Below are 277,872 nucleotides of genomic sequence, written 5' to 3' on the forward strand. Positions count from 1 at the left end.
CCGGGGAATAAATAATCATTAAAGTTAAAGCAAATACCATGTTCAAAGGGGAAAGCAGCAATTACAGCCTCCACCACATGGCGTGATTACGTGATACACTACGTGAAAAAACACCCTTCCTGGTGGAGATGTAACATACACCCCAACCCTATCATCATCATTCACTTTGATTAGCAAGCTAATCAGCTGATGGTGCTGTGGAGACGGGGCTGGCACCGGGTGACAGCTGGGGGTCCTGATGGAGAAAGCCATCACCCGCGCAGCCCCCCCTGCGCCCTGTGTGGGGCATCCCCATGGCTGTGCAGAGCTGGGAGGGCTCAGCCCCGCAGAGCCCCACATCAGCCCCCCGTCTGTCCATGGGGGAAAAGGCCTGAGCAGCCGGCCCGTGACCGAGAGATCAGGTTTCCAGCCCTGAAGAACAAAAAGGCGGCCTCATTCCGCGCCCACATGGGGTGACCCCACGTAGCCACCGACGTCACTGCTCAGCCTCTGGTGAACAACAACTACAGAGAAATAAATACCAAATGCCACGGGGACTGTACTCTCCAACGCAAGCTGGTTTTCCCCTGTGGGAATATCCTTTCAATTCTGTTTTCTTCCAAGCCCCGGACCGTATCTTCCCTTTCCTCGCCGCTATGGAGGCCAGCAGCCATCCCCCGCTGCTGTCCCCAAGGGGACGATCCTGCCCGCATGGGGAAACGTGACACGCTCGCTCGGATTTTGAATAAGTCACCTATGTCCAGAAATCCCAGCCACCACCCGCAGCTCTGCCCGCTGGGGTCTGGCTGATGCCATCAGCCACGCACCACGATCTTCATGGCTTACGGCACCAGCTGGAAGGGACTGAGCCGCTTTAGGTATTCTGTGAATCCGCAGCAAACAGTTTATTGGCAACATTTAGCCCTCTTTCTGTTCATTAACGAAGTTCAAACATGCTTTGATTTTCTCCGTATTTGCTCATTATTTGAAATTGCCCAGGGAAGTTCTAGCGGGGAGGTTTGGGAGCGGGGACAGCCTGCCCTCGGTTCAAAGGCAGGCAGCAGCCGCAGCACGTCCCCGCGCCGGCACCGACATGCTCTGCGGGATGGAAACCTGGCAAGGATTCCGGCTCCTACCGCCACCGCCCACCCCCCCTCCGACCTCCTCTTTCTGCTGGCTTTCTGCGAGCAGACTTCCCCGCAGCCACCACAGCGCTCGCTGAGAGCAATTTCAAAGGGTTTGCAAACACCAGCGTGGTTCTTATCGAAACAAATACCCACCAATCTGCGCCGTGCTCCGAGAGCAGCGGCTCCAGGAAGGATCACGTCTCCCCAGCTGGTTGGGAGACGGTGCCACGGTAACAAGTGTCAGAGCCGCGTGGCCACAGACAGCCTCCTGCCAGCCCTGCCTGCTCCATGGGGCACACATCCTGGCCACCATCCCGGCCACCATCCCAGACACCATGGGACCACACTGCCAGCACTGGGGGAGAAGAGGGGGAGGCACAAGAGGACACCCCATGACCAAAATGTCCCATGCAGTAGGAGCACCCAAGCCTGGCAGTGGGGTGGGAGGTCATCATGGGCACCAAGCAGAACTTCAGGGACAGTTTCACCACGCTCCCATCAACGCCTGCGTGGTTAGCAAGGCTCCATGCATGCGAGACCACCACACAGGCGAGGAAATGCAGAGCAGGGCCGTGAGATATCTCTTTTCCCTGCTTCTTCAGCCACCTGCCTGACCTCAACCAGGAGGTCCGGGGTCACTCTAGCTGTTGTAATAATAAGGGAGAACCATGGGGTAAGATGTGTCCAGCTCTGGAGCCCTCAGCACAAGAAGGACATGGACCTGTTGGAGCGGGGACAGAGGAGGCCACGGAGGTGATCAAATGGTTGGAGGCCCTCTCCTGTGGGGACAGGCTGAGAGAGTTGGGGGGGTTCAGCCTGGAGAAGAGAAGGCTCCGGGGAGACCTTAGAGCCCCTGCCAGTCCCTGAAGGGGACCTACAGGAAGGATGGGGAGGGGCTGTTGGCAAGGGCATGTAGCGATAGGACGATGGACAATGGTTTTAAACTAGAGCAGAGAGGGTTTAGATGAGACATTAGGAGGAAGTTCTTTACAGTGAGGGTGGTGAGACACTGGCCCAGGTTGCCTAGAGAGGTGGTGGAGGCCCCATCCCTGGAGACATTGAAGGCCAGGCTTGATGAGGCTCTGAGCAACCTGATCTAGTTAAAGATGTCCCTGCTCACTGCAGTCCATCTAAATGGACTAGGTGACCTGTAAAGGTCCCTTCCAACCCAACACATTCTATGATTCTGTGACTCTAAGATGCAAACCCCTTGTTGATCCTGGTTACACCAAGAAGGACCATCTACGACTCTGCCACATCTGCCAAACTTCAGGGGAAATTCTCATGCTGGGCATAGTGGAGCTTCCCAGCCCTGGACACGGGATGAGCAGCCACCACGAGGGGTTCCAAACAAGCAACTGACGCCAACCAGCAGAAAGCTTTTGTGCGGATGCTCCTACCACTGCCAAAACTTCCATGGCCTGAACATTCCAGACCTGCTGTAACATTTGGGTGTTTCACATACATCGCACAAGCCCAGTTTATTTCAGGAGTTATCTGGTGACGGATAGCTAGACGCAAGGAAAGGCCATTATACGCTATAAAAAGCCTCACAGTCTTCCTGCCTGCTCCGTGCTCTGTGACAAACCATCTGCTTCGCCTGCACCTCCCTTTGTTTATCCTGCTCAGCTCAGCCGAAATTAAAATTGACAAAAGCAATTTCTCCTGATCGAGTGGGAAAGATAAGGAGAGCGGCTGCCGTGCACACTGCCATAGAAACCTGGGCTACTCCAGCATCTCATCCTCATCCTCCTCCTCCTTCCTGCGCCGCAGCTAAAGCCTGTGAAGTGAAGTGCCCAGCTGCAGTGGGAAGATCCTCCTGCTCACGCCAAAGGAGAAACACAGATGGATTTAGCCACGGGAGATCCATCTCGCAAGCGCAGGGCTGAGAGGGAGTTTTGTTTTATTCACCCTCCAATCCCCTCCCCTTGGATTCAGGAGTACAAAGTGGCCCCTTTGATTAGAAAAGCACATTTGGATGAGTTTGGAATTATTTCCCCCTTCGAGGGAAGGGAGGGGAGGAAAGGAAAGGCGGCATATTTTCTCAGAGAACATTTCTGTGGGGTTTTGAGAAGCTTCTAGGTTATATTTACACCGCAAAAGCACTTTTCGGCTCAAAGCCCTCTGCAAGAGCAGGGCCCGGGCTGCAGATGCAGCTGTAGCTCAGCTCTGGCACCGAGCCTCCAGGAGTCAGTCCCCCAGCACTTAAACCCAGCCTTTGACAATACACCTGCATGGGGCCATAAAAGATGTAGGATGGGGGAAAAAAACCCTTATCACCCTCCCCCGGCTCCAGGACACCCCTCTCCATGGGGCTGGGGCATAACCCCTGCCTTTAAGCCCAGCAGGGTCAGCTCCTACATCCCGTTTTCATCCCTCGGTGCAAAAGCCGGGAGCTGGAGGCAGCAAGCACAGCTCTTAAAAGACGGGGGAACCTTCATATTTCTACATCCAATTTCTTTAGACATGTTAATAGCACCAGGCCTCTTTTCTCTGAGATGCAGGAGCAGCTGCTCAAGTCTCCACTGAATTAAGCTAAGGGCAAGTTTTACGTTTTGAAGAGAGATTTTTGGGGTCTGGTATTTTTTTTTTTTTTTTTTAAAAGAAAAAAGAAAACCTGAGAGCAAAGAAAGACATCAGAAAAACATCAAGCTGTGAGACATGCCATTTTCCCTGTGCTGTTATAAGTCAGGAACAGCTGAATAAAACCACAGTTCCATGTTCCTGACAAATTCCCTGGTGGGCTGAGTAAAGGCTAGAGAAATTCCACCCCAGAAGGTAATTGCTTTTTTTTTTATTATTATTTTTATTTTTTCTCCCTTCCTGAAGTTATTGGAGTTGCCAGGAGGCCCTGAAGCAGAAGCCCCTGGACTCAACGCTGTTGCGGGAGCAGCAGAGCTGGAGCCCGCTGCTGTGGGCTGCAGGGACTGGCTTTTGCAGGGCAACGCGGCAAAGTAAGGAAGAAGTCACGGCCCTTCTGCTCCCTGAAGTCACAGCTGGAGGGACAGGAGACCTCCAGGGCCTGAGAGGAGACCAAGGAGCACCCTAGGTGGGAGCAGTACCTCCGTCTAGGCAGACTGGAGCTTCTGCAGGATCCACGGCCCTGTGACTGCCTTTGCCAGTGCAGCAAAGCTCTGGCAGCTCAGGTGAAATGCAAATGAAAGCCACCTTGATTCCCAGCCAGCACCTAGCCTCCTCCCCCTCTATTGTGCCGGTCTTACATAGGAAGCCCCATTGCTTCGCAGCCAGAGACGCCGGACATTCGCTGCCACCAATTAATCAAGATGACCACTTGGATTGCGTTGATAAACCCCTCCCACAGCAAGGCAAAACCCAGAGCCACACCACCAGCAAATCCGCAGAGCGATTCCAGATTTGCATGGGATGCGTTACCTTCGGATCTGGATCCGCTCCTGGGTTTGTCCAGGATAAGCAAGATTAGATCTGGATCAATCCTGGGCTTACCGGGGCTAAGCAAGATTAGACCAGGGATCAGCCTCTGTATTGATTGTATAATTTGTCACTACTATGCTTGGGGAAAAATAAATAAATAAATAAATCCCCCGTGCAGCTCATGGAGGCTGCACCAGCACGAGGGAGCGGAGATGCCAGCCCTGCACCCCTCGCTGTATTCATTAGACATGTCATTCACTCAGCACAGTCATTGTTTTCTGTGATAATGTACTTAAAATTCAGCAGCGCACTCTTCCCCTACATTTAAATAGAAACAGAGATTTACCCCCGGACATATATTATGCATTAAAATGGTATTTTAGGAACCGGAGTAAGAATTCACCTGACTCCTCATTTATCCGCAGCTAATGAGGCTCCATAAATCAGTGCCCCATGAACACTCCCGCCCGGACGCGAGCCAGAGGGACCACGACGCTGGGATGGCACAGGCAGAAGGAGCAGCAGCGTGTGGTCCGGGTGGTGACACGGGGGAGAAGCAAGGCAAGCAGCCGAGGGAGCCGGGCACACAAAGGGAATGGGGAATGATCCGCAACACCACTCGCTTGACAGCATCTGCCGGCGTCGGCCGATGCAATGTGACACTTCGGTGTCTGGGATGGGGATGTGACTTCTTCATCGAGACCTTGCTAAGTTGCCCTGGGATTTCAAAGGGTTTGATGATAGTAATAACTGGTTGGTTGTTTTTTTTGGTTGGGGTTGGTTTGTTTTTTTTTTTTTTTTTTTTGCGTGAGCAGCTTTTTATGCATCCCTGACTGCAAGAGCTCGAAGGAATCAAAGACTTTGCGAACCTCCTGGCGGCTGTAGGGATCGCAGCCCACTGCGAGGGCTGGGAGGGGAGGGAAGAGCTCTCCTGGCCTCTGAAGTCTGCTCCTCCTCAGGGAGCAGCGCGAAGTTATTTCTGCAATATTGCAACTGCATCAGCCGAGGAGGAGACGACATGAGATTAATGAAATAATCGTGCTCTGTGGGCTAAGCAGGGCAGGATATTGCCCTGGCGATGCTCTTGGCAGCCAGCTGAGCATCAGGCAGGGGAAAGCCACCGATGCCGACCTTCTGCCTCTGACTTTTTGCCTCCGGCAGCAAGGTCTTCTTCTGTCTGCATCTCTCCTGGGCAAGGCAGGGTCATTTCCAGGTGCGGAGAGGATGCGTTACTCGGTTATGGCTGGTGCAGGAACACCAGACTGCGGCTTGCTGTGTTTGCAGCCTGATGAATATAGTACTTGGGACTCGTCTATCCAAACAGAAGCCATCCCTAGAATTCCTCTGTGAGTTTTCCCAAGGTATCCACATCCCCTTGTTATCGACCGGGCTATTGAAAGGGTTACCAGCTGAAGACAAGCACTGTTGCACGCGTGGCAGATAACACCAATAAATCACTGGGTCACGCTGCTGCCAGTGGGATCCTGCAGGGGAAGGGCTGCCAGGGCACCTGGAGACGGGTTTGTGCACACCCCTGACCCTCCAATTCCCCCTTTCCACCCCAGCCGGAGCAAGGACGGGGGCTGGGTTTGCCCTGCCCCATGCAATGGGACCCCCCAGGGGCTCAGCCACCTTCTGCAGACACCGGTTTCCGCAAAACAACTCCCGCTCACGTTTGGGTTGGGTGGTCCCCCCCCCCTCCCCGGCTTATCCCAGTAAATATGTTTCAGTTAATCCAATTTGCTCTCACATTGAGTAGCGTCAAACACAGCAGCTGGCAAACAAATATTAAAAATACCCAGGAAAAAAAAGCAGCTCCAGCCCCTTGCTGACAGTTTGGGAGAGAGAGCTCGGTGCGGGCAGCCACACATTGCAGAGGGCAAGCAATTCCCCCGGCCCCCCGAGACACAGCTGGGGTGTGCTGGCCACCAGCAGCAAATAACACAGGGGCAAAGGACTAAATCACATTTGTACATCATCCTCCCCCGTGTTTCTCTGCATTATTTAAGAGAAAACATGTTCTCTCCCAGTCTTTATTCTTCTCCTTTTGCACACCATCCCTGCTGCTGGCAAGTGAGCTATATCAAACCCTCCAAGCCCAGGTTTCAAAGCGGCATGAAGCCATGCTCTGTGTCTGATCCAGGTCTGGGAAGTGGCCCCAGCTCCTGCAGCAGGAGAGAGCCGGCTCTCGGATCAGACGGACCCAGAACAGCACAGACCTGGGCTCAGCAGAGCCGGCAGCTGCCACACGTTGACTGAAAGCCCAGAGCCCAACACTTGTAGCTTTGAAATGCAGATACGGGCCCAAAAATCTGGGAAAAAGCCATGCCCAGGGAGCAGACACATGGGCAGCTGCCATTGACTCTGCCTGGGACCATAGCAAGCATCGAGAAGGACCAAGACAAAGCAAGAGCCTGGGGCACCATGGTCCGGCACCATGCACCAGCATGAGCCCCAGGTTGCCCACCCACACTCGAGCATCAGACAGGTCCATGGCACTTGCGATGCCACGTAATAACGGCATTACAACAGCCTGCCTGGACACCCCACCGAGGAGCTCATCCATCCCCCACCCCCTCACCAGGGCCCTGGGCAGCAGCATCCCCGTCCCCAGCAGGGTGACACCTCACCTGCAGCGCCTCAGCAGCCACCATGGGCAGGAGGAGAGGGGGACAGAGGGGCAGCCCCACACACAGACAGGAAAGCTGCTTTTTTCTCCTCCCCACCCTCCAAACGTCACCAGCCTGAGCTGGAAGCAGGGAAAAGATCTTGCCCACCCCCCCATAGGGCACACGTGAGGGCATGAGGTTAGAGCAGGCGCCAGCATCGCTATTGGAAATCCAACCCCTGCAGAGCCCAATTGATTTTTAAAATTAATCTATTTACGGCAATTGGAGTCGAGCAAGCTTTAGGTGCTATTTAAGCTGCTTTCCCTGCGCCTCCCCTTCGGCATTTGCATGGTGGGACGAAGCCAGACAGGGGGAGGGGGAGCAGAGGCACCAGCACCTCTGGGGGCTGCTGCCCAATGGGCAACCCAGAGCCTTGCCTGAGCCCGTCAGGAGCTGAGCCCCCTTGCAGCCCTCCATCCTGCGTGCCCAAAGCATCCCCTCACCAGAGCAAGGCTGGAAAAGCAGTGAAGGAACCACAGAAGCTTTGCGGGTGCAGCGTTGGAGGGCCAGACCCCCCCCAGCCTGAGACGCTCCAGCCCAACAGGACCCCCAACAGCCTCTGCCAGAGACCCTTCACGCTTTGGAAAAAAAGCTTAGTGGGAAGGATTTCTCCTCTCTGTCATTAACCTGACATAATGTCTTTCCTGCTGGCAGCTTTCAGGCTCAGCAGGTTTGTTATAAAATTCATTATCAGATATTGCAATCACAGTCACCTTTATTGGGCTCTGCATTTACAATAATTAGGCCAATAAACACTGATTTATAAAAATGACAAACAGGAACTCCCAGTAAGCAAGAAAAATGTGCTTTCTTTAGCAAGCAGTCTCTCACAGGACAACAAAAAAAAAGTTAAAAAAAAAAAGGCAGAAACCAATCACCATAGCTGACAGCAAAGTTAAGCAGGTCCTCCTGAGGATTTCCACTTGCCAGCCGAGACCTCGCCGGGGACAAACCCGGGGTTCAGACCCCCATGGCCAAGCAGCCTGGCGTGGGGCAGGGGCTGCATCCCCCTTCCCAGGCAGGGCAGCCCCCTCCTGCCGCAGAGCCGAGGCAGCCAGGGAGATGCTGGGGGTGCAACAGGGGGAGAAGATTGCAGCAGGTGGCACGGAGAGGGAAAGAGCAAGGAGGAGGCAGGAGGATCTGGGAGGGAGAGCAGGAACAAAGCGAAGGAGGAGAGAAAAATCCAGCAGAAGGGAGGGAAAAAATAAAAAAAAAACCTGCCAGGTATAGCAAGGGGAGAGCAAAGCAAAAGGATGAGATGGAGCTTCAAGCCTTAAAAAAAATATATATAAGAGCTTCAGCGGGAGGGAAGGAGAGAGGAGATGGAAGGTTTCACCTGAGAGGAGGCAATGCAGATGCTCTCAGCATGCTGTCTCCGTGCTGCAGATGGGCTTTGGGGGGCACAGGCTGAGCCCCACAGCAGCAGCCCCCGGTGGGTATGTGAGGTGGGAGGCAAGGGCAGACACACCACGCACAGAAGTCTACCATCATGACCCCAAAGACTCACAGAGTGGAGGAAAGAGCTGAGCTGCAGCCAGCCCGGCTGCAGGGGAAGGTGGCAGGGGGCTTGTAGGGCACAGAATGGGGCCAGCCATGGCACTATTGGCCCAGCATCACTGGGGTGTGAGCCAGCCCTCCCCCAAACCACAGGAGAGACCCATACGGGGGTCAGTGCACTGGGGCTTGGCCACCTCCCAAGCAGGCAACAGCCAGGTCACCTGGATTTATGCAGAGCCCCCAGGTGTGGTGGGACATCAGCTCCCGGGACAACCCGCAGCAGCTCCCGGTGCCACCAGACACAGCCCTGAAGCACTATGAGCCCTCCACCTTGCTGCTAGTCAGGCAGTGGCCTCAGGACACAGCTGTCCCCAAAAGCATCTGACACAGTTTGCCTGGGCAGGAGGGACCCTGGCAGCACAGCAGGAGCGCTGTGCCCATGGCCCTCGCATGCACACACCACCACACATCACCACCAATGCGCTCATCCTCTCCCCTCTGTGCCCCCTTTGCAGCCCATCTGCCATCACACATAGCTGAGGTGGGGAGGAGGAGGAGGAGTCCCTACCACCCCCCCAGCACAGGCACCCAGCCCAGTCCGGTACAGAGGCCATTGCCCCCCGGGAACAGGGCTGCTTGACACACACAGCCATCACCCCACGGCTCCCACCTTACCTGCATGCACCGGCGCCTCCTCCCTTCTCTGTTTCCCACTTTTTTCATCCATATTCATTGTAATTTCCTCTTCCTGATCCTCAGCACCTCATGCTCCTGGAGCCCCTCAGAGACCTCCTCTACCAGGCAAGGACCAGCAGCAGCAGAGCCCAAACCCTTCTGCAGCCACCCCATCCTCTATATACCCCCCCAGCAGGGGCAGCTGAGCAGCAGCAGCTCCCGCCACCTTTGCTCATGGGCAGCACCTGGTGCCCCAAGTGGGAGCGTAGCTGGCTGGAGTGTGTCCCCCTCCTCAACCTGGGCACCCCCAGGTGCCAGTGAGCATCCGGAGGGGAGCCAGCGGCACCAGCTGATGAACCCCCAAAACTCATAGACTCGCAACGCCTTCCACTGCTTCTTTCTGCTTGGGGCAGAGATGCTGACTTTGTTTCACTTTATTTACTTTATTGATTTTTAAAATAGCTGTTGGTTTGTTGGGTTTTTTTTCTCCAAAAGGCCCCCGGAGCCGTGCACAGCTTGACTGCATGTGTGAGTGCTGTCTGGGCTGGAGGCGCAGGGGAAGCAGCCAGTGCTGCATGGAGACATCACTGAGAAAGGACCAGGCAAACCCCCATCTCCTGAGCCTCAGGACCTCCCCAAAAACCTCAGCGCTCCCGAGAGACCAGGGCATTCATCCTCCCGGTGCTGGGAGGCTCTACGTGCTCTCGGAGGACGAGGGAAAACGATGCTCGCAGCATCACAGCGCGATTAATTGCAAGGGCCATCAGTGGGAGATTTAATGACAATGAAAGAAAAATTAACTGTGTTGAAATTCTTCAGTTTAATGGATTCCTTCTTGATTAATCGCTTTCAGGAGTAATCTCAATTCCATCTTTACTTGCTTTAGTAAGTAAACAACATTAATGCCTATATCAGGTGACAGAGTAAAATAATGCAAGAGTGTGTGTGATACTGAACTGAATTGATTCAGCAGGAAATGTTTAATATGTTAATATTAAATATTTTTAAGTTTACTAAGCAGTGATAATATACTGGTTATTCTCTTCATGCAACCCCAGCACGATGCAGCCATTTTTACCAAGAATTTTCTTCTCCCTGTGGGTTTCCCACTGTCAAGTTTATGACCGTGGTGAGATCCAGACCCTGCAGTCCCTTGAAGGGGAACCTGGTGCCTCTCCCCATGTCGAGGGGCTTACCGGTGCTGCTGGAGAAACCCAGAGCACCCATCCATCCATCCATCCATCCACCCACCCACCCACCTATCCACCCACCCCTCCGTCCACCCACCCACCCCTCCAGCCACCCACCCCTCCATCAATCCATCCATCCATCCATCCATCCACCCACCCACCCACCCATCCACCCATCCATCCATCCATCCATCCACCCACCCACCCACCCACCCATCCACCCATCCATCCATCCACCCACCCACCCACCCACCCATCCACCCATCTATCCATCCATCCATCCATCCATCCATCCATCCATCCTCCAAGGGACCCGCACACCTGCAGCACGACACCCGCGCTGCCTGGAGAAACCAACCTGGCCTCCTCCACCTCCTTCCCCCCACGCCTCAGACACACTCATCACAAAATTACCCGCTTCTAACTAAGCGGGCTGGCAATTAACGGCTGCCAGCGGAGTGCCCGCATCACCCCGAGCATCCTGTAACAGCACCCATACGGCAGATTTGGGTGATGGGGTGGTGGTTACTGCGGGGCAGAGGGAGGCACCGACCCCTCACTCCCTGAGTTATCCTCTTGGTTTCCTTTCTTACCTCCAAGAGGAGCTTTACAATATTCCTTCAGATCTTAATAACCCTTAAACTATTTTTAATAAAATGCTTTTCGCAGTGACACCAATACGCACGTAGCTTTCAATTACATTTTAGCACTCCCAGTAGGAAGTGGCTCTTTATTGGGAGAAATGACTTATGGTAGTGCAAGATTATGGCTTTGGTCTTTGCATTAAGATATTCAAAGCCTGGTGAAAATAAAAACTGCTCGGCACATATTCTATAGACGAGCTAAGCCTTGTGCACGGGGAAGCATTTCTGAAGAAGTGAAGTGTTTGAAGTAAAAATGTGTAGTCATCTAGTAGAACAGAGACATGAAATTGTTATTTATCAAGATGAAACCAGCATTTGGATAAAATTCCCCGGCGCTGTTAATAACTTCTGTTGACGAGGGAGTCACAACAGCAGCAATGAGGTAGACGTCCCCCCGAGCTCGGAGGAGCGGGATTTCGCATGGGCTGTGAGCAAGGAGAAGCGTGTGTCTTCGATAATAACTTTCTGAGCGGCTCCATCAGAACGGCCACCAGGAATTTATCATTTTCTGTTCTCTCCAAAAGCTTTGTCAGCTTTGAATAATCTGCTGTGGCTACAGCCTGCCGGAGTGCCACATGGCCACGTGCGTCTCCAACATGAAGTCCGACTCCCCCAGCAGTTTTATCATAATGATTAAGTTTCTTAACTTAAATCAAGAATGTCTCTGGAGTTCCCTACGACAAAGTGCACTTAAGATAAACAATGAATGATGAATAGGCCAATTACCAAAACCTCCCTTCGGCTGAGGCCGTATGTGGCTAGTTGATAAGAGGAGGTATGCGTCCTCCCATCTGGCAAATGTTACAGAAAATGGGACGGTCTGAAGCAGAAATGGTTCTGCATAATCAGCCACTGGCTAATGAGCAATTTCCTTTTATATGATTTTTCCTTTTCTCTGTTTGCTGTCCAGGATGGTGGAACTTGGGCGGGAGCCCGCAGCCCGACAGACATGTGCGTAAGTAAGTGCTTCACTATGGGATAAATCACTGCCCTCTGCCCCCGCTCCAGGTCCCCGCCTGAGACGCAGAAGCAGCAGGAGATGGCTTAGGGCTGCGTCATGTACTGCACGTGTCTCCCCAAGGCGAGGAAGCCTTTCCTGAGAGACCCACCCAAACCAGGGGAAGTAAAAGCTGTAAATCAGCCTGCTCAAAGCGTCGTGTGTGTAGCAGCAAAGGGGACAGACACCCTGGACTGTTGCTGCAGGACCAGGAGACAGACACCTTGGACCATGACTGCAGGACCAGGGGACAGACACCTTGGACCACAGCTGAGGACCAAGGGACTGACACCTTCAGGACCAGGGGACAGACACCTTGGACCTTGGCTGCAGCCCCCCAGACACGCTGTACGCCAGCACTCTGGATGTATTTTGGGGCTGGAGCACCTAAAAGAGCAAAGCAAGAGACATTTCCCCTACTGAGAGACACCCCCAAAAAGCACCCAAGGAGAAGGGGCGAAGGCTGGCTGGGGCAGATCCAGTGGCATCCCCTGGGTGCTGCAGGTCCATGTCGCTCCGCCCCAGCTCCATCCGGGCGCAGGTGCCACTGCTGCCACCACACCACCCTGCCGCGAGAGCCACGAGGCGCCCCGTCCCACGGTAAACGCTATGATTTACTTACTACCTATGGAATTGCCCAATTAATTCACTATCTGCATTAATATTATGGCTCATTTTTAACTTTACTGTCTCCATCGTTCCAATTTAGTGCTGCTCAGAGATGCTGCCACTGACCTTAATGGGCTTTTCATTATAACAGAGAGCACCATATTAATCACGACGGGTTTTCAGCCGGATGTTGCTGCCCAAGCCCCGTTGCTTTGGGGAGCTGCTTTTTTAGCACTTCGGGGACCTCTTTTACTTCTGCCGGGCTTCTCGTCTCTGCTCACACTGTGTCCGAACCTCCGCGCTTGTCCGGGAGGAATTTCTTGCTATAAACATTTCTAGGCAGAGAGATTTTATGCGGCAGTCAAGCCACGCTGCAGATATGATAGATTTTTCTGGGCAAATTGGAGCAAGAAGTAGAAAACCGAAAGGATGCGCCACTCGTAGCCAATGAGCCTCTTATTGTCCTGTATAAAAATCAAATGCCTTTTAATCATTTCAAATGTTCTTCTGGGTATCAATTAGTCACACATTAATATCAGTATTGCTTCTCTTCCCCAGTTCACATCAGATTAAATTCTCCCCTGCCATATAGACTCGCACTCATTAGCTTCAAGGAAAATTAGTGATTGTTCCCTCTTCATTGGCACTGATGGGAGATTTCCATCGGAACTGCTTTTTATACTGAGAACCTGATTGCCATCTTAAAGAGTTTGAGGGTTTTTTTCCCCCCGTATTGTTGTTTTTTCGTGGAAAATCCATGGTTTTTTTCTTTCTCTGAAACCAGAGCTGAGCCTGAGCACTGGGGAATGGGGGGAAAAAACCCAAACATTCCTGACCGGCATCATCCTGCGGTTTCTGTCCCTCTCTGCATCCCAAGTATCCGTCTCCCCATGGGGACCCAGCGGCCGTTGCACAGCCCACAGTGCCGAGGGGAAGGAGAATTTGGGTTGGATGGGGTTTTGCTGCCGTCAGACCCCCCTCCCAGTTCAATATTGATATTTATGGATATTTATGATGCTCTCTATGGTGAGGAGGGGTCTCATCCTGCTCCCTGCCCTGCAAGAGGACCGGGGAGCACGGAGCTGAGCTGGCTCCGGGGCTGCAGCAAAACGAGGTCTCCAACCCCACGGTGGAACCCCCCCGTTCCCCCCCGCAATGCTCCATCCCCAGCACTCGCCAAGCACTGGAAGGGACCCATGATATTTATTGAGTTTTATTAACTCCCAGCCCTGGGAGGTTCTCACCTCTCCCAGCTAATGCAGCCGCCCAGGCTCCTGCCGGAGTTACAGTGATTGCCATTAAAAAAAGCTTGACATTTACCTTACAACAGTAATAAAATAATAATGCCTAATTTGGTTTACGAGTGGTATTTGCAGTGTTTCCTGTGCCTGGAGTGGGGGATATTGTGAAGATCGCTGCTTTGCAGATCAATTATGTCTGCTCAGCGGCACCGCTGTAATTCTTTCCTGTAATCACAACCCTCTTTCAGTAGAAGCTGCTCCAAAGTTTTCCTTTGAAACTGTAATTTTGGACAGGAAAAGCAAATGTTTTCAGATACTTCGGTTTCCAGCAAATAACAAAAGCTTCGGAGGTGAAACTTTCTGGGGGAAAGTGGAGAAAGACAAGGCTGGTGTCTGTGCGGATTTGCGGCATTTCGATCTCCAAAACCTTTCAGATGTTTCCAAAGGCCGCCTGTGATTGCTTTCCATTAAAAAAGCGATTTTTCTCCTCCAAAGAACCTGCCGTCTTTCACTCGTCGATATAATTCCCTTCTGTTATCAGCCTCTTAAATATTAAAAAAAACAACCCAGTGTGTTTGACGTCCCCGAGGGATCGCTACAGAGGGAAGGGAAGGGGAACTGCCATGGGGGGACAGAACCAAAGGAGCCCAAACCCCTTTGCAGGGAGCCGGTACACACCAGGACACACACGCGCCACCCTGCACACGCACCTGCACGATGTTTTTCCCCCAATTTCAGCAACTCGTCTTCCATCCCGCTTGGATTTACCCCCAGCTTGCCAAGCCCCGACACCCTCGCAAAGCCAGCGCCGGACCCCCTCAAAGCCATTTTTATTTCTCCATTTCTCACCCTGAGCAAAACTCGATGTGGATTTTTTTTTTTTTTTCTTTCTTCTTTTCGGCACAATTTTCATTAGTGCATGATGCTCTCTGGGTTTTTATGAGCTTAAACAGCTTGGAAAAAGAGCGCATGCCAGCTCCTCTCCACCAGGGAGTCTCATCCTGTTCAGACCGGAGGCTTCACACTGGATTCCTGAAAGGGGTTGGTTTCCACCAAGAAATGGTAGGATTTCAACAAATGGAAATTTTTCAACGTCGGGGAAAAAAAAAATAAAATGAAATTAGTCAGGAAATTCCTGGCTAGGCGGACTTTGGGGCAAGGCTGTGCACAACGTGGGTGCGGGATGCCAGAGCCCTCCCCAGGGAGAGCTCGGGCTCGGTGTCGCGTTGCTGAGGGATGTACATGTGTCCTGGTTTGAGCAACACATTCTCTTCTAATGCTTGGGAAAACTGCACTTTTAGAAGACTCTAGCATCTGAAAACATGAAAATATTTACTTTACAGCCAGCTCTGGGGTGTGGGTTTCAAGGTCTCAGTGTTTTCCAGCTCCCCAGGTGCGGGGACCAGGAGGAGGAGTGAGACCCAGGCACTTGACCCAAGCTGCCGACAGGATTATTTCATACCATGAACGTCACATTCTATATAAATTAGAAAGTTTGCTGAGGAGTTCTCTCATTCTCCCTTGATGGCTGGGATCCTGAGAACTCCTTGCCCCAGTGCCAGATCACAGAGCCCTTCCTTTCCTCCCGCAGTGTCCCACATTGGCTGTCCCTGCTGGGAGGGCACAGCTGATGGAATGGGCTGGGTATGACCCTTGCATATTTTGTATTTGTATCGGGAGCAAGATTGGTTCTTTAGTGTTATTAATATTAATTATCTGGTCTTATTCTATTAAATCTGTTTATATTTCAGCCCCTGGGTTTCTTTATTTTTTTTCCCCAATTCCCCTTCCCGGGTGGGGAGGGGACATCAGGTGAGAGAATAATTGTCTAAATGACAATAAATCCTCATGGGTTCCCAAACCATAACGGCACGCTTGCACGCACACGCACACGTAGGTACCTGCATGCCGGTACCCCTGTGTACGCACACACGCATTCACACACGCGTACGCACACGCACGCCCACGCACACGCCTGCCCCCCATCCCCGCCGTGCCCATGTCCCCCTGCCACGCCATCCCCGCTGCAGAATCCCCCCTGCACGTCTGTGGAGCCCCCCCAGAGCATCAGTGCCTGCAGCCCCGCAGCCCCCGGGAGCGCCTGGGGCACCTCCAGCCACCGGCGCAGGGGCAGGAGCGGAGACGAAAGGAAAAACTGGATGTGGCCGACGGACACCATGCAGCGGAGCTTCCTGCGGGCGTCTTTCCAGTTTTCACGGGAATTTTTTGCACCCTGCAAACAGCAAGGGCTGCGGGAGCAGCGGGGGCCGGCAGCCGTGGGGGGAAGCTGGCCGCCACCGTCACGGGGGTGGCAGCCACCCAGCCTTCCCCCCGCTGCATGTGCAGCCCAGAGCCTTCCTAACTCCACCTCGGAGCAGGCGCGCGTCCTCGCACACGGCGGAGACCATGGGAGGCACGGCTCGGGAGAGCCCGGAGGACCGCCGCTTTCTGGACGTGAGTTTGTAGCTTGCTTTTGCCACCGTGCAGCTTGACAGCATGATAAATGTCCGATACACGTGTGTACTCATCCCTCCTTGGACCACCAGCCAGCCCCTGCCTATCCCTCTCCTCTCGTTAATTAGGCGGAAGCATCCAAGACGCGAAAGAAGACCTGCACCCGACACCAGATCTGCGGACTTCTCTTCAGCGCGCTGCTCGTTTCTCTCATTCTCATTTTTTTGGGTGTCAAATACCTCTGGAACCCAACACCCAGAAAAGTAAGTAAAAACCCTCTCTGATCCCGCGTTTCGGAGTGCCGCTTCCCCAGACAGAGCTGCGTGTCCCCCCACCCCCCGACTCACTGAAACTTTTAACTACACCCTGAAACCCAGGCAACTTTACAAAGTGCGTTTTCTTAGACCACAAGTATTCCTGGGACTCTTAAAAATCTTTTTATTATTCATAACTAGCTTTTACTTTGTACAGGCTGGGTTTTTTCCTCTGTCACCGCATTCTTTCCCTAACTGACAATTACAGGGGATGGGAGCTACGCCACGAAGAGTTAAAGTTACTCTTATTTCACCGGCAGCAAATTTTATGACAAGTAAGAAAATATTTTCCATTTCATTTCGATTATCTTGCCAGAAACTGGTGGAAAAGTCATTATGCCACCGCATAAAGAGGGGAGAAAGCCAGGACGCAGCGGTGATTGATTGTCACGGATTATATTTCTTACTTTAATGTGTCTGCAATGCGAGGGGACAGTGAGATGGATTAGCTTTTGGAGGAGCTCCTGCTAACTGGATTGTGCTCGTTTATTCCCAGCTCCCCAGACGGACGCTGCCGTAAGTGCTGAGCGCGCCAGGGGCGGCATCTCTACCCATTCCGGCCAAGATCTTGGCAATTCTGCCAAAAACCTTTGGGTTTTTTTTTGTCCCGTACCCCAAGCAAATCGCTTAACCTTGAAGCCAACAGTGCCTGGTGCTCCTCATCCTCCTCTCCGTTGAGTTTCCGTGCTCATCCAGGAGGCTCCCGCTTCGCACCCTGGTGCCAGCGGGTTTTGCCAACTCTCAGGAACGTCTCCAAAATTCCCACGTGCAGCCAAGGTGGCCTTTTTCCCACGGTGGCATCCCCTCTCTCCTCCCTGCCCCAGCCCGGCCAGGCTGCCCTCCCGCCGGGCAGAGGAAGCAAGATGCTCGCCAGAAACTTTGTCTTCTTATCAGCAAATCAAAATAAATACCATCCCCCCCAAAAAAAAAGAAAAGAAAAGAAAAGGAAAAGCAATAAAAGCCATATGTGCCTCCAGGCTCCTGCCAAGACGGTTATAAAGTCTCTACTGTTCCTCGAAAAACAGGGTGCGTGCCAGCGGTGGGGGGAAGAGGCAGTTAACCCCCAGAGGGGAGGTTTTCTCCCAGCCATTGCCGCAGCCTCGGAAGGGTTATCCAGGGCGCTCGGCGTCCTCACCGGTGGGCACTCCTGGAGGATAGAGTCTGTTGGTATTTCTGAAAGTCCTTCACAACCCCTGATGGGTGGGCAAGCAAAGTGCGAGGTTGGAAGCAGGAAAGCAAGGATGTTTCTGCTGCACACTGATGCTCCCGGCGTCCGGCATCACCGCATCCTCCATGGCCGCGGGGCAGTGGCTTCTCCAGCTGGACTGGGGTTCCTCCAGGAACAGTAGGATGAGGGAGGCTGGAAGTTCCCAATGCTCAAAACATAAACCAAGGGGAATTAAACTCTTGAAAGACTGAAGACCCCTTCAAGCTCCCTTCATGCAACCAGAGAGTAGAAAAAACCTTTAAAGAAGACTTGTTCCTCTGAGGGGTGGCCTTGGACATGGCGCTGCCCTCCGCACGGCAGCATCCATGCCTGCTGGCACCCATGAGTCAGCTAACAAGGGGCTCGTCGCGGCCGTGCGGGGAGGCGGATTTCAACAATTTGCGAGCAAGCGTCATTTTTTCAGCCCTATAAAATATCTTGCAGCTCTCCGAGCAGCACGGAGCCAGCCAAGCCCAAATGGGTTAGCTGGCCACCATGCTGGCTGGAGTAATTCTTCGTAAATGGAGAGGCACTGGAAGGTAAGGTGCCACCCGGGACCCTACCCTCCTACAACTGATTTATGGCACCGTGCGCATTTCGTCAGTCAAAACCAGCGGCCTTCCAGCCATTTTAGGCTGCAGACTATTTTTACCATACCATAAAATCCATTGACAGCCGTATATCTTTATAAAAGCCTCCTGCCGACTAACGGGAGATGCTCGTGGCTGCCAAGGCGCACATCGCTCTTCTAAGCAAAGGCGAAGGTACCCGGCAGTTCTGCACCCAGGCTTCCTCCAGGGGCTGCAAAACAGGGGATGCTGATGCTGGAAACATTGTTAAGAGGCTTCGAACCCCCTGATGGGGAGGGATGTGTGAGAACCAGGGGAGCATTTAGGTTAGGGCTGCAGGCAGAGCCCCTGCCCCTCACCTGGGCATTGCTGCAGGGCCAGGGTGCTTCTTCCCCAGCTCCACAGCCATGCCAGGGGACAAACAGAGCTTTCCTGTCCCCGCACCTCCATCATCTCCCCCTTGCCCCGAGGGGTTTTGCACAAGCCCTTTTCTTCCGCACGGCACTGTTTGATTTGGGAAACGAGACTCCCCGAGGCTCGCCAGCCCTTGCCGCGCCAGCGGAATCATTTTTGTGCTTCAAATAGCATCTGCCACTACTCATCCTTGAAGGGTCAGGCATCCGCGGAGGCTGGAGGGCTGCCGGGCTGGCTGAGTGCGGCGAGCACCTGCCAGGAGGAGAGGGATGCTCCCCCCGGCTCCCCGCAGGAATGAGTGCCACCAGGAAGCCGGCTGCTACGCCCCGAAGCTCTTCAGCAGCCCTCGAGGAGGGCTTTGATCCGCAGACAATCCCTGATCTCCTCCAGGCAGAGACAAGAGGCTTTTACCTCTGCCTTTCCAGGAAAAACAGAAGGCACAGAGACGGGGCAAGCAAGCTGGGGATGACATGATGGAGCAAGAAAGTCAGGGACACAGAGATGGGGCAAGTGAGCCAGGGATGCAGCAATGGAGCAAAAAAGATGGGGACACAGAGATGGGGCAAGTGAGCCAGGGATGCAGCAATGGAGCAAGAGGAGATGGAGCAAGTGAGTCAGGGATGCAGTGATGCAGCAAGAAAGACAGGGAGAGGGGAAATCGAAGTCTCTTGGGCTCAGGACTTCAGTCCGGCCTGGGACATAAGCAGGCTCATGCCACAGAAAGCACCAGCAAAGACTGAGCCGTGGCAAAGCTCCTGGTTCAAATGTGGGATGAGCATCTCCTCCCAGGCTTGACACATATGTCCCCCCACCAGCTTGGCCCCATCCTGCCTTTTTTCCCAGTCCTGGTGCCTGGGAGCTGCCTCTCCTTGCGCTATCCGGATGATTGTCCTGGCCCAGAGCCAGAGTGTGAGGAAGCAGCCGGCCCCGTGTCAGGGTACCCAGCACCAGCCTGCTCGCCCCTGGGCCAGCATGTGAAATCAGGTGGGGGCTGAGGCAACCCCTGTGCGGTTTTGTCCCTCGCAGGTTTATGACATGGAGCACACGTTCTTCAGCCACGGCGAGAAGAAGAAGATTGTGATGGAGATCGACCCGCTGGCCAGGACGGAGACCTTCAGGAGCGGGAACGGCAGCGAGGAAATCCTGGAGATCCATGACTTCAAAAACGTGAGTGTGGCAGGTCTTGCGGCAGGACCGGTGGGATCCCTTAGGACACCACGGGGTCACTGGAGCAAGACCAAGGATGATCAGGGAGAGCAATGCCCAGATGCAGACTCTCTAGGGACGCTCTCAAAGGAAAGGAGATGTGTATCTACAAAAACCTCCACCGGCATTTAATAGTGGCGTGGTTCAGTTCCAACCAAATACATCTTAAAAGCAAGACCTAGTTATCAGATTTACCCTTGCAAAGGAACGCAATCATCATAAATCTATCCGAGCCCAGTGCATTTGTCTGTCTGGAGAGCATTAAAACCTCATGACAATGTTGTAGGCTCTCTCTGAAACCCAATTAAAATTTGTAGGGAAATACCCTGTGCAGTGACATATGGCAAAATTTTTAGCTAATAGCCTAGCAGGAACTGGGGGCTGAATGTTCACATAACCATAACGGTCAGATGCTATTCTGCATATTTTTATTTATGATAACTAGAGCTTGTGGTAGTTATAAGGAGAAGGGGAGCAAAGTAAAAATTTTATGACTATCTGCCTTAAAATATTTGTAAAAAGCCCAATTCTCCCGAACCGTAAAATGCAATATCCCTTAGGAGAACCTGTTAGCACATCCGAGCGCTGCTGCTGTTTGCACAAAAACATCACCAGGAAAAAGACGAGTGAACCCTTGCCCAGCTGTACCCTCTGCGTGATGGCGTTATTTATCCTCCTTCTTTGCCCTGACTGCTTTTTGTTTTTTTCCCGGTGCTTGTTTTGATGCTGTAGGGAATAACCGGCATCTTCTTTGTGGGACTTCAAAAATGTTTCATCAAAACTCAGACTAAAGTCCTACCAGAGACCACAGAGGCCAAGATCCCCGAGCTTGAGGTAGGTGAATAAACCAGGAGACCTCCTGTGAATAAAAAAGGTGAACCCCCACCACCACCACCACCGCGGCTGCTGTCCCCACTGCCCTCCCACCTGCTCCAGCCTTCCCAGCGATGCCGCAATGAAGAAATAAGGAGTTGTGATCTCTTCATAAAATGATCTTATTTCAGAGGATTGCTCCTGAAAACAACAAGTGGGAAGAGAGGGGATTAGGCAGCCGACAGATGAAAACCTCTCGGCACAACACCGGAGATCAAGAACAATAATCCTGTTGTAGTCAAAAGGTCACAAGGCAGCTCAGGATTAGCAGGCACCAAAAAGTCAACCCAATTGTTTTCTCCAAGAACTGCGCCTCACGTTCTCGAGCAGCATGAGGCAGAAGTCATGAATGTAAAAGAGGAGCCGCGTTTAAGAAACACGATTTGAGAAAGGGCTTGGGAGGTGGGGAGCGCCGGGCTGGGGCCACCTCCCTGTCCTGCACGGACCTCCCTCCCACCCATGTCCCGGGTCGTTCCTCACACCCCTTTCACTGCTCCCCTCCGCTTCCCGCTGCCTGGAAAAAGCATTTGACTCCATATTTTCACCCCTCTCTGACAGCGCAACCCTGGGGCAATGGTTCTGTCCCTTGAAAGCAGTTGTCCCCCATCCCCGTCCCCATCCCTGAGCCCCCGACGGTGGCACAGCCCTCCCACCTCCCCGTTTTTAGCAGATTGAATCTGCCCCCCCCCCCCAAGGAAGCTGTTGCAGATAAAATGCCGGCAGGACGCACGTTTGAAACGAAGCGTGGGCAGAAACATTTCCCTGAATCATGACCCAAATTCCCAGACACGGATTCTTTGATTACGCCCTGAGAAGCTAATAGATCTTTTCGGCTACCGTCGTAAAAGGGATACGACTTCCCAGGCTTTAGCAGAACATAGCCCCAGGTAGAGAGCTGTAACGTAAAACCCAGTGAGGTAAATGTAGATTTAAGATCTAGCCATCTCCTGCCAGCATCCCTTCAGGCAGCACCTCCCCAGCCCCGCGGCTTTCAGCTGGGACGCCGAAAACTACTCAGACTGGGGCAGGTTGTGTTGGCGCTTTCCTAAGGCTTCCCAAAGCCATAAGGAAAAAAACTCTCTAAAAGAGAAATACAGCTCCCGACGCCTTCTGGAGAGAAAAACGCCATTTGCCAGCTTGCTCTATGGGCTACCACCGCCACCATAGACAACGTTGCCTTGGCAGATCGCTCAGCGCAGCCCCATCCAATGATCTTTATATATCTCCCTCCCTAAGCGCCTGCCAAAACACACCATGGGCTAGTGCAACGGCAGAGACATGTGGTATAAATTACAGGAATAGGGCTGTGCAAAGAATTTCTGTGAGGAATAAATTAAAGCGGTCGATCACAAAATCAGTAGCAGAAGGAGAGAGAAATTAAGTAGTAAGAGCAAAGCAGAGAGGAGATGTTTTAATCTGGGGTTTGAAATGAGCTGGGGCGCTCCAGAAGGCTCTTGCAGATGGTGGGGACTGCACCAAGGAGAAGGCTCTTGAAGCATGATGAACGGAGAGGGGAGAGAATGGGGTGGTTTTGGCTGAGAGAGGGCAGGAAAGAGAAGGCTCGTGACGGGTCTCCCTACGTGAGGGCCAATGGGGCATTGCCTGTGCACCCAGTGAGGACCACAAGACAAGGTAGGTGAAGTCCAGCTGCTCTCTGGGAGGGGAGAGGTGCCTCTGGGTAAGCCAAGGGGAGGAGAAGCAGCCAGCGGTGGGGAGAGGGCGACTCACAGCAGCGGGGTGAAATCTTGCCCTTCTTCCAGGGAGAAGAAATCACCACCACCTACTTTGAGCAGTCTGTGGTCTGGGTGCCTGGGGAAAAGCCCATTCAGAACAAGGAGTTCCTGAAGAGCTCCAAAATTTTTGACATCTGCAGGAATGTGACCATCTACTGGATCCACCCCACGCCGATAGCAGGTACAAGGAGCCATCTCCTCCACAAAGTGCTCATGATCCCCCTTGCCAGGAGCAGCCCTGCCACCCACCCATGTCCCCTCTGCCATTTGCCCTGGTGCAACGTGGTGGGAACCCATTTCCACAGCCCCGTTGTACATCAGCACAATGTTGGCCATGACCGCAAGAGAACATGGCCAATGTAATAGCAGGGGCTGAAGTTTCTCTCTGCAAAGCGCTCGTCTCTGCCGGCTCCCCACCGCCCCACGCTTTGCAGAGTGGCCACCCTCCTCGTAACAAGGCAAAAAAACCCCAAAACCCCTTTGTACCTGCAAAGAAGACAGCGCTGCTGGAAACTGGGACGCCTAAATTTTCATCGCCGCATGAACATCAGAGCATGAGCAGACACCTGCATCTAAATCACACAACGGGGTTGCCACCTCCAGCTGCTCGCTACGCAGCCCTCGCAGAGGTTGTGGCCTCTGAGATCCGTCGGTGTAATTACCTGCTCTCTCTAACCCACTTCTGTCCAAACGAGCTAGTTTAAAAACTCCTACCAAGAAAACTCCCTCTGCTCTGCAGCCGCAGAGCTGCAGAGGCACGTCTGTCCCCCAAGGGTCCATCAGCTCACAGCCACCGATAGTCCCAGGAGCAAGTGGGCATCAGAGATGCCAGATGCAAAGGGAGGCTCCTGTCCTTGGCTGCTGTCCCCTTTCTGCTTCCTCAGTCCCTGCTGTTAAACCCTGCTGCGAAGAAAATTAATGTCACTGTGGGTCTCACCTAAGCCAATAACAGGTGCTCTAGCTGAGTGTAACCTGCCCCAAATCATGTTGCTTCGCTGGGGATCTACAAACTTCCCCCCACAGCAGCAGAGCCCACCATGAGGATGTGCTTCCCCGCACCTGCAGCACCCACCCACAGGCACCCACCACCCACAAGCACGTGGAGGGGATGGGCCATGTCTCCTCCACCCCCTCCCTCCTGCCATATTGTCTCCTACAGCTCTTCACCCAGGCTGGGTAAGAGCAGGAAGCAATGGAGTAGAGATGGTTTGCTGGTGGGGCTGTAGGTCACAGCATTTCCCTCCTGGTTGCTCCCTGGTTGGTGACAGCAATGTTTGGGCTCTTCCCATAGCTCCTGAGCTGGCTGACCTTGAAGGGGCAGAAGAAGAAGATCCTGAGCTGCTCGTGGACAACCAGAGCTGGTTGGATGGAGGAAGCGAACACAAGGTGGAGAAGGATGCGCAGCTGGGGCCCAAACGCCGGGCACGGCAGCTCACTGAGGAGGACCTGCCTGTCAACGACTATGTGAGTGCGGGGAATCACACCCTGGGGTGCCCTGGCCATGGTCCCAGGGTGTCCTGGCCATGCTCCTTGGGATGTCTTGTCCATGCTTCTATAGTGCCCTGTCCATGCTCCTGGAGTGTCCTGGTGATGTTCCCAGGGGGACCTGTCCATGCTCCTGAGGTGCCCTGGCTGCCCTTCCAAGGTGCCTGTGCTCCTGGAGTGTCCTGGGCACACTCCTGGGATGTCCTGGTGGTGTTCCTAAGGTGAACTGTCCATGCTCTGGGGGTGCCCTGGTTGTGCTCCTGGAGTGTCGTGGTCATACTCCTGGGGGTGCCCTGTCCGTGCTTCTGGGGTGACCTGTCCATGCTCCCGGGGTGCCCTGACTACCCTCCCAAGGTGTCCTGTCCATGTTCCCGGGGTGTCCCAGCAACACGCCCCCCTGGCCATGCTGACGCTGCCTCTTCCCGACAGTCGGAGAATGGGCTGGAGTTCCACCCCTTGTGGGATGAGCGAGGCTACTGCTGTGCCCAGTGCCGCCGCGCCAACCGCTACTGCCGGCGGGTCTGCGAGCCCCTCCTGGGCTACTACCCCTACCCCTACTGCTACCAGGGCGGGAGGGTCATCTGCCGCATCATCATGCCCTGCAACTGGTGGATCGCACGGATGCTGGGCAGGGTGTAGCCCCCAGCGCTGGGCTGCTGTCCTGCGTCCCACCTGCATCCCATCCTGCACCCACCTGCCGTGTCACCACCCATCCGGATGCATCCTGATGCAGCTGATGGGCAGGTCGTTACCTGCTTAATTGCCGATGAACATGTGATCCCACCGGACGCGGAATCCTCACCGCGCCAGTCCCCTCGGCATCCTGCGCTGCTCCCGCGGGGCTGGAGGAGGCCGTGCTCGAGTGCCTCGTCGCCACGCTGAGCGGCAAGAGGCAAACAATAAACGTCTTGTATGAGCGATTGCAAAGAAAATGGAAAGTCGTTTAGTCTCAGTCTGTGATGCTTAATGGGTCTGAGAAGTGATCTAATTGCTCGGCTGCCTTGTCACAAGCATCCATAACTCAGGTACAGGCACTGCCGGCGCTCGCCTCGCTGGGAACGTGCAGAGGTCCCTAATTTGCTCCCTGACGGCGCTGGTGATTGTTCAGCACATCCTGACCCTCTGTTCCAGCGTGCTCGGATGCTCTCGGGAGTCGCTGGTGACAGCTCAGGGGTGGCAGCAGTCCCCCGGCAGCACGGCAGCCTGCGGACAAGGTGGAGGCAGGCGCAGGCACAAGGAGCCCCAGGGAATTGGGTGGCCAAAGCTGGAGGGAGCAGCAGCATGGAGGAGCCCAAGTGCCATCTGCTGTCCCTGGCCTCCGGACCGACAAACGGGCAAAACTCGAGCTGTAGGAGGCAAAAAAAAAAGTCCTTGACACTGCGGTTGCCCTGAGCAGGACAGCGCTGAGGGCTAACGGCCAAAACCCCCATGCAGCCTTCCCCTGCTCATGGCCTCGGGGCTCATGCCCGACCTCAGGTCCCAGCCCTCATCCCAGGGAGCTGGCTGCTGCCGAGCAGCCTTGGCATCCCATGGGTGTCACCAGGTGAAACCCCTTTGGTGTCACCCGGGGTGACTCGCTGCCGCAGCTGGGGCTTTCCAGGGGACACCTGGACGGACAAGCCTGCCCAGCTGGGCATACAAAGGAGGGAGCAGGGGGTCGGGCTCTGTTCACCACCACTGTGCCCGGCACCAGCCGTGGTGTCCCCAGGGCTGCCAGGCCCTCCCCACATCCCTGCGGCTCCCATGGGGACGTAAGCATGTTTTAATGGCAGTTCCATCCATCCCTATTCCACGTGGTTAAAACACCAGGAGCTGCCAGGAGCACGGTGCAGCAGAGCTCCCTACATGGCATCCCAAGAGACACCAACCACCCTTGGGGACACCAGGCGTTTCTGACAGGTCCCCCGAGACATTTATTCCCTTGAGAGGGGACGCGTGAAGCCCACCGGCCACAGCTGCCGCGGGGAACTGGAGCCCTGGGGCTAGCCAGGGTGCTCGTGTCCCAGCTCGGCTGGTCTGGATGGGTCACCAAGACGCGTCCAATGCCTTTGCCAGGCCAGCAGTGTCCCAAATCCACATGGCAGCCCATGCCCCTAGCTGTGGGACATCACTGATGTCTCCCCACGTTAAAGCGAGGTGTCTACACAAGCACTATTTAATTAGATAAAATCTACACTCTCTGATGGCCGCAGCGCCTGTCGCTGGCCGTGGGGACCAACAGGCTGCCCAAGCCTCCACGCTCCCCGCATCAGCACAGACAGTGAGTGCCGCTTTTCCTGCAGCAGCTTGGAAACGTCCAGGGTCTCTGTGCCACCCTCTGCTGGTACCATCCCTGCTCGCCCGGCATCGCCTCCGCCATCCCTGTCCCCTGCAGAGGCAGAGGTCCAGACTGGCGCAGGGACACACACGGGCACAGGGACACAGACCGGTGCAGGGAGACAGATGGGTGCAGGGACATGGACCGGTGCAGGGGTGCTCCCCTCTCCGCAGCCTTTCTGATGGGGATGGGTTTATCCAAACCTGGCCCTGCTTCTCCCGTGCTCCTGCCCAATCTCCACCCCACCATTAACTGCCGTTGGCTGATCTCTGCGCCCCACCTTCCGTGCTCTGCCTCGCTGTACCGGCTCGGGATGCTTTTGGCCAGCCAGTCGCTGACAACAGTCCCATTTACTCACCCGCAACAAAAGGATTTCAGGTGCTCCCCATCGGGCTCCTCCATCAGCAGTGAGGTTGCCCCGTACCTGCTCATTTGCCACACCACAGGGCGGTGTGGCTGCTCCAAATTCGGTGCTTGGGACTCAAAAATCCCCCAAGCCGGGTGGTGGAAGAGTTTTTCCACACTACTGCGGCATCACGCCCAGCAAGACACAGCCCAAAGATGAGCAGTACCAAACAAACATAAAAGCTTACATCCATGTTTCTCGCCCCGGGGAGACGCTGGGGATGCAGGCGGCTCCAGCAGCGCTGCCCTGCCCTTGGCTCCGAGCGAGCGGCCGACGGAGGATGCACGGGTCTGAGCTCATCCGCCTAGCTCCTGGGCTGGGATGCTCCAGGCTTTCTGCTTCAGCCCTGTTACACAACCGCTGTTATGATGAAAAATTCCATTACAGAAGTTATTTGTAAGTACAAGTGCACCAGGGAGCATTGGGAAAGCGCAAGCTGCGATGATCTAGAGGTTATCGTCTGGCCTGGGGTGAGCAGATTACCTCTGGGGGGGGTTGCTGCTCTTTGCAGCGACTCGAGCAGAGGAATTTCCAGCAAATGAAAAGAAAAGCCAAGGAGGTTTCATAGAGTAAAATATCTTAATATTTATTGTGTCTCAGGACAAAAGAATTCTACTTAATACACAAAATGAGATAAGCAGCATATAATACTGACGATCAAGTCACAGCTGACTCGGTGCAAGGACACCTACCAAGGTAAAGGCACCAGGAGCTACATCACCAAACCTCGCTACAGCTTACAAAGAATCACTACAGCCTGTACTTTAAAAAAGTACAACTATAAAAAAGTATATAAAACCCAGGTCACGGATGAAAGAGAGCTTGGCAACAAACCGAGACCTTGCTGAGCCATGGGCTTTCAGGCAGGCAGGGTCCCGTTTTACCAGGGCAACGGTCCCATTTCAAAAGCAACCGCATCCGGGGAGGGAGGGGACATCGGGGGGCTGCCAGAGGTAAGGGGAAGCATCGCTTTCCCGAGGGAGGCACCGAAGATGAGCACTGGGAGCCCCGCGAGGCCGGTTGGCACTCAAGCGCACCGCCGGCCGAATAAAGAGCCAGGGGCTGTGTCGCCCACAGGAGCGCGTGTGCTGTAACCACCGCAGCTACACTAATCATCCCAGGCGGTGGCACAGCAGAGTAGTGTTAGGACAAGTCCCTGAGCGCACAAGGACAGCTGCTGCACTCCTTTCTATGAGCTAGTTGAGAAGAAGATCAGTCAGTTCAAAGCAAGATTTCACGAAACGGTGTCCAGAGGAAAACGGGAGGTGGTGGCATCCTCCCCGGCCACGGAGAGCATACCCTGCAGGGCACAAGACAAAGCATTAACAGACAAGGCTGGATTTATACGCAGATTAAAATGATGCAGCAGACACGGTCCTGCAGTTGCCCTCTATCATCACATGCCCCCAAAAGTGGTACCTGCCACCCTGCTGAAGGTCCCCAAAGGGGACCAGACAGCAGCTGGGGATGCCGAGGTGGCCCACCGAGCTTACAGGGCTGGAGAGACCTACCTGGCCACAGCCACAGCATGCTAGGGGCCAGCTACACCATCTCGTACTGATTGTTCGTGATGTACTGGGACAGGCAGCAGGCGAGAATGATGCCAATCAACTGAAAAAGTGAAGAAAAAAAAAAACAAAAACACAACCCACACATCAGAGGTAGCCAAAACCAGGATGCGATGTTTTAGGGGAAAAGCCTGACAAATCGCTCCAGCACATCAGTTTTATAAATTACAAAGAAGAACAGTGGGATTTATAAGTCACAACACGGGCTGCCATGCCCTGCTTCGGAGTAACTGAGGGAGGCTGAAGCGGAGGATCCCAGCAGGCATCAGCCAAACAAGCTCCTCGCAAGAGATGCTCCACATCCCGTCCCGTTACATTTTTGCTTCACGAAGCATCTACTGTTTTACGGTAATTTTGGAGATTACACAGATATCAGGAGCGTCACAGCCCATTACATGGACACTAGAGAATAGCAGCCACCTCTCCCCGTTGAAAGGACAGCAGGGAAGCAAGGTTGCCATTTTCACATCAACATCTGAAGGACACGCTACTGTTATCACAACGTGGCCTCCCAGCCCCTGCACAGACATTTAGGGCCAGATCCTGCTGGACTCCGACCTACACAAGCAAAGCTAGAGGCACATTAGGATGATGGGTCCCTGCCGGCCGCACGACACAGCACGGCTTACTGAAAGAGCAATAAAAGCCAAATAAAACTCCCAAGCCTGGCATAAGCCAAGATAATTTTGCGGCTGGGAGCCCTGCAGCTCACCGTTTGCACGCGGGTCACGTCTCAGTGACCCCACGGCGAGGACAGCCCAGCTAAAGGAGGAGAGCGGGGTGAGCGGCTGGGCACGGCAGAGCAGCTCACGGCTCTCCCAGCCGCAACCGAAAGGAAGCATTCGGAAGCACCGAGTGCAGCCGGGGGCTGTTGGCTCCCGCCTCTCCCCCAGCGCGGTCCATCCGTTACGGGAAACGTGCAGTGACACGCTCATTACAGAAGAAATATCTTGGCAGGGTTCCTTCTCCCCACGCTGGGGCCGTCAGACGGTGGTCCCAGGCTAATGCCATGGCCTCTGCATGCCGGATCAAGGGGAGGGTGAATTCAAGCCCCTCCAAAGCCAGCCTCCCTCGGTGGGATGCGGAAGGGGCCTCTCGTTTCCTGCCGGGATAAAGCCTGCCAGAGCAGGATAAAATAAAGGAGAGGGTGGGGAACAGGAGGGAGATGGAGCAGTGGCAGGGTCGGGCAGCCTGCGGGGCGTGAGCTGCTCGTAGGGACCCAGCCCCGCAGAAGTGACGCCAAAACGCCTCCCTGATGAAATGGAAGGTCGGTGGGTAGGAAAAGGAAAGGCGCAGATTTGATCCCTGCCAACAGCGAGCGCAGGGAGTTCACTCAGCACGGCACAGGCTCCGTTTGGGTTTTCTTGAAGTCTGTTGTTTCAGACAGGAGCTATTCTCAAATAACCCAGACCCACAGAAACAGAGCTGGTGCTTCAGCCTGGGCTTTAAGAGACTGGAAGCTGCTCAGTGGCGAGATTAAACCCAAGGGGGATCTGCAGAATAGCTGCTCCTCCCTGGCTGAGACAGGCCGTGCCTTTTGTACACACACCAGAAATGAAATACGTCCAGAGACAGGCTAGCTTCACTCTGCACTCCTCCTGTGCCAGCCAGCAATGGAGAGTTACCTGGAAGCACGCAATGCCAAAGGAGATTCCAGCCACAACGCTCATTTTTGACTCCATCGTTGACGTTACCAGGAAAAAACAACCCTGCAGAGGAGGCAAAGCGAATATGTGGGTCCAGTGCTTTTCACCCCGCCCCAGAGCACAAACCGGCACCTCCCCAGAGCTCCAGGGAAAGATGCTCCCAGACGGGCAGCCCAGGGCTTCTGGCTGCCACCCTCCTGCCTGACCTCAGCAAAGTCATCTCCCTATCAGCACCGCGCCAAGCAGCCTCCCAGCCGCCTTATCACGGGGAGCGCTGCCCTTGGGCTGCTCCCAACGGGGAGCTGTTGGGTTGAGCAAGGTGACTCATCAGAGGAACGTCCCTTGCGTCACCTGGCCGTCCCTGCTGGATGAGGTCACCCGCGCTCACCAACGGGTCAGGACTTTGCACGGCTGTCGAGAGACGTCAGTGCTGCCGAAACTAACTTAAACTGGCAAATGACCTCCTTATTCAACTGTCTTCCCAAACACTTGGGTCCGGCTGGTCCCTGGCCTCCGAGGAAGGAGTGGGGGGGACCTCAGGCATGAGGGGGAGCTCGCTCCTCCATACCCTTCGCCTATCAGGGGAGTCCCGGGGCCACAGGGATTGCACTGAGAGTGCAGTTCTCCTTTCCAGCCTCCCAGAGAAGCCCTTCTCCACCCACCCAGCTCTGCCCTCCCCACCTCCAGGACTGGCAGGGGGATTTTGCTGAGCTTAACTTACATCCACAAACACTTTCAGCTTGGCTTTGCTCAGGTCTTTCAGATCCTCCTCCGAGCAGTCGTCCTGGCTCTTGCAGCAGCTGCGGGGGATGCCCCTCTGGCTGAAGTACTCGGTCCTCTCCCAGTCCGAGTAGTTCTGCACCCCGCAGCAGTGCAGCTGGAGGGGAAAGCATACTTAGGGTGCATGGTCGCACCAGAGTACTGACCCCCCAGTCCTACCACCATTCCCGCAGCTCCCCTGCCCTCACCTCTCTAGGAACTGCCCCCACCGCACCCAGCATCTTCTCCCAAACTCAAAATCCCACAGGGCAAAAGGATCCCAACCACTGCGATGGGCATGAAGATACCATAGGGGGTCCCAGGGGACACCCCAGGGCAAGGTGAGTGCCTCCCCGAGACCAGACAGACACCAGCCGGCGGCACTCACGGTTCTCTGGATGGTGTCAACTGCCTCGCTGTGCCGATCCGCGGTCACGTTGTAGTCCCTCAAGGCCAGGTTGAGGTTACTCTCAAAATTTGTCTTAATCTGCAAGAGAGAGGTCTCTGCGGTGCTGCCATCCCCTCCCCTGCTTCAGGACCCGCGGTCCCGCATTAGTCACCTCTTGGCGATGGCAGGAATGAATCCGGCCACGGCCAGCAGACATTCTCCCGGCCACCCAGGCAATTAAACGCTGTATTACAGGGCAGGCTGGGATGCGCTGTGGCGGCAGGGATGCCGCGTGTAATAACAAGGACCTACACGGTGCCAACCGCCCCCCGAGCAGGCTGCTCCGCAGCGCGGGAACCCTCAGAGGAGCTTTAATTACAGAAATTATTGCAGAAGATAGACAAAAGCCAGAAATTAACGTCCAGGGCTACTTTGCGTGTTCTGGCGGAGGGGCAGCATGCCACGCTAGGCAGACCCAGCACCCATCCTCGTCCTTATGGGGACATTATGGGTTCTTACGGGGACCAAGCTGCTCTTTGGGCTTTTTTAACCCCATTTTAGTCACACAAAGCACCACTGCCAACATCATCGCTGCCCTCCAGCAACATCTGCAACTGCGCTTGGGTTAAAACCAGCACCAAACTCGCTCTGCAGTATCGGGAGACAGCAGTGGCCACCCAGACTCACCTCATGCCTGAAGACGAACCCCACAACGGCGGCCACCAGGACGATGAGGAAGATGAGGGACAGGAGCATGGCGTACTGCGGGCAGAAAGGGCGGGATGGGACGAGGTGGGTGGGATGGGTGGGATGGGACAGGGTAGGATGGGATGGGGTGGGCTCGCATGGATGGGATGGGGTGGGATGAGATGGGGTGGATGGGACTGGACAGGGTAGGATGGGATAGGGTAGGATGAGGTAGGGTGGGACAGGGTGGGATAGGATTGGGATGGGGAAGGATGTGTTGGGATGAGATGAGGTAGGATGGGATGGGGTTGGGATGGGATGAGGTTGGGATGGGATGGGGAAGGAAGTGTTGGGATGTATTGGGATGGGATGGGACGGGTCAGGACGGGTTGTGATAGGTCAGGAGGGGATGGGACCCCGTCCCACCCATTCCAGGACCACCCACCAGCTTGAGCATCCAGGTGCTGCCGCGGCAGGTGGCAAAGCAGCCGAAGGTGCCCAGGAGGACGACGACGGTGCCGGCGCCCACCAGGACGAAGGGGACGTTGGTGGCCTTCTCGTCCAGCAGGGAGAAGTAGACGGCCAGGCTCACCCTGCCCCACACGCCCACGGCCAGCAGCACGATACCCGACACCTGGGGAGAGGGGAAAAGCCGCCGTGGCTCGCGCCTGCCGCGACAGGGAGGCGCGGCCGCGACATGTCGCGGGGGTCGGAGCTCACCCAGAAGACGAAGGTGTAGGTGAGCAGGACGCTCTTGAGGCAGGTGATCACCGGCTTCGTCTGCAGCCGCCGCGACGGGGACGCCATGGCCGACACGGGCCCTCCTCTGCCGGGACGGGCCGCGCCGCGCGCCGCGCTCCGCCCCGCGCCGGGCAGGCCCCGCCCCGCCCCGCCCCGCCGGAGCCTCCCGAGCGGCAGCGGAAGTTGCCGAGCGCTCACGGAAACGGCCGAGCGCGCCCGAAGGCGGGACGAGCCTCCGCGGCGGGGCGGAGCCTGCCTGTCCCATGTCCCCTCCTGCCTGCTCCGGGCCACTCCTGAATGTCCCATGTCCCTTCATGCCTGCTCCAGGCCATTCCTGACTGTGCTATGTCCCCTCCTGACTGTCCCATGTCCCCGCCTGCCTGCTCCGGCCCACTTCTGGCTGTGCTATGTCCCCTCCTGCCTGCTCCAGGCCATTCCTGACTGTCCCGTGCCACTCCTGGCTGTGCTATGTCCCCTCCTGCCTGCTCTGTGTCACCTCCTCCCTGCTCTGGGCTGCTCCTGCCTGTCCCATGCCACCTCCGCCTGTCCCATGCCCCCTCCTGCCTGCACCATGCCACCTCCTGCCTACTCTGGGCTACCTCCTGCCTGTTCTGGGCCACTCCTCTCTGTCCCATGCCCCCTCCTGCCTGCACCATGCCACCTCTGCCTGTCCTGTGCCACCTCCTGCCTGCACTGTGCCACCCAGTCCCTGCCCTCCTGCCCCAGTGGTGGGCGATGCAGCCCCAGCCGCAGCATGGCCCCTCTTTCCCTGCCCAGGTGTCCCCCAGCAGAGCAAGGACCAGCTGGGGCAGCCACCTCGCACAGCCGCACATGGCATGGCCACCATGCCAGCAGGCGATGGGCATCCTGCCCGCCATGGCGGGAGCACCCCGTCCCCTCCTGGAGGATGTACCTGGTCTGTGGGGGGCTGCGGGCTCCCCACACCCTGTAGCAAGCAGCCCCTCATGGTGGCCTCCTGGCAGCCCTCTCCCACTCAGGACAGCTGTGTTATTAATTAGTGTGCTTACCGGCCTGGCCGCCACATAATTAGTGCATTCAGGCAGCATGTCCCGTCCCCCCCCTGCCGCCACCCCGTGCCAGGTCTCCTACCTGTCCATGCCAGGCTCGTCCCTCGCCCCCCCACACACGTGGGCAGTCCAGAGCCAAAATCCCGGGTGGCTCCGGCTCCTGCCTCTCCTCCTGCCTGATCCCGTGGGATGCGGGGCGGCGGGTCCTAACGAACACGCTTCGTTACCGCAGCCTCACAGGGGCTGAACTTCAGCTGGAAAACAGACCCCAGCTGGAATCACTTGCCTCTGGAGCGGTTTCGGAGCCCGCCGTCTGCAGTGAGGTCTCTCCCTCCCTCCCAGCAGGAGGTGGGAAAAGGGTCCTCGGTCTCCCCAGGACCCCAGTTCCCAGCTCCCGGCAGGGCTGGCACAGGCTTGGCTACCCTCTCTCCCGTGTCAAAACAAGCTCTTGGCTCTTCTGCTTGCAAAGAAAAAAAAAAAAAGCTGACAACCTTTTAAAGCCTCGGAGAAGCAGGAGGTGCAGTGGAAAACGGGTGATCCTGGGATTTATTATTTTTGACAATCTCATCGTTTTTGGGCCTGACTCACGGCTTTTGAATGTTTGGGACGGGCAGCAGCAGGGAAAAGTAGGTTTGCTCGGTGCAAGCAGGAGGGTCAGGCGTCCGTGTGGTGACAAAGCGACGGTGGGGGGGCCGTCGCCCTGTTTCCAGCCCCTCTCCATCCTTGCTGCCCTCGGACCCAGCGCAGCAGACGGGCTGGCCAGCCCCCGGCCCCCCACCCCCCCCGGCATGGTGCAGGAGGCAGCCCCCGTCCTGCTGGTTGTCCTCACCAGGCTGGTGTCATCTACGTGGCATGAAGGTGAGTGCTGGGGGGGTGTGGGGCTCCCCTGGGGGAGGGCGGCAGTCCACAGGGTCCCGCTCCCCTCGGGGGGCTCGCAGTAGGGAGGGGTAGAGGCGGGGGGTGCCCTGGTACGGCAGTGCCGGGGAGAGCATCTGTGCCAGGGGGATATGCAGTGCTTGTGGGGAGGTGCTGGGGGGTGCAGGAATGAGCGGAGGGGGGTGCTGGGAGGCATCCAGAGAGAAGACATCCAGCCTCTCCATCCCGCCCCTGCACAGCTTTCCCACTGACTCCCGTCTCCCGCGGGGGTCATCGGCCGGCAGATGTTTGCCTGGATGGAATGCTCAGACCCAGCCTCCCCCCCCGGCAGCCAGGCAGCTGGGTCAAGGATTAAAAGCCCTTGCCCAAAAGCCCTACCCCCTTCCCTGCTCCCTTCCCCATCCTCTTGCCACGCTGCCAGCGTGGGGATGCTCCTGCCCGGCACAGCCGGAGCTCCGAGCTGTCCCCAGGTGAGACGGAGAAGGCAGCGCCTGCACGAAAAGGGAACATGGCAATTAAACAGCACATCTGCCTGTGGGGACATGGCCCACCCCGTCCCTGGAGCCCCAGCGGGGGGCTCGGTAGCCCCCGGGAAGCAGCCCTGCTCACTGTGCCACTGATACACTCCCACCGCCAGCCCCACGGATGGCAGCCCTGTGCTCCCCAAAGGCAGCCGTGGCAGCGTGGGAAGGACGTCGGGATAGAAGGCTTTGTGGAAACGAGTGGGAGACTTAACGAAGCTTGTGGGAAGCAGTGGGGAGCCAGTCGCTCTGTGGTAAAGTTCATGTCGGAAAGATTTGTAATGGAGTTTCCTCCCCACGACGGCGGGGCTGCTGCTTGGATGGGCCTGGGCGGATATCCCCTTCCCAAATCCCAGAGCAAGGGGAAGGGGAGATGGCGGCAGCCGCAGCAGGGCTGCCGCTTCCCCCGGGTCCCTTCCCGGGCTGAGCATCCCCGCCATGCCGGAGCGGGGGCTGCGGTGGGGTGGGCTGGCGGCGAGGAGGGGGCAGCGGTGGCGGGGGCCGGCGGAAACGCAGAGGAAACATGAGCTCAGAGCTGGGGAATGCCGCAGCCGGCCGAGGCGCCGGGGCCGAGGTGAAGGAAGCCATCCCTCTCCCCCTGCACAGCTCCCTCCCTCGCCCATGGGAACACAGTACGGGAACACAAAGGGGAACCCGCAAGGATTGGTGTAAGGTGTCCTCCCCCCATCCGTGGGGCATGGGGGCCCTCCGCACAGCATGGATGGTGTGGGGCCAGCAGGTCTGGCCAACTGCCCCCCCCCAGCAGCTTCATCCTTCTCTAGTGCCCAAGCGAGGGGCTGCATCCCCGTCCTCTGCTGGGACGGGCAGGAGAGGCAGCTTGCTTCCTTCCCTGGGGACGTGTGGTGGCCAGGACCATGCCACAGGAGCGGGTGGAAGGAGGAATTCCTGGCAGCGCGAAGCCAGGGGTGGGTGCCAGCCCACTCCACGCCAGCCCCCGTTTCCTGCCGCTGATGTTTAGTCTGCGGGCTGGTGCCAGCGCACACCATGTCCGTCGCTGGGGATCGGGCTCTGTCCGCCGGGTTTAACCCTTGGTGGCAGCCCCAGGGACAGCAGGACGGGGTCTGCCCGGGGGTGGGATCGTTTGCTGGGATGTTTCGGGGCCGGAGGGTGCAGCTGCCTGGGGAGGCATCATCGCCTGGGTGCTGCTGTGGCCATGAACCATCACACACCCGCCTCATCTCTTTCCTTCTCCCCAGGGTCTGGCTACTACGCAGCAGAGAGCCACACCAATGAAGTGTACGTGGAAGAACCCCCCCCTGAGCCTGCCCTGGATTACCGCCGAGGTACCGGCACCCAAACCCATCCCTCGGGCCCTCATGGGGAAACTGAGGCACGGTGGGGCCGGCTGCCCCCCTCACCTCCCTCCTCTCCCCCAGTGCCCCAGTGGTGTGCCACCCTCAACATCCACCGTGGAGAAGCCACCTGCTACTCACCCCGGGGGGGGTCCTACCGCAGCAGCCTGGGGACGCGCTGCGAGCTGAGCTGCACCCGTGGCTACCGGCTGGTGGGGCCCAGCGCCGTCCAGTGCCTGCCCAGCCGCCGCTGGTCTGGGATGGCGTACTGCCGACGTGAGTGTGCCCCAGCCATCGGCCTGCCAGCCTCCCCAGCAGCCAGTCCAGGGTGCTGTGCCCACCAGCATGGCCTGGCAGCCGCTTCCCTCCCCTCTTTGTTCTCTCTGTCCCCAGAAATCCGGTGCCATGTGCTGCCGGCGGTGCTGCGGGGCTCCTACGTGTGCTCGGCCGGCGTGCAGATGGATTCCCGCTGTGACTACACCTGCCTGCCCGGCTACCAGCTGGAGGGCGACCGGAGCCGCGTCTGCATGGAGGACGGGCGCTGGAGCGGGAGCGAGCCAATCTGTGTAGGTAAATTCTACCGTCACGCCAGCCCCACGCTGCATCCCTGTCCATCCCTGGGGTGCCTGAAGGTATCACCCCCACCCCTGACCCAGGCTTTGCCAAGTGCTGGCTCCTGCCCTCCCAGCCCTGGAACCTCTGTCCCCGCTGGTCCCTGAGGTGCCATTAGCCCCAGAGCATGGGCTAAGGATGGTGGCACTCGGTGCTGGCATTACAGCAGGTCGTGCTGGCCACAGGCTGCCTGGGCTGCGTGCAGCATCCCTGGGGGTGGCTGAGCCCCGGGGCCGGTGCCTGGTTCTCGTAGCCTGGTCCCAGCACCGGCGGGTCCCCCCACTCCCTCTCCTCCCCACGGGCAGATTTGGAGCCTCCCAAGATCCGCTGCCCGGATTCGCGGGAGCGGATAGCCGAGCCAGGCAAGCTGACGGCTACTGTATATTGGGACCCCCCTCGCGTGAAGGACTCCGCTGATGGCATCATCAAGAGGTGAGGGCAGGAGTGGCGCAAGCACCGCCGGTGAGGGCTGTGGGGGCCGTGCTGGATGCCACATCCCAGGGCCCTGACGGAGAAACCCACGTGCCGGGTGCAGGGTGATGCTGCGTGGCCCGGAGCCCGGCTCCGAATTCCCCGAAGGAGAGCATGTCATCCGCTACACGGCCCACGACCAGGCATACAACCGAGCCAGCTGCAAGTTCACCGTCCGCGTCCAAGGTGAAGCTGGCTCCGATGGCTTCCAATGGCTGTCCCCCCCTCCCCGGCTGCGGGCTCCGTGCCCCACGGCCGGGGCTGTGCCCCATGGCCCCCAGCCCCTCACCCAACCTCCCCCTTGGCAGTGAGGCGCTGCCCCGTCCTGAAGCCTCCGCAGAACGGCTACCTCTCCTGCACCTCCGACGGCAACAACTACGGTGCCACCTGCGAGTACCTGTGCGAGGGGGGGTACGAGCACCAGGGGACCTCCCTGCGCGTCTGCCAGTCCACCCAGCAGTGGACGGGCTCCCAGCCCCTTTGCGCACGTAAGCGATGGGGGGCAGGGGAGGACCTGCCCGCCACGATGCCTGGCAGGATGGAGGGGTGGGGAAGGGGTGATGGGAATTGGAGGGGGGGAGTGGAAAATGGCATCTCCCCGCACGCTGGCCTCTCTCACCCCCAGCCATGCAGATCAACACAGCCGTGAGCTCGGCCGCCAGCCTGCTGGATCAGTTCCATGAGAAACGCCGCCTCCTCGTCATCTCGGCCCCCGACCCCTCTAACCGCTACTACAAGATGCAGATCTCCATGCTGCAGGTGAGGACACCCTCCTGCTGACCCCCCACCACCACCCTTTCCCACCTCCACCCCCAGCACCTTCTCACCGCGCCCCCCCCCACCATCCACAGCAAGCCGCCTGCGGGCTGGACCTGCGCCATGTCACCACCGTCGAGCTGGTGGGGCAGCCCCCGCGGGAGGTGGGACGCATCCGGGAGCACCAGCTGTCCCTCGGCATCATCGAGGAGCTCAGGTATTTGGGGGGGACAGGGCAGGGGGGGGGAGTGTCCTGCAGAGACAAGTACCCGCGGGAGGGGAGCGGAGATGGGGTCGCATCTGGGGATGGCAAAGCATGAGGTTGTGCAATTTGGGGACACTGCCAGCAAGCCTGAATACAGCATCCCCAGAGCCTCCCAGGGCTCACAGACACTGAGGAAGAGACGGGAGCCACCATCCCAGGAGGACCTGAGCACGGTTGCCTGGGGTGGGCAGGCTCAGCCCCAACTGCCCCCCCCAGCCCTGACCGGCGGCTCCCCCCTGCACCCGCAGGCAGTTCCTGCACCTCACCCGCTCCCACTTCAACGCTGTGCTGCTGGACAAGGCGGGCACGGACCGCGAGCGCTACATCTCCCCCGTCAGCCCCGACGAGCTCTTCGTCTTCATCGACACCTACCTGCTGAGCGAGCGGGAGGCGGCACGGCGGGCGCAGAGCGGGGACCCCTGCGAGTGAGGCAGCGCCGGGGAGAGCCCCCCGCGCCCCAAACTCCACCACCGCTGGCCTCGGGGGAATGGACACCTTCCTTTCTGCTTTTCTAGTCGCCCACTGTAGAGGAGGACCAGGGTGCCCAGGAGCTCCAGGGGAAGGGGAGCCCCCTCTCCGGCTGCTCTGGCACAGAGGGGCGAGCAGGGATGGGGACAGGGGGCATGTGCCGGCAGTGTCCCCACTGCCCAGCAGCCAGGAGCAGCAGCCAGCTGCGGGGTGGGACGGCTCAGCCCGGCCAGGACCATGGCAGGAGAAACGGGAGTGCACCCGGAGGACAGGGGGGAGACGGGAAGCCTGACACTGGGCTGCCAGACCCCAGGAGAGCGGACAGGGCAGGGCAGGCAGGGCAACAGCCTCCAATGCAGCAGCTTCACCCTCCCCGCAGCCGTCCTCACCCCATGCACAGCCTGAACCCTCTCCCTCCCCACCTGGGGCAGCCCAGGGTCCTGCCAGACAGCCTCCAGTAAAAGCTCAGCCAAACCAGTAGCAGCCAGCCAGCGCGCAGCTCACCCTGCCCCTCGCTTCCCCTTCCACCAGCCACAGGGCACCTTTCCTGCGAACTGTTTTGGCAGTAGAACGTTAACTCAGAATAAATAAATTTATATAAAAGTCAACGCTGGCAGAAGGTGTGTCACACGGAGACCTGGGAAATGCATCCTTCCTGGGAACCAGCCCCCCATCACCACCCCAACGCCATCCTGGCCCCACAGCCAGGGCTGCCCCAGTCCCAGCACCGGAGGAGGGTAGGGAAGACAAGGAGGGAGCAGACTGGGGAAGAGAGGGGGCGGGAGGAAGAAGAATGGAAAGAAAAAAAAAACCCAAGCGCCTTTCAAAGCGTTTTGCCCGAGGGGGGAAGAAGGGAGGGTCCAGAAGGACTCCAGTTCAGCCTGAAATTTGGTGCAGAGCCTAAGACAAAAGGAAAACCCTTTAAACAAAGCTAGGCCAAGACGACTTTCTGGCCAAGCCTGTTTCAAGAGAGTCATGTTTATTAAAGTATAAGCAAAATAAAATAAAATAAAATAAGCAGGTGTGGCAGCCTTGCAGAGCCACGCAGAGAGTGCGGCTCCCGAGCGGCGCTGCTGGCCCTCGGCCAAGTCACGCTGCCAGGGCTGCAGCCTACGGCCGCAGCTTGGCCATGGTGGAGCGGAGCTGGAGCGTCCCCTCCGCCCAGGAGCCTGGGTACTGACGCATCTTCTGCCACAGGTTCAGCTCCTCACCCGTGGAGTCCATCCAGTCCACAGCCTGCCCATTGCTCATGCCTGGGAGAAAGGAAGGAGAGGGGCAGAAGTCACCACCGGGGCAGCCTCCTACCTGCAGCGAGGCAGCCCCAAGCCAGCCTGCTTGTCCCCAAGGGCTTGCTGGGACCCCAGGGCTCCTCACCGTTTCCCACCCCCAGGCGGACACCCCCAAGGAAGTCGTTGCTGGACAGTGGCTCCCGGTCCCAGACCGTCAGCTCCAGGCAGATGTGCTGCAGGTCCTCGGGGTTGATGTCGTTGTAGACAAAGGTGTGGTTGTAATGAGGGTTCAGGGTCTTCTTCACCACGGGCGTCTTCCTCTTGGAGGCTTTGTTTTTGTGCGGCAGGAGGTAGCTGGGGGAAGCAACCCCTTGGGTTAGCAGCGTGTATTCAACTGCCATCTGCCCCAGGGGCTGGGGCACCTCAACACTCCAGAACCTGGTCTGGAGCCCCACTTTCCCTGACATGGCCCAGGAAGAGCCACAATGGTCTGCTAAGGGTTGGGTCTCTGCCCCGACTCCTGAAAAGCCGCTCAGCAGACTGCAGGTGGTCTAAGGCGAGGAGAGGGCAAGGACCGCAGCCTGCTTGCCCCAAGCCATGCTGCCCAGTGGTTTGGGGACCTCTGGGAAGACAACTGGACAGCAGCTGGAGCCATGCCCTGCATGCAGCCTCCCACTGCGACCTCTCAGCCGTCCGAAACCTGTTTGCCACCAGGAGCATCTCATCTCCAGGCAGAGATGGGCAGGCAGTGACTTTCAGGGTACCAACACAGGCAGCGCAGGGCAGTTAGTGCAGAGACACATCCCTCCCCAGGGCGGTTCTGGGATGCAGCCAGGGGGGACAGTCCCCCACCTGGGACACACACTCACCCCTTGACAAAGCTGTCGGAGGTCCCCCCGGATTTGGCAGCCGTGAGGTTCTTGGCTTCTTTGATCCAGACCTGGAGCTCACCGCCTTCCCCCATTTTGCCTGGGAAAAACGCAACACAGCAAGAATTAATCAACCTTAATTTCTACCACTGCTAACTTCTGGAAAGGTCCTGCTGAACAGCTTTCACAGCAGAGGCAGGTACAGATCCCCAGTTGGTATCTCCTCCTTCCTCCCGTCCCAGCCCTGCCTACTGAGGTTACAGCAGACAATTGCTCCACGTGGGTCCAGCACCAGGAAAGCACTGGGACCACTTGGCCAGCCTGAGGACAGACGGGTCTGCCCAGACCCAGAGCAGCCCTGCAGGTGCTGCAGAGGAGCAGGCTGCAGTGGCACCACCCAGACCCAGCTCTCGTGTCCACAAGCAGGTCCTGCAGGCTACACAGAGATCCTGGAGCTCCAGCACTCACCCTTCCTGCCATTCCCGGCCCCAGGGTGCTTGGAAGATGGGATGTACTTCATGGAGACAACCAGTTCCCCCTTGTACTGGTGAAGACCAGCAGCATCCGCCCCAATCTGCAAAGCAACAAGACTTATCAAGCACTGCTAGTGTGTATCAAACACCGCTTGGCCAAAGTGGACATGGTGATGGCCTGGTCTAGACACAGCACCTCCCCGTGCTGGGCCAAAGGGCTTGGCTTCTCCTGGAGCTGGTCTAGCCAGCACAGATGCCTGCAGAACCTCCCCAGCATCACTAGGTCAGACTCAGACCGGCTCCTTTGGGATCCCACTTTCGCTCAATCACTTCCCTTAGGAAAAGCTGTTTAGGGGTCTCCACAAGCTGCTCGAGCCCCAGTAACACCGAGGGCTGAGCCCGCAGTACAAGCTAGCCGAGGGACCCAGACTCTTCAGTCCAGCAGCAGCATCGGCTGTTGCCATCAAGCTGCACAAAGGCTCTTGCTGCACGGCTCTACAGCCCACAGCAGGATGTCCTAGCCAATTTCCCCCATTTGTTTCGCTGAATTTGGCTCCGATTCCTCCCAGCCAGGAGCTGGGAAGACCTGTGCTCTTGGAGCAATCGAGCAAGTAGAATGAAAATACCTGATGGGGCAGAGGAATGTCCTGCTGCGTCCCATAGGGAACTTACTGACGAGGAATAGGGACGATAGGCTCAAGGCAGAAAATCTACCTTTTTTTTTGTCATTTTTTTTGTTGTCTTTTTTTTTTTTTTTTTTTACTATGACAGCACTGCTATCTGCTGCTGGGGCTTCATTTTTCCAAAGATTTGACTTGGCACAAGCCTTTTGGCAGCTCTCGGCTGATGTCTCCGCGCCCCTCTGCCCATGAGGGCCACCCCCCGAGACAGGGACAGGCGAGGGAGGCTGCTGGGGGCCGTGGGGCCGGGGTGGCAGGGCCAGCACCTTGCCGTGCAGGGGCAGAAACTCCTCCAGGTGGCTCTCGAAGTTCCAGGCATCCAGCGGGACCTCCACCTCCCCCAGGAAGGTGTTGCGGCCAAAGCGATCATGGTGCCAGACCGAGAACTGCAGCGTCCTCGCAAGCAGCAGGGACTTGTTAATCTCGTACTAGGAAGAGAGACAGAAAACCACCGGTGAGCAGGCAGCGCCAGGCGGGGGACAGGCTTGGCATGCACTATCTGCCACAGCTCTCGAGCAGGAGAGGAGGCAGGTCTGAGGAGCAATGGATGCATGCAGGAGACACTTTGTCTCCCTTTCCAAGCCTGATGAAACCTCAAGGCCCCGGGGCAGTGGTGCAGGAGCCCGTGCTCTCCAGGCAAAGTGGTCCTCGGAGCCTGCACGGAGCCAGGACTAGGACTCATGGCATCCGGCCACCCCACCCCATCCCACCACAAGCGAAGCTCTGCCAGCTCACTGAGCCTCAGGTGGTCAGAGCAAGAGAGCTCAGCAAACCCGGGGCTGCGGCAGCCTGGAAACACAACCACAGTTCCCACTTCCCTCCTCTCCGGAGAGCGCCTGGCCTCAGCCATGTGCTGCCGGGCTCAGGACGGAGCCAGCCCTTCCCACCACCTGATGGTGGCCACAGTGGGGACTGTGAAGGGCAGTGCCAAGTGCTTCTGCCCTGGGGCCCAGAACCACCTTATCTCTGCCTCTGCAGCCATGCTGCCCACCCTCGTGCCAGTGTACCCTGCCTGCAGTGGCCCAGGAGCCTTCTCCACAGAAAGCCATGTCCAGGGTAAGCAGAAGCTCTGGGGGATGCCACAGGAGGCAGGAACACAGGCTGTGTGTGACACACGTTCACATCTGCAGCTGTGCACCCCGCCACAGCAGCCAGGGCTTGACACCACAGCCACACCAGGGCAGCGACCCAGCCTGGGAGGGGGTTTTTCCAGCTTGTAGGGTGCAGCGCCTGGACATGCGGCCTCTGCAGAGCTCTGAGCCCTCAGGGCTCGGAGCCCATCCCTCCCTCAGTTTGTTCTAGCAGCATCCCCAGGGCCGAGCGTCTGCCCAGCTTCACAGCGGGGCTGCACCCCACCCCAGCCCCCTTACCTTCAGCAGCTCATTGTACAGGGGGTTGACGGTGTTGCGTTTGATGGTCGTCTTGCGTTTCCCTTGCCGGGATTTGTCAGGCAGGAGGTAGGTCTTCACGTACCTGAAGGGAGGAGCAGGCAGCGTTTCACCAATCTCCCCACAACTAGCCCCCCCACACACCTCAAGCACCCCAGGGCAAGCCCAGACCTCCTGCCTCACCAAGACCCCCCACTTACAGCTCCCCATCTCTGGTGGGCACCCCACAACCCAGCTGAGCACCACCGGCCATCGCCCCCCCCCCCAGCTCTCACGGGTTGGAGCGCTTCTTGCCCTCGTCCCCGTAGGCCAGCTGGCGACACTCCTTCACGTGAATGAACAAGGTCTGCGTCTTCTGCTCGTAGCTCAGGGAGAAGGAGATTCCCCCGGTGACCGCCACGTTGCCAAAGTCGCCGGCCTCGCTGTAAATGCTGACCATGCTCCCCAGCGTGCTCTGGAAGACACGGGAGGGCTGAGCAAGGGGAACATCACTCGAGGTCCCTCTTCATCCTCAGCGAGGCTACTGCTCCCCGTGCCTCCTCTGCACAGCCCCTCTTACCCGCTCTGTGGCTGGGGATGGCCACCCAGCACCTCCCACCCACATGCGGACTCCCTGGAAGAGAGCTGGGGCTCCGCTTTTCGATGCCCTTCAAGGGGAGGAAGCTCCCTTGCCCCAAGCTCTTTTCCCTGCACCCCAGGAGCTTCCCCCCCACCTCCCTCCCACCCAACCCATCGGCGCTGCCCTCCTCCATCATTTCTTCCTGCGGAGCAGAGCACGGCCACGCCGCGGGGACTCACCGAAGAGGTGCCGCTGCGCATGCTGCCCCGGGCCACCCTCTGCCGATGGATCTCCACCAGGTTATCGATGTCCTCCTCCTCCTCCTCCTGCAAAGAGAGGGACAAGCTGCCTTCGTGGGGGGCAGCAGGGCACGGCCAGCCAGGTAGATGGCTCCTCCACCTGGTAGCCAGCTCTGCAGCATGCCGAGGGTCTCACCAGCTCTGTGTTGAGGCCAGGGACTGACTTGCTCCTGTCCCCCAATGAGCCACCTTCCCCTACGAAGTCCTCCGGGCGCAGGTCGATCACCGACTTGGTATAGTCTGCACGAGAGATGATGGCATGGTGCAGGACTGGTGGAGTCCCGCTGCTCCCTTGCTGCACGGGGCTGCCCCAGCCTCTCCCGTCTGCACCGAGAGCCCACCACAGCCTAGGGAGAAGCAGCCACCCACCCCCTGACGTGTCAGCACCCAAAGACTCCTGCATCCATGCAGCTCTCACCCGCAGGCCTCACCACCCGCCGGGGATTCTTCTTGAATATTGTTTCATGCTCGTCGACCAAGGCGCTGCTGTGTCTTCCCATGGTGGCATCCTGGGGACGAAGGGTCCCTTCAGAGGAGTGGGCACCCCATGGGGCTCCCAGCCCTGTGCCCCAGGCCAGGGCTGAGCCCACCAGAGCAGCGGCACGCACCCGTCCGTCGGAGAGCTGGTTCTTGGAGCGGAGAGGGAGGGTCAGGCTGGAGGCAGCGGGTCCTGCCGGCACAGCAACCTGTTTTCCATCTCTGAGAGGGGCAGCTCTCCCCAAGGAGTTACTCCTGCAGGAGACACAGAAAGGTCTGTCCCACGGAGAGCAAGCGCTGTCTCTCCACAAGCTCCCCACAGCACCCAACCCTAGGGAGCAGAGGACCTGCCTGTCCAGGGACAGGTTTCAGCCCAGCAGAGCCAGCCTCCCCCTCACTAGACCAAGAAAAATGCATTTGAGATGAAGGTCCTCATCCTCTGCCAAGCCAGCCTTTCCAAGGAGCCCCAGGGAGCCCCTCACCTGCCCCTCGTGCCACCAGGACTAGATCTGTAGCCATCCAGGCTCATGTTTTCCATGGACTCTGTGTCACTTTTGCCATCCCGAGGGTCTGAGGCATCCGGAAACAAACTGCAGACAAACAAAACCACAGGTATGTCCTGTTTGGCGAGGAGGAACAGTTTGAGAGAGAGCTTCTGCGCCACCAATGATCCAAGCAGGGCGGCAGCGTCCCTCCCGTCCCCGCAGAAGAGAGCTGGCACACAAAGCAGAGGGGACGGCAAGGATCCTCACCTGGGCCCCTCCCGGGGTGCTGGGGGGCTTTGCTGCTGGGCTGTGGAGGAGCTTTTGGGCTCGCCAAGCTGAGCTTTCTGGAGGAGGGTTTGTCCCACGGTCTCTCTTTTGGTGGCTGGAAGGAGAGAGGCGTCAGGAGGACCACTGCTCCGAGCCCGTTGCTGGAGCAGGAGCTGCTCCCAGCCCACTCTGCACTGGGCACAGGAGTGCCAGGGAAAGTTGGAGCATCCTGGAGGGCTGGGCTGCGGGAGAAGGCATCACTACAGCACCCCTACCTGCCGACCTGTATCGCAGGGACAGCCGCACCATGTCACTGCCCAGCCGGTTGGCGAAGCGGTTGACCCTCTGGTCGTAGAACCAGTCGCCCGTCGTCTTCTTCAGTTCGCTGCAGGGCAGGGGGGCAGTGAGGAGCCATGGGGGGCTACTCGCTCTGCCCCACAGCCACCCTCGGTGCTGCCATGGCCAAGGGCAGCACAGGCACCATGGGCACGTTGGGCAGGCGGATGGGCAGAGGCGATGCACTGGGCAGACAACAGGCCCAGCTACATCTCAAGCAAAATGGGGTTTGTAGGGCACGGGGAGTCAAGAGAGAAGAAATCTGGGGTACTTGAAACACAGGCTGTGAGAGGGACACAGGGGGATGCCAGAGTCAAGTAATGGGGGAAAATGAGCCGGGTGGGCATGAAGAAGACCCAAGAGTGGAGCACAACCCAGTTCTCCATCACCCAACCATGGGTGCCCACCCTAGGAAGTAACAGCAGCCCTGCGTTGGAGAAGACCAGCTGGGCCAGGAAAGGTTGGCCATGGGGCATCAAGAGGAAGGGGACAGAAGGAGCATGCAGAAGGTCCCTGCCACTTGTCCCCAGGTACTCACGCCTCCTTGGAGCAGACTTTGCAGCGCCAGGAGCTATTGGGGCCATAGGAACGGCAGTCCCGACACACGAAGTGGTTGCAGCCCCGGCAGGTGTTGGCTTTGGGGCTGATGCGGCCCAGGCTCTGCTGGCAGCGGGCACACGTCCGCTCACTGTAGCGCTGGCTGCCACGCTTGGCCCCCTTGCGCCGGATCTCCAGCAGCTCGTTCTTCAGCCGTCTGCTTGGACCCCAACACCGGGAGCCGTCAGAGCCACGCTGGAACCCCGTGGGTCCCCACTGCCTGCACCCTCGCCCCTCTGCTTCTACAGCAAAGCAGGGAAACCAGCACCCTGCCTGGCCCCGGCCGCGTCCTCACCTGATTCTCCTCTCCTCCGCTTTGCGGAGCTCCTCGTCGCGCTGCAGGACCTGAAGGATCAAATCCCTCTCCGCCTCGGACAGGAAGGAGAGATCCACAGCCTCCGACATCGCTCCACCCGGTATCGCTTGCCAGAGGAGCCGGACACGTCCCTGCTGTGGGCAAAGCCAGCCGGTGAAGCGCAGCCACATCACGGGCTTGTAGCCCCGGCTCTGCTGGGTACCCCGTGCCCGCACCCCAGGGCAGGACCGGCCCCCCTCCCCCCCATCCCGGATCACCGCAGCCCAGACACCGCCGCGGCCGGTGCCCCGGGCGCCCGCACCCCTCCCGCCCTGCCCAGGGCACGGCGCGGCTGCGGGCCGGGCTGTCGGCCGCCTGCCAGCCCCGCCGACCTCAGCCGGCTCCCTGGCACCGGGGCTAACGCCCAGCGCCCCCGGGCACCCCCGCGGAGGAGGGAGCTGCTGCGCCCACAGACGCACCCCGCGCTCGGAAAGCTGCCGGTCCCCCCGGGAGCGGCGGGAGCCACCGGCGGGCGCTGACAGCCGGACCCCGGGCGACCGCGGCAGCTCCGGAGCCCGACGGAGCCGGGCAGAGCGGCGCTCCCGCAGCCCGGGGGTCGGCAGCCCGCCCGCAGGGTTCCCCCCTCCCCGCCCGGGGCACCGGTGAGCCGGGGACCGGCTGGCGGCTGGGAGCGGCCGCTGTCGAGCCCAGCGGGACGGACCTTCCTGTCGCCGCGGCCCGGCGTGGAGGCGGCGGGGCGGCCCGCGGGCTCCGCTCTGCCGGGACTCACCCCGTCCAGGGCCGCCGGCACAGGGACGCGCAGGCAGCTCCGCGCCTGACCGGCTCCAGCGGCCCGCGGGACACCGCGTCCCCGTTCCCCCCACCCCCAGCAGCACAGCACAGGAACCTCGCCGATGCCGCCCCCGTCCCCGCCCGGTACCTGCCGCGGCTCCGGCCAGCGCCTCCCGGCAGCAGCGGGGGGGACAAAGGCGGGGGGGGATGTGTGTGGTGCCGCCTCCTTAAAGGGGCCGAACCCTCCGCACCTGCGGCACCGACGGGGCGGCCCGGGTGGGAGGCGGCGCCCGCCCCGTCCACCCCCTTCCCGCAGCTCCCGCTCCCAACCCCGCGGGGCTGCTCTCCCCCGGCACGGCTCCGGCACGGCTCCGCCCCGGCTCCCCGGGCCGGCCCCCCCCGCAGCTGGAAGGCAGCTCCTCCCAAAGAGCACACAGACGCCGGCACAAAGTCTACAGCCACCCGCGCTCCCGGGGGAGCCCAGCACGGCGGTGGGCGAGGGACCGGGACGCAAGCAGCAGGGGATGGCCCCGCTGCAAGGCTTCGGCTTCTGCCCTCGTCCTTCGTGGGCAGAGATACGGCCCCGGCTCTGCCCACAGCAGGGAAACCATCAGCAGACGTGGCAGGACCAGGCATGGGGCTCACCTCCATGGGAAGGCGGCTTCTCACCACGCAGTGGGAGGCCGGCTGGGAGCAAAGCCAACGTGAGGACGCGGCTCTGCCCACGCTGGCGGCTGCTGACACAGGATGGGGAGAGCCACGGGTCCCAGCCCTGCAGGAGGAGATGGGACACCGACACAGGGGAGAACCCACGGGGACCCAGGGACTCCAAAAGGCCAGTGGGACTTCCACCCCGGGCAGGGGGTTTCTCTGCAACAGGGGTACACATGCAAAGCAAGAGGGCTTTGGGCTCGCAGGCAGAGCTGAGGGCAAAGGACACAGACAGAGGCTTTGACCCCCAAGCCCCTCCACCCACTGCCAGGGGACCCGGCCTCCCCAGGCAGGACCCCCACACTTGGACTTGTGTTCGCTTTTTAACTGGACGCCAAGAAGAGGGGTGGGAAACATCCTTATTTCTGCAAAAAGGTAAGAAACCGAGATGAACAGACTCGTTTCCAGTACAATACAAAAGCATGCTAGTAAATATAAGCACAAAGACTGTCCCTGACTCACTGAAACGAAGCCCATCAGGAATCCAAGGTTTATTCAGCCCTGTGGCTCTCTCCTGTGGGAAACGGGGCTAAAAGTGGCACCAAATGTCCAAGATTTGGGCAGCAACAGGCACAGACAGCGCAGGACTCGGGGCACTCTCAGTCCCAGTTCGCTCCATCCTAGGCCATGGGATCTCCCATGGGAGCACATCTTTCAGTGCTCTGGGCACAGGAAGGTACCCAAGAACGAGGGGACGTAAAAGTGTGTCCAGAGTGGCAGCAGGCAACAGTAGCATCTCCTGGCCACAGATGATCCAATGCCAGCATTTCATGGGAGCTGGAGCCACGCCAGGGCCTGTGGCCAGCTAGGCAGGCAGCGTTGGCCGGCACTCGAGGTCCAGCACAAGGTGATGCACATGGGGCGCGTAGGACTTCACTGCCTCGATGTGCAGGATGCTGGTGCGCCACGGCTGCTTGTGCAGCTCTGCCAGCAGCCCCTGGATCCGTGCCGCTGTGGCTTCAGCCCACTTCTGCCACTCGGGCCTGATCCTGGCCCCCAGCGTCTCCTTCCCACTGCCCTCCATTGGGCACTGCACCTCTCCATCAGAGCCGGCTCCCTCTGGAGACCCCTGCTCAGCCTGCAGGAGCGGGGCCTGCCTTGGGGCTGGTGCAGGGGGAGTCTCCACGTTGTGGTGGATATGGAGAACCCCACCCGTGCCCTTCTTCAGCACGCGGCAGGCCACCGGCCAGCCTTCCTCCGAGCTGGGAATCAGACCCAGGTTCACCCGGTCCGCTACGTCCCGCAGCTCCAGCTGGAAGGAGAGGGGAAGTGAGTAGCATGCTGTGTGGGGCTGGAGGGACCGCGGCTGGTCGGCACTGCTCACCTGCCGGTTGTCCCCGTGGTGGACACGGCAGCGGTCCTGCACGCCATTCAGAGCCAGGTTCCTCCGCAGGGCCTCCACGGCATGGCTGTTCCACTCGCAGGCGTGGGCGAAGGCAGCCGCTGCGTGAACCAGGTACGGCAGCGTGAAATAGCCGATGCCTGGGGGCAGGAGAGGTGGCAGTGGCTAAGGTCAGGGTCTGGGCACCGATGGGGGTCTGCGCTCCTCCATGGAGGCAGGGCAGGATGCAGATTGCCACCCTGGCTCTCTGCATCCACTTTGCTCCAGGTCGGAACAAGGCCAGATGCTGGGAAAACGGAAATTCACCCCCCACACACACACCTCCCCAAAAGCAAAATCTGTCTTGGAAAGTGTTTACAGAGGAGCTTATTTTACCTTTGGTCTTTGGCCATTAGCTCAAGACCTGCCCTGCTCTGCTTCCACTCTGTGCAGAAGTGCCTGACTACCACTTATTTTAATTACTCCAGAGGAGTTTTGTGAGTGCCACATCCTTTCTGTGCAGCACAAATTGGAAGCACTAATTTTCTCAAGCACAAAACAGCGGCTCTCTTGACATGTAAACGCCTGACGTGATCTCCCCCTTTATCTCACAGCACAGGACGCTTCAGTTAGTGCCAGCTTGTCGTGAAAGCACATCAGTACAGGCTCAGGAAATCTACGGGAGCTTTTCAGAAACAATATCAAGGACAAATCTTTTCCATGGATTTAAATGTATCCATGACCAGCACTGGGTACAGAGCAGTGCTCCGCAGAGCCTGAGTGCAAGGTCATCCTGAGAGTGTAAAGGCAACAGGGACGCAGCAGGGACAGCAATGCCAGGTTAGCTGATGGATCACGCACAGAGCAGGAGCTCTACCTGGGTATTTTTCCAGTCCAGGCTGGAAATAACATTTCAAATCCACCTGGATGCCATCAGTACCTGCATCACTGCTCTCTGCCTGCCCTGCCCCGCCAAAGCCCTCTGCCGGCCTTGTTACCTGCGTACAGATCCACCAGGACCTCCCCGGAGCAGGGCAGAGAGGCTACCCGCAGCTTCTCTGTGATGTTGCCCGGTGAGAACATGCACTTGGTCACATCGAACGTGTACCTGGGAGATATCACCAGCCCAATGAGGGCAGCCCTTTCCCCGCAGTGGCCGCATCCCCGCCCTGGCCGCATCCTGCGCCACGGCTCCTGCCTACCTGATCCCATTGTCCACGTGCTCCACCCAGCCGTCCTGGCCCAGCAGCAGGGTGACATTGGGGGACCGCATTCCATCCGGCAACACCCGTCCTCTCCTGGCCAGCCGCTGGGCACCCAGAGCCGAAGCGACCGTCTCCCAGAGTGCCGGACCTGCAACGCACCCGTCCTGGGAGCTTTGGGAAAGGCCATGGCGGCTCCATGGGCAGGATCTGGGCAGGCAGAACACACTTCCCCTTACCCAGTTTCTCCCATAGCGCAGCCCCGAAGCTGTCCTCGCTCAGCAGGACCAGGTCCCCATGCCGCTGCCAGGTGTGGGGCACGTCACGCTCCAGCTCCTCTGACCAGCTCTCGCCCAGCAGCCGCTGCAGCTCGTCCCGCAGCTTCTGGGCGGGCGTCCGCCGGCGGGCTGCCCTGGAGGGGACAGGGTCCTGCAGGAGGGATGTGACACGTGGGACTGAGACCCCGTCACCCCACGGCAGGGCTCAGGGCGGGGGATCTCTCCCAACCTGGATCCGGACCAGCCTACAGGGCATCTCCTGGGGCAGCCACAGCTGGTCAAGCTTCTCCTCCAGCACGGGCAGGGCCACCCGGCCCCCTGGCACCTCCTGCAGCCGGTAGCGCCCATCTAGGAGCTGCCTCTCTTCCAAATGCTCCCTGCAAGGCCAAACCATGTTCAGGCCCTCCCCAGCCCACCCAGCCACAAGGAAGAAAGCCCCTCTGGGGTGCGGGGTTGGCCCTCTGAGCTCTCCTCTCTGCCAGACCTGCCTGCGCCCTGCCTGCACCCTGCTGGAGCAGCTGCAGGCCTCCCGTTCCCCCATCACAGGCTCACCTGAGGCGCTGGGCAAACTGCAGCTCCGTGGCCAGCGCAGGGACAGGGATGGGGACATCCCTTGCCTCCATGCCGTGGACAGAGGGACGTCACCATCTAGCAGGGACCCATCTGCCTACCAGGTAGGCACAAGATGTCAGGCTTACAAGGGACAGGAGGGAGCCGGGGCCAGTGGGGGTCCCTGGCACCGCCAAGCTGGGGGCATCAGAGCCCTGGCTGCCCTGGCACTGCCATGGGGTGACCAGGGAGGTGGGGTACCCTGGGGGATGGGGTGGCTGGAGGATGGGGTCCCCTGGGGGATTGGAGTGCCCTTCGCGGGGGAGACTCCCTAGGGGCTGGGGTGTCCTGGGGGACTGTGGTGCCCTGGGGGGGATACTCTGGGTGATAGGGTGTCCTGAGGGGGACCGGGGTACTCTGGGGTGGTGGCTGGGGCACTCCACAGAATGGGGTGCCTCCCAATAGGGTACCCCAATGGATGGGATGCTTGAGTGGTGCGGTGCTCTAGAGGTGGGGTATCCCAGTGGATGGGGGTCCCGGGAGAATGGGGTACTCTGGGGATACCGTACTCTATGGAACGGGGTGCCCGGCAATGGGGTACCCCAGGGGATGGGGTGCCCCGGGGGGTTAGGAGGATGGGGCGCCCGGAGGAATGGGGTACCCTATAGGAGCGGGGTGCCCGGCTGTGGGGGGTGGGATACGCAGAGCGTTGTGCCTCAGGGCCGGTGCCCGGGACCGCACCCCTAAGGCCGCGGCAGCCGACATCCCCTGCCCGTCTGTGCCGGGAAGGGCTCCCCAAGTACCCAGCACGCCCGCCCGGCTGTCCCGCCGCTCTCCTCGCTCCTACCGAGCGCGGCCCGCAGGCTACCACGGCGCAGGCCCCTGTTTCCCGCCGGAGCGTCTTCTCCACCGCGCCGCTGCCATGTTTGTTGTGGGCGCGGGCGGAAGCGGAAGCGGGGGGAGCGGCGTGGGGTGAGGGACCGGAAGCGGCCGCGAGGCCCGGCGGCGGGATGGCGGGGCTGTCGGTGCGGGACCCCGCCGTGGACCGCTCCCTGCGCTCCGTCTTCGGTGAGCGCTGCGGGAGCGGGACGGCAGGGGAACGGGAGTGGGGACGGGGACGGGCGGGCCGGCCGGCCGGCCGGATCCTCCCCGCCGTGGGGGGCTGGTGTCCGCGCAGCCGTCGGGCTCCGCGCTGACCGGCGGGCGCTGTCTCTCTTCCACAGTGGGGAACATCCCGTACGAAGCCACCGAGGAGCAGCTGAAGGACATTTTCTCTGAGGTTGGGCCCGTGGTGAGCTTTAGGTGAGAAGGGACTGGAGCGTCTCTCTGCTGAGGAAAGGCTGAGAGCCCCGGGGCTGTTCAGCCTGGAGAAGGGGGGGCTGAAAGGGGATCTCATCAATGCTCAGCAATAGCTAAGGCTCTTCTCAGAGACTTAGCTCTTCTCTTCCCTCTGGAACACGGGAAATTCCATCTCAACATGAGGAAAAGCTTCTTTCCTTTGAGGGTGCCAGAGCTATGGATCAGGCTGCCCAGAGAGGTGGTGGAGCCTCCACTGGAGATATTCCAGACCCACCTGGACATGTTCCTGTCCATCCTGCTGTGGGTGACCCTGCTTTGGTAGGGGGTTGGACTGGATGATTTCCAAAGGTCCCTTCCAACCCCGACCACTCTGTGATTCTGTAATGGCTGCCGGCCTCCCCGGTTCCCCGGGGCAGCACGGGAGAGCCTTGCCCCAAGCCCTGCAGGTGGCATGGGGCCGTGCAGGGCCGTGCTGTGGCAGGGCCAGCCTTCTGCCGGGCAGTGCCGAGCAGGGCGGCTTCTGGAGGGGTTTGTGAGGCTGTGGTAGCTCTCCTGGGGGTGCAGGCACTGAGGTGGCCTGGAGATGTAGAGTGTAATAGGCTGAGCCTGAATATGGGCAGGCTGCACCAGGCTGGAGGCAGGTGCCCTGCCATGGCATGGAGTTGGGGTGTGTAAGTCCTCGGGTTCTGATCAGGCTCTGTGCAGAGAGCTGGGGGTGCGGAGCACTCCCACCCCAGTGGCTCTGCAGGGATGTTTCCTGAGTTGGCAGCAGGCTTCAGAGAGCTCTCAGTTAAGGGCTTGGGAGCTGCAGGAGCAGCCAGTCCAGTCCTGTGTCCCCAAGAGATGCCTTTGTGGGGACACAGGAAGCACAGCGCTTGTGCTGGTGGCCTTCCTGGACACCAGAGCTCTGGGAATACCCATCAGCCTGGGTCCAGGAGACCTTTTGGCTCAGGCTTAAGGCTGGTTGTTGCGTGCCTTTATCTGACCCTGGTGCCTTCACTCTGCTCCTCTGTTGTGTCCCCCAATATCCCCCTCCTGAGCAATGGGGAGGTGTGGGCACTGCACGCTGCTCAATGCCTGCACTGCCCTCAGCAGTGGTGGTTCTCTCCTCCTCGCTGTGCAGGCTGGTGTATGACAGGGAGACAGGAAAACCAAAGGGCTATGGCTTCTGTGAGTACCAAGACCAGGAGACGGCCCTCAGTGCCATGCGGAACCTGAATGGGCGAGAATTCAGTGGGAGAGCCCTGCGCGTTGACAATGCGGCCAGCGAGAAGAACAAGGAGGAGCTGAAGAGTGAGTCTGCATTTTGTGGTGGAGACCGCACTAATGTTGTGCTGGGCCCGACCTTTTCAGCCTTACAAAGCCTGCCTCTTCTGTGAGGTTGGCAAGGTGGAAACCTTGCAGAGCTGATCTGCTCCAAGTGATATAGCGAGTAGTTTTGCAGGGGGATACGTGGGTTCAGCTCTGTGTTTTCTCTCCCATATGATCTCCCCTTTTTACTGTCTCCCTTTCTCTGTAATGGCGTGGTGCTTCCCATCTGATGAGCCCATTAAAAATGGCCAGTTCACATTGGTGTGCAAGGTCACAAACTCTGTTGCAGGCTTGGGTACAGGTGCACCCATCATAGAGTCACCCTATGGGGACCCTGTCAATCCTGAAGATGCCCCTGAATCCATCAGCCGTGCAGTAGCCAGCCTGCCCCCCGAGCAGATGTTTGAGCTGATGAAGCAGATGAAGGTGAGTGTAGCAGAGAGCTGTACTCTCTCCATAAGCACAGCTTCTACCACTGCTGCCCTTGTTCTCGCAGCCCCTGTTGCGCCTTGCCAGAGCTCTGATCTGTGTGTTTCTTCTCAGTTGTGTGTCCAGAACAGCCCTCAGGAAGCCAGGAACATGCTGCTCCAGAACCCCCAGCTTGCTTATGCCCTGCTGCAGGCCCAGGTGGTCATGAGGATCGTTGACCCGGAGATCGCGCTGGTTTGTCCCTTGCTGCCTCATCGGGGGTTGGTAGGATATCGGTGGTAGCCTGTTGTGGAGGAGGGTGGAAAAGAACTCCTTTCTCCTTCTTCTGTCCCTAGAAAATCCTGCATCGCCAGACCAGTGTTCCTCCTCTGATCCCAGGCAACCAGCAGCCAGTGCCAGGGCCAGGGCCTGGGCCGGGACCAGGGCCTGGGCCAGGGCCAAATGCCCAGCTGAACCCGCAGAATACCCCCTCGTCCCAGCCGCAGCCCATAGTAAGAGCAGACGTGACGGACGTGCTGTACAGGGGAGAGATGGGCATTGCTGGTTCCAGCTCTTCCAGCTGGGGCATGCATGCCTGGGCGACGGGGCTTCGCTGAGGTCTGGTTTCTCTCCTGGATAGGGTGGGATGCACGTAAATGGTGCTCCTCCGCTGATGCAGCCGCCCATGCAGGGAGGAGTGCCGGCCCCAGGACAGATGGCAGCCCCTGTGCAGGGCCCGGGCCCTGGCCCCATGGCTCCAGGAGGTGAGTGCTTGGGTTTCGGATAAACGGTGCCATGGGTCTGTGTGTCCTGCAGACAGTCCCCCTCTACCTTCCCCCTAAAACCAGAGGGCCTGGCCCTGTGAGAGCATGCATAGTCCCATACTGTGTGTCGTGGTTGTGGCTGCTGCCAGCAGCAGTCCAGAAAGTTGGCTTATCTCTGTGAGGGACCAACACCAAGAAAATAAACTTCTAGATGCTACCCCAGGAGCTGGGAGGGGGGAGGTATTTGGGGCTAAGGGAATCGGTTAGTGGTGCAGGGATGGCCAAGGAGGGATCTGATCTCTGCCTGTTCCCCCTCAGGTGGGATGCAGCCGCAGGTTGGAATTCCGGGCGGAGGGCCTGTCCCCTTGGAGCGTGGACAAGGTAAAACAGACATGGGTTAGTGCTGTGTGTCATGTGAGCCTTGCTCCAGCAGGGGCCCAGGCCATGGGCGGTGAGCAGTGCTGTGCCAAGAGCCCCTGCCAGCTACCTGGAGCCTTGCCATCCTTGGATCCGGGGCAGCTCCTGCAGCGCTGAGCTGTGCCTGGGTTTGTTCGCTTAGGCGCAAGGTTGTGGTAGCAGCTCTCCTGCTTCCAGGGCCTCAGCCCATGCACCGGTTTGCTCCCAGCTTGTTCTGCGCCGTGTCGTGCAGACATGACCTGGAAGTTGGGAGAGCTGCCAGTCCCCGCAGAGCCCCACCGGGCGGGGACATGCCTGTTTTCCATCTCTCTGTGAGCCCCTCTCTGTCCCTGTGCTTGTGCGAGCAGGCAGAGCTTGCTTTTCTCTGGTACCTGTCATGCTCCTTTGCTGCCTGGGTGTTGGGAAGCAGCTTGTGCCGCGGCCGCCTCTGCCAGCGCTCCCTGCGCTGTGCCCGGCAGAGGGAGCTGGGCCTTCGCTTTTTGCTTGTGACAGTGAGTTGGAGGCTTGGCAGGGAATTTCCCAATGAGTGATGGCTTGGCTTTCCTTCCGCAGGCACGGTCTGTACGGCCCAGCCCCGGAGCCGGATTCCTTACGGTTCACATGTTGCGTAGCCGCCCGTCAAGCCGTGCACCCCGAAACCGGGGTTAGCACAACCAAGGCATTCCTGTTCTCCCAGTAATAAGGCACGCAGGCAGTTGACACCTCTATGGCCTTGAGTCGTATTGTAGGCCGTGTACCAGAAACATGGCAAACCTGTTTTGAGATCCTCTGGTCTTAGGTACTTAGGGGCAGCTGACTCTCATTTTCTTTGGGGTGGGCACCATCTTCCTGAGAGCAAGCTGGCAGTTCTTGGCACCCGGAAGGTTTTGGAGAGCAGACAGAAAGCTGGCACTGGGGAGTGCCGTGGGAAGCTGCCGGCAGGGGCAGAAGCAGAAGCTGACTGGCTGTGCATTGTGGGGCGCAGCGTGGCCCCACAGAATGCCAGTTCTCTTAGCAGGATATCCTCCTGCCCCACACATTCACGTGGTGAGCGAGGGAAGGGCCACGCCAAGCTGGCTGTCATGCCACAGCAGAGGTGGCATTAATGGAAGAGGTTGATAAAGCCAGACCTGCAGCAGGCAGCGTCTTCTCCATAGGTTTTCCGGGGGACTTCAGGGGAGTGGAGGTGATCCTGCAGGCAGCACTATCCCGAAGGCTGAGTGCATGTGTGCATACACTATTTACGTGTCTGCTCTTCTCCCTCTTTTCCTGCTGCTTGCCCAGGGAACCTGCAGCTCTCGCCCGTGGGACCTGCCAGGCCTGCGTCTATCGAACGCGTTCAAGGTATCCCGGCACCCGCCAGCTCCCTTCTCCCATGGAGCTTGTTGTGGAGTGTACAGAGAGCGGATTTCACCCCACTGTGCTCAGGGATGGGGACTGGCCTATCACCCTGTAGCCTGGCAGGATTAGGAGGAGGCAGGATTTCCTCTGGGGCCAGAGGAGGGAACAGGCTAGCGCCGTACACAGAGAGCCACCAGTGGAAAAGGAGAGTGGGCTCAGAGAGGACCTTTGCCCCCTTTGATACCTTGCTACCAGGAGTCTTCCAGGTCTTGCTTTGCTCCTGGCCCCACGTCAGCAGGGGGGTGATGCCCACGCTTGTAGAGATCGCCACGGGGGCACCCACGCTTGGTTTGGCCACCTGGTGCCGTAAGGAGCCTGAGATAGAGCCAGAGAGGGAAAGAGAGGGATAAAATCAGCATCCAGGGAAGGGGCTTCGGTGCGCTCTGGCCTTGCACAAGGGGCTGTTGCCCCCGGCGGTCAGCACGGCTCACCTGCCTGCGCGCCGGGGAGCAGCGAGTGCCTCGAGGGCGCTGGGGGACAGTCTCAGCATGGCTCTGGTCATGCAGATCCTCACGATCTCTTGTGTGTCTCCCTGGCAGTGCCCATGCCAGACCCGAGGGCCCCTATGCAGCGTGGACCTCTACCTGCTAGTGGCCCGCCGCCCCGAGGCCTTTTGGGAGATGCCCCGAATGACCCTCGCGGAGGGACCCTGCTCTCAGTCACTGGAGAAGTGGAGCCCAGGTGAGGGGAGAGGGAAGGAGAGGAGCCCTTGGCACTGTCCCCTGCCCAAGGGTGACCTCTCGCTGAGGACAGGGATGGCACCAGCCTTCCGGGAGTCACCGCTGCCTGGTCGGAGGCCCTTGTGCTGCCGACTGCGGGGGCCAGCCCGTTTTCCCGGGGATGGGGCATCCCCGGTGTGATGGCAGCAGCCCTGTGGCTTGGGGCCGACAGCACCCGTCCCTGTGCCAGCCTCCCCCTCCTCCCCCTGCGGCCGGCTTCGGGGGCAATCCCAGCGCTCTGCCCAGACCGTGCCAAGCCAGCGTCTGATTCACACTCTCTCGCTTTTTCTCCTCCTCCTGCTTTGCTCTCCTCGTCTCTCTGCGTCAGAGGTTACCTTGGGCCGCCCCACCAGGGAGCCCCTATGCACCATATGCCTGGTCATGACAGCCGTGGCCCCCCCCATGAGATGAGGGGGGGACCCATGGGAGAACCCCGACCACTGATGGGAGAGCCACGGGGGCCCTTGATGGATGCTCGAGGTGAGAGAGGGGGCATGAAATAGTGGGTGGCTTAAAGCGTGCAGACAAGAAGTCAGAGTGGAGCCCGCTGCCCCGACACGAGGCGTAGGAAGGGGGTTTGGGCAGTGAAACAGCTGACCCAGGGCAAGGGACTTCCTCCAGGGATGTCCCTTCTGCCCTGAGCTCTGCACGTTCTGGGCGTTTGTTAGTCCCCAGGCAAAGGCGGCAGCGCGCTTGCTCCCATGCTCCCTGCCGCACTGCTCCCTTCAACACCTTGCCTTGTCTTTCCCCTGCAGTCGGAAGAGATCCCCGAGGGCTGGAGCCACGAGGATTGGAGCCGCGAGGGCTGGAGCCCCGGGTGATGGAGGCGCGAGCCCTGGAGGCACGAGGCCTGGAGCCACGGGTCCTGGAGCCGCGGGTGCTGGAAGCCAGGGCCATGGAGGCCAGGGTCATGGAGCCCCGGGGCCTGGAGCCTCGAGGGCCTGGTCCCAACCCGCGTGGCCCCATGCCTGGTGGGATACAGGGTCCAGGGCCACTTAACATGGGAGCCAGTGGCCCGCAGGGGCCCCGCCAGGTACACAGACCACCTCTGCTCAGTTGAGCACTGATGGTGTCTCGTAGATTTGGGATGGGTGAGGGGGGTGATCGCCTCCTGCAGCAGGCAGAGAGGGGAGGGTGTCCCGCAGTGCCTCCGAGAAGCACAAGGCTGGGTCAGTGGCTCTGGGGGGTTTGGGGCACCTGTCCCATCTCCCTAAGCACTGGCTGTCTGCTGGGGACGAGACAAGACTCAGGCCTCTCTCCACCTCTTCCTGAAGCACAGGAAGGTGTGCAGGAGGTGGAGGGAGAGGAGAGCATGTAAAATGCATGGTAACCTGTCTCTCTCCGTGCTCGGGAGTCTTCAGGCTGTCTGAGGGCATCCATCTGATCATCTGCTTTTACATTCCTATATCTCTATGGCTGAGTCCAGAGACCCCGTTGGTCCTTAACCCTTCTCTCATGCCTGCAGGTTCCTAACATGGCAGGGGCAGGCATGCAGGGAGGAGGCATTCCTGGGGCAGGGGTCCAGGGAGCTGGTCAGCCCGGAGGCTTTAGCCCTGGACAGAGCCAGGTCACCCCCCAGGATCATGAGAAGGTGAGTGGAGAAAAGGGAAAGGGCAGGACAACGGGAGCAGCGCTTCCTACGTGTCTTACTGTGGCGAGGACAGCCCCTTCCTGGCTCCGGTAACCATGGCTGCTCTGGCAGGGCAGGTCTCTGATTCTCCCCTCTCCCCACAGGCAGCCCTGATCATGCAGGTTCTGCAGCTGACGGCAGACCAGATCGCCATGCTGCCCCCGGAGCAACGGCAGAGCATCCTGATCCTGAAGGAGCAAATCCAGAAGTCCACGGGGGCACCCTGACAGGTGATGTCCTTAACCCAGCCTTGGCCTGTGCCTTCTCCCCTTCAGTAAATTGCAGAGCTGCTCAGGATGGGGCTCTGCCCTGCTTTTCCTCTCCGTGCCAGGGCTCACTCTCCTCCCCTTCCTCCTCACAGGCGTGTGGTGGAGGTGCCGATGCCTGCACAGAGGAGACGCTCCGTGGCAGCTGCTTCCCGTTGCTGTCTGAGTTGATGCTGCGTTTTGGGAGAGGTTTCTCCTCCCCCCCCTCAACAACGTTTTCCCCTCTCATTCATCCTTTTTTTCTGTGTGTATATTTTATGATGTTTGAAATAAAGTGGGAGGAGGGTTTGAGTAAAGCCACGTCTCCGCCTGGCTTGGTTGGTCTCGTGGAGGCCGGAGTGGGACTGTTGGGTTCTGGCTTTTGGCTAGTCCAAACCACTCGCCTTCCTCCCATCTCCCCAGCACCAGGGCAAGGTCTGCTCGTGGGATTTTGTGCCATGCTGTGTCACAGCTGTTCACAGGGGCGTAAGGGAAGGGCAGGACAGAGAGCTCGGCTTTCTGTTCCTGCCGACCGGGTGGGAAGGGCTCCGTATCCGATTGCTGTATCGCTTACCAGCCTGCTCAGTGGGGCTGCTTTTTCCCCCTCTTCTCTGCATACGCTTTAGCAGAATTTGCTGCCCTTGTGTGAGCCACATTTGAAGTCAGCCTGCGTGCTGGTTAGTGCCTGGCAGGTGGTGCAGCCTGGCTCTGGGCGGTGGCAGCGAGCCCCCGCACCTTACCGCGCACCCCAGCAGGTTTAAAATTAACCAGGCTTTTTATTGCAGTCCTACAAGGGGGCGAAGAGAGGGCTCCCTTCGCACCTGCACAGAACTGAGTCGCCACCACAGCTTTTATTGCAAAGGAAAGCAAGTTTAATTTACCCAAAGGACTCTTTAAACCCAGAGGGGTACTTTTAGTCCCCAGTGCTTGCTCGGCATCTTTGTGTCCCGTCCCGTGGTTCTGCCCAGCCCGCTGGGCGCTCCTGCTGCTCCAGCAGCATCGTCGCAGCTTCTCAACCGGGGGAACGTGTGGAGCTGCAGGCCCGCTCCCCCCCACGACGAACCCTTGTAGACCGGGTCAAGAAGGCAGCAGTCTTTGAACCTGGAGTTTCTCATGGAGAAGGAGTAACTTGCCGTGTCTTGCCCGGCTTCGGTGCGTGCATTCTGCAGCAGCTGCTTATCCCTGGCCATGCTCTGGCATGGGGGGGTGAGGTGAGGCTGGCAGGGTCCCTGCCCTCCAGGCTCCCAACCTGGCTGCCGCTTAAAAGTTCTCCTTGTTGAAGTAGAATTTGACCTTCCTGGGGTCCAGGCTGGAGTGCTGGTGGCAAGACTTCTGCAGGCTCTTTGCCAAGGGCCCCGGCCCGCACAGGAACACGCCGACCACCGACCTGCGCGCAACACAGGGGCTGTCAGCGCCCAGCGGACGGCTCACGGATAAAGGGATTTAAGAGCTTTTTGGGATCCCTGCAACCTGCAGGGGATGAGCACACTCCTCCTAAAGCCAGCACTACCCCGTGCTGGGTGCCAGGGAAGAGTGGGTCCCTCCCGGCACCCTGAACCCCCTGCCCAGCTCTCACCTGGGGTGGGCTGCAGCCACCGCCGCAAACTCGCTGTTCCACATGGGCCTGCCAAAGATGGTTTTGTGCCTGAGGCCTGTCACCGTGTCCGTAGCAGTGTCGAAGTGGAGTGCCACGTTGTTGGCCTGGGCAGAGCAGGGATGGTGAGGACCCCGGCTACCACCTGTGAGCCCACCTCCAGGCCCTCACCCCAGAGGAGCACCCACCACAGCTGCCCACCAAACACCGCTCCTTGCCTTTCTGCCTGCAAGCTCGCCCTGCCTCTCCTGCCCAACTCGGCCACCCTATGCGTCCCCCTTGCAGTCATGCCTGCCCGTGGCCAACTCACGATGCTGTTGTTCCAGCCGGTGAGGAAAAGCCGGTAGGTGAGAAAGTCTGCCTTGCCCGACTCGGCCATCTTCTGCTCCAGCGAGGCAAGCAGGTCGTTGAACCAGGCGAAGGCTCCCGTCTCCCGGCAGATCCAGTAGAAGTAGATCTGGGATGCGGGGGGAAGAGGGGTTAATTAAGGTGGAGTAGGGCAGGAGGGGCGGAAGGGTGCAACATCAAGGATGGGGAAGCCCAGCATGGAGAAACCCACCGCTGGTCCCATGGCACACCCCACACCTTCTTGGTCTTGAGGATCTGGTCAGCCTGCTGGAACTTGTACCAGATGGACTTCAGGATGGAGGCGAAGGGGGTGACGCCAATGCCTGCTCCCACCAGCATGGCCACCTCATACTGGAACACATCTTCGCTGGCTGTGCCGAAGGGGCCGTCCACCTTGATCCTGGCCAAGGGAGGGGCCGGGTAAGAGGTATGGCCTCCCCAAATCCCCAGGGGGGTCCATTCAGGCACTCCCCAGCCTACCTGGGCATCTGCTGCTGGAAGGTGTCGATGAGACGCCCCGTCCAGTCGCCGGCATCCCGGATGTGGATGGAGAAGAAGTCCTCCTCGGGCGCCGAGGTGAGGGTGAAGGGATGCCACTCCATCAGGGAGATGTCGGGGCAGTTGACGAAGATGTACTGCCCCACCTCCATGCGGAAGCCCTTCTTCTGCATCTGCAGCTCCAGAACGTGGCCAGGGTGCATGACCACCTGCAGTGCAGGGACAGGGCTTAGTGCCCAGCTCCCATCCCTTGGCAAGGGGCTTCAGCAGCAGCCCCTGCCCACCTCCCCACGGCCACCCGGGCAAGGAGCTGCGGCACCGGTGTCAGTGAGAGAAGGAGCCAGCAGTAGGCGTGGGCTCTTGCGCCACCCACCTTGGTGACAACCACCTTCTGCCACCCACGCCAGACCCGGAGGATCCGCTCGAAGATGTAGAGGAGGAAAGGGGCCAGAACCCACTTCCAGGACTGTGGGGAAGGAGGAGAGCAAAGGGTTGGGGGGAGCTGGTGCTGGAGCATCCCAAGGGCGAGGGAAGGGCTTTTTCCCCCGCGGCTGTCCCACCTCGGCCGGGATGCTCCCGAACTCAGGGTCTTTGCAGCAGTCGTGGCTGCAGTCCTCGTCCTTTTGCGTGAGATACTGGGCGCAGCGGTGGGGGTGCACCTCCTCCATGCTCTTCTCCGTCTGCCCGCGCACCAGCCCGCTGTGGGGAGGTGATGGGTGAGCCCTGGGGCCGGCTCCTGCCTCCCTGAATGGGGCTGAACTGCGCTTCATGGGGCCAGCTGGGCTAGCCAGCCCCGGGAATGGAGAGCCCCCAGCCCCAGTGAACCTCCTCCAGGGCTGCACCGCTCCCCTGGGGCAGGCAGGGCTGTCCCATTGGGGGTCTGCGGCCATTGCCCCTCGCTATCCCACCTTCAGGGAGGAGTGAGGAGCCTTACGCGATGCCATGGATGACGAGGCCGGCAAAGTAGACGAGGAAGAGGTGGTGTGTGTACCAGAAGACCTCAAAGTAGTTCCTGCGGATGAACTCGGTGGAGGACGTGACCATGAGGATGAGCGCCAGTGTGATGATGACCCCCGTCAGGCCCGGGATGGTGGTGAAGGCCACGTACTCAACGGTCTGCAGGGGCGGCGGGGTGGGTTAGGGTGGGCAGGGGATGGGGGATGGCCGGGGGGCTGGGGGCCGGGGCCAGCGCTCACCGTCTGGTTGGAGTGGATGGGGTTCAGCCACTTGTTGCTGCCATGCAGGTGCATCTTGGAGAGGACGGCGGGGAGGCTGCCGTCAGTGGCTTGCTGGCTGTGGTTGTAGCGCTCCAGGTTGAAGAGGTGGGCAATGGTGTGCACGGCTGGGCAGGGGACAGGCAGTCACTCACCTGGCCGCCTCCCGGTCCCCACTGTGCCCCAGCCCGCTGCAGGGCGGTACCTGTGAAGAGGGCCAGCGCGTAGGCTACCAGCTTGTGGAAGGTGAGGTTATGGTCCAGCTGCTTCCGCAGTGTCCGCCGGCAGCACTGCAGGGAGAGGCGGCGGCGTCAGGGCAGGGATGGGGATGGGGATAGGGACAGGGATGGCCGCTCTGGCTGTGTCACCACGGGACACTCACCGAGCAGGTCCCGCGGAGAAAGGAGAGGAGGTTGCGGCAGACGGGCAGCAGGATCAGCATGCTGTTGAAGTTGAGGCACTTGGCCGATGCCCGGGCCCACGCCAAGGCGGACTGGGGAGAGGGCAGAGGGTGAGCAGCGCTGTCCCCTGCCACAGACGGGCACATCTGCCTGCAGCCATGCTGTCCCCCACGTCTCTGCCCAGCGTGGTGCGGTGCTGGGACTGGGAAGGGATGGGGCTAAGGGATGCTGGGCTGGGACTGAGTGATGCTGAGCTGGGACCGGGGCTGTGGGATGCTGGATTGGGTGCTGGGAGGGAGCGATGCTGGGCTGGGGACTGGGAGGAAGCGACGCTGAACCAGGAGAGGAGGACTGGGAGGGGGTGATGCTGAACTGGGCTGGGTACTGGGAGGGAGTGATGCTGAGCCAGGAGAGGAGGGGGACTGGGAGGGAGTGATGCTGAGCTACAGTGAGGTAATGCTGGGCTGGGACAGGACAGGGACCAGCACATAGCAATGCCGGGCTGGGGACTAAGATGGAGCGATGGTGGGCTGCAAGAGGGCAGGACAAGGAAGGGATGTGGGGTGCTGCAGCCCCCACCCCACTGAAGGAGGGCTCTGAGGGGCACATGTGCCGAGGGGAAGAACCTTACCCCGAGGATGGCCCTGGTGTAGAAATACCGCTCATCCCAGTCAAAGAACAGAAAATAGTACGTGAAGAGGAAGATGTTGATGCCCAGCCAGGCTGCCTGCGGGGGAAAGCCATGGCTTCGCGAGAGACCCCGACCCGGGACCCCCCCTTACCCCACAGCCCTCAGGGGTGGGTGCAGCCGGGGGGGCGTCAGGGCAGCACGTCCCCTCCTGCTTCCCTATGAGCTGCAGCGGCGCGCACGGGGCTGGGACCCGGGGCCAAAGGTGGGGAGAGGCGTGGGAGTCTTGCAAAATAACTGTCTTGCCACCCACATCCCTGTGCATCACCCACGCACGAGGAAGGAGGAAAGGCGGACGCACGGCAGAAGGGCAGAGTCCGGGGGTGCTCGGGGCTGAGCCGGGGAGACTCCGGGAGGAGGAAATTTCCCAGGGAGATGGTTCACGCCATCCCACCGTACAGCCATCCCCTGCCTAACCCTGCTGTACCCCACGATGGCTCCTCTCACAGCCATTGATTATTTATTTTTTTCAGGGCTCCCAAAACCACTCTGCCTTGCATTTGGTTTTTTTTTGTTGTTGTTGTATTTTGGGTTTTTTTTTTTAAAGTAATTTATAAAATGAAAATAACCCAACTTTCCACCAACCCCCATTTTCCCACGCATTTGCAGCTCCTCAATCCTCGCCGAGCCCCCGGTGTGGTGCCGGCCGGGCGAGCCCCATTACACCAGCGATGCCGCAGCATGGCACCAGCACATGGTCCCCACGGTGGAGGTCCTCACCCCGGCGCGGGCCCTACGGGGGCCTCCTGCTCTCAGGTGGGGAGACGAGGCACTGGGATGCTCCCGGCCAAAAGTGGTGGCATTTTTAATTTTTGCACTAGGGCCCCCCACCTCCTTTCCTTTGAGTCATGTTTTCCTCAAGTTTTCTGAACCCCCCCAGGGCTTTGGAGGTTGGCTGAGCAGAGGGGCTCCTTAGCCATCCCTACAGCCCAGCCCCAGGACAGCCCATCACCCCCTATTTTTCCCCACAATCCCCTTAGAGCCGTGCGCCCCCATAACCCGCCGCGTCCCCCCCAGCCCCGCACACTCACCAGGACGGCAGCCGAGAACCAGTGGTTGACCAGCCAGTTGCCCATGGTGCGACGTGCCCGTGCCCGCCTGCCCGCGCTCGCCGTTTTTATGGAGACGGCAGGCGGTGTGGCAGCCCCGGCTGCGGGAACGGCACCGCCGGGGACTTTCCCCGCAGAAGCCTTTGAGGAAATGCTAGGCGGTTTCAAAGGCCACCTTCCAGGAAGGCAGGGCCGACCCCATCGGCCAGCCCCAAAAACCAGCCTCCCGCGCCGTCCCAGCACACGTGGCCCCTCGATGAGGGGTCCCCCCAGCTCCACAGCTGGGCACTGCAGGGGGGATGCTGTGTCTCTTGGTTTTTTGCAATATTTGGGGACAAAAATGGGCTTTTTTTTTTAAGGTAGGAATTTCCTGGTGGGAGGAGGTCACGGAGGGTCCATCCTGCACCTGGCTCAGCAGATGTGCCGTTCCCCGGTCGCCCTTGCCAGCCTTCCCTGCCCCTGTTCTACCAGAAAACTAAAGGAGGAGGAGCATCCCAGGGGTAGGCACTGCACAGGTACCAGGATCCAGCCCAGGGATCCACTCCAGGGCAGGTGAATTCAGACTGAGCACCTCCATGGGCACCCAGCACCCTCCAAACCGACGCAGAAATGGTTTCTGGGGCAGGGGGGGTGGGGTGTCACACTCCAGGTTTGGGATGAGGAGCCCTGGGTGCCATCAGCATCCCCATCGCTGTGCCAGCTGCCCTTCCTCCCCTGCCTGCCCTCGGCTGCAGGGTCCCCAGCTCTGGGGTGCCCGGCGCTGCAGCACCCACCGTTCCAGCTGGGAACAGCAGCCGGTGCCGGGGCTTCCGGCCTGGAGAAACAGGTTGGGCAGGATTGCTCCTTGCCTGCCAGGCTGCTCCTGGCCCGCAGCCATGGCCATGCTGGCGGAGGCGTGGGATGAGGCCGGCCCCCATCTCATGCTCCGGCATCTTATTGTCTCCATGGCGGGGCTCCCCCACAATCCCCGCTTCCCGCCGGTGCAGTCCCGGGTGGGTGCCCGCCAGCAGCAGGGCTACGTGGGCAGCGGGTGTGGGCACCCACCCACCCCCCCGCACCAGCCCTGGCGGGACAGGACTGTCCCCACCCTCCGTGTGAGTCACCCTCTGCCCGTCACACCTGCACGCCCAGCCACAGCAAAGGTTTCTTTACTGCTTAAAACAGTCCCACCGTCACCTGTGGCCCCACGGTCACCGCACGTACCGTAGTGGGCGGTTGGGGGGTGCCCGGGCACCCCAGGGGCTGTGCACCACATGGCAGCCAGCTCGCGGCCACTGGTGGCTTGGGCACCCCGTAAGACCCTCGTGTCCATGCGTGCAGTCCTGGGCAGGCAGGCACACTCCTGTCCCCCTGCCACTGCGGGGACACACCAGGACCCGCTGCCACCACAGGGCCAGGGAGCTTGTGCCATGAGCCCCCCCCGGCTGCCGGCACTGCCCGTCCCCGTGTCCGTAGCCGGCTGGAAAAGCCAGGTGCTGGCTGTGCCTCAGACGATGCTGTGTCTCACGCCGGGCTCGTAGGGTGCCTGCAAGCACAGAGGGGTCCCCGGCGGGTGCCGGCGGCAGCAGACGCAGTGCAGGAAGTCGGCGACGTTGTGGTGGAAGAGCTGGCGGCAGGGGTGGAGGTACTGGAAGAAGAGGAGCATGAAGTAGATGCCCAGGCAGTAGCCGAGGAGCAGCTGCACCACCAGCAGCGGGGTGCAGATGTTCTCGTAGACGTCCGTCTTGAAGAAGTACCAGAGGATGACCAGGGCCGTGTTCTCCACCAGCCGGGCCACGTAGTACACGGCCAAGCGGCCCCAGTTCTGCGACTTGTCGATGAGGTCCCGGTCGGCCAGCTTGAGCTGCATGGCCGACCAGCAGAACATGTTGATGCTGGCGTAGAGGAGGGTGAAGGCACAGAGCACCACCACCGTGCCCACCCGGCTGAAGTTCTTCTCGATGTTGTCAGGCAGGTGGCTACCACTCCGCCAGAACTGCACCCAGGGCAAGAGGAAGACCACCAGCAGGTTGGCCAAGGCGATGGGGATGATCCAGTGCTTGAAGACGGTGCTGAAGAGCACGAGGACGGTCACGCGGGTGGAGATCTCCAGGCTGCGCCACAGCACGATGCAGAGGAAGGCCAGTGGCCGCAGCTGGACCTTGTAGTCGTCATACTTGACCTGGATGGCCAGGACATTGCAGACTAGTGCTCCATAGGTGACTGACACCAGGCAGATGCCCATGAGGACGGCTGCAGAAGGAGAAGGCAGGGAGGTCAGGCAGCGTTGGGGACCGGGCTGTGCGCCCAGCCTCTCTGCTGCCCAGGTGCAAGGCAGGGGGTGCCAAGCTGGTGGCTGGTGGGGACAGACCTCACGCTGGGGTGGCTGGGGGGGGGAGCTGCAGGCAGCAGGAGGCTCTGCTCCCATATTTTCTCCCTACGCCAATAAATCAGGAGCCTTTGCCAAACTGGGGCCGTTCCTGTGCTTCAACCCCCCCGCCCTACACAAGAAATACTGCTCAAGGGGGAGCGGGGCACAGTCTGTGCTGCGAGCATCCCTCTGCCCTCACCTGGACCAAGAGCCACCCCACCGTCGCCCACCATTCGCCCTGGGAGCATCTCAAGAGCCACCTTCATCCGAGGGTTGCAAAGCCAAGGTCATTCGTAGGCAACGCCGGCAGCTGCCCGCATTCAGTGCAGCCAGGGAAGCCGCGACACGGAAAAAACGCGTGGCGCGTGGCTGGTCCCCGTTGTCTGTGAGCTGTGGGTCTGAGCTGAGACACCTGAGCTGCCAGGGTGTCAACCTGTCACCTGGAATGTGTCAACCAGGATTTGCTTCCCGCATCTGCCGCTGGAGGAGTGCTGGGGCTCATCCTCCTCCCTCCACTGCTCCTGCTCCCCAAAACGCCATCGCAGGGGGCCGTGGCCAAGGAGGGGTTTCCGTGGGGCATCTCTCATGTCCCCCTTTCCGTGGGCACAGAGGGCAAGGTCTGGGCTCCCAGCACGGCCAGGAGAGTGGGCTGGCGAGGGCAGCTCCTTCCCCTGTTGGAATGGTGCACGCCCGGCTCAGCAGCATGCCGCAGCAGGATTTAAAAGCTCGCTCCAGCACATTCAGCCCCTGAGTATATAAACACCCCGGGAGCAGACGAGGGAGCCTGGGAGAGCTGGGCTGGGAGTTCCAGCCGTTGGGAAAGGCTCAGAAATAAATCCAACGGAGGGACCATGGGGAAGTCAGAGCTGGAAAACCCCAGTAACTGATGCAGACCGGAGCAGCCTGGAGCAGGGGCACGACAGCTTTATGGGACAGGGCAGCGGGCGGATGGCACAGCTCCATAGGGCAGATGTCTGCAAGTGCCCGGGGCTGGGAGCAGAGCCTGGTGCCTCAGTCACCACCAGCTCTTCCCACCCTCCCAGCCCCAATCCAAGCTGGAAAGCAGAGCGCTGGGCATGGGAAAAGCAGACCAGGGGACAGACGAGTGTAAAACCTCTCCATGTTTAGGGGAGTCTGGTGGCAAGCCCCCAGAGCTTTGTTCGGATGCCACACCGGCACGGGTGGCTAAGGAGCTGCCACCCTGCCCTGCTGGGTCCCAGGCGCCAGGCAGCCTTACCTCGGGCCACAGGGACGTACTTCTCCAGGACGCTGATATAGAGCTGGAGGGTGAGCTGCGGGGTGGAGCCCAGGAAGGCCTGGATGACCGCCACGCGCTTGAAGGCGTTGCGGTGGGTGGCCAGACGGCGCACCGAGTGGCCCACCTCCTGCTCCATCTCCACCTCGTAGCCTTTCCGCAGCCGCCGCTTGCGGGTGATGGTGACGTAGGGCTCCTCCTCCTTCCCCGACCAGCAGTACACCACCAGGGCCTCCATGCACCTGTGGGGACGTGGCAGCCGTCACCCTGCCAGCCTCCCCGCTGCCCCCTGGACCCGCTCCCGGCACCTCCAACCCCCCCTCGCCCAGTGCCAGCCAGACCCTGCTCCTGCCGGGTGCAGCCCAACTGATTTGGGCAACTGTTTAGCCATGCTGCGGGCAGTCCCTGGCCCTGGGATGTCAGGATAAGGGCAGGATGGATCCCAGGATGTCAGGATGAGGGCATGGTCACACCAGGACCACCACAGGGATGCCCAGTGGTCACTCCTCTGCTCCGTCATCAGGCGTAGGGGGACAATCACAGCCCCAGTGAGGGTGGAAGAGGTGCGGCATCCAGGGTATGGAAACTGTAGCTGTGCTGGGAGCTCCAGGAAGGGGTTAATCACCCACGGGCTCTGTTTTCCCAACTGGCACAAAATGCATCTTTTCCTCTAAGCAAGCAAAACTTTCTGATCTCGTCTTTGATCTCTCCTCTTGTGCAGAAGACTTCTACGCTTCCTTCTTGGTGGGGACGGCAGGAAGGGGAGCGCAGGGCGAAGCCGAGTGTGACACAGGCTGATAAGACAGCGCTTCCGCAGCCCCCTCCCCGCAGGGCACCCTCATGAACAGGGAAGGGGGGCAGGTTTCTTCCATGCTGCTCCCCCTTGCACGGGGGCAGGACCCCAGCTGATGGGCAGAGGAGGACCCATCCCACGGGCTTGACTCCCCCTCGGGGACGAGCTGGCTCTGCCACCAACAGGACGTAATTATTTATGAGCATTCATTAGGACAGCAGACCTTGCTTTGTTTCAGACCCAAATGGAATGAGGTTTTTTTTTTGGATAAATTTTCTTGCCGGAATCAGGCCGGCGCTCATGGCTCCTTGCAAACGCTGATGGGAAAATGGTTTCATCCAAAAGGCCCGGCTTCAAGGGCGATCCCAGCTTGCTCCTGATGCTCTGCCAGACCTTCTCAGCAGGCTGGGCTCCATCTCCATCGAGTGGCCAAGCACCATTGTAACCGTCTCAGACGGCCGTGGTCAGTGCGGTGAGAGCCGTGACACCACCGCGGGCCAGCACGGGCTGAGGTGGGCCTTCCAACGGCTGGTGGTGCTGCGGTGAGGCTCGCCAACCACCTCTGAAGATGAAGCGTGCTGACGAGGGCGCCCCCGGCACCCTACTGGTTTCCGGTGATGGAGGAAGCGCGGTGGAGGCTGCCGTGTTTTTGCAGCTCTGCGGGTTTGGCGCGCCCTGTGGAGGGAGCCCTGCAGAGATGGTGGCTCTGCCCTGCTGCCCACTGCACCCCCTGCAAGCTCCTGCCGAGGGGGACAGCCAGGGTGACGGCAGCAGCCCCGGGGAGGCACCGCAGCATTCCCAAGGAGTGAGAGATCAGCACCTCTCCAGCTTGTGCAACATCCACCCCCTCACCCTCCTCTCCCCAGCAGGGTCCGGTGGCCTCCCAACCCCCATGCCAGCCCCGCTCCTGCACCCAGCTCCTCTCCTCCGTGTCCCACAACCCTCACCCGTCCCAGGCCTGGGGACGTTTTCTGCGGGGCAGGACCCCTGTTCCTATTCACCCTCAAGCCCCCCAGCCAGTATTTGCACCTGTGCCCCCAGCCTAAGCAAAACCATGGCAAAACCCAAAGGCAGAGGGAAACGTGAGCTGCAGAAAGCAACTCTGCGAAGAGCCTTTTTAGCAGCTGAGATGCAACAGGCTGAGAGAGATGAGTCCTGCCTGGAGCGGGGCTCCAGCAGGCAGCAGCCCCCCAGCAGGACTGCGGCACCGCTGGGGAGGGGTGTCTGAGCAGAAGATCCCCGCGGGCCAGGAGCAGCAGTGTCCCCGGGGAGGAGGGGGCTGGGGGGCCAGCAGGAGCAGCTCTGGGCACGCCGGGGTTTGCTGCATGGACAGATTTCTGCCGACAGACAGTGCCCGGAGTGCCTCGCCTTGCACGGCACCACTCCCTGCTCGTACCCAGTGACCTGCCGGGGATCCCTGCATCCCTGACGGGGTCCCCACGTCCCTGATGGGGGTCCCCACATTCCATGACAGGGTCCCCGCGTTCCTGCCGGGGGTCCCCATGTTCCATGCCAGGGTCCCCGCATCCCTGATGGGGGTCCCCACGTTCCATGCCGGGGTCCCCACATCCCTGCCGGTGGTCCCCGTGTCCTTGCCGGTGGTCCCCGTGTCCCATGCTGGGGGTCCCTGCGTCCCTGCCAGGGGTCCCCGTGTCCCATGCCAGGTGTCCCCACGTCCCCTGCCACGCTCACCTGATGATGGGCCCGAGCTGGAGCAGGTGCATGAGCAGGACGAGGGGGCGGTCGCGGCTGAGGTCGCGGTGCACGAAGATGAGGGTGAGCTGCACCAGGACGGAGGGGCAGAGCACGAAGAAGACGGTGAGCGCCAGCCAGAAGCGGTCGTCGGAGTGGCCGTAGGAGCGGCAGAGGACGGCGGCCGCCGCCCCCTCCCCGCAGAAAAGGGCCGTCGAGAAGACGATGCCGAGCGGCAGCTTCGCCCGCGCCGGGGCGGCGGTGGCGGGGGGCGGGCACCCCCCGCTCGGGCCGTCCATCCCGGCCCCGGCCCCGCTCAGCCCCGCCGCGGCGCCATCCCGGGCTGCAGCGGAGAGAGGAGCCGCGCTGCGGGGCGGAGCGGGGCGGGCCGGGGCGGGCCGGGGCGGAGCGGGGTCCCCCGCCGCACCGACACCCGACGGGCAGCCCGGCCCCGGCCCCGGCCCCGCCGAGTCGAGCCCCGAGGGGGGCAGGGGGCGGGACTCCCCGCCGGGGATCGGCTCTCCATCCCGGGGTCCCCGTGGCCAGGCATCCCCGGCGTCCCGCCACCCCCCTGCCCCCCGGACCCCCCCGCTGCAGCGCCCAGGTCGCCACCAGGCGTGGAGCCCCCTGCCCCAGGAGACCCCCACCTCCTCTCCTGCCCCATCACCCCCTTCTTTCGTAGAATCATTTCGTAGAATGCCCCCCTGCCCCGTCCAGCCTGGCCTTGAACCCCTCCAGGGATGGGGCAGCCACAGCTTCTCTGGGCAACCTGGGCCAGGGGCTCACCACCCTCACAGCAAAGAATTTCGTACTAATATCCAATCTAAAGTTCCCCTTTCTCAGTTTAAAACCGTTCCCCCTTGTCCCATGGCTCCCCTCCCTGATCCAGAGTCCCTCCCCAGCTTTCCTGTGTCCCCTTTAGGGACTGGAAGGGGCTCTAAAGTCTCCCCGGAGCCTTCTCTTCTCCAGGCTGAACCCCCCCAACTCTCTCAGCCTGTCCTTACAGCAGAGGGGCTCCAGCCCTCCCAGCATCTCCGTGGTCTCCTCTGGCCCTGCTCCAACAGGTCCATGTCCTTCTTGTGCTGAGGACTCCAGAGCTGGATGCAGTACACCAGAGCAGAGCAGAGGGGCAGAATCACCTCCCTCGCCCTGCTGGCCACGCGTCTTTTGATGCAGCCCAGGACTGCCTGTCTCTGCTGGGAAGCCATGCCTCAGGACACCCCCAACATGGCCAGGACCCACATTTCAGGACCCCTCTGCCACCCCAGGACCGCCCTGCAGCACCTACCCTGGGACCCCCAATCCCCCAGCCCTGCCAGCCCCCATGCTACACCCTGTGTGCCCCCTAGCCTCTGGGGTCCTCCCAGGGACCCCTCCACCAAATCCTGGCCCAATTGGGCTCTGGAATCTATGAGCACCCCAAAGCACAGCCATATGAGGGGTCCCCCCAGGGGAGAGGTGTCCGGCAGCCCCAGGGACAGTGGGGTTCCGCCATGGGGCAGGAGGGGATGCCAGTGTGTGTGCCAGCCCTGCCCACAGCGGCCAGAGAGCTGCCTGCACCCACTGCCACCCCACCTCAGGGGACTGCCCCCAGGTCCAGCCCCAGGGAAGTGGCTGTGGGGCTGGGCCAGGGCACCCATCACCCCGTGGCCCTGAGCTCTGTGGGGCGGCATGTGGGAGGAAGGGTGGTGCTGAGGCAAGGAGCATTTTGGTCTCTCGCAAGCTCAGCCATGGCAGGGACACCCCTTCAGCCCCGGTGGGCGGCTGTGTGTGTGTGTGTGTGCAGGGCTGGCCTCGAGATTTGGGTAGGATGTTACGGGGGCAGACGTAGCTCCCGCATCCTGGATGCTCCTGCACCCAGGTAGAAGGTGATGAAGACCACCTTGGCCTACTGCTGAACAACACGATGCTTTTCCCATTGCCTTCAAGGACCTACGTCCAAGGTGATGGGATAAGGACTTGCTAATAGAGCCAAACCTCCCATCACTGAGCCTGACACTCAGCCCCGTGTCCCCTCCTCTCCAGCCCATTTGCGCTGCAGGCTTGGGCCAGCCAGCTGAGCTCCACACCTCCATCCCCAGCACAGTGGTGGAACACAAGGCCGGCTCGGCTGCTCCGCATATCGATGGTCATGGGGGTCCCCACTCTGCCCAGCGTGCATGGTGGCCCCCAGCGCCAGCCCCCACCACCACAAGCGGCGGTGTGTCGCAGCAGCTGCCGGCGCGGTGATGCACGCCACGTTGTCTGCCCCAAGCATCGGTGACAGACGGGTTACTCAGTCCCGCCTGGGCACATGCCGGCTGGCTGGGAGAGATGAGACAAGGCAGGGAGTGTTTGAGGTCGGCCAATTTTCCCTGGTTTAGGCAGGCTGGGAAGTCTTAGGTAACTTTTAAAAGGCACTGGGTGTTCATCCCTCGGCAGCCAGGCCAGCTTGCAAGGAGGTGCCCACGCTAACAGTGGGATTGCCGTGTCCATCGCTCGCCCAGCCCTGTGCAAGCCCAAAGCACGAATCCCGCTCCCCCCCCCCAAACTCCATGCACAAGAGTTTCCCCCATTTTACCAGGCTGGAAGAGTTACCAGGGCTATCGGGTTTATCAGCAGTAGAGTTGGGAATAAAACCGCCTGAGGCCTTGGAGGCTGCCTCTCCCACACAGAAGCAATCCCGGTGTCCCCAGCTGCTCAGCGTTTTTCCTTCCAGTGCTGAACAGCTGCTTCAGGAAACCACAAACACCATGAGCTCATAGGGACTGGCCTGACCGGCGGGGATGGGAGACCTACGTGTGACTGCTCCGCTCTGGTATGATAGTTTACATATTTTCAAGCTGCTTTTGGAAAACAGCTGCTCCAAAAAAAGAACCCTAGCAGGGCAGAGGGCGAAGGGAATGGTGTCTGTCTGTCTGTCGCCAGCCGGGTCGCTCCTGTGGATACGCGGGGTGGGAGCTGTGCACGGGCAATGGCAGCGTCGGCCCCGGCACGCAGCGTGGCTGGGCGCTCAGCCGGCGCCGGCGCACCGCGCAGCACTGCCAGCTGTGCCCACACCTCTGTGTTAGTAGCAAGGGCAACGCACGATTTCTACCATTTACGCAACTTCCATTTATCCAAATTAAAAGCATCCCCCCAGGAATCTGGCAGGTCACCAAGCCCTCGGCTGAGCAATGCCTGGGCTCCGACTCATCATATTTTTATTTCGTCTTCCCCTCTTTCATGATGAAACATTTAAGGGTGAGTGTTCAAGCAGTCAAGAATTCCAGTCCTGCGTCCGGGCGCCCTGACGGCCGTCAGGGGAATGGAGGGACAGAGCCTCATGGCGCTTCTCACACCAGTTATTATCCCATTTCTCTGAGCCGGGTGCGGAGAGGCAGCGGGCTGTGTTCTGCTTCACGCTGTGAGTCACCCCTCCAGCCTAACCCTACCTGCCCGCGGCTCCGCGCTGTAAACAGCAGGCTGTAAAAGCGATCTGTGTCAGAGATAGCACCAGCCAGCCATCCTGCCCCTGCTGCCTGTTCCTGCCGCCTCCACGCCTGCGCCTCCGCCTGCAAACCCAGCGCGCCTCGGGCCGCACGGACACACTGGGACACTGCCGTCACTGACCTGCCCAGGCGCTGGGGACATCCCACCAGGGTGTGCCCATGTGCAGTGGTCGGATCTGGGCCAGCAGAGCAGGGATCTGGGCCAGGCTCGCTCTGAGCCCTCCCGGGAATGGAGCAGCCCTTGCGGAGCTGTGGTCCGGATGGGTGAGGTGACGTCCAACACCATGCGAAGTAGCCATGAAGCGCCCATCAGGGTAAAACCCAAGGTGCCAAACAGAGGGGGACCATGCTGGCATCTCTAGGACCACTTAGGAAAGCGGGGGGGTTTAGGTGGGTTGCAGGTTACTCATGTTGAGTGTTGCAGACCTCACCATCAGGAGCTGGAGCAGGAGAGAAAGGCAGAGGGATGGAGAAAACGCTGTTTTCCCCGCACAAGGGTGGCACGGTGCCGCCCGCGTCCCTGCCCCGTGCTTTGCACCAGCATCCAGGAGTCTCCCCCCACCCGGCAATGCCCAAGGCACCAGCCACCACGTGTGGCTGTCAGTTCCCCGGGAGAACATCCCAGCTTCATTATTTCCTTAATCCCAGCCTTCATTATGTGTATAATCCCGGTGTTCACACCAGGCACTTTGAGCACAGTGCTGGCTGCCCCGCCGTGTGGAAGGGGGGGATTTGCTGGGCGGTTTTCCCAGCCCCTGCGGACGTGCGCGGCCATTCGTGTGCCGGAGCTCGGGCTGTGCGTGGGACGGGGGAGCAGGCTCCCTCCCCGCCCCCCTACGCTGAAAATAGCCATGTCTGCCTTACACATGCCTGCCTGCCGCCTCGGCTCCTGTAAAAGGAGAAGTTTGGGAATGGTAGGGAGCTCCTTGCCAGCGCCCTTAAAGAGCCCAGGTGGGGTGAGCTGCCAGCTCGCTCCTACAAGCTCTCCTCTCCTCTCCTCTCCTCTCCTCTCCTCTCCTCTCCTCTCCTCTCCTCTCCTCTCCTCCTTTCCTCTCCTCTCCCACCGCACTAGGACCCGGAGCAGACATTGCTCGCTGGGACATGCCAAGCACACGCTGCGCCTTCCCAAATATAGCCCAGCGCACAGCGGTGGGGGCAGCGGCTCCGGGTGCGGGGCTGGCCATGCTCCCCCTCCTCCCCAATGCCTTTTCAGATGAGAACCATCCCCCAGGAACATGCTCTGTGCCGAGGATTAAACATTCAGCCGGTGCCACGCGGAGCGGTGGTGGGGACGTGTTGATCCCCCAAAGACTCCATGTGCCGGGTGAAATCACAAAGTGTTTCCCACCTCGATGTGCAGCGAAGAGGGGACAGTTGTGTCCCCTCTGCATGGCCACGCTGCCCTGGCCGGCCGGGCTGGCAGCTGGGGGGTTCCCAGGAATCTGTGACTGGGAACTTTTTACTTAGTTTGGAAATAGCTTTGCAAATGACTGGTTTTCACAGCCTGAACTGTTTGGATTTTGCATTGCTTTCTCAATAACTTGGCTGTATTTTTTCCTGCCCCGGCAGCCTGTAGAATAGTTTCTGGTCGGGGAAATATTTTTTTTCCATTTGCTTCGTCATGCGACTGCTTTTTGCCGCTCCATTGCCTCGTCCAGCTTTGCTCTTTTAACCCGCTGGGAGAAAAAACTGGGTCTGCCCTGAGGATCTCATCCCTCTGCATCTCGCTGCGGGCTGGAGGCTGGGCTGAGCCTGTGGCCCCCCAGCACGGGCCGTGCCACTGCTGCCCCACGGCTTAAAGTCCTTAATAACAAAACAGAGTTACCTTCTTCCGCTGCATTTATAAGTCTTTCCTGCGATAATTACACATTTTGAAGCCATACCTCTCTGGCTACTGTCCCAGCTCAGGCAGTGGGTGATGCTGTGACACTAAAGCAGGCAGGAAGGGTTAAAATTACTTTTAATTAACTGCTTCCCCCGGGTTGGTTCCACCTGCTGTAAGAGTATAGAGCGTGCTAACCCAGCCAGGCTGCGCCTGCGCGTGGCCGGGCATCCTGGCAGGCAGAAGGGATGCTTTACCCTCTCCTTTTCCCTGCTTTCCCGCAGGAAAGCAACAGGAGGACTGTAATACTCTCAGCAAAACCACCCTAGGAGCCCGGGAAAGGCTTTGTAGCCATCGCAGGGGCATCACCCAGCTCCAGGAGCGAGCCGGCAGCTTCCCTGTGCAGCGGGGAGCAGAGCGAAACCCGGCGGAGGAAGCTTGTGCTGTAATCCAAGCCTCCCCCAGGAACTGGTGTGTGCTCCGGCTGGGAAGCGCCCAGCCAGAAATTGGGTGAAAAGCAACCGGCTCCCTGCACGCTTCCTCCCCTGCTTCGGCATCCACTGCGGGGTGGTGGTACCGGTGACGGGGCAGCAAAGAGAACTCCAGAAAAACAACCTCCCTCACCCAAAATAGCTGGCCAAACGGTCACTGGTGTGGCGGTGGGGAGCGCAGCTGGCCTGCCAGCAAACATCCCCGGCACCCCAGTTCATCACCGACAGCTCTCCCTGGCACAGGCTGTAATTATCTTGCATTTCCAGCCCCAGCGCGGGGCGTTCGCCTGTAATTAGCTCTCAGGATTTAGGAGCTCGTATGATCCGGGGTTATCGTTAGCCACCAGAGCCGGGCCGGGATTTAAAGGGCCGTTGCATCTATTTGCATACCTACTGTGCTGCTACTGCCGTCCCACGCGTTAAATTAAATAGAAAGATGAGTCCCTCCCCAAAGCCCCTGCATGTCCTCGCCCCGCCGTGGATGCTTTATTTGGGCAGGAACGATGTGGTTCCCAGCAAAGCAGGACAGCTCGTAAATATTTCTGCTGCGACTTCTTGGTCCTTGCTGTCACCTGGGGTTTTGGTGCCACCCCAGCTCAAGGCTCTCTGTAAATGCTCTGGGCAGCCCCTATAGCTCTGCACTGCCCACTGCTTTCCCTCGCAAGCCACCATTCCCCACAAGCAAACTCCCCCAGCCCCGCCACTGCCGTGTCCCCCCCACTCTGCTCCTCACCCCGGGGGTCCCAAGAGGGGGTCCCGGTGTGCCCGGTGCCATCCTGGGCACATACTCACGGGTTTTAGGGTAGCCAAGGCAGGGCACCCTGCCAGCCCGCGTCCATCTGTGCCGCTCTGAGGTCCCTGTGGTTTCGCCTCCTGCCCTCGCCTGCGACGCTCCAGCGGGCAGAAATAGCCCCAAAACACGTGCTGCCTTCCAGGAAGCGATGCCAGGGGCTGAGCGGCCCCAGCACCCCTGGGCACGGCCCTCCTTCGGGGGGTCCCACTAGCCCCAGTGGCACTCGAGGGTCCAGCCTGGCAGGGTGTCGGGGCATGGTCCAGTAACAGCTCTGGCGAGGAACATCTCCGGTTATCCGCCAAGATAATAAATTCTGCCTTGGAGTTTCTCACCTGGCAACAATCACCAAGGAAACCCGGACGGCTGCCGCAGGTCCCCGCTGGCACTGCCTGGGGGTGTCCCCATGGCAGCTTGGGGCTGCACCCCGGCCGGCTGCCTGGGCAAAGGGCCAGTCGTCCGTCTGTAAGCTGACCCCTGGCTCGACAAAAGGCCCATCGCTCCGGGCTTGGCCCTCATGCCACCTTGCCAGAATCGACCGTGGGTTTCACCAGACTTGGGGTGGTTTTTGAGGTTTTCCCGGCTGTTGAGCCCTGTCTGTGTGCATGGGGAGGGGTGACATGGAGCTGCCCCAGGTGCCTGGGGGGTTCCCTGGTGCTGGTTTGGCCTGGGATTTTCGACACCGGTGTTAAAAGCAGCTCAGAGACTTCTAGAAATCCGTCAGTGCCGGAGGGAGACTGGCTCTCACAGCCCCTCCGGGGCCACCTGCCACACGGCACTGCCCTATTTATAGCACTCATGGTCATGCCTCTTCCTGTCCCCTGCCTGGCTGTCCCCTGGCAGTGACACCCCTCGGCACCGGGACAGGCACTGGCGCTTCCAGCACTGGCGCTTCCAGCAAGTCATTTCAGCCCCGGTCTGGCTGATTCTGCAAAAGGCTTCCCAGCCCCGTGCTGCCAGCAACCTTGGTCCCAGCAAGCTGCTGCATGGGAGCAACTGGGAAAGGCCATCGAGACCAGGACAGGGCTCTCTGTTCCTGGGGCAGGCTAAGGCAGACAGAGTGCAGCCACTGTCAGAGGCATAAGGGTGAACAGTCACCCCAAATATTATTTCATGTGGCCGTGATATCAGCACGGAAACTTTCTCCATCAATCATTAACCACAGCTCAGCTCCGGGGCACCTCCCTCACCCACGGGCAGGTGCCAGGCTTCCCGGCAGTGTGCGGGGCTGGAGCGAGGGGCCGTGCCCAGCCTGGGATTGCACCCCCAGGGCCACCCCAGAAGTGGTGGGACACCCGGCAGCATCTCGGCATCCTTGGCTCGCACCCCCAGGGCCACCCCAGAGGTGTGGGACACCCGGCGACATCTCGGCATCTTTGGCTAGTGGCTGGGTCGAGGCAGCGCTGCTGGCACTGGGTGGTTTAGCATGGACCGATGTGAGCCAGGGGTATCCCTGTTTGCTCCCCGGCGTGTCTTTCAGAGGGTCTCATGTCCCCATCCCTCTGGACCCCACGCCCCCCCACCCAGAACTCCTGCGGCACAGACATCCCTGTGCAGCCTCTTCTCCTCTGCACACAGCACACCAGGGAGGGCAGCCCCGGCCGGGGCAAGCAGCAGGAAACCTGAGGAGCAAGATAAGAGCTTTGGGATTGCAGATCAAGGACTCCAGGCTTTTTTGGCTCCGTTCCCTGGCCCGTTATCCAAGGGTCCCCACCGCCCCCCTGCTCCCGGCCAGGCACCTGCTCGGGCTGGCTGGTATTTCTATTTTGAGTGGCACAGGACCTGCTGCTGCTCAGGGGGTGCCTTGGGGGACAAGAAACACAAGCAGTGAGCAGTGATGTCCCCCAGTCTGGCGCAGAGGGGACCCCTGGGCGGGCAGCGGCGCCGTGCACACCCCGCGGGGGCTGATCCTGGCAGGGGCTGCAGAGAAGCATCCACGGAGGGATTAGGCAGCCAGGAGCCTGGGACACCGTTCGTTAAGTGGAGACAGTAATTCAGCTGGAAACCCCACGTGGGCTGTCAGGCGATGTCCCCACCACAAGCCATTTAAGCCAGCCATGGAGGCGCGAGGCTGCCCGGTGCCACGTGGGCACAGCCGGGTGGGTAATGCAGTGCCGGGCCGTGCCGTCCGGTGCAGCAGGCAGCCCCACGGCACTTCATGTCCCAGCGGCCACCGGCCTGGGCCGACCCACCAGGATTAAAGAGGTTGCGAGGAGTAAGTAATGTAAATCCAGATTAGATTTAAGCAGCTGCTACGCAAAGGGGATGCGAGCAGGGGCTGCGTAGCGGGGACGAGTAGGTGAGAAGCCAGCTGGTGCTCCCGCCATACAAGAAGGGGCTGACGGGGCAGGGTCCGTGCCCGGGGGGGTTGTCCGGGGGAGGTTGCCCAGGGGATATTGCCCTGGGGGCTGGGGTTTGTCCCCAGGCTTGGCTTGTGCGCACGAGGCTGGAGGCAGCAAAGCGGGGCCGTGGGACGGGGCAACCTGGGGTGAGATGCCCCCCACCACAGGCAGCAGGCACAGGCAGGAGGACGAAGCCCGGGGACACAGCGGGCTGCTCGCTTCTGTAGGTGCTGAAGAGAGGCCCGTCCCTCCGCGCGGGGCTGCCGAGCATGTTCCATCTCTTCTCCCACTGCTGGTCCTGGCTGCAGGCCATCCAGGAGCCCATCAGGTAGGACCCCGCGCCTGCTCCTGGGGGGGACACAACGTTTACCCACGTGTTTGTCAGTGAGGAACCATCAGGAACCATCCCCAAATGGCAGAGCAAGGCACACGCGCGTCCCCTTGGTCCCTCCAGCAGGCAGGAGCTGGGCAGGGAGGAGAACGGGGCAGGCAGGGGTGGGTATGCAGGAATTCCCAGTGGGACTCCCCCTATGCAGAGTCAGCGGCTCCCCAGGAAAGCTGGGGAGGATGAGCTGTGTTTGCGTGTGTTGGGAGACCCGGGATAATTCCCCGGGGATGGTGCTGCACCAGCCTGGGCAGACACTGTGAGGGGTGAGGGGGTCTATGGTCCTCTCCGACCGGCGAGGACACCTTGTCATAATGCAGGAGGTGGGGCCGCGCCACCCACGCAGCCTGGTCTGTATGTTTAAGGAAGAAAACAATGCTGCAAATGACTACTGTGGTTTGTCAACCACAGGGAAAAGGTTCTGCGCGTGGCTCTGGTGGAGCACGTCGCTGGAGACCAAATAGGACTGGTTAGCAACAGGAAAAACCACCAGAGTCCAGGCAGGAGCTTGTAAAACACCCTTGCTACCTCTCCCTACCTGTGTATACCCATAACTCACTGACAAGGAAGGACACCAAGAGCAATCATTAACATTTGCATATAAGGAACAACCTCTTTGGCCTGTGCATATCATTGCTTAATCCTATATGATCGGAAAATAAATCCTTGCTGTGGGAACCCATGGTCCCATGGTGCTGGGCTGGCTCCAGCTGCCTGTGCCTGTCCTTTTCCTCTCCCTGGGCACTGGGGACCATCCCTGTCCTCCTCCCCATCTCAGCCAGGGCCCTTGTCACTGTCCTGCCCCTCTTCTGGCCAAAGCATGGCTGTGGCGTGTGGGGTCCCTTGCTGAGAGCCCCAGGGCTAGCAGCCGTCACCGCTCCCCAGGGAGCAAGGCCTTTCTCTGGGATGTTCACCCGCTGTTGTCACTCCCCAGAAAAGTGACCCTTCTCGTCTTGGGGCTGGACAACGCGGGGAAAACCTCCGTCATCATGGACATAGAAAGAGGTGAGGAGCAGCGCGTCCCAGGAGCTGACCTTGGCTGGAGGCAGCAGCTTTACAGCCCTTTGCAACCAAGACCCTGAGCCTTGAAGGACGGAGGAGACCCTTGAAATACAGCTGCCGGCCTGGGGGAAATGTGAAGGGGGGGCACTGGCCGTGCCCTGGGCAGCCCTGGGAGCAGGGATGTGGCTGGGGGAGGAGGAGGCAGATGTCACAGGGATGCTCCTGGGCTCGCTGCGCCAACTCTCTGCCCTCTCCCCGCACGCAGCGCTGGCCGGCGAGGTGCTGCCCACGCCGCAGCCCAGCCAGACCCGCCTGCGGGTGGACAGGTTCGAGGTGACGCTGGTGGACCTGCCTGGTGGCCAGCGCTCCCGCAGCACCTGGCGCAGCCACTACAGCTCGGCCCACGGGCTCCTCTTCGTCCTGGACTCCAGTGACTTGGCACGGATGGAGGAGGCCCGCAAGGTCCTGAGCCGCGTCCTGAGCAACCCCGATGTCTCCGGGAAGCCCATCTTGCTGTAAGGCCGAGTCCTTGGGATGTGACCTGTAGGATTTGGGGTGAGGTGGGGGGAGTAGGAGCTTGGTGCTGGGGATGTGAGGAGCGTGGCCAGGCTGCTGTGGGGATGTGGCACCCAGGGGGCTGTCGGGGGGTGCTGGGACATGGAGACCCCAGTGGTGGTCAGAAGCTGGGAGCATCTCTGGAGAGGGGCCGGGGAGGGGGCTCCAGCACAGGGTACAGGCTGGGGCAATGCTTTGCCTAACCGCAGCCAACCTGGGAGAAAGCATCCAGCCTCCCACCCCGCCACGGTGGGGCGAGGCGCCCAGAGGCCGGGGTGACGGCCGCCCTCCACTCTCCCTGCGCCCCAGGCTGGCCAACAAGCAAGACGCGGCGGCCGCCCTGCTGCCCTGCGAGCTGATCGAGCGCCTGTCCCTGGAGCGGCTGGTCAACGAGAACCGCTCGCCCTGCCGCATCGTGAGTGCGGGGCTCCCCCGCCGCCCCCGCTCCCCGCCGCCCCCCCGCCGCCCTGACCCTGCCCCTCCGCCCGCAGGAGCCCTGTGTCGCCAAGCGGGGCCACCCCGCCGGTCCCGCCCGGGCCACCCTGCAGGGGCTGCGCTGGCTCCTCCGCACTGCCCCCGCCGCACCGCCCCCGCCGCCCGCCGCCGCTCCGCCGCCCGCTGCCGGTCCCCGGGCAGCCCGCGCCCGCCCGCCCGCTCGCAGGTGGGTGCGGGGCTCCGTCTGTGCGTGTCCCCTTCCCCGTTCTTCTCCCCCCTACCCCCCCAACCCCCGCCGTGCTCTCGCCCCGCCAGGGACCCGCTGCCCCCCGGGGAGGATGCCCGAGACGGTGTGGGGAAGACGGGGGAGAACCGTCCGCTGCGGCCCATCCGCCGCCTCCTCCCCCTGGTGAGACACCCCCCATCCCCAGGGATGGGACGGGATGGAAGGGGGGTCCCGCCACCTTCCCTTCATCCCCCTTACCCTACCCAGGAGGAGGGCACAAAGGGCCCCGGGAGGAGGAAGAGGAAGATGAAGGTGAAGAAGAAGGGCTCGGGGCAGCCAAGCCTAGCTGAGGAGCTGGAGGCACCAGGAGGAGTGGGTGACAGCCGAGCCGGGGCTGCTGGGGGGCTGCTGCCCCCCAACAGGGTCGGGCAGGAGGAGCCCACACCCACCGGGACAGCCACCCCCCGCCCAGGTGAGAGGGGGCTGCGGGAGGCTGCTGGCACCACCAGCGCTACACGTTGGGACACCTGGAGCCACTCTACAGGGCGGTTTTGGGAGCCAGTAAAGTGGCGATGTGCCGGGCCACCGGCCCTGCTGTCTCCATCAGCTTTGCTTGCAGATCAGCTGAGTGCAGAGCCGGGTCCTGTGAGTCTGACCGAGCAGGAGGAGAAACATCTCTGAGCATCTTCACAGGGGCTGACACGCGGTGGTGTTGGAGGACTGCAGACCCGCCAGCAGCAGTCCTCTCGGCTGGTTTGCTGACAAATGTGTTCTTTCCCCTGATGTGGTGCCTGAAATTTTGTATTTCTCCATCTAGTGCAGGGCATGAAAAAGAAAAAGAAGAAGAAAATCAAGAATAAAATCAAGTCGCAGGAACCTGCTGTGGAGCAGCAGCATGAGGAGGTCTCCAGCACTTTTGGTTGGTATTTCCCAGGACAAATTTTATTGAAAAGCAACGCGGGGGGGATGTCTGGCCTGCTGGCAGAGGGGCATGAGCTGTGCAGGAGCCCTTGGCCGTGGGGTGCTGGGTGTGGGGACACAGGCACAAAAAAGTGCTGCTGCAGGGCAAGGTGGGGGCTGTTGGGGAGGCAGATGCTGTTGTGGCTGCCTTTGGGTGGGATGCAGGGAGGCCACGCGAGTGCACTGCGCTGGAGCCTGGGGTGTCCTTGCAGCCCTCGCTCAGTGCAGGCGCCAGGCTGGACCCCAGGGCTCAGCCCCTCTGTTAGTCCCTGACGACTTCCTTCCTCCCCAGACTTGTACCGCCGGGCGATGCTGGCTTTGAAGATGAGGCAGGAGCAGAGAAAGCAGCAGTCCACCATCGTCCCCTGAGCAGGAAGGCACGTCCCAGGGGATGCGTGGTCCCAGGGCACCCCAGACTTGCAGTGGCAGTGGGACCCACGCTGCCACAGGGTTCCTGCAGTGCTTGGCCAGGGCTGGCAGTCCTGGGGCGTGAACAGCATCGTTGTCCTCTGCATGGCTTGAAAACCAGGGATCCGCAGGAGCGAGCCAAAAGTCCCTTTGTAAGATGCCTCTCTGGCAGCTGGGCTACAAACCCATGTGAAAAGGAAACAGCTGGCCACTGGCCGACCCCGTGTTAGTATTCCATGGAAGGCTTGTTCTGAATCTGCCTGAGACAGTGGAAGAGAGGAAGATCGGAGGGAACATCCCAGGGGAAAAGCCTGTTTCTTGAATTGACCTGTGCCCAGGCAAAGCTGCCTTTGCAGGTCAGGGGCTGACTCGGCCCCTCAGTCAGTCCCTGGCTGCTGCCTGGATCAGTGGGGTTTCCTGCTGGAGAAGGTGGGAGGGCCGTGACGGATGGTCTGCAGGGGAGCTTCACCTGCCCCCGGCCGCGTCTGGTAGGGCTGTCAGGAGCCCCCTGGCACGGTGGAGGGGGTGATGCCCATATTGTCTGTGCCTCTTTGCAACCTGCCAGCGAAGGCTTGCGTAGTTCAATGGCAGATGACTTGTGGTGGAGGCCACTGGAGGCTCCTTCCCAGGAAAGGAATGTTCCTGCCATCCTCCCAGGGCGGGACAGTGGTGACCCACAGGCAGCGCAAAATGCTCCCGGGTCACTGAGAGCACCTGGAGTCCAGGGCAGTCCACGATCTGTGCTCGGCTCAGCTCTGAGACAGAGAGCGAGCAGCGTCCACATCCCAACACAACCCATCCTCAACACACGCCGTGTCTGGCAGAGCTGGGCTGCCGTGGGGATGGGGCCATGCCGGAGGGCTCGTGCTGCTGGCTCCAGCTGGGTGCAGGTGCAGAGAAACCAGCCATCGGCCCTGGAAACACTTCATGGGAAGGCAGGAGTGCAACAGTTTTCCTTCCACGGCTGCAGCAGCGCTGGGACTTGAACTGTTCTGGGTAGGAGAGCGTGAGTCACCTCGGCTCCCCCGATTACTGATTAACAGGAGAGGCTTTCCCACTCCCGGGGAGGAAAATCACTGAAGCCCTTCCCTCGGCAGGGCTGAGGAGGGAAAAGAAGAGAAACCCCGGCGACTCTGCCATGCCAGTCGGCTGTAAATCTCTGACTGACTGATTCAGCTGTCTGTGACTATAGTGATTAATTGTAAACAAATTGTAAATAGCACGAGCAACAAATAAATACTGGCCTGTAAATACAGCACTTTTTGTAAACCCTTGTCTGTCTTTGGTGGAGATCCCTGCGGTGCCAGCGCTGTGGTGGGGCAAAGCAGAGGGTCCCTGCCTGCGGTGGAGCCCCTTCTCTGGGGGTGGGACGGGGCTGTGCGTGTCCCTGTGGGGACCAGCCTGGGCCGCCAGCCAGGTTCCCTCTGCCAGGGTCACGGATTAAAAGTTTATCCCCTCTAACGGGCGTTTCTCACACCCACCGGCTCTGGGAGGATGTCAAGCCCCCCCAGACAGCGACATCCCAAACCAGCCCGTGGCCGTGCTGGGGCCGAGCCTCGGAACTGTGAGGGGGAGAAGGAGCTGAGCAGGTTTGGGAGCATCCCTCAGCTCCCTCTGCTGCTCCCAGCGGTTCCCAGCAGGGTGGATCCAGGGCACTCTCAGCCACACTGGGACACGTGTGACACCCAGAGCCGAAGGAAGCAGCTGGCGAGACAAGTCTGAAGGCGGAACTGGCCCAGCTGGCGCTGCCGGACACCTGGATGAAACTTTCCCTGGGATCTGGCTGTACGAAACTGGTCAGATTGATCTAACGCACTTTCCCCTGACATAGTGATCTCCAGTGAGTGGTGCAGTTGGGCAGTTCAAATGTATTTCAAAGTCATTTCCCTTTTCCTGATGTTCCCATGGCCGTAGAGCACCTAATCCCTCCTCCTACAGCCAGGAGACAACCCTGGTCTGCGCCAACTGGGAATACAACCTTTATCTTCTTTAAAAGGTGAGGAGCAACAAGTCCACATTAAAAACGGTCTATCTCAAGGCCAGAAACATCTCAGAAAGGAGGTCTTGAGATTGATGTGATCAAAGATAACCCAAAAGATATTAATCAGTGGCTCCTCTGTGCCATGGGGTAACGGAAAAGCAGCAGCTGTAGCAGGAGGATGCCTGCCTGGGGCAGGCAGGGCAGGCAGGGCTCCTTTTTCCATCCTTCTCCTCCTGTTCTTCACCTCATAGCCCAACAGCTGGGTAACCAGCAGGGGATGGAGGTCTCTGGGAGGACTGGTCCTCAGTGGCACTGCCAGCATGGCGAGGTGAAGCTCTGCCCAGGCCGGTCCTGGCACGTCCGACCCAGTGGCAGGTGTGCCGAGGCCAGGCATGGTGCCTTGAGGAGACGTCCCCAAAACCGAGGTTGTGGTGAGTGGCACCCTTCCAGGAATCTGGGCTTTGTTGGGAAGCACTGAAGCTGCAAATGTGCTGAGAAGCACGAAGCGATGCACCAGCAACTGCCCCAGAGAGCCCCATGTTCTGTCTACTGATGCGGATGGTAAATGAAGGTACCAATGGCATTTTCTGCAGGGAGGACTGGAGCTGAGGGATACAACTGTGCTTTGCATTTAAGCATTTTTGTATTATCTAGCATACCTTTCTTTTCTGGTTTCCAGAGGAGCTGTCTCAGGAGGGTTGGGTGAGGCAAACCCTGCTTCCTGCTTCCACAAGCGTTTTGGTGGTGCCTCCGCCTGGGCTGTGGCTGCGTTTGTTGCGAACTGGTGATGCAGAAGCAAGTGTGAGTTTTGCATGTCTGCAACCTGCTTCCCCTCCGTGGTGCCCATTCGGGGAACCCGCAGCCACCGTCGTGACCACCAGCAGCTCTCTCCATGGCACCATTGTGGCCACCAGCAGCTCTCTCCATGGCACATGTCCTTCTAAGCCAGAAGGAGGGAGGGAGGGAAGCTGCGCTTGTTCGAGCTCTGCAAAAGCTTGTGGTGGTTTGTATGGTGCCAGGAGGAGATGAAGAGCTGTTTCAGCGAGCCCCTGAGGGCTTACACCTACACCAGGGCAGGGCTGGTCCCACCTCCTCATACCAACATTGCTTTGCACAATCGATTTTTTTCCTGGTGCCTGTTATCACTCTCAAAATTTAACTGTGTGGGCTGAAATTTGGAGGGTAGGAGAGAGACTGCGGCTCTTTTGAGAAGAAGGGTGGGGAATATCGCTCCGTCAGCGCTAGAAACGTTGCCGAGCCCTCCCATGGACAGCACATCACTGAGCTTGCTGGGCAGCGGGAAGACTAAGATGCACAGGTACATCCTGCTGCACATCCATCATAGTATTTTACGAACAAAAATCTCAATTGTGTATTCTTTTCCCCCTATATGAGCCTTTCTGGGTGAGTGTGAACCATTGCGGGTCTTCCCATTGTTTCCAGCTTTCAGATGCAAAGATCCTTTGGGAATCAGCCCTCCTTGCACGTGTAGTGGGGATGTCCCACACTCCACAGGGCAGGACAGGGAAACTGAGCACAGTCCTGGGGTGCTCCGCATATCGGGGAGCCGTGGGGTGGCATGACCCCACGGTGACAAGGGAAAAACACTTAATTAAGAGACAGAGATTTGTGATTGTGTGAAAAACATGACCGTTCTTTGTCTGCTCCCCCACGAACCCCAAATTACAGAAGAAGGAGCCAGGAAACAGTTTTTGAGAGACTCTCCCGGACACTGGATTTTGGACATTGATTTAGGGCTGTAAAGGCAATTAAGTGCAAGTGCAAGTGATCCTTGCTAACGGGTGTAAGGCAAAAAAAAAATGCTGTGGGGTGCCTGCAGGTGCTCCTCATTCCCCACCAGGGTCCCGTAAATCCCATCAGGTGTTGTAGGGCATATATGCAGCCAAGGAGAGCTTAGGCCTTTCCTAGGGGCGGGAAACCTTGGGATGGTGAAGGTCTTTTATATGTACCTCTCCCGTCTCTGTTCTGGACCAAAGGTAAGAAAAATAATCAAAAATGTATTATCCTAGGGCAGCAGTGGCCGGTGGGGAGGCAACCAGCCTCTGCTCCCTGGCTTTGCCATCCCTTGGGATGGGGCTGGAGGTATCAAAAATACGTTGCCGAGGCAGCACTAAGGTGTGGGGCTCTTTTTCAGGTTACGTGGTTGCTGAAAGCTGGTTACAGTATGTCCACACTTAAATAAATATACATGGGCAAGGTTAGTGGGGTTTTTAAACATTTGGAATGGGTGTTTGGGTTGATAAAAGCCCGGAGCGGATGTGGTTTTTTTGAGCTTGAGGAGCTGATTTGCTATGTACACTTTCTCATGCTTGCAGCTCCTACCCTCTGACTCAGGTGGGCTGGATGCCAGCATGCTCCTGTGGCGGTTTCCTAGTCCAGTCAGATGAAGGAAGCGTTGGGAAATACTTTTATTTTTGTCTGGGTAAGCGCGCTAGGGCACAGCCGATTTCCCTGAGATCATTCAAAGTATTGAGCTGAAAAACGCCGGTGTGTGATTCCGGGCAGCTTTGGGTCCCCTCCAGCTCTGGGAGGCTGCATACATTGAATAACGAATGACCATGTGCAGGGCTTCTTTGGGGTTTTTGTTATCAGTTGTAGAACTTCTGTTGTATTACATTAAAAATGAGAGTTGGAGTGTTTGCTGTTGTGTATTCTGCAAAATTGTTAGAAAAAACCCAAACAAAACCCAAGGCTTAATTAGGTGGCTTGGTAACTCCCCAAGCTTCTCTTGGTTGTTATGAAAGAGGCTATTAAGACTTTGCAGGGAAAGAGAAGGTAACAAGGACTGGAAATTAACAAAATAGGAAAACCTTTCCTTTCTAGGTTAAATGAGCCTTGTTGGAGATGTTGCTGCTGACAGGAGGGGGAAGGATATAATCAAATTTATTTAATGGATGTATTTGTCTCAGGGCACAAGAGTAGGTGCTGGAGTCTGAGGTATATAAATTTGTCACATCATGTACCAAATATACTTGCTGGGTTTTGTCCCTGTCTCATAAAAAGCTTGTTTTTTAAAAAGGGAAATTCTGTTCACTAAAATTGGTAGTCTTTCATAAATTGTCACTCTGTAAGTCGCTGCATATTTGAATAGGTTATTTCAGACTGTAAGGGGAAAGTGCCTCTTGAGAAAGACCATCAGTGTATTAATTAGAAGGGCTTTTGCTACAGAATATCACTGGATATGGGATCAAGAGCCAATTTATTAACCAGAAGTGTTCATTTTAAAGTCTTCTGCGTCAATAAGAGCTCAGGCCTTATCTGTGAGAGAACTTTCACCTTATTAAACTGCATTTATATTTCAGCGCAGCTGGGTTTAGCAAGACTCTAGCCCAAATCCCTGACCTGTGGCATCGACCTTTTTCTTGCTACCCCAGCTGTGCTCTGCATGAGACTTCACAACTCACCTGCCAAGCATGGTGCAGCTGTAAGAAGAGGTTTGGGGGGGGATTTTGTAGGTCTTTTGTTGTTTGTTTTTCTTGTTAGGCTTGTATCCATAGGTTGCAGCGTACAATGGCTGCACAGGCTTACAGCTACCAGCATCTCAGCCCTGTACCCTGCTCCAGCAAATAAAGCTGCTGGTGAGGGGATAAATTGATTTAAAATGGACTTGGGGGTGGAGAAAAGCATGTGCAAATCTCCTTGCTCAATGGATGCTGTTGCTGGGGCAACTCAACGGTGCTGAGTGCAGGCTCTCAACTTGCCTCTTCCTTCCTTTTTCCAGGAAGGCTGGGGAAAGCCCAGAAATGCTGCCTGTGAGGTCACTGCTGCAGGTTGTGACTTCCCGGAGTAAGCCATAAGCCTGAAATGGCTGGTTTTGGTGCAGGTGGTGAGGCAGAACTTTGGGAACTGGCACTGCGTGATGCTCTCCACCGGTGCTGGTTGGGAGGGGATGGGATGTGCAGGCTCCAAAGGGAGCAGTCTCCATGCAAACCCCTCTGCGGACAGAGATATTGGCTTCCTTCCTTCCCTCCTGGGTGTCTTGCAGTATGACACAATCCCTCCTTGTGACATCCCCGATGGCACACTGGGTGCTCGCTGGCCTGTCCTGACCTGCTTTCTCCAGGCAGATGGGCATGAGGGGAGGATGAAGGCTACACCCCACCCTGGTGAGGGGCGATGAGGGACACCACGGGATGTCAACAGCTAAAGGACTCCAGCAGATAGCATTTGGGTGGCTTTGGCCACTTCCAGGAAGCGAGCTCCTGGTCCTGTGCCACTGGTGAGCCCTGTGGAGTACCCTGCAGGGTAAGCAAAGCCCACTGCAGAGTGTGTTTGAAAGCCTTGGATGTGAGCAGATGGGTTCTGCTGTGGTGTCTGCTGGCAAAAATGCTCTAATTTCTTATGGAACAGCATTTATCAGTGAAGGGTCTGCCCTGTTCAGGGGCTGTCAGCTCCTCCTTGGCGTCCCCTGAGGGAAGTGGTCCCAGCACATGGATGTACCTGTACAAGGAGAGAGCCCTGCCAGTCTCTGCAGCATCATGGAGCACGAACTTGGACTTTCCCAGATGGAGATGGCCCTGGGATGGCCCTCAGCGAGGGGGAGAAAACCCTACTTTGAGAGCAGGTAGCTGCGGTGGTGGTCAGCAGTGAGTGCCCTTTCCTTGGTCCTCTTGCCCAATGCGAGCAGGAGCTCCACAAGCAGTGAGTCAACAGGGAGGTCATGCCCTTACAATAAATTAGCTGTCTATCTCAACAGTTCATTAACGAGATGTGCTTCAAGCCATCACAGCATTAAAGATAAATCTGTGGTACCTGTCAGGAGGTGGGATGGACCTTGAAGAGAAGTAATACATCCCCATTGACTTCATACTCCACCAGATATTATAAAAATCCATCAAACAGTCTTAAAACATGGGAAGCCAACTGCATGTTCTTCCAAGGAAAGCTCTCATCCTCTAACTGGCCACACGGTGGCAGAAGCAGCAAGGAATACTGCAAAAATAAGTTTAGGGTTTTTTTTTAAAAAAAAAAAAAAAGGCTGTGAAGGTTAGCGTGTGTCCCCAGGTTGGTGGGGAGGCTGGCTCTTGCCACCTGAGGTTCAAAAGCCTCCATCGCTGAGAACATTAAAAACCAAAGGCTACAGGACACGAGAACTGTTTTGTGAAAGGATTTGATGGACTCTCCCAAGCTGTGAGTAGTTCATAGCAATCCCTCGGGTTGCCCTGGTTGGCAGTCTGCTGGGAGCTTGGCAGATGTCCTGGATAACTAGATTTTGATGCTGGTCGAAGTGGTGATGGGTCCCAGCGGAGCCGTATGGAAGTGTTCAAGACCAGGTTGGATGGGGCTTTGAGTTTGGTGGGAGGTGACCCCTGTCCGGGGCAGGGGGTTTGGAACTAGGTGAGCTTTAAGGTCTCTTCCAACCCATTCTGTGATTCTCTACTGTATTGTGCAAAATTCTCCCTGGGACCTGTCTCTCGTGGTCGTCTTGCTGTGGGCAGGGCATGCCTGGATGTGGGATGGAGTCCCTGCTGGCTCTGGTCCTTTGGTACCCTGCGGACTGCCTGTTTGTGGCATTAAGAAGTGCATTAAAACCAGATTCCTTTGTAAAAAGACCCGTGAGCTGACACAGTTGGTCCCAGATCAGCAGCTGAATCACGCAGGCCATTTCAGGGTGGGGAAAAAAGCCCAGTCAGGGTTGTTTTGCTTCCCCTCTGCGGGGATGGTTTCTGCTGAGCTGGGGGTTTCACTGCCCCGAGGCTGCTGTGTCAGCAGGCAAAGGGGGGGTGACGGTTGCTTCGATCTCTCCAGTGAAATCGAGCTGTTGGCTGCAGGGCGAGCGGGGACACAGAGGGGTTTAAGCAATCCGGTGCATGGCAGGACAGTACAGCTCTGCTCCGGCTGAGTATGGGAGACCAAACCTGCTTCCCAGTTGTACTGGTTTGCTCAGACTGGCTTCATCTGGGAGCTCATCGGAGAGGGTCTTTCTCTGACACCTTAGCCACAGCCACTGTTGGCAGTACATTACAGATAATTACCTACATAATGCTTAATTCCATGTCACAGTCTGTCCCGCATTCTAGTTCTAACTCCAGCAAACTTTTAATAAAGAACAGGAGCATTTATTTATAGAGTCAAAGACCTTTAAAGGTCTCTTCCAAGCCAGACAAGTCTATGATTTCAGACCCCCCCTGGACAGGGGCTGCGATGGGAATCGTAAAGATGAGTGTAGCTGCATGGATCCTCTCTTCTGCTGGTGAAACCAGATTCCCTTCTTATCTGTTAATGCAGGTGCAAGATGAGGAGTAACTACGCCTGTAGAAATATATTGATGAGCAGAATATAGCTTCTTTTTTTCTTTCTTTACGGGCCAGGTAAGCCAGGCTGTCTCAGCCTTTGGAAACACCTAGGTGCCCAAAGGCTGGTGGTTCATTGGGCATCACTGGTCACTTCAACACCCACCCCAGCACCCTGCAACAGGCAAAACATCCCGGAAGAGCAGCTCCCTCTTCTAGCCAGCACCAACAGGCTGGGAAAACATCAGAAAAGTAGCAAAAAAAAAAAAAGGCAGTGCAAAGGCCACAGTGTTTAGTTCTGTTTTGAGGGGAAGTCGAGAGCTAGGCTTGTTAGGCATTATATTGAGACGCTTAACAATTTCCATTTATTATTTGAAAACATGTTTAGAACTGCCTGGCATTGTTTTCTGGTTTCCTCTTGTTGTGTTTAGGCTTTTGTGCAGAAAGGTAAGAGGAGAGTGGAGAGGTCGCGCTCGGGATTCAGATGAGTTCTGGCTGTCCCCACAGCGGGGATGTGGGAGTCTCCACCGACCCCCCTGCTGCTGCACTGGGATAACTGGGGCTAAAAAAAAAAAAAAAACAAACCCCCAAACCAGTAGACTCCTGCCTGTCTGACACCCAGATATTTTAGTGCTGCCCAGGGCGAGCTTTCTGTGCGAGCTCAGAGATACCACACTGTGGGAAAAACTGCCAGACGGTTGATGCTTAAGTAGAGCAGATGTGAGTGCTTTTAGCCTTGGTACAATCAATAAAGTACTATTCTTGCTTTAAAAAAAAAAAAATGCCAAGTGGGAGGAAAAAAAAATACCTGTGTGTTTTCCAGGTCTCTGGAAGCCCACGGCTGCTCCCTGGGCCCAGTCGCGGTGCAACAAGGTGAGTTTTACTCAGTTTCCAGGGAGAAATCAGCTGTTTAAAATAGGAACAAGGCAGGCTGCTGAGATGAGGGTGGCTCCTGGGTGTTGGGGTTAAGCATCTTGTGTGGTCCTGGGGGTCTCTGGGGCTGCTGGCGAGGGGTGGCACCGGGAAAACTCCCTTCCCTCTGCTGCTGCACAGGATATAGCTCCAGAAAAAGGCTGTTTTATCACCAGGCAATAACAATGTCAAAAATATAATAGAGGAAAAAAAAATGTAGATTTTGTTAGGTTACATCTCGTCCACATCCCTGCTTTATGTGGAAACAGATATTCCCATGGTCTGTGCCCTCTGCACCGGGGAGATGCTCCCTTGAGGAAGCTCTTTCAGATGAGTGGTTATCCCAGCCCAGAGGGAAGCTGGATTTGGCCTGTGTGTTGGTAAAAGGCTGGAGGCACTGGGAATACTGGGCGGTTCTGGGCTGGGGGATGCGGAGCTGCTCCAGGGATCAGGTGGGACTGGCTGGCTTTGTCACTCAAGGCAGCGGTTGCCTGGGGATGTGCCTGGAGCCTCCTGGGAAGAGTTTGCAATGGGAAAAAATGCCAAGGGATGCTAAATACCATCCATGGCCAGTCACGAATCGAGGGAAAGCGCTCCAAGGTGTGTCTGTGATATTTGCTTGAGCACCAGTGACTGGACTTCTGTACGAGAGGATTATTAGGATGACTGTGACACTGGAGAGAAGAGGTCCAGGGAGGGAATTCTACGCTGGTGAGACCCCCCCTGCAGTGCTGCCTCCAGGGCTGGGGCCTCAGCATAGGAAGGACATGGACCTGTTGGAGCAGGGCCAGAGGAGGCCATGGAGATGCTGAGAGGGCTGGAGCCCCTCTGCTGTGAGGACAGGCTGAGAGAGCTGGGTTCAGCCTGGAGAAGAGAAGGCTCCAGGGAGACCTTTGAGCCCCTTCCAGTCCCTAAAGGGGCTCCAGGAAAGCTGGGGAGACCATTTAGTGATAGAACGAGGGGTAATGGCTTCAAACTGAAAGAGGGGAGATTTAGGTTGGATATTAAGAAGAAATTCTTTGCTGTGAGGGTGATGAGCCCCCGGCCCAGGTTGCCCAGAGAAGCTGTGGCTGCCCCATCCCTGGAGGGGTTCAAGGCCAGGCTGGACGGGGCTCGGAGCAACCTGGTCTGGTGGGAGGTGTCCCTGCCCAGGGCAGGGGGTGGCACTGGATGATCTTTAAGGTCCCTTCCAACCCAAGCTGTTCTATGATTAAGGACAAAATTGTACTTGTTACTGTGGGCCCAGCAAGGGATTGGAAGGGGCCAAACCCAAAGGGCCCCCCCCGGCACTCCAGCTCCCAGGCTGCTCCGGGGGGGTGTATACGGTGTGTCCCCCGCTCCCCTCCTGGCACTCCAGCTCCCGGGGGGTGTATGCCGTGTCCCGCCCCCCCCCCCCCCCAGCACTACAGCTCCCAGGCTGCTCCGGGGCGCTGTTCCCGCCCCCGGGCGGCGGCGGGCCGGGCGCGGGGCGGCGGGGGGAAGTGCCGACAGCCGCGCCGAGCCCAGGCGAGCGCGGCCGGGCCGAGGCGGGCCGTGCCCCGCGGCGGGGCCGGCGGGACGCCTGGGAGCCGAGCCCGGCGATGCGGCGGTGAGGGCGGCGGGGGCCGGCGCCGCCGCGATGCTCCGCCGCAGCCTCAGCCGCCTGGTGAGTGGGGCCGGGGAAAAAGTTCATTTATTATTTTTCGTTATTCTTTTTTACCTTTTATCGGATTTATTTTTCCCCGGGGGGGGGGTGGGCGGGATTGTCGCGTGCGAAGCGGGGGGGACGCACACGGGTCGCATCCCCCGGCGGGCTCCCGGCCCGCTCCCGCAGCGAGCCCTTGCGAAACCTCCCGGGGAGGCATCGGGGGGAGGGGGGGTAGGCGCTGCCCTCGCTGCGGCTCCGCAGGAGAAGTTGCCTTTGGTGCCACAGCACAAACCGTATTTTAAATTTTTTTCCTCCCCCGAAAAAATCGCCTAAAGGAGGGGATTTCTCAGTCAAACCCAAGCCCGCGCGGTCGCAGGCCGGGTGAGACGCGGGGCAGTTACCGGGGCGCTGCCCGCCCCTTTCCCACCCGCTCCCCCTCCCCAAAATACGCTTAAAACCCTCCCGGTGCCACATAAGCTGCTGGGAGATTTCACCGTGACCTCATTGCTTGGCCTGGACTCTGTAATTACTCATTCGCCCCCCCATTCCACAGCAAAGTGCGGTAAAACCAGTGTTTTAAATATCATTTCGGGAGCTTCTGTTTATTTAGCAGTGTCATTTATTGCGCAGTGCGTGGTTAACAAAGTTCTTCGAGTTTAAACAGCAGGTATGTGCTATTAGCATGGCATATACACCCTTGGAGGGGCAGGGGCTGTTTCCTGGGGCGCTTTCCACTCCTTGACACCCAGTTACCTGCCAGAATAAAGGTCCAGAACTGCTGAGAGATGTATTTTCATATTCACTTTTGTTTCGGAGCGACCTGTTTGTGCCAGATTTCCAGGCTTTTTTTTTTTTATTTTTAAGTCTGGAGGTAGCTCTGCAGCAGTTCGGGGTGGGGGGGGGAGTGGGGAAAACGATTAATTTTCCCATTGTAGGTTGTATTTCTGTTGCAGGCTTTGGGGTTAGCCCTGTAGCGAACACACCTACCGCAACTATTGTTTTGCAGCCCCGGGGACAAATGTGTCGGATCTAATCTGAGTTTCTGTCTTGGATGACTTTGAATTTAGCTCTGCCTTGTGTTTTCTGCTTCCCCTGCCCGAGCCTTGCAGGAGGCTTTTTCTAAGTCCTATCAGGAGGTGTCTGGGGCATGAAGCATCTCCTCCGAGTTCAGCTTAAAGCGTTTTGGGGTGGCCTCCTCCCGTGAGCAAGGTATCCATGGAGGTGCCTGACTGGGCTCTGGCTCCAGCATTTACACGTGGGAATTGCGGTGGTCCCACACCAGCTCCGTGCCACCTCTCGCAGCCCTTTGCCATGGGGAGGGGATGTGGACCACTGCTGGGGTGTGATGTCTCCACCGGAGCGGAGAAGAAAGTCTGGACGTTGAACCGAGGTATTTCTAACCACTTTGTTCAGGGCTGAGCTGTTACGGTGTGCATTTGGAAGGTTAAAGGTAGTTTTCTGGTTAAAGGAACAACTTTGCTCTGAGACCAGGGCAGCATCTGCAGCGTTGTTGAGGGCTTTTAGGGGTTTTTTACAACTCCTGGCTTTGTAAGTGGCGTTTGAGCAGCATTATCACGCTGGTGCAGGTGTCCCCCCTGTTCTGGGGCAGATAGCAGCTCCCGCCGTGCTGTGGTGGCTCTGCCGCGGCCTCAGCCCCACAGGGTCTCCAGGAGGTTTGGGTTGGTGCCCCCTCCTTCTCCATGGGAGAGGACAGCCCATGCCGATGTCCCCAAGCTGCCCTTCTGCCCTTGGTCCCCTACGGGTAGCGCAGGGCTCTAGGTGATGCCCATCTTGGGGCAGTGGCATTGCAGAAAATTCACTGCAGTTATTAAAGGCTGCGGATTACCTGGCACTTACGGTCCCATAGAGCTACTCAGACAAATGTTGTCACCTCTCCACGGCATGGTCTCTGCCAGAGGCTCATAAATACCAATGGATATTAAAAAAATCCTGTTTTCGGATGTTTTTCATCGCTTAGGCACGATGAATGTGCCAGGCTCTATTGATGTGACTGTTACGTGGCTCCATTTTTCCCTCCCATAAACTTTTTTATTCTGGATAGGGTATGAAACGGGATGGTAAAAAAGAGCGAGAGGGGTGTATGTGGGCCTGCTTTGCTACCCCAGAGTACAGACTGATGCTCTCTGTAGAAACAAATTGGATTCTGAACTTCAATTTTACACCGCTGAAATCATCCCTGCCGAAACAAGAGCGGGGCCAGGATGGCTGCAGGGAGGTGGGATTGAATTGCCGTGCTTAATCCACTTTCAGGAGATACTGTCATCTTGAAATATAACTTTAATTCCTTTTTGGAAACGGATTCTGGCATTGGAGTCTGTATATTTTTTTTGGTTTTTTTTTTTAGTCTCATGCTGCTTGCACAGCTGTTGCAGGGAGGATGCAGGGGCAGAGCGGGGCAGCACCTTGGTGACCAGGGGAGGGTTTGGGTCTGTCTCCTGGTGCTGGGCTCCTCCAAACTGCCTTGGCAGACACCTGGGAAGCACTGGTCCTGGCGTCATGTATCAAAGATAATGTGCTTTTTTATTTTCCCTTTAATTATTTTTCCTGGATAATTCTAAAGCATGCAGACAGTTGTACCTTGGGGCCACAGCCGGTGGGGATCAGGGCTCTTGTAAAAACTAAGTAAGAAATACAGAAATAAAAGTTACTGTTGCCCCTGTGGCGGCGCAGGAAGGCTGTGGGAGGGGGGAAACCCCCCCCAGGGCGCTCTCCCTCTCTGGGTGCCCGTGGGCCGGTGCTTGCCCACCATGGTGTTGCTGCCTGGGTCCCTTGCCTCTGCAGTTACTGCAGGTCCTCGTGCTGGTATTTTCCTATTGCTGTGTAAAATCCAGGGTGAGAAAATAACAAACAGTCCCTAATTGGGAGCAAAATTCTTGGGGTTTTGTGTGTTTGCACAGTGCCTAACAACAGGACCTTAGTTGTTTTATTCCCTTTTAATTAAACACTGTGGGGCCTGATCCTCTTTGCGGCCGGTGCCCTGGTAAATCCCTGGTTTTCCGTGAGTGCCGAGCTCCTGGCTCTCGAGAGCATTTGCTTGATGTTGGGGAGGGAAGATGCCTCTTGGACAGGTGTGCGGTGGACCCGCGTGGCAGCTTGGTGCCTTTGCCTTGCTCGTGGCTGGTGGTGATGTCCCCTTGCTGGTCTTCTCCTGGGGTGTCCACCCATCCGCGCTGCATGGCTGTGAGCGATGGGGGTACCCCCAGGCTGGCTGTGGGGCTGCCACCAGCACCTGTGGTGAGCTTTGGGGCTCCCTTTGGGCTCTGCTGTGGTTTTGCAGAGCCCCATTGGATTTTATTATTTTTTTTTTTGGAAGGTTGTCATACTTTGAGTGTCCCCCCAACCCCACACCCCTTGCAGGGGAAGAAGCTGAGGAGGTGGTGTCTGAGTTGAGATGCTCCGCTGCCCCTGGAGCCATTGGCTTTGTCCCCTCGTGTCCCCAAAGCCCTGGCTGGCCCCTTCGGGGAGGGACTGAGGCAGGAGGAATGCCTTGGAGAAGGCATGTGTTGACTCAAGAGGCGTGTGCCGGAGGTTGGGGAGATGATTCGGGGAGGGGAAGGAGCAGGGCAGGTCCTACCTGCTTCTGCGCAGGAAAATACCCCCACCGAGACCTATTCCAAGGGTAGAAAGTGAGAAATGGCCCAAAGTCACTTTGTAGAAGGGGAAGTAAGTTCCCGGTTGGCGATGGGGAGTTGGTGAGGAGGGGCAGGGACGGATCGGGGGATGACCACCACCACTCACCCACTCCCTGCCTGGCTTGGAGAGCGCTGGGGTGCTGGTGGTGGGACATGTCTGAGTCTGGGCTTGGAGGATGCTGATTTACACTCCCATCTTTAGTTTGGGTTTTTTTTTTTTCGGCAAATGTGTAATAAAGTCTATTTTGGGACGCAGAGCACATCTGCGATTTTCTTTGATGCTTGCTTTTTTCTATTTTTTTTTTTAGAGTGTGAACCAAACATTATTACAGTGTGCTTGCGGTTCCTATTCTAGTAAAAAAGAATGAGCATAGGTAGGAGTTGGAAGCCTTGAGAAATGCCTTTTTTTCACCCAATCCAGCCAGGCTAACAACTCGAGGGTGAGGCTGCATGTCAGATACCTTGTACCTGACTGCCAGCCTGTGCAAGAAGCATTTTGCTTTCATTAATGTGACAAAAAAAAAAAACCCCACACACGCACCCCCCCCACAAGCAGCTGAGATTGGGGCTGGGGTGTCTCTGTGACTTCGGGTGGCAGCTCTGCTCGGAGAACTCCCGTGCTTCAAAAGAGCGTGGATTTTCAATGAAGTCCATTTCTCGTGAGCTTTGCTGGATTTTGTTTTGTAGCGGGTATTTGATGTGATAACGGCATTTCGTGTCCGCAAGGCCAGTTCCCCTATAGCGGCCGCAGGGCAACCCGTGCTTGACCACAGCGAAGGCAGCGGAAGGCTCAAATTGGGAACCTGGAGCTGCAAAAGGCTCGTTCCCAGGGCTGAAATCCCTTTTTGACACCCTTACCCTGGAAAATGGGTCCACAGGAGTTTTCCAAATTCCCTGGAAAATGGGGACAGAGGAGTTTCTTGGATTTCTGTACCCGTTTCTCTTTAACGTTGCAAAGCCATCTCCTAACCCATAGCCTTATTCCCAGAAATAGTTCAACCCTTTGACTAAAAATAAATAAAAATCAAACAAAAAAGAAAAAAGCCAGCCTCAGACAAGCAGCTGCATGGAAAGGTTCATGCTTGCAGTTAAAGTTTGGAGAGGTTAAAAATTGCTGTGGCGAGGGACACTGGAAAGCACCGGTCAAACATTAATGATAAATGGTGCTGCCAATTAATCCCGGGGTGTGCAAAACTTTTCTGCGGAGAATCACATGTGTCTCGAGGCTGTGTTTTATTCTTTGCTTGCAACCGGTTTTGTCTCCGGTTGGTATTTTGCTAAGAATAACAAGGATTGTCTGGGCTGTGCGGGGAAGGTTGGGAGCTGAACTGTCTGAAGGCATGGCAATTTGCGTTTAACAATAAAAATTGTAAAAGCAAACAGGCCATCTATTAATAGCCAGCTTCTCAGCCTTGCCTTTGATTTCATCCTCTGGTTCATGCACTTCCTTTCCCATTAAAACTGCTGCTTTCTGGCTGGAACCATTGATGTCCTCTCTGGTGGTGGGATTTCTATTTTTTTTTTTTATTTGGAGATGTTGGTTAAAAGCAAAGCTGTTGGAGAGCGTTACTGGGGTGTCTCGGGCGGAAGAAACCTTCACACCAAAATCAGTTGTTCTGCCGGGGATGGAGGTTTTTATCCATGCAGGTTGGGTCCGTGGGAGCATCTTCCTCCTGTGGTACCCACGCTTGCATCTGTTGTCTGCAGCAGTGACACAGGAACCCAGTTTTTGGCTGCTAATTCCTCGGGGTGTGGGACTCTGTGTCCCCTTGGGGGGGCTTTAACCCTCCATCCTTGCTGAGAAAACATCGGGGTGGCCCCAAGTGGGGAGACCTTGTGATCCCTGTGGCCGGAGGAGCTGGCACAGCAGGGGTGAGGGTGTCACCAAGCTGCTCAGCCTGTCTGGGGAAAGGCGAATTTTCCACAAAACGTGGAGGTGGGGTGACCGAGTGCGCCATTAACCCATTTGCCTTTCTGCAAAAAGGTTTGCTCGGGGGATTTTCGAGGGAGTTTCCTGTATTTTAGTTGTGTGTAGGAAGCGGGTGCTGAGGCCACGGGGCAGTGCAGAGGTTTTCCTGCGTGGCTTGGCCGGTCACTTTAGTGGCCTTGTGCCCAAAAAGTGTCCCCATGTGCCTTGCTGGGGGGAGCAGGCTGCAGCTCTTTCCCTGTGCTGGGATGGACTATCCCAAGGGGATCTTAGAAAATACCTTACCTGGGGGTTTGGACTGAAATCTGCTGCTCCTTGCTCAGCTCAGGACTATTCCTGGCATGGGGAAGGGTGGCCTCAGTTTTTTGCTGAGCAGGTTTTGCTGGCGCTGGATATGGGGTGTTGCGAACTTTGCCTGCCTGTGGAGCGTCCAGCATCCAGCCCTGCCGTTGGGCTGTGCGGAGGATGCTGCATCCCGGGATGCTGACTGGGAGCTGGGAGAACACCGCCGCTCATCCCCTGCAGCCTCTGCCCCCCTCCCCATTGCTCATCTCTCGTAAATACAAAATACTTTTATTCCCCTCCCCACCCCCCCCATTTGAATTGCCAAGCGGTACCGAGGTTTTGTGTTTTTTAGTGTTTTCCCTTATTCGCCCGGAGATTGGCAGCTCTCTGACTTGTGGGTACCGCGCAGATGCCAGGCTGGTCCCCCACACCTCGGGCTGCCCGGCTGTGGCTATTTATTGCCCGGGAGCCTCACGCCGCTGGGTGGTTGTTGACAGCGAGGGCTGGATAAAGGACCCGCTGGTGAAGCATGGGATGTGCTGGGACCCTGTCTGGCCTTTGGGGACACCGTGCCACTCGGAAAGTGCGTCCTGCTCATTGGAAGTGGGTAATAAGGACACCGCTGCTTGTGCTGCTCATGATTGTAAGCTATCTCTATTATTATTATTAAATTATAATATACTAATCCCTCTCCTGTAGTTTTGCTCTCGCTAGCCTTTGCCTGAATTGCTTAACGCTTGATTTGGGTAGTTTGTATTTTGCTTTTTGTAATACACTTGACTCCAAGACTTTTTCCTGTAGCCGTTACGTGGGTTGCCATCACCCTTTCATGGTAGGAGAGCGATGCTGGTACTGCCCATATGCCGCAGGGGATGGCCAGTAAGTGGCAAGCTGTTTCAAGGCTTAATTTAATAACTTGTAGCCTGGGGAAATGGCAAAACTTTCCTGTTTTAAAAGGTCTCCTGCCCTCGCCCGGCTCCTGCAGGGCTGCTGGGTCAGGAAAAGCCTGTTCTGCCCGCAGGCTGCAGCAATTTCAATATATATATGCATTAAATATGCATGTTTGCAATATATATGCAAGATATATTGGTGCATTAAAGTACATATATATTTATTTTTGCTTATGAGCTCTTTCTTTTTTATATATATACATTTTAGTTTTGCTTATGAGCTCCTTTTGTGTGTGTGTATATATATATTTGCTTATGGGCGCTTTCTTTTTCTATATTTATTTATTTATTTTTGCTTATGGGCTCTTTCTTTTTTTTATATATATATATTACTTTTGCTTATGGGCTCTTTCTTTTTTATATATATACATTTTAGTTTTGCTTATGAGCTTCTTTTGTGTGTGTATATATATTTGCTTATGGGCTCTTTTTTGTTTATATATTTTTTTATATATATATTTGCTTACGAGCTTAGCCAAAATCCAGGGAGCTGCTGGCCGGTGTTTGGCATCAGGTTGGCAAAGTGCATTTGGTTTGGAGCTGCGGGGCTGGGTGGCCAGCAGAGCTGTGGTGGCAGTAGCCGGGGACTCGCTGGTGGCAGGGAAGCAGTCCTGGGTTGTTGTGCTTTTTTTTTTTTCTTTTTCCTCCCCTCCATTGTTTTCCATGCCCTCACAGGGATGCTTGCTGTCACGGATGCTGCTCAGAACTGAGACTCTCTGAAAAAGCTTTTTTAGCTCTTTATGCAATCAATCCCTTGCACACGCGATTTGCAGCATGTGCGTCTCTTTTGGGCACCTGTTGCATCTTGCTGACTCCAGTCATTATTTTTCCCAAAACTTTAATTGTTTTGTTTGAGATGGAATTCCGAGCGAAGCCAATTGAGCTTATTAAAAGCGTGCCTGTTGATATCCAGCTGTATTCGATAGCGTTTGTTGCCCAGCCACATCTGTCCTGTTCTCCTTAATGAACGCTTAATGCACTTATTTGTCATTCATCTGTTTGCAAAGGGATTTTTATTTTCCTCCCGCAGCAGAAAGGAAGGGTAAGCACCTGCAAGGCATCGCAGGCAGGTATTTTGAGGGCAAATCGGGCTTGTTGTTTTTATTTGCCACTTCAGCAAGATTCCTGTTACCCTCCTTCACGGCCTTGGGTGAGCAACACTTTGCTGCGGGCTTTTTGGCAGTGGGATTTCAGCTGAATTTTACAGGATCTGAAGGATTTATAGCCTTGCTTTTGTAGGGTGTGGGGCTTGGTAATTTCTAGCCGTGTACTTTCAGAGGGTCAGCAACCAGTCTGGCCTACTTTAAAGTATGCTCTACACCTTAATAAGATCTTATAAGGCTTTTTAAAGCTTATAAATAGCCTTTTAAGGCTAATAAAGTGGGAAACAGAGGCAGCGCTTGCTTGGTAGATGTAATTTCCTTAAAATATTGTGGCAAATGCATTGATTTGCAAAACAGAGGGATCCTATTTTTCTTGTCTGGTGAAGGGCCCGGGAAAGCTGAGTAAGATGCGCAACAGGCAAAACCAGGCAATTTGAAGCGTTTCTTCGCTATTGCAATCCCAGACCTTTTCAGCAGTAATAAAAATTAAGCACTGCCAGACCGTGGCGATGCTGCGCTCCGTCGCCTGGGTCTCAATGGGCTTAAGAGGAAAAAAATAATAAAAAAACCCAAAACAAAACTAAAAAAATCTGACTGCCGGGAAATTAAATGTAAGGGGAAAAAAAAATCCCCTTTGTGAGCAGCCCTGCCATCTTTTGTTATGATTTCTGTGTAATTCCTCCCCAGCCTTCACGCAAAGCCGAGCAGCTCCTGCCTGTAGGAGTGATGTGAGGTCCTGAGCGCTGGGGGCAGAGGGGGGGCTTGGGCTGCACTGGGGGCACCCCCTTAGTTTTGTTTTTGTGGAAGGTTTTTATTCTTTTTTATTCTTTTTATTTTCTTTCCCCCCTTTTCCTTCCAGTTCACCTTTTCTTAGAAATGTTTGCTCAGGGAGGGAGCACAGTAAAACGAGCTGCGATGCCCGGAGGGCAAGTTGTCCTTTTATCAGCCCGATGAATATCATGGAGTTACATCCCTTCCGTGGGGCGGTTTCTCCCAGCGCAGTTTGAATGGATGGAAGTGGGACTTTCCACTTGAGAAGTCCCATTCCGGCAAGCGCAGGGTGGGAGGATGGGATGCTCAGAGAGAGGAAAACTTGGGAGACGGCGCTTGTCGTCATAACTGGGAGAGCGGGAACGCCCTTATCCCAGTGCCTGTGGTGGGATGGGATGGGGATGTTGTGAGTCAGTCACCTCCCGGGATTCTGGTGGTGCTGGGATGGACCACACCAAGCTCAGCATCCTGGGGCCAGCTCCAACCCTATCTGCAGATCCCTGTGGATAAGTGGAATTCCCTCCTGCTTGGAAAACCCGGCGGCTGGCATTGGAGCTCACTCAGCCCCAGGCAGGGTGTGCTGTGCCGGAGCTGCTCCTCAGCTCCATTTCCCAGCTCGGCAGGAATGTGAGCCAAAAGGATTTCCTGAAGATAAACAATTCTAAGCCACATGTTGAGGATTTCTCTCCTGACTGGGTGGATTGCACTGATCCAGCATCCTAGTGTGACTGTGCCCGCAGCCCCAAGGAGAAATCTGTTGGTTGCTGTAGTGTCCGGAGATGAAAATACTCCCGATGGGGTCTGGAGCTGATTTTGGCTGTGGAGCGAGGGGTGAAGTAGGTGATTCCTTCCTTTTTCCCTCCTTTTATCTCCTGCTGCTTCTGTGGAAATGTTTCCCTGCAGTCTGGCACAGGGGAGGGTTTGAAACCCACAGCTTTTGGGTTTTTTGCTGTGGAAAAAAACTGAATGTGACCCAGCATGTGGGGGGGTGTGGGGGATCTTGGGTACCAAGTGTGGGGGCGGAGGGCACCCTGCAATGCTGGCACAGGGCTCGGGGCCCCTGCGATGGATGTGGGGTGGGAAATACCTCCGGGACAGCCTTCCCTGGGGGGATGCAGCCCTGGGTACCAGCCCTTGCTCCTGGGGTGCTGCGGTGATGTACGGGGGGGGTCTGCTTCCTGGGGAGGGACGGGAACAGGAGGAACCTGCTCTGGGAGATGGGCTGTTTGTTGCTTGGCTCTGAAACACTGGTGAAAAAAAACTTTAAAAAGGGCAAAAATGTGTGTAGGTGGCAGAGGTCAGGGTAACATCTGGCTGAGCTGGGATGCGTAACGTAGTATTTAGGGTTGGGGTTTTTTTTTTTGGTTTCCATAACTGAAGACCTCAGGCTTTCAGAGGACCAGAAAGCAATGGGGAAAACCAACAAATTATAGCTCTGCTGGCTGATGCCAGTGTTGACAATTGCAAACTTGGAGGGTTTTTTTTTTTCCAGTTTTTTCTTTACTCTAATTTTTGCCAGGGCAAATCACTGCTCCGGAGAGCTTGCTGCCCTGCTGAAATAGCTGCTGATGAGCAGACATATGTGCACAGCTTGAGCCGGGGAAAGGAGGGAGGAGGAGGTTTGGAAACGGGAAGACCTCGTTGTCTTTGCTTTGTGACCTCTGCAAAAACTCGGGCTCTTATTCAAAGCCCTTTTTCTGTTCTCGGGTCTGAAGTGTTCCTCTGAGCTAGAATTTGATATGCTGGCAGCCTGCTGGTCGAATTTTACTCTTGGCCTGCCAAAAATAAAAATATGCTGCCTGCATGTCAAGATGAACCCTGGTTTCATAACCCCGGCTGCCAACGGGGCAGGGGGGGATGGAAAAAAAACCAAGAGTTGAGATCCTGGAAACTTCCAAAGGTCGGTGGTTCTGTTTGACCAGGAGCAACAGGTTTTCCACCAAACGGGAGTGCTGAAGTAATGCTGTCCCAGTCGATAGCTGCTGGTTTGGGCTTTCTGCATCCTATGTGAACCTGAATTTCTGCAAAGCGCTGCTGAGCTGAGGCTGTGATCGAGGAGGATGTGGCGCATCTGCTGGGAAGATGAGTTTCTGCATGATTTGGGGGGTAGGAATGGAAAAAGATGGAAAAAGTAAAAGGCAACCAAGCAAACCAAACCAAAGCCTGCACCAAAAAAAAGCTCTTCTTGGCTGTGACCCCTGTGTGCGGCGCTCCCCGAGGCTGGGAGAGGGTTGGGACCTCCTGTAAATTTATTTTCTGGCGAAGAAAAAACCTCTTGTATTTCCTTTCTCCACCCTTCTTAAATCTTTCAAGTAGCCCTTTCCCCTGTTCTCCCCGCCCTGTCGTGCCTCTCTGCTTTTATCGGTGGCTTTATCGGCTCAGTCAGCTTTTCCAGGAAACTCGGCCTGGTGGGGCTCTGCTGTTCTCCAGCCCGTTGTCCTCGGTGGAGGTGACCTTCCTGCAAGCCCATATGGTGAGGCAGCACGTCCTTGGGACAGAAGGGACATGGGGACGGGCTGGGCACACCTTGACTTGCGTTAAGGATGGTGTGATCTGGGCCAACGATGTTCTGCTAGAGAACAACATCCACCGGTTTGTCATCCCCAACAGGGACCGGGGATGAGGTTGGGGTGTTGAGCCCCATCATGTGTTGACCATGGTGTTTAAAAAACCAAAAGTATTGGTCTTTTTGCCATGGTTCCTCCTTTACTCTTGGTCTGGGGGCTCGCATGGTTCCCCTCTGCCCTCCCCTTGGCTGGAGGTGGCTTGTGGTTGCTCCTTGGTGTTCCTGTTCACTCTGGTGGAAATATCAGTAGGAGCTTCAGCCTCAAGGGAGGAGAAGGGATACTGGTTTAAATTTCTTTGCTTTCCCAAAGTACCATCCTTCCCTTTTCCACTTAGGGATGAGCAACCAAAGTCCCCTCCCATGGGAAATGAGCTCAGAGCTGCACTCACCTTCAGCCCTTTCTCTTGGACCTATAGGCTCTTAGTATTTTAATTGCAGCGTTGTTTATTTTTCCCCAAGGCCTGGGCATGTTATTGACCCTTTCCCGCAGGCATAGGGCAGAACAGTGGGGCTGATGCCGATGGATGGAGTTCTCTCTCTAAATCAGGAGATCTGCCCTGAAAATGTGGTCAGTGTGGGTAAGCATCATCCGAGCTGCTAAATTATTAAGGGTTTTCTCAAAGCATCACTTGTACTTGCATAGAAATGACTAAGGACAAAGAGTAATAGAAAAATTGGCAAGAAAAGTTTCAATTAAAAGTGTATCAGTTGGGCAATGCGGTTGGTGTGCTGAGCGACTTTTTGAGAGTGACGGACGGTTTGGGGAGGTTACGGGTAAATTTACGGAGGCTTTTTAAAATTGTGGATGTGGTTTTTTTCTGGGACTAAATGAAACGGGAGCTGGAACAGGCTGTTTTGGGAGGTGTTGTTATTTTTGCTGGCTTTTTCTGTAAATCAGGTCGTCTTCTCTACTACTTTTATGATAAATGGAACAATACGGGAGTGATTAAACTATTCATGAGATCTAAGCCAAGTAATGTGATTTAATCTTTCTTCTGCATATATTTAATATAAGCTGTGATTTCATTCAAATGTTTGAGCTTTGTACTTGTACTGTATAATTATCTCTGTCTTTAGCGGATGACTTTTTTTTTAAAAAAAAAAAATGCCTGTGGTTTTTATTAGATCTTTTTTCTATGAGTTATTTGTGTTTACTTTGTGGCTTGCAGATACGTTCTGCAAATATGAAAGGAGTTTCTTTTGATTAGTTTAGCTCTGCTTTAGGTGCTTTCTGAAACTGGAGTAAATCGAATGGTGGGGTGGTGTTGTTTGGGGGGTTTTTTTCTGCCACTGTGTTTTGTTTGGTTTTTTTTCTGGAAAAGGGACCAGCAGGTAGCACAGACACTTGTTTTCCACATGGGGGATATAATTAAACACTGTGTTTTGCAGCTGCCCTAGAAATAGCCCACTCAAGAGCGACTCCTTTTCACCGGCGGCTGCCCAGCACAGGTTCACCTCTGCGGTTGAACTCGGTCTAACTCCATTAATTTTTACCCAGGCTTGCTAATTTTTACCTCAGGTTTGCAACTTTTATCAAGTGCCGGCCGGGTCCTGTGATGGATTCCCAGAAGTTTGGGAGGGTGGGCGCAGGGGAGCCTCTCCGGGAGGCAGGGGGGGAGCTGGTGTGGTGGGGCAGAACGTCTTGGTGGGAGAAGGACGCAGATGGAGGGGGATGGAGGTGTGAAGGGAGGTTTGCCCAAACTCGGGTGAAGAATTTGCGGAGAGCTGTGGGCTGCAAACAGAATTCTGCCGTCTCTATTGTAATCCTCCAACAGCTTCGAGTCATGATGTTGGGTTGTTAGCTGCATCCGTTGGCTTTTTTAGCCCTGGTTTGATGCCTTCAAATCGTACCTGTTCCCAACTGCTCGAATAAAAGTTTATAGCAAAATTCCAAGCCTCAGCTGGCCTTCCATGTGCATACTGATGTGTGTAGATGGGCTTTTAAAATTTGGACAACATCAGAAAATAGCCATTATCCCTAATGCCCTCTTTTCAGAACTGCTGCTTCTGGCAATAAGTGGGCATTATACAAAGCTGAGAGTACAGGAAGGTTGGGTTACATCAAAGTAGTTGAGAGAAATACATTCTGTACCTGAATTTCTCTGTGGCAGGAGGAAGGCTATACCGCAGCAGCGGCACTTTGCCCTGCAGCATCGGTGGCGATGATGCGGTTATTTATTACCGCAGCCTGGTCCTGCCCAACGTGGGGAGCGGAGATAGATAGTGAGCTGCCAACGTGGAAAGATGTTCCTGGCAGAAGAGCTTCCCAAGCCTCATCTTTATCTTCTGTGATTTGTGTTTCACTCTCCGGCTGTTGTCTTCCAGCTCAGCTCCTTCAGGAGAAATGGGGGTTGGATGCCCAGAAGTTGCTCAGTGATGGGCTTGGTTGGATGCTGGGGGAGCAGAGCAGGAGCTTGAAATGTTGCAGGAGGGACCCGCGTCTTTGGGGCTGGTCCTCAAGTGATGCAAACAGGATGGTGGCTCTTTTCAAAAATACCTCCTTCTCCCCCCGCATCTTGATTCCGGGGGTGTGCGATGTCCCCTGGGGTGCTGGAGGACCAGCTGCTGAGACCTCCTCTGGTTGCTGGGACACGGTACAGCAGAGAGGGGACTGGGGTCACCTACCAGCATCTCCAGGTGCTCATGGCTCGGTGGGAGGACACAGTGGGGCTTCCTGAGGTTGTGGGGCAGTCTGGCACCGGCTAATCCTTACAGAGAGCTCTGGTTATCCCAGCACTCCTGCAAACACCGTGCCTCGGGCAGAGGGAGGTGATAAAGTGCATATGGGGAGGATGCAATTGTTTATTTTCTTTAATAATCCTTTTGGCATTCCCAGCTCTAAACAGCAGAAGAAACTTGGGCTTTTTCCTGGACCAGCAGAGTCCTGCGCCCTGTGCACGGGCTTTACAAAACCCCACCAGGCAACGAGGCAGCTGTTTGAATTGTATCCAAGTAATACTTTCTTTTTATTTTGCCATCAGAATTAAAATTTTTGATGAAAGGCGTTTGGGAAAAGTCCTCTAAATCCTCTCCCTGCTAATCTGCATATTTTAGAATTTTCCCCAAAGCCTGGCAGTTACTCCCTAAATCTCCTCTTAAGTCTCCGTTGAGAGCTGTTATTAAGACTTAGCAATCTATTAGCAACTCGGCGAGCCGTTCGAGGTGGGCTCGTCAAAAGAAGAGCTTTTAATTGCATGGCTACGTGATGGTGTGACACCCTGGGGTTCGCAGAGGAATGGGAAATGGAACACCGGGAGCGGTGGGAGGCTGGTTAGACCACAGAGCGAGGAATTTTCTCTGGGCCACCACTGCAGAGGGCTCTGGTGCACCCCGCAGGGGGGTTGCCATCCTCTTTGTAGGAGGTGCTTCAAATAAATAACTGAATGGGAGCTGAGGGGTGAAAGGCCACCCAGGAGCTGGTGGTGATAGCTTGGTGGGGCCCAGTTGACATACCATGCTTGGGGTTTGGGTTCTGTTTTGGGCCTTCACATATCATCATAGAATGGTTTGGATTGGGAGGGACCTTAAAGCTCATCTAGTTCCAGACCCCTGCCCTGGGCAGGGACATCTCCCACTAGACCAAGTTGCTCAAAGCCCCGTCCAACCTGGCCTTGAACGTCCTCCTGCTGTGGCAGGGATGAATGGCTCTGCCTCATGCTCCCGGGGCAGGTTGGTGAGACCCCATGTCTGCCACCTCCATAATGCAGCAGATACATTAGAGAATCTTTCTTGGGCCTAGTTTGGGTCTTGTTGTGTGGTGACAGGATGAGGGGTGATGGCTTCAAACTGGAAGAGGGGAGATTTAGATGAGATATGAGGAAGAAATTCTTTGCTGTGAGGGTGGTGAGCCCCTGGCCCAGGTTGCCCAGAGAAGCTGTGGCTGCCCCATCCCTGGAGGGGTTCAAGGCCAGGCTGGACGGGGCTTGGAGCAACCTGGTCTGGTGGGAGGTGTCCCTGCCCAGGGCAGCGGGTGGCACTGGATGGCCTTCAAGGTCCCTTCCAACTCTGACCATTCTGTGGTCTAGTTTCTTGTTCAGAAGATGTGCTGTTGGTGCTGCAGACAGTGATGATGAGGCTGCGAGGGTGGTCAGTCCATGCCAGGCTGGTGGCATTCCCTAGCTGGGCATGTGTCCCTGCCCCGTCTGTCTCTGGGTTGCCAGCTGTGTGCAGTGGAGGTGGGACCGGTGCTGGTGGCTGTTGCTGGCTCTGCATCCCGGCGGTGCAGGGACATGGCTGCGAGGAAGTGTCGTCTTCCGCTCTAAGTGTCTGCCACTGGAGGTTTGAGGACGGCTGTAGTGAGCGCGGTCAGCACACCAAACCATGCTGTAAAAACACTACTTTAATTAAAGATGCTGCAGACACGGGCGGGAGAAGGGAGACCTGCCGCTTCCTGTGGTCATCCCCTGCTCCTGGTGCAGCAGCATCCATTCAGCTGCCACTGCTCCAGGTACATGAATTTGATTGACTTAGATTTTTATTTTTTAATCTTTTTTTTTTATACTTTCCCTAAGTAGCAGTTAATCCTGGGCCTTACTGCCTTAATGGGGTTGTTTTCAGAGCACCTTTTCCCTAAGCTGGGTTTTGCTTGAAGCTTGACTGGCATCTCCGGGCCCTTTGGACAGCCAGGATGCTGAGCTGGACCCGGGGCACGCCAGGAGCATCCCCCCTGCTGCTGGCTCAGCCCACGCCGGACAGCTGACACAGGATAGGGATTTGGCATTTTTGGCACTTGCCCTGGTGGGGTTTCAAAGCAAACAAGCTCTAGGGTTGGGGATTAGTAAGACTAAGTGGAATATGAACAGTATCTGCTGGCGTTTTAGCAGCCCTGCTGCCTCCTAATGCCCTTCAGCCGTGAACAGTGACAAATGTCGTCTTTGCTTGTGTTTTAAAATCCAGAATCTTACCTCTAAGAAAACCTTAGCCTCACCTGAGAAGACCCTTTTTCCCCCCCGCTCCATCTCCTCTTAGTGTGCATTTTAAATTGACTTTATAATTTTAAGTTCGACCTTGCAAAACACTTGTGGTGCCAGCCAGGTCTCCTCCCTTGGCTGCGAGCATCTGTGGCAGGGACCCTTTGTTATATGCCAGGTGGAACTCGGCTGGAACAAAAGCCTGTTTTTAACTACTGCCCAGTTTTGTTTCTTTTGAAAATAGACTTTTCTGATCCACTGAGGACCTTGGTTGTGCTGGGCAGCCCGGAGCTGGGAGCTGATGGAAACAGAGCTCATGGTGTTGCCTGGTCCACTTGAGAACCTTCCCCAGGGCTGCAGGAACCTGCATTGCCTCCCCCTTGACATGGGTTTGCGAGTGTTTATAAATGAAGTTATAGAAAATTGCAATTGGGAGGGTCTATCTGTAATTTGCTGGGCACTGTGACCTCCCCCAGGAAGCCGGCAGGGGCCAGGGAGTGGCTGGGTCTCTGCTGGAGCCCCGCGTTGACGGTTGCAAATATCTGTTCTGGCTTCGTGCGAGGGCTGCTCTGCTTCCCCTCTGCTTGGGTTTATCCTGCTGCCGTTCACTTCATCCCTCCCTGGAGCAGAGGGGATGTCACCAACCCCCTGGCCCTGTGACACCAGGTTATCGTTCACTTGTGGCATCTCATTCTGCTTTAAAATAAAACCCCCGCAAGAGAAGCTGGCATCCCCAGCACCCAGCCCATCCTTTTGAGGAGTCTGCAATATCAAACTGGCTGCTTCATTATTTCTGCTTTTGTCTGAGATTTGAAAATAGCAGAAGTATACTACTTTTTTTTTCTCCTTTTTTTTTTTTAAACTAAATCCCAAGTCTGCATGCACCAATGTGGTGATGAGATGTTTCAGATGGACTTGAGGGTTTGACGTAGGAGAGGAAGTGTAAAAGGAGGATGCAGTTTCCATCATCCTCTGTAGGGTGCTGGGGTAAAGCCTGGAGCTGCTGTAGGAACCTGAGTCTGAAGAGGTTGGGACTAGGAAGAGATGCACAGAAGATAAATTATATTCCTGATGGCTTGAAGGGCTCAGTAAAGATATATTCTCTTTCAATACGAAAAAATTGCCTGGCAGATGGGTACAGGCTGCAAACACAGGTAGCGTCCGTCCTGCATAGGGCAGGAGTGTGGTAGACAGGAGCAGTGACCTGCGCTGGTGGGGTGTAGGACAGGCTGCGGTCCTGGGGGGTGACTTGAAACCCTAGGTTTCAAGCTCAATGTTGCCTTGGTTTTGCTAAATGACCTTACGTATCCCTCTTCGTTCTCTGTGCTCAAGTGGAGAAGTGAAATTTTGAGGTTCCAGCAGCCTTATTTCCAGCAGACAGCATGGTGCCTTCAGAAGCTGGAAGGTGTTAATACAAATATTTGGATTTTTTTTGAGCTAGAAGCTAATTTTTCCCTTTCCTGGTTGTCCTGACAGTGTGCCGGGGAGGAGAAGCGGGTCGGTACGCGCACTGTGGTCGTCGGGCACCGTGCTGTTTCGGAAACAGATGCCTACGTGGCACAGAAGTTCTGCGACAACAGGATTGTCTCCTCCAAGGTGAGCTCGCTCCGCTCCTCCGGGACCATCGTGCATGTGTATTCCCTGCTTGGGTATTCCCCCTGATTTTTATTCAATGCTTGTTTCTGAACATGAGAAACTTTGAATTCCTCAAGGGTGGGTGTAAAGGTCCGTTTGCAAGCGGAGCAGCCTTGTACGTACCTTCCACCACAGCTCCAGGCTGTATTAATCTATTAATTCTTCCTCTCAGTCCCAGCGGGGATGTGTACGAGTTCTTTTCTTCTAGGCTGGATGAGGGCAAAGCATGTGGACACGTTTTTTTTTTGGGGGGGGGGGGGTGTTGGTTTTTTTGGGTCAAAAACATTACTTTCTGGCATTTCCTTTGGGAAGAAAGGCCAGGTTAAGTGTAATCCAGTACAAGACAACAGCAGCTCAGATTTGCAGAAGGGAGTGGGGATTATTTTATAAATGGACAGAAAAATACGATTCCCCTATCTGATTTTTTTTTGTTGTTGTTCTGTGGTGGTTTTTTTCCCCCCTCTCTTGAGATAGGATGAAAATAACCATGCTCTGTGTATCCCTTTGGATGAAAGGGGAAACGTTCATACGGTATTAATGCAGCTTTTGTTTATGGTGGAAAACCGTGATGACATCCGTCTGCCTTCTGCTTAGCTTTTTTTTCCATGACATTCATGAAGCTGTTTCAAAAGGTTTGAAGCTAATTCGAGTGAAATATCAAACAAGCGGCATCCGATATTCTCAACACAGCTGGATACGTATTATGTTGGTTAGGATTCGTAACGCTCAGCGTACAGTTATGCTTCAATTTACTGTACTTGATCTGTAAGGGGGGTTTCCCTCTCTTCTTTTTATTACGGCTTGGATCTTATTTGTCTTTATGTCTCTGCTCTCTGAGCTTATACTGGGGAAAAGTTTTACGTCTAACCATGTGTAACTGGTGTAGCATTCCCATTCCCTGGCACGCAAGAGGGTCCTTCAGAGAGGACACCTTCCCCTGTGTCACTTCCCTCTCTGACAAGTGGTTTGTTTTAGCGCTGATTTTAATTCTTCCCTGATTTATTTTTGAATGTTGTGTCCTTGCTCTTTTTTTTTTTCTTCCATTGTATATTTGCTGGGCATGGAGTCTTCTCACCTGACCAGTCTCTTTTTATAATTAAGTGGACATTGGTCTTGAGACTTGGCTGCTTATTATTCTTTGCTTATTCCAGGCAGACTGAAAGATCAGATATTAGACTGGTTATTTTCCATGTTGTTCTTAAATTCCACCTGTTTTCCAAAGAAAATGATTCAGCAGGCTTCTTAAAGGTCTTTAAGGTCCCTTCCAACGCAAACCATTCTATGATTTTGTGCAGATACTTCCCATTTTGTAGCCGAAGTGCCCGTTCTTGGTCTGTTTGTGAGCCCCCCCCTCTCTCCCCACAGTACACCCTCTGGAACTTCCTCCCGAAGAACCTTTTTGAGCAGTTTAGAAGAATTGCCAACTTCTACTTCCTCATCATCTTCCTCGTGCAGGTAAGAGCTGGGATGCCAAGGCTGGGTTTTATTTACATACTGACGGTAAGCACAGCTTGAACGAGAACCGAGGTTCAAAACCAACTCTGTTGGTGCTTATGAGTGGGTTGTTGGTTTATAATTGGAAGCTGTGTTACAATTATGGCACACCGTCTGAGGTATAATAACAGTTAAAATATTTGGGCCTGTCTGAGATGATGTTTGAATGATTTCTGAAGCAGTTTTAAAACTATCTTAACTCTTAAAATCAGTCAACCAGTGAAAATACATTTGATGATACAGAACTAAGATTTTTTTTTTAATCATCTTTATTACTTCTGTTGCATAATTGTGTATGTTCCCAATTATATGATGTTTCTGTATCTCAGTTACAGTGAGTTTCAAGGAAAGCAGGAGAGAGAGGCCGTATTCAGTAAAATTCAGAAAATGCATAGTATGAGCTTTGGGAGTGTGAAGCTTCGGGAAGCTGCTCTACACAGCCAAAATAGCAAATTCTACATATGGACAAACTTTTTCTGCTCTGCTTTACGGCTTTGGTTAAGGGGCAAATCCTGAGGAAACTTGAACACTCTGTTTTTCTTCTTGCTGATAGAACAAAAAATGACTGTCCGAATGCACTAGGGGGAAGGCAGTTTGGGAAAATCACTGCAGTGCATTCCCCTTTTAAATCCCGTATTCAGGCCTGGGGCTCAGCAGAACGACCTGCTCTAGGGCTGAAAATAGGCATCAAAAACTCTACCCCAGCAAATTAAATGGCACCGTGCAGCTACTGCAAACAGCCTGCTTTTAGGTGACTTCTCCGGGGTTTTGGTGGTTCAGGTCTGGGGTATCACTCCGTTCTGGGCTGCGTGTTCAAAAGACCAGTGACTGAAATGTTTTATCCTTAGAGAAAAGAGTTACGGTTTATAGCGATTTCAGTGGCAGCCGTAGAAACAGGGGATCCCAAGATGACGGCGGAGGACGGCTCCTCCTGGCAGTGCTACGTGAAAGGCCAGTTTGCCCTGGCAGCAGCTGGCTCCCCTCCATCACTGATTTTGCTGGCGTTGCTCTGCTTTGTCAGAGTGAATTTGTAATTTGCCTTTAACCCAAGCGATGCCCTGGAGTCGGGATGTCCTTTTTGTGTAGTTGGCCGTTTAGCGACGCGGTATTACATTTTTATCTCTCAGCCCTCTGGCCATGAAGAACGTGGGATATTCTTGATTATACTTACAAAACCTGTTGCGATTTATCTGCTTACCCATTTTAGGCACCAGGGGTATGCTGGTGAGAGAAGAGCCTTGCTCTTCCTCCTTGTTTTTATTCTGTGATTACCTCTAAAATAAGGCAGCAACCCTCATGTTCTATTAGGGGAAAAACAAACTCAAATGAAAAAAACCCAACCTGACAGCACTACTCCACTTGCTGCCCTGTAGAGTAACCGCCTGCCCCTGGGCGCTTGTTGTTCTGGAGATGTCGCTTGCCTGAAAAAAGCACTCAGGGCCACTCCGTTCATTTAAAATAGCCAGGGTTATACCTTGATAAATGGCATTGATAGCTTAAATGTTGGTGCTTATCTTTAAACTACATTAAATTAATAGAGTTACACTACGTGCTGCATTAGGAGCCAAGTACTGTGGTGTTGGGGAATTGCGTGGTGCATCTGCTCTACCTGCTGCTGAAACCCTTTATCAAACATCTGTTATTCTGCGACTCCAAATTCAGGTTGTGTTTTATAGAGAAGAGGAGAAGGTACATGCATTAAACATAAAACACCTATTAGAGCACTGACAGGAGCTATTTCTTTGGCTTGTCTATTGCAATGCTCAAAGGAAACTGTGAGTAAACCCCTGGTGGAAAGGGCTGGCCTGGAGTGAGTTTGTCCTGGGAGGACAAACATATTGTCCCACTATGTTTGCAGACAGACTGAGCTGACAGCAGTAAGCTAATTTAGGAGGCGCCAGGAATGAAAGATGTCCCTTTTCATTGATGGAGGTGACTTCTGGACTGTGGTCTTCAGTCCCCCAAACAATGAGTTAGGAAGAAGCTATTAAGTAGCAGGAGGATTTTGTCACTTTTAAGTGGATCCAAATTAAGCTGTTGAAGTCCTAAAATAGCTCAAAAATAGCTTCAAAGGAGTCTGCCTTTGATGTTCTGGCTCGTTACTCGTGTCCCCCTCGGCTTTCCACCAGCTGCCAAGGGGAAGAGCAGCATCCAGCCACGGGATGCGCAGGGAGCACCATCTCCAAATACACAAACGAGTTATTCTGGGGACTTCATCAAATATTTGTGTTCATACATCTGTAATAGAGCATTTGTCTGGACAGAAATCGTATCATCTCTTTAAACAAATACGTACAGCTGCATCTTGTCCAGTGCAGAAAACTCCCGCTGGGCAGCAGGAGGTCCTTTCCCTTGCTCTTCTCAGCTAAAAGCCAAATTTCTTCTTGTATTCCCGAGATCTGCCCAGTTTTTGCGAGATAACTTTTGGCTGACTGGCCTTAAATGTCAACGATGCCACCCCAGTGAGTGGCTGTCACACATGTGGTATGTGATGGGTCTGTGTGACACTTGGCACCATCCTTGCTCGAGGTTGTTCCTCCAAAGTCCGGTTTCTACTGGACTTTCTGTCTGTAAATATTTTACACCCATTATGAGTGAGCCAGGGCTTTGTGTTCCTGGAAATATTTACTGTGTTTATCTTGGTTTACCCTCGTGTTAATTAACTCATACGCCACTTACCTGGCTGCTTCTTGCAGCGCTATCTTCAATATCTTCCTCTTTGATGTCTTCTGGCTCTTCTCTCTTTCGGCTCAATTGTGGAGGGTAAAATTGCAGTATGTGGCATTTCATAGTTAAAAGTTTCCACCCAGCTGATAAGAGCAGTCCTGTCCTTAACGCAGCTTTTTATGGGCAGCCTAAAACAATAAATATACAGATGCTGCTGTCTGCAAGCGTGCCAAACAAGCGGAGGGAGACAAAGTCCCTTTGTGGGGACACAAAGCCTTTCTGCTGAGCTTCCCCATCCCTGTCGTCACAGCCCTCACCATCTGCCTCTCATGCTCCCATCCTCTCTGGGGACAAAGGGAAAAATGGCCAGTTTTGCATGTCCTGGTTTGGCAGGTGGGGCAAGGATGCAGCGTGTCCTCCTCTTACGTTATTCCCTTCCAGTTATGAATGTGTTCTGCTGTTCTTCCCCTATGGGCCGAGTCATGACCTGTTGGAGCAGGTTCTGAACCTCTTGGGGGGGGTCCAGAGGAGGCCATGAAGATGATCCGAGGGCTGGAGCCACTCTGTTGTGAGGACAGGCTGAGAGAGTTGGGGGTGTTCAGCCTGGAGAAGAGAAGGCTCCAGGGAGACCTTATAGCGACCTTCTAGTAACTGAAGGGGCCTACAAGAAAGCTGGAGAGGGACTTTTTACAAGGGCAGGTAGTGACAGGACGAGGGGTAACGGCTTCAAACTGGAAGAGGGGAGATTTAGATGAGATCTGAGGAAGAAATTCTTTGCTGTGAGGGTGGTGAGCCCCTGGCCCAGGTTGCCCAGAGAAGCTGTGGCTGCCCCATCCCTGGAGGGGTTCAAGGCCAGGCTGGACGGGGCTTGGAGCAACCTGGTCTGGTGGGAGGTGTCCCTGCCCAGGGCAGGGGGTGAGACTGTATGATCTTCAAGGTCCCTTCCAGCTCTAACCGTTTTACAATACAGTCAGAAGAAACAGTGGTTTCCCACAGCCCAGAGGTTTAATTAAGGATGAAGGGGCTCAGTCTTTGCTGTGGCGCTGGTACAAGGCGCAGCGTGAACACCACCCTGAGCTCAGGAAGGATCCATCTGTCCACCCCAAGGCCCTCCTGCGGTCACCGTGCTTAAATCGTGCTCTTTACTCCAAATTTCAGAGCTTAACGGCAAAATATGGATTTCCGTTTTGCTTAAATATTCATGTTCTGTTCTGCTATATATTTCCGAAGTAATTTGGGCTGATGCATGTTATTTTTAACCTCTGAGCGTCAGTGGTTCAAGATGACTGGTGGTGTCCTCCCTCTCATAACCAGTTGTGTTTTAGGGGTCAGATGTGCCCCATCTTCACTGCCAAAGAGGTGAAAAGGCCCTCCTGTGGCTCAGTGAGAAATGAGGGTGGCTTTCACTTCATGCATTGCTGCTGCCTCTGCTCCATCTCCTTCTCTGCCTTGGTCCTCTCCAGCACATCCTGTGGTGGGAACAGGCTTGTTGGCATCTGCTCTTTGAGTAGGTGCGTTTATGTCGCCCATCCCCAGCAGCCCACTCATCCAGGCTTTTGTTTCCCACCAGAGCAAGGTCAAATGTAGGTTTGAAGCTACTTCTAATAGGGTCTTCCCACCTGAGGACATCCCGTGATGTTCAGGAAGCAGGTATTGTAGTCTTCTTGAGATGGAGGGGAGTACTCCTGGGGACTGTGCCTGTCCTTCTCGTGTGCCCCATCCTTCTCTCCCTCCTCTGCTGGGCTGTGACTTACCCCCACTGGCATGAGCTGCCTTTTTCCCCCATTATCAGAGTTTTTGTTTCTTCTGCTGCCTGAAAACCAGTTGTCAGCAGTAGGTTTTTTTTCCTCTCTGCAGGTGATAGTGGACACCCCGACCAGCCCGGTGACCAGCGGCCTCCCACTCTTCTTTGTCATCACGGTCACAGCTATCAAACAGGTACAAGCGTCAATGTGGGGAGAGGGAAATGGGTTTTGGGACATGTGGTAGAGAAAATGATGAGCATGTATTTGAATAGACTCAGAAGTTACCAGAATGGGTTGGTAGGTTTGGTGAACCCATCTCAGAAGGTCAGATATTGTACTAGTGCTTTTTGACAGAGGCACGTTGAGTGTGGTTATTGGTGTCTCATGTTTTGGCAACGGGAACCATCTCTAGATGTACCGTTGTAAGCAAGTCGTGAGGGTCAGTAAAGGTTACCACCGTAGTCTGGCTTGACTTGAATTTTTCTTCTCTTTTTAGAAATGCTCTCCGAGTCTTTGCAGGACGCAGCGATGTGCTCCAAATATAGCCCCTGCTCTGCTTCCGTGTTGGGAAAAGGGAAGGACATGTTCTGTTCAATCACTCAGTCCCAAAAATACGTAGTCCGCATCTTCTCATGGTGTTAAAAGCCCCTTTTCCTCCCGTTGTACGCACACGTGCCACTTAAAATTCCCTCTATAGAAGGATTGAATAATAAAAGAAGTTGCTTCTGCAGGGGCCAGAAAGGGAGAGCTGGAGTCAAACCCATCTGCTTCAAATCTGAATGCTTTATTCTTTCAGTGAGGACTGAAGAGGAAGAGTCTTGTCCTGCGTTACCATAGGAAAGAGTCGCAGGGTGCTAAGTGTATTATTCATTTTATCAGCCTCTTCTCGCCAACACGGAGAATAATAGAAACACGTTACAGTAATTTAGCTGCTGGTGGCATGCACTGCATATGGATTATTTTTGTGTGTAATTTTAGTTTGTTCTGAATCTGTCAAATATGCATATGAAGTTTTTTTAAAAGAAATTGATGCCGTCTGAACTACTCTGATGGTTTGTCAGGCATGGAGGAGGTCTGAGGACTGCTTAATTTACTCATTTTTTTTTAATCTCTCCCTCTCTCTCCGTCCCCACTTATCCTCTTCCATTAGTTTACTTGCTTTGTTAACGAGTTTGCGTTGCCTGCATTTGTGTGCCTAGGGCTACGAGGACTGGCTGAGGCACAGAGCTGACAACGAAGTGAACAAGAGCAATGTCTTCATTGTCGAAAATGCAAAGCAAGTGCGGAAAGAGAGTGAAAAAATCAAGGTAACCGTTACCAGAGAGCTCGGGTTATCCTTGAAGCTGATGGGAACACGGCGGGGTGCGTGGGGAGGGTGGGAGGAGGGATGTGTGGGGTTCGAGCTGCCCCAGCGTGCTCGCTTTCAGGAGTGATGCTCCGAGAGCCGTTCCCTGTTAAGGAGTGAAGCTGCCTTTGTTTGATGGCTTTTGAAAAGCTGTCTTGCAAAAGCTGTACCCGGGCTGACAAGTGACAGATCTGTCAGCGTTTTGCGCTTCTCTGGGACAGGCAGTCCTCTTCTATTTCCAACTCTCCCAAGGACACCAGGAAAGTACACTAGCTTTGACGTTAATTTATCACCCCGCACTTCAGGCGAGTGCAGAGTCTTTTGCTCCGTTGAAATTTAGCAGAGAAATAAATACTGACTGTGCCACATGGGTGATCCGAGTTGATGCTGGGCTGGATCGACCCATGGGGCTGGGGAGTGATGCTGGGGGACCCAGGCATCTCCTGAACCCCTGTTTCCCTTTCAGCTGAGGTCATTTCTCTTAGGCTTTGAGACACGCGAAATCTGTGACCATCTAACAACCACTGAGAGGGCTTTTCCTGTAAGACTGTCCTTTCTTCCAGGTTGGAGACATAGTAGAAGTGAAAGCAGACGAGACCTTCCCCTGTGACTTGATATTTTTGGCCTCGAGCAGCGTTGATGGGACCTGTTACGTCACTACAGCGAGTCTCGATGGCGAGTCCAATTTCAAGGTGACAGGGATGGATGGGGCAGCATTGGGATGCTGGGGTGCCCAGAGCTGCCGCTGAAGCTGGCGCTTGCCTTGGATCAGGGGGGAGATGTTTAACCAGAGGATGCTCCTGGATGCTCCCACAGAGCCCATCCCTGTGGCCCTTCCCTCCATCTGCTCACAGTGCGTTGGCACTGAACCCCCCCCGGGGATTGTTTGTTATCAGTTTTTCCTCCAACAGCCGTTTCTGCTGGCATGGCCCCAAGTCGTATTGATACTTATCGGTAGGGCTTTGCTGCCTTATTGCCCGCCATGGTGGTGGTGCTTCCCTGCTCCTCCTGAGCCCTGGAGCATCCCTAAAGCCGTGCCTGCAGCTCCCTTCCCACTCCCTGCCAATGCCTCTCCTACTTAACTGAGCTTTTCCAGGGAGCTCGGGGACTTTTTGAGGCAGTCTGTCTAGATTCGTTTGGGGGAATTTTTCACCAGCGTGAGAAAAACAGCACTTCTGGGTTGTTTTTCTTTTCCTCTCTTCTTTCCCTGAACCAAGCAGTGAAATTTAATACTCAGGATGAATCTACTCTTTGGGTTATTTTCTTCCTTTATTCATCCCCCCTCTCCTCTAAACTAGGGAAAGAAGCAGCAACAACAACAAAAAAACTTACATGCAGCAGAAGACGTGAAAATTTGGTTGCACTTCTGGTTGATGAGTATTTATACAGATATTAGCGACTGCAGTAGTAAGAGTGGAAGACACTTTGAGATTGTATAATTCACTCCGACACACTCTGCAGTCAGTGGGAATACCATTGGTGATCTGATAGGTATTATATGGGTGGCTGTGACTCGTCTCTTCATGGGCAGCTGTTAATCGGTACTGGAAATCTTGTATAGGAGCTGGTGCACTGTACTGGTCCCATTAACGGAGAGGAGCGGAGCTTTGAGAAGCGGCTTGAGGCTAAAAATAGATAACCATATTAAATAGGCAATTGCTTATTTGTGTCAGGTGTATTATATGCATGAGCTCGCACAGCTTTTGCACAGCCTTGGCTCCTACTAACTTTTGAGCCTGTAAAGGGAGTGCTGAGTTTCTATATCGGGCGCTGTGGTGGCTTTTTTCCTAGTTCGTGGGTTCCTGTAGGTGACTGGGAGCTGTCTCCTGGTTCTTGATGAGATGAAGACGAGTTTGAAGGGGAAGGAAAGAATAGAAAAGCAAGTGCCGTTTGGGGAAATAGGTCTGACATTGGGAACGCCAGGGCTTGCTGCAAAACGGGGGTGAGGGAAGCACACTCGGGTACGCAGAAAACCTCATTTGCAGCGATATCTGCTGCCTACCTGCTGGGGATTCTTCTGGTACTTGGGGCACGTCAGGTCAAGGTGTGGGGAAGATGCCTGGTTACATGAAACTGGAGCAGAACCACAAAAGAGTTTTTGTCAGGGCTCTGGCTTCGAAGCGTGAATCTTCAGTCACACATTGTCTAAAAGAACATGTGTTTTCTAAATAATGCTGGGGATGTAAAGATCATGGAATTGATTAGGAGGCGGCTTTGAAGTATCACTCGGTAATTGCACCGTGTCCATGGTGACAAGGGTTGGGTTTGATCCTGGGCGCTGCAAGGAAGGGTTTGAGTTGTGTTTCACAAAGGCTGTGATTTGTACCAGAGGCGTCTGTGTGTTTGTGTGTCTGCTTTCAATAGGAAAGGCCAGGCTGGCTACCCAAACCGCATGAAGGTGGGTATTTATAATGTCATGACTACAGCATGTGTAACATAACGCATCCCAGGATGCGCAAGGAGGGGAAGGCAAACGTAAGGAGCGGAGGAAGCTTTTTAATGAATTTGTTTATGAAGATGGATTAAGGCAGCCTGCCGTGCAGCCCCGCCGTGACTTGGAGCTCTGAGTAGCTCCTATAAATAGAGCCTGGAAGGCAGCAAGCGCATCCTTCGTGGGCTTTCCAGTTAATTGTGAGAGATGAACCTTCGCAGCAGCAGCTGCTAAAAATAGCTTGGAGCCTGCCAGTGCTCTGCCTGATCCCTGGGTGCTGGGGCTGGCTTCTAATTACCTTCAGCAGCTGGCAGGCGAGTGGTCCCCAGGAGTCCCTTCACGCCAGGGGGACCTGCAGCATCCCCCCCTGCCACGCCAACCAGGGCAGCAGCGAGACCCTGGGGGAAAACCAAAGATGCTCTTCTTCTGGTTCACCTCCTGCCAAACAGATACCCAGCAGCTCCTTCCCGCTACAGCTTCTCTTAAGCTTATTGACTCCAAGAGAGATGCTTCAGCTGTTTTGTGGGAGTGCGGCGAGGACTCGGGCAAGCTGCCGGTGCTGCCTGCCGAGCCTTTGCGTGGGGGGTATTTTAAATAAGGGGGTGAAACACAGGCTGTGGCGCTGGGGGCTGGTAGTGACGCAGCTTCTGCTTCTCTCCCCAGACTCACTACGCAGTGCGGGATACCACCGTGCTCTGTACGGACGAAGCCATCGACGCCCTCACTGCCACCATCGAGTGTGAACAGCCACAGCCTGACCTCTACAAGTGAGTCTCCCCCTCCTGCCCCACTCTTGCCCATCCTTCTCCCCCTTCTGCCCCCACCCTGCTCCCATACTGCCCATCCTTCTCCCCCTTCTGCCCCCACCCTGCTCCCATACTGCCCATCCTGCCCCACTCCTAGCCCCTTCTTGTCTATCCTGCTCCCCTTCTGCCCCCATCCTGGCTCCCTCTCTTGCCCATCCTTCTCCCTGCTTCTGCCCTTGCTTCTGTCCCCATCCTGCCTGGTGTCATCTCCCCACAGACACCTGGGCACCACTGGCTAGGGGACCTAACAAGCTTTAGATCAGCAAAGCGAAGGGTGTTTTCATCAGAGACCCAAAGGTTTCTGGAGGCAGTGATAAGCCTCTTCCATAGGCAAAGTCGACACTGTGCTATTTCAGGGCTCGGTTTCTTTGGAGCAAAACCTCCCCAGTGCCACACTTGTCATGGTGTAAGGAGGTTTTTTGTGTCAGCTCACCTGTAGTCATGGTCAGTGTGCTGCCTCTTAGGCCATTCTCCCTCCCAAGTGAAATGCACTGTAAATGACTTTTTAAAATATGTCTGTAGTAGCTCTTTATAACATGTTTGTAATATGAGTTTCTCGTATTTTTACTGCAGGTTTGTTGGAAGAATTATCATCTACAGAAGCAACCAAGAGCCTGTAGCCAGGTTGGTCATGCAGCCATCTCACAGGCCCTCCTCAAAGAGGTTGGGCATCTACATCTGATTTCAAGGATCAGAACTCCTGCTACCATCATTCAGCTTCAGACTGGAAGAGGGGAGATTTAGATGAGATAACGGGAAGAAATTCTTTGCTGTGAGGGTGGTGAGCCCCTGGCCCAGGTTGCCCAGAGAAGCTGTGGCTGCCCCATCCCTGGAGGGGTTCAAGGCCAGGCTGGACGGGGCTTGGAGCAACCTGGTCTGGTGGGAGGTGTCCCTGCCCAGGACAGGGGTGGGACCGGGTGATCTTTAAGGTCCCTTCTAACCCAAACCATTCTATGATCGTTAGGGAACAGTTATTTTTCTGTAACCGTTCCAAATATTTCATTCGTAAGGGAGGCCCGCAGTTAACCTCTCCACTCGCTCCCTTCTGCCATCCTGTGGTTCGTTTGAGCCCCTCCTGGGGAAGCTGAGCAGCACCGAGCGGTGCTGTGCTGGACCCTAGAAGCAGCAGAGGGTCACAGGTTGGCATTTCGGGGAGAAGTAAAAACACAAAACTGGAGCAAAATAAGCCATTGGCTTTGATGGTGCCATTGATCGACTGCTGGAACAGACAGATTTTCAATGCTTTTAAAATCAGGTTTTTATATAAGTACTAGAACATATGAGATCTGAACATTTTGCACTTATTCCTCAAAAGCTTTACTGATAATCCCCCATTAAATTTGGCACTTTGAGCACCAAAAATAGTCTGCATGAGATGAAATGGAAATATAAGTATGTAAAGAGAAAAACAAACTCAAGAATACCCGATTTAATGTACAAATGAAGTAATCAGATTTTAAGAACATCTGTTTAGTTTTATAATCTATCTCTGGTCTAAATTATAAAGCAGCTTAAATGTTCTTTGAGTGGTGTAATGGTCTAACTTTTATGTTTAGGTCTTTGGGTCCTGAAAACCTGTTGCTGAAGGGTGCTACCCTGAAAAATACCAAGAAGATTTATGGTGAACAGTTTTTATTATTATTAATTAAATAGTTCTGAGAAATGATGACACATGTAGGTGCTCATCACTAAATCTAGAGGGGGGAAAATACTTCTCTACAGCTGGTCTGCCTGGGCTCTGCAGTTGCTTTCGGTATGCGGGCTGGTGGAAAAGTTGAGAGGGTGATATTAGGAGATGTTGGTTATAGCTGGCTGTGCAGGTTTGTGTTAACACAGCTCGGGAAGCTTTTCTTTTCTGCCTGAGACGCGAAGTGTGGGGAGTTGTTCCCAAATCCTTTGCTGAAAGCGCATGGTAGGAGCACAGCCCCAGCCGCTAGTGATGGAGGGTGGCAGGAGTTACAGAAGACTGAGGTTTTCCAAGATATATGCAATTACATTACTTAGCAGCCTTGGAGGTTTCTGTAGTTGGGTAATTAATGCCTCTTTCTTCAACTGGGATTCCAATTTCGTATAAACACCGATGCCCCTCCTGGCTAAGTGCAGACTGGGTCCCTCCTGGGCTGCCAGTCCCTGCTGAGCCCTGCTTTAATATCCCGCAGGAGTTGCGGTCTATACCGGAATGGAAACGAAAATGGCTTTGAACTACCAAGGGAAATCTCAGAAACGGTCTGCTGTAGAAAAGTGAGTATTTATAGTCGGCAAAAATCAGTAAAGGCTGTTGGGTGGTTTTAGTTTTTTTCGTGGGTGATTTGTACAGAAATAATCACTTAATCTGCTGCCTTTTGTTTCAGGTGCTCTCTGATTACGTAGAAAATCTGTATGTTTGATTATGCATGCGTTTCAAGAAGTTGCATCATTTAGTAGCTTTTTTTTTTTACTTAAAAACAAAATTAAGAAATGCTGAAATATATGAGCTGACCCTGAATATCAGCACTGTCAAAAGCACTTGTTCTGTAATTCCCTTCTTAAAAGTAAGGAAGTCTTGTTCCTGCTCATTTGCACACTTCTCTGTCTAAAAATAGTTGCCAGAATTTAAAAAAGAAACCTGTTTTTCAGATCTATCAACGCTTTCTTGATAGTGTATTTGTGCATCCTCTTGAGCAAGGCTACTGTGTGCACGACGCTGAAATACGTCTGGCAGAGCAATCCGTTTAACGACGAGCCTTGGTACAATGAAAAGACTAAAAAAGAGAGGGAGACGTTCAAGGTAAGTGGATTTGTGTTTCAGCGCCTCCTCCAGCTTTATTTATTCGAAGGGTTTTACTTAATCTGCGTGTCTGCTGCCAGCCCTGGGAGTCCTCTTTGCTGGCTGGAAGTGCTGTTGTTTCCTTCGGGCTCTCCCGCTCTTTGCGTTTCTTTCCCTCCTCTCGGGAGCATCAGTAAGTGCTGTATATCATAGAAACGCAGCAGCTGATTTAACCCAGATCCTTATCTGAACTCGAGCTATCTTTCGGGTTTGAGTAGGTAAACTTAAATTGAGGTCACGTCAAGCGGCTTCTTAAACTCACCAAGACGCAGGCAGTGAAGCCTGCAAGAGCGAGTGTGTAGAAATCTATTTGATGGGTTATTGAGTCAGACTTACAGGGACTGTCCCCACATCAGTCCTACCCGTGTCATAGCTTCGCTGGTCTCAAGCCACTTGCTCCTTGTTTCTGGTTACTTGAGATGAGACTGAGCCTGGAGCAGTATGTTCTTAAGAGGGATATACTCGAATAAAACATCGCTTTGGTCATTCTGAAGCGGTAAGGTGTACTTTTGTACATCTGCAGAAGACAGATTTTCTGCATCAAATGAAAATGGAATTTGGCCTTGTATCTTAGCTGTATTCATTTTCAGGTTGTTTTTTTTTTTTTCTATTTAACCTTAGAAAAAAGCTGTCTCAAACCCCAGAAGCATAAACTGCCCCTGAGTTACGCCTGATAGGCAGAGACTGCATCATCTTCTCCCCTTTCCATTGTAGGTCTTGCGGATGTTCACGGACTTCTTGTCATTTATGGTCCTCTTCAATTTCATTATCCCAGTCTCCATGTACGTTACAGTAGAGATGCAGAAGTTCTTGGGCTCCTTCTTCATCTCTTGGGACAAGGAGATGTACGACGAGGAAATAAAAGAGGGGGCATTGGTGAATACCTCGGATCTGAACGAAGAGCTTGGGCAGGTCAGGAGATGCTCTGTTTGCATCTGCTTGGATGAAAATGCGGATGAAAAATGTCCTCCCTGGTAGGAACCCTTGTTGTGGCAGTCCCTCGTGGTCCCCTCAGGGCAGAGCTCCAGCCGGTTTGGTGGCACTTTCCATTTAATGTGATTGTACTCACTCTGCGAAACGGATAAGGATATAAATAGTGCATGAAAGATCAGGAATTGGGTCATGCCAATTGTTTCCATATTGGGGAATATCAGGCGCAGTGCTCAGTGTGTCAGGGTGGTTTGCTTTCACTGCTTCAATTAAAAATTAAAAACCCTCTGTCTCCTCGAGGATTAACGAAAATGCCTGCCCAGTCATCTCTCTGTTGGGGCAATGAGGCAGCTCTGGCTTCCCTTTCTCATCGGCGCAGGGAGAGACTGAGTTGGGGGGATGCCTAGTGCCTCCTGCTTTTTATTTTGCTTTTTTAAAAATAAAATTAAAATATTTGGAGTAGCGATTACTTGATTCAAATACAGCACCAAGAGGAAAATCCCCCAAAGGAGGCAGCAGAGCTGCGGCAGCAGCTACGTAAGTGCTAAGAGCTATAGCAAAGGGGCCAATAAAGAGGATGAGGGGAAAATGAAGAGCCTGGAAATAAATTTTTTTAAGTCTTTGGGAGCTGCCACCTGCGCAACAGGCTGGAAAACAAAGGAGCTGCTCTGAGGAGTAAAACTACACAGTGGTGTAACTCCCGTGGGGCACCTGTGTCTTTTGGGGGGTCCAGGTTGGCACAGTAACATTGGCATGGATGCACTAAAATGCCCCGGGGTGTTTGGTTTTTGGGTGGGCTCCATCCCCGGTGCCTGGGGGTGCAGCCTGCCTGCTTGCTTCTAGGTGGAGTACGTCTTCACGGACAAAACCGGGACGCTGACCGAGAACAGCATGGAGTTCATTGAGTGCTGCATAGACGGGCACAAGTACAAAGACTGCATTTCGGAGGTGGATGGCTTCTCTCAGACCGACGGGCCTCTAAAATATTATGGCAAAGCAGAAAAGGTAAGAAATCTGCACTTTGACTTAGGGTTTGCGGGCAGCTCCTGGCTGGGTAAATACAGCAGAAGCTGGGGGGGAGGGGTGTGGGGTTTTTTGGTTTAAAATATGTGTATGCAAGAATCACAACCAAGCGCTGGGAGGTGGGCTTGGTGCTCAGCATGAAGCTAGTAATTATTAATTAAGCTCTCTCACTCCTGCCTAGAGCCGCGAGGAGCTGTTCCTGCGAGCCCTCTGCCTGTGCCACACCGTCCAGATCAAGGAGGCAGACCAGGTGGATGGGCTGATAGGACATCCAGGACACAAATACACCTATATCTCCTCTTCCCCAGACGAAATTGCTTTGGTGAAAGGCGCAGAAAAGTAAGACTGTTGAAGATGTTGGGGTTTTAATTCCCTCTCTCCGGTGGGAGGGAGGTGAGGGTTATCTGGAGGCGATAGACCCCTTTCCTTGGCCAAGGCTGTAGCTCCCTCTGGGAAGCACGTTGTGATACCAACGCTGGGGACCTGCAGAGCTGGGTTTAAATGAGTTCTCTGTAAAAGGGATGCTCTGCAAAATGTCTTCCCTGAGCAGCTTCTTGGGAATGATAGGGTGTGGGTTATTTTTATCAAACCCATATTTGAATCTTGCCAAGGGTGTTCAAGGCCAGGCTGGATGGGGCTTTGAGCAACCTCGTCCAGTGGGAGGTGCCCTGCCCAGGGCAGGGGGTTGGAACTAGATGATCTTTAAGATCCCCTCCAACCTCTCCATTCTATGATTCTGTGCTATTGCCAGCCCCTGGGTTTTAGACGGAGGCTGTTGCAGCTGTGTATATTTGCTCACAGCTTGTAAATCTGCCGGGGACCGTGGTAGAGAGGCTCTGGGCATCTGTGCACTGTGGTCCTGAGCTCTCCAGGTCACGGGAGCGGTGCCAAAACATCATAGCAGGCTCTGTGTGGAGCCAGCAAACATCCAGCCGAGCTTTTTAGCTGGGGCTCGCTAACTTCTTTGCTCTCCTCTGCAGTACGGGAGGTGAAACGAGAAAGTTGTTAATGTATAATATGTGCCAATGGGTTTTTTTCAATGTTGTTCTGTCCTTTTGTTTATTGACAGGTATGGTTTCACTTTTCTAGGACTTGAAAACGATTTCATGAAAATACGAAACCAAAAGAATGAAACGGAAATGTAAGTGCGGCAGGGGGCTGCCAAGGACCGGGGCTGCTGGTACCGCACCGCCTCCCACCCGGCTTCAGCGGGTTTGGTCAACCTGGCAAGGTCCAAGCCACTCCACCAGGGCTGTCAGACCGTGCTGACCTACCCCAAAACTCCTGTCCTTCTTACAAAGTGCAGCACAGCAAGGTGCAGGCTGGAAGGCTTGCTTGCAAACATCTGCTGGAGGTTTTAGTGATGTCTAAATTCAGGTCCCTTAAGCGCCTGCAGTCCCTTGCGTGTATCCTTCATCCGTGCCCGGCTGTGCAGGTGGCTCCCGGGATTTGTGGGGTGACTCTTGACCCTTAGGGACAGTGGCTGAGCCTCCCAGCAGCACACTAAGCCTCAACTGCATGATGTGAATCGCACAACTGCACTGTGGATGCCCCATCCCTGGAGGTATCCAAGGCCAGGCTGGATGGGGCTTTGAGCAACCTGGTTTAGTGGGAGGTGTCCCTGCCCAGGGCAGGAGGGTGGAAGAAGATGATCTTTAAGGTTCCTTTCACCCTAAACCATTCTATGGTCCTATATGGCTCCCTTCCCCATAACTTTTTTCCCTTCCTGAGCTAAAAATTAGATTTTACCCTGTGCTCACAGCTCAGGGGACATCTGAGAATCACTGACCTAATCCCAGCACTCCCCAAGAACTTGCTTTCACAAGTGTCACTTCTGTACTCCCCTGATGGGGAAACTTCTTATTTCAATGCTGGAGCCGACGTTGCTGCCTGCGGAGCTGCTGCCGGCCCGGGGGCTCGGTGGGCAGTGAGGGATGGAGCCCAGCGGCAGGAGATCACCCAAAACTTTGCTGCCTGGCGGGTGCTCTCAGGCCTGCACCTACACCCTCATGCGCAAAGCAGCACTGGAGTTTTGTCGTCTTTTACCCTGTCTTTTTGTGCAGTAGAAAGTACACTGCCCACTGGGTGCTGCCACTTGTAGGGTGTATTGATTTCTGCAAGTCGTCGTTAGTGATTTTCTGTCTTAGAGTTATTTTTCTTTTACTGAGTCTAAGTGTCTTTATTTTTTTTAATTTCTTTTAAGGTACCAGCTTCTCCATGTGTTGAACTTTGATCCTGTCCGTCGCCGTATGAGCGTCATTGTGAGAACCACCACGGGTACAGTTAAAATGCATTTCTGGACTTCCATACATGTGTGCACACGTGCACAAATATAAAACACATCCTCTTTATTCCTGTAACCCGAAGAGGCTAAGCTGTTGCGTTTTCTAAGCTGGTCTAATTAAATTATGTTCTGGTTCTGGTTGGGATAGAGTTAATTTTCTCCCTAGCAGCTGTTGGGGACCAGCAGCAGATAAGGGGAGGGGACAGGGATGGGGACAGTGACCCAGGGAGAGCTCCCTGCTTGCCTTGCTCCAGGTGGGAGGTGCAAGTACAAGGAGGGGGGAGATGTGAGACCTTCCCCTGAGCAGGATGGGTTTTCATGGGGACATCATGCAAAAATTCAGAGATCGCCATCCTTCCCAAATGGCAGTCTTGTAAGGTATGGGATACCGGCTTTACCCTCCCTGAGAAGGTTGCCAAGGCTTTTAAATAGGAAAAAATAAACTGCTTTGGCCCGCCTGTGGCAGAAAGCTTGCTTGGAGGCAGGTAGCAACACCTGATATCCCAGATCGGGGTCAAACAAGGTTTTGCAGAGATTATTGTGAAGCCACTTTTGGTAGGCAGCTGGGCTTCTAGCAGTTCCTTCTCTAGTCCTGCCATATTTCCTCCCTCAGCACCATTTGCTGGCTGTTGAGCCTGTTAAGTCTTTCTCCAGCTTGTGAATGCTATAAACTATTTATAATTTGCTTTTAGGGAAGTTGCTTCTCTTCTGTAAAGGAGCAGACTCCTCTATTTTTCCAAGGGTGCAGCAAGAAGAGATCCAACAAACGAAAGTCCACGTGGACCGCAACGCGATGGTGAGCACGCGGCTGGAATTTGGCTGGCTCCTGGGGTCAGGAAAGCCTGATTCCAAAAACAGGGATGTGGCCTTGCTCTGGAGGGAAGTGTTGAAAATCTGAGTGTCGCTTCACATTGTTTGGAAGCCAGGCTTCTTTCCTTTTCTGTTTCTTTGGCTTCCACCTTTGTTGGACTTTTGATATACTTTATATGGCCTCCATCGCAGTTGTGTCGGAGCATCTCCCAAGCAGGTTAAAAATAAAAATAACAATGGCAGGCTGTTTTCTCCGGTGGGAGAAGTGCCTGGTCCCAGTCATGGGGACGTGCTGGATGCACGCTCTTGGCTCTGCTCCTCCTCTTAGTTTCTCTTGCCATATTACATGCACGTAATAAGCACAACCACGGCTACTCTGATGGGAAGAAATTACTGTATAAACACAGAGAAATGGGGCTTTTTGACTTGAGCCAACAGATTGTCATTGCTGTCAGGGTCAGCAAGCACTGATGGTAGAGAAAAGCACTAACCCTAAAGTAAGCAGCTGCAGAAAATCTGCTTTTTTTTTTTTTAAGCACCTGTCCACTTTATTTTCTCTCCCTCTCCCTACCAGGATGGCTACCGAACGCTCTGCGTGGCCTTCAAAGAGCTAACTCAAAAGGAGTACGACAAAATTGACAGGCAACTTAACGAGGCGAAGATGGCTCTGCAGGACAGGGAGGAAAAGATGGCGAAGGTTTTTGAAGACACAGAAGCAGACATGCACTTGATTGGGGCTACAGCCGTAGAAGACAGGTAAAGAGGTGACCACAACCTCTGCGTCGCGGTGGCGCTTGAGCGGCCAGGCAGATGCTGCGAGTGTCCAGGGCAATTAATTACTCGGTGGCACAACCCATTCCACGCTGCCCTAGTTGCTAAAATTGGTTGCTGTAGTAGGAATTAGGATTTCTTAATGAAACTACAGCGTTTCGTGCGCTTCTAGAAAGTGAATTAAGCACGCAGTGTTAATTTGCACATCAAAACAAATTCAGTTTCACAGGCGGTTATAGTAACTGCATGTGTAAATTGAACTCTTATTCTTGACTCTCTTAGGTCTCACAGTATAAAGCAGTGATTTTTTTATGATTTTTTTTGTCTGCGCATAAAAATTTGGGATTGCTGACTTCTAATCCTTACTCCTGTAGCAGTGGTCTCTCTCCAGCATGGGGAAAATCAATTAATTTCTCTCAGGTTGGTATTTCCTACCTGCAAAATAAGGATATTTATGGATTAACTGTGGGCTAGCCTGAGGAATGCTGTTTTTCCTTCTGCTCGTAGGCTGCAGGAGCAGTCGGCAGAGACGATTGAAGCCCTGCACGCTGCCGGCATGAAGGTTTGGGTGCTGACGGGCGACAAGATGGAAACAGCCAAATCCACCTGCTACGCCTGCAGGCTCTTCCAGACCAGCACCGAGTTGCTGGAGCTGACGGCCAAAACAGTGGGTGAGAGTGAAAGAAAGGAGGATCGGCTCCATGAGCTGCTGATGGAGTACCATAAAAGACTCATTCAGGATGTTCCCAAAAACCGGGGAGGCCTGAAGAGGTAAGTGAGCCAGAGGAGCCAGCCCGTGGATGCTTCGTGGGTGCAAAGTTGATAGAGGCATAAATAGGACCATGTTGTGGCCCTGGGGACTGGCTACTTGCGGGCACCGGTGCTGGCTCGTTTGCTTTTCTTGTCATCTCTAGTATTAGTTGGTTTTGAACTTAATTACACTGTTCCCTTAGCGAAGGGCGCATGTTAAATCCAAGCTTTTTAAGATTGCTAAGCCTTCCCCTAAAAGGGATGGGAAGAAGATTAATACAAAAGCAATTTCTTTTCCACTAGGATGATAGGAGTGGCTAGATCGAGTTCTTCAATGCTGATTTTTTTATTTCAAACCTGTTCCTCGTTACGTTGCAGAAGCTGGATGCTGAGTCAAGAATATGGCCTGATTATAGACGGCTCCACGCTGTCGCTGATACTCAACCCTTCTCAGGATTCCAGTTCTAGTAACTACAAAAACATATTTCTACAAATCTGCTTGAAGTGCACTGCAGTCCTCTGCTGCCGCATGGCTCCTTTGCAGAAAGCACAGGTATTTAATCTACTTTTTAACCACCTGGAGCACATCATTAGGTGATGTGATGCACTTTTAATCCATTGGCTGGGATTTGACCTGATAGTCTTCATCAGCTGGGGCTTCTCCAGGCTGTGTGCAAGCCTTATCTGAGCTTCAGAGTGTGATGGAAACACACCAACCTTTCAAATCTTATAGAATCATAGAATGGTTCGGGTTGGAAGGGACCTTAAAGACCATCTCCAGTGCCACCCCCTGCCCTGGGCAGGGACACCTCCCACCAGACCAGGTTGCTCCAAGCCCCATCCAGCCTGGCCTTGAACCCCTCCAGGGATGGGGCAGCCACAGCTTCTCTGGGCAACCTGGGCCAGGGGCTTACCACCCTCACAGCAAAGAATTTCTTCCTCAGATCTCATCTAAATCGCCCCTCTTCCAGTTTAAAACTGTCCCCCCTCGTCTTTATGGCTCTCCCCTCCCTGATCCGGAGTCCCTTCCCAGCTTTCCTGGAGCCCCTTTAGGGACTGGAAGGGGCTGTAAAGTCTCCCCAGAGCCTTCTCTTCTCCAGGCTGCACCCCCCCAACTCTCTCAGCCTGTCCTCACAGCAGAGGGGCTCCAGCCCTCGCAGCATCTCCGTGGTCTCCTCTGGCCCCGCTCCAACAGGTCCATGTCCTTCTTGTGCTGAGGACTCCAGAGCTGGATGCAGTACTCTGGTGAGACCCCACCTGGAGCAGAGGGGTAGAATTCCCCACCTTGCCCTGCTGGCCATACTTCTTTCGATGCAGCCCAGGACACTGTTGGCTTTCTGGGCTGTGAGCGCACATTGCTGGCTCATGTTGAGCTTCTCATCCATCAACACCCCCAAGTCCTTCTCCTCAGGGCTGTTCTCCATCCATTCTCCACCCACATTGCCATGACCCAGGTGCAGGACCTTGCACTTGGCCTAGTTGAACTTCATGAGGTTTGCACGGGCCCACCTCTCCAGCCTGTCCGGGTCCCTCTGGATGGCATCCCTTCCCTCCAGTGTGTCGACCACGCCACAAAGCTTGGTGTCATCGGCAAACTTACTGAGGGTGTGCTCGACCCCAATCTTGAATGTAAAACCTTTGTTTAAATCTGCTCACAGGAAGCCACAAGCCCAAGCCAATTAGAAATAAACAAAAAAAACCCCTGTTTGTCCTTTTTTTTTCCTTTCCAAATTTGTCAGGTGGAGCCCGTGCCTTCCCCAGCCCAGCTGACGGTACCCCAGCCCGAGCAGTGGGGTGTTTCTGCCCCTCTTCCAGGGAGGGTCTCCTGCCCCCCAAACGCCCCAGAGGTCCTAGGGATGGGAGATGGGCCTCTGCCAGAAGGGAAGGGTGGGATGATGCTGCCCTGGATTTGTTTTCAAATACTGTCCTTCAGCCCTGTGCAGCTGGGTCTTGGCTTTTGCTCTCGTTGGTGACTGCGAAGGAAATAACAAGGGGTTTTATTAATCTGAGCTCTACAGGCGTTATTTTGCTGCTGTAGAAGCCCAGGAACTCTTGCAAGTGGGGCAGTGGGGAGGTCTCTGGAGGCTTTAAAACTGAATTTTTTGTTTCTTATCCTTTTTTTTTTTTAAATCTCGTAGATTGTGCGCATGGTGAAGAACACAAAAGGGAGCCCGATAACTCTCTCCATAGGGGATGGCGCAAATGACGTTAGTATGATTTTGGAAGCACACGTTGGAATTGGTAAGACCCCAGTAACAGCCATCTTCACCTCAGACCCGTCTGCCCTCTCTGGGGCTCGCTGTTGAGGCACAGTCAGTATTTCTGATGGCCCATGGCTAAACTGATCCCACTGAAAATCATGGAAAATCTGCTGTTGCTTTCTCTGGAGCCAGGGTTTGACTCTGGATAAGTGCTTGAGATCCTCATATATTGCTCACCTTTGATAGCACTGCTCTCTTTATCAGTGATAAACTTCAGGTGGTGCTCAAAAACTCTGTGTCCAAATTCAAGGTGATAAAAATTGGTTGCTGATCAGGAAAAATAAAAAGGGCACAAGTAGCAAAATGATGGGTGGATGACTGGCAGTTGTTGCAAAGGCAGTGCAATGAAAATATTGGACTTTATTAGGGCTAAGTGGTTACAGCTGCTGGTAACGCTGGGGACCCACATGTGTTTCCTGAGGGCTGATGCTCGGTTGTGTTGTCTGCCCTGTCTGTGTGATTGACATCAGGCTAGAAGCCATCCTCCTTTCTGCAGTTTGGTGTCAGAGATATGGGAAATACTGGGGATTTTTGTAATACCGCTAAAGGAGAGGAAGGGCAGCCTCTTTCTTTGGGGCTGTTGGAAATGCCGCAGTGCCCTCTAATGAATGGAGTCCTGGAGCACTTCGTTTGGATGCGGTTTTTGAGTGGACAAAACTGTCTTTCTCAAGCTCTGCTCCGCAGGGATGTCTCGGGAGGCTGAGCGTCCCCAGTGAAATAACTGGGAGATATGGGCAAGTCTGCAGGGAAACCAATTCCTTGTCTTTTATTGGGTTTGCTCACATACTCTTCCCCACACTCCCTTACATAGGAACTCAGACAGCAACCTAAATACAGCTTAAAAAAATTCCAGAGACAGCTCTGACTGTTGTGGAGCCAGAACCACACTGAGTCCTGCGGCACATTAGTGTTTTGCTCTCCTGGGGCACTTGAGAGAGAAATATGGCCTTTGTCATGGCTTGAGACACCACGAGATGTGAACAAACCCAGTGGGTAGCATTGGTCCAGATTCCGGTCCCTTAGGGATTAACCCCCTTCCCTAGCATCGGTCCAATTTCCAGTCCCATAGGGATGAACCCCTTCCCTAGCATCAGTCCCATTCCGGTCCCATAGGGGTTAACCCCTCACCACGCTTCTGTCCCTAGGTATAAAAGGCAAAGAAGGACGTCAGGCTTCCAGAAACAGCGACTATGCTGTGCCAAAGTTTAAACATCTAAGAAAATTGCTACTAGCACATGGGCATTTATATTATGTGAGAATAGCACACCTTGTACAGTATTTCTTCTATAAGGTAAGGATGCGTGTGCAGCTTATTTCTTTCTTTATACTCTGGGTTTCTTTGACAATAGCAAAAAATAGTAAATGGGGGAAAAAAAAAAGTCTATGATATTTTGCAACTCCGTTTTCCTTCCCTAGATCAGGCTGTGTCTCTGCCACGTGCCTGTCAATTGAAAACAGTACTTGCAGGGCAACGTCAGCATGACTTTTCTTCCAGTGCCTTCTGCAGATATTAATTGGATTAGTTCTGTTCTTGGTAGAAAACAGTGCCCTAACTCATAGGGCATAGTGTAACATCAGTGTAACATCAGATAGTGTAATATCAGACACCAATGTCTGATAACAGGGAAAAATTATTTGGATTTAGATAGAGAAGTCACGCGCTTCCCTGCTAATTGTTTGTCTTTCGTTTCCCTAGAACCTTTGCTTCATTTTACCGCAGTTTTTATACCAGTTCTTCTGTGGATTCTCACAGCAGGTAACTTCCAGTAACGTGTCTATAAAGCTGGGATAAAAAAGGAAGAGGCACAATGAGGCTTCTGAGCAGAGACTTGGCCTTTGGTGTCCTGTCCCTTCCTCACCTCCCTTCAGAGGACAGTTGGAACTGACTTTGTTGCTCACTATCTATCTGGAGTATAATATTTTTCGGACCCATAACTGAAAAGAAAGAACTCTGCTTGCTTTTCTTTCCCATCCACCACCCAGGCACACAGATGGACCCCCTCCTAAAACAACAGGAGAGGGGTTTTAGCTGGTTTATCAGCACCTGATTTTTACCCTTTCTCCTCTTGAGAGGAAAAGTTCTCAAAGGCTTCTTGATCTTTTCTCCTCTGCTGTATTTCCCTGCTTTAAAGGTGTCTCTTAAAAGGAAGAACAGTTTGTTCTTTTTTGACAACCTTTAAAAAAAGCTGCGTGAGGAGTGTCATCAGAGCCTTGCTTAGTCCCTGTGAGTGGCAGAAGGACAGATCTGTGTGGTGGGTGGGCTCCTGTGCTTGGAGACAAGAGCTTTGGCTTTTGTGTCACCTTATTGTGTCTATTTGGGCTCAAAAGTAATGGTGAGGAAGAGTAAATGGTAGGAGATAATTCTATGTGAACCACTTTTTTTTTTAAAAAAAAAAAAGCCACTGCCATAGTTCCTGTAAAACATCTAGTCTTTAGAGAGCCACAGGAGACATCAAGTGTATTAATAGAAACCGCAGCACAAGAGCAGCTACAGAAAAGCTGTGATAAGGGCTGTTTAAGCACGTTTTTCTGGAGAACAAGCTGGAGATGAGACCAGCCAGTTACCAGCCATCCCGGCAGGGGGTGTGGGGTCCCTGCAGGTGCCTTGTCCCCCCCAGCATCACACGGAGCATCACCCCTATCAAACAAAACTGTCCTGTGTGCCTGTGACAAAGGGATGGATCTGTAGTGTCTGTACGGAGGCAAGGGCTGGAAAATTCTAATTGCTTTGCGGGGAGACTTTTAATGCAGGATTTCTGTCTCATTTTACCCCTTCTTCCTTTCTTTTTTAAGCCTCTGTACGATGCTGCTTATCTTACCATGTACAACATCTGCTTCACGTCGCTCCCCATCCTGGCGTACAGCCTCCTGGAGCAGCACATCACCATCGACACGCTGACTGCCGATCCTCAGCTCTACATGTGAGTACCAGTGGCCTGGGCACCACTTGGTTATCCATGGTTTAAGTCCTGTTGGTGCAGGGTGGTAAGCGGGTGGTCCCTGTCCCGTGTCGGTGATGGGGTCACCATGAAAAGGCTGTTTCTGTCCCTCCTGGCTCTGCTGCTGCTGCCTTAGAGAGAAGCAGCCTCCTGTTTACTGCCTATTTCTACTTATTTATGCTCTATAACAGTGTCTGGTCTAGCAAATGGCACTTGCTGGGTCTATATTAAAAAAAAAACAACAAACAAATACACTGTAGGTGGAATTCTTCATCTGTAAGAAAAATCAAGCTGTGCCTGTGGCTGGACCGTTGGTTCCCGTTAGCTTTGAGCCAGGCGCATGATAGAGTATGTGATGGGTGGAGGGGAAATACAGCTTTTGGGAGAAAGAAAGATCCATTCCTTTCCAGAACGGCAAATGTTCCTGAAGCCCAGAGCAGACAGGTAGTTTCTCAGCTGGTCTAAATGGGTATCCTCCCCCAGGCTTCCCCTCCATGGGCCCAGTCCCCATATCGGGGACCTCTGCTCTTCGATCCCCGTGCTGAGAGTTTTTTGCCACGTTGCCCAGGGAAAGGATAGTTTGAGGAGACTGTCTCTCCTGGTGCTTTCTCTCCTTCCTTGGCTGCAACAGGGCAAGGCTCCAACCTCCCACAGAAACCGAGATGCTCCCCATCTTCCCCCCACCACCTTTACAGCCCTTCAGCAAGGACTAAGGAAGATGCTTTTTTTGGGGAAGCCCCTCTTCATCCATTGCTGTTGCTGATTCCTGTGCCTGGCAGTAAGCTCAGCACTGAGCTCAGCCCTGGGGAGAAGACACCAGGTCTGGCCAGTGCTCTTACAAGCCCTGTCATTGTTGTATGATGCTCCTCAGCCATGGAGGAGCCGTGTGTGGCAAAGCTGTGCTCGAGCCAAGAGGGGACAGCACAGGGAATTAGCAGATACCTAAAGATATTACATGAAAGTTGCTTTAGGTATGGGAAAATCAATAGGATGCCACAAGGGCTGTAAGGGCGAGGAAGGAGGTATTGGGTGCTTCTGAAATAATTGCTCAGATCCATGATGGATTAGAATCATAGAATGCATTGGGTTGGAAGGGACCTCTAAAGGTCATCTAGTCCAACCCCCCTGCAGTAAGCAGGGACATCTTCAACTAGATCAGGTTGCTCAGAACCTCATCAAGCCTGGCCTTGAATGTCTCCAAGGATGGGGCCACCTCTCTGGGCAGCGTGTTCCAGCATCTCACCACCCTCAGTGTAAAGAACTTCTTCTAATGTCTCATCTAAACCCACCCTGCTCTAGTTTAAAACCATTGCCCCTCATCCTATCGCTACATGCCCTTGCCAACAGCCCCTCCCCAGCTTCCCTGTAGGTCCCCTTTAGGGACTGGAAGGAGCTCTAAGGTCTCCCCAGAGCCTTCTCTTCTCCAGGCTGAACCCCCCCAACTCTCTCAGCCTGTCCTCACAGCAGAGGGGCTCCAGCCCTCGGATCATCTTCATGGCCTCCTCTGGCCCTCCTCTAACAGGTCCATGTCCTTCTGTGTCCTTAGACCCCTGTGTTCCTCCACTCGCGTGGCAAAATGCCACTGCATGTATTTTTAAATAAATTGGTAATTGAATATGTTGTGGCGTGGCCCGCTGACAGGCAGCCCCCGTGCATTCGGCTGGCGGGCTGTCTGATCTCTGGGGTCCGGCCATTGAGGGAAAACAGATGAGTTGTGCGTGCGGAGAGCGTCGGTTTGAATATTCATGACGGCGCGAGTGCTGCTGAATGCAGAAGGGCTGCTGCGCCTCTGCTGTACGGCGTGCAGAGTTGCTGCAGTGCAGATGCCTTGGCTCAGGCGCTGTAAAAAGCCTGTTTATGATGAAATGCTAATGCAAGCCGGAGCTCACTGTGGGTTAGCTGGGTGTATTTTCCCTCCTTGCAACAAAAAACCCACGTACAGTCTGGTTTGTCCATGCTCATGCCTTACTCATACCCACATTGCGGTGTGTTAGAGCGTCACCAGTGCATCTTCGTGCACAGGATTCGGTAGGTTTTAGAAGCTGCAGTTATAGGAGCCCAGCACCACATTGGTTTGCAAGATGCATCTCGCTGAAAATGAGAAAGGAAGAGGGGGATTTTTGGTTTTGCCATAAACATGCTTTTTTTCCCCCATCAATCTCCACATTTTCAATAAAGTAATCTGAAAAGATAATGATGCAGGAAACTCTTTTTTTTTAAACTCCCTGATGGCCTCTCTCCTCTCCCCGGGCTCTGTGTGCGCGGTTGCTGCAGACCTCTGCCAATAGAGCCTCTGTTCCCTGCTGCTGCCCCCAAGCCACATCTCAGCCTATATTCAGCCCAGCCCCCGTCTTAAAAACACCCACCATACGATTCAGGAGGTTATTTTCAGCCTGTGCAGAAAAACACTGCTTCCAGGAACGGGGCTTTGCAGAGCTTTGCTCAAAGAGGGAGTTTGTGCATTCAACAAGAAGAGGGAAAACATGGATCGCTGCATCCCGTATGGCTCTTCTTTAGTTAGCATTGCCCTGCTTTCAAAATGCAGCAATTAATGTCAGATACCACGGGGTGGTGCAAGGGCTGCGGGAGAGGCTCGGGACAGTGCTATAGCTCTTTGCTTTAGGCTGGCTCGGGTTTTAATCCAAGATACCTAGAGGAGAAGGACAAAACAAGAGGAATATGCTGAGCCTCTCAGGATTTCTCATGACAAGCAGCTGCGTATGGTACATGTTCATGTCCTGTACGCTGGCATGTATTTATGTGTTTTACCTCCTTTGTCCCCAAACCCACTGATCACCCGCCATCCGAAACGTGACAGTGATGCTCTCCTTACTCTGTCTCTTGGCAGGAAGGTTTCCGATAACGCGATGCTGCAGTGGCGGCCGTTCCTTTACTGGACCTTCCTGGGCGCCTTTGAAGGACTCGTCTTTTTCTTTGGGGTTTATTTTCTTTTTCAAAATTCATCGTTGGAAGATAACGGAAAGGTAACGCCACCGAAAAAGGAAAAAGATGAGTGTGCATTTTGTGTGCTGCCTCTTTTATACGCCTGGCAGTGAATTGCTACACGCTTAATCTGTGCGGTGCGTCTTGAGTCTTGTCCAACAGCCTAGCCTTGCTTATGGTGTGATTTCTGCAGCAAATGCTTGAAACGAAACCTTTGCCAAATTGCCATGGAAACGGGGCAGAGCCAGTTACACTCACTAGGTAAAATAACTAGTCTTACACACAGCTTTGTTCCAACCCGGGGAGCTTTGCGCAGCGCTCTTCTGCGTGGTCCCAGGGCAGGAGCGGCGTCCGTCCTTCCCACCACCCTGCCCCATGAGGTTTGTCTCAATTATCCCACCTCGATAAGATGCCACTTGTCGGTGCGGATGTGGTACGGGGTGGGATTTCAGCCGCCCCCCTGCCTTTGCCGTGGGGGTTTGCTGGGGTTTGGCTGGCGGTTGGAAGGCAGCGTGAGTTAGCACCGCTGTCAGGAGGAGCAGGCTGGTCTTCTCCCTGCTCTCTGCCTCCTCCTGCCGCTTACTGTCGGGACAAGCTCCTGCATGGCCACGGGAGCCAGGTGTGGGAGCTGCTCCGGCTTAACTTGCACAGAAACTGGGGGCTGGGGGGGAAGAAATTAATATTTTTCCTTTTTTTTTTTTTTCCTTTTTGGTGGTTAACTGAGCGCAGAGCAAAGCATTAGCGCAGTGCGGCTGCCACGTGTCGGGGCCTGGGCTGTCTCAGGACCCTTTCCCCGAGGGAATACAAAGTATGTTATCAGATCTCGTTTGATGGAAAACTTCTTTACACCATCGCTTGTGACCCTTGAAAATACCTTTAGGTTTTTCTAGTGGCTAACCCTTGGAGAAAAGCTAATGAAATGTATGTATGTATATGCAGACGTTGCATCCATGCCAGCATTTCTGGTCCCAGCTATAAGTAGACAAGCCCCTATAGCGTAGATTCAGTGCCTCTCTGTATTTCTGGCCATTCTGGTTGTATTTGAATAAAACACGAAGCACCATTATCTTCTGCAAATGCCTTGAGAGGTCAAGCCTGTGTGCCAGTAAAATAAAATCTGTGGTTATGTCCTGTTTTGTAAACACTTATGCCTGTAAGAACTGCTATCAGCAATTGTTCATAATATCCGTGTATGGTTGATTGACTCCTTTTTTCGCTCCTATTGACTTTAATTTTTTTTGTGCTTTTTTAAAACTTTTACATTTCACTTTCTGTTTTAATGTATGCATTCAGATCTTGACAGCCTTTGGTAAGCATCCCTCCCATTCATTGCCATCGTTTGGATTTATATACAGTATCTGCTTTTTTTTTATTTTTGTCGTGCGTAGTCCCTAGTATCCGCAAACCAAACCAGATGGAAAAAAAAATACCCATTGGTGCGTTCTGCAAATGGGGCTAAACCGAGACGATGAGCAGAGGTGTTGCGAGAAGGCAGAAACTGAGTAAATTGCCAAGAAATCATGAAATACAGGCGGATGACTTGTATCCTCGATCGACATTGCTGTTAGTAGGAGGTTGTAGCTGTCACCGTCCCAGCTCTGGGTGGCCCATCCGTGGTGGCCCTGCATGGCACAGGGTAGCGTAGCGCCCGGCGCCTCTCCCAGCATCTGTCCCCCATAGAAGTCGCTCCGTCCCCTCCTTCCCCTCTCATCCCTGCTTGCACCCCTGTCCTCATGGTCCTTTCTGTGCCTCGCCAAGGAGACGGACCCAGGCGCAGGTGGCAATGTAACTTATTTTTCAGGTTTTTGGGAACTGGACCTTTGGGACGATAGTTTTCACCGTGCTGGTGTTCACCGTCACTCTGAAGGTTAGTCACTTATTTTTAGAGTCATTTTATTTTTGCAGTCGTTTTCCAATCGTGCAGTAAATGTGTTTCTAGGTCAAGTTTCTAGGAACCTGTTTCCCACCACACTTGAATCCTTTCTTCTTCTGTAGAGGCAGAACTTGCTTATTGACTGCTGTCCTTTGTGTAGTCTGTGGTCTCTATTCCTGGGCTCTGCTGGTCTATAAGTGTTTATGTTTGGGTTCAATTATTTTCCTTTTTTTTTTCTGCCCTCTTTTGAGAACTCCGGTTGGTTAGGGCTGAATTTTTCCCACGCTTTCACCCCTTGGCGTTGAGTTCCAGCAAGAGGAGAGGCGCAATAGAAAACCTGTGTTTGTCCGCCTTTTTTCAGGCACCACTAAGTACCGGAGGGATCACAAAAGCACATCTACCAAATAAATAGTAGCAAATCTCCTTTGTTTCATGGAGCTTTCCAGAACAAACAGTTTGCATAAGACCTTACAAAAGGTCTTTTATGTTTGGTTCAGGACAGCAGGTGGTGGCAGGAGGCAATTACAGTCCCCGGAGCCTTTAGATGTTTCTTTCCTGTAGCATCAGAGGTTACATCAAACTTATTCTATTAAAAAGTGTCACTTACAATTAGGAACTCTCTGTTTTCCCTGTTGACGATTGTGTTGATCTGTAGATATTGAAAATATTTTCCCTGGTGCACGTATGCAGGGGAGGGAGCTGGTTGGAGAATTTTGACCTTAATGTGACAGTTGTCAGAAAGTTCATATAAACACAACGAAATACCCTCTGCGTCTAACGCCTGTTCCGTCTCTCTCTGTTCACACAGCTGGCGTTGGATACCCGATTCTGGACCTGGATGAACCACTTTGTGATTTGGGGCTCCCTTGCCTTCTATGTGTTTTTCTCATTCTTTTGGGGAGGAGTCATTTGGTAAGTATCTCTTCTTCCTGTGGTGCTTTCCAAGGGGGATGCCCGGTGCTGGCTTTGTCGGGGGGTGACGTGTCTCCAGTGTCCCCTCTTTTGGGCTATTACGGATTTTTTGGGGGGCTATTTTTGGGCTATTTATGAATGGCAGGGTGTGCACAACTGTACTCCTTTCCCTACTGGGGAGGCAAGGGATAATATCTCCATCCAACACCTACTAAAAGCCAGTGCTGGAAGAGGGGCTGTTGCATAGTGAGATGTGTTCAAGGAGGTCTGTCAGCCTATTAAAGAGAGAACCTAAAACAAATAAAAATTTCAGGATCTGTTTGTGCACGTGGATGGGAAAGAAAGTTAAAATTGATGGTGGAAAGAAAGCCGGTGATACAGAAGGAAAAGATGAGGCAGGTGCAGAGGAAGGAGATCCAGCACTCTGGGGCAGCTTAAGGGGGAGAAATAAGCAGGAAAAAGCACAGATCCTGCTGCTGAAATCTTGGATCTGAGTAGAAGAAATTCGCATCGGTTTGAACACGATCAGGATTTAAGGCTTAATGTCTTGCAAAAGCAATAGCACCTCACAAACATTATTAGTTTTCTGTTCCCCCTGCTGGAGTAAATGTTTGTGTTGACTTTCACATCAGACAGCATCTCCCATTTTACACCTTGGCTTTCCCGTGGGCTAGTGCTGCGGGTTGTTGGCTAGATCCTTGACCCAGCAGCCTGCTAATAAAGATGTTGAACTAATTCAGATATTTAAATTGGGGGTCAGAGGCTTTGTTTAACTCTTCGGCGTTCCTAACCAACAGATTCCGATCTGCGATCTAGCCAGATCTCTGTGCTGAAATGTGGGAGTTTCCTACTGGTGTGTTTAACTTGCGCAGCTCAGTATTTTTGAGTTAATGCTAAGCAGCAACTGCTTTGGGATCCTCGTCACAAGTTATTTATGAGGCATTTTTCACAAGCACCTGTCAGTTCCCCTCCATCATCAAGGGAAGGAGGAAGAGGCAAAGAACCTATTGGGACTGAGGGTCTCTGTATTTCCACCATCAAAAGCAAACCAGAAGCTGTAGCAAAGTCCAAAGTTGAAATAAAATGATCTGTTTTTTGACAAGGTAAATAATTTGCCTTTCAGTGATAGTAGCAAAATTGGTGATAGTATTGAAATTCAAACCCCTCCCCACCCTGAGATGAAACAGATGTGGAAGACGCAAAATGCATCGTGTAAGGAGGCAGGACAGTCCTCCAAAACCGGCGCAGGAGATGCACTGGGAGAAGGATGGACAGGGTGTTTCTGTGCAGGCTGTATCCATCTCCAGCTGAAAGGGAGGCGTTACTGCTAATAATTCGATCTGAATCTGCCTTTGATCCTGACCTTCTTGGGAAATTTGTGTTAACCAGAATTTGTTTGTATCCTTTCTTTTTCAGGCCTTTCTTGAAGCAGCAAAGAATGTATTTTGTATTTGCCCATATGCTGACTTCTGTTTCCACGTGGCTGGCAATAATTCTCCTGATCTTTATCAGCCTTTTCCCAGAAATTCTTCTAATAGTTTTAAAAAGTATAAAAGAGAGAAATCATCAGGTAAGGGACAAGATGATGTATGTTTAATATTTTTAGGAAGACCTCTCTTAAGCACCAGATAAACCTGTAACAGTACTGTGTACCACTCGCGTCTCAAGGAAGGCTTTTTAGAGTTTCATCTTGTTCTTTCACATGCCAGAAATGTCAAGAAGCTCCTCTAAAAATACTGCCTAGATCTGTAGTGAGGAGGGACTCATCCCATGCCTTTTCCTTAGTTGCCTTCACTGGATGGAAACCATAAAGTCTGTTATAAAACTAGAGTAACCCTTTTACAACCTGAACAGCTCATCAAACCCACCATATTGTCTCCTGAAAAAAAGCTACTTAATTTTATGCCAAAGAACACACCCATGATATTCCCCTTGGGTATGTCCTCAGGTGCCAGTGCTGGGGCAACTAGGCTCAGGTCTTGTCATGTTTGCCCACCCTCCCTTAATAACCGAGGGCTCGTACCATGGTGTTACCCAGCAGTGTCCAGCTCTCCTTGAAAGCGGTCTGGTTTGTCAACAGCTTTCCTCTGTTGCTGGGGAGGGGGGCTCACTTTAGACGTGTAAAACACAGAATCATAGAATAGTTTGGGTTGGAAGGGACCTTGGAGACCATCCAGTGCCACCCCCTGCCCTGGGCAGGGACACCTCCCACCAGACCAGGTTGCTCCAAGCCCCGTCCAGCCTGGCCTTGAACCCCTCCAGGGATGGGGCAGCCACAGCTTCTCTGGGCAACCTGGGCCAGGGGCTCACCACCCTCACAGCAAAGAATTTCTTCCTTAGATCTCATCTAAATCTCCCTTCTTTCAGTGTGAAACTGTCCCCCCTCGTCTTTATGGCTGCCCTCCCAGATCAGGAGTCCCTTCCCAGCTTTCCTGGAGCCCCTTTAGGGACTGGAAGGGGCTCAAAGGTCTCCCCGGAGCCTTCTCTTCTCCAGGCTGCACCCCCCCAACTCTCTCAGCCTGTCCTCACAGCAGAGGGGCTCCAGCCCTCGGAGCATCTCCATGGTGTCCTCTGGCCCCGCTCCAACAGCTCTGTGTCCTTCTGCTGTTGGTGCCCCAGAGCTGGAGGCAGCACTGCAGGGGGGTCTCCTCAGAGCGGAGCAGAGGGGCAGAATCCCCCACCTCGCCCTGCTGCCCCCGCTGCTGGGGATGCAGCCCAGGGTGTGGTTGGCTTTCTGGGCGGTGAGCACACGTCGCTGGCTCATGTTGAGCTCCTCATCCACCAGCACCCCTAAGTCCTCCTCCTCAGGGCTGCTTTCCATCCACCTCCTCAAAGTTTTCTTCCTCGCTCCTGCAGATGGTGAATGACAGCACTGCTGGGCTCAGGACTTGCTCTGTGCTGAGACCCCCCCCGCCCCTTGCTCTCTGCTTGCCTGGAGGTGCCGAGCATCCCTGCAGCAGCATCCCCGCGCCTCCTCTTTCCCCCACAGCAGAGGCACACGTTGCCCACCAGCCCTGGCCTCTTGCCATCAGGTTTGCATGGCCTTAGGCAATGGTAGGGCACAGCAAAGGGACACAGGGCCAGCACTGCCAGTGTGGGGACACCAGGGTGGCTTCCAGCTGGATGGCCGGAGCCAGCCATCACTACACCCCACGGCATGGCTCTGCAGGGATTGGCCAGGGCAGAGGTGGCTTCTGCCTGACCAGCTGTGCCCTAGACCAGCAGTGTGGTACTGGCAGACCAGTGCCCAGCTGGTCTGACCCTGTCCCAGCAAACCATGAGCTGAGCTTTCAAATGCTGAGGTTCAAAACAGGCTTCTCTCCTTGAAGCTTTTGTATCCTGTGAGGTTTCAGTGCACTTCCCCCACCTGGGATAACTTATTATCTTTGATCCTTATCTAAAAATGATGATTATCTCAATTAAAAAAAAAATTCCAATGAAGTAGTAAAGGTTTTCCTCCCTGTAACATTTGAGGTATAAGTTTGACACAGTATCAGTGGAGTAAAACACGTATCTGCAAGACAAAAAACCCCCAAAACCAACAAACCATTCAAGGTGAAAGCAATAGAGATGGTAAAAGAAATGCGGTTGAATTCTTTGAGGCTCCATGTAATATCTTACAATTAAGTATGAGTTAATGGTTTCTAGCTTGATGCCCCTGTTGAATAGGTTGGGAGCGAGTTGCTCTCGGCTGTGGAGGTAGGACGGTTTGAGGACAGTGACCTGGAAGGGTGACCTGGGGCTTTCTGAGCCCCAGCTCAGCTCACCTGAGAGGTGACCCATTTTTGCCTTCAGCTGATGGCCAGAACATCCATTCCCCTATGCAATACTTGCTTTCAAAAGCACTTTATATGCATTAAAAGAGGCTCTTGCAAAATAAATCATTTAGCAAAGCAAAGTTAAGTGACAACTAGAAAAGTCTCTTCAGATGTGCATACCAAACTGAACGCGGGCTGAGCCATATTTAAATGTACATTTTGAGTAAGAGCTTCATTAAACGCCTGAAGCAGATACCAGCTCCAGATGTCTGTGTCAGACACCATAGTCAGGCACCTCATTTTTGAAGGCGTCCAAGACCAAGTAGATGATTTCAACTCAAGACCCTTTTTGAGAATCCTGACCTTAATACTGGCGAAAACCATCCGTTTCCCAAGGGGAGCATTAAGTGAGAAACATGATTAGGGCAGTTATTTAGGTGCCTGAACCCCCCAACTTGATGGCTGAGGGTCCCTCCAAGGGCAGGATGGACTGAGGCCAGGTCTGTGGGCCCTCAACCTCAATGGGACTGGGTTTCACCCTGAGTTCCCTATAACGCAATGCATTGGCTCTGCTCAGTCTTTATTCAGTTTTCTGTGTGGACATATTTTGGGTTTTTTTCTTTTTTTCTTTTTCTTTTTTTTAACTGCAAGGTGCATTTGTGTTTTCCTTGGTTTCTGCCTTTCTCTCTCTTGTACTGCAATTTTCTGTCTTTTGTGCTGTTGTGAACTAGGTAACGAAGCGCCTTCCTTCCTCAGGAACATCCACTATCTTCATGCTTTCTCAAACTTCCAGCAATCACAGCTTTTCTTGGAGTGAATAAGGTGATTTCCTTTCCGAGTCACTCTATGTTGCTTGCTCTACTGCTTTTTTTCCTCCTTCTAACGCCTAACTCCTGAAAACCCTTGCTTAGATTTGCTTACCTAGCAAAACCCTGCTTTCCCCCTGCCCTTTTGCTTTAATTTAAATCTTTTGCTTAAATGTTTTGTCTGTCTCTTCCCCTTGGGTCTCCTGCTGCCCCTCAGGTGGGCGAGCCGGTCCTGCTGGGGATGTCCCAGTGAGGTGGACACCAGGATGTTGGTTCTGCTCTCCATCCCTGCCGTAGTTTTGCGGTAGTGGACTGTCATGGTTTTGGCCAGGACATGGACTTAGACACAAACTTCTCTAAAGCGGACTCGAGTTTGATCGTCCTCTGGATGACTTGGCAAACAGTTCAGGCTTGTTTGGTCTAGGAGGAGCTCCCCACGTGCCCGTCTTGCCCAGTCCATCCCAATTAGCGTTGGTCTTTGTACAAGCAAATAAGCCGCGGCCCCCAGCCCTCACAACAAGGGCTGGTCTTGGACTCGCTGACCATGGGGATGGTGGGGAAGTGAAAAGTGCCTCGGAAACATGTCTCCGGTGTTTGATTTCACTGCAGCTGTCCCATCTGACTTGCTGTTTTCAAAATGTGGGTTGTGAGGAGGCGGAGGATGGTTTCCTCCTCCCTCAAAAGCGGTTCCTGCGCGCCTGCCCTTCCTCTGGCGCTGCAAAAACCCAGATGGTGTTCGCCACCGTGGGATTTAGGGAGCGTGTTATTGCTACGTCCCTTATGATATGATTTAGCCCTAAAACGGGGGGTGGGTGTGTGTGTGTCTTCTGTTGCCCCACCGTTAGGCAGGGGCGAGTGTAGCGTGTGCTATAAGTGTTTTTGCCTCGCCGTTGCAGAGCAGCAGGAAGGTGCCTGATTCATTGTCGGCCAGACCTTCTGTCAAACCACTTCTTTTAAGAACGTTCTCAGATGAGTCTAATGTGTTGTAACAGGTACCCTGTCCGAAGGAGTTGGGATGGTTTTAAAAGGCATCGATTAACCAAATCAATTATAAACTATGGTTCTTGTAACCCTCTTGACTGATGGTGTGGGGCACCTGTCCTTGTGGAATGGAGATGCAATGCTTGGGATGCATTTTAATGTGGGGACGTTGTCCTGTCCGCAACCGCTTCAGAATCCTGTATGCGTACAGATCCTCTTTTAAACTGAAATATTTTGCAATATGTAAACAAATCTTTCAATATAACTGATATTTTAGTCTAATATTAACAGACAATTGAGTCTGAGAATACAGTCAGCGAATTGTGCTAACAGTGGTTATAAAAGCTAACACTGAGATATTCACAATGAAGTATTCAAATCTCAGCTATTAAAATGATTCCAGTATTGCATCTGAATTGGACCAGAATCCCTTTTTCTGGGGTGCATGCGGTTCTGTCAGAAATAAGTACACATTAATTCATCTGCATAGACTGAAACTAAATGTGTGTACTCATCTGTGTGCGTCAGTGTAGGGTACGGCGGGCATGTCTCCGTGTCTGTATGTGTATACACACACAGAGAACATCCTCCTACAAGTTTACCTGATTTTAAACACTGTAGTAAGCTGATAGAATAATAATAATAATTAAAAAAGTGCCTAATTGAATTCACAATTTCACTTCTAGGGAGACGTTACATAGCTCTGTGGTGTCGGCTGCAAACGTGAAACTGCAAATTCTCTGCAAACTTCTCCTGCTTTTTTTTCCCCTTACCTCCTTCCAAAGAAATGAGATTATTCGGAGTGGCGGGTCCCAGAGCCAGGCTTGTCGGAGCTTGGAATGTATCTGGCATAAATCCGGGATTCTGCTGGCCCCGGCACTGCCGAGCGGCCGTTCCTTCCCCGCCAACGTTAGGTGGTGCTCTCCACTGCCCGATACTGGGGCAGACTGGGGCAGGAGGCGGCCGGACTGGGGCTCAGTGGGAGCCGCGGGGGTCGGCGAGGCGGATGCCAGTTTTAGACCTTGCACAGCATTTTGCAGATTGTGCAAATGGATTTACCATCTCCTTGGTTGTGAATGAAATTCGGCACTTTTTATCACAGTCTAATCATTCTTCTATGAATTGTTTTTTTTTCTAAATTTTTTTTTTCTAAAAATAACACAGAAAAAGGTTTGGGAGTGTGATTTGGGAACGTAGCAGTTGCAAAACGTGTGTGTTTTCCTTCTGATTTTTGCAGACTGGCCCCTTTGACCTGCCCATGTTAGTCTCATACAAACGTATAGAGAATGGCTATGTGAAGACTGAAGATGCTGTTACTAATTTGGCAGAAAGATGTCCTCTCAGGATACTTTAAAGTGCTCCGTACAAACACTGCGTGTTGTCACGCTGTCAGAAAAAAAAAAAACACAACGTGGGTTTAACCTAACAGTTTTCTTTAATATTACCAAGTACAGCAAGCAGCTGTGCTGATAAAGCAGTAGCCAGGGCACTGGCCCCATGGTACCCCTTTGCCTTTGGGCTTTGTGGCTTCCCCACCCCTCCAAAAAAAAAAAAAAAAAAAATTCTGCCAAATTCTATGTCTTTGGAGGCTGAGAAAGCATTTTTAAGAATTCCTCGTGAAACAGCATGAATTGAAGTGCAAGAGAGCGATGCCAGCCCCATTTCACACGGTGGGGGGGGGGGTCTTCCTCTGCCTGCGGCGGATCTGTCCGAGAGCAGCTGAGAGCTGCTGAAATCTCTCACTCCGCCTGACCAAAGAAGTAGCACGGACTTTAAACCTCGTAACAGCCCTCTCCAGCTCCCCGAAGGCGCTGGGGGGAGCGCTGGATGCAGCCCCGTGAGCGTCTCGCCCGCTGCTGGGGCTGCGACCGACCCCTCGGCGGGGGGCTGCCCCCCTCCCAGCTGTGGGTTGCTGGATGCACGTGGAAAGAAGTACTTGAAAACTGGGGAGAAATCTTCACCGGTGGTGTAGAGCGTTCAGTCGCACGTCCCTCCTCTGGGTACGGCTGGAAGCGGTGGTACCCACGGTGCTGGGAAGCGCCTGAGCATCCTCCTGCCGCCCATTTGCTGATGGGTTTGTTGCTGGTGGAGGGGGAAGAAAAAGCAGTTCTCCCTCGTGTTTTGGCTGTTCGTGATGGAAGGAAACTCAGAAGCTGGGCTGTGCCAGACATTTTGAGCCATTTTGCCCGGGTTGTGCTTACGTTACTGCGCCCTGCAGTTGCTTCAATGCTTTAAAGCCCTGAGTGACAGCGCAGTCCTTGGGTGATCCCGGGGACGCGGGCTGTGCCTGCGGACCTGCAGGCATGTAAAACTGCATCTGGAGTTATTTGCACTACGAAAAAAGAAGCCAGTTTGAAAAAACAACGAGGAAGACGCGAACCTGATCTTGTTTTACACTTCATTTAGGTTTTAAAATTGGCATGTGCTTTTTAAATCTACCTGTACCGTGGTTGCGGGAGCTTTTCTCTTTAGGCAGTGCGCAGCAGAGGTGAGATACCTGCCTCTTGGTTTTATTTGATGTGATTTTTTTTTTATTCTCTGATACTTCATATGTGGGAAAAGCAGTGCTTTTTTCTTTTTTTTGTTAAGTCGTAAGCAGTGACGGAGCTCCCTGTGTGCCACCGCCGTTCGGTGTGATGGTCCCCCCTGGAGCGGCGCGGGGCGAGCGATGGCAAGGAGCGCTGGGGTCTCATTCCAGCAAAGGAGCTCTACGCTGCCGACAGGTTTGGCTCCTGTTCCCTCAGGCTGTGCATTGCGAAGAAACAACGATGTGGGATTAGATGGAACATTCCCTTTGTCAAATTTTGCTGAGCTATTAATTTTCGGAAGAATCTCTCCTTTCTCGCCGGTCACTACCCCTGAGGTCCATCTTCGATGCTGGTGGGAGCAGGATGCGGATCAGCTGCAGGTGTGCATTGTTAGGACTTTGCTAATGGGCCTTATCCAAGCAGGGAACGGGGTGTGCACAGTCCCTATGGCCGGTGGCTGCTTTTCTGTCACCCAGCATGGGAGGGGACGTATGGACATATGGACAGGACCACTGTATTATATGCGCTGCGCTGGCCTCAAGTCAAGCGGCGTTTGTTAGCGCCGCAGCCGCGGCTCAACTCCTTGCTGCATGCAGGTACAGAGCTGCACTTCCAGCATGTGTCCCACGGGCAAAGCTTTTTTGTTTTTTCTTCTTCCCTGGTTTTTTTTTTTTCTTCCCTTTTCCGAGCTCATTTCAAGGACCTGGAATTCAACTTGTGGACCTTGTCCCGTTCTCGACTTTTCTTGCTAAAATGTGGTGCCTACGGATCACATAATGCAATGAAGATGATGAAGATAACGCTCTATATGCCAAATCTAACCTTTTTCCTTAAATACACAGTTGCTGACTTGGGTTTACACAACCTTTAAAATGCGGGCGCTGAGATGCCTCATTCCTGTGATTCCAAACCATTCCAAGCCCGGATGGTCCCACGCCTGACTCCTTGCTCCTCCGGTTGGTTTGCATCCTCCTACTCTACTCCTAAGGTCAAAAGTCTGTTCCTGGGAAATCCGGCTGGAGGCTTTGCCGTCGGGGCTTAGCGGGAGCAGAGCGAAGCTTGCCATGTGTGTGCAATGTGTGAACTGTCCCAAAAAAGCCACTCAAAGGGGCCCATTCCTGCAGCCCGTTTTAAGACGGAGCCTTCCAAGAACCAAATCAATCCTTCTCTTCCCCCTTTCCAAGCATCCTGTCTGAGGATGGAGCAAGCCATCGCCATAGCTGCACCTCCAAACCCAAGGCGCTGACAGGCGGGTGGGAATTAACGTGAAATGTTTCAAAAAGTAGTTATTTAGGGGGAAAATACAGGTTTTCTTGGGCTTGGATCTTCAGCTGGTGCACTGGGGTGATGCTGGGGCTGCCCTGGACCAGCAGAAGAGCTGGTGCTCATCATCCATCAGTGGCAGAAGTGCTGTGGGTGACTTGGGAAATCGGGGGACCCCTTTTGGGGGCTTAGAGAAGGGGAAAAAAAAAGCGGTGACAGTAACTCTAAGGTGTCGCCCGTCAGGCTGGGGAAGTGGCAGTAACCCGACAGTGATGCTGTGATTGTTGTCCATGTACGGCGCTGTTACAGCGCTCCGTAGGGAGCGAAAAGGTCAGTACAGGCTCATCGGTGGAAAAACTTGAAGGAAAAAAGGCTGGGGTTTTGGTTTGGGGGTTTTTTTAGTCTGTTTTTTTGTTTTTGTTTTTTTTTTTTTTTAATAATTCGTTGAAGTTTAATCACTGGCTAGTGACGCTGAAAGATAAGGAAAGTAATTAAGATTTCCTCTAAAACTGTTACGTGATAACGGAGGAACTTGGTGTAGTCATAGCTACTTCTCAAAACTAATCCGGATTGTCATGAGAATATTATAAATTACTTGGAATCGCATAAAAGCTTAAAATTGAATTTGTATACACACAAATTGAAAAACTTACCTAATACTGCACCACTTATCCAGTTTCCCAGCTATGGAATATTTTTGGAAACCATGTAGTATATATAAAGTGTAAACTATATACAGGTGATGAGAAGATACATTTTTCAGCTTCTTGCAAAAAAAAAATAAAAATAAAAGGACTGCAACCTTACATTTTTTTCACTTAAATGCAATTTTATACATTTATGTTGCTTTATATAAAGGAAATTGAATGTGAATGTTGCCTTTTATGAATGCAACTTGCTCTTTTTTCATTACCGAGACTTTTGTTTGAAGTAATCAATAAACTTTGGTATGTTGTTCTGATTAATATATATTCGTTGTCTCTCTTGTCTCCTGGGATGCTCCTAGGCCAGTCGTTCATAACGTGGGGTTTTCTATGGCAGTACAAGGGGGATGGTTGATATTTTTGCTGGGGGTAGATGTTGCCAGCACGACCGTACTCGGTTCTCTGATGTGAAGCAGGATTTGCCAAAGAAAACACTGGTTGCTTCTTTAATATATTTACTTTTCCATCAAGGTATTAGCAATTTTGCTGGTAAGAGCTGCCGCACATAGCTGGTTTATGTGCTCTAAACCCATTTCCCTCAAAAATAACACCAAATTAATTGATCTAACTTTGTAGAAGAGTTGAACTCAGCACTTTAGCTGCCATTTAGGAGCCGGGTAAAAAATAATGCGGGTCGATTTGCCCAGCTTCCGTGTGTATGTGGGGAATTTTTTGTAGTGCTGCGCGTTGGCTCTGGGTGTCATGGCTCCCTGTAATAAATAAGAATTTTTTAGTTCAAGGACTAGAAGTGCACAAATGAGGATTATTCTGTGGTTTGTAAAGTGCCTGGAGCGGGTGGAGATATTTGCATTGATGAAATTCCAACAGCGCAACAAAACTGTTAAAGCAGGACTCGGAGAGTTTGTATAATGCACAAGAAAAACATACAGATTTATTTTTCTTTAGATTTTTTTTTTTTTAAGGACATGGGTCTGATTCAAGCCGAAATGTTTGTAATGAAAAACCAACAGTTTGAAAAACTCTTGTTTTGGCTGCTTCGGTTTCTCCAGCTCCCATGAGCCGCCGGAGGACAGATGGCTGGGCTATTTAAAACAAACTATAACCTTTAAGAAGCAGCTTCTACTGTTGGAAACCAGATACGCGCATTGAGAATCTTAATAGCCCAAGGGAGCCACAGTGAAAACCACCTGAAGAGCTGGAGAGGGTTTTACTCTGGGCTGGCTCCCCGCGATGAGGGGACAAAAGTGCTGACTGGAAGCGATGGGTGAGGGCTGCAGGTCACCAGGTATCGCAGAAGGCACCAAATTCCCATTCAAAATGCTGGTGTAACCCTCTGTATTAGGAAGGAGAGGCAATGTTGGTTTGTAAGTGGTTTTCTCACATCGGCATGGGTGATGTCAAATCCCGGTCCTGATAAAATAGGGGTGTAGATGTAACTGGCTTCAGTGGGGCTGGGATTTCTGCCGGGCTGTGGTGCCTCCTGGAGCAGCCTGGAAAGAGCCCGTGCTGGACAATACCCTGTGAAAATCCTCCAAAACGTGCCCGTGAAATCCTCCAAAAGTCCCAATTTTTGAAAACCAACCAGAGCTTAATTACCCTCCTGCACAAGTACTTTGATGTCTCTGTGCTTGTTCCAGAGGCGAGCAATTCTCTTCCCCATCAGTTTGACTCCAAACTACGTTTAGCCAGCTCTGCTTTTCCAGTTCCCAGCACCACCCTTAAAAAAAAAAAAAAAAAAAAAAAATTTAAAAAAGAAAATAAAATCAAAGCCCTTCTTACCCGTTTTGCCCATTGGGAGTTTAGGCATGAATAAAATGAGCAGCAGCTGGGGCTCGGGGGGCTGAGCAGGGGGCACGGAGCCGTGCCGGGGAGGAGAGGGTGGGTGGAGGAATTGCCTTTAGAAGTGATGGTGTGGGGCAAAGGTGTTGGCAGCAGCCTTGCAGGCGGTGGAGGAAAATGGGGTTTGGGCAAGCCAGGGAAAAAAATTTGCAATAATTGAGCCCTGGAGTATTGAGATAATTTCTTAGGGAAATTACCCAGTACCCACGGGACTGCTGGGACAGAGGGCAGAGTTGAGGGTGAGAAGTTAAATTAGCCTATTGAAGCAGAAACTCTTTTCCCCAGCAACTGCCAGAGGAAGAGTGTTTCTGAAGGAGAGTCTGGGAGATGGGGTGGGTTGAGCTGATGGTGACAGATGGGCTTTTATTTATCAGAAGCCTCTAGCGAGCGACGTCTCCGGCGATGCCGCAGGGCTGGAGCAGCCGGACCCACGGCTCGACCCTTGCTGCCGGCACCGTCCCACGGCGGAGGGTGAAAGCAGTGGCTTTTGGAAGTTGCAGAAGTCAAGCCTATGTTTTTTTTCAAGTTCTAACAAAAATATATGCTGGGGAGAAACAGCTGATGTTATTACTCGGATCAGCCTCAAAAGGTGAGCGCATCACGGTGAGGCTTTGGATGTCTGTGCTTGCCTAAAATGGAGCATTCCTGTTTGACTAAGCAGGTATTTTTTTGAAGGGTGATTTCTAAAAACCAAAGAATGGCACCCACAAAACCTTTGAGCCTTTACCTGGGAAAAGAGGAAAAAAGAAAAACGAGAGAGAAAAGAGAGAGAGAAAAAAGAGAGGGGGTTTTGGAATTTCTTTGAGGTTTTTTTTCACCGATCTCTGATCTGGAATTAATGAAATTAGTAGGAATCCTCCCTACATCTTTTCCCTAAGATTTAAAGGTAAGGAATTGCACCCACATGAAATAAAACTCTGCAAAGGGAGGTACAGGCAAGACTTTCCCCAGTACTTTCCCTCTATAGACAGATGTGTACGTGCCACTCTCAGGGTCCTGAACACTGTTATGGGCCTGGATGGGAAATGCCATCCAGCCACGTTTCTGGCTGTCATTGTTTCCTTTTTATCCGTCTCCTTGTTCCTGCTTATTATTCCGTGGGCAGGCAGACAGTAACTCTGGTCTCTGGGGGAGACGGAAATGCTGAGCAGCTTCTGGCAGCGTAAAACCCGAGCAGCTGGATGGTGCAGCTGCTGAATGCCGTGCTGGAATAGCCAGGCATTTATCGGGAAATGCCTGGAAGGAGAGGCTGGAAGCAGCCAGGTTCCCAAAACAAGAATCTTTGTGGCCATACAAAGCTTGGGAAGATGGTAAGGAAAAGCCGTGACCAGTTATCCTTTTGAGGTTACACGCAGCTTTTCTGTGCTGAATCGGCTGGAGGAGGCACAGCCTTGGGATGTGCAGGATCCCGACTGGATCCACATCCAGTCTTCATCAGTTTCTCTTCCCTTCAGAGAGCAAGGAACGGATTGGTACCCAGACCACGGGGATCACATAGCTGTGTCTTCTACTGGCTAGCTTTATGTGTCCTGAAGCCGGGGTTGGAAGTGGGCAGGTATCGCTCAGCGGTGGCGAGTCCCGGGTACCGCAGAGCATCCTCTGCCCAGTGCTAACACAAAAAAAAAAAAGAGACATACAGCGCTTGGATGGGCCTCAATTCTGCAGGCGCTGTTGCAATTCAGGGAAAAGAGCATTCCTGCGATAAGAATACAGAAGGAATGCGGTCTGGCTGTCTTTCCATGCTTGTAGCCCTTGCCTACGGCTATTTTATAACCGTGTTTTACTGCTGTGCACCTGAGCTGGATTTTTTGATGAGTAAATGCACGTGAACTCTCCCTGTCGCACAAGACGTGCTTTATGACCAGACAGAAAATCATCTATTCCAACTGTTAACTTAACAAGGATCTGCTGTGTTACAAACAAGGAACACTGACTGAACACATAGTTTTTCCTTGAAAAATTCTGTATCAGTGTAAGAAGGGACACAGTCTACCAAACGACAGTGTTTTTCATACTACCATTGTTAGACCTTGGGTCCTAAATTAATAGCCCCGACTGCTGAAGTGTTGGAAAAAGTCTGCTATTATAGTAAGGCGCATAATTAAAAGGTTGTTTTGGAAAAACAGGAACATCCACTTCTCTCTGCTGCCTTCCTGGGCAGCTCAGGCTCCTGTCGAGGATGAGTTGGCATCGTTTGAACCTCACAATCGGGGAAACTGAGGCTGGTGGGTCAGGGTGGCGGCGTGCTGAGAGCTCTGGCCAGCTTTGGCTATAGCACGGCTTAACGTCATTCTCACAGAAATTTGCTAGGTGATTAAAACAGCTTTTTTTTTATTATTTTTTTCCTCTTAGATAAGTGCTATAGGGGCTAAGGTGGGGGGTAGCTCTGGCTGAAGGGCGGTGTGCTGGGGGACACTGGAGAGTAGGAGTACATTTAATAAAAAATGAATTAAGAAAGGGGAAAAAGTTAAAAAGGGAAAAGAAGGGGGAGAAAAGGGAAAAAAGGAGAAAAAAGGAAAAAAAGGGTGAAAGGAAAAAAAAAGAAAAAGGAAAAAAGAAAAAAGGAAAAAAGAAAAAAGGAAAAAAGAAAAAAGGAAAAAAGAAAAAAGGGGGAAAGGAAAAAGGGGGAAAGGAAAAAGGGGGAAAGGAAAAAGGGGGAAAGGAAAAAGGGGGAAAGGAAAAAGGGGGAAAAGAAAAAAAGGAGAAAAAGGAAAAAGGAAAATAAAGAAAAAAGAAGGAAAGAAACGGAAAAAAAGGGGGAAAAAAGGACGAAAAGAGGGGGAAGAGAAAAGAGGGAAGGGGGAAAAGGGAAATAAAGGAAAAAAGGGGGGGAAGGAAAAACAGGGAAAAAAGGAAAAGAAACAGAAAAAAAGGAAAAACAGGGGGAAAAAAGGAAAACAAAGCGAAAAAAAGAAAAAGAAAAAAGGGGAAAAATAAATTAAAAAAAAAGGAAAAAAGAAATAAAATAAATTAAAAAAAAATAAATGAAAAGAAGAGGGCCCAAGGGCCGGGGGCTCTGGGGGCGGAGGCGTCGGTGCAGGGGGCGGTGCAGGGGGCGGAGCGGAGGGCGGTCTGGGGGCGGTCGGAGCGGCTGCGGCGGCCGCCCGCTTCCCCCGGCCCCGCCTGGCGCCGGCCCGGGGCGGCGGGCCCGCGGCGGCGGAGCGGTGCCGGCGGGGGAGCGCTGCCGCGGGGCATGGCCATGGCCCCGGCCCCGGCCCCGGCCGGCCCCCCGCCGGGGGGCACCTCGGCGGGGGAGATGGAGCGGTACTACTGCCTGCTGCGGGCCGCCGCGCTGCTGGAGGCCGCCGCCGCCGGTGAGTCCCGGGGGGGCCGGTGTCGCAGGTGGCCGGGGGCGGGCGGCGAAGGGCTTCCCCCCAACCCCATCCTCCTTCCCTCCCTCCCGGGGGTCCCTGTCCCTCCGCGGAAGGAGCCTGGCTCCCGGCTCGCCTCCCGCCTCCCGGAGCCCCGGGGGGTGCCCGGCTCCTCAGCGGTAGCCGGGGCCGCGGGGGGGGGGCGGCAGCGGGGCCGGGGTGCGAAGGCAAGAGGGGGAGGTGTGTGGGGCCCCGGGGCCGTCTGCCGAGGAGCAGGGTTCCTTGCACGGGGGGTGCTGAGGAGTCCGGGTGTTACTTATCCTGATGGATGGCACGAGCGGTGTGGAATGGCCCCGTTTTTTAAGGAGAAGCTGTTTCCCGTGGTGCTGCCGACACGTCCTTCTTGTTGGAATACATGTTCAAAATGCATTTTGAAGAAAGGCGATTGTTTTCGGTGAGCAGAAGGATGTTTGCCGGTGCTGGTCCCCCTCTCAGAGTCCCCATGTCTGAAGAAGTCTTCCTTGGGATGCTGCACCTTCGCCTGACAACTGACGACGTGCCCTTCCCCACTTTCTGAAGTAGAAAAGCAGTAGATGTGTGTAAAGCGTGTCCCTGTGAGACACCCCCTCTCCCCTCCCGCCTTCCTTGGTCTTTAAACATCGCTTAATGCCCGGCTGTGCTGGGGAGCGCGCAGGTGATGCTGCTGTGGTTAGATGGCTGCACACCCTCAACGTGAGAAGCAAATGCCATCTGATCCCTTCCTCCCCGGGCTGTAAACCGCTCTTGTGCTTCCGCGGGGTTTCCTTCAATGGACGATGATCTGCTCATAAACTGTGGGGAGCCCTGACTTTTTTGTTATTTTGTTTTCTTGCGGGAGAACAGGTTATGGGGTGTTGTGTTTTTTTTTTCGGGGGGTGGGGGGGGGAAATCCCCTTTCATAATCCAGGAAAGGTAGTGGCATTTCGGGTGACTCCAAGCCTCGCTAGAGGCCGGATACCTTGTCAGGAGGCGAAGGCGCTCATCATTCCTTATTTGTTCACAGCTGGCAGAGTGCTTGGAGCCGTGCCAGGCACAGAAAAGACACACTGACCCAAAAAGAAAAAAAAAGAAAGCTTCCAATCTAATTCCACTTTTCCTTGACCTCTTTGCAAAGCACGGTTTGGGGTGCAGGAGGAATTTCTCAGGGGGTAAGTCCCAGGTGAGGACTTCACCGATGTGTCAAGAGATGCTCCGCGCTGGTGAGACACCCCCCCTGCAGTGCTGTGTCAAGCTTTGGAGTCCCCAACTTAAAGAGGACATGGACCTGCTGGAACAGGTCCAGAGGAGGCCACGAAGATGCTCCGAGGGCTGGAGCCCCTCTGCTGTGAGGACAGGCTGAGAGAGTTGGGGGCGTTCAGCCTGGAGAAGAGAAGGCTCCGGGGAGACCTTCGAGCCCCTTCCAGTCCCTAAGGGGACACAGGAAAGATGGGGAGGGACTCTGGATCAGGGAGTGTAGTGACAGGACATGGGGTAACGGTTTTAAACTGGAAGAGGGGAGATTTAGATGAGATAACGGGAAGAAATTCTTTGCTGTGAGGGTGGTGAGCCCCTGGCCCAGGTTGCCCAGAGAAGCTGTGGCTGCCCCATCCCTGGAGGGGTTCAAGGCCAGGCTGGACGGGGCTTGGAGCAACCTGGTCTGGTGGGAGGTGTCCCTGCCCAGGGCAGGGGGTGGCACTGGATGGTCTTTAAGGTCCCTTCCAACCCAAACTGTTCTATTATTCTGTGATATGATTCTGTGCTCTTCTGGGATGATGTCCACGATGGCACCTGCTGCTCTGCTGTGGGTTGTCCTGCCCGCCAGACCCATGCTGACCTGTCCGTTTGCCCCCACCCTGCAAACGGGGTGGGAAAATGTTGGCAGGGGTGGTCAGGGTCGGTTAGCAAAGGATGCTACCTGAATGGATGTGATTAAAAAACCCAGTCTGATCCTCCTTGTGCTGGTGGGGGCAATGAAACACCCACGCTGCTCGAACAGGAGCTGGGTGACACAGGCATGAGGACGCAGATGGTGAACGTTTCCTATGAGCGACGTAACGGAAACCAGGTGAAAGCGGGTTTCTCGTGAGCATGAGCCCCGTCTTCCAGCAAGCTCTTGGCAGATGACCTTTGTATAATGGTCACACAAAATCAAAATATCTCCACAAAGGCACGCTTGTGTGGGGATAGCTGCAGGATCTGGACGCGTGATTTGGCATCTACATAGATTCTTAGAATGAGATATTGAAAAAGATAGGAAGCTGAGTAAGGTTCCCCAAATCATGAGATGAAAAATAGATCAGAAGGTTGTTGGGTTTTTTTTCCCTTCATCGCTGATTTCTGAGCATTCAGCCTGATCTGGGACCATGTTTTAACCATTTCCCTTCGTGCATCAGCACCGGAAACTGTGTTGGTCGTTTCTAGTGGAAGGTGATGCTTCCCCCGGATCTGCCTTAGAGTAGATATAAACCTATATAAATCCCAAGCCTTTTATAGCCATCCTTGTCTTTAAAATGGCTTGGGCTCCATCGGGGACCTGCGAGAGTGCAGGGCCAGCAGCATCCGGAGGTTCTGCGCCGCCATCGGTCGGGACCCCTTTGGGTGGACCATGGAGGAGTAGTAGTTTGGGAGCAGTCGGTAGTACGTGGGATGTGCTTCCTCTCCCTACGTCGCGTTTCCTACAACTGCGGTTTAACAGTTTGTCATTCATTTACCAGGACAAAAGCAAAGCGACAGCAGGGCTGTGTGGGAGGGAAGCGACCAAAGTGTAAAATAATGGTGAGGGAAAGAAAGAGTCTTCCAAAGTGCTGCCTTTGCCACCGAGCTGGAGGACGCTTGGAGACGCGGAGCTCCCCCCGGGCACCTGGAGATGGGGAGTTCAGAGCTCGGATGTTGCCACTGGTCGTAGGTCGGAGCCTTTGGTTAAAGTTGGTTTTGGCAGGTGGGACCCACAAGGAAACCAAGCGAGCGCCTGCAGCCGCCTCCTGCAAATGGGCAACTTCGTGCTGGCGGACACACAAGTCGCCGTGACGGTGGTTGTTTGGGCACGCATGAGGGTCCCCGTCCTCCTTAGCTTGCTCTGCTGAGGCTTCATCATCCCATGGGATGGCTCCCCTCTCACGGCGCAATTGGAGGACATTAAAAAATGGTGGGCAGAGGAGCAGGAGGGCGAGGAGCTGTGGTGGAGCCACCTTGTCTTCCCCATCCCTTTCCCTCCCGGGCGATGCCAGACCTGGTTTGGCAGCGGGGCTGAGTCAGGAGCTCCCGGGGCAGAGCTGTTCCCTGGGAACCTGCACTGGACGCTGCAATTATCCATGTGCTGCTCCGCGGGTGTCTGTCCAAGGGCTGGGTGGAGTGAGACAGACAGCGAGTGACAGCGATACCCTCTCCCCCGGTCCCTTTCTGTGCCACTGACCTTCCTCTGCCACAGGAAGGGGGTTTGCCGGATTGGGAGATGCGCTTTTGCTCAAGAGGGGAATGCCAGAATTGAGCATTTCCATTTTGGGAAAATTGGTTTTAGTTTCCCTCATTTTGCAGCAGAGTGATGCCATCACGGGAACCTGGCTGTTGGACTTAGTTTCCTGGCTATACGGGCTGTGAAAGCAAATAAATCCTTCCAGTGACTTCGGTGAACTTAATTCCCGGTTCCTCGGCAGGTAACGGGGCCCAAGGATTTACTGCTGTTGCATCTCCCGAGAGATGCTTTGTGCACAAACCTGGGATTCGGCTTGGAAAAAGCAATGCTTGCATGGTATCAAATGAGGTGAAAGTTAATTGAGGTGTGCAGGTGTGTTTTTTATTTGGCTTTGGGGTTCTTTTGTGCTGCATGGGCTCTGGTTTGGAGGCTGACGATGTTGGCAAATGGGCCCCGGTGCTGGTGTGTAAAACACCTGTAAACTTCCCGAGGCTTCTGAAAGGGAGGAGTGACTGCAATTGGGAAGAGGAGAAAAATTAAAAGTGCACTGAAGCTCCTACATATCAGAAATGCAAGAAACTGGATTTTCTCGACTCCCACACCGCGTTGGAATCGACATGGGTGGGTGTTGAGAAACTTCATTATGTTTCTTGCAATAGATGTAAATTCACGTATGGTTGAGCCGGCTTTTATCTTTCCTAAATTTTGCTTAGTTTGGGGTGATAGGAGAAGGCAGTTTTTCTGATTGGATGTCAGCGCATCAGAGCATCCCGTGTTTTTTGTTCCCTGGCATTAGCAGATTAGCCGCAGCAATGACAGCAGAGGTAGTACGCAAGCCTTGTTTCCACTTAGTTTGCTTTTGGTTCACCTTTTCTGAGCGAAGCTTCCACAGTTTGCCAGCTGTTAAATCTAAATTGGAAGAGATTACCCCCATCCTTTCCCCAGATTCCATGGTCCCCAGCACACAGGGACACCATGGACCTTGTAACCTCCCCTGAGCATCCTCCTCCTCACTGGTGGCACGGCTCAGCCCCGGCTCCCAGGGACCTTTCTGCTCGCTCCAGCTCCCAAAATGGTCTCAGAGGGTGAAGTTCCCGTGAATGTGGGATCCTTGGCTGGCTACGCCTGGTCTGGACACGCTGCCACCCGATCCCTCCTATTGTAAGGTGATGATTCAGCTGGTCCCGTGAGGACATTGCTCCGTGGGACAGGCACACTGCCTGCATGATGGTCCACAAGCCTCGGCTGCACTGAGTGAACATTTTCTCCCTAATTCTCATCTTTCTTTTTTTCTTTCACAGCATTTTCTTTTGCATTTTCACTCATATCCCCAGCGTATAGAAATCTAAGCCTTTTGAAAAGGTCACTCTAGTTTTTCAGAAGCTTTGTTTTTGGGTTGGGTTTGGTTGGTTTTTTTTTTTTTTTTTTTTGCTGAATGGTTTCTTAGCTGAGCATGCTCCTGGGTTTGGGTGATGCGGATGGGTGTCTGTGCTGAAGCATCGACTGCAGATAAGCCCCGGAGGGCCTCAGCAAAGAAGCACGGCCACCAGGTCAGAAGAGAGGACCATCTGGTGCCGTATCCTACCTCCTACGCTGTGCCGGAGCGGGCGCGTGGGGAGAAGTAAAAGAAGGAGCTTGCAAACAGAGTGAGCCTTTCCTCAAAATACCCTCCCCGTTCTGACAAAGGATAATTTGAGCAGTTGTTGAACCAGGGATGGTGACCAACCCATCATGCCTAGTGACGGACTGACCCTCCTGGGGCTTTCCATGGCCTTTTTGAATGGCTGGGTGTTTTTGATGTGTTCCTGCCTGACGTGACCGCCTTGGTTTCCCATCTGTGACATGGGATGAGGCTCCTGGTAGAGTTTAGATCATGATTTTCACTGGGGCGTGCTCACACGTGGACAGTTACGGCGGCCGTTGGGGAAGAGGGGTCTGCGTTCATGCCCATGTGGCCACAATGGGGAGCCGGTGCTGGTGGCTGCCCCTGTGCAGGGACAGGCTTTGCAGGGGCTGTGTCCCTTTGAAACCGTGGCGTGGTGGCTGCTGCTATGCGTCCATCCCTTCTGGCTCTGAAGGAGGAGCTTTGCTGCTGACCCGCCTCTATAGCAGACTCTCCCAGGGCCACCCTGCTAGCATCACTGGGCTCCTGGGATGGCCCCAGGGCCACCTGTAGCCTGGGGACCAGCCAGCGCCTGAACCACCTGTTCCATCTAAATACACCCTGCCCATCCTTGGCTCCCACCATGTTCCTGGGGGTGCAGCTCTTCCCATGGCTCTGCCATCCCTTGTCCCTTGTGTTCTGATGCTCTTCCCAGGAGCTTCCTTGGAGAAGCAGGTTTTGCGAGTGCATCTGCCAAGTCGAGGATTTACCGAGAGATTCACGTGTGGTGGGGGGAGGTTTGCCAGAACCGGCCGAGGAGCCCCATCGTCTTCCTCAGGATCGATAAATACATCATGGACACAGCGGGGTGTGAGCTGTCCCCGCGGGGGACAAAGGAGCTTGTGGCACTCGAGGGTATCGGAGCTTTCTGCCATAAATATTTTAGTGGGTCTTTTGTGTGGCTTGCCTGGCACGGGGAATGGCTGCACCGCCTGGAACTGCAAACTGTTGAGTGCGCAAGGTTTTAGCGCAGCGGCAGAAATTTCTGTTCTAGCACGCGGATGGCTAAAGGTGAATTTGCTCCGCCTGGGTCCCCGGGACAGCAACAGGGCTTCGTCTGTGCGACAGGTACCCCCGGTGACAGGAGCGTGTGTGTGATGCAGCTGAAGGTCGTTTTGGTGCACACGAGGTGGTGTGCAGCTCAGAGCTGCTGTTAGAAATGATTACATCTATAGCTTCTGTGCTGCACCTGAGGAAATGCAGAAGAGGACCGCAGCAGATTTTGCACTTTGCACGATCAAGTCTCTAAGTTTCTGGGGTGTGGAGAGAAGGAAATTTGATGTGGGATATCACATATTTGATGGGGAAAAGGTCCCCACAGATCTAAACCTGTGGTCAGGCTATTGCCTCTGGTTTGAAAGTGTAATTGCAACACAAGGTTGTTCACCCCCATGTGCTCTGCAGCTCTGCATGACTTTGGTGGAACTGAGCAGAAATGTGTCTTATTAGCAGGCCCCTCTGTTTTTCTGCCCTCTGAATTTTTACAAGTCCCTCATTGGGACCTTTGAGCCCCTGTGAGCCAGCTGCGAACTCCCTTGTAGGGGAAAATGATCCCTTACCCTTGGGTCCCCAGGGAGGAAGCCACCGAGTCCTGGCTGGTGGACTTCATGTCTGATCCCAAGACCTTCAGTACTTTGGTGCATCCAGAAACCGGTCCCGTGGGTTGTGGAGACCTTTTCATACTCAGCTGTCCAGGTTAGTCCAACGCCACCCAACAGGTAGTTCAACGAGGCATTTAACACCCGCCCTTTGATCCCAGCTCTTGCACAACTAGTATAGATGTGGACACCTGTGTTGGCCTGATGGATGGGGGCTGCTGGGGTCTTTTCTGCTCTTGTCATCACACATGCTCGTGGCCCTTTGGAAACATCTTACCCTGTTGGTGCTTGTGCCTGTTCCTGTTTGTGCATGAGGAACCGAAGCCATGGGAGACGTGATTTGCTCCCAGCTACCAAAAGGGTTTAGTCTCAAAGCCGGGAAGCAGCCTCAGGACCTTGGCTGTCAGTCCTCTGCTCAGACTAGGTCCTGTAAATAACCTTTAGGTGAATACAGCAGGCCTTGTTGAGGAGCACAATGTCCTATTCTCTGCCCAGCGTTGTCCGATGAACATGCAGTTCGGCAGGGTGTCTCCACCAGCGTCGTGCCGCCTGGCCGGCCACCAGCCCCTCCTGGCCGGGGTCCCCATCGGTGCTGTGTAAACACCTGCTCTGCACGTACGCAGCATGGCATCCCCTTCCTGGGCAGATTGGAGAGGTGGGAGGGTGGAAATCAGGATCCTACCCCAGGGATAAGCTTGTTGGGGAAGCCACCGTTTCGAGGCCGTGCAGGTGGGGCACGATGCCCGAAAGACCCTGGCCAAAGCGGTGATAGCAGCATGTCCCCCTGCTCCTTCCCTGCAGCCAGGGACACCCACCCTGTCACTTGTGCTTTGTGTAGACCTCGTGCAAGCGTGCCGTTCACGGTAGGGCAGTTTGCAGGCAGCGTAAAATAGTGTATTTTTCTCTAATAACTCCCTCCGTCTTGCTTTCTGGACACGGCGTGCTGGTAGGGAGAATGGTGATGTTTCTTGTTGTGTACTGGATGGAATCCAAAGTCTTTTGAAATTGCTTGGGGAGAAAGCAGGGTGAGGCTCAGCGGCTGGGATGCACACCAGCGTGACGGAGCCTCGGCTTTCCTGCGGCAAGCTGTGGCCCCATGTATTTTGCAGAAAATTAAATTTCAAGTGAAATTGTTCCCCTTATCCAAAGTGAGTGCCCAGAGCGATGGGCTGCGGGGTCCCTCCTTTTTTAACTGTTATAACAACCTGGACTGAATGAGGGGGACAAATTGTAGGGTGGTACATGGATCTTTCTCCTCAGATACAGGACTGTGTTTCTATTCTTTGCCCCAATGAATATTTAATTTTGCAAAGCAGAGCAACTTCAGCCGGAGAAGCTGAAAGGGCCGCGCTCCGCGTTGCACAGGGTTCCTGGTTGGGGCACTCTGCCCTGAGGGATTTCTGTTCCCTCTCCTGTGCGAAGCAGATGAGATGGAGATGGTTTAATCCTCATGGCCATCCCAGCTTGTGCTCCATCAGCTCTTCTGGGAGGTTCACACCGGTGCTGGCCATGAACAGGGCTGCCTGGGGCTCATGGAAACTCCCCGAGCACCGGACCTTCCTTCCAGCCCTGTTGGTGTGTGTAGGTCTGCGTTATGGGTGTCGTTAGCCTCGAAAGGAACTTTTGGGGGCAGGTGGGCCTCGCTGTGGTGGGGTGACCTGAGACAGACACTGGCTGATGACCCCGGTTAGCCCAGAAAGTCAACGAGGGCAATGGAAATAGGTAACAAACCCGCAGGCTGCCTTCACGCTGCTTCGTTGGGTGGAGATGTCCAAGCAGCTGAGGACAAGCAGATCATGGAGAAGCTCAACGTGATCCTTTATCCTTTTCATTTAGTTTACTTCCGTTTTGTTTCCTAGACTACGGCAGCAACCCTCGCATGAAAAGCTGCTATTCTGCATTCACAACAAAGCCACCTCCAAATGGATTTTGTAGTTGCAGACAATATTTGGTGGGTGTTATAAAGTGTAAGGCACTGTTACATCAGCTTGGCAGATGCATTACACAGCTGCCGTCTGCAGATGCCGTGGGCCTGCAAAGTTTGGGATAGAAAAGAAAACAATAGTTACCAAAGATTAAAGCGCTTTGGGGCTTAATTGAGTTTTACAAGAGGAATTTGGACTCAGACTCTCCTCTCTCTGAATGTCACTGCAGACCTGCACTGTACGTGAAAGTCCCGCTGTGCTTGAATTGCTTCAAAAGGAAACATCTCTTGATGTTCCAGTGATACCAATAAGCGCTATTCTTAACAACCGCCGTCAGTGCGATGGCCTTGAGATTGGTCCTGTGGAGAGGACCCAGCAAAATGCGCTGGGCTGTGTCACCCAAATGATGGGGACAGGGTAGATTCAGCAGGGCTCCCTGCTGAGCCACAGTAGTTTTTCTTGGAAGAGTAGAGACTTTGTATTTCCCCTTTGTCTTTTCCCCACTTGGCTTCACGCATCCTCCGGAGCTCTGTGCCATGGCAACGATCTCTGTAGAGGAGTCTCTGAATGTAATAACTGCAGCAGCATTTTATAAATACCCAATTTAGAGCCTATATAAAAAATGTTACTATGCTGCTGTGACAGTTTGTCATCCAGATGCTGCTGATTTTTAGCAAGAGCCTGAAGCCTGAGTTCATACCAGCTGTGTGGGGATGGCGGTGTGGTTTGTGAAGTGCTCTGGGATGCTGTAACGCGAGGGGCTCAGGCTGGATTTTATAACAGCACAGCTCTATTTGATAGTAGCTGATGATCACAAAGCCTCTTTTTAAGAGAAATGAGTGGACGTGTGTGAAACCTTGGCTTCCTCTGGCTTGTGCCAAGCAAGACACAGGCTGGCCATGCTGTTCATAGCCCCTGCCGCGCAGTACCCCGGGGTCTTTCCTGTACTGTCCCAAGAGCGTCCTTCAAATAAGAAATCCCCAGTTTGCTGATGAGCATCAAGGGAAGCCTTGTTTGAGAGGCGGGTATCTTTGGTGCCCCACTGCCTTTCACTGCTCTTTTTCCAGAGATCAGTTTTTGAGGACAAAGGTCATGTTTCTGTACAGGATTTATAGCAACATCCAACTGATGTGCCACAGGCACAGCAACACACTTGTGAATTTGATGCCAGCACTTGATTTTCCCTAACGTATGCCCAGGAGGTTGAGTTCAATGGCCACTGCCAAGGGAGCGATGAGTTGGCCAAGGAGTGGCTCTAATGGGACCACAATCACCCTGTTGTTGTGCCTTGACCTTACCAAAGGGCAGCTGTCCTGCTCCTCCGTCGCTTGTTGGAGTCTCCTACCCCGCAGGAGATGGGGAGGGATTGTAAGGGAAACGCTTCCCGAGCCCTTTGCTGCCTGGAGTAAATTTCTTCCCACCTGTTTTTTCCTCCAGTGAGTTATTTTGGGTGCTTAACTTGGGACTGCTCAGAAGGGCCTGGTTTTCTGAAGGTGCTGAGTGCCCTCTTCCAAAATTATTATAGAATGGTTCAGGTTGGAAGGGACCTTAAAGATCATCTAGTTCCAACCCCCTGCCCTGGGCAGGGACATGTCATCCCTTGGGAAGCGAGAATCTCAAAGGCATAAGGGTGTTTAGGAATCTGGGTCTCCACCTCTCTGTCAAAGTCAAGGATGAAACTTTCTATGGAATAAAATGTTGGGGAACAAGGTCCTCGCTGGAAACCAGGACTCCCAAAGCAGGTCCCTCCTCGGGTTGTTCCCAAGTGTGGTGGGAACCCCCGTCCTGTGGCTTTTTGTACCTCAAAGCCAGAAATGCCAGGCCCCCCTGGGGACATGGTGCTGATGGTACTTGAGCTGGTGGGCTGTGTGGGATGGGGTGGTCCGTGCCCGCGTTGGCAGAGGGCACGGCATGGCGGGTCCTCCTGCACCCCCCGGCACAGGTAGGGATAAAACATTCATTGGTTTTTGCAGTTTCCCAGATGGTCATTGTGAAATTGCAGTTAAGAGAGATTTAAGAGAATAAGCACCCGGCTCTGGGGTTAAAGTATGCATTTTTGAGATGATTTTTTTTTCCCCTGGAATGCGAAGTTTGAAAATATCTGTGGAAAAATGCTATTTTTTTCCCAACCATGGTTGTCTCCAGCTTAGTTTAAGGCTGCGTGTTGTTCTCAGTGAGAAAATGTCTTGTGAAACTTAAATTAAGTGATTTTTTAATTATTTTTTTTTTAACCATGCAAATTTTAATGCCCTTTTCCCAGCCGGTTTCCTGGACAGGTCTCAATACACCAGCATTTCCCTCCCATATCACTGCAGGGCCAGGAACAAAAGCTGCATTTACGGCGAACCCGGAGCTGCGTTTGCTTTTAGCATTGAGCACCGGCGTCGCGTGCGGACGTTCTAGTGCGGGGCCGCGGAGTCAGCCGCGGGCTTTTGTCTTGTATTTTCAAAGACCCGCATGTTAGATAGTATCTACTTCCTGCATTGGAGCTCATTAAGCATGATTTTGATCAGTGTGAAACTACTGAGCTGGGGAAAAAATAATTAATAGAGAAAAAAAAAATAAATCCGTTGCCACTGTTTGTCCTTAGGTTAGGTGAAGCAGTTGAATAAGAGAGAAATATTTGAAATATCTTGCAAGACAAACTTCTTTCTTAACAAGACCAATTCCGGAGGCTGTTAAAACGAAGAATGTTTCTGTAGCTGCCAGTGGGACTCAGGCCCCGATCCTTAACGAAGAAAAATAACGTTTTTATCTACAAGAGGAGGAAATAGCGGCACGTGAGAGCAGCCCATGGCCAGCGGGGGCTGCGGGATGCGGAGAACCCCCCACCCCGGGCATCTCTGGGCTGCAGTGCTGCAGCCCCATTTGGCAACTAGAGGCCCGAAACATCCTTCAAGAAAGCAGAAGTGACCAGAAAGCCTTTGGAAAAAGCGAAATAGAATAAATATTGATTACACCAGAGTGCGCTGAAGTGTGCGGCCCGTGTGATTTAAAACAGCCGGAAGACTCCTCCCTGGGACCAGCTCTGTGAAATAATCAGTGTTTAAAATTTGATTATCAGAAACCATGAGGGCTTTAATCTGTATAGATGTGCTTTAAAATGTTTATTTGCAGGAACAAGGATGTTTAATTTCTAGTTATCGTTCCATTTATAGATAATCCAGAAAAATGCCTACCAGCTGTAAGCTCCCCTTGTGTTTGATCTGGTTTTTCTTCCCTTCTCCCGGGGAGAGGTAAAGTCGTTTATATTCTTCCGATGCGTTTTGTTGCCACTGAAATGGTCAGTGTGCTAAATATGGCATTAAAACAGCCTCTCCCATTATTTAATTAAGAAGAAACCTAATAACCGAACGTAGGAACAACAGCCTTTCCAGTGCACGTGGCCCCGTGCCAGATGAAAACAAGATTTCAGAAGCTTATTTGCTCAAAATTAAAGACTGTAACAGTCTGAAAACCCAGCCTTACTCCCAGTTAAACGCAGTTCCCTTATTCCCAGTGCGGCAGCGTTGGACGCTGCCCTGCCCAGCAGAAGGCTCGGCCCATTGTATTGCCAAGGCGAGGAGGCACTGGGGGAGTTTGTAAAACAGGGGGGTTAATTTAGTGACTCCAAAATATAAATATTAACATTGGATGTACCTTGGTGGGGGGAGAGCACTCAAGTAGTTCATTTGGTAGGATATATTTGCTGCTGACTTACGGTGTTTGCCCTGTTAGAGTCATTAGAAACATTGATTTCTTGGAAAACCGTATATCCGTCAGTATGAAATTTCGTATGTAATTTAGGGAAGCTGCATTTGGTTCAGGTCCCACCTTTGGGTTGATAAACGTCTTTGCTTTGGATTTTTTGCTTCCTTTTTGACTGCTGCTTTTGCTTTTTTTTTTTCCCAGAAACTGCAATACCCATCTGTGCAAAGGACATCAGTGATGATTTGATGAAAGAGTTTGCTTTTCTTTCTGGTGAGTACGCTGAATTTCTCCAGGGTCTCTACATGGTAATTAAATACTCCAGATAAACTTCTGCGCTATTTGGCAAAATGATACTCTGCCACGGGATAATATTCATCAGGTAGTCGCCAGTGCCACTAGAAATGTTGTTAATAAAACATTGAGGCAGTTTGGAAGAGCATATTAGGTTTCTGTCTCAAGCCATACTGTAAAACATTCTTACCTTCAAACACTCAACGCATTAACAAGTGTTTTGCTTTGAAATGTATTTCTGTAGGTTCCAGACCAGCACAATGATTTCTCCTTGTATTTCTGGCTTCTTTTGCTGTCCCATGTAAAGCCCGCTCCGTAAAGAAAGGAAAAATGTGGTACCTAATACATTTGTCTTATGCCACCTGTGAGTGTGTCATGCTTGAAATTGGAGGCAGGATTGGACCCATTTTTTCTGTTCTGGTGGTGTAAAAAACCCTCTGTACTGATGGTTTTCTGTCCTGACTGGTGGACCTGGGCTTTGCTGCTGGTCCTCCTCCAAAGCATCCTTGTCTGTATTCCAGGTGGCCGGGGGAAAGACAAGGCTTGGATTATCACCCTCCCCGACAATGCTCGCTTCAACGAGGTGCCTGAGGAGATCGTATCCAAAGTCTTAACATACCTAACGTCAGTCCCGAGGTATGTGGCTCCCTTCTAGCTCTTGCCTGTGATGGGCAGAGGGGTCGGTCCCACCTGGGTCCGGGACCCCGATGCGTGGGGGTGAGGGGCATCTTCAGCTCTCAGGAGCAAATAAGAGGGAGAAGACGAACGATGCAAGCCCTTACGGTGTCCAGGCCACGGTATTTAATGTGCCAGTGAATACAGAGTAAAAAGTGGACATCATCATCCCTATGACTTGTCAGCCTACATGTATCATAAATTTACTTTATTAAGTTTGTAATTAACAGCGAGCTTTCCTTAAGCTTTGACATGTGTCACCGCTTAAATATGCTGGGCTACTGCAGAATAATATTTTGACACGTACAAATAGAGAGTCATTACCCTGGAAAAAAGAGAAGTGTAACCGGAGGAAGAGACTAATTACAGGAGCGAACCGTTTGGGGTCCCCATTACGTGGGGTGGCTTGGCAGCGTGCCACAGAGCCCTTGTCTCGGGGTTGAGCGGCCGACAGTCTGCCACATGCAGGGCTCTGTACTTAGATTAATGGCCTTCCTATTTCTTTGCCGCTGAGCCTGGTGACTCAGTTACCTGGAATGCTTAATTTCCTTGAATAATGCCTGTTTCGGCAAATTTCTTCCTGCAGGGAGAGCAGGTTGATAGCAGCTAGGTGTGAGCTTTCCATCAGCGGCTGCTTTGGAAGAAGTACCGTGTGTTTAGCCACTTCTGCAGGAAAAAAAGAAGAGCTTCTGGTTCCCCTGTCCTCTGTAGGGGATGGACTCTGAAGTTTTGTGGGCTCCTGGCCCCCAGAGCACTGTCCCAGCAGGGACAGGAGCGTCCCATGGTGTGTCCCATGGTGTGTCCCGGCCGCAGGGGTTTCTCCTCCGTGCTGTACGGCCAGCCCGTGTCTGTGCATCTGTACTTCCCAGCTCTGCTCCGTTTCTCCAGGGCTTCTTGTTTCATGTAAGGGTGAACACCCTGGCATTAGCGTGATGAGCTGTCTTGCTGTCCCTCTAATAGGTCCAACTCAATCAAGAAACTAATGAGAGCTGTGATTCAAACGTGTTCAGTGTGTTATTAGGAAAACCACTTTAATCGTGCTTCTCTGCTCCTCCTACCACCACAACAGCCTGCCTCAATACCTGACCGTCTTAAAAACATGTGGTTTTTAACACTTTGGAGCTGAAAAGGCTGTGGTGTCGGGGAGCAAGGAAAAGCATCGCGTAGGTGAGGACAGAAGGTGTGTGTCAGCTCTGGTACCCCTGGGTGTGCATCCCTTAGCTGCATCACATCATGGGATCCGAGCTTAGACTTTGGGTCAGAAAGTCCCTAAAAGAGGTCAATATTTGACCTGCGTGTCAGAGTTAGCTGTGGGTGCACCGACACCTCCCTGCCACATCCCTGTGGGTGGGTACAGGGGTCTCAGAACACGCCGGCAGTACCTTTCCTGTGCAACCAGTAGCAACGACCACGTACTGTCCTACCAACACCAGGCTGAGGAAATCTCCCAGGGTGTCGGATTTGCAGGATTTGGGGAAGCTGAATTCCATGAAGCATTTTTCTCCTGGAAATTAGATAAAGGAGACGGCTGCTGTAAGCTACTCTTTGCTCCTCAAAGCCAGTGCATTAATAACAGAGCCAGGAGGAAGGTGAGCCTTGTAGACAAGCTAATTTTACTTTAGGATTCCTGGGAGCATAGACTTAGCAACAAATGCTGATCTCTTGTGTGCCCTAAAAGAATTTATTTCTTCCAATGTTAAGTCAGAATTTCAGTAGAAGCTTTAAGAAGAAAAAAAAAAAAAATCAGTTGAAGTGAGCTATGGTATAGGTAAGATTGTTATTACAAAAAAGTGTCCTGATCACAATTAAAGTAAATGAAAAATTATACTATCTTTAAAAAAATATAAAAATCCCACTGTATACAGTGTTGGTGCAGCCTTACCTTGAGCCCTGTGTGCAGTTCTGGGCGCCACAGTTTAGGAAGGATGTGAAGGTCCTTGAAGGTGTCCAGAGGGCAACACAGCTGGTGACAGGGCTGGGAGGAATGTCCTGGGGGGAGCGGCTGAGGGCTCTGGGCTTGTCTAGTTTGGAGAGAAGGAGCCTGAGGGGCGACCTGGTGGCTCTGCAGCTTCCTGAGGAGGGGAAGTGGAGAGGGAGGTGCTGAGCTCTTCTCCCTGGGATCCAGTGACAGGACACCTGGGAGTGGTTCAAAGTTGTGCCAGGGAGGTTTAGATTGGACATTAGGAAGCGTTTCTTTACCGAGAGGGTGGTCAAACACTGGAACAGGCTTCCTGGAGAGGTGGTCGATGCCCCAAGCCTGTCAGGGTTTAACGGGCATTTGGACAATGCCCTTAATAACGTGCTTTAACTTGGTCAGCCCTGAATTGGTCAGCGGTTGGACTAGATGATCCTTGTAGGTCCCTTCCAACTGAAGTATCCCCTTCTCTTTTCTCTTCTCCCTTCCTTCTTCTCCCATCCCATCCTATCCTCTCCCATCCCATCCTATCCTCTCCCATCCCATCCTATCCTCTCCCATCCCATCCTATCCTCTCCCATCCCATCCTATCCTCTCCCATCCCATCCTATCCTCTCCCATCCCATCCTATCCTCTCCCATCCCATCCTATCTTGTTTGACTATCCACCTTTTCGGTATTCAGACAAGCTCTGCATGTTTCACTTCATTCGGGCAGTGAAGTACGGAGTGATTTAGAGCACAGGGAGTAACGGCACCGCGAAGGGTGCCGTTGGCTATAAATACCTCTGGATTTAAATATTAGGCAGCAGGTCCTGATGGTGTGCTCTGATCCCACCAGCCATAAGGAGCCTGTGATAAATCTCCCAACTGCACACTCTGAGATCCGATTTCAAGTCCTCCTGCAAAACATCCCCAGTCTTTATTTTTAGCCTGGTGCACCCTGCAACACATACAAAATAAAGGGTAAGGAGGAAAAAAAAAAAGTGACAAGAAGCACCCGGAGAGAAATAATCCTCAGTCCAGTTATCTGTCCCCATCTTTTCTGCTGCCGGATGCAAATGAACTCACCCCTTGCAGCCGCGGTGAGAAAGCATTGATTTATTTTTATTGTCAGGCTAAAAGGTACATCGCAGGACTGGAAATCTGATAAACCTGTGAGGCCTGGCTTGCAAATAGTCACAGGCTTGCTCCGCTAGCCCCTGAATAAATTAAAAATTTCCCACAGTAGGTTTCAAGGCTTTTGGACAGCTGGGAACTTTCTTCTTTGTGTGCGTAAGGGAACTGATAAAAGTAAATTAACATGCTGAGAGGCTGCTCCCTGAGCGTAACCTTGTCCTGAGTCAATGCAGACTTTGCATACTTTTATTAACTGACAATGCACTACAGTCTGGCTGCCTTTTTTAAATTACGTAGATTCTGGGGTTTTTCTTCAGGTTTTATTACGATGACAGCAGTGCTGTGTAAACACTATGTTTTTTCTTTTTCTTTTCTTTTTTTTTTTCCAGTGGTAGCCTGTTAGGAAATACTATGGGGAGTTGTGGAATTGTTTCTCGTAGGATAGAGACCTACCTTGTAAAGTTTTAGGGTGTGCTGAAAAACCCGAAAGGTTTTATTTTTACCTCAAACAAAAGGGGTTTGAGGTTCCCACCCACCGGGGTCGTTTAATTCGTGGTGGGGGCGAACAGAGCTGACAGAAACCTGCAGAATCATTTTGTGTTGTCAAAGCTATTTTATCTAAAAAAAGTTTGGGCTGAAAAGTTGTGCCTGATTCCAGCTCGCAAGGTGGAACCTCAGGCTTTATTGCATACCGAAGTTCTGTGTATGACCCATGTGTAAAATACGCTCTTCCTTTTTCTCTGCTCTTTTCGGCTACGCCTCGACGGCGATGTACAAATCCGCACGAAACCTTTGCACTCTGGGTGTGACGTTAGAGGTCCCCGGGATATATTTGTAGGACAGCCTGGGAGCTGGGTGCCTCTACATATCTTCAGGCAAACTGTTTTTATGAGCCAAAGGGAATTTTATTATTTTCTTTTTTTTTTTTTTTTTTTTCACTCAGCACAACTGCTAATGCCTTTTTAATATAGTTGCCAAAGACACGGCTACCACAAACCAGAGCAGCAAGATGTGCATTGAGCGAAAGCTCCCGCACTGCCTTCAAGTGTCTATTTATTTTTTTTTTTTTCTCCCTGTAGTGAAGTTGCTAAGTATTGTCTGCCATGTGATACTTCTGAGCAATCCACTGCGCGTTTTCGCTTGCCAAACACAAGAGTTACTGAAAAGGGTGCCTGCGCGGGGCCGTACCTGGTGCAGATACCTGACCCAGCTCTGGGGAACCAGCAGCCCTACTGGGAGCCTCTCCCGCAGCACGGAGACACCCGGATAGGGTGGCGTGGGACGCGGCTATCCTGTTTCAGCGGCCGCAAAATAAATATTGTAAATATTGCTTAAGTATCCCGTAAACGCACTCACGTTGGAGGACTTGGTTACAAGCTGGCGTACCCTTACCTGTGCGCAAACATGATTCCAGGTGGTAATTCTGCCCTGGAGTGTGTATTGTTACAGGTTGAGCCCAGACCCAGCGAGCCTGGGCAGGGGATATTTGAATTACAGACAGGAGCTCACCTGCGTGTTAGGGTACCCGCCAGAGCCTGCGTCCCCGGTGCTGCTGGCTGGCTTGGGCATTTCAAAGCGACTTAAAGGATTTGAGTGTCAAAAGGGATTGTTGCGTGCAAAGCGAACCAGAGTACGCTGGAAAGTGCCTCAGAGCAATCACTGCTTCTCCCGGGGACCTCGGGAGGTGTTGGGACAGCCTGGTTAAGGACCAGATCCCCCTTCCCTGCCTTGATGTCACCTCTGTTTTGTGCCAAAACAAGCCGGGAGTTGTCGCTCGGTTGATGTGACCCGGGCAGGCAGGTACCGAGCTTTCTGGGAGGGAAGAGCTCAGCGGTGAGGGCAGGGATGAGCATCCGCGGCTGGTGGAGGCTTCCGGCCACCCCTGGGCTGCTCTTGCCTCCCACCTCTGCAAGGTCCTTCTCAAGCCCAATGCGTGTCCACCCTCCCACGCAACAACGCCCATGATGCATAACCCTGGGCTAACCCTAAGGTGGGACATCCCAAATTTCTTGCCGGTGTCTGCTCGGGGAAAATTTTTTCAAAGGGAATTTTGGCAATTGTGGAAATGTGAAAATGTGGTTGGTATTCTGTGCACTTGGGTTTGGGGCTTTTTTGGTTTTTTTTTGGGAACAGAGTCACATTCCCTCAAAATGTTATCTGGTTATTGGTATTTTCTTATCTCATAGTCAACATGAGTCTGACACCAAATTTATCCTAATCCTGGATAGAAGATTGGACACATGGACATCTGTCAAAATGACTCTCCAAAAAATAGCAGTAAGTCCTCTTTAATGTTAATTTCTTTTAATGTACTAAGTCATGGTGCCCATTACGTATCCCTTTCAGAGAACACTGGGAACTGGGAGCAATGGTGCTCATGCGTTGTCTCTAGGTAGTGTTTTGTTTTATAGCCCTTTAATTAATTCAGTCATAGCTCTGTGCCCTATTTGAGTGCGTAAATGAGCTGTTTGAGTATTAACTGATTCATTTGCGCGTTTCTGTACTTCTTCATAGTGGTTCAGATGTGTTTTGTGACATGTTCTGTGCTTTCACTGGGTGGAGAATTTGGCTTCGTAGATGTTCCTTCTAGACACTGCTTATTAGTGAGAATATATTTTACCTAATTGTCAGGGATTGAAAGTGTTAGGTTCTTAAAACAGGCTTCACAAGCATTTGTATGTGGGCATGGGTGGAAAAGTCTATTTTAAATGCGTATGTATGCCTTCATGTATTTTAAATATCTATTACACATGTTTGTGTGCTTCCCTTGATTAGATTCTGAACGTATCTCAAAAGTGAGCTTTTTACAACCCAGCGATGCGTTGTATCTCATGAAATCAAAGTGTGGTGTTACCACAGTGGGTGCAGGTGTGGAAAAGTCATGGATAAGTAGGAGAAAAGTGATAAATGCTTTCCCAACCAGATCATGCCATGAAAATATTCTGGGCTTATTATTATTGCCTTTGTTTCTGCTTATCAAAGGCATTGGTCCATCTGATAGAGAAAATGAAGTAAACGGTACGTACTGAGGGAGAAGGCTCTTCTCTAATTCTGGTTAGACCTGATAAAATTAGATCTTTTGCTGTTTTAAGTATTTACTACTGGTCTGGCTGAACTTGGCATTAAAAATGTCAGAGCGTTGATGGCATTTTGCTGATAGGCGGCCAGTGGAAGGAAGAGAGGGTTAACTTTTTGCAGCGTGTCAGTATGTTGGGCTCTGGTTTTTCTGAATTTTCTATCTGAATTTCCAGGTACAGTTACCATGCCATTAGAGAAGCAGCAGCATTTAAAAAGTAGTACTTTAAAGGGATCATCAGAATTCAGTTCGGCTGCCAGCGTTCAAACAGGTGCTGGTACTAAGAGCATCCTTTAAGGATGATGTAGTCGCTTTGCATAGTTTGGAAGTTTCAAATGTGAAAAAAACCCTGTCCTAATTTGTAGCCTCCACACAAGTGTTGTTCATTTGGTGTTTAATAAGAAGATTTAATTATTTTGTGACCTTTGAGCATACGCCCTGTGTGTGTATCTGTGTGCGCTGTGTGTCCACGTAGAGAAGACTTTGCCGGTAGCATCAGGGCTGTCTGTGTGAATAACGTGGAGGTGCTCTGTGCAAAGAGGAATGAGCAGCAGGAAACCTGTGTCCGCTCAATCTTAAGACTTGGGAATCTTGCCTTAAAAACAGGCTCTGGCCCTAAAGGGCTGGCTTTGTGTCCAGGGGGCGTTTGACTGGACTTGCCTTTGTGCAGCTAACACAAAAGATTAAAGCTTGATTTCTCTCCAGTCATAAACCATAACCCATGCTGCAATATTTTGCTTTTTTTACTGATCTTTTTATGATTTTGCAATAAAGAAGTGCAAATAAGCTGAATATGAAATACACAGGGTGGCCTATTTTTCCAGCATGTGTATATGCAATTGCAGCTCTGCGGTGGTGCGTCTGATCCAGAAAAAATGTGTATCAGGCTGTACAGATTTTAGTTTAACTCTTTGTGTCTGTCTGATACACGCTGGTATTACTTGCTCTGGGAAATGAGGCCCTGCTGCCGGGGTCAAGCCTCAGGTTTTGGCAGGAGCATCTCTCCTTACTTCCCTACGAAATCCTAACCAACTTTGAGAAAATTGCAGGTGGGGGTGGTTAAAGGGAAGGGTAGAAGCTCTGAGCCCAGATCTCAAAGGAAGGAGCTTGGCCCCATCTGCAGCATCCTGGCCAGTATCAGCAATAGTGTGGCCAGCAGGACTGGGGCAGTGACTGTCCCCCGGTACTTGGCACTGGTGAGGCCACACCTCGAGAGCTGCGTCCAGTTTTGGGCCCCTCACTACAAGAAAAACATTGAGGTGCTGGAGCGTGTCCAGGGAAGGGCAATGGAGCTGGTGAGGGGTCTGGAGCACAAGCCTTGTGAGGAGCGGCTGAGGGAGCTGGGGGTGTTCAGCCTGGAGAAGAGGAGGCTGAGGGGAGACCTTCTCACTCTCTACAACTACCTGAAAGGAGGGTGTAGCCAGGGGGGGTCGGTCTCTTCTCCCAAGGAACAGGCTATAGGATAAGAGGAAATGGTCTCAAATTGTGGCAGGGGAGGTTTAGGATGGATATTAGGAAAAATTTCTTTATGGAAAGGGTTATCGATTGTTGGAACAATCTGCCTAGGGAGGTGGTGGAGTTGCCACCCCTGGGGGTATTTAAAAGACGGGTAGATGTGGTGCTGTGGGACATGACTGAGGGTCATGACTCATGGCTGGGGCCAGACTCTTTTCAGTGGTGCCTGGCGATAAGACAAGGGGCAACGGGCACAAACTGGAGGAAAAAGTTCTTAACTTTACGAGTGGCAGAGCAGTGGCACAGGCTGCCCAGAGAGGTGGTGGAGTCTCCTCTGGAGACATTCCAAACCCGCCTGGACGCGTTCCTGTGCAACCTGCTGTGGGTGACCCTGCTCTGGCAGGGGGTTGGACTAGATGATCTCCAGAGGTCCCTTCCCACCTCCACCATTCTGTGATTTTGCGATTTTGTGATTCTGTGATGTGGTTTAGTGGTGGTTTTGGCAGCGCTGGGTTAACGGTTGGACTCGATGATCTTAAAGGTCCCTTCCAGCCTACCCGATTCTCCGATTCTCTGATTTTTGGCATTCCACCTTAAAAGCGAGCCCGGCGCTGGGGAGGAGAGCGGGGCTGCCAGCCGGGAGCCGCCGGGGCTGCCTGCCTGCGAGCGGGGCGAGCTCGGGGAGCGCGGCGCTTGCCCACCCTGGCCCCGGTGGCGGTGGCGGCAGGGCAATGGCGGAGGCGAGCCCGCGGCGGGGCGGGCGGCGGGCCGGCAGGGATGCGGTAAGGCTCCGGGCCCGCCGTGCTGCAGAGCCCAAGGACGGGGGGATGGATGGAGGGAGGGAGGGATGGAGGCGGGGGGCCCGCATCGCCGCACCGAGAGGCCTCTTTGTACCAGCGGGGGGAAGATGGGGAGAGCCGGGATTATTGGGAATATTCGGCCAGAGTGGTTTTAATTGAGCATCACGGGGAGTATTTTTAGTAACATCCTCCGTGCGGGCGTTGGGCATCGCCATCCTGCAGTGCTGCTTCTGGAAGGCTTCGTTTCTGGCTCTGGCAGTGAGGGGGGCCCGAGGTAGAATTTGGGCACCAGCGATGCTGACAGCATCTTCCGGGGGTTAATTATGCAGACGGCTAAAATAAAGGTAGATAAAGGCGGCGGAGCGCTTTGGAGTTTCATTTTGGCTCAAAGGGTTGTTGTATGACTTCTCCTTTAAGGGACAGCAGAAAGTCATTAACTTCAGCGCCTGTGTAAGGACCACTAGCCTCAATCTCCATCGCTTAGAAACGAACTTATTGGCAGATACTCTTTTTTCATTTATTGATTTCCAACCCCATGAATGTCCCAGTGAACTGCAGGGAAAAATACTCTCTGAAAACTGAATTCCTAAAATTAGGAAAAAAAAATTATATTAAACGCGTCAGGATGAGATATTCACTAAGAAGGTAGTGGTGCTTTCAATGCATGCCCTTTCTTGTGCTTAATTAGCCCATTTCGTCTGTATCGATTGTATCAGGGCTATCTACATGCTAATAGTTGAGCATGCATTTAAACAAGTTGCTGAACTGGAGCATTAAGGTGTACACATTTGTGTCCTCGGAAGGGGAAGAATGTTCTGAGCGTGGTCTGTGGTCAGTGCGATAGTTAACAGTAGGGAAATGTTGCCAAGTGCCTGAGCTAGTGGAACTGCGCCGATAGTTCTCCCTCTTTCCTGCTTTGCTGCAGAGGAATAGCAGAGGGCAAAGGCTTAAAGGGTTCTTTTAGGTGTTTTGTTACGTAAACCCAAGTTTGTCCAATGCGCAAGATTCTTTGTAGTGTTATGAATACATAATACATAAGGCAAGATTAAGGACCTGTTTGTCTTTGCTTTCTTGAATGTATTATGGGGAAGGGCTTTTTCTCCAGCAGTACCTTCACTATCATTAGAGTTCAGTTTGCAGGTAACTTCTCTACACTTCAGCCCTGAGAAGAGCTGGAATTGTAGCAGTAATTAAAAAAGATACAGTCTCTTCAGGAATGTCATCCCTGAGGAATTATTGATCTTTCTATGTATATATATATAAAAATATATTTTTAATATTTTATCCTTTCTCTTAAGTCTGTAAGAGGGCACAGGACATGGTTTGATTGGTGGATGTCTTTCTGCCAACTTATTTTGTTTTTTCCGTGCTTGAAATGTATTACGTATCATTTGCAAAGCTGTATTTCTTGGGGTTTTTTTAGCTACTCATAAGTGCTGACCTTGATCTTATATATATAAGATCATCTGAAAAATCCCTGAATGCTTTCTAAACTGAATGGAAATCACATCATCTGTCCTGGAAACCTAGCTACCTCCGAGGTAAAACCTATCAAGGAGCAAAAGGAATACGGTTGTGTGTGTATGGGACATAAAGTTGTATCAAAGAAGAATTTGCCTCTGTGAGTGCCAGGTTATGGTCTCTTCTTCTATGTTGGCATCTTGCGTTGGTGAAACCAAAGCTGTCCAAAGACACCTTTGCTCTCAGAGAGGTGGCTCGCACCTAGTGGCTGTTGCAATGTAGTTTTGGCAGGGGGCCCTGCATGCCTCCTGATTGCTGGTCCATCTTCCTGGAGCTGTGGGTTTCCTGCCCAAGGGCTCACAGGAGAAGACATTCAAAATTTGCAGGTTCCCATGGGGCATTATGGTTTGGTGACCGAGGCCCTTCCCCCAGGGAGCCTGCTCTGTGCACGAAGGGTGCATGTCAAGAAGGACTTTACATGTCAAGAAGGTTGCTCAGAAAAGTTGTGTATGCCCCTTCCATGGAGATGTTCAAGGCCAGGCTGGATGGGGCTTTGACCAGCCTGGTCTAGTGGGAGGTGTCCCTGCCTAGGGCAGGGGGGTTGGAACTAGGTGATGTTTAAGGTCCCTCCTAACCCAAACCGTTCTATGATTCTGTGACTTGGAGGAGTAGGAGAGGGCAAAGCTGTCTCATCTCTGCTTGAAGTGCCAAACAGGGTTAAAGGGGACAGAGGATGGAGGGGGATAATGAGATAAGAGCAAGGGAAGGTGCATCTCTGGGTGGCTGTTCTTCTCAAAGATACTGCTGATGCATTTTTCAGGAGGCGGTCAAAGTAGGAGTCTAAAGTTCAGAGACCAGAACGCACTTTTGTATTTCTGAGCTGAAGACGGTAACTTTTCCCAAACTCTGTGGGATTTTGCCATTGGATTCACCTACAATGGACTCATAACCATGCAGAAGGACCTAAAATTGCATCCTCTGAGCTCCTTTAAAGCACTATAAGACCATTGGCTTCACAAGGCTTTGGTTCAAGTCGGCTTGAGCCATCAACGTCAGGGTGCAGGGCCTGTCTTGGAGCAAAAACATCCTGTCCTTTGGGGTTTGCAGCTCGTGGTGGCTCCTTGGTGATATCTTTGAAACCTTGTTGGGGGATGCTACCCTTGTCCTGTCTGCAGAGAAAAGCCCACTGGGAAATGAGCAGGATGTAAAATGAGGCAAACACAGACTTAAGGGTGGGCGTGAGAGAATGACACATGATGGACTCACAGCTCTGCAGGGACGGGCACGACATTGCCATGAACGCAGACGGACAGGTCTCTTCCTGGGATGTGCCAGAGGATGAAGAGTGTCAAGGACTAGCCAGGTCAGCCAACAGGCCTGGAAAGAGCAATAGCAGCGTTTACTGGGTCCAAGGGAGAGCCAGCGTGGTGAGGTGGGGGAGGCAGCCAGCTTCTCTGGGATATGCTGGAGGAGGAGCGTAGAGCTTGCCAGAGACTTTCCAGTGAAATATTAATGCTGTAAATTTTCAGTTCATTGAAAATGTCTCCAAACCTGTGCCAGTTCTGGTGGTGCTTTCCTCAGTGAAGGCTTTTTGCATCCGAGGCAGAGGCTCTTCTCAAAGTGAGGAACCACTCCAGCTCCTTGGAGATACCCAGTAGCCTGTGGATTATTTTCTTTCTAGTAATATGGGAAGCTCAATTTAATAATCCTGAGCAGAGCAGGGTCTCTGAGATAGTGTCTTTTCAGAGCTGCGTCTAGTAGCTGGGTGGTTGGAGGGCCTGCTTGGGGTTGTCTTGCAGGAGAGCTGATCTTCCTTGTAGAGCTAATTAAAGACGCATTGAAGCAGGGAGCTGAACCTGGCTCTCCTGCAGCTTCCCACCCACGCTTTCTTGGGCAAAACCTGACTCAGAGCCATGACTCCATGGCCAGGTTTAGACCTGTGGCCCATCTGCAGCTTAGATGGGGTTGGACGTTGATTCCTTGGGTGTCCCATGGCTGTAGCCATCCCTGTGCGCCTGGGGCTGGCAGCTGTTTTGGAGACGTTGTGTGCTAACCAGGTGCTGTGTAACAGAGGTACAGCTCCCAGGGCCCCGCGCCAGCACAAATGTGTCCGTTATTTAATGGTTTGCTCTTTGTTTCTGATGCCAGATCTTTGTCCGTGGCACCATTCTTTGTTGACTTCCAAAGGGTATGAATTTGGCACTTCATTCACATTAATTTCTGTATTTTTTCCTGCTCCTACTTGAAATAGCAGCAGATCGATATATTGAATTTATGTGGCTTATTTGATCCTAAAAGTCACTGTCCGCCTCTGAGTGGAGTTGTGGGCAATGGAAGCCACAACCTGACCTATCCTACAAAAGAAAACACAGCAAACAAGTTATAACGTGGTTCATGGATGTCAGCTCTCAACTGTGAATCATGGCTTTTTTGACCAACGCTAATGCATGTTTACGGGAGCAGTCTTTGTTTTGAAGGCATAGATTAAGTGCCCTGCAGTGCGAAATACCTAAACACGTTCGTTACTCTCACCTTTGCTATAGACTCTACTATCATCTTTCTTGGAGGATAATGGAGGAGGATAATACAAGGAGAAATATATAGAGAAATGTAACCTGGCCTGGCAGGATCTCAGAGAAAATCATATGTCTTAATTAACTCAATTCTTTGCATCATGCACTTATCCATAATTTAATGATATGACTCCTACTTTCTTAAAAATTCTTTTTCATTCTCAAGCACCCTTTTCACAGATCTATTTAAAAACACACCTGCCAACCATATGCTTGTGGAAAGGCTCCAGCAGCGTAGACAGGAAATTCCAAATTCTTACACAAATTAAATGTTGCCTGGTAATTAGCAGGGACAAGAAGAGTACGCTTGATGCAGTTATGGGATGATTAGCGAGTTTGGCAATAAATTCTGCATCCTCAATCTGTCTGTCATTCCCCTCAATGTTCCGGCCTTCTGTTCCCCGCTGAATTGTAATTTCACTCCCCAAGTTATAACACTGAACACAATATATAGTATTAAAGTTTATAATAAGGTGGACGGCTGAAGTCCTGCCTGCTCCAAAGGGCAGAGGAACTGCGCAATGCTCCTGCAGGTACGTCCCGTATCTCTAAACCACTTCCATTGTCTCCCTCCTCTTTTGAAACTAAGAAAAGGCTATCAGGGGCAATCGGAAAAAAAAAATACTCAGATCTGAATGATTTCCCCTTTTTTCAAGACATTTAAAAGCCGTTGTTGGACCTGCCACATCCCCATGTTGAATGTCGTCTCTGTTTCCTTGCAGGCATCTTTCCCAGGGAACCTGCACTTGGTGATGGTTCTTCGTCCCACGGGGTTTTTCCAGCGCACCTTCACTGACATTGGATTTCGGTTCAGTCAGGAGGATTTTCTACTCAAGTTACCGGTACGAGTGTGCGGAGGTGGTGTGCCTGGGCGGGATAGGAGGCTGCCCGCACTCCTCAGGTCGGGAAGGTGACACTGTCCCACTCTGCAGGCACCCATGTGAAGAGTAACCGGAGTGTCTCTGCCAGGAATGCCTTATTTCCACCAAATTTCTCTCCACCAAATTTCTCCTGTAGCATTTTTCACCTTCTTTGTGTGCAGTTTTCTCCCCACAGAGCTTGTCCGTGGTGGTGGGTGATGGGCTGCTGCCTCTGGGGAAGATGAAACCATACTCAGAAATTTGTTTAATGGCTGGAAAGTCAAAAGACATGTCTAGTGAAGCTTTTGCTATGAATTCCACCCAAAATCACCATTATGATCTCAGTGTAAACTCCATGCCAACATCACGTTGGTATTTGTTTCTAAAATTGCTACTGAAATGGTTTTGTAGTCTCAAGTCAAAGTTTCCAAGACTTTTAAAGCCACCTTGATTATAGGGCATAATGAGAATAATTAAGAGAAGGGAAATACATTTATGGAATCTAAAGTTGACACAATTACAAACCCACAAAACAAACCAATGTTTTCCTTTAGGAAATAAGATGATTTTCAGAAACTTTGCATTTTTCACCCTAAAATGGTTGTCATTTGCACACGACATGAGTATATATTTCACAAAAACTCATGAGTATATATTTACGTGAAATTGGCCGGTGCTTCATGATGCATTAAAATGTATATATTTTCCCAGAAATACCCTGGGAAAAACCTGCAAAAAGCTGCATTACCTTTGCTTTCAGCTCTGTTCTGCAGTCAGATACTGCAGCATCTCACAGTGCTTTGCATGGAAGGAAGAAAGCACCTGGGAGAACAGGGTTGGCTTACAAAAATGGTCAAATACATCAATGAAAAGCCATGTTAAGCCATAAGCATAAGAAGAAAGCCATGCTGTAGAGCAATATTTAGAGCAAACCCAGTTTTTTGATACATAAAATATTTGTAGGCTCGAACTGTGTGTGTCTTGAGGAGAAGTGATGATCAACCAACTAACGGTGTTGCCTTGGTTGTAGGTTGTGATGCTGAGCTCCGTTAGCGACCTGCTGACATACATTGATGAGCAGCAATTAACCCCGGAGTTTGGAGGCACCCTGGAGTACTGCCACAGCGAGTGGGTCATCTTCAGGACTGTACGTACTGGGTGCCTGGGTGTTGGGGGTCAATTGCGGAAGGTTTTCTGTAAGGCAGCAGGCAACGGGGAGCTGGAAGAAACCCCTGAAGCCAACTGCATTCCCTTGATCAGATGTGCAAAGGAGTCAAGTGGTGTTAGGCACCTGATGGGTTTGTAAGGGAATTGGATGATTAACTCCCTCAGGCTCCTTTTGAAACTGCTCTCGAAAGATCTGTCTTCTTAAGTCTTTATTAAAATTCTCTTACTGGTAGGTACAGAATAGACTTTTTTTTTTTTTTAATAACGATTGCTTCGTGTGATTAATATCACAAATGTGTTTGGGAACCAGGGCAATCACAGAATCACAGAATGGTGGGGGTTGGAAGGGACCTCTGGAGATCATCTAGTCCAACCCCCTGCCAGAGCAGGGTCACCCAGAGCAGGTGGCACAGGAACGCCTCCAGGCGGGTTTGGAATGTCTCCAGAGACGGAGACTCCACCACCTCTCTGGGCAGCCTGTGCCAGGGCTCTGCCACCCTCACAGGAAAGAAGTTCCTCCTCATGTTGAGGTGAAACTTCCCATGGTCAAGTTTGTGCCCGTTACCCCTTGTCCTGTCACTGGGCCCCACTGAAAAGAGCCTGGCCCCATCCTCCTGACACCCACCCTTTCAGTATTTATAAGCGTTGATAAGATCCCCCCTCAGTCGTCTTTTTTCCAGACTGAAGAGACCCAAATCCCTCAGCCTTTCTCCATGAGAGAGGTGTTCCAGTCCCCTTGTTATCTGGGTAGCCCTTTGCTGTCCCCTCTCCAGCAGTTCCCTGTCCTTCTGGAACCGGGGAGCCCAGCACTGGACACAGCACTCCAGATGTGGCCTCCCCAGGGCAGAGCAGAGGGGGAGGATGACCTCCCTCCACCTGCTGGCCACACTCTTCTTGATGCCCCCCAGGATGCCATTGGCCTTCTTGGCCACGAGGGCACATTGCTGGCCCATGGTCATCCTGTTGTCCACCAGGACTCTCAGGTCTCTTTGCACAGAGCTGCTCTCCAGCAGGTCACCCCCAACCTGTCCTGGTGCAGGGGGTTATTCCTCCCCAGGTGCAGCACCCTACACTTGCCCTTGTTGAATTTCATAAGGTTTCTCTCTGCCCAACTCTCCAGCCTGTCCAGGTCTCTCTGGATGGGGTCACAGCCTTCTGGTGTGTCAGCCACCCCCCCCCAGCTTTGTGTCATCAGCAAACGTGCTGAGGGTGCACTCTGTCCCTTCATCCAGGTCATTGATGAACATATTGAGCAGGGCTGGGCCCGGTACTGACCCCTGGGGAACACCACTGGTCACTGACCTCCAACTAGACTCTGTGCCCCTAATCACCACCCTCTGAGCTCTTTCAACCAGTTTTCAGTCCACCCCACTGTCCATTCATCTAACCCACACTTCCTAAGCTTCCCTATGAGCATGCTGTGGGAGACCATGTCTAACGCCTTGCTGAAGTCAAGGTAGACAACATCTACCACCTTCCCCTCATCTATCCATCCAGTCGTGCCATCATAGAAGGCTATCAGATTAGTCAGACATGATTTCCACTTGGTGAATCCATGTTGACTACTTCTGATAGCTTTCTTTTCCTCCACATGCCTTGAGATGACGCCCAGAATGAGCTGTTCCATCATCTTTCCAGGGATGGAGGTGAGCAATGAGAGAGCAGCAGTGAGATTGCTCTCTGCATACTGACCAAGTGCAGAGAATTCAGAAGATTTCCTTTTATTATTTTTTTTTCATTGCAAAAATTTTCCTTTGATATTAGCAGGGATCAGGCATTTAGTTCCCTTGATGTGCGTTTCTATGCTTCCTGTACGCTCCTAGTTTTCACTGGGACTTTGTCTGCCGGATTAATAGCGGATTGGATTCCCAGTTACCTTCCCAACAGATCAAAGCACTAACGAATAATGTGCCAGACGTCCTTGTGCCCCTTGTCCTGCAACATCATCCACACCAGCAGATGTGGAGCTCAGTATAAAGGCAAAAGCACAAGACATTGTAGCTGGAATAACTCAAGCCATTGCTTGTGCCATTAACTTTGTGCCAGTTTATGCTTGATGCACTGCTAAGTTAATGTTTTTTTGGTTTTTTTTGAATTTTTGGCTCTTAGTTTTGTTCTTTTGCATGATGTGTTAATGTGATAATGGCATAGCACTCACATTTGGAGACAAAAATGACAAAATGAATGACAAAAAATGTTAATCTAAGGAAAGGATAGTTTCTAGACCGTGGCTGCATATGGTAGATCAGTGTCTGTATGAAAATCTTCTCTCAAAATTCCCTTGTAGTGTGCTCATAAAACATTTCTTGCAATTTCCATGGAAAACAGGCACTGCTTAAAGAAAATACAAATTCTATCAGCTACAGTTGAGTTTATTACCCCATTCTGAGAAGCAGAGCCGGAGCCGTGAGCGGGTCTGGGAGAGACCCACCTCACCCCATGGGGTGGGATCCATCTGGCGCCCAGAGCTCCCAGTGGCTGCCTGGGATGTGCTGGGGAGGTACCAGCAGCACTCACTTCCATCCCGCTGTCTCCAGTTTGTCACCAGCATGCTGTTTAGCTCCCTCCCTCATCCTCTTGGTGAAGCTGTGGATGAGGTGGCCGTGATGCCAGACTGCCTTGTAACCCACCATTTGGGCTTGCAAAGCTGGAAACATCCATCATGAAGAACCCAAATATATTTCCAAAGCCTTACTGCCTGGAGGTGGTTCCCAGTTAACCAGAGGAGAAAAATAATACAAGAGGGATTACAGGAATATGGGAGATGGATCCTATGGTGGCTTCTGCTATAGACCTCCAATATGTGGTAGGGAAAATCTCAGAGTGCACAAGAACAGGCAGCAGAAAACAAAGCAGGAGGTGTCTCTGCCCAGTACTGTCCTTATTTAAGTCTGTGGAGCCAGTCTGCACCACAGGCCACCTGGCCACACGTTGGTGGCCACTAGCTGATGCACTGCAGCACACACCAGCTCCGTCTGGGGTGGACATCCCACCCACCCCTCCCAGAACAAGCTGTTGGGCTCCCCTGCAGATCTCAGCCGTGGCTCTTTGTGCACTCTTACTGAGCCGTAGGAACACCTTGAATCCCAAACTTGATTGCAATTATTGGCTCCCACCAGGCAATCGAGAGTTTTGCACTAACCGTGAAGGAAATTGCGCAGATGTTACAATCCTTTGGCACAGAGCTGGCAGAGACTGAGCTACCGGACGACATGTATTCCATCGAGCGCATCCTGGCCCTGCGCACGGAGAAGTACTACCAGCTCAAGGTATGTCCCAGCGGTGGCTCAGCCGCACGTTTCCAGCCCCAGTTTGCGCAGCAAGATGGGATTTCTGGGGTTTGGCTGCCTGTTTGTTTGGTGCCCACTCCTCCTTCCCTCCCATGCATGTTGACAGACAAAATAAAACACAGCATGACTATTTCTGTATGTTAGCCTTAGATTTGCCATCCACTCAAGCAAATTACCCTGCCGGCATCCAGCAAAGTGTCTCAGCTGCCGCCTCCTTGCTGGCTGCGGGAGGTGGCATCTGTGTTGTGCTCCCCCTCAGGGGCTCTGCAGGTCTCACTGGCAGGAGGGTGGGAGGCTTTGTCACCTGTGGGATCCTGCCCTTGGGGGGGTGTCCCTCCGCTTCACCCCCAGGGCCGGAAGAAGCTGCACCCAAAGATGACCAGCGGGCCTGGAGGGGTGGTTTGTCCCCAGGTCCCTCCGCCTGGTGCAGCGTCCCCGAGGGGGGGCTGTGCTGGAGAGCATCCAAGGCAGAGGGTTCCTGCTACAGAGGGTGCCTGATGTGACCCCTGTCTTCATGTGAGCCTTCATGTTTCATCTTAAACAACACTTGTGTCTTTAATATTTTATTTTTTTTTCCCCCCACCAATTAGTGATTGCGATTACAATTATTACAGGAGTTAGGGGATGCTTTAGTGCAGCCAGCTGCTGCTAGATCCAGCCGTTGGCTTTGCTTCTCCTGCACCTTTCTGGGGGACAGCACAGGCCTGTCCCCAAACCCTCACTTCAGAGACGATTCCCATGTTAATAGCTGTGCTGTGAGGCTGAAGAATGAGGTCCTTTCCTTTATGACAGGATTCATTTACATAAGTCAAAGAAGTGTATCTATTTTCATTTATAATCATTTGTCACCCACGTGACAGTGGGTTCCCAGAAGGCTGCCTGTAAGAAATATGCACAATGACATCCAAAGTGTGCTGTGTGTAGGCATAAACGTATGCGCGTATGTGTGGAAAGTCTTATTATAGATACTGCCAGTAGTCCTTTATTTCTTCTTCGAAGGTGAAGCGAGCTGTAGTATAAAACAGCAGCTACATCTATTGCGATACGACCTACTGACTTAAACTTCACGCTTAGGACTGTAGCCAAAGCGTAGGGGGCAAATATCAGCTAAGCAGTGTGGTCCTGTATATAAACCGGTGGGTAATACATGCTCTCCTCTGGGGAGAAATAAAACACATCATGTGTTTTCATTTGCATATAAAGCACAGCAGTGCTCGGTACAAGGCATCTGTTGCTTTTAATGCCCCATCTATTAATTTCAAATATCAAAAGCACTCATTGGCTTTTGACTGAAATGAAGTCTGTTGGCTGCTTTTTTTTTTTCTTTTGTTCCTTCTAAGTCCGTGAAAGATGAAAGCAGACGAGAAACCGGGCTCAGATTTTGGTGGCAGCAAGCCACAGGATCCTTGTCTCTCTCATGACAACCCCAGGACTGGTACAGCCGATTCCTGAATTCAAATAATGAGTTGATCAGAATAATTTATATAGCTGTGATACCAAACAGGAGCAGGTTGCGAACGCAATGCAAAAATGACAAATTAATTAAACAGAGTAACTAAGAAATTAACCTCTTTGATATACTGAGTGGGGAAAAAAAATCAAGTTAACGCCTGTTTGACAGTTGAGCTACTTTGTCGTACGTATAATGAAAGGCTTTGAATCACAAGGGGAATGCCAGGCTCTGGGGAGTGAGATGCGAGAGGATGAAACAGCGGCCACCTGCGGTCCAAAGCACGCTGCGTAATTCCCCTTCCTTTTGGATGGGGAGGGGGTTGCCTTGGGGTCACCTTCCGTGATGTTTTAGTGATAGGGATGCAAACCAGCAGTGGACACTTTGTGTGTGGGGGAGGAGAAGCTCCTGTGGCCGTGTCCTTCTGCTCCTGTGCTGCTGCCCTGAAGATGCTGTTATGTTTAGGTTGCTGTGAGCTATCTGGGACAGGCAGACATTTAAGCACAACTGTGCTTTCTGAATCTTTTCCCTAAAGTGTTTTTGCTGTTGTTTCTCTTGCAATAGAAATCTGGCCATCTCCCAGGATGGGCTCTCCCTCCTTCAGGAGTTGGCTCTCCAATGGAGCCATGCAGAGATCTTTCCTTCGGGGCTTCTTCCAACTCAGTTCATCAACTACATTTGTTTTCTCCTACCTTCTCACCTTTGCATTTGGTCTGTTTTTGCTGAAAATAATTGACTGAATGCACCTGTTTGCTTTGGGGCTGAGCTCAACGTGGGACAAAGCACCTCAGTTGATGCTAATGAACACACCAAGGGCTCTCACCTGGGTCTCAGTCCCAGCATTGCACCACTATGGGATGCTCTTCCCACAGCCTCCTTTGGTGACCTGGATGGAGAAGCACAGCCTCCAAGCTGCAGAAATAACTTGCTTGAATACATGAAATTTGTAGATAGATATCTAATACAAACCCTCCTGCTCACCAGGAGAGACCTGTGGTAATGCTGTCCTCCTGCCTCTTGAATCGATGTGCAGTACCCAGCATTAAGGGGACTAAAACGTCTGCTGGGGGCCCTGTGGTCTGGTGGTGCCTCATTTCGTAGAGGGGAACTAAGGCAGGGGAAACACGAAAGGGCTTACCTCGCGAAAAGTAGCCTGAATCAGAAATGTTTTGCATTGTACAGGAAGATATTACAGCAGTCACAAAAGAGGGAAACTTGCTTTTGAGCAGTTTTGAAGACCCTGACGCCGGGGAATGCAGTCAGGACCAGCACTGCGAGAGGCCTGGGGACTGGGAGACTGTGAATCGGTGAGTGCACTGTGTTCCCAGTTTGCCTGATTTTTTTGAATGGAAAAACTCAAGGTTTTTAAGTGTAGATGTGCTGTTTAGGTCACCTGTCAAACAGATAAAGACAAAGATACCAGAGTTTTGCTCCAGACCCATCAAATTGCTTTGACCTGCTCTGATTTTCTCCCCCCACTGAGACGATGAGGCTGTGGAGCAGCTGCAGGGTTCTCCCGTGCCAGGCTCCCAGCTATTGTTCAGATAAATGGAGGCAGCAACAACAGCTTCACACAGGTGCTGTTATCTGCAGTGAAGATTTCATTAAAATCCCCCTGAGATCTTCACAAGTCATATATATGCACCCATTGACTTCTCCTGAGAGCTTGGGTCCAGAAGACCTGAATAGGTGATCTCTAGGGCTTGTCCATCTCTGCTTGTCCTCTGTTTGCAAATTGTTCCGATCCTATCCTTTTTCTGTCCTCCAGGTTACTCGGTCAGCTGCGCGAGATGGAGACAGCTTTTGATGGCTTCTGGGAAAAACATCAGTTAAAAATGGAGCAATATCTGCAACTGTGGAAGTTTGAGCAAAGTTTTCAAGAGGTATGATCAGATGCGTTTCTGTTGGCAGAAGGAAGAGTTGGAGATGAAAAGGAGGGGAGAGGAGAGAAGTCATTATGCTTTTTATTTTGAGAGTGTTTAATTTATGCTGCTGTTCCTTGACTCTGGCAGGGCTAGCGAGCCTGGGGAGACCACTGTGCTTCCTCATTCAGAGCTAATTTAGGTATCACTGCCCTGCAGTCGCATAGATTTTGCTGACAGAAGCATCTTTGAATTTAGAAATTAGTTCTTGGACACTAGTTTTATTATTGGATTTAGCAGTCTTTGCTAAAGTGTGATTAATTGTGGTCTGAGAGTGATTTTTTTCTGCCTGTGCTTTGTATCCTTTTGCAGCAGTCTTCTTCTTTGTGTCTAGGTCAAGAATGCCATTGAATTTTTAATGGGTCAGCAAGCGGAGCTGCCCGACACTGGTGACAGCGTCCCCCAAGTAAAACAGAGGCTCAAGGACCTGGGTCACTTTGATGGTATGGCTCAGGTGAGACAATCTTTCACAGAAAGAGGCACTAACGAAACACGAGAGGCGCATTCTGTGTTTGTGGTAGGAGGTGCTTTCTGAAATTGCCTGGTTCTGGTGTAATTTGTTGGTAAGTAGCTGCACAGAAGGATTGATTTCACGTCTTTGCTCTGATCACTCTGAAAGCCAGGAACGAGGTATTTAATTATCATAGTTAAAATAAATTGCTGAGCCACCGTGAAAATCCAGAACAGATAAATGTCTGAACATAGGGGAGGTGTGGGAGTTAATGAGCTGGAAGAAGAATTATTTATATGTGAAGTGCTTTAGCAGTGCTAATAGGCAGAGACTTGTTACCAGGCGCATAGAGAGGCAAAAAAAGTTGCTATCTTGACGTGTCTGTGATTTGAACGTAACATATGGATGAAGACTAAGAGCTGTAGGGGGAAAGAAGAGTGGAAAGAGATGATTCGCAGGAGCCCGACTGAGGATGTGACTTCTGCAAAGGGGTGTACTTGGCACGTGGGCCAGGGTCAGTGGAGAAATCCTGAGGGATCTGGACACAACCCCCAGAGGCTTCTCTGAAAAGAAGAGCCCTATGGGAAAGGTCTGAGCCTTTTTGGCTGTTGGGAAGAAATGTTTGTGGAGGGAGGGAGGGAGGAGGAGCAAAAGGCCAGGCAGACAGGGAGCAACAGGGCAGGGGTCCCAGCAGAAAGCCAATCCTGGAGAAGACGTGACTGTTACACCAACCAAGATGTGCAGAGGAGATGGCATGCTCTTTGCATCAAGCTTTGCTGCAAAGGGCCTGGTTTATTTTCACCATAAACCTTAACTGCTCAAATTCCCTTTCGCACTCTACGAGCATAGTGTGCCTAAACTGGATGTCGGCTGCAGTTTCTTTTAGAGTGCAGCTCCTGGAGACGACAGCAGTTCATGGCCAGCAGCCGTTCCTGGCATTGCGTGCTTGGTGAAATACTGCTTTCTTCTTCATCCTCCTTTTGGATAGCAAAATTTTTTTTTTTTCCCCGATGATGGATGCCATTTTATCCTGCGTAAGCCACCCATTCTGGCTGCGCCTAATGGCAGTCATCCCCGTGTGTCCCTGAAACCTGGTAAGATGAGAAAGTGCACGTTGCTATATGTAGATATTTTGGCATTATCTCAGTAACTGTGCAATCCATTCTCTTCCTTTCGCTGAAGGATCTGATAGGGAAGGCTCAGGTGGTGATACTACACGGACACCAGCTAGCAGCAAATCACCACTATGCGCTCAACTTAATCTGCCAGCAATGCAACGAGCTGCGGCACCACTCCGATGTCTTGTCCGATGAGATCAAAAGGAAGCAGATGCGACTGCAGAAGACTTTGGATCTTCATACCCGCCTTCAGCAGGTAGAGTTCGGAGACACCATGCCCTCAGAAGTAGATAGTTAGCTTCTCCATGGGGTTAGCCTCTCCACTGCTTAGCTGGAAGCATCTGAAATTTGCGGTTTTGTTTCATCATTTTATGGTAGGAAAGTGTTCCCCAGAGGCTGGAGGAGTGCTTCACCCCTCACTTAGCTGGCGAAGTTAGCAGATATCTCTGGTGCTGTGAATAGTCAGCAGAAAGAGGTGGGCATCTCCAGGGGGAAATTCAGAACACCAAAGTTCAGCTGCTCTTGGTCATACTTGTGTGCTGCATCCATACATTAATTGACTTTTGAAGTTTTCATACCCAGTGCAATAGAGGTAACACTTTCAGATCAACTCCAGCCCTTTTTGCTTAGCGATTTATTAAGAATGAACATAGCTGACTGTAAAATAAGGTGACAGATTGGTAGATAGGCGCAGCTGCTGTGTGCTAGCATGGAAGTGGAGTCATGTGGCTCCAAAGCTCTTTGATATCTTAATCAGCATCAAGTATTCATTTAGGGAAATTCGCGCTAATTAGGCCAGAAGGCACGCGGCTGTAATAATGCTTGAGGCCATTAAGAGAAGCAGTGAAGGTTGACCCTGTTCCATTTCACTGCTTTTGTGGGAGTAGGGAAGTTGTGTTGTTTTTTTTTTTTTTCTTCTCCTTGGGCTCCACTTCAATATTGTGTTAATCTGTGGGGATGGAGGATTCGTTGGCAGCGTCCTCTCCTGGGCTCCTTGCAGTCCTGGTCCGTGCTGGTGATCTAGCCCATGGGTCTAGCCCAGCGTGCTCCTGCTCTCCAGGGCTTTCCTTCCCATTCACAGCGCTGGAGGTCCTCAGTTCTTGGCTGCAGCATCTTCTCACGCCTGTGCACACCACAGGGTGCGAGTGCCAACCAAACCCCAGCCTGGTGTTCAGCTATTACCTGTGCGTGTCAAATGTAGAACGTAAAACTGCGATTTGAAATCCTTATTTTTTAAAAAAAAATGAATGCAATTCCTTTGATCATTCCTCGCAGTGCAGGTCTGCACCAAGCCAGGTGTTTAACTCAAGAAACCTGCCTGTCTCATCGTAAACTCTGTAGTGCCCCCTTCAGCTTTCTGAGTTGGATAAATGAAGATCTGCTTGTCATTTGGTTCAACTATGCGCTAAATAGTGCTTCTGTGTCAGTTAAACCACTGGTTTTACCCAGGTACAAGTGGGAGCACATCTTGTCTGGGCATGCTGAGGACTGCAGTCACTCTCCAGAAAATATGTGGCCTTTCTGCTTTCTAATCAAAACGTGATAGCTGCTGAGGTCTTCAGGGGAGTACTAATTAGCTCCATGTTGAAAATACAGAGCCGGTAAACGGTCTTCCTGATGGGAACCTTGATTTAGAAGGGGTGCTGCTCATGGTCTCGCTCCCTGTGTTTGCACCCTGCTGTCCCCAGGCTCTGCAGTGCTGCGACGAAGGTGCCTACCTGCTCGCCAACCAGCAGATGGATAAGTGCCAGTCTAAAGAAGGCGCTCAGAAAGCTCTCCAGGACATAGAAAGGTTTCTTGAAAGCTCTTCAGCCTACTTAAACTATGATCCCCAGGCCCTACACTACGATTTTGAGTCGGTCTTAACATCTGAATTAAAGGTAAGCAACCCCTCCGGTTCCTTAACAAGTAAAAAGCAAGATCGGAGGGTGTTGTCAGCTTCATGCTCCTCTCTTTTGGGTCAAAGTGCAAAATAGTGGTTGTTTTTTGATCACGGGAGTCTCTTTCGCTCTCTACAGTGCCAGATACAGTCAGTGCAGGTCAAGCTTGAAAATGTTCGGAGCATGTTTGAGAATCGGCAGGCTTGCTTCAAGAAGCTGTTGGATAAACACGTGCGGCCAGTCCAATTGGTAGCCCCTCGGCCAGAAAATCCACCAAGATCAAAATCACCATTATTCTCTCCTAAACATGGTAAAATATTTTACGTTTGTGGTATTTTCAGATGATAATTTTGCTTTGAGGCAGGAAGAGTAAGGCTAAGGATGGTTTTGAGAAACCAGCTAGACCTTGCTGGCTGATACAGAGTTGTTGGATAGCGCTGAATATATATGAGATGATTTATTATCTTTCCAGTTTTTGTGTTGAGCTTCCCATACCTGTGTGAAGAATGGGGCTGGTTGCTTGGTATTTATTTTCCCTTCCCACTCAGTGAAAAAAGAGAGCTGTAAACAGTGCGTACTTCCAGTTCTGCTTTACTAGCATCCTACCGGGCTGAAAACTGGTGAATTAGTACTACAGGGGAAAAAGGGCAAGGCTTATAAATTTATTAGCGTACCTATTCTCTGTGACAGTCTCCATAGCTGTCTTCAGCTGGAACTGACATAAAGGGAGACTGATGTTTGCAAAGGAGCTCAGAGAAATGAGGAGCTCAAATCTCACGAAGAGAAATGAGAAGCTGGATGCTTAATTCCCTTTGATTCCTTGAGAGTGTCTTCCCTTAAATCCCCATTATGGAATAATTAATGCCCATCGAGGTACAAATTCTGATTGAACTGAGGTCACTGAATGTTCTGCCTTGATTTTGGTAATGGGATGTGCCACAATGTTAGCTTTAAATGATAACGTTAAACCTTTCATCCTTGGCAGCCCTGTATGTATCAGAATTAAAAAGTATTCTAAAGTAACATCTGTGTATTTTAAACCAGGGAGATGCTAAGTTACGTGGGAATATTAAATTCAGTGATCTGACTGCATAAAGTAATTAAATATTTGTGGTTTAACACAAAATTTTGACGATGAATTAATGAATATTGGTTATGGTGAATGGTAGCAGGTGTCATACAAAGAGTGAAAGTGGCTCCAATTAAGCGGGTGACATGTGAATAGCCAAATTAGCCGAGGATGGGAATGGAGCTGGATGCAGTGAGGGGAATAGGTGCAGGCCAGAGCAGTAAATAAATCCCAAATTTCCTTTTCCTGGGCTGGTGGCCCCTTCACTAGACCACACTGGCCTCTCAGCCCCTTTCCTCAATCAGGAAAAAAGCTGAGCCTTTGGAGTATTGCCCATTTTACCTAATGTAGCTTTCCCAACTTTCTAGAAACAGGAAAGTATTCGGGAGGAATTATTGACCTAAAGAGTGGGTGTAAATGGGTGGCCACCTCGGGGGGATGTTCTGAGACCTTCATCAATCGGCTGCACTTATTTCATGCCTTTATGGGATGCACGTTTTTCTAGCAAAGGCGGTCGCTGCCTGCAAAGCCCAGGTATCCTCCATTAATCCCTATCCTGAAAGGGATGATCAAGCCTGTTGAAAGGGGCATAGCCAGCAAGCGGGGAAAGGCAAAAGGTTCCTCTTTGGATAGATCATGCCAAGAGAGCTTTTTAATAAGGCCTCTGTTGGACACAGAACATCAAAATGCTGCTGTCCTGCTGGCGTGATGTGCAGTGTTGAAGACACACGCGAGGCTCCGCCGGGAGCGCTTTGGGATGGAGGGGTTTTATGGCGTGGATTGAAACCAAACCACCTCCAAGCACTTTCCTTTTGTCCTCTTTTTCTTTCTTCCTTTTGTTTCCCCCACCCCTTCTTTTTCCATCTGAGGACAGATGCTTCCTCATTCATCTTTGCCCTGGATTTGAAGCCTGTCTGATAAATGTGGTTCTAATTTTCAAACCAGTTTTTTTTTGGGGGGGAAAAAGAGTAAACCCACCCCCTCCTGAGCTGTGAAGCGTAGGAAGGTGTGTGGAAGCGGTACGGCAGGCTGCGGCCGAGCCCAAGTGCTGGGGCAAAGTCATTTGCAACAAAACATGGAGCTGCAGCTGGTGACCCTCTCTCACCTATCTTCCTCTCCATGTTCCCTTCCTCCCAGTGGGAGTCTCCCAGTAGGACCACTGGCAGGTCCCTGTTTTTTTGGATCTTCCTGTCCGCGATGGGTCACACCCCACACACCTCTGGTCTGCTCCCCAGCATCCACCTCTCTCCTGCCTCACGCGGCGTGTTTGCACGGGGAGGTTTAAGGCCCCGTGAGTGTGAGAACACGTCATGGTTTTGTCTTACCGCGGCCCCATCTGAAGGTGGGGCACTCGTTCTCCATGGGGGGTTGTGTTCCTCTGCATCCATTTTCCTCCCTACATCTGCTGTTTCGCCAAAGGTGGCTCCTCAGTGTCAGCGCTGCTGAAACCCTCAATCTAGACGCAGCTGCTGTTGCATTTGTATGTGTTGTGAGACCTTTTTGCACCCTACTGGAAAGATATTTCATTAGTCCAATCTTTTTTTAGATGTTTACTTTGCTGGCCTGCTTTTTTTTTTTTTTTTCCTGTTTGTAAAAAAGGTGAATAGTGCACATCAGACCATGTTTATTTTTGGTCCACCTCGGAGATTGGTGCAGCCACTGGGGCTGGCTGGAGCCAGCACGATGTCTTGCCACTGCCAAAATGGGTCATTGTTGATCCCCTGCTGGTCCCAGCTGCCTCCTCCGTCCTCTGCCACGTTGTGTCTGTGCAACAGACCCCTCACAGAGCTGGAGAAATTCCTTATTGCCATTTATCTTGGGGGAAAAGACCCTTTTGGTGAAGTATTGTCATATTAACAATTCAGGAATAAGAAGTATTTGAAAGACACCATATAACTCATTGGGGAGATCGGTGTTGTTTGAAGGGGCCCTACAGGAAAGCTGGAGAGGGACTTTCTACAAGGGCATGTAGTGACAGGATGAGGGATAATGGCTTCAAACTGGAAGAGGGGAGATTTAGATTGGATATCAGGAAGAAATTCTTTGCTGTGAGGGTGGTGAGCCCCTGGCCCAGGTTGCCCAGAGAAGCTGTGGCTGCCCCATCCCTGGAGGGGTTCAAGGCCAGGCTGGACGGGGCTTGGAGCAACCCGGTCTGGTGGGAGGTGTCCCTGCCCAGGGCAGGGGCATTGGAACGAGATGATCTTCAAGGTCCCGTCCAACTCTAACCGTTCTGTGATTCTGTGTTTTATTTTTAAGCTTCCAATTTACCTCTGTAACCCAAAGTATTACAAGTTGTAATTATTTACTGACAGTATCAATAAATTCTTTCAAGGTGGAGAAACAGTTTATACCAGCTGAGCATTTTGCCCTACGTTCATAAAAGGACTTTAAAACAGTATCCCAGTAGGTGATGTTCCTTTTGGTAGTTTATTTGATTTTATTGTTTTCTATCATTTGCACAGGCTTCACAGACTCTGTTAGGTTTTGATGACAGTATTCACTTAATGGACATCTCGCTTTTTCTGATTACTTTCTACTTTATGGCCTTTATGACCATCTGTGTGACTTGCATTATTTGGTACTCGGTATTGTTGTTTGAGATGTTACCCTTTATTGTGCCAGTTTGCCTGTAGAATTGGCTAATTATTCATTCTTAAAATGTATCCCATTTTTCTTTGTGACTTGTTAGTTTCTGTCTGAACCATCTCCTTCATGATGTACAGTACATACTTATATATTTTTTTATTTCCTGCCCAAGGCGTGGATTTTAATTCCAGTTTGAAGTTTTCATTTGATCTCTCTCTCCCTGGGAAGAAAACATCAAGGAAAACTCCAAGTTCTCGCAAGGTAAAAATTATTCTTGTAATCTGAATGAGTTTTATACACTGAAAAACGGAAACCCTTCTAAAAATTGGTTGTACTTTGACTTTGGATTTGAAGATGCTCTTTTTCTCTTTTTAAAAAATGAACCAAACAGCCCCTTCATGTCCGTATGGTTTAATTGGATTAGTCCAGCACCTGAGATCTATCTTGCGTTGTTTTTCCAAGTCGCAGATATCGATTTCCTGGGAGTTATTCCCTGAACTTGTTCTTTGCATAACAGTGATGTCTATTAGCAACACTCCACATCCACAGATATTTCCCCTGGGGAAATTGTTCTCCGGTTTCTGCACTAGTGAATTTTGTTACCAGTATTTTCAGGTTTTATGTGGCAGAGTAATTTCTGGGAATGTTTGGCTACCCGTTATACGCTGTGCCCTTTTAAAAGTTTTGTGTCGCAAAGGATTTCTGAAAAGGAGGCGTATTTCTTCCTTCCCCAAGGAGTTCCCGTGCCCGCATCAGGGCTGGGATGCCTCTGGGATGCCTGGGCTCATGCTGCCTCTGCAGTGACCCCCTGGAGCTCTTCCCACTGCATCCCATTTCTCTTCCAGATTGAAGTCATGCACGACTACCAGGAAAAACGGAATTCCTTGCAATCTTTTATTTCAGACAGTGATGACAACTTAGATATACTAAAAGGGTAAGCTTTCACCCTGTTTACCTCACTCAAAATGATGTTTATTTCTGGCCGGTCCCTGCCCCATCCGTGTGTTCCGCCAACCTGACCATCTCTTGTGCTTTTGCCTGTTTTATCTTCCCTATGTTGGTTGTTCATGAGATCACGCTGGATTTTGGGCTTGTTGAACTGTGGGGTTTTTTACAGACATGAAAATAATATGCTGCTTTTTTTTTTATTCTTCTTTATTTTAGCCATGTCATAAATGAGCTTATAGAAACTGAGAGAGTGTACGTGGAGGAACTCTTCACTGTCTTGACGGTGAGTGACTTCTTCAGGTTGCTCATTACCGTTCCCCAGTGACTTGTACAAAAGGGCACCTGCCACTCTGTCAAACGAAGCAAAAATGCGGTGGGGCAGGTTTCTGCCAGACTGTCAGATCCCAAGCTGGTCGTAAACATTCAAGTTTTCTCCCTAGCTTTTCTTTGTTGGAGGCATCTGCAGGAGCAGTTGGTGTCAGGATGAGCTTTTCATCTAGAATGAGGGAGAAGCCTTCTGTTTGTACACAAAAGCGCTGGTAATTAGTTTTATCGATGCCTGGAAAAATGTACAAAAAGCTGTTATTTTTAACTGTTCCCTAATTTCTTTTACCTTTTGGAGACAAAAGAAAGCAGCTTGTGTTTTATCATTGGGAGGATTCTGCCTCTGTACTGTGAAGTTCGTGAAGGTATAACCCGCATTTCTTTAGAAATCAGATTATAATTTCTCATGCTGCCATTTTAGACACTTCTACTTTATTTCAAAATAACTCTTGCTGATGGCCAAAACAAGTTGGCTCTTAAATACCTCTTCCCCCCCAGCATTTCTCTTGCTGAGGAGCAAGAGGTTATAAATCTGTTGGACTGCAGGTAGTTACACATAATTGCCCTGCACTGATTGTTTTTTTTCTGTTAAACCACACTATGTGATGAAGCGGTTGGCAGGTACACAGATTTATTACTGTGAGTATCAAGTCTAGATAGAGAAAAGTGGCCAGATAGCCTTTTTCTGAAGACAGTATTTCCTTTAAAGAGGGAAGCCTGCTTGCAGCCGTTAAAGATAAATGACTGCTTTTCCAGATATTTGTCGTCTTAATCAACTACAAAATGCCTGCTTAGCGTAAGGAATACTGATCCCAACTGTAGTGAGCGTGAGAGATTAACTTGGAAAGCCAAAGAAGACATGCCATACATTCTGAGTACATTTTTGGAAACATTTTTACTACTTTTGTTTAATCTGTGCAACATTGGGTGACTAGCGTGGCCAGCTTGAGTGGTGGCCGATGGCCTTCTTGAGTCTTCTTGGCAGCGATGGTCCTGAGCTCTGGCCGTGCCTTCTCCCTGCTCTACAGTTAGGATGGTTACCACATCTAGTGTATGTTTTTGCGTTGGTGCAGTGATGTGATGTCTCTGAGGGGAGCTTTGCGTTATTTCCTAGTTCCACCCAACAATTTGTAGTGCAGCGGTGTCCCTTCCAGCTCCTCCTTACTGGGTTTCAAGAGGCAAGTGGAGTCACAGAGGACAGAAATCCTGAGGCATCAAGGAGAGTGAGACCCCGGTGCTCGGCAGGTCTTGTGCAAGAGCAAAAAGCCCATTGATTTTGGTATTTGATCTCAAGCCATCCCTGCTTTGTAAGAAGCCACCTCGTGCACCGGTTCTCATGAGGTTGTGTGTCCCTGCATACCCTGTACAAACACATTGTCACTCCTGTGTCCCACAGTCATAGAGCAGATGTGTTCAACCCAGACAAGTGCCCCTCCGGGACCTCTCCCACAGTCAGCCCATAGCGAGGAGAAGGTGGCTGCCATTTGCCTTTGGTCAATAGAGAGCATCTCCATGGGAGCCATCCCAAGCCATCCCCTGCCAGACCACATTCCCAGGGACTGAAAGGCAGGGGTTTAGGGACAAAAAAATAAGGCAATAAAATCTGCACTTTGAAACAAAGCAGATTGTATCAAAAGTCTGTTCACATCCCTTTTTCATCTGCCTTCGAGGAGGTGCCAAGCCAAGGCCTTACCGACTGAGTGATGAGCCCCTTTTGCATCCCGCAGGGCTACAGGGCTGAGATGGATAACCCCGCCATGCTCATCCTCATGCCCCCCGTGCTGAGGAACAGGAAGGACGTCCTCTTCGGAAACATGCCCGAGATATATGACTTCCACAACAAGTACGATGCTGCCTCTATTCCTCTTTTCATCAGACTGGTTTCCTTTCACAATTAAATCCCCAAACCGTGCCTTGCTCACCGCCGCGTTTTGTCTCGTCTCCCGTCTCTTGCAGAATTTTCCTGCACAGTCTGGAAAGCTGCCTGGGAGCACCCGAGAGAGTGGGATGTTGTTTCCTAGACAGGGTAGGTGACTCATTTTCACATATATAGCAGACTTGAAGGCCAGTGTTTCTCCTGATATGTCGCACTCCGCAGCATCTCAGTTATGTCAGTTGGGTGAGATGCTCCTGGTAGGCAATACCACTGGCAAGGCAGGGAGCGTGGGTGTGTGGGCAGCAGCAGATGGGGGAAAGCAGCGGTCGTGACTACACCGCTGTGATTCCCAGCAGCGGTTCTTTTACCCAAACTCTGTGACTTTTAGATATTAAGGTTGGAAGCAGAGATAAAAGCAAATTCACAGTTTGGGTGTTCAGCTTATTTGTCCGCCCAGCAGGTTGGTGTCTGTGCGTGTGTGACTTGCCTTTCGGCTTCCCTTACAGCGACAGGATTTCCAGATGTATGAGAAATACTGCCAGAACAAGCCCCGGTCGGAGTCCCTGTGGAGGCAGTGCTCCGAAAGCACCTTCTTCCAGGTGAGCCATGTGTTCCTACCAAGGCAGGCATCAGCCTGGGACACTCACTTGTCCTAAACACTCTCTTCAGCACCCTGCTGATTTTGCAGCATATTCTGTGTGCCATTGCATGGAAGCCTCACAAAAATAACTGTTGGAGTTTCTTGTACACAACGAGTTTAAGGCAGATCTGTTCATTATGTTACTTCATGTGGTTTTATAATATTTCTTTAGTTATAGACACCATATGACAATTTTAGATGAAATCTTTGAAGACAGCAAACCATACTAGTTGTGCTGTTGGAATAACTACTTATAGTTGGTGCAGAACTTGCTTAATTGGAATTCTTGGTTCCAGGAATGCCAAAGAAAATTGGAGCACAAGCTCGGGCTGGATTCCTATTTGCTCAAACCAGTGCAGCGCCTGACAAAGTACCAGTTACTTCTGAAGGTATTTCATATTCTACTTTGAAAGGGCATCAGGAGATAGATCTGCTTTCAGGTTTCTTTTATTTTTCAATTAAAGGTTACTTGTAAATCAGCACCAAGCCTTAGATTGCATACTGCTTAGCTTGGCCCTCCCATAGTGACTTTCAGAGAAGATGAAAACCCACATACCTGGAAAAGGAACAAGATCTCTTAACAAACTGTTTTTACGGGGAGAAAGACTGCATCTGTTCAGAGATGCAAAAGGACAGAAGCAGCTCTAAGAAAACTGAACCAGAGATGATAGTAAGCGTGTGATGAATGAACTATAATATATTGATGCATCTCCTTTTCCCCTCAGGGTTGTTATGATGCCTGTAATCTTTAATGCATTTATTCTTGTGTCCCTGCTCTAAGGCAGGGCAGTGCTGTTATTCCCAGTTTACAGAAAACTGGGGTGGTGGCTTCTGAACCCCACCTTGCAGCTTCTTGAATGAGGGATGAGTATACGAGGAGCTCTAAGTGGGCAGAGGAGATCGCAAATGAAAGTTATATTATTTAGTGGTATAATACCCAACTCTGTCTTCTGCTTATTGACCTGAAGGCTCTGGATTTTATAAATCTGCTCCTTGTGTCTGCCAGTCTGAAGACAATCATATGCCTTCAAATAAGGTTGCAGCAGATATGACATATTGGCAGCTGATGGAAAACCCCAGCCTTATTTCCCATTTCTTACCAAGCAGGAAAACACAATACAAAGAACTCGGATGAGCCAGATGCCGCTCTGTAACCTGACACTGTCCTTAAGGAAACCCAGAAAAAAATGGGCCATGCTTCAGTCGCTCGTTGCGCACCTCATACTGACTGTGGTTTAGACCCAGTCTTTTTTCTGGTGACCTATGAAAAAAGAAACTTAGGCAGTGTAGGTTGCTCTTGGACATTGGAGACTTCGGGTGAGGTGGAAAACTGTTTTGTTCAACACGTGCTCTTCCATTTCTATTTTCAGGAGTTGCTAAAGTACAGCACGAGCTGTGACGGAGTTCAGGAACTTCAAGAAGCTCTAGTTGCAATGTTGGATTTGCTAAAGTCCGTCAATGACTCCATGCATCAGATTTCAATAACAGGATATGATGTGAGTAGATTTGGGTAATGGGAGACTACGGCCGGATGATGCATTGGGAATGGATAGTGTCCCAGAACGTATGACCTAAAAACTGTACTAGAGCAGCTACAAAGTGTGTGGGATCAGGAAGCTCTTAACAAGTGACAGCCTTCCATATGACTTCAGGATTTTGGAAAATCTTTGTATCCAAAGGACATACCCAAAGTTGCATAGTGCTCACACTTGCCACCTTGTGGTTCTCGAGAGTATTTTTTCCGGCATGCACCTTAGTTGTCTCATGGCCCACCTTATTAATTCACCTGGGGTGTCTTCATGGCATTTCTCATTCAACATTCAACTGAATCCTCTCTGATTTTGATCCTTGCCCATTGAAGCGGTTGTCTTTCCTAGGGCTTCAGAGAAGGGTGAGGGGATGGCTTTCTGAGATGCTGGTCCCAGTCCTGGCCTCCTTGAGAAGTCCATGCTCCGAGACCTCAGTTCAGGCTCAAATCTCCTCTGCCCTCTCCCACTGAAGTAGACAGAGCCCTTGACCTGGACTTCCACAGGAGCTGGAGAGCTTTCCTGTCTTCTCAGTTCTTCCAGTTACGGACTTGTATCCCTTCACATAGGCCAGCTGCAGCCCTGCATCCGAGACCTCTGCTTCCCTCCTGGCACCGTGCCGTCTCTCCCAAAAAATCATCTGATCCTTCCAGGAAGACCTATTCTTAGAGTGACCTGCCTTGGAACAGGGCTGGCCCCGTTGCCTGTCATTGTTTGGACAGTCCCCTTGCATTTTAATTGACGTCTTTTTCTTTCTTTCTTTCTTTTTTTTTTTATTTGTCATACTCTCACCAGGGTGACCTGAGCGAACTGGGGAAAGTGTTGATGCAAGGATCTTTCAGTGTTTGGACGGGACACCGAAAAGGTCCGACAAAAATGAAGGATCTTGCCAGGTTCAAGCCAATGCAGAGGCATCTCTTCCTGTATGAGAAAGCCTTGGTCTTCTGCAAGAAGCGAGAGGACCATGGAGATGGATATGACAAAACCTCATCTTACAGTTTTAAGCATTTTTTGAAAGTAAGGAATTTTTAGTTGGGGCCATTGCCTTTTATGTTGTAAATCAGTAATTCTGCAGACCCAGAGAGTGTATTTCCTCTGTCATGGTGACTTGTTTCCTGCTGTTACGGGTTGTAATGCCCCATATGGAAGTGCCATGCCCCTGAAAGGCTGTTGGTTGTAATAAACTGTGAGGAACCCCATAGCTGAAGCAGCAGCTGGGAGAGCCCGTGGACTCAGTGTCACATATGTGGTGGCATCTGCCGGGGAGATGGTGTTGTGGGCAAGTCCCAGGGATGAGAATGTGCCTTCCCCCCTCCCCTAGTCCCCTTTCCAGCAGCGGGGGCGAGGGCATGAAACTGGGGAGGCTCTTCACGCCTTCCCCAGCCCAACTGGGAGAGCAAGGGGTCTCCTCATGTCCATGGTCCCCAGGGAGGTCCCTTGGGCTGGGCTCCGTCTGGTGCCCAGCCTGGAGGAGCCTGGCTGCTCCCGAGCCCTGTTTCCCAGCCAGGGGGATGTGGAGAGAACTCTTCCTCCTCTCTCATTGCCTTTCTCCTTTGGCAGGCTCTAACTGCAGCTGAAAGGACAATTATCAGATGAAGAGAGTAGCCTGTGGCAAAATATGCGGGACATAAACAACTGTCTCAAGCCTATAAATGCTAACTATGATCAACAAAAATCCTAAACTGCTCCTCTAAAAGAGACCTCCTGGCGTTCTGCGGGTGATGAGTGCTTCTAACACCAGCGTTTTGTCTCAGTACTCTGCCTTGTTTTTCTTAATAAGTAAAAACCCCATATGGGTATATCTTAGAATAGGAAAAAACCTGGGCAGTTGGAGTAGATGCTGCAGGTCCCTGATCTCAGCGGGGTCTGGGGACAGAGGTGCCACGAGTCGTCGGAAAGCCATGTAATAGTAGATAAGTCTGTTCAGCTCCAGCGCACGTTACAAATTGTGTATTAAAAGCAAATCCCAGGCCATATGTGAAATGTTTTTCCCAAACAGCATCACTTTCTTTCTGGAGAGCTTGTTTTCCCTGTAGCGCTTGTTTTGCCATACGTGCTTTTGAAAGAACTGAAGAGGTGGTGTGGGCAAAGCCTGCTCGGAGGAGAAAATCCTGTGCTCAGGAATTCAGGCAATGTGGCCAGGATTTTTCTTTGCCTCCAGAGGGCTGGTTTTCCAGTTGTTTGCGTTGCCACACCGAGAGGTAGGGGTAAGAGAATCTGTGGATGCTGCAGGATTACATCTGCACGCATCCCTTCTCAGAATTGCTGTCCTGAGGGCAAAATGATGTTTCTGGAGCTTGACATTTGTTTCATTCATGATAGCACCAGGACATTATTTTTCTTCGCAAGGGTGTTTTCTGGGGATTCGGAATTAAAGCAAGCCGTTGGGTCGAAGCTGTGTAACTGGACGTCTGTAAAACAAACATTTACGTACAGAGTATGTAAAATATCCAGTGGTCAGTACCTCTTCAGCTGAGATTCAGCGATGTAGAGGGTGCAGGTTCATAACTCGCTGCAATGCCAAGGAGATGAGTCTGCCTCGTACCGCCCTGGAGGGCGATGCAGAGGAACGCCATCCCAGAGCTTCCCACCAGCCCACCTCGTCTGCATTGCAGTCAACAGCTGAGGGACAGTAAATCCTGGCTGGGGGGGACACAGAATCTCAAAATCCACTAACGTGAATGGACAGACCTTAAATATGTCTATTGCTGGCACTTCTCTTCACATCCTCATAGTAGATCATGTAAAATTTCTAATATCTGGATGCCTGGGCAGTTTTGTAGGAGCCTCTGTATAATTTACCATGTTAAACAAGATGCACAGAACTGGAAATTGCGGCAACTGGATGGGGTGCCCTTTCAACATCCTCCATAAATTTATTTTTTTTAACTTTTAAGTTTTTTAAGTGTTCGTAACATCAGGATGGAGCCTGATCCAGCTTTCGAGGGCATCACGGCGCTATACTGCGCAGGAGAGAATTTTCCAAAACGTTCAGGGCGATGCTGCAGATTTTAACCCGTGTGTTTTTTGAATACCGGTGGATGTGTGTAGAACTGCCAGTGGTCACTGGCTTTGATCACCTTCTTGCAAGCCCAGTCCTGCTCAGCGCAGGTCTCTCGACTTTTGTCAAACGTGGCTGTACCGGAGCGGTTGAGAGAGGGATGCCAGGCAAAGAGAGACTGGGAAATACTGACCGCTCTTCAGCACGGCGCCTTTCCGCATCTGGAGGCAAACGCTTTCTCCAAAGGTCAGAAGAGCTCTGCTGCTTATGGCAGTGAAGAAATGATGAAAGCTAACTAGCAACTTGTTTTCTGTTTCCTGAGGCTGTTGGTGGTCACTGAAAATGGGCGCCGACATTTGAAAACATAATGAGGAACAGAAAGTTTGCCCAGGTGACCCAGTCTGTAAATCCCCCTCATTAGTTTCTCAGACCAAGAGCTCTGAGGATGCACGTATTAAAGAGGGACAGCAGTGTTAAACAGATGCTCTTTCTAGGGCTTTATTTGTATTTATGCTGATTTATCTAATGCGGTCCATGTGAATAATTTATGGTAGATGATACCATTATTATTAGATCAGTTTCAAAACGTGTAAGTGGGATACTTTAGCTATTTTGGACCATGCATTAATCAGCAATAAATTCCTAGCAAACTGTTCTTCAAATGAGAAGATGTTTTATGCGATATCGGGTATTAAAGCACTTTTCAGCTCTCCGACGTGTTTGGCAGGTGGGACAGAAGTCTCCTGTTGATGAAGACTTTCTTGGACTCCAACCATAGTTGGAGCTTCTCATTCAGTTGGGTCATGGTGTGCAGATCCTGAATGATTTGTGCCTTTGGCATTTCCATCCACCTTATCAAAAGTGGGCTGTGATAAGGGGTACAGCAGCATCCAGCCACATCTAGCTTGAAATCTGCGTCCTTCCTAAAAGCCAGGTTTGTGGCAGCTCAGGCTGTACATCAAAAAATTAACCCTTCTGTTGGGAACCTTGGGATGATGTCTCAACTACAGGGATAGGCAGGGACCAAAAGACGTTGAACTGAAATTCCTAAAGGAGCTGAGGGCTTCACAAAGGGGTCTTAAAGATCACTGAAAGAATGAAACACGGCATCCAGCGAGTAAATAAAGAATCATATGGCAGAAATAATGTATGTAGAAAAACAACGTGCCATGCATTTATAATGCTTCGTGTGCTTCATCTGGGAAACTTCATGCTGGAAGAGGTATGAGATGACTTTTCAGTTAGTTCCACTGATTCCCGAATGAAAAGTCCCCATCGATTGGTTTCAGAAAGCTGTTGCAAATACAACAAGCTGGTGGAAAGTCAGGGGGGATGAGTTAGATAATGACTTTCACTTGCAACTGAAATTAAAGTTGACGAAATATGTTAAATTGGGTGAGAACAGGTTTGTTTAACATGCTGCAAAATGTCTGGAATCGTAGGGAAGAGGGAGAGATTTGTGGTATGGTTAACTTTTTGGTTCTTTTGGATTTGCAGATGAACGCGGTTGGAATAACTGAGAATGTGAAAGGAGATCATCGGAAATTTGAAATCTGGTATAGTGGGCGAGAAGAGGTCTATGTCGTGCAGGTTTGTCGCTTCAAAAGCCCGGGTATTTGTACATCCTCATAACAGCGTTAGGGAAATGCCTCCCCTTGATCTTTATGGGATTATCAGATATTTAACTTGCATTTTCAATTCCTCTTTTCCCAAGACAGCATTCCCAGAGCTGTCCCAGCGGCTGGTCCTTGGTGGCCAGTCCAGGACTGTAAAAGTCATCTTAAAGTGGAGGCAGAATTGCCCCTTGGAACCAGAGCCTTTTATTCCAGATGAACCTTCCAATAGACCTGGAACTGGACAAAAAAAGACTTTACTGTGCTTAATAGCTTGTACGAATTGGGCTGGGAAATGGGCATCATGCTTTAATGGACACAGGCCACGTGTGCTTCTCTACAATTAGATGTCAGAACTGCTCCCGGAGCAAAGGCTCAGCCTCTGTGCTGCTATTTCCAGCAGTCTTTCGACTCATCTACAAAATAGTAGCCTGATCGACCTGATTCCTTCCCGATTATTTTTTTCCCCCCCTTTTCTAGCATTTTGAATAGAAATTTGTGGAGGTGAAATGTTTGCATATTGGGGTGTTCACAGGAAAACCCGTTGTGAAAATATTGTTTGTTTTTTTTAATAGGTCCTCTGCCCAGCTTTTTTTCCTCTTTTCTCTTTGTGAACTTAAATTCACAAAGCAGATGTATGTAGCCAAGTGCACATATATACAAAATGCACATTTGGCCCTTTAGCTATTTTGTTAAAGAGATAAGAAGCAAACACATGTGTGCTTTTGCCCACACTCCTTGCGTTGTAGTGATGGCTCCACAATTTCCACTGTGTTTTGCCTGGATGTAGTGGGGATCATCAATTTTAAAAGCTGAAGAATGTTTAAAATTTAGTGGTGGCTTTGGATAAAAGGGGATTTCAGGTTAATTACAGCACAGAAAAGTAAGGTTTTATTCATACATTATAATGGGTGATTCTTAATTCAAAATTCAGACACTCTTCTCTTCTTCCAGGCCCAAACAGTAGATCTGAAGATGGCATGGCTAAATGAAATAAGGAAAATCTTGTTCAAGCAGCAGGAGCTTATAAAAGGTACATTGGATCAGTTTCTCTGTGGCATTGACTCTGCAGCAGCACCTTTCCTATTTTCACATTGCTAATCTTCAAATCCACCCATTCTCACCAGAACGTTGATTTTTGAGAAGCAGCCTGGTAGCAAAATACTGGAGTGAGGCCTTACATTGCCGGGACATAATGTAACTTAGAGCAGTAAAGGCCACGTGCTTATGTGAAAATGAATTACTGAAGTATATATATATATATATATTTTTTTTTTTGGTCATTACTTTGGGGTTTACTTCACATTTGTTATCATGGGCTTAATTCAACAGAATACATAGCAGATGCCTAGTTTTAAGCATATTAGAGTCCACAGTGGCATGCTGGCTATTGGATTTGTGCTTGCGTACCGTCTTCATCATAACTAAGTCTGTGCTTTGCAAGAGTCCCTAGGTCTGGTTTTCTCTAACCAGAAATCGTTAGGGTTGTACAAGACGTCTGACTCTTTAAGTAATGCTTCAAGTGTGACGGTTGCTAATAAAAAATGGGATTTATGCTGGTGTTTGGCGTCCCCGCAGTGGAGAAGCAGCAGCCCGGCTCGTGCACGGACCAGCTCCCGCTCTCCTCCCAGCTGAGCGATGGGTGAGTGCCGGGATCCAGACCAGGGGCTCCCCCAGTACCTCCCATCGCTGGGCACCTTCGGGCCGTGCCATATCGTGCCTCTGTGTATTTCCCCCAGCCCCGTTTCTGTCCGGGACCCCTGGGTGGGTGGCAGGAGGGACGTGCTGCCGTCCATCCTTCGGTGGCAGAGGTTTGGGGACGGGATCTGTAAGAGCAGCCTCCAGCGCTTCCCGGCAGCACAGCCTGAGCTGCAGTTCCTCTGCAGATGGAGACAAAGATGAAAGACAGTGCTCAGGTTAAGGGGAAGAAATACTGTAGAAACTTTATTTCCCCTCCGAAAAAAATTGGAACTGGGCGCTGAAGTCCTTTACTTCTATAGAAACATACATCCAAAAGTACCATTATTATTTCTGACCCTGTTTTACAAGACCTTATGGAGTTTGCATTTGTTCATAAAGTAAAACTAAGATTAACTTTTTTTTTATCACTCAGAAAGCAGCAGAGAGCCTCCATAAGCTCAGAAGAGAACGACTCGGAGCGCACCAGCCCGGTGATGCCGGACAGTGGGCTCCCGTCCCCCCAGAACAAGCCCCCCAGAAGTAGGGACCCTTCCCCTTCCCCCAGGGCGGGCTCTGCGGGTGCTGGGGTACCCCCACCCTGAGCTGCACACTCTCTTTGCAGGCTGGCCAGGAATGTCACAGTCCCTGGAGATCTGCGAGGGGCTGGAGGAGTGGTCGGGTAACCAGTACCTCTCCAACTGCTCGGACACGGAAGAGGAGGACGGGAACCAGCTGGTTAGTACGGAGATGCAATGGTCCCAGAGCTGGGGGTGCTGCTGATTTTGGTCATCTCACTTTGTTTTGAGGTTTTTAAAAGACGGGTAGACATAGTGCTTAGAGATATAGTTTAGTCATGGGTTTTGGCAGAGTTAGGTTGATGGTTGGACTAGATGATCTGAAAGGTCCCTTCCAACCAATTCTGTGATTCTACAATGGATGTATCATGTCCGCGTCTCACAGATTTTCCATATCTCAACTTTGGGGACGCAGTTTCCTGAAATAATTTTAATTAATGTAGCTGATAGGGCTTTGTCACCTTCCCTGCGTGACAGGAAATGTAGCTAAACAAGATCATTTTTTCTTGCTACCACAGTCTCCAGGAAAATATAAAGCCCTTGCGGACTGCAAGAGGAGAGGATCAGAAGACCTGCTGGTGAAAAACGGGGATGAAATTCAGCTTTTGCATGAAGATGGTGAGGGACAGTGGTAGGTATTTTAGGATTACTTTGCTTTATCTCTCAGAGTCTGCAAGGCAGTCCCCGTGCAACCTCGCTTGCAGCTTCTGATTAAGTTTTAGACTGTTCCAGAAAGCCAGAGAATTCATTCTCTTGCCAAGACTGGAGGCCATATGCACTGGCTTGGCCTGGGGAAACATGTCAGGACTTTCCTTGCTGTGGGCGAGCTGTTTTACCAGCATCCTCACCGTCCCTCTTGCCATGCGCTTCCTGCTTCAGATGATGCTTCAGGTGAAAGCTCTTTGCCTGCCCCAGCTCAGCTGCTGGCTTTGCTCCTCTGGGCTTATTAATAGCAATATTAAGTAATTGTGAGACATTTTCCTCCCTCAAACGAGTGTTAACTGGTTAATGGCTGTGCACCAGCTTTGTGTTGTATTTGAAGCTGCGGCTCAGAAGATAACGCTTCACGGCTGGTTCTCTCCCATTGCCTGGGAATTCACTGTACCCAGCCTCCTGCCTGTTGAGTCTCGTCCTCTCAGAGGGCAGTGTGCCCTCTTCGGATTTTTTTTTATTTTTATTTTGGCAACAATTTGGCAGAGATTTCTGGCTGTCTTTCCTTTCCATGTTGATTTCTGACTAGCTTCTCATCAGCCCGCCCAGGGTCCCAGCAGGCTAAAGCCTTGGTGGGGCTGTGGGGAGGGTGACGCTGGCAGGAACCTGGATCAGATTTGTGCAGGCACCGGCCCCGAAATGTAGAGAAATAAGTGCCCCATGGGGGATTGCTGGCCGACATCTTCAGCCCTGGCATTTCAAGGGAAATTCAGTCTGTCGTTAGCAAAAGCAAGATGGAAAGCATCACAGTTTTGCTGAGCGCTCCCCACCTCTCGCAGCCACTTCGGCCAAGATTTCTCACACTGAGCTTTTTTTTTTTGTTGGTGCAGATTTCCCTGCATGAGTGAGACGGAGAAAGGTCATTTCTGAGCATGAGTATTTCCAGCTGCCTACATCCTGCCTTGAATTTGCTTATAGTACCCTGCCTAAATCCATCCTACCAGTCTAGCTTAGGAACAGGATTGAGGAACGTAATTGCCCTTCCCATCCATGGTCAGTGGAGGGAAACTGGCCCCTCTGGAGATCAGTACAAGTCTCGGGCATGATAACTCTCCATTGATGAGAGCTGTGCTCCCAATGTAGGCTTTTTAATTAGATTCCTCAATATAGGTGGGAAGAATACTTTAAGTGAATGCCCAGCTCCTGTTAAAAGGCTTCCCCAGTTTGAACACACTGTTGGTTCCAGCAGCAGTTGTGCAGAACGTGCCCGTGTCAAACTGCTCCTGTGTCGGTTTGTTTCTTTTACTAATACTGTTGTTGTTCCAAGGTTGGTGAAAAACCTAAACAGAAGAAAAGAAGGCTGGATTCCCGTCCACAGTCTGCAGATAGTAGTGGGCGACTGCAGGTTTCGGAATGCCAAAGTCGCAGGTATCATATAGCACGCCTGGCAGAAATATTTCATAACTCCAGTCGGGTCTTTTAAGCCATTTGCGTTACACTTGATGTACTAAATCTGGCTGCATATGCCTCTGCAGGAAAAAAGAACAAAAAAACAAAACAACAGAAAGCAGCTACTCCAAAAAGCCTGCAAAAGTAGTAAATTAAGCCTTTTTGTTTGTTTGTTAACACCTTAAGATGTTTCTGTGACTTCAGGTGCTAGTAAATTAAAACTAGGCATTTAAAAACGTAGATTTCTTTGCAAGAGCAGTGGGTGGAAGGTGGGGCAGAAGAGACAGAGTCTGATCAGGGATTGCCAGGACTCCTTTGCCTCCGCGCTGCTGTAGCTCAAACCCCGTCTGAGCAGGAGGTCCCTAAGCAAAAATCTCCTCCTGCCGCAAAAGGCGTCGCGGCCCGACCCCCGGCATTCTAAAGGCAATACTCCATTCCTGTATCTCTCTTGCCCTCTTTGCTGCCCGCTCGTTAATCCAGCGTCAGGATAAAGTTTATAAACAAGTCACCGGGTTTCAGCAGAAGGTGTCTAGTCTCAAAAATAGTATTTCTCATTTTCTAGCTGTAAGTGTACATAGAACTAGATAGGGGAGCATTAACACAAGAAGGTGCCTTAAGAGCAGCCTGTCGCCCTTGCGTTGTACGCAGCATCCCCGCTCTGTGGCCCGCCTCATCGCTGCGCCGTCCGCTGGAAACGGGAGACCAGGGTTTGCGATGGGAGCTGCTCAGGGAAGCCACGTAGATGTAGTCCATTTCAAAAAAAAAAAAAAAAAAAAAAGAATACACCAGTTATGAAACAAATTTTGCGAATAGATTTTTTTTTTTAAAAATACTTCCTTTTTGTCAAAATCTTTTGTTTTGATGAATACGAAGGAAGCCTTCTCAAAGGCTTAAAATTCCAGTCAGCTCTTGATGGTTTTGCAGTATTTTTCCGTGCAGTCCTTCCTGCACAGGAAGGTATTTTTCCATCCCCTGTCTTGCAGGTCAGTCAGATTTCACAGGTTGGAGGTTCCCTGCCTTTCCGCAGGGGCAGCTGGGGGTGCGCTGGCACAGAGCTGAGGTTCCCCTGGCCCTGCTCCCACCCTGGAGCACCGCGTTGGTTTTTTTGGGGAAATCCGGTTATCACATCTCCCTGGGTCCTGGACCATGGGGGAGCTTTCTCCGTCCATAAACGCATCCTGAAAATAGGATGCCGGCAAACTTTGAACGGCGGTTTGCTTTGTCGGTGGTCATATCCCCCAAAGCCCGGAGACTCGCAGCTCCAGGCTGGTTTGCGGAGTTGCTGGGTGCAGACTCAAAGAGGATTTCACAAAGCAAGACCACAAAAAGCTCCTCCTGAAAGCCTCACACCGCTGCCCCGGTGCTTTGCAGTCGTGTTGTCCGGGTCTAGTCGTAGCACCGGGGCTCTGTTTTCCCTGTTAACATTAACCCTGTTCTCTCTGGCTGTTGCTGATCACATCCTATATGCAGGCTCTAGGCACGATTCTAATTTTACATGCGCTCCAGGCCATATTGTGGGATGATGTAGGATGTCGTCTTGCTGTTTCCTAGAGCTATTCCTAGAGCTTTTCGGGGCCGTCTCCTTATAGCCAGAATGTACTTGCACTCTGAAAACTGATTTTTCAAACAGTACCTCTGCATTTAGCAATTCCCTTTCCTCTGCGGACGGGTCATTTTATACTGCAGGTGTCTTTGTAGCACTGAGTGCTCAGGTTGGGCTCTCTCCTGCTTCTGCAGAAGATGGAGCTCTTGCTCCGGTACAGCAGAGGGAGAATTAGGCAGCCAAGCAAAGTAGAGGCAGGAGGGAGCACTGAAACCCTCACATATTATTATCTGCTTGTGCCGAAATGCTGTTTTTCGGGTAAGCAGGGTAAGCTTGATGAACGGGTCGGTCCCCAAGAGCTTGGAGCGTGTTGGAGTCGCTTCAGAGCCGGGGCAGAGGCAGCGCTGGCCCTTTGCAGGGGTTAGTGCTGCCGTTATTGCTTGGCTACAGGTCCCCACGATAAATAAAAATATATCTCTAATCACAGCATTTCATAACCAGAATTCGTACAAATCCTGGGTCTGGGTTTCGTTTTTTTTTGTTTTCAGTGCAAAGCCTTTAGCTGAATAGATGAAAAATTTCCCTTACCTGAATGTTTTTTCTCAGATTTATACTGTGAGAACCTCCCGATACAGGATGGCTGATACCTGCACCCTTCCGAGCTGTTCCTCTCCCCTCCTGCTAATTATTCCAGCATTGAGCTAGTACTAATCATAATGAAGTTACATATGAAGTTACAGGGAACTTTTTGCTGCCCATTTGAAGTTATCAGATGTGTGTTTGCTCGGTGCCCCGCTCCCCTACCATTGCCAGCCTGGCAAATCCACCATCCTGTGCCTGGTTCCTAAGGGAGAACCCATGTTCAAAGCCAGACACGCAACACCCAAACGAACCCACAGATGATTTTTCTTGCTTTCTTCACGTGGCTGCATGGGTAATTTTCCTTATAGTTGAATGGTTACTATTGGCAATGCCATGTAAATGTTGATAAAGCAAGTATTTTGGTCCAAATCCTCTTTTGCAAAGGTGGTGAGGGGGGGGAACCTTATTAAACTTTTTATAAATCTTGGCCTGGGTATAAGGCAGGAGGCTGTTTGGGAGGAAGAAGGCTGGCTTGGGGGGCAGTTTGAAAACCGGTTTTCCCTCTGGTGTGCCTCTAGCTGTAATTTCTGAGATTAGCCCTTGCTGCTTTCTTCCGAATAGATTTATTCTGTCTCCTGTGCAAATACATGGGGGATTTTCGTAGGTGGGTGCTGTAGAAATAGTTTTGCATCACAGGTGGATAACGCGCAGAAGTCAAAATTGGAAAAGGTTTGGAGTGAACTCCACTCAGAAAAAGCAGTATCCCAAATATAGCTCTCGCTGAGACCCACCCGTGTGTCGGTAGTTTCAGCTGCCGTGAAAGCGGTCGGGCATTGCCTGGTCAATTATGGGCATTAACGAGGACCGGTGCCTTGGGGAAGGTGAGGGCAGCAGCGTCCCAATCTTCTTTTCTCTCAGCAGCACTGAACAGATGCAAGCGAAAGGAAGCAGGTTGTTCACTCCCAGATTTTCATGAAATGGGGCTAAAGCTTTTTTTTTTTTTCCCACCTGACCTTTAAATTTGGGCAGAGAGAAGGGCACATTTCCCATTTCCATTTGCTGTGTGGAGGTTGCATGAGTGATTTCTTTTAGAGGGAGCATGAAATAGATGGGCCTGCATAAAAAACAGGATTCAAACAACCCAATGGAAGCAGTGGTTAATGCCTTTACATGTTACATATATAAAAGAAATATTGCTACAACTTTCAAGTTCTTTTAAACAGCAAAAAAAGAGTTGCAGACAGAAGGTGACTTGAGCCCAAAGGCGAGGAGCGCTTGGAGCAGGGTGGAAGGATGCTCTGTGCCGGGGCAGGAGCACGCACCTGCGTGGTTTAAGGAGGACCCAGGTCCTGTTCCACACGCCAGACCCTCCCAGTTCATTTTAACACCCCACTTGCCAAATGATCTCCTGCAAGCCTTATGGGCGTCCCCTGTGTGTGCTCTTTGTGCAATATATAAAGCCGAGCAAAGGTTTCTCCTGCTGGTTGTGCCCGAAGGAGCGAGCTCAGGTGTCCCCTGCTCCTGCTGGCCAGAGCAGTGGGGACTGTCCTCTCTTGAGGACAACCCTTGAGGGCAGCCCTTTACGTGGCTCCCTGGGACCCCTGGCTGGAATTTGCCCGATCGGAGGGTGGTACGTGACTGAGCTCTTGCAGGCTGGCCTAAGCATGTGAGCTGAAACGCCCAGGTTTTGCCACAGTTCCCTTTAAAATGCCACTTGTAGATTTTTGCAGATGCAGCACAGCTTTTTGCACTATTACTTATGCACTTTAAGGATTGCAGCCACTGCAGGCTTTCGTATTTATGCAGGGTCCATTAAAGGTGATGTTAATTATTATTTTTTTTGGCCTTTGAAATGTAAAGCAGGGTCTCCTTGTACAACCTGCGGTGCCAGCCAGCTTCACAGAACAGCTAGTTTCTAACGCTGTAGAAAACCTTTTTTGAGCCCGATGAAATAAGGAGCATAGAGAAGATATCAGCTGGCCGTGTGGTGATAATCAAGCGATAGACGATGGAAAGGAGTCAAACCCTGTGGTCCTGCCTTAGACGAGGCTCTCACTGAGGCCCGTGGGAACTCAGCTTTTAGGGAGAACTGCAAGAGTGCACTTATTTATTTTTATGTTATAGAAATGTTACATGATTACAGGGAACAATGTATTTCTGGGAATAAGATGCTTTAATATTAACGTCATTCTTCATTACTTTATAGATGCTGCCCTGTGTAACACGAGAAAGTTTAGTTCCCCTTGAATTAAGGGTGAACTAGTAGCATCCTGTTTTCGATGCTCTTTGGAAGCTTTCAACTAAGTGTTACAGAGAAATAGCACAATAGTTGGAGTTGTCCTGTACTATTCATCACATTCACAGACCTCCACAGCTTCATCTGCACTCAACGGGACTGGGGTCCTGAGCAGCTTCTCATAGTCATAAAGGAAGCCATTCTCTGCTTTTTTTTTTTTTTTTTTTTCCCCCCCTCCTATGGAAAGTGCAGTATTTTGTTAATTTTACCTGCTGTTTTTCCATGACATCCATCACGTTTCATCAGAGAAGTACACTACAGTTTCCTGACACTTTGTTTAGATGCTTGAAGTTTCCTCTCCAGGTTGAAGGCTTTACCTACTTATTAGCTGACAACTGTTGAAGTTGATTGCAAATCAAGTTGAGTTTTGGGAAACCAAAAAAAAAAAAACCCCAAACAAAACACCAACAAACCAAACCACAAAGAAGCTGTATGTCCTGCTTAATTGATTTTATGGATGGATTTTTCTTAAATACCTACTTCAGCTATGTGAATGTAACGTTCTGTACGAGCATCCTCTGGCTGACTCACGTGTGGAGATGCAATAACGCTAACGATCCTCTTTTTGCACTTAGGGTCTGATTCCAGCCCATTGCAGTCAGTCCCATTGATTTCAGTGAGGTTTGGATCAGGTCAAACTGACAACTCAGGGTTGTCGCCAATCACTTAGGGTCCCAAAGCGTCCCAAGGCTGAAACCTGTATCTAGCAAGTGTTGAAGTTTACATTAAATGTATGTACTTTTGGAACACGTGCCATAAATCCAAGTTAAATGTCCATGTTTGCACTAAGGATGTTCTTGTGATAAGACTGTACTTTTCAGCATCTTTGACAATAATGTATCTATTGAATTTTTGAGACAGAAAGCAAGAATATTGAACACATAATTTAATTTTGTGTTTCTTTGTCTAGTTTTGCTTTCGTAGAACATTGGTACAGGTGGTTTGACTTTTAAGCAGATGCGTGCAAAGAGCATCTAACTGTGTTGAGAGCAGGGTTAATAGTGTGCATGCGGTAGTCAATTTGCTCTGTCCCGTCAAAATGAAGCGGTTTATACCATGGACTAAAGGGGGACCTTCATGATCTGACTTTGATTTGTGAACTTAGACACAGTCCCAAGTTGTTAAGTTAAAACATACATACTGTTTTGGGTTTTTTAATTATTATTTGTGACCGTTTTTGTACAGAGGAATTGTTGAACTACGTGGTGGCTGTGGTTGCCTGGGGGGTTCCCCGCCACCCTGGTGGGCAGTTCTCCAGTATCTCCAATACCAGGTGGCCAGTATTGCAGATAACCCCCCCCCGTACACCCTCAAAACCGTGACCAGCTGAGTCTGAACAGAACAGTGTCGCAAGACCTGAAAAGATCCCAGTGTTCTTCAGCCACTGGCAACCACAGCAGAGAGGTTTTAAGTCACAGAAAGTTATTTCCATCTACTTCAAAATCGGACACGGTGCACTTGCTAGGTGGCAAAGTAGGAGTCTCTTAAGTTCCTGTCGGGGCTGTTTATAGCGGTAACAATTCTTGTGGTAACGATACACATTTTGAGGTACAACTGTAAATATCTGTCTCAAACACAGCACACATTGCATATTTAATGGTTTTAATCTTTTTTCTGTCTTCCATGGTTTTAAATCTAAGCTTTTCTTAATTTATGAGGTTGATAAGTTCTGCAAATCTGAATGTACAGTCTGAGATTTTTAACATTTGAAACTTTGCACACGACATGGTATGTTACCTTAAGTATGCTGTTGAACTAGGCTCTTCATGTATATGGATAAATTACAGTAGAGAATTTTCTCTGACTGCAAGTTTAAATGAACTATATTGTATATGTACCTGTAAAAAAAATAATGTGTTAAATCTATATTTAAAGATTAAAAACTTGTTAAATAAATTCATATGGAATATGCAGTTCTGTCCAAAGATACCTCTGCTATAATGCTAGAGGAAACAAAAATAACAATTCTCACAGTGTTGGTTTTATTTCACTTCTTTGGAAAAAATCTAACCTTCTTACACGCATTTTGATTTTGAAGTGAGCAGTGGCAGATGATCCGATTAGCTTCTCGCTGGATGGAGCAGCAGTAAAATTGGGAGAGGCACCTTAATGCTCATACTTATGTCTGAAATAGTGGCTATTGAAAACCCGGCCCTGGCTCGGGGTGTCTCCATCACCAGCCTCTCCTGCATCCCAGCGCAGCAGGGACCTCCGGGCTGGGGACCACGGGGGCCGTGTGGGCATCGACAGCCCTTTGGCAGGTGGTGTGGGGGGAGAGGTGGCTGGGGGGGCACATCTCACTGGGTGGGAGGGAGGAGACCCCCCCTCAGTGGGGCTCTGCCTCTGGGGACGTGCCGTGGTCCTGTGCGCGGTGCCTGCGGTGCGGCAGAGCCTCTGCCCATCACGGGGGGCAGTTCCCCGAGGCCACGCTTGTCCCCTCTGCACACCTGGAGTTTGCCACGGAAGGAGACGCATGACAAGCCAGCACGGATCAGAGGTAAAGCTCCCCTCTCCTGGGATTATTCCGTTCCCTTGAAGTTGGGAACAGAATTAAACCCACTGGAGACAGCCCCACACAACACATCTGCCCAGCACAGCCTTTCCCCAGGTGATCAAGTGCAATGGAAACATAATAAAAAGAAATAAACTAATTTGAGTCATTGGAATGATCCATTTGCCTGTTTTTTCGATAAGAAATTTAACTCTGACTTTTTGAAGAGCTTGTGTCAGACAGAAATTCATTCTCACCCTCCTGTAAATTGGGTTATATTGCGCTGTACAAAAGTGCATTGGGCTGATGTCTAACGTGTTAGGAACTGAGCCCATCCGCATGATTAAGAAGATGTATGTATGTATAGTTTCTGTATGGTTTGTTTGTTCTTTCAGTGCTTTCAAACCGGTGATTGATTTGCTGCCACCTCCCCTTCCCTGTGCCTGGGTGCCAGCACCCATCCTGGGCAGGGGCGTCCCGCTGGGGGACTTCCCCAGGCTTGGTTGGGGAGGGCAATGCTCCGTCTCCATTGCCACCAGCAGCACCCGTGGCCGCAGTCTCTGGTAAATGTTCTGGGACCATGTAATTAATTGAGCCAGCTATTTTAAAATGAATTTGGTAGTGGTGGGAAAAGTCTGATAACAGCTGAAGATTTAGTTTGGAAGGAGGAAATTGGTGGTTATGCTCGACATTCCACCTGTGAATTATCCTCTCGAAAAGTGGAAAAAAATACACCAGTTGAGAGGCTGATATTAAAATCTTCCTTTTAAATGTTTACAGTAGAATAATGTGGCTAGACTCTTTCTTGTTTGGTGGTTGTAGCTGCCTAAGCCAAGTCGATAGAATCGTGGGTTGGAAAGGACCTTTCAGGTCATCTGGTCCAACCGTCAACCTAACTCTGCCAAAACCCATCACTAGACCGTATCTCCAAGCACTATGTCTACCCGTCATTTAAATACCTCCAGGGATGGTGCCTCAGCCACTTCCCTGGCACAGGCGTTGTTACAGTAGAGTTGTCACCATAACTGTTTAGCAGTAGTGATGGTCTGCGGATGAAAGAGGGAGAAGGTGGTGACTCTTAACAGGTTGATATTTTTTTTTAATTTATTTTATTTTTGTGTGAGAAGAAAGGTAAAGGGAGAAAAATAAGCAAATGGATGGGATTTGTATGAGAGAACCTGTATTGTTCTGCTGGTTTTGTTTTTGCTGGGGGCTCTCCTGCTTTCCCATCTTTATCTGCAGCTTTAGTGAGAATGCGGCTTCTGTAGGCTGGAAACAGTCAGGGAGCCTCCTTCAGAACATCAGATTTAACTGCAGCTGTAACTGATGAGGTTGCTGCTGTTGCCAACTTTCCTGTATGCGGAACCTCAGACAACACTGACCTCAGATAATGTATTGCTGGTTTGGGTTTTGTTATAACAGAATTCATATGTGACAATACTGGGAACTCCGTAACTGTTTCCTCGTCCTCACATCTTTTGGTAGCTGAGGATAAAAGGGAAGGGCAAGCATCACTTTGCAGGGCTTTCCAAAACAGCGATACAGTGGTGGTAATGCTTATGTAATATTATGTATTTTTGAGTGGTCATATCGGTTCTCCTGATTTAAAAATAAAGCAAGCTTAATTTCTTTATAAAGAAAAAAAAAAGGGTTTAAAAAGATTGCCTTATCTACAGGCTGTTACAGAAATATATGCATGTGATTAGGTTTATGGATGTGAATGTAGGCATGTAGAAAAGGAAGTAACTTTGAAGGAATATTACTTGCAACACAGCATGTTTCCATCTGATACGTGTAAGAACCCTCTGGATTTTGTTATTACTTCTGGTGGCTCTTGCTGTACTTCAGACGAAGCAGGCCTCATTAGAAAGATATTAAGAAAAGCCTTCTCTCAGGAAATCTTTTTTTTCTTTTTTTTCTCAACTATTATATCAGTCTTCCAGGAGGCGTTATTACGCTGTCAACCGGAGAACTAACGTCTGATGAAGTAGCGGCAGAGGGTCTGCAGCGCCGGAGCTGCAGTGCCATCTTCTGGGCAGAGGAAGCTCTGCTAGACCTTACGGCACCCTTTTTTAGAATTTTAGAATTATAAACGACTGTTACAGTGGTGTGTCTTACGGTACATATGCAGACTGTCTCTCCAATTCAGCTTACCTACAAAAAGAATATAAACACTCCTACAGGAGATAAATTAACGAACACATGGTCTCTAGACCTTTTTAAATACTTGAATTTTTCTCCCTTGAATTTAACTCTGCGTTAGAGTGATTTTATATTTAGTCATAAACTACAGCAGAACTAATTTTATGTTGCGCTTCTCCCTGTTGTTATTTTCCCTAATAATGTAAAATTCAGCCAGAATTTTTGGAAAACTGGATCTTCAAATAGAGGTAATTAAACCCCAACACGACTTTCCATTGAGTTGAGTTTAAGGTATATCTGGCATAGAATCCTAGAATGGTTTAGGTCAGAAGGGACCTTAGAGACCATGTAGCAGCCTGTCTTTGCATGACTTCTCTACTGCCATAGGCACTGGCAGCAGCAGGTGTTCAGAACAGCTTCTGTATAGACGTCTGTGAAAGCTAGATCTAAAAACATTAAGGAAAATTATTTCCAGTGCTGTAGTTTTATCACTGAAGGAAAAAAAAAAATCACAGAAACAAATGACCTTTTTTGTGTCAGTGTCTCTCTTCTGTCTGATATCCACTGATAAACTAGTGCAGGGTGGGGTGGGGGGTGGAGGATCTTCTACCTCATCATCTTCTCCCTGCCTTACTAATTTCCTAATCCTGACAAATTTTCTTTTTTTCTTTGTTTTGTTTTAATAATTCATCTTTGCTCTCCTGATTTTATGAAGGTGTACTTTGCAAAGACAGTTTAACTTAATAGCTGCATGTCAAGTTCCAGGAAAATATGACTGACTGTTTTTACTTGTAAGTAAACTGCAAAATATCATTTAACTTCCTTCGCACATTGAGAACCATGAGGTAGACTTCTTGATGCTCCTGTATTATTTCCTGCTGCATTCCTTTCCCTAGGTAATCACAGAAAGTCAGGAGGAGCACCATGGAATACATGTGTCTCTATTTCATGGACTTTTCTATCCTGCGTACCTTTTGCAGAAAGGCTTTTCCTGAGGTTCTCTCCCAGGATGAAACTGTATACTGGGATGTCAGTCGTAATGTATTCCAACTATGTAGGGGTATAGTTAAATTTAATTTTACCTCTGAGCGTGCAGAAAATGAGACAATTCATCTGGTAATTAATTAATACCTGTATAGTTTCAAAAATCCTTACCCTTTTTCCTTCATTTGTGCATGTGTGCGTACATCCTGCCAGATGACGCATTGGTCTAGTTGAACCGACTGCTATTTGTCAGTAGGAATCGCTATACTTGCACTGCAGTCCATTAGTTATCATTGCTTCAAACCTATGAACTTTTGCAATTGTTGAAAATCCCGATGTTACAAATTAACGTCAAACATTTAGTATTGCTGAGAAACAGTTGTGTCCACTCGAGATTCTGATTCATGAGAGAGAGAGAGGAAGGAGACAGCCTTTTCTCATAAGAGAAGTCTCATTTTATTGAGTTCTTGAAATACCGTGAAGTTGCTTTTAGAGAAATTACAGCTTTTGGACTGTCAGTAGAATTTGAAAATATATTCCTCTGCTCGCTTACTGCTTTTTCTAAACCAAAATGATTTTATCCTTCCATGCTTTGATCTTAAGTTTTCTGATTTTGCTGTGCTCAAACCTATTTTGCCTTAATTGTGACACTTGGAGAGAAAACTAGACTTTTAAGGAACTCACGGCAGGGTTGGCTGTGTTCAAATATGAGAAGGAGAAATAAACTGAAAACAACTGCCTCAAGCTGCGCTGCAGCTGTGCACGGTGCTGTCTTTGTTAGACAGGTGTGAAGGGTATGGAAAAACACACTGTTATTAACTGTTTCTGAAGCTTACTGGCTAAATCATCGTGGTTATTAAAGCTTTGGAGCAACAGAAGCTTCTAAATAAATGCTTTTCTGGAAGTCTTGATGTTATCAGAAAGATTTCCATGATTTGGTAAGAAAGGCAATACTGAAAGATTTTATATTGTCTGTTCTCTTGGAAAAGTCTGTCATACCAAAATGCCAGAAACATGAATTTAACAGACTTCTAACCCAAAAACTTTTTAAGGCAGCTCTAATCCCACTCCTGCCCTGTTTTTCCCCAAAGTGTGTATTTGTGGCTTGTGGTGGTGTAGGAGCTTTTTTGGTCTGTTTTGTAGTAAATTTCTGGTAGGATACAAGGTGCAAGAGAGAAGAGCGATGTGTTGGTACTGTTCTTTGGTGTAGGGATGCTGTGCCTTGTGTATGGGAAACGAAAAGAGCAGGTTTGGAATGGTGAGGTGTGAGGTATGAGCTATGACGTGCCCGTGCTCTACACGTGTGACGTGCTCACACACCTGGTCCTCTCTGCTCCAATAAAGACACAGGTAATGTTTCTTCGTGGAAGTTGAAGCTAGACAGGTCATAAGACACAGAGGAACGCATTTTCCAATGGTTAAACGTCACTTAACTGCTGGATCAGCTTTTTCAAGGTTGCGAGGAATTCCTCGTTAACAGCGATTGTAAAATCAAGAGTGGGTGAATGTGTAAGAGGTGTGATTTTACTCAGATTAATTAAGAGATTGATTTTTAGCGTTTCTTTTAAACAAATTCCTATTGGGTGATCATATTTCCAGGTTTTGTTACTTAACAGACCTAAAATGTTAATTAACACCAAATTTTATTTGAATGAACGGGTGCTTTAGTACTGTCAGAATGCTCCTATTGCAAGGCTGTACCCATGCCCAGCACGGCAGAGAAACCCAGGGGTTTTCTCTTGAACAAGTGTCTCTACTTCACAGAGTTTTCTATCTTGCATACCTTTTGAAGAAAGGCTTTTCTTGAGGTTCTCTCCCTGGATAAGACCGTTGTTCATATTGTTTGACTGGCAGTCAGGAGTGACATCAGTTATTAGCTCACTTCTCTAATAAAAATGATATTTTTTTTTTTATGAGAAAAGGAGATTTATTGAGTCTCTTATTACAATGTTAGAGCTTCAAGCGCAGAGTGTGTTGTAAGCAGAGCTTAGAAGTAAGCCTGATAAGTACTGCATTTGCAAATACAATATGTTTTCCTTTGAGGTCTAAGAAGTCATTTATTGTAATTATTTTTGATGTATTTTGTGTTCCAGACAGGTTTTATTTTTTCCAGAGAACAGTTTCTTTTCAATATGGATATAAATTTTAAAGGAAGACTACCCTGTCATTGTCACAGTCTTAAGGAGAAGTTCTTATGGAATGTTAGCAATCACTGGAAAGAATGGTTTATGTATAGACTAAAACCCTGAAAGAAATAGATTTTCTCTACAGAACTTGTATCAGAAACTGAGTAAATTTTGCTGCTAGTTTTCCAAGTCAAAACTGGCAGGAACACTCAGTTTCATTGTGCTGTGAGCAAGTACAGTGTATTTTCTGTCTGGATACCATAGGAAAGCAAAATTTTTGAAACGGTGTGTTTGTAGAATATTATAATTACTGTCATGTCAAAGCACCAGCTGGAAAATTGTCTGTAGTTCCACACACACAATGAAATCAGGCCCGTGTGACTTCTTGTGTATCATGTGGCCTTAGGTCCAACAGGTAAATTTTGAGGCATTATGTTCTTGTGACACCTGACGGAGATTAATTGAATTTTGACCAGCTGTGTCCAGCTTGGTTAACATAACTAATATTTTGTATATTCGGAGAACTATGGCAGGATTAACTCCTGCATCCTCAAGTCACAGATGGCAGAACACAAGGGAGCTGCGTTAACCATGTTTAACAAGTGTGGCTTGGCAAAAGGCCTACTACTCTTGGTAGGCTTCCTCTGCATCACAAGTAGTGTTCTGCTGAATTATTTTTATGTATAATTCCCTCTACAAGAGGCCGTCTGTCATCAGTGCTGCTGGAAATAGAATACATATATTCTTGAATTTTTATCGTTATCCTAGTACTTACCTTGCCTTTCCGGTTGTGTTAAGTTCTGAGGTAATGTTTTTTAAAAACAATAGCTTCATAGCGTTCCCTTTCGTCATCCTGATTCCGGTTTATAACACAAACTTAAACTTGTGCGTAATAAATTCTGCAAGCAAACGAAAGAAAAAAAAAAGGGGGGGGGACACACCAATGCATATATAGAAAGAGATCTATATCTGTTACAGCTTTTATAGATGTAACTGGGCTTTTTTGATCCTGTAAATCTTTGAACTGTATCTTTTTGAAGACCGTAGGTAAAAAACGCATGAAAGTGGATACTTGAGGTATATTTGAAAGATATAAATAGCATTTAGAAAAGGCGTATTTTACTTGAAGTTGTAAGAAATCCTGTCTTGCAATGAGGAAAGAGAGTCAACTGTTACAGGGTACTGCATGGCTTTGATGTCGGTCCTCCATTCTCGGTCCCCCAGTACTTCTCAGCACTTTCTCTTCCCTCTAACAAGCTTCAGCTTCTACTGAAAAAGAAGGAAGTTCTGAGACTGTTTATTCAGCTTTGAAATCCTTTCTGTTTGCTTAACACAGCAAACATCAGACCCTGCATGTGTTCTTAAGGAGTAATAGATGAGCGAGTTGGTTTTTAAAGTAAGTTTACAATAAAATTTCAAGCACAAAAAGCCTTATAAATCACTTCAGAGCTCTCACTGGCAGACATGCAGACTTTTTGGGTCCTTCTACTCCTGTAATACTAGAATAAGAATAATTCCAGGAATTTCTGGTAGAAAGTGCTCTTTCCTTAAGGCACCGTTCTCATCCATTCCAAAATTCAAAGAGTGCAGCACTCTTTTATGTTTGTTACAAAAGTAGCTTTAATCAAGCCGCTGAGGTTTTTCTATTCCTTATGCTGCTGGTAAAGTTGTTGTTTCACTGAGATCTTTGTTAAATAGAACAGCTTTCTCTGTTGAGAAAGCTCTATGAAAAGCTCTCTCTCTATGAAAAAACAGAGTTTTTTCATAACTCTGCAGTGGGTCCTCAATATATGTGTTTGATGTAGACGGGATGTTACCAATCTTGCAATACTCTGATGGAAAAGTTAAAGCTACTGTACCAATTATATATGTAGAGAATTCCCTTGATGGCTGAGTAGTATAAAAAAAAATAAACCCACAAACTCTCCCAAACTGAACACTTGCTATGTTTAGAGAAATACAGATTAAATCCTGTCATTATTGGCTCCATTTGAAAATCAGACTGTGCAAAGGCAGTATTGAGAGCCATCAGCTGGCATTATAAGCACCACGGTGTTTACATCCTCTGTCACTTAGAGCAGTAAGTAATTAGTAACGTCTGGCTAACGTAGTGAACTTACACCAGTAGCTCTTGGACAGCATGCTATGGTTAAGACCTAAATATACTAGTACAGTGCTCAGTAAGAAATAATTCCCCCAAGTGAATGTTTCCTTAAAACAAACAAAAAAGAATTTGCAAAAGCCAGGGAGGGTGGTTATTATTTTTTAAGGCTGTAAATTACCATAGGGTCCTGCACACTGGATGCCTAGATGATGCTATTAGGGAAGACTAACAAAACAAACAAAAAGCAAAATGTCTTCTTTAAATAGTCTAACTTCATTATTTATGCTTGACATTCAGTGTAAGAAAAGTCAAGTTCTTATTAAATATTTTGATTTATTGGTACGTAAATAGCATATTTCTAACTAATGTACAGCATGAAGAAATATCAGAGGCAAAAAATGTTCCGTATGATAGCACTTCATATGCAGAATATATTATACATACGTCCCACAAAAACAGCTTTTCAGTTGCAGTCAAAACAGTTCTACAACAGAAAAAAAAACCCCAAAACCAAACAAAAATCCCTCCCCAAATTCATCTCATTCATCTTCTGGTAGTCTGATGGAAAGAGGTTATCAAGGGCTACTTAAAATACTATAATCTCTTTGGTAAGATTTTTTTTTTCCTTCAGAACTCTGAATGAGACCAGGAAATGTCGGCTACCCTGCGGTTTCAGAATAAAGTAGTGGTTTCAAGTACTTACAGTCTTGAATACTTAAACATATTGGTTTATCAGAATTTTTATGAACTCTGATCTACTTCAGTGGTTGTTGAGAAGGTAAGTCCAACCTCTCTGAAGTACTCATGAAAGTTTTCCCTGAGGTTCCTCTTATAACGTTAATATAGATTGTTGTTATGATAAAGATACCAAAATCTGGAAGTTTTAAAAAACAACCCCAAATGCTTTTGTCCCTTGTGTGTAGGTAGAGGTGATATCCCTGTTTTCTTACAATAATATTTCTAATCTAGAATTTTGTAATCCATTTGTAAGATTAAACCCCTCCTAATGTGTTACATTGCTGCAATGTCAAGTATCTAAGTACTGGACAGATTTGACAGTATCTGTTTTTCATTTTTGGTTTTTTTTTATGTTTCCAGTCTTATTCGTAAGGCTTTAATAGACATTTAAAGAATAGGGTGATACACTTGTGTATAATCAGTACCTAAATGAAGCTATAGCTACTGCAAATGTGATTTGCTTCAGCAAATAGTATAAAACTCAGGTCGTGTTTTGAATTCAGTTCTAGAAGGCTCACTTTTTCCTACCCCAGCCCCAAAGATGAAATTTTAACTAGCATACAGGTATTTTCCTCCAAAGACTGAGAGTGTGGAGCTAATGCCATGTGCTTAAGAAGCCAAGGATGCTATGAATTGCACTGCTGAGTCCTTTTTTTCTAGTTAAGTACCACTTGGCAGGGAAATATACACATACCTGGGTTGGTTGTAATACTCCTTAAATTTGATGATGTGTTTAAATTTTTTTTTCAGTGACTTCTTCAGAGACTTATTTGCTTCAGTGTCAAAAATCTGTTCATCTCCTGCTTTCCACTATGAATGGAAATAAAGCTGTCCAGTAACATGAAGTTTTGATGCTGGTTATTGGTCTCCTTCCTTTTGAAGAACAAGAAAGGTTAAATTAGCTGTAGAAGATCTTGAATTGCCAATAATTTGTATCTGATTCTATGATAAGAGCTAAAAATACTCTGCACAATTTTGTGGGCAATTAATTAATAATGTTATCTTTTATGTTGGAAGCACAGTCTTTCTGTTGGTATTATAAAAACATGTATAAAAGCAGCGATCAGAATTGATGTACAGTTACTGTAGGTGTTTTTGTCCATGACTAAAGTTACGTCTGCTTCCCTGGTGAAGACTAGATACATCAAAATACAGTTTTGCCTTAGTTTTCTTGAGATGGAGTATACGACAACAGATGAGATACTGTAAAACTATAGATCTTTGCTCTTCTTTGTCATTTTGAAACTCGCCTGCTGTGTGATCTTGAGGTGTCGTTACAAGAGTTAAGTACAGAGTCCCAAGAGCACGTTGTCTCTGCATCTGCAACCCAATGAAATACATTTTTGCATTTTCCCATGGGACATAATGACAGAAAATGAGACTTCCAGCATTCCTGAAACCATGCAGCCTGTCATAAAATTAAAGTCAATATCGAATAATTCAAAATGAAAGTACTGAGCGCAGCAATGCCAAATGAAATATTCCAACATGAGAGTATCAGAGCATTGTTACTATGAAACAATTTCCTGTTGTCAAATTGAGTTTTTGCCTGCTTTTACCTTCTGTTCCATTAATTATGTTAAAGTTTGAGTAAGAGGAAAATAAAGCTTAGATATCAAATTTCTGACAGCATAGAAATGGTGCTTTTTATTCTTCCTTGTATGTTGTTTACATACATTCTTCCATGGATGTTGTTTACGAATGTCACCAGTTGAGGTCTTTAGGCCTGCTAGAGTGCCTCTTGCGGGGTCCTGTGATCCACTGATCTTTCTGTACATCTGAGTGGCTCTTGTCAGGGCAGTGATTTGTGCGTAATAAAGTTAATTTAGAATTCAAAAAGATGTGAAATTACTAGTATGGGGGGAAAGGGAGTTGCTGGCTTGCTTGTGAAAGAAAGAAAACGTGGACAAAAATTGTGCTAGTTTGATGTTTAATGGTGAGCTGAAGTGCCTTAAACCTCATATTTTCTATAGGAAACTTGACGGCCTGTGCTATGCAAGGTATTGAAAGCTCTGTCAAGAATAATGAACTAAGCGTGCAGATTCGGAGATGTAGGTTCTTTGTCTGTGGGAGTTTGACTATCAAATTGGAATTTTTGATGAATTTTTTTCATGAACCCTTTAAAAACTGCAGTTTTACAATTAGTCTTAGGAAGACAGAAATTGTATGACAGCTTGTTTAGCTGATAAATGATTCTCTGGAACATGGAGACTTAGTTATGGAGACTTGGTGTTGTCAGTGTGCGAGACGGATTTATCAGGGAGAACCCTCCCATGAGATGAAATACCACAGATGTCCAAAGCTGTCAGTGATACGTAAAGACTTGAGGTGCTTCATTTTTGTTTGGTGGAGAATAGGAGAGGGGAAGAGGGAGAGAGAAAGGGATATAAGGTCAAAAGGACAACAGTTGCTACATCTCTTACTGTTCTTGTGGTGGCTAAACTTTTATAAGGCACCTCATAACAAAACCACATGAGTCTTATGGAAGCCAGGTCATAGTGAAAGTTTACTGTGACGCAAGACACCAGGTAGTGTGTTTGTAAGACAATTAAATGTGCCAGCTGAGGACAAAGATGGTAAAGAAGGTGAATTACCATGTAATTTGTATCTTGTGTCAGACTATTAAAAATGCATTCAGCAGTGAAACAAAGCTTGGTAAGTTTTCTTTGCTTCAGAGGTACAAAAGACTAACGTAATACATAAAGACCGTTTCTGCAGACGTGTGCGATCGTGACATTTGTGAGGAGGGAAGAAAAAAATTGCAGAACTTTTTTGGCTATTTAATTTCTCCTGAAATAATTCTCATGTAAAACCTGAAGAAAGACCAAAAAAACGCCCAATTTTTTACTTAGTTATTTGCTGTTTCGTAGGTGGAAAAGCCAACTTTATAGGATTTCATAGTCTCAGGAAAAGTGGAGAAGAACGTGTGACTCATCGGCAGCGATAGGCAACCACTAATCCTCTGATAGATGATATGACAGCTAGTAGTAGCTACTGACTTGACAATGATTTCAAATTAATGACATTTGTGAAAAGTATTCATGTTACCAATTTCCAGCCCCTCGTGTTCTGACTTTTGGGTCCCTTAGAACTGATTAAATGGAAATAGGATTCATATTTTACAGTCTGTCAGTAAGTCCATCATATTTTTAGAAGAGGATATAGTTTCCAAGAGGCATTCACTGACTCAGGATTATCGTGATTTTCTTAGCTGGCAATTACAGATACTGTATAATGGCGAGGGGAGCAAGACACCATCATTCCCAAGCCATAATGTGGGAGAGGAGATGAAAAGGAATTATACTGGCTTTAAATAGATTGAATTTTTGTATGAAGTAAGTTGAAGCTTTCCGCGTTGAATGATTTATATTTTTTTTCTGCAGTAACTCATCCAGTTGCTTCTATTCTGTTCTGGGGCCAGGGCATTAGTATAAGTGACTGGACACAGTACTGGGAAAATGGGTTGTCTTCTGTCTTTTACAGATAGGTGCCGCTTTTACGGAACTATCTTACTGGATAATCTGCTTCCAAACCACAGTGTTTCTAAAAATTACAGCTATGTTGCTGTATTGAAAGATAGAAGGTCTTGATTTTAGGCTCATTGGTAAGGAGTAAAGAAAATAGTAATGAAAAAATGGTTAACGTACTTCTATTCATACTCAGAACAAAGCGTATTTTAAAAAAGAGAAATCCTGTCAGAATTAAAAAACTGAAAACACTGTAGTTGATTGTGGCCTTGTTGTTATAATAATAGCAGACACGCTTTATTTTAGTGTTTATAAAAGCCGTTAGGTTAAATATCTCAAGTTGATTGTCATCTCTGCTACAAAGGAGAAATTAAACTAGGTTGATCAACTGGCTGATTTTGTGACTCAGCAACCAAACTTGAGTGTGTGGGGAGGCATTTTCATTTCATTACAGAAGAAAGCCACGGGGTTATTTTCTACACTGTTCTACATTGTTCAAGAAATACAAGCTTGGATTTGGCGCATCTAACTTAAAATCTCTGCAATGAGTTGAAGTAAAGTTGGTAACCAATTAAAGTGAAATGACAGTTTGCTGCATAGAGCAGAATGGTTGTCTGTATTACAAAATATGAATCAAGCTTGAATGAACAGCATTTAGTATCATTAGAAATGTTAAGCTTTTGATCCTGTATGTCTGAAGAGTTCTCTTTGGTATTTAATTAAACCTTTTAGTGTGTTTTATTATACGATTAATGCTGATGTCATTGATGAATATGAAGAGTATTATTTTCCTTTTATCACTTAGCAATTGAGTTCTGTGTGTGATTTACTGCTCCACCTTTTACTGTAAAATAGATCAAGGGAAGTTTCCATTAATCTTGTTCTTTTGGCTGTAGTTGACTTTTCACAGAGTGAATAGCCGTCAGTGGCGACAGTGCATTAAAAAGAACAACGACAAAGAAAATTTAATTTGCTCAGTAGCTTGGTTGCAAAATGTGTTTGGAATGGTGAAGAGATCAGTTCTGTATTACAAGTTTCACGTTGAAAAATTTGTCAGGTATGTAATTACAGTGTAACTGGTAATACATATTATTTTGATTCTGCTACTTTATTTGCTATTTTCTGTCTCTTCACAGTTACTGTTTAATAAACAGGAGTGGCTTGGTCTTGTTTATTAAGCAAATACTTTCCTGTTTGGATGCCTTGGTAATTAAAGAGTACCTTTACACATTCTTTGCATAAACAGAGGTCTTTTAAGGATTTAGAGCTAAATAACAAAACCACCTGTGACTGCCCAGTGCAGTAATGATTTTTTTAGAGCCTTCTTCACCTTCTACCTAATGCAGAGGAATCTTAAGTCTATAGGCTTAATTTTCATTACCAGCTTTGAAGCTGTCTACAGTCATAAATGTCTGCTTTCCCATTTCCCAGCATATTTAATAAATTAAACTCTTTAAAGAGTGTTTTTAAGTTGATTTATTTGCTTGCTTTGTTTAAAGAGTATTTGCTGTACATTTGAAATCCAAAGTATAACGTCATGGTTTCATGGTAAGCAGTATCTAGTTAAATAAGTTTAAACATAACATATGTTTATGTGTTGAATTAAGAAAATGCATATTTAGCTGATATTAATGCTAAATCTCCAGCTTCTGGTACTTGAAGTAGTCTCAGCTGCAGCTCAGGGCTCCCCCCACCACTCAGACATAAGTAAGATTTGGGCAGAAATAAAATTTAATATATATGCTATTGTATTGCCAAAACTCAGAAAATGAAGGTTAATGCATTGAAAGCAAATTTAATTCAAAGACAGGAATTTTAAGCTCAAGGCCCTAACTTACTGAAGTGATCATCATGTTTCTCCAAGTCCCTTAGGCCAGCTTGCTTTCCTTTGTCCCTAAAATGAAAATTGATTGGGTATATTTGTATGAAATGTCAGTGGAGCATTGAGTTTAGCACAGCCGATCTGGCAGGTGCACCCAAACTTAAAGTTGAATTGGTCAGTTTATACTTTACAAAAGTTGATATTCTTGGTGTTGTGCCATTGGACGTCAGTGCTGTGAGAAAAGTGAAAGCAGCAATCTTCACTATTTTTTTGTAACGCAGCCACAGTGTCTTTCTCTTTTATTTATCCCAGAAGGCAGATTAAGCAATAATGTGTTGTATTATATATTCATATTTTTTTCCCCTTGACTGATTCCTAAGCAAAAATAGTAAAACAGGAAATAATTCAAACCAGGCTTCTCCCTGTTGCATTCTCAGGTTTTGTGATTAAATACATAAACTTCAGGTGAATGAAGCATGTTAATCCCGGCTGTTATTTTCAACATGACTTTGTAGGGAGCTAATGCCTTTTGAATTTGGCTTTCCTTTATCCAATGAACTGTATTGGATCAGGTAAAATTTCTTGTTTAAGTAATCCTCAGGAATAATTTCTTTATTTTATGGTTTTTTTTAACCCAAGTAATACACTGGAAATATTCATAGTTTTTAGTGGTGGTTGGACTAGTATTTTTTGTTGTTGTGGAAAAATGTATGTAAAAAATGTTAAGGTGCAATGTGAGGATCATTTTGTGCAGGAATCAGTGGTCTGTCTGCTGATGGAAAACTTACTTAAGCAATACTTAAAGTCATCTCCAAAGTACTGTTTGAGGTGTGGTCAGGGCTGACTTGGCATAGTCGGGTACACTTTGAAAATAATGTTTGAGTAGCTTCCGGAGAGCTGGAAGTGCTCTAGTGGCACATAATAAGATACAGTGCGTAAAAGATGTTTTTATTCTTCATAGGGGTAGGAAATGATATCTGATGATTACATCCTAGCTACCTTTTCAAGTATTTTGATACTGTAATGATGATCGGCTCTTCACTCATGATAGAGGGAACAGTAATGATTAACACATCTCTTTAAGGATTCTGTTTTAAGCGGAGGCGGTACTTACATTTGACACGTAGCCAGGGATTGATCAAGTGCCTAGACAGCAGTGGAAGAGTAAGATGCTACACCTAGGAGGTGTTTAATTCCTCTATCTTGATGTACTGTCTCTCAAGGGATGAGATCTTTTGTTAAGATTCTGCTTTCCTACAGTACCACTTTTGTTCTGCTGCTCTAATGTAGATATTCAAAGTAATGAAGAGTTATCCTCTAATTTTTTGTGAATGCAGAAGCTACTGAATTTTACTTGAAACTCTGAAGAGAAGGGGGGAAAAAATCCCTACAGATTTAACGATGTACAGTGTAATTCTGATGATTTCCTATTGCCCTACAAGTAAGAGGACAAGGGAATACGGGTCCATATATTATCTTGATTATGAATCAGCGTGCGGATTGAACCGATTGCATGTGGAGTTTTTTGAGGCACTCCAAAGAAAATATTTGATGTTTCTGAAATCTCTGAGGAGAAGAGACATCCTGAACTCAAATAAAGGATTTAGTAGAAGACTTTAATTCTGATGTATGAATGTTTTATGCAGACTGTGCGCACAGTATGCTAGCTGTTCACTGGAGTTGAATAGTCTATAAAAATCAAGGTTCCTTAACTTGGTGTGGGACCAGCAGGAGACCTAAAGAAGGAATAAGGAAGTGAAGCATGAATCCACTGGCAAAGCCCGAATTAATTTTTCTGTAGAAGCAAATCTGCTCCTGTTTTTAGAAGGGAAGAAAACTGTTTAAAGATCTTAAAATAACGTGATTTCTGGAATGGATAGTAAATTCACAGGAGAATAATCTATTAAATACAAATCTGATACAAACCTAATATCAGGTGAAAATTACCCATCCTAGTTGACTGTCTGCCTTTGAACTAAAAATGATTAAACCAGTATTTATACACTTCTCTGACAGTTCTTATTACTGATTACAATTATGTTGACCAATTGTAGGGCTCGTTATGTGCAGAGTATAAATCTTTCCTGGCTGATGCTCAGCACTTTCATTTACCAATTTATTATTTTTCTAGCCGATGTACATTATCCTAATCGCATATTGCAAATCTCCCATTTTGGGCTTGTTTGCAGGAGGGAAAGAATTCCAGATGATCTTTCTTTCATTGGCAACTAACTTTAACAATTAACTCTCCATCAACCTGATGCTTAAACAAGTGGAAAATTACTTCCTCAAAGCATTGAATTGCATTTTTGGTTAGAATATTAGGATCTTGCAATTTGTTACTGATATAACTCACAGATTATTTTAATAGTCTTGTGGGGTATTTTTAAGAATAGACAATGTAGTCACAAGTTTTGTGCAAAGAATTTTTAGGTGGCTGTTTAAAGAGAAATAATTTTCTTCAAAATCAAGTTTAAAAACCAACACAATTTTTTTTATTCAAAACAAGGCACAAAGCTTTCAAATGGATGTGTATTGGTTTAACAGGAGCAGCCCTAATAAAATGTTTTATGAGATACAGTAATTTTTTTTTAATGTTTTCTAGGTACTAGTAATAGCATGAATTATAATACCATAGGAGTTGATGTGATTTAAGAATGTCGCTCAACAGGGACAAAGTGCATGCAGTCAATACATAACTATATGTGGAATCAGACCTGAACTTGTATTAAACAAATAAGAGTTGTTTAATCTTACTGTTTATTAATCAGATACTCAGTTTTTATTCCTATAATTTTATAGTGCTTCACTTTGTAATTGTATGCATTGTCATACCCAATATCCATCTGTCACTCACAATCTTTTCCTTGTAAAACACATCGTTTGAAAAAGTTGGGTTTTTTTTAATTTTCTTCCACAAAACATTTTAAGAGCATTAGGATGCATTATTAGTTTTTGATTTATAAAGCTCTGAAGTACTTATGACCTTTTATTCATAAAGCTTTAAATGGCTTAGGACTTACATTTAAGACTACTGGATTACATGGCACCCTATTGAGATAGCTGGGGAATTAAACTGGGACTTGTAAAGTCAGTGGGAGGAGTCTGTAAATAAGTTGTTTATAATGTGATGGTTTGGCTTGGCCCAGGTGAGGGATGATGAAGGAGGTAGGAAAATAGTGCTCCCTCCTGGAGGACTGATTTCGGGTTAGTAGACATTAGCTGTTGCACCCTTTGACTCATCTCAGAGTCATGGCAAAAAGGCCTTTGCCAACCTAAAATACATTCCTGTAAAACACATTGTGCTGGGAAAAGGGATTTGATAGAGGAACGTTTTCTGCATGGGGTAGTCTTGAAGTTTCTTTCTCCTGGTTGACCTATGAGGCTGGAATGGCCTCCAGCTGTGGTCTGTGGGAGGCTGGCCAAGGCTGGAGCACGAAAGGCACAAAGTGAGGATTCACAATCCCGTGCACTTGCTGGGGGGGCCGGCTGGGGCTTAATCTAATTAGGTTGTAGCAGAACCAAGTGGGCTGTGGAGCTACCACTCCCGGTTCAGCGATGGGTCAGACGAATTGTGAAATGTAAAGAAAATTGAAGGTGTGGAGGGAGAGTGGAAACTTTATTTAAGCTACCAGGATTCCTGTTATTGCTAGTATGGCATCGAGATTATTTCCTACCCTTGACAGAAGAAAAACTGCAGGTCACGCTTTAAACTGTGACCGTAGCTACTAATATTTTTACAGAATTGATGAACAATAACAGAAGCAAGCACAGCAGCCTCTGGAAAAACTCTCTAGGGTAAGTTGTCTCAGAAAGACTTGGGTTTTTAAGGATTTTTTTTGAACACAGAAATCCAACAGATACAGAATAGTGCTTTTCAGTATTTTATTTTAAGTTAGAATTGTATTTATTGGAAAATCTTCATGAAATACCTCGATCAATGCCGACCCCTCTCCCGGCATGCCAATTCTTGCTATTCAGGCTGGACTTTCTGCCAATAAAAAAAAATAAAATAAATTTAGAGATAAAGCGCTTTTTAATGCCTAACAGCTAATACAAAAGATAATTAGCATTTATTGGCCACCTATACTGATTGCTGCAGAACAGACATTGGTGGAATGGGGGGTACAGAGAGGGGCACAAAGCATATGTACAGTCTTGTTACAGATGTGGTAGGATTACAGCTTGGCTTTATCACGTATTTGGAAAATAAGTGGAAGCAAAGCAAAAACCCACTTGCTTTTGCCATGTTCATGCTGCCATCAACCAGCGGCAAGACTGCAGCGAAACGCATCATCATAGATTAACCAGACATTTCCAGAACTGGTCTTGGACATTGTGTGGTAGATAAATAGAAGAGATTAAATCAGATCAACAAACTGCTTTACTTTCACTGTCCGCGTCTCTTTTGTATACCATTACGCTGGGTTACAGATTCTGTATAATGCAGGGGTTAGGCTGGCCGTATTAGCTTTTTGCAGAGGATTATTCAGTCGCAAGAATTGTATAGAACTGCTGCTGAAGGTATTGAGTCCTGTGCAAAAAAAGATGTAAACCAAGTATTATTTTTCTAAGGGAAAAAACAATAGCCACTGATAGCTGGTGTAAAAGTCCGTTGGATTTACCTGGATAAATTCTGAAATCTGAAAGGACAGTTGCTGATACTGTTTATTAAGAAATCAGTAGTCTCTTATGTTTTGTTTTGTTGATATTTTTGAAGAGGGTATTTTAGTAATACGTAAAAGCTTTGGATGAGAATTTAGGTGCCAGGTGTCCTATTCCCAACTCTTATTTCTCTATTGTGCTGCTGTGAGTTGGAGACAGGATACTGGATTACGTGGGTGATTGGTCTGACCCAGCAGGGTAGTTCTGTTCTTAGCTAATGTGAACGAGATGAAGTCCAGTCCAGGTGGGAAGCCCTGTAAAGACATTCCCTGTGCTGCTTACCTTCTGTCATGGAACAGAAACTGAAGAAAAATCTGAAAAAATTTCTAAGCCCCTGAATTTTATATGTTTGCTAGAAAAAAATAATAAATTCTGTGGATTGTTATTTTGGTTCACTTATTTTTTTTTGTTGCATACATTTTTACAGTTACACACCTTGAAGTGCTGTCACCTAAAAACTACTACTAGCAATGAATTTACATCTTTTGGTCAGAAGAGAGACTAACTTTCCTTAGGATTATACAACGTTATTCCTGATTTTCTTCCTGGAAATATGATGGATATTGGTAAGTCTAACTAAAATTCCATTCTACACCATCACAGTTCTGCAGGCGGATGTAATAAAAAGGGGGAGTAGCTGTACTAAATTGCATACCTCTTTGCCTCTGTGGAATAGTCCAAAATGATGTACAGGAGGTGTCTTCTGAATACTATATGAATAAACTTGCAGAAGGGATAAGTAAGCCACTTAGGAGAATCATAGGATGATGACAAGGATTACTGTCTTGTTCACTGTGTCTGGTTTGGTGTTGGTCCTGCTGGACTCTTCGAGATGCCTCTGGGTGCTGCTATTATCCTTATTATGGTTAATCAATATGAAATTTGTACTGTAAGTAGACTTCATTAGATTTTAAATTTCAGTCTCTGTGTTACAAAGAATGCCAGCTGTCTCCCCAAGGAGAAGAGATGAAGAGGAATTACTGTGAAGTTTGGTGCATAGGATCAGATTGTAATAATCCGATGCTGCAATACAAGATAAATAGCAGGAATGCTACAGATCTAGGACTAGAGAAGGTGGCACTGTGGGGACCAGGGATACTGACCAAAAAAAAAAAAAGACTTTGCTAACCTGACAGTTTAGGTACTCCCTAAGTGATTGGGTTTGTAGTCCTTTTCATTTTTGCAGTCAAGGAAATGTGCAGTAGAACTTTCAGTATTGGCTGTGTTATTTCTCAATTTACTATTTTCTAAATTATGTTGAATAAATTATAGAAAGTAAATACATTTTATCAACATTATTATGGAATAAAATGGTACTGGAGTAAGTCATAAGTAGATCCAAGGCAGTCCTTTTCTTGGGTATAGCCGAAGTATGGCTAAATCCCAGATAGGAATCAAAACCTGTACTGTTGAATTTGCTTTGAGCATAACTATCCACTGATAATATTTTGCTACCTGGAATATAATCGTGTTTTTCCTCTCTGGTTACTAATTCTCTGTCTAGATTAAGAATAGCACTTCAATAACCACTGCATAGTCACAGTGAACACTTCTTGATTTCATCTCTGAAAAGCTTGTTTTTTGTCGTTATTTTTACCTTAATGCCAATTATGATTGGTAATTATGGCTGCAGTCCCAAAGTACTTCATCCTTGCTGAATGCCTGCCTTTATTAAAACGTTGCTATTGCTTTGACAGTGTGCACAAATTGTGCTCAGGATTACATAGACATGAAAGCCTAAAAAGAATTTAGAAACCTTTAATCAGAATATTCTTAAAGTTATATAAAATAACTTCCTATTTAGTTCTTAGCTGTGGCTAACTCACTGTACTGTGAAATGAGGAGTAAAACGTTAACTTTCCAGGTTTAATGTTGGGAAATGCAGCTATACTGTCTTGAGAATTAACTTCATGGTATCATTATAAGGATGAGTAAAAAGATATTGGTTGATACAGGCAGCATACTCTTAAACTGCGCTTTTTCAGAGATGAGCATCAGTACCGCTAGGAATGCTTTTCTGAATGTTTTCCAATGCCAATTATCAGATATTTGCAAGCAAAAGGTCTCTTTCTGAGATGTACTTCCATTCAATACAGTAAAATTTAGGAGGGATAAGAGGCTTCTGGATAGCTTTAAAAGACAGGGCACTTAAAAGTGATTTTGAGTTCTTGTTTTCATGACGAAATTGATTGAAAATTGAAGACTGTATGTCATATCGGATTGTAAACTGCAAACCGAAAGTCATTTAATACAGCAGAGACCATGAAAATATAAGTAAACTGAGAACGTATGAGCTTATTCAAAGGAAGAACAAAATGTTAATGGGTCTGCTGGTGTCAAGTTTCTGTTCAGGTAGGGAAATCGGCTCCCCCTCCAGCTTTAGGTCATGGCCTTCCACTTTATGTCCTTCACTTTCTAACTTCTATAAACATACTACTGCCACTCTTTATGATGCTTAAGAGATAGCTAATGTGAAAAAGGAAAACACAAGGCAGGAGAATATGCAGCCAATTAACCTTTAGATGGAGCTGTTTCTCCTTGGATGATGTGAAGGTTGCAAATACTTAGCGTACCTAATAAGCAAAGAAAAGAATGGACTGATTTGTGCTGTAGTTCAGCAATGCGTTTTTTTTTTAAATGCGTGTTTATCACTGAAGAAGGAAAGTGTATCCTGTTCATACTTCTTCAAATTTCTCTTAGAAGAACTAAATATTGATAAGGAAAAGAAGATGTATAATAACATTTTGGAAAATCTGCAGGTATTTTTTTTTATAACTCAAGTTGGGGATAGTTTTGTGGCATGAAAAAAGCGAACGCTGCATGTAAGATAACGTTACACAGTGAAGTGAGCTGAGCCTCTGAGCATTTAAATATTTCCCTTGGAGATGAGAAAAAGTTGATTTATTTTTTTTTTCTTTCTGTGTGAGCAGCAGTGTATTTGTGGGAGTGATCCTCAAAAGGCTAAGAGCTGTTTGTTAGTTTCCTATCATGATTAACACAGACCTCTCTCATTAACAAGGCCTTCACAGTTTATCCACATTAACTCCAGCATACCCAAGGCAATTCTGTTAGTTGGTCCTTGGGAAGTTGTCTAATCAACCTTTGAATTAAGTGTCAGTGCAGAATGATGTGTTCTCCGACATGTGTAGTTCCAGGTCTCTGCCCTTATGCAGGGTAAACCTGTTCAAATGGTCTATGGCTTCAGTGGTGCCCACCAACAGCTCATCAGCTACTCCAGAGCATGCAGTTAATCTTGCCTGCAGTTTTTTTGCTGTCAAGAAATTTGGGGTTGGCTATGGGCTACATTAATTGTTCTGGCAGCAGTAGCAGCTTGCTGCTGCCTTTCCTCTACCACTTATATGAGACAGGGGCATATCCATGATTTGATGAGAGAGCAGAATCATCCCACAGGGAAGAAGTGTCTGGAGTTGACCTGGTGGCAAATGAACAATATATTTAGCCCAAGGACATCTCCCTTTCTTCTCATACAGCTCGAATTGTTAAGAACAGAACTGACCTGCTGGGTATGTTGGCCCATGTAGGCCAATATTTGATCTCCAACAGTGGCATTTTAAACTAATACTGCAATTGTGTGAGCCTAGTCACTTTTGGTTATCCATTCTCCTCAGAGTTCTCCTACATCCACACTTGATATATTAGGGATACTAGGTACATCTGTACCTATTCCCTTTACTGTGTGTTTTGGTAGTGCAGGATTATAAAAATAACAGTTCTGTGTTTAGATGGATATGTTGCCTTCATGATTTTGAAAATGTTCGTTTTATATCCCCTTCAGCCTTTTCCATTCCAGATGGAATAGATCTTGCCTTTCATCCCTCCCTTGTAAAAGCAACTGTGCTTCATCCCCTTGGATCAGTTTAGCTGCCCGTGTCTCCTACCACTGTATCCTATTGAGACAGAGGCCAAAACCGTACACAGTACTCACAATGTTGTGTAGCCTGGTAAATATGTTTTTGCCATTACTAGTAGGCAGCAACATGCCTTGTAGCGACCTGCCAGTGGAGGTTCTTGGGACTTGTCTGTGCCTGAGCTGCTTTTGGCTTGTTGTCAACAGCTGTCTGGTGGGTGAGTGGCTATCACCTGATCTAGTGTAGCATTGACATGTGCATTTATGGTAAAGGTTTGAGACTGGATACTCACTGCCTAGCAACCAATGGTCCTCTATGGCAGGTGGGCCTGCAGGGAAGCTATTGTGCCACTACAAAAAAACCCCAACACAACATCAAAAAACCCAATACCAAAAAACCACCAACCAAACAAAAAAACCCAAAACCAAACAAAAAACCCAAGCCCAACCATCTATGGGAAATGCACTAAGATCTGATACAGTAGTTTTCATTTTTTATCTTCTTTGAGGTGGCATTATTCTTAAATTAAGATAGCATAACCTCAAAGCAGTAAGAAACAGGCAGTCTTTGGGCTAGGGACAGACACTGGAATGCAGTACATACATTTTTAACGATTTTTAAATTATTTGCTTAATAAGTAATCATTAAACGATTTAAAAAATAAATTATGTTACTTAAACTTTAAAGGTGTCTTTAAATAATTTGCTTTCAGGTCACTTTGATGTTTTTTCAGCCTTGCTAAAGACTGTTTCTAGGAACAGCACACAGCGCATTAATAAGTGGATGTGACACATTCTTATAGAAAATTTTCCTGCTTACTCCTGGCTGCTGCACCAACTCTCTGTCTGGCCAGCGTATGAAATAGGGCCTGTTCTGTTGCCCTTAGGATACAGCAGAAAATAGGCTACACAAGTGAAATATTTATCAAGGTACCCAATGCTCTGACTTCGCAACCTTGATAATTAGGCTCAGAGGTAACATTTCTTTAAGCTATACTGAACTAAAGTGCAAACCCCCCTGCCCAACTAACCAAACCACAAAACTCAATAACAAAACACCCCAGACTTGCAGTTAAAAGGTTTATGAAGGATATAGGTGATGAAATGAAGGGAACTGTGCTTGAACATTATTACTCTGAGGTTATGTCAAAAGTGGACTCACTGACAAAGTGGCAGCTCAGCCTTCAGTCTTTGTGCACCTCAATTGCATCTGTCGGACAGATGCAATTCAGAAGCCTTTCCAAAGAATTCACATATAAGGTAATGTTTCCCTTGAGCTGCTGTCATCGAAGGATGGCTTTTAGAGACTGTGCTTCAAGATTCTCGCAACACCCTTCTGGATTTCCTTTCTTCACAGAGGATATTAACTCTTACAGGTGTTTTTCCACTTCAAAATGTTTTTCAGAATCTAGATGGATTCAGCGTTTTATCCTGAAATATGATCTTCCCTGTCCAGGAGAGCACCTGTCTGTTCTTACTTAAATTAAGGATTGATTAATTTCCTTAGATACCTACATACCGCTTTGATGTTAGCTTCAGACTATCGTTCAAAGTGAGTTAAAATGCTTTCTGTTGATTCAGATGGGAATGAATATTTCATTAAATCTTAGATTTTCATCAATCTATTTTGTATTGAAAATTATTATTAATAATCTAAATAGACTAGATGCGTGTAGATCACCACTGGCTCTTCATTGAGACAAGTCACAAGGAATGGTTAATGAATTTAAGATTATTGATTCCCATCTGCTTTCTACTAAGCATGTCATAATGCCTGTATCTATAGACAGAAAGACTCAGTAGCATGAAGAAGGAAGAAATACACCTATTATTGTAAAAACTTTTTACATACAGCTTTGTAGAGTGACTCTTCTAGATAGCTTTCACACGGTTCTTCTGAGCAGCGGGCACTAATTGTGTTTAATTAGCCATCGTAAGCTTATTTGGGCACTTGAGTTGTGGGCAAACAGCCTGATTTGGTATGTTGTCTTTTTCTGCTGGTAACACCAACTGGAATTTGAAGTGGGAAGTGTCTGTAAGTAGATCAGAGCCAAAAATGAGTAAGCGGGTGCTGTAGCAGCTTGAAGAGTTGAAGGTGTCTTGCAAGGACTGTGTTCTAGGGAAGCAAGGAGCTTGTTGCGCTAGTATTGCAACTCCCCTGGCCCTGCAAAGGGGCAGCAGAATGGATGAAGGCAGTACCACGTTGCAGAGTTTGAAGTCAGCTAGATGACAATTGGCTGGTTTTCCAGGCTTTCAGGAGAGTCTTGATGCGCTTCCTCAGAAACCAGAGTGAATTCTGTAACGGAGGAATCCAGGAACTGTATTTGCACTAATTTTATATGGGTTCATAAAGGCCAGTCTTCCCTTTGTGAATAATTTTTTTTAACATTCACAGTTGCTTCAGGAGTTATAAGTAAGCTGTTGACTCTGTAGACCTGAAAACAGGAAGAGTTCTTCTGTTTCATAGCAAGAAATTTGAAGTGTAAGAGAGCAAAAGAAATGTAGCATTGTTATGAAATTGGTATGAATCTCTCAGAAAATGCTCTACAGTATCATCTAAAGAATGTTTGAATGCTAAATAACAGCTTTTTAATGATTGGATAATGAAAAGCATATTTGTAGTACTGTTCTTTGTATGTTACTGGCTTTGCAATAGTTAAAAAAGATGGTCTGTGGTCCTCAGAGAGGTAGACAGAATCCAGAACAGATTAATAGAAAAATATGTGTTGAAGAACAGAAATTACAGGCAAGTTAGAGACATCAGATGCATTCATTCATTAATACCCATGTAATAAATGTGATTCTTTAATAGGAATTAAAAATCTTAAACTGTCTTGCCTGTTAATATCAAACTCTTGAGAAGAGCATTGTCCGAAGTCAACAATACAGAGGAATTGTGTCAAATTAATCTAAAACTTCTTGATGCCCTCTGGAAACTCACGTATGGGAGATATTTCTAGCAATCCAAGATAGCTTAAACGGAAAGACACCAATATAAATACTGTTTTCTGCTTAACTGACCGCGTTAGTTGACATATCCTTGCTTGTACATTACCAAGGGTTTTTTTTTTTTAGCACCTGTTTCTCTCTTGACTTTCTGAAGACCTCCCACAACCTAATTCAAATATTCTGTCTGGCTTCTGGTAAGATCCCTGCAGGTTGTGATAAAGCTTTATTAGTTTCATTAGACTTTCATTACAGAATAATCAGAATCATGCTAACAAATCCTCTCGTTATTGCTGTATAAATCTTGCATCATAGCTGCTTTGTTCCTAACAGTGAGTAGCTGAATGTTCTGCAAGCGCGAGAGGTAAATAAATCTCTAGTGGGCAGAGGCCTGTCAGGCTTCTATTTATTTCCAGACAGTCCTGAAACTCTTCCTCAAGCCTTTACTCATACTTATCTTCCATGAATGAAGTAATTGAGTAGCTGTCCTGCCTGTTGTAGAGCAGCATCCTAGAAGGTACCCAGTAGCTGTTTAGAACAGGATGTCATGGGAAACAGTGCTGCCCTACAAAGCCCAACGTGTGAGTAACAGGCAGAACTTTACTTCTCTTTTAAATTTGTCTTTGTATGTGCTATGAAGAGAATATCTAAGAACTTCTCTAACAAAGGTATCTTACATAGATATTTCAGATATTTTCCTACACAGTGTTGTAATGAAAGAAATTACAGGGTGACAAGATGACTTCTAACCTTCAAAAATAATTTGTCTTTTGATGTGATAGCAATTTAAAACCACTTTAAAGGTGTGATCATTTGGAGAAAATGCAGAGAATCAGACTCAGACATGTGATACAAAGACAATCTAATTTTCAGTTAAAAGTGCTAAATACTTCTTTTGTGAATATTTTCTTAAAAATACATGATTTCAGCAACATTTTTTTATACACTGGTGATCTCTGTGTGATGCATAACCTTTCATATTGTGCTAACTACTGTGAAATTAATCACGTTTTGTACTGTGCTTACACATCCTTGTCTTCTAATCAGCATCCCTGCAGTTTTCTTCTAATGTTGGATAATTTTTAGCAGCTTTTTTTGTTTTATATTTATGATTCTAAAGATGCTTCCCTGCTAATCTATTACTTTGGATTGATCATCAAATGTGAATATGGAATTTATCTCTATGCTTGTGCTCAAATTCTGATTGCTTGGTGCTGAAACATTGACCTGGACAACAAGAAGCTACATTTTCCTTGCTATGGTGCATTACTACATCTCTACATTAATAAAAAATAAACGCTTTCCAGATTAAAGATTTTATGTCAGTAGTAATTCTCGCCTATTCTGAGAAAGAACTGAGCTGCTCGGGAAAGCTGGAATACAGACTCCTGCTCTCCTGCTCAGTGGTACTGCCAGGTCACATCTCTTTTATCTAATTTTACAAGCAGTAGTGCTGTTTTTTTAAAAAAAAAAAACAAAACAACAAACACATACACAAAAAAGACATACATTAGAGAATATATCTGTATTTCTAATTAATTAATACAGATTTGCTTATAGTACTTAAGGCACTGTGAGTGGAGCCCTGCTCTTTGTGCTCAAGGTCACATTTTGGAAAGAAATTCCTGTCTTGGAGGAAAGGGGGGTGTAGGTTTTTTTTTTATTTTAGATTTATGGACTGTCACCATAGCTGTTCCTATCTTTTTTCTATATTCCATTTTACTGATTGTGTTAGAGAAATAATTTAATGTGCATATGTTGCTCTGTGTGCCTTGCTGGTATTCTGTCACGAAGCAGCTCGTACTCTTCTCTCTGCCACTTCAATTTACCTTTTTGCTTTTTGCGATCAAAGCACAGTATTTACTGTATTTTAATCCTGCTGTGGTTGAACCTATCTCAAAAATGATGTGTGTTTCTGTTTGTTAAAAAGAACTGATTGGCTGTTGCCTTAAGAGATTTCATTATTGAGATTTCTGGAATATTTTTCATTAGCAAAGCATTTTAGTTGAATGTCATTCAAACCTGCTGCATATACAGTCTGGGGATCAACCGGCTTTATTTCAGAAGACAACCTGGTGGATTCAAATATACGTTCTGTCACTCGTTCTGCATCTCCCGTGCAGCGATAAAATGCTGGAGGTCTTTCCATTACTACTAAATTGGACAATGCACGATTTCTGGGCCTCCTGTTCAGAGGATACAGTTGAAAGAAGTTTTGCTATAGTAATCTCTCAGGAATTGTACCTTATTTCTCTTAAATATTTTTCCTAGAGTGGTGTACTTGTATGTTTATAAATCCTTCTTTTATGTATGCATTCATAGTTTAATCCTCCTGTGATTCAGACACTGGCCTACTCAAATATTTTTTTTCTATGGGAAATAAAGGCTTTAAGGAGTGACTGACTCTAGTCTGTCCAGGCTTTGATAAATTTTTAAGTTTCGGGTTGTTTCGAAAGGCATATACTCTATTTCGTGATGACATCTGTATTTTCAAAGTGGGGAGTAGGGCGGGGATGCAGAGTTTCATATTATAAATATTATATAAATATTATTCGTATTATAAACAGACTTTTGCTCAGGATCTTCAGAAGGAAACTAATTTATATCAAAACCTAAATAAAAAGAAAAGCAAACTTTTAGAACGGTATAAGGCGATTACTTTTTTAATGATATGAATGGCTAATTACTTGCCTTCATTTCTGGTTTTAATGTTTGGTTTTATTTATATTATGTATCTTATATCCACATTCCTTTTCCAGTCTAATTAATTTTTTTTTTTAGTAGCATAAATATTTAGGAAGTTCGAAAGCTAGGCAAATAAATCTACTGTGTTATATTACTTTGGAATTCGATTATATCATCTTCTGCTTTCTTGAGAAAAACCATGAAGTAATAAGGGGGGAAAGGGGGAGTTCTTTAGTATGCACAGAGGCCTCTGAAGGTCTTGTGAGAGTACTTCTGAAGTAACCCTCAGTGGTTTGAGGGTTTTTGTCATGTAAAACTGACTGTTAAGGTAAGAGTATGAAAAATATCCTGCAACTGCGATACTAGGTGTTTGGTAGTAAATAGTTTAATCCCACTGACTCTTCTAACACCAGAAAGTTGAGCTGTGTTTCTCCAGGCCCAGAGAGGGCCTGCTGCTCCCGCCATTTTGCTGTGGTGGCTTCAGTCTGGAATCTTTGTGTTGCTCACAGAAACACATTTGCAATTCCACATACCGTTCCACTTATATCCAATAAATTCAGGATTTATAGCTTAGTTTCTGCAGCAAGAGAAGGTAAAATACTTTTGAGAAAAGGAATGAAGATAAAATAGGGAGGTTTCAGCCTAAAGAGAGTCCCCCCTTCCTTTCAGGCCTGCAGTTTGGTTTCTCAGAAAGTAAAGGTGTATCACAAAATGTGTATTTTGTCAGTGTTTCCATCATTCCTTATTGCTCAATACTGCTGAAAACCTGGATAAAAAGAATCTAAAAAAGAAATTAAATGCCTGAGTGTTAAAACCGGTATCTCATTGACCAGGCAGTTTTATTATCCAGCCATTTTCTCTAATGACTATATATGCAGTGGCTGTGAAACAGAAATTACATTAATTGATGGGAAGTGAAGAAATTGGTCTATGTACCAAAAACACCCTGTTGATGGTCATCGATCATCAGCAAAAATAAGCATTTGTGTCAACTCATTTTGAGAAGAAAAACTGCATTAAGTGCCCTTTAAGCCTGAGCTAATCTTGAGGTCAATTACTAACTTCTCTACTATTATAGTAAAAGAAACAATTATTTGGTTTGGGTTTGTTTTGTGCTCTGTGTTTGGGTTTATTTGTTTCTTTTGTCCTTTTTTTTTTTTAAAAGCCTCAGAATGTACAGCTGGCTTTTAGATTCATAACAGCATTTCAGCATCTCATGAAATCTACTTTTAAAATATGCGGTACTTATAAAGCCTGACTTTTCTCTTTTCTAACATTCTATAAGAAAGTTTGGGTTTTCTAAACTTCAGAAGGTCGTCTATTTTCTTATTCAATGAAGAAACAATTGCTGTGTAACAGTTTAAGATAATATTGGCAAGATAATAATCAAGTTAAATTGCAGAAAAGGACCGTGTTATTTTGAATGGAAAAAAAGTTAATGTTGTAAATAGCCTTATTAAATTTTCTTAGGATTTATGTATGTAGATGATGAGTGATTGTCTTTTTTGATCCACACTGTTGAAGGACTTAGAATTTTCTTAGTAATCTCTCCTAGATAAGTGGCTTGTTTTTCTATTACAGATTTTGTGCTGTCCGTAGATGTTCAAAATTTTAAACTATTAGGCATCCAATACTCCATATTTGGTATATTGAAATATCTTGAAATTATCATTATCTAAGTCTAAAAGACTGAGATAAATGGACTTCTATAGGTCCAAAAGTCTTAGACTGAAATATCTTGAAATATCATTATAGAAGGGATTTCTTTATATTCTCATGATTTTCCTGTATATTCTAAGGCTCTTTCACAGCACCTGGTTTTGTTTGGATTTGTAAATCTTGTTCACTTTACCTTTCCCTGTGTTTCTGGATATTCCTCTCTTTAATATTTTCTTTTTTTCAGACTATATATTAAAGCTCTCTCTCTATTGCTTTAGGAGACCAGAATGTTTTAAAATGTTAGCATCTCCTTTTCTGACAGACAAAGAACATTCGTACAGAAAGTGGAGTGTGGAGTGGAGATGATGGTTGGACTTGATGATCCCAAGGGTCTTTTCCAACCTAAATGATTCTATGAAAGAAGAGTTTGCAGTAACTCAGCAACTGGTGCATTTCCCTTGAGCATGGCAAAGTGTTCTGAGAACGTTCTGACACTGGCTAACATCATGTAGTGACGATCTCATGGGTTTGGAGGCTCTATATGAGAACTGGACTTGTCCTACATGTGTTTCCTGAAAGAGCAGTTCATCACCTTCCCACCACGCCTGAAACTGCCGGGGTCCCTTCTCCCACAGGACACCCTCACATCTGCTTGTCATCCCTTGGCCTGAAAGCTCCCAGCTAGCTAGTGCGTGCAACTCTGCCAACCACTGCGAACAGATAGGCCCAAAACTACAAATGTAGTAGGAAAGAATTCTTTTGTAGTACAAAAGAATTTCCAAAGCAGTCTGGCACAATGGTACAATTTACCAGAACTTGTGTCAATTGAGGCTTCAACATTACATAATATGCCAGAACCTCATTGTTCTCTGATTTACAGCAGATATCTCAGCTTCCATGTACCTGCATATATATGTAAATATATATTTAAACACACGTATTTCTGTAGAATCTATATAATCCCCCTTCCCCCCCATATATTCTCTCAACTTGAAGTTTACTCTTGGCCATATACCACTTACCTGAAAGTAGCACAGACCAATAGTACTGATTTCTCTTTTGAGTACATAAACAACCTTTTCCACAACTATAAAGGGAAAAAAAGTGCTTTGAATCTACACCTAGAGCCTTGAGAAAATTCAAAGCTAATGTAGAAGTGTTTTTCTATTGACAGTACAAGACATAAAGTACTGCTGACTACTAGAAAATGTATAAAAGTGTTGTCTGTATGTGTTAATTTCCAAGGGTGTTTTGATGGCCTGTGGCAGCAGGAAAAAGGAAACTGAAGTACAATGGCAGAAAATAATCGTGTTTTCAAACGGATGTAGAGAAACCTTCTTAGTCATTTTCCCCACCTTTCTCATGGAAGAAGCAGAACTGCAGTAAATAGACCATAAGTGTCTTCATGAGTATCTGTGTAGAACAAACCATTGTACAGAAATACTCACTGTGGTGAAGCTGAGGGACCAGGATCTGCCAGTGCAATTCTGTAGGAGTATGAGCTGGATGGAAAAATGCTGTTAAGCTGACTGTAAGGAGGATCGTTTGTCCCTTCCTTTCTCCAGGAAAAAGCCAGCTTCATTCCTGGTTAGGGGTATGTACCCCTGTCCTTCTGACACAGCTTTGTTATGATACTTAGTACATTCTGATTTCTAGGCATGGGCTGTTGAATGTATAGTTCAAAATAATGTCCCACTGAGGAGTATTGGTCACAAATGTATTGCGGTGCCCTGGTACTGCAGTTCATCTGTAAAGACTCCAAACAAGCTACCTGCCTGTGCGACAGTGTTCATGTCCCTTCATTGTCACTAAGAACAGAAAAGAAAGCTCTATAACCACAAAAACTTGTCATTTCGATTTAGTTATTACATTTGTCACAGGTTGAGTACCTTTAAAGGAAAGCTCAAGATCGCTTAAGAGAGGCTACTGCATCAGCTGAGGCAGGTTTTTAGATGATGAGATTAGTATACCTTTTATATTAGGTGCTAACATCAGTTAACCTTTCTCAATAGTTTAACGCTTCCTGCAAAAATTATTTTTTCGTGTGTCACTTTGCTTCCCAGAGAACAGCTATTCTTTCACGTTTCACCATTTGTAGCTGCAGTGATCCATCTTGCTGTAGAAGTATACACTGGTAGAAAGCTAAACAATTTTTGCAGGCTGTCAGTGTTAATAATTTGTTCCATGTTGTCATAAGAATAAATCTTATTTCAATGAGTTTCGTAAAAAGCTAAGTATAGCACAGGAGATAGAGAATTTGGGGGCAGGTAATGATACAATGCTTTTCTCAGAAAAAAGATTATTTCTGCGGAAGGGGATGTACCTATTTTTTGTGAATTTGTGTAATTTTTTAACTATTTTGCATTCTTGAAGTCTGTGAAATTTTCTTGCTTTTATGAAGGGGTACATGCATAGTGGGAGAAATCTAATTTTCCAGAGAAAACAAGATCATAATGGAAATGTAGAGTGTTCCTTCTTGTAAACAGATAGTTTTGTTTATTTTGAGGTGTGAGTTTCTTTGACCAGCAGTGTTTATTTTAAATTCCATTGAAAAGCTTTGAGGAAAAAATGATTAATTCTCCTTCATGTCTCGTTAGTCTTTCTAAAATTCAGAACTGAACAGTGACTCAGTCCTTTAGAAACTAATGCTTTAATAAAGTTTTTATTGTTTTGAAATTCTTATTTAAATCTAGATTCATGTAGGGAAAATCTTTTCTAACAATACAAAGAAATATTTATAATCTTTGAATCTGTTGCCTCATGATTCTTGCTGCATTTCTTGCATAATCTTTGATTGCTCCCTTCTCACAGGAGGCCAATGCATAAGGCTTAGGGTGGTTTGTCACGTGCTTGAAAAGTTTGCTCGTTACCTTTTATTAATAATTTTCTTTTTAATATAAGGAAACAATCAATGATGCCATTAGGAGAAGAAAATCTGGATTTAGAAGAGGAGTGGGATTTCTGTCTTTCCATCCTCCTTATTTGTTAGTTGCCTTGTCTTTAGGTGGATTCCACCTTTTTTTTTTTTTTTTCCCCCTATTTCCTCCCTTCCTCCCTTCCTCCCTTCAACATCATAGGCATTAAGAACCCAGGCACTTCTCTGAACGTCTGCCAAATCTACTAAATTACTCTGGTGCTCACAACAGAAGATATTATGGCAGCTTTTGGAGAATCAGCTGGAGAAGAGTCTGTTGCTGCAATTTTTTCCTGTGGGATGCCAGGATGATGGAGTGTTCCATGCTACCACATAGAGCTATAAGCAGTTTGTAGTCTAATAATTACAGTGCAGAATACTGAATGCACAAAGACATGTCATTTTACAAAGTCAAATTAAAGCTTCGAAGATATCATTGCATCCTCTATATTTTGAACTTATATTAAAATAGATTCATAGAATGATGTACTTGTCTATAAATTTTCATATACTGCCAAAGCCACATGAAAAACAGTAATGCTTTGAGGTTGTTTTGTTTGGGGTTTTTTGGTTTATTTTTTTAAACTGGCAGAGCAGACTAAAAGTGTTTGAAGAAATAAATGGTCCTGGCTTTGATCAAACCTTTCCACATAATGTGTCAGAAATTGCTTACTTTATTGTTTCTGTCTGAACCTTTTCTAGTCCTGTCTCTGTTTAGTCCCAATTCCTGTGACAGACCATTAGTAGCATCTTCTCAAAGTAGTGAATGGCTTGTCTGATTACATTTAAGCTTGCCTGTGCTTACAGGCAGCAGCAAGTTGTGTGGCTTTGTCTAGAGCACAAGCCTTTTTTGCTTCTGGTATCCCAAGAATTCATGTGTGTTACTGTACCATGCAGAAAAGAACCTTCTGAAAATGAGTATTTCTGGTGATTTATTGGGCTGCTTATGTTTCATTAGCGGTGAATTCATTTGGCTTTGTTGTCCCAGCATGCTGTTCAGCTTCTGCAGGTGCCCATTTTGGGTTGGAGGCTCTGGCATTGTGTTGCTTTCTGTTGTTTCATATGTTCTTATCGCTCGTCTCATGGCTGCTGTTAAACATGTTAGTGGTGTGCTTTACTGTAACTTAAATGATATTGGACTTAGTGATATGATAAAATTCTTTTCCTATTTACATTGATGGCCACAATTTCCCTGTTCGGTGTCCATGCAGACCCGCTGCTCTGCTGATGGGATGTCAGGAGTCAGAGCCACACTAGTTGACACTCATGATCCATTTTGAACCACCAAATTGCTTGTTTTAGGTAATAATCTCTTCCGTGTAGAGGAAATCTAGAAAACCTATGTAGCTTTGGATTCTACTTGCTGGTTGGCACAACGGCCGACGATATCCGGGTCTTGTGTACTCTTGCCATTTATTGTGCTGCCTGAATAAGGGAAGCCTATTGGGATGGTTTTGAAATAGGTTTTGAGTAGCTTCTTAATGATAGAAGCAAGAGAGAGACTGTAGAGGAAAAACAAAACCAGCAATGGCTTTTTAATATAGATGGCCAAATGGCATTCGTTTGAACTATGTTTTGTGACATTTGTTGAGGTGGGTGCATCTTTATTTGTGTATTTTATGTGTGATGATAAATGACTCACATATATGTTAGCCTATGTTTACTTAATCTGCAGGCATGTAACTAGACTAGAAGAAGGAAAAAGTTAAGTAAGAAAAAATATTAGAATTATGTAACAATTGTATTCACCCTAGAATAGGATAACAGTATAAAAGAAAAATGCTTTCTTGTTTACCTGCAGTAGGTAGTTGTGCTAACAATAGCGCAATCCTAGTGTAGGTTAAAAGCAGTGATACACGAATCTTGCAAAGTGTTTTCACTTCTTATTTTGCTAAACTGTTCTTGTGGGATTTTTTTTCTGCTTTGCTTAGTAGTATACCAATACTGAGGGTGAGCGTGCAACAGGGTATCTGCATCTGTGATTTACACTGTTGTTTAGCCCTAGCAACTGCGTTTCCATTGAAGAGATTGATACAGCCTTGTACCTTTCTTCCCAGCACAAATACATACGGCCTCATAGTGAAGTTGAGTGAATTAACTTGTTATTGTTCTTAAACTCAGATCACTTGGTGTTTCAATTCACCACAAGTTTGTGGTGAAAGTTTGTGCTGACACAAGAAAAGAGGTGGCTCTGGGTTATGCGTGAGCAACTGAATGATGGAATTGCTTCTTTTAGCAGCAGATTGATTAAAATGGTTGTTGATATTCCACTGTTTTTAAACTGTGTCAAAGATCAAAGGCTTTTTCTGCAGCTGCAAACGATACTTTGGAAGCAACGTGCAAGGACTAATGATGCTGCCTCCAAGCACAGTTAGCTCTAGTTGCATGTCTTTCACGTTTTGGTATCTCTGTGCATGGGAACTGTTAGGGATTTAAGTTTGCAAGCCTACTATTTCTGCTTTGAATTTTGACTTGGAATCTTACATTTTACTTGAAGAATGGTATCTTTGTATTAAAAAGTCAAAATAGGTCTTTGCTTGTCACAACTCATGCCTCTTCCCAACTCCAGTAATTAGATGTACTGGTATAGTTTGCATCTAGTCAGACAGTTATTTGTAAATGACAACCATTTCCTAGATTTCTTTACTTTTTTAAAAATGATAAATCTCACGAGAGTTTCCTGCCTCTTATTGTAGTTCAAATTTTGAATGCAGGGGACAAGGAGAGAGGATGGTTTGTAGAATCCTGTTTTGCTTGAATATAGGCAAATTCACAGTAATAAATTATACTAAAAAAAAAAAAGTCTTTCTGGAAGTAAATCATAATATTGACAGTCAATTTTTGTGACTTAATACTTCCTCTTCTCTATCAAAAAATCTGGGTCTGTCGTCTCTGTGAAGATCGAGGGTTGTTTGTTCATAGGTTTGTAAGACTCTTTCATCCACCGCATATTTACTGCAAAACAATTCATTCTAATTTGAAAGAGTTCTTATAATGTAGAGCAGCTGGTCAGTATTAATTTCTTGGGTTAGAAAGCCCTTTATCTTATAAGAAAGACCAACATAAAGTTAAAATGTAAAAGGAGGTAGCTGTGAGGGGTTTTTTCTACTCACTTAAGAAAACCAAAGCATTTTGCAAAGCAATACTCCTAAATTTTGTGACTCAAGAAAATGCTGAGAAGCAGCAATTAAAAAGGTGGCGTTATCAGATTATTAATTTACAGTAAGCTTCATTTTATATTTTGGATTACTTGGAGGATGTTGTTCTGTGTGAAGATTTGGGGTGGGGTGGATTTAAATTTTGCCCATGAAAAGCTTTTAAAATATGGAAGTATTTGTAACAACTTCTACGCATGCATAATGCATGCAGATGTGAAGATTTAGCGTTGCCTAAGATTGTAGATAATCCCCATTTAGAAAAAATGAAATGTCAGATTGGTGGAATTCATCCTGGGTTTATGACATAGTAAAGGGTGCACCACATTCCCATTTAATCAAACGTTTCAGAACGAAGGATTTGTATATAGTCAATTCTTGGAAATACAATTCTTTTTTTCTTTGAGAAGGTAGATGCCATTACATTTTATTATTGTTTTAATTTCCATGTACTTTGTCTTCTGCTTAATACCAGTTGAGTCTTAAGACTGTTTTACCTCGCTTCTGTCATCTGTGTTTTATGACAGAAACTGAATGTAGCTCTTCTAATCAAGCTGGACCAGGTTATTGTGATGGGGACCTCTTAACAAAGTTGCAATTTTAGGGATGATCAAGTAGCATAATAGAAATATTCATGTATCCATGAAGCTTAAAGTAATTATTTCAACCTTTAATGTAAAGTTACTAAATCTCCATGAATAGTCAGGTTGTGTGCATATCCAATATTTATGGATTTTTTTGCTTGCTTGCTTTACACTGGGCATTACTAAACTAATGTTTTCTAGGAGGAAGTTTCAAATGTTTCCAAAACACAGAGTCAGAAAGCTTAATCAGATACTAAGAATGAAGGTGAAATGAGTCAACTCTTATAGAAACAATGTCAATTCAATTTATTTTCATTAGAAAACACTACAGAGATTCATAATCCCAAAGTATCAGTAATTCATAATGCTTACATTTGAAATTTTAATTGTATCCTTGTTGAACTGAACACTGATGTTAATTATCAGACAGCAAAGGCTAGCATTTCATTACTGAAATTAGCTTTAAGTTTGCACTGTGTCTTTCTATCTCAGTTCTGTGGGGGAGACATAAGGGAGTAGATGCACCCAATACACAAATGTATGTTTAACTCAATTTTTTTGAACCTGGTAAATAATATGCCTTGGAATGTACGTGCTTAATGGGTAGCAACTGAAGTCATCTCCCTGTAATCCTGCCTGTATAAGTCTTGGCAATAGAGAAGAGCCAAGCTCTACCTCAGAACTAATTTGGGAACTTAAAATAGTCCACACAAATTTTCATGCTGGCACAGGCAAGTGTAACCCATTGGATTTACTCCCCCAATTTTTCATGAAGGTTAACAGTTACAGTCTTCAGGTATCTTATTTTGCACCACTAATTGTTAATTTCTCCTCTTACCAAATAGTTTGTTGAATAATTTGTAGATAGATTTTAGACTTTAATTTTTGCATAATAACAGTTTGTGGCTCTGCTTCTTTGAGGTCCTGTATGCTGCGTGAATTCTGAATGGCAAAAAAATTCACCACCTTTATTTTGAGAACTTTAAGGAAAGTGTCTCTCTCTGACAGGAATTTTATTTACTAATTCCACTGTGAGAATTGTCACTCAAAATAAATATTGCTGCATGGTCATATATTGTTTTATATATAAATAATATCAAATGTGTTAGGGGAAGTCTTTTTGCTCTTAACAGTAACAAAAAATTGAAAAAGCACTGCAGTTCTAAACCATCTCGTTAATACTGTTTGGTTCTTTATTACTTTAAATGTTCATAATTTTTTTATAATACTATAGACTTGATCCTCCCCTCTTTAATTTGAATGTTAAGTACTGCAGACAACATATGTTCTGGTTTGGAAAGTACATCTTTATTAAACTTATAAATAGACCAGCAGTAGATTTTTTTTTTATCTTTTTTTTTTTTTTAACTCTTCTGGCACAATTGATGGTCTAAATTCTCACAACGAAGAAACCTCTGGCATCTGAAGCATTTCTGAAAGGTAGAACTGCGTCGGCCTAAAATTTAAGTTCCTCTTAAGAGGTTTACAAAGGCTGGTAACGAAGTTTTATGTACTTACATACATAAAAAAACCTTGTTTATATGGTAACCTCACTACACATTCATGTACGCCTAGTTTATATGAAAATAATTCAATGCATGTCTTTTGGATAGTGTCAGACTCATGTCTTTGTCTTTTCTAACAAAAACCAAAAAAGGCAACAACGTCAATAGAACTGTCATTCTGTAGCACTGAACTTGGGCCAAAACTCCTTAATGTTTAGACTGTACACTCTTGGATCCCCAGGCAGTACAGATTTGACACAGACTATATATGAGTACACGATAAGATTTCTGTTCAGTTAGCTGGAACAGATGATTAGGATTCGTGATGGCTTCTTGCTGCTGTGTTGGATGTAGGAGGATAGATGAATGGGCATAGGATTAGAGTAGAGCAGACAGATTGTGATACAAAAGCTGATGTAATAAAGCTAGTCTTCACCATTTCTGAACAAATTTGACATGCTCTCAGGCTAGTGCTTGCAGTCATTTAGTTAGCATAATCTTAATCTGTCCCTAAATCTTGATTTACTGTGTCATGGATTATTTTCAGGCTTATTTATTCAGTTTGCCCTTTATGGTATCCAAGATGGATAGTCTGTAGAAACACAGTCATGTTCTTATGAGTTTTGTCACATCTTTGTAGCAGAGGCAGATGTATTATAAAATGTGAGTCTCTCTCTTTCCAACTCCCTTGATTCTTTACCTCTGTGATATCCATCTCTGTTTGTTCCACTTCCTCTGAGTTTCACCTCATTGCCCTTGAGCTTCTCCTCTCCTTCACTGCAATTTTTTTCCTGCTAGAGTTCTAAGGGATTGTCTTGCTGTTGTGCCTGTGTTTTGCTCTTCTTTCATGACCTCTATTTCTTCTGCTGCTGAAGCTAATGTTTCCCTTTTCTACTCACTGATGGGGTTGGTGCCCCTATCTCCCTGTCGCTCCTCTGACTCCATTCTTTCCCTGCTGCTGAGCACAAAAAAATTTGGACTGGAAAGGTAGATTAGGAAGTAAACTGATCAATGACAATTTGATAACCTTCCTCCCAACCTGGAACTCCCAAACTATGAATTTTGCTCCAATGTGTCTGCCAAAAATGAATTATATAGGAAGATTTTTAAAAGAATGTAGTAAAAAGAGCAAAGAAAGTAACCACCACAGGGAGCTTCTACCATTGTATCTATTTCAACAGAACATTAGGTCTTGGAAACTGTACTTCTAAAGCTTTCCTTGGAAAATAACTTTCTTTTATTCTCTCCAGAACTTTATGCCCTCAGGATACATACCAACACTGCGTAACACACTCCATGAAACTATCCTATCCCAGGGAGAGGTGTCATACTTCGCTGAATTCTTCACCTACCTGTAGCAATACCTATTTGCTGCACGGATCTTACTGATTGGTTAGTAAATGAAATAGAAATTTATGCAGCTGCTGTAGGAACTTGCATTTACTAAAACAGAACTTTATTATGTTCAAACAATGGGTTTTGTAGTGGCAGTAAAGTGGCTTTTTTACACCTTAAAAATAATGTACAGAGCAAGGACAGTGACTAAATAAAACATTTTGTTAGGGAACAGTGTGATGTCTTGGGAGCTTGTGCTTTTGTGTGGGGTGTTGTGTTCTCAGAATGAAAACTCTCCTCTCCCATCATTTCCAAGTGGATCAGTGGTGCTGCTGTATAAAATGGTGCATTCATATGGTGGGAAGCTGGCTTGTCTCTAGCTCTTTTTTTTTTTTTTTTTTTCTTTTTTTTTCCCCAGTGAGTTTCTAGGTATGGTCAGAAGCAGTCCAGAGCAGACAGACAATCAAACAATTTTGTTGATTGGTAGGATAGCTGATCTAACAGTGAGACTCTAAATCAGGGTTTTAAGGAGCGATGCTGAAGAGTACTAAGTTCTTTAGAAAGGTCTATCATTTCTTGAGGGAAACAGAGTGACAGGGTCTCACAGTGAAAAGCTCTGTGATTACAGCAGTACCACTCTTACCCCCCCCAGTTGGAGGGAGTCCAGAATTGTGTAGATGGCTGGTAAAAGTATGGTGGAATCAGTCTGGCTTTCTTTTCCTTTCTAGCAGAGATAGACAGAATTTGATGTTAGTTTTTCTAGTTATTATAGACATGGAAATGGATTTGGGATAATGTTTGTGGAAACAAACTGAATCGAGGGCTAGAAAACAAAGTACAGCAAGCTTTAAAAAAAAAAAATAAATCTCAGCCAGGGGTATTAGCTTGTAAGACTTAAAGATCAAACTTTTTTAGACTGAGCTACTTGATTCCTCAGTGTAAGTTTTCTGAAGGATTTCTTACACCGTTAAGGAAGAGGTGTTTTCTCACCAGCTAATTGTCACATACTAAAGTAGTGATTAGAATCTATTTTCCACATTGCATTGCTGGCCACTGAAAGGTGTGGGAGATGCACTTCTGGGCGTATCTGGATATCACTGAGTCTTTTTCTGCTGATGGACAGGTGTGTGTGTTTCGGACTGAGAATTTGAGATGAATTTGAGATGAAGCTAATCAACAAAAACCTTTTTTCCTAAATATGCTGTATCTGTCACTTCAGATAAAGATGTTCTAAAAACATAAATTATATTTTCCCACTAGATATTAATTCAGAAAGGACTTGCATAGAAAAATAAAAATAATGGGGAACCTCCTCTAATAATAGTGAAGCTAGTATATAAACATAGAGTATTTATTATTGTAACTATTAAAATAGTACAGTACATCAGTACTCAGTCAATACTGCTAAAAATTCCTTAAAAATGAACATTTTAATCAACCAGTCTACTGCATGTTATAGATATATACAGTCTTTCCTAGCAATTTTTCTTTTTATGGGATGAAAGAACAACTGCTTATTTAATGAATTTCTTTCTCGTCATGTGGTAGGCTGTTGCTGTGGTATGTAGTTGCTTAAGAAAAAAAACCAACAAAACAAAAGAAAACTGCAAATTTATTTCTATAATCAGGCCAGAATACCCCTTGTCATTTTTCAGAAGTTGTTCTAGGATAACTCCTTTCTTAAAGTTTTTTTCCTGATACCTTTTTTTTCTATATGACGTATGCATAGCGTTTAGGAATAGCAAGAGAAAAGAAAAAGTAGGAGGAGATGATCTGGAGAAGGAGTCATTTTTGTACGTTTTTGCATGACTGCTGCTTTTTCAAGTATGAAAGCCTAAGGCCATGCTTTTGAAGTGCTTAGTACTTTTGAATGTCCATTTAAATGCTAAAGTAGCACCTAACTCTTAAAAAACATTCTGCACATAGTAAAATGTGACTCTTTAAATGTGCTTCAAATTGGATATCTGCAATCAGTAATAATTTCTGAAAATTGATTAATCTTTCTGTGATGAAGAAATACATACTCTCCGTTTTTAGCATAAGTCTGTTCCTGCTAATACTTGAGAGCCTACGTTGTGAAGAAAAACATCCAAATATTGAAAATGAAAGTAGTTTTCTTAGTCTTTATCCCACTTTCTGATTCATTCTTTTCCTTGCTTTATCTTGGTAAAAAATGGAGGATGATTGGAACGCCCAAAGGGATGAAATAATGATCTCAATAGGAAGTGTGCGGGCTTGGAGGCACTGCTGTTATATAAATGCATATTGTGGGCCTCTATAAATTTCTATGCCAGTGGAAACTAAAGCGCTGCAGTAGGCTTTGCTTGGTACTAGTTCAATTTACAGATGTGGAGTAACCACAGCAGAAAGAGAAAATGATGAAATAATGGGATTTTTAAGCAAATGTTTATTCATGAAGTTCCCATTTTTCTCCTTGTCCTATCTGGCTCACTGGTGTCTCAGCGGGTTGTGTAACGAACACCACATGGTGGAGTCGCAGGCACAAACCAGCAGTGGTGAGGCATCTGTTACACAGTCACAAAAAAATTTAAAACACAACTCGCCTGGAAAAAAAATATTTTGTAGAGTAAAGACTTCATTATTCTTTTTCCAGTTTTAATATAACAGGGAATAATTTTGCTTGCTGTTGGCAATTAATTATGTCTGATTGATGCTACAGGAGATTTTTTTTGCGTATGTAAGGATTTAAGAAAAGTGTTGTCCATAAAAGAAGGGAACCTTCTGTCCTATAGGAATAATTTGGGACATAAGATACATGCAATACAATGAGAACTGAGTAGCTTCCCATGCCAGTGCTCTCTGAAAACATGCTGGTTTCATATCTCTTTCGCTACTGACATGTTGCCTGCAAAACTATTTTTAAGATTAATTTGAGAATTCTAAAGTATTGATTTTTGTGATTCAGTGTGACTTGGGAAAGGTATTTTTAGTTTTGGGTAAAATTAGAAGGTGATTAAGGACATTATAGAAAGTGAAAGATATATCTAATGGTTTGTCAGCTTTGGTGGGTGTTTTGTGGTTTCGTTTATTAATCTACCTGATTTTGAAGTGTTTATATTTGTTTCAACAGAACTATGGTATTTATCAGCAGAAAGAAAGATAGATTATTTGTGACAACTTAATGAGATAATTCTTGACATGACTTTTTTAGAATTCTAGAGATGTGGGAGAGTATCTGGGTTACATAAAAACACCATTACAATGCTACTGTTAGAGTAATATAAATGCACTTGAAATCACATAAATTTAATAAAGCATGGTACCATGAATTTATTTGGAGTCACAGATAAGACACTAAATTTGTAACTTAACTTGGTAAAAGAGAAAAAGAATTTTAAGAAAAAAATTTGGCGCTTTTCCTCAAGAAAAAGTGTTTTAAGTCTCTTGTACAGTGTAGCAAATCATCAAACTGTATTAACTGTATTTATTTCACTTAGAAACACATCCCTTCACATATTATTTATATTGCCCACCTTTCCTGATGGAAAACCATTTTAGGACAGTGAAAATGGATTTATGGGTGAGCACTTTGGGATGTAACAGTGCTGTACAGGCAGAGTTTATCCTTTGCAGTGAAGCCAGTGTTCTCTTTCACGTTCTTCATGGAGAGATAATATTTTGTCTCTGATATTTTTGTCTTTTATTGTATCTTCTGAATAAGATGATCATCATCTTGTTTTCTGTTATGTTGTTAAGGATTTGGTTGCAGACAGTGACTGCATTGGGCCAGCAAGTGCATCACCAGCATCCTGGTTTCCCCCTTACTGTGTTTAACTAGCAAAAATAGCTGAACAATGTTGCAAACAGCCTTGTGCATCTTGTTGTACACTTGGATGGGTGTTTTCTTTAAATGTTACCTTGTCAGGTTCTTCTGTGCGAAGCAATTACCCATCCATGTTGATACACGTACTTAATCCTTTCTCTCTTGCTCTTTAGTGAAATCTGTTTTGTCGTATTAGTGCTTGTATGTACTTTGGTGTGTTCTCAAGCCTTTGGCAATTATGAATGACCAGATGGCATTGCAAATGTTTTTAGTTTAAATGATAAACACTTAAAAAGGCATTGTAGCATGGCTAGCCAGGCAGCATAGCTACCTCCTCAGCAGGAAAGACAGTAACTTTGGCTTGTAACAAAGTTGAAGTCAAACTTTAACTGTAAAGCATATTAGTATTCGAAGAAGCTCCAAAAACCTTGTGTGATGTTTAGCTACTTGAAACTTTTGGTAGTTTTCCTACAGTTCTGCCCATTAAAAGCCATTAATTGGCTTTTCTATGCTATTTACTCGTTCTAGAAGATTTAAAATATTCTAATGAAGTCCCTTAAAAACCAAACCAAAACAAAAAACCACCAACCAAACAACAGCAACAAAAACCCCATCCTATCTTTTATCTCTACTCCAGGCTACACAAGCTGTAAAAAACCAATGGCAACAAAAAATCAAGTCTTTTGTATTTCAAGATTTGAACACAGATATTCAGAATGGCAGTATGAACAAGTTCATTCAAGTTCATTTTATGAATATTCAGTGTATCATAACAATATAAATTTAGGAGATAACGTCAATGGAACAGAAAATTATCTCAGGTTAATAAGTGCCTCCTGCTACTTAAATGTCAGGGCAAAGACAAAGGTATTACACATAATAAAAGTTGAAGATATTTCAAATCCATTGAGTAGTGAGAAACAGTGGTCACTTCTGTCGATTTTACTGTTCTTCTAACGACTTTGCAACAAACTGATACCTGAACTCATTTAAATCCCTATCATAATACAGTGAGAGACTAAAACACTTTGTCCCTATCACTTTATATTTAAAGGTTAAATGTGAAATAGAATATTGGTGACCTATTTGAAAAAGAATTAAGTATTCTTGAGGTCTTCACTTAAATAGTAACCACTTATTGGGATCAGCCTGCAACGAAGTGGCTTATGTACCCAGGGTGGGGGGGAAGGAAGGTGGGGAGGGTGACAACAACTGCAGAAATCAGTGCTATTACAATGTCAAACAGAGCTTTTAATCAGCACCTACTAAGCATCCAAAAAGATGAAATTTGGCAAGACTCCTGTTTTATTTGGAAGAAAACTCTTACTACTTTTCTGCCTTCATCTTCTGCATTTTGTTAATTAGCACTTTATTCATCTCCAATAGTAACATGACCTTTCCCGACCCCTAAGGCTACAACAAGTACTGTGAGAGGAACCCAGATGCTCCTGTATTACAGAGCCAAGACGACTGTGGTCCTAGAAGAATGTTGAACAGGACACTAGCTGAGATACTTGACTCATTCCATAAGTTCAAGTTATTTTCATTACTTTCAAGAAAAACACATCTGTGAAACTGCCAGATGATTTGAAAATAACTTACAGTAGGTGCAGAGAAGAATTTACTAGACTTTTGTCTGCTTTCAGTTTTTTAAAATAATTTTTCTTGCAGTATAGCTATCTCTTTTTGTCCTCTGAGTCTCGGATGTATGTTAGCACATTCACCATACTAATAGGACTGTGTGAAAAATGTAGTGGCACACCTTTTGTTTCCAAAAATATGCATTAGATGAGGAAAAAATTGAGGGTAAAAATCTATTTTGTGTACTGAGCAGTTACCTGGCTTTTGTTCTTTCATTTCCCAGACCAGGAAATAGTATTTTTGTCTCTGGAGTTTTCTTCTGGGAACTTAGTTCCTTTTTGAACCTTTGCAGGCTTAAAATATCAACAACACGCTGATGGCAGCTGGGTGGTAAAATGGTCGTGTGAAGGAAACAAGGGGTCGTCTTTTATGTCGGTTTCCCTTCTGCACACTGTGTTATGCCCTGTGACAACAAGGTTTTATGTTCGTACTTCCTAATTCTTTGTATTTGTCTTCCTGTTCAGGAGAGCTAATGTGAATGTTTAGCATACCTAACTCATAGTGATTTACCAATATGCTGTGTTAGTTGCATACTGTTAGACTTCGGACTGTGACAGTGACGCATGCTTTAAGCTGATCGGTGATGCTTACCATGTTAAACAGGCATATCTTGGAGAAGTTATACAGTCACACCGAATTCTAACATAATTAAGCAGATCATATGTCATTTTTTGAAATGACTTTAAAGGGCAAACTGAATGACAATGTTTTGTTTATGACCTTTTAATCTTGTCTACAACAAATTAAATTTTGTCTACAGAAAATAAATTTATAAAGATGATGAAGTGTCTTATGGCAAGAAAATCCATTAGGAAGTCTTGAGTGTGTCTTGATAAACGTAGCTTTGTGAGCTTCACAGCCATTTGGCATTATATCTAGTGAATTCGTTTGTGTTTGTATGCGTTGAGAGGCGGAGAACGAACAAGAGGCACTTCATTTGATCTCATTGTGAAGAAATATTGGATGCTGTGGTTTCAGCCACCTCAGAGGATAAAGCTTGTGTATGAAAGCTTTAACTGAAAAACAATAAGCCATCTTCAATTCATGTCACAATCTCCATTTAGAAGTAGTTGGAAAACAGTGTTTTGCAAAGCAATTTATGAAGTCATAGATATTTGATTCTTATTTTATTTCTTTGCTATTACCATAGACAATTCTGTCATGTAATCCTTTCAGAAAATTTTCGAATTCCATCACAGTCATCACCATCACAAAGAAATTCTTCTAAACTTCATTACTAGGTTGAAAATGCCTTTTAAATTTCCAGCTTAGATCAGTTCAAGGTCCATCAAAACCCACTGAATCGTATTGCAAACATTGCTGTAATGCTCTATTCAAAAGTACGGGATAAACAATAAGCAAGAAACAGTAGAAAGTGTCTCAGCAGGGGCAGAAGCATCAGTTTACCCACAGAAAAAAAACGAGCATATAATAGGGATTAGTAGGATTAAAAGATTAAAGTAGAAAAGAAATAGGCAGTGTTCTGTACAAAGCTAACCACCTTGAAATAGCCTCTATTTCATTTCCAGCCCCAACTGCTCTGTGAAGTGTTCAGAAACAGATGAGATGGATATTCTCTGTCATCTTCAACTTGTAGGCAACCTGCACAACTTAGTGCTCTACACTAGAATATAGTTTTTATTTATCAAATGACAAACCTGAAAAATGAGGCAGTTTGGATGGCTCCTTGAAGGCGCCAGCTTGTCACGCAAACAAACATGAAATAGTTGTGGGATAAATCCTAATGTGAATTACCAATAGGGTACTTGCAGCCTTCATTTCCTATGGACTAAACACTGCAGATGTATTTAACCAAAAGTTCATTTAAAATGAAAGATGGCTTTCAAAAGGAAGGGATCAGGGAACTCGTTTCACTACAGAATTATGGGCTGAATAGTGACCATATCTTTAAAAAGTACAGACTTAAGTGAGACAGTATCCTTAGTAGTATAAATATTAGGACAAGTACTGTTTTTATGTGATGTTACTGTGTGAAAACTAACTTCTTAGATAAAGAAGAGACTAAAGAAATAGAACCTTAAGAAAAAAGAGTTAGCGTTAAGATATTTTGAGCAAGCTGTTAAAATCTGAGCTGTTCAGAACCTGGTTTAGCTAAAGAGACATTGAACATTTAATTGGCCTCACTGCAACTCAATCATTTGCCATTCATATAATTAAAGATAAAAATTAAAAAGTGACCTGAAATATCAGCAGAAATGTCACGAGTATTGTTTCTTTCTTTAGTCTCTCCTTTAATAAACCTAGAAGTGAAGTAGAAAATGGCAACTGTGTTAATCTGTTTTCTTACTTGAACACAATTCATGCCTTTTTTTAAAAACTATATTTCCTATGACTTGTGAAGTATAGCATTCAGTATGAATCAAATGAATGTTATACATTTATCCCTTGTTATGTAAATACATATTTAAAACCAGTATTTTCTGTGTAATCCAAGTGGGCTTTGTCTTAAAGGGTACAGAAGTTAGGTTTTCAAAAATGACATAAGAAGCATAACTACCTCAGTCCTTTTGTATCATCTTTTCTAACCCATTAGTAGGTAAATGGCTCGTTACACCTGCGAGTGATAGGTATTAGTACTGACCACCGTGCAGGATAAGCGGCTACCCTGGCAAAACTTACCACTGTAATAACTATGCTAGAAATCCCATTTCAAAAGGGTATTTCAGAGGAAAGTGTTTTAGTTGGAGTGGAGAAGGGACCTGTTTTGATAGTGATAGCATTTCTGCTCACTGGTTATATCCTTTCCCTACATTTTGCAAAGTATTAGCGTGAGTAAATTTTACTGTACTGACAATGAGTGTGTTTTGGAGCTGAATACATGTGGTTTTGCCTTGGCAACATTAGTATTCTCTGTATGCATTTGATCTTTAAAGTGCTCTGTCAGCTTTGAAATACATGACTCAATACAGTATTCAAAGAAAAAAAAAAAGCCAACCTTATTGAACAGGCTTGTTAATGATTGTGAATTAAAATAATATCGATAATCAGCCTTTTACTATTGAGTGTCTTATGTGCTGTACCAGTAAGAAATCATTGCGAAACTTCCCTAAGAATATTCTGAACTGAGCATTACCTTTGGCATTTCTCAGCAGGTGGGAGCTCAAGACCTAGTTTGCTTAGGAAAGCCTGGCTTCACCCCATAACTGGAACCCTCTGCGAATGGGACACCTGTTACTAAGGACCTAACAGAACTGTTGACACAAGAACAGGAAGAAATACTAAAATAACCATACAACTGGTAAAAACTTTTTTGACTAATAATGCTTTGGGTCACAAAAGTAATAGATGTGTAGCAAAAGCCTCATCTGGCCTTAAGACAAGAACTGTTTTCTTTTATCATAACAGAACTATCCCCATACTACATTTCTGGTATTGGATATTTGCTACCCAGTATTGGTTCTATGTTGCTCATTTTTATTTCTTGGGAGAGAAGTGGAAGGTAATAGACTGCTGTTGTATGTTCTGCATTCTGTATAAAACCATATGGTAGGAATTGCACAAAGTGAACTTGAGCTCTGGCAGGGTGACACGTGCAGGGAGCTGCAGAACCTCTGCTGGCTCATTACTTTGAAAACCAGTTGAATTGATTGTTCTGTGAAGTTGGTCTCTTAAAGCAGCAGAGAAACACTGCACAGAATATGCTTAAGCATTTCTTGTGCTGGTCTTTAATGACAAAGGCAACTATACAATTGGTTATTTAGGCACGTTTCATTGCAGTGAGATTTGTAATTTTTCCTTTTTCATGATATCATGTTCATATTTTCATGAATTGCATCATTTTAATGCATGCGGGAGTTTGCACTGTGCAAAGTGGGCTTCTCTGCAATTCAAGTAGTTGTAGCAATATTTAAATTATGTGTAAGGTACCATATTTCAGCTGCTGATATGATCATTTATGACTAACCTATTACAATTTGTTAGCACAGAACTGACCTTTTTCTTGTAAGCAAAGGGCACATTTTACAGCTTCCTGAACATGTCTTATCTGCTTAGAAGGTTTTACAGAAAAGTAAGATGTAGTGACATTTAGTTTTATTCTAGTTCACTGCCATTAACCTCCTCCTCCTGACTTTTACATAGTTGTGTATAGTGCTTTATCAAGAGAGCGCAAATTAAGCTTCTCTGTGTTTGTCTGAAGCCTGTTACCACGCTACATTTTACAGAACTGCAGTATTTGGGTACTTAATGATATGCTTTATGTGTTCCTGCCTATGACACACATTTAAACAATCATTTACAAAACCCAGCTTCGTCAAATAAATTATCACATTTCTTCATTGCTCTGAAGCATCATTCTTTCAAATATCTGTTGACTCCCCATGAGGAGTCTTTGCGGATTGGCTTGCACCCATGTGCTTGCTTGTACACAGAGAGCTATACAGGAAACAAGTTTACATGCTTAGGTTCTTTTGAATATTCATGTCTCTTGGTTTGCTTTTCCATTTATGCCATGCCGTGCTATTTAGTATGCTCAGTGCTTTGCTTTGCACCCCATGGATCAATTCAGCTATGAAGTTAACAAAGTATGGAAGGTTTCTGTGAGCACATATTCAACCATGAATTTTCTGCACTTTTTTTCCAGCGTGTTTAATGGATTTGGCCATAAAATCTAAGGCATTTCACAGGCTGTTTGATATGTATGGGAAAGCACAGTTCAAAATGAGGTTTTCCTTTCAGCTAATTTAATGTTTGGAGTCTGTCAGATTTACTGGAAGATGGGTAGTTATGCTGTGTGAGTAACAAAGGAATCATATCATCCCTCCTCCACCCCTATGGTTAGACTTCCTTGAATGTGTTCATTAAACTGATAAATGATTTCCAGCAGGGAGCATTTAGAAATGCTCCAGACTAAGAGAAAATAAAGTCAGACCACATAAGAAGCTGTTTAAAGCAGATTGGGAGTCACCTCAAGTTTTAATTATCGCTTGGGATTGGTACGCTTTTCTGGTGTTACTACAATTTCCAGTATTTGTCGATGTTGATGGATTTCGAAATAATAGTGGCAGCGGGTATGAATTCAATCCAAATGTGAATTATTCACTGTCAAATATGTATTAGTCCTTACTTATTAACACTCACTAATGTATTGCTGGATAAGAATGTTTCAGATTTTAGTCTTACTCAGTTGAAGAGCTTTTTGCTAAACAATTAATATGCAATGTGCAATGCTATTCCCTGTGATGGGTGAGAGCTTGCAGAGGACTGTCATTTCTTTTGAATACTTTTTTGTCCTTTCAAGACATCTGTCTTGAAATATTTTGAGCTTGCCTTTGCACTACAAAGCTAAAATAACATGAATTTATATTTGAGTTCAGGCAATTAATTAAGCCTGTTTCTTTTGCCATGTGATGTGGCGCTGATCCTTGGGCCAGATTGTGTGTGTTTGATTTATTCACAAAGAGGTGTATCCTTGTACTGGGATTATTTGGTTGTTTGTTTTTTTGGTTGGTGGTTGGTTGGTTTTTGGTTTTGTTTTTTGTTTTTTGTTTTTTTTCAACTGGGTTATGCTACGTGGGTAACTATGTGTTCATAGTATGTTTCTCTTTACCCATATGAGACTTTTTAAATGAACACACTTAGTGGCTAGTTTAGAGCATAAATTCAGACTACTTTTCAAAAGCCCAGCCTAGCAATGGAATAAAACTAAGAACACTAAAGATATAAAAGCTGACAACCTGTATGGCAACGGCTCTATTTTTTGTCTGCAAGAAAAAAGTCTTTAGTAGTGTCTAAGTGGTGCAAATGAACATTATGTAAAGAAGGCAGGCAAAGGTTTATTTATGTGTATTTGTCATTTAAGTATTTTTATGTCAGTAAGAGAATGATGAGCTTGATTTCTGAAGATTCATCTTGAAGCAGAAGTTCCTTATTTATGTACATAGGAGGAAAGAGATTAATTTCTACAGCAGCATTTATTTATTTTCTCCCTTTTGATTAGGAGCAATGACAACGTCCTTCCATGAATTTTGCATGAGAAATTTTGCTTTCTACAGTGCTTTGGTGAAAATGAGATTGCAGCAGATACCACCTTGATAAGTAGCTAAAATAATTTTGCACAACATAATCAGACCTGTCAGCTAATGTGTAGTTTAATATCTAATACATTAGACACATTACTTATTTAAAAATTTCTGCGGCTAAATTTGAAAGGTGGTTAGACAATTTTATGGTCACATATTAATACCATCTATATAGAGAACAATAAAGATGAATCAGGAAAGAAGTTTTCCTACCATGTACAGAATTGTATAGCTTGCTCGGTATTGCTTGCACTTTTCATGTCGAAAGGAGAGTTAAATGGTATTTCTTTCCAACTTATATACAGTCTGTAATGTTCATTTCTCCTGAAACAACTGTATGTGTCTGAATTAGATTTTCCTCTGGTGAGTTATTTTTATTACATGGGAGATATAGGTCAAGAAAGATTAAGAAACTGAACGCAAGCCGATAATGACGACACCTATTTGGAACATGAGAGTAGAGTTTCCTGGCTTGCCAGGCCAAAAGCAAAGGTATGAAAGTGTCTCAGATGAATGAGGGGGCAGATGGATGGTTTTCCTTTTTTGTTTGCCCAGAACTTCTGTAGCAGAATAGAGAAGTCTTTTACACTGGGAAGCACATTTTACTAAGATTAGGCCATTTTTAGAGTTGTCATTTTCAGGCTTGTTATTAGAATAAGGCACTTTTGAGCACATTGCTTTTGCAGGTGAATAAATTGGAGCTTTATTATACTGCAGAGCTGTTAGCCTTATCGTATCAGTGCAGATATCCTTCAGATAGGCAGGCATTTAGACCCCACTTAAATGGTTACAATTGTATCAAGAATGAAAGGGCGAAGATTGTTCTTAGTATTTGGAAACTCGGACATTGAATTGGGAAGACATAAAAAGATTCCAGTACTTAGAATGTATATTTAGAGATTATGTATGAATGTATATCACTTCTTCTGCTTCAATGTCTACCTATATCTTACTGCATAGTTATCCTTACCCAAAAAAGACAAGAAAAAAAGATAATTTCTGTCTTATCTCTATTTAAAAATATTTACATTAAAATGTCTGAGGTGGGGTTTGCACTGTATTTACAGTTCTGGAAAACTAGAAAGTATGGTGTTCCTTCTAGGCAGTTGGGGTTTTTTTTTATTTTTTTATGGCCCAATTTCAAATAAAAAGCATTTTTTAATCAGTACTCGGATGTCACTGAAATAATCAAAGGATTAGTTTAGATGAAAGAGTAACACCAAGGACTACAATAGAATGCATGTGTGCCAGTAGTAAAATTGAAAAATTGTTGAAAAGTGCAGCAGGGAGCTCACTGGTGTGGACTTCAGGCAGAAAAACAAAGGACAAAATTGAGAAAGAAAAATAAAACACACGTGGGCTGGTGATTTTGGCTGTTGGAAATAGTAAACAATTGGTAAACAGTCTTCCAAAAGAAATAGCAGAGGTTGCATCTTCTTTTACTCATTTTACGTTTACATTTTTAATTGTTTTTTATCTGTTTTGTTTCAGGTAAGTGTGTTTATTTTTCATTCTAGTATCCTCACCCCTGATTCAGGCACAAGCACTTTAGTTATCACCCATTTGCCATGTTAATCTCTCGATTATAAGCTAACTTCTGACTGCTCTGTACTTGAGTCATTGTGCTTCTGAATGTTGCTTTAGACACTTTATTTGAGAACATGCAGCATTGAAATGCTGTTTTTTCTTTTCTGGTGTATTATTAAGACAGAAATCAGCTAGCTACATAGATCTTTTTCATAACTGAATCACAGGATGCCATCTCTTTAAGTTAAAAGTATATTTCTTTTCAGAAGATACATCTCTGTCATCTGAATAAGAATTTTACAGAGTACTTTGAATATTCTGAACTATCACCCACTGACACACAGCTGTGTAAATAAAGCACTTGTCTAGCTGACTCCTGATACTAAGAAAAGGTTTTGCATCTGTGATGGAAGCACGTATCCTTTCACATAGGAGATGTGCTGGAATGCGATGTGTAGGGGTCATGCATATGAAGATAGAAATTTTTTCAATGCAGAATTCTGAAGGCTGTTTTCATAGTAGGCATTATTGCAGGGTTCAGTTTTTGGACTCTTCCAGCTGATTCCAGAGAAGTTGTAAATGTTTTATGTTACAACTGGTTCACACATTTAGCATTTGAAGGCAGGACTTAGAATATCCCAATACAGAAAAGGATAACAGCAGGCATCTTACTTGACCAACCTAGCAGCCTTCTACAATAAAATGACTAGCTCAGAGGATGAGGAGAGAGCAGTGAATGTTTTTGATCTTGGCTTTAGCAATACTTTCAACACTACTTTCTCTCCCATAACTTCCTTATGGACAGATGGATGAAGTATATACTAGACAAGTGAACAGTAAGATAGGCTGAAAGTAAGCTGAAGTGTCAGCACAAAGGGTTGTCGTCGGCAGGATGAAGTCCATGGGGAGGCCAGTCACTAGGGACATATCCCAGTATCAATACTGGGGCCAAAACTGTTAAAGACTTTCATTAGCCACCTGGATGGAGGGTGTAGCATGCACCCTCTGCAAATTCACAGGTGATAGAAAGCTGGGAAAAATGGTTGATAGATTAGATGGTTGCCTGGACAGACTAAATGTTGACTGACAGGAACCTTATGAAGCTTAACAGAGAAGTGTGAAGTCTTGCGCCTGGGGAGGAATAATCCCATGCACGAGTATAGACACAGGCTGACCAGCTGGAAAGCAACTTTGCAGAAAAGGACCCAGAAGTCTTGGTGGGTGTGAAGCTCAACATGACCCACCAATGCACCCTCATGGCAGAGGTCAACAGCATCCTGTGAATTAGGAAAAGCATTGCAAGCAGGCTGAGGGAGATGTTCTTTCCCCTCTGTGCAGCCCTATTGAGATAGTTATGGAGTGTTTTGTCCACTTCATTGCTCCTCAGTACAAAACAGACGCTGGAATGAGTCCAGCAAAGAGCCGTAAAGTTGATCAAGGTCTTGGAGAATCTGACATAAGAGGAGAGGTGGAGGGAGAGAGATTGCGTTGCTTGGCCTAGATGAGAGAAGCCTCAGAGTGGGGGCAAGGGGACTGTTAGATTTTATATATATGTATAAAATACACGCTTTGATAAATACCTGGTGGAAGGGTGTAAAGAAGATGGAGCCAGACTCTTCTTTCCTTAGTGTCTAGTGAATGGACAAGACACAACGGACACAGATAGAAACGCAAGATATTCCATTTAAATATAAGCTTTTTCACAGTGAGAGTGGTCAAACACTGGAAGAGGCTGCCCAGAGAGGTTGTGGAGTCTCTGTGTTCACAGATACTCAAAACCAAAGCAGACAGTACCCTTAAAGAGCTGCCCTAGTTGACCCAGCCTTGAGTGGGGGGGGTTGGACTTAATGGTCTCCAGAACCTCTGGTTCTGTAATCCTGCTGTGGAGTCTGGGGTAGACTCTTTGGTGCCAGCATGTTAGTTAACTGAGTTGCTGTTGTGTTTCTGTTTCTCCTTAATGATGGTACCAATGACCCCAGTCACAATTAACAATTTGTTGAGATGAGTACTTAGTCTTCCCCACTCTGAATTTCATGGGTTTTGTGATAGTGTCTACACAAGGGAAATTTCCCTTCTGTCATAAAGAAACACCAAGATGAGTTTTTATCAAGGCTCACTGAGGATTACAAATCCCTCTGAAAAGTCACTTCTGGTAAGAATATGTGAGTCTGTAAAAACTAGATTTGAAGGATAGGTGGGGCCATCTTTCCTTTGCGTTTCTACTTTCCTGAGACAGATTTAACTGGCTAAAAATCTCTTCAGAGTCTGCTTGGTATCACAGTTAAAGTATCCACTCTTTCTGACAAATATTAAAGTGTAGCGGACTTCAGATTCTATCAGTTAATGAACCTTGGTTTTACATGTCCAGTGTAATTAAAATAAGATTCTTAAAACTGCAGGGAAGTTTAAGAGTTAATACTATAGATATAAAATTCCTGATATTTTTTTCTTGAATGCTGTTATTGCAGAAAGCTTTAGGAGTTATCTGAACTGATGTTGTTTTCAAAAGCAGAATGTGCCCTTTAAAACAAATCAAGGGCATGTCTGAATTCTTAAATTTTTTTGAGTTATTACTGTTGGAAAAGAGGTCAGATTAACTGGAAGATGTCTCCACTGGAGTTCTGAAACCTTGGCTAGTTTCTCACTTCAGACCTGCTTTAAAATAGTGATATACAAAGAAATAAAAGGAATCTCAGGGTTTTTGTTCTTTTTTTCTGAAGAATGATATGACCTTTTCAAGCAAAGAAGTCTACAACGCCTGAAGTCACAATATATACACAAACAAGTCTAGAAATAATGGTTTACCATGTTTTCTTTAATTTCCAGTCTGAATGGGTTGAAGATTGTGTTTAATGTGAGTGTTATACTTGAATATTTAAGTAAGAATATATACTGTAATTAAAAACTCATCCCTTTCTCTTGTGCTATGAGGTATGAGTTACGATAAAATATGCATCAATAATTAATTTACAGAGCCAAAGGAAGAATGAATCTGAGTAAACTAAGCAGTTAATCTCATTGCAGTAATAGATCGTAATTGTGATTTTAAATATGGTCTCTGAAAGCTGTGTGTCCTCAGCAAAACCCCAGTCGAGACAAAGGCATAAATGTGGAAGATGCCAAAGACCTTCCTTTTTCTCAAGGGCCACCAGGTCCCAGGAAGACACAGCCTGGCTGTGGCATAGAACTAGAACTGATGGTCTGTATCTGGGTAGCAAACTGGTCCAGAGCTTCACTTCTCCCATCTCTCACAGGAAATGGTGTTTCAGAATTAAAGGGTGAGTCCACAGTAAGCAAATCTTTACAGATAACACGAGATACAGGCAAATATCTTTACTCTCTGTAGAAGAATTGGTGGTCTTGTAGAAAAGGTTACAGGAAGAAAAGAATTCCTGAGAGTTCAGGAATTGCAATGGATTTTCTGACTGTCATGTGAGCAAAGATTAAACTTAAGGGGAAGAAAACCTGTAAGGTTGGCTGTAGTTTTGAGTCTTCAGGCCAAGAGTCATTGAAGTCTGAATTCAAACTTTTGCTGAAGAAAAGCAATTTCAACTAAACCAGATAATTAGCTCTTTCTATTTAATTGTTGCAACTGGCAATTTCAGAGTAGGGAGTAGCACCTCACGGCAGTGTGATGTAATAGTCTCTCTAAAAATAGCTAAGATCACAAAAAAGGGGGTTTACTGAATGTAAACACCTGACTCCCTGATACCTCTGAATTAGCTTGAAGACAAGCAGAATAAGACGAATCACTTATTGGTAAATCTATTATGTATGACCCATATTCTTAGTCAAGATGTCAGCAACTGTTTTATTTTGTATATATGAAATTATATTTAGAAATTAGTGCAGAAGAGGCATGTACACTGTCAGGTGTTTAGTCTGCCACTGTGCCTTGAAGTTGTCTCTTTGCTGGCTAGCATCGGCTGTTTTCTTTCTGTCAAATTTTTTAAGGTACGGTATATGTTCGGCAACAAAAAGGATAGTAAAGATGAAGAGCAACAAAGATTATCAGGCTAGGTAGCCTTACTTTACATCAGAAAAATAGATTATTGTATCTAGGGCCAGTCAGATATTTTTCCATCAAAACAGTATTTTTTTGGGGAAGTGTGGATTTTGTTGAGTTTGAAGTGTTTTCTTTGAAACTTCTTGTCTTAAAGAA

General features: G+C 49.6%; 10 protein-coding genes across 28 annotated transcripts; 6 read left to right on the forward strand and 4 right to left on the reverse strand.

The window, feature by feature from the left end:
- The first annotated feature begins 16,359 nt into the window (after nucleotides 1-16,359).
- Nucleotides 16,360-25,107, forward strand: TNMD (tenomodulin). Its single transcript, XM_054214549.1, is given in 8 exon segments — nucleotides 16,360-16,378; nucleotides 16,381-16,475; nucleotides 16,604-16,738; nucleotides 20,006-20,146; nucleotides 20,918-21,019; nucleotides 22,819-22,972; nucleotides 24,083-24,255; nucleotides 24,706-25,107. Coding segments are annotated over 8 exon segments (1,029 nt in total). The 3' UTR covers nucleotides 24,916-25,107.
- Nucleotides 25,108-27,559: 2,452 nt separating this feature from the next.
- On the reverse strand, nucleotides 27,560-32,922 carry TSPAN6 (tetraspanin 6). 2 transcript variants are annotated; one of them, XM_054215365.1, is made up of 8 exons: nucleotides 32,768-32,922; nucleotides 32,493-32,681; nucleotides 32,048-32,122; nucleotides 31,361-31,459; nucleotides 30,935-31,090; nucleotides 30,193-30,276; nucleotides 28,511-28,610; nucleotides 27,560-28,299 (listed from the first exon to the last, which is right to left on the reverse strand). In XM_054215365.1, exons 1-7 carry the CDS (start codon nucleotides 32,852-32,854, stop codon nucleotides 28,542-28,544), a joined length of 759 nt encoding a protein of 252 aa, XP_054071340.1. In that variant the 5' UTR covers nucleotides 32,855-32,922; the 3' UTR covers nucleotides 27,560-28,299; nucleotides 28,511-28,541. The 2 variants fall into 2 exon arrangements, with proteins under 2 accessions (XP_054071340.1, XP_054071341.1); XM_054215366.1 differs by lacking the exon at nucleotides 32,048-32,122.
- A 107-nt stretch (nucleotides 32,923-33,029) lies between these two features.
- SRPX2 (sushi repeat containing protein X-linked 2) lies at nucleotides 33,030-39,941 on the forward strand. Of its 2 annotated transcripts, none has more exons than XM_054214299.1 (10): nucleotides 33,030-34,674; nucleotides 36,431-36,517; nucleotides 36,611-36,802; nucleotides 36,920-37,096; nucleotides 37,444-37,570; nucleotides 37,674-37,795; nucleotides 37,918-38,097; nucleotides 38,235-38,368; nucleotides 38,461-38,582; nucleotides 38,879-39,936. In XM_054214299.1, the coding sequence occupies exons 1-10, from the start codon at nucleotides 34,605-34,607 to the stop codon at nucleotides 39,057-39,059; spliced, it is 1,392 nt and encodes a 463-aa protein (XP_054070274.1). In that variant the 5' UTR covers nucleotides 33,030-34,604; the 3' UTR covers nucleotides 39,060-39,936. The 2 variants fall into 2 exon arrangements, with proteins under 2 accessions (XP_054070274.1, XP_054070273.1); XM_054214298.1 differs by lacking the exon at nucleotides 33,030-34,674 and adding an exon at nucleotides 35,749-36,139 and having other exon boundaries at nucleotides 38,879-39,941.
- A 62-nt stretch (nucleotides 39,942-40,003) lies between these two features.
- SYTL4 (synaptotagmin like 4) lies at nucleotides 40,004-52,847 on the reverse strand. Of its 10 annotated transcripts, XM_054214287.1 has the most exons (23): nucleotides 52,753-52,847; nucleotides 51,909-52,023; nucleotides 51,586-51,733; nucleotides 51,318-51,507; nucleotides 51,079-51,229; nucleotides 50,875-50,984; nucleotides 49,880-50,037; nucleotides 47,053-47,207; nucleotides 46,699-46,914; nucleotides 46,100-46,209; nucleotides 45,825-45,939; nucleotides 45,555-45,662; nucleotides 45,204-45,327; nucleotides 45,014-45,104; nucleotides 44,732-44,835; nucleotides 44,536-44,622; nucleotides 44,013-44,191; nucleotides 43,720-43,822; nucleotides 42,616-42,777; nucleotides 41,665-41,770; nucleotides 41,197-41,296; nucleotides 40,473-40,681; nucleotides 40,004-40,351 (listed from the first exon to the last, which is right to left on the reverse strand). In XM_054214287.1, the coding sequence occupies exons 2-23, from the start codon at nucleotides 51,977-51,979 to the stop codon at nucleotides 40,209-40,211; spliced, it is 2,940 nt and encodes a 979-aa protein (XP_054070262.1). In that variant the 5' UTR covers nucleotides 51,980-52,023; nucleotides 52,753-52,847; the 3' UTR covers nucleotides 40,004-40,208. The 10 variants fall into 10 exon arrangements, with proteins under 10 accessions (XP_054070262.1, XP_054070263.1, XP_054070265.1 ...); XM_054214288.1 differs by lacking the exon at nucleotides 51,909-52,023 and having other exon boundaries at nucleotides 52,753-52,845; XM_054214290.1 differs by lacking the exons at nucleotides 49,880-50,037; nucleotides 50,875-50,984; nucleotides 51,079-51,229; ... (2 more) ...; nucleotides 51,909-52,023; nucleotides 52,753-52,847 and adding an exon at nucleotides 48,490-49,361 and having other exon boundaries at nucleotides 47,053-47,204.
- A 20-nt stretch (nucleotides 52,848-52,867) lies between these two features.
- Nucleotides 52,868-60,395, forward strand: CSTF2 (cleavage stimulation factor subunit 2). 3 transcript variants are annotated; one of them, XM_054214300.1, is made up of 15 exons: nucleotides 52,868-52,973; nucleotides 53,129-53,207; nucleotides 54,328-54,497; nucleotides 54,805-54,941; nucleotides 55,059-55,178; nucleotides 55,280-55,435; nucleotides 55,564-55,687; nucleotides 56,006-56,068; nucleotides 57,368-57,427; nucleotides 58,024-58,165; nucleotides 58,532-58,683; nucleotides 58,959-59,236; nucleotides 59,669-59,794; nucleotides 59,938-60,063; nucleotides 60,195-60,395. In XM_054214300.1, exons 1-14 carry the CDS (start codon nucleotides 52,916-52,918, stop codon nucleotides 60,058-60,060), a joined length of 1,788 nt encoding a protein of 595 aa, XP_054070275.1. In that variant the 5' UTR covers nucleotides 52,868-52,915; the 3' UTR covers nucleotides 60,061-60,063; nucleotides 60,195-60,395. The 3 variants fall into 3 exon arrangements, with proteins under 3 accessions (XP_054070275.1, XP_054070276.1, XP_054070277.1); XM_054214301.1 differs by lacking the exon at nucleotides 57,368-57,427; XM_054214302.1 differs by lacking the exons at nucleotides 57,368-57,427; nucleotides 58,024-58,165; nucleotides 58,532-58,683.
- Nucleotides 60,396-60,991: 596 nt separating this feature from the next.
- NOX1 (NADPH oxidase 1) lies at nucleotides 60,992-65,982 on the reverse strand. Of its 2 annotated transcripts, none has more exons than XM_054215061.1 (13): nucleotides 65,853-65,982; nucleotides 64,765-64,860; nucleotides 64,115-64,225; nucleotides 63,938-64,022; nucleotides 63,715-63,860; nucleotides 63,453-63,634; nucleotides 63,079-63,217; nucleotides 62,892-62,984; nucleotides 62,501-62,727; nucleotides 62,258-62,420; nucleotides 61,983-62,129; nucleotides 61,655-61,779; nucleotides 60,992-61,465 (listed from the first exon to the last, which is right to left on the reverse strand). In XM_054215061.1, exons 1-13 carry the CDS (start codon nucleotides 65,895-65,897, stop codon nucleotides 61,339-61,341), a joined length of 1,686 nt encoding a protein of 561 aa, XP_054071036.1. In that variant the 5' UTR covers nucleotides 65,898-65,982; the 3' UTR covers nucleotides 60,992-61,338. The 2 variants fall into 2 exon arrangements, 1 of the variants encoding a protein (XP_054071036.1); XR_008468537.1 differs by having other exon boundaries at nucleotides 61,334-61,465; nucleotides 62,232-62,420.
- XKRX (XK related X-linked) lies at nucleotides 65,842-79,260 on the reverse strand. The gene is made up of 4 exons (XM_054215062.1): nucleotides 78,536-79,260; nucleotides 71,961-72,303; nucleotides 69,458-69,717; nucleotides 65,842-68,102 (listed from the first exon to the last, which is right to left on the reverse strand). Exons 2-4 carry the CDS (start codon nucleotides 72,257-72,259, stop codon nucleotides 67,357-67,359), a joined length of 1,305 nt encoding a protein of 434 aa, XP_054071037.1. The 5' UTR covers nucleotides 72,260-72,303; nucleotides 78,536-79,260; the 3' UTR covers nucleotides 65,842-67,356.
- Nucleotides 79,261-80,358: 1,098 nt separating this feature from the next.
- Nucleotides 80,359-86,063, forward strand: ARL13A (ADP ribosylation factor like GTPase 13A). The gene is made up of 10 exons (XM_054214721.1): nucleotides 80,359-80,748; nucleotides 81,103-81,203; nucleotides 82,195-82,265; nucleotides 82,528-82,777; nucleotides 83,127-83,232; nucleotides 83,309-83,478; nucleotides 83,568-83,661; nucleotides 83,746-83,950; nucleotides 84,296-84,397; nucleotides 84,731-86,063. The coding sequence occupies exons 1-10, from the start codon at nucleotides 80,692-80,694 to the stop codon at nucleotides 84,805-84,807; spliced, it is 1,233 nt and encodes a 410-aa protein (XP_054070696.1). The 5' UTR covers nucleotides 80,359-80,691; the 3' UTR covers nucleotides 84,808-86,063.
- A 9,433-nt stretch (nucleotides 86,064-95,496) lies between these two features.
- On the forward strand, nucleotides 95,497-154,511 carry ATP11C (ATPase phospholipid transporting 11C). 4 transcript variants are annotated; one of them, XM_054214411.1, is made up of 30 exons: nucleotides 95,497-95,638; nucleotides 113,262-113,381; nucleotides 114,786-114,875; nucleotides 119,439-119,519; nucleotides 119,823-119,898; nucleotides 120,524-120,633; nucleotides 121,235-121,363; nucleotides 123,766-123,869; nucleotides 124,482-124,532; nucleotides 125,465-125,529; nucleotides 126,068-126,149; nucleotides 126,525-126,675; nucleotides 127,429-127,626; nucleotides 128,488-128,649; nucleotides 128,849-129,006; nucleotides 129,737-129,808; nucleotides 130,871-130,944; nucleotides 131,644-131,747; nucleotides 132,336-132,517; nucleotides 133,040-133,303; nucleotides 133,661-133,835; nucleotides 135,421-135,523; nucleotides 136,689-136,834; nucleotides 137,240-137,299; nucleotides 138,337-138,464; nucleotides 141,331-141,466; nucleotides 143,227-143,292; nucleotides 144,107-144,210; nucleotides 145,627-145,780; nucleotides 150,993-154,511. In XM_054214411.1, the coding sequence occupies exons 1-30, from the start codon at nucleotides 95,612-95,614 to the stop codon at nucleotides 151,107-151,109; spliced, it is 3,489 nt and encodes a 1,162-aa protein (XP_054070386.1). In that variant the 5' UTR covers nucleotides 95,497-95,611; the 3' UTR covers nucleotides 151,110-154,511. The 4 variants fall into 4 exon arrangements, with proteins under 4 accessions (XP_054070386.1, XP_054070389.1, XP_054070388.1 ...); XM_054214414.1 differs by lacking the exons at nucleotides 95,497-95,638; nucleotides 119,823-119,898 and adding exons at nucleotides 105,089-105,145; nucleotides 149,671-149,766 and having other exon boundaries at nucleotides 120,526-120,633; XM_054214412.1 differs by lacking the exon at nucleotides 95,497-95,638 and adding an exon at nucleotides 107,395-107,453.
- A 4,691-nt stretch (nucleotides 154,512-159,202) lies between these two features.
- LOC128915213 (proto-oncogene DBL-like) lies at nucleotides 159,203-230,967 on the forward strand. 2 transcript variants are annotated; one of them, XM_054215292.1, is made up of 30 exons: nucleotides 159,203-159,364; nucleotides 171,869-171,937; nucleotides 172,480-172,594; nucleotides 177,852-177,942; nucleotides 185,753-185,872; nucleotides 186,921-187,037; nucleotides 190,177-190,326; nucleotides 192,980-193,104; nucleotides 193,566-193,680; nucleotides 194,054-194,173; nucleotides 195,353-195,544; nucleotides 196,977-197,168; nucleotides 197,307-197,478; nucleotides 200,996-201,084; nucleotides 201,669-201,757; nucleotides 201,988-202,054; nucleotides 203,823-203,938; nucleotides 204,052-204,121; nucleotides 204,478-204,570; nucleotides 204,908-205,000; nucleotides 205,982-206,107; nucleotides 206,933-207,154; nucleotides 210,636-210,728; nucleotides 211,706-211,784; nucleotides 212,330-212,393; nucleotides 212,865-212,971; nucleotides 213,054-213,166; nucleotides 213,525-213,637; nucleotides 214,985-215,085; nucleotides 230,863-230,967. In XM_054215292.1, the coding sequence occupies exons 1-30, from the start codon at nucleotides 159,244-159,246 to the stop codon at nucleotides 230,949-230,951; spliced, it is 3,423 nt and encodes a 1,140-aa protein (XP_054071267.1). In that variant the 5' UTR covers nucleotides 159,203-159,243; the 3' UTR covers nucleotides 230,952-230,967. The 2 variants fall into 2 exon arrangements, with proteins under 2 accessions (XP_054071267.1, XP_054071268.1); XM_054215293.1 differs by lacking the exon at nucleotides 230,863-230,967 and adding an exon at nucleotides 219,438-221,446.
- Nucleotides 230,968-277,872: the final 46,905 nt, after the last annotated feature.

The sequence above is a fragment of the Rissa tridactyla genome, chromosome 9 (genome assembly GCF_028500815.1).
Source record: "Rissa tridactyla isolate bRisTri1 chromosome 9, bRisTri1.patW.cur.20221130, whole genome shotgun sequence".
In the NCBI taxonomy this organism is placed as follows: Eukaryota; Metazoa; Chordata; class Aves; order Charadriiformes; family Laridae; genus Rissa; species Rissa tridactyla.

What these genes read in the sequence shown, in the direction of transcription:
- TSPAN6 (XM_054215365.1), bottom strand. Translation starts at nt 32,854, where the DNA reads ATGGCGTCCCCGTCGCGGCGGCTGCAGACGAAGCCGGTGATCACCTGC. An exon ending in CCTACACCTTCGTCTTCTGG is followed by an intron (nt 32,682 to 32,767) that starts GTGAGCTCCGAC and finishes CCCTCTCCCCAG; the next exon opens with GTGTCGGGTATCGTGCTGCT. An exon ending in TTGGCATTGCGTGCTTCCAG is followed by an intron (nt 28,611 to 30,192) that starts GTAACTCTCCAT and finishes TCACTTTTTCAG; the next exon opens with TTGATTGGCATCATTCTCGC.
- SRPX2 (XM_054214298.1), top strand. Translation starts at nt 35,911, where the DNA reads ATGGGGGCCCTCCGCACAGCATGGATGGTGTGGGGCCAGCAGGTCTGG. An exon ending in TGGGATGGCGTACTGCCGAC is followed by an intron (nt 36,803 to 36,919) that starts GTGAGTGTGCCC and finishes CTCTGTCCCCAG; the next exon opens with AAATCCGGTGCCATGTGCTG. An exon ending in CTCCCAGCCCCTTTGCGCAC is followed by an intron (nt 38,098 to 38,234) that starts GTAAGCGATGGG and finishes TCTCACCCCCAG; the next exon opens with CCATGCAGATCAACACAGCC.
- SYTL4 (XM_054214287.1), bottom strand. Translation starts at nt 51,979, where the DNA reads ATGGAGGCAAGGGATGTCCCCATCCCTGTCCCTGCGCTGGCCACGGAG. An exon ending in TGCGCTATGGGAGAAACTGG is followed by an intron (nt 51,230 to 51,317) that starts GTAAGGGGAAGT and finishes GGTGCGTTGCAG; the next exon opens with GTCCGGCACTCTGGGAGACG. An exon ending in AAAGTCTGCTCCAAGGAGGC is followed by an intron (nt 46,210 to 46,698) that starts GTGAGTACCTGG and finishes CCTGCCCTGCAG; the next exon opens with CGAACTGAAGAAGACGACGG.
- CSTF2 (XM_054214300.1), top strand. Translation starts at nt 52,916, where the DNA reads ATGGCGGGGCTGTCGGTGCGGGACCCCGCCGTGGACCGCTCCCTGCGC. An exon ending in CGTCCCAGCCGCAGCCCATA is followed by an intron (nt 55,436 to 55,563) that starts GTAAGAGCAGAC and finishes TCTCCTGGATAG; the next exon opens with GGTGGGATGCACGTAAATGG. An exon ending in ACTGGAGAAGTGGAGCCCAG is followed by an intron (nt 58,166 to 58,531) that starts GTGAGGGGAGAG and finishes TCTCTGCGTCAG; the next exon opens with AGGTTACCTTGGGCCGCCCC.
- NOX1 (XM_054215061.1), bottom strand. Translation starts at nt 65,897, where the DNA reads ATGGGCAACTGGCTGGTCAACCACTGGTTCTCGGCTGCCGTCCTG. An exon ending in ACACCAGGGCCATCCTCGGG is followed by an intron (nt 64,226 to 64,764) that starts GTAAGGTTCTTC and finishes CCCTCTCCCCAG; the next exon opens with TCCGCCTTGGCGTGGGCCCG. An exon ending in CGCGCTGGCCCTCTTCACAG is followed by an intron (nt 63,861 to 63,937) that starts GTACCGCCCTGC and finishes TCCCCTGCCCAG; the next exon opens with CCGTGCACACCATTGCCCAC.
- XKRX (XM_054215062.1), bottom strand. Translation starts at nt 72,259, where the DNA reads ATGGACGGCCCGAGCGGGGGGTGCCCGCCCCCCGCCACCGCCGCCCCG. An exon ending in CAGCTCGGGCCCATCATCAG is followed by an intron (nt 69,718 to 71,960) that starts GTGAGCGTGGCA and finishes ACGTCCCCACAG; the next exon opens with GTGCATGGAGGCCCTGGTGG. An exon ending in GTACGTCCCTGTGGCCCGAG is followed by an intron (nt 68,103 to 69,457) that starts GTAAGGCTGCCT and finishes CTCCTTCTGCAG; the next exon opens with CCGTCCTCATGGGCATCTGC.
- ARL13A (XM_054214721.1), top strand. Translation starts at nt 80,692, where the DNA reads ATGTCCCAGCGGCCACCGGCCTGGGCCGACCCACCAGGATTAAAGAGG. An exon ending in GATTAAAGAGGTTGCGAGGA is followed by an intron (nt 80,749 to 81,102) that starts GTAAGTAATGTA and finishes TCGCTTCTGTAG; the next exon opens with GTGCTGAAGAGAGGCCCGTC. An exon ending in GCCCGCCCGCCCGCTCGCAG is followed by an intron (nt 83,479 to 83,567) that starts GTGGGTGCGGGG and finishes TCGCCCCGCCAG; the next exon opens with GGACCCGCTGCCCCCCGGGG.
- ATP11C (XM_054214411.1), top strand. Translation starts at nt 95,612, where the DNA reads ATGCTCCGCCGCAGCCTCAGCCGCCTG. An exon ending in CTCCTTTGCAGAAAGCACAG is followed by an intron (nt 133,836 to 135,420) that starts GTATTTAATCTA and finishes TAAATCTCGTAG; the next exon opens with ATTGTGCGCATGGTGAAGAA. An exon ending in TTTTGGGGAGGAGTCATTTG is followed by an intron (nt 144,211 to 145,626) that starts GTAAGTATCTCT and finishes TTTCTTTTTCAG; the next exon opens with GCCTTTCTTGAAGCAGCAAA.
- LOC128915213 (XM_054215292.1), top strand. Translation starts at nt 159,244, where the DNA reads ATGGCCATGGCCCCGGCCCCGGCCCCGGCCGGCCCCCCGCCGGGGGGC. An exon ending in GATGTTGTTTCCTAGACAGG is followed by an intron (nt 204,122 to 204,477) that starts GTAGGTGACTCA and finishes CTTCCCTTACAG; the next exon opens with CGACAGGATTTCCAGATGTA. An exon ending in TTTCAATAACAGGATATGAT is followed by an intron (nt 206,108 to 206,932) that starts GTGAGTAGATTT and finishes TACTCTCACCAG; the next exon opens with GGTGACCTGAGCGAACTGGG.